Below are 271,917 nucleotides of genomic sequence, written 5' to 3' on the forward strand. Positions count from 1 at the left end.
AGGGTAATTCGAATTTGAACCACCGACACGTTTCCCTCCGCGCACCAACGATATTCTTAATTGTGAACAGCCTTTCAATTGTTTCTCTAATTAAAGCTAGGTTTTCAGGACACTCGCTCTTTGCTATGAAGCTTTTTTTTTAGAATTATATGAATGATTTTTTTTTGCAATGTTGGAATACAGTACGAGGATTAGTTCCTTCGTACTGTACTCCATTTGTATACTTTTAAAAGATACCTTCTCCAGTGAATAGTACTAATAGAATGGAAGAAATTTCTTTCAACCTGCCGAGTGCGCCTCTTGATTTCTACATATCAGGGTCAACCGTACATTAATCATTCACGAAGAAAAAAGGTTTAGAGGCTCACATCATAAGGGTGGATGGTTTCGCCTCTACCTTAAAGCCATCACCCCACGAATCTGAGGTGGTACGGAATTCAGGGGGAGTATTCTTAAACGGGAGAGTAGATTATGGACTCCTCCAATCGAACTCCTTGTAGAAAATAGTGCGCCGGAACGCTTGAAGGTCGTAGAGGGGTAGGGAGGATAAGAAGAGCAAAGCGAACAGAAAAGGAGAAGGGGAAAGGAGCAGTGGAAAAGAAGAGGAATAGAAATAAATAGAAAAAGAATGGAAAAAAGGTTGATACTGGCAGATTATCTTGGAAAGAAGACCGCGCATACGTTCCAGAAAGACGAGATTTTAATAATACCTCAACGATTTGGTTCCAACCGAATTGAAATTTTTGTGGACTAGAAAATGACCTAGAACTGGAAGCGTATTTATGTTTTCTTGTTATGCTAACGAAGTTTAAGTGAAACTTTTTTATTGACCTGACGTCTCGACAAACTCGTCTTTTTCAAAGGCCAGTTTCACCGACTGGCGGGGTTGGTAAACCACCGTGTTCTTAAAGATGTCACCAAGCCGAAATTGTTCCGTTCTTAAAGATTGTCACCTAGGACTCGACCTAAAAGGTAAATTACTTAATATTAATTGGTTTTCAACAGCTTGTAGGAGAATTTATTAGTATTCTATGGTAAAAACGATAGGTTGCGTAAACACTGTGAGATCGTTAGTAACTTTGCGATTGGAGCATTTTGAGAAACTTTTTAGAGGTGTTTTGTATAAGAATGTTTGTTATACAAAATGTTTAGAGTGATGTTGTGCAGGAACACCTAGCTACTCCCTTGATTTAGATGAAATTAATCAGAAATTATACGATTTGTGTTTCCAAATTTAGATTTTAAGAGAAGCAAGTCACCTGGATAGGAGAAATTTTCATATAGTTGTTCTAGACCCTCCATACGGATATGCGAATGAGTTCGAACACATGAAACCGTTCTTGTTTTATTTATTCATTTATTTTTTGGGATGGGAAACCGTGCTAAAACTCCGATTTCTTTCCTTTTCGGACGTAAAAAAGCGTATAATCTTGAGTAATGTCTAACTAGTCAGGGCGTACTCGATATGAACCAGTTCAGCTCTCAGCATTTTCAAACCGAGGATTAAGCTTATTAGAGTCCAGTTTTCACACTTGCTAACTCTTCTCCTCATCTATAATAGATGAGACCAGATGACAGAAGTGCTAGTTTTCCAATGTGTTATGTAGTCGAGTAAAACAACAACAACATGAAGCACGATGCAGTTGCGTAAGCGGTTGGGCTCGAAGCGCCACGCTGGAGATAGCAGTTGGGGATCGAGTTGGGACCATCGCGAAGTGCAGCAATGAACGGTGATAGTACAGGCCCTCACTCGATCCCAGACGCTGCGCTGGTCTGCAGCGCTTCGAGCGCAACCGCTTACGCTTCTTGTCACTTTGGCTCTACTGAATCTAAATTTCGATTTAAAAAAAAACTGAGAAATGCAATTCAGTCGTTTTTAGAGGAATTATTCTTCAACAAAATATGTCCAAAGCACTTCTCCAGGTGCTCTTCTCACGAATTCATTAATAATCTTCCAAACCTAACAATATTTACGCAGCCTCAGCAATTCTGGCCATTGAATGATATAAAATTCTCGTACAAACTATTGGGAACCACGTAGTACTGATTTCTTTACCTATTAGATGCAGTTCTAAGCTGTTCTTCATCTGCAAAAACTTGGTCAGGTAGGAAACTGAACACGCGAGATATTGTTACTGAATGTTTGACCTGCGCACTTTCCTAACTTAATAAGTGATTTTGCGAAGGAGGTATTGTTTTAGGAGGGTCGCTCAAATCATCTAGAATGCTGATATTTGTACAAAATTACTGCTTGGGGAAGGAAAAGAGATGAGTATAAAAGCACAAAAAAAATTGCCTAAAGAGGTACTTCCAAAGGGCATATCGTTTAAGGAAGCAAAGAAAGTTGATCAGGTTAATGCGCATCAAATAGGAGGGTATTAAGAAAGGACAAGAAAAATCAATGAGTGTCAAATAGTCGTTGTATTTGTACGGACCTCGTCAATGTAGATGTCCACCATGCCATTTAATCTGTACATCTGTTTTTCTTTAAGGATATTACATGGAGACCTTGAATTTGAAAAAAAACGCCGACCGCGACCTTACGTATTCATTTCTTGGGCACAGAATGAACAAAAGCCACCATCCAACAGTATTTCCACTTTAAAATCGTTTAAACACACAATGAAGAATTGCGTACAAAGATTTTATAACAATAACTTCACTAACACTATCTACACTGCATGATCAGTATTGAAAAGCAGGTTTCTTATCGTATCCGTACTCAGCATACCTAGAAATTGAAAAGGTGATGCAATAAAATCAAGGAATTAGATGGGACACTGACCACTTCTTTTCCCACCAATAGTCTGGTTGAGGGATGAAAAGTTCCGGTTTATCGTAACCGAGTTCCTCGGGTGTAGAAATACCCAGCTCATCAAGAACAGGCTTCACCTAAAAACAATGATTTTGAAAACAATCCCACAAACCCTGAGGTCCGATACTAATTTGATATGAAAGGAAGTTCAAGATTAGCAAAGAAAGTGTTTTAATCAAGATGACTGATGAACTAGCAGTCTACGGTCTTGATATATTTGGTCTACAGTCTTGGTCTATTTGGGATACGATAGAACTAGTATAGATTCTATCCTATCCCAAATAATGAATAATTGATTTGTTCTTCAGAAAAAAAAACAGGAACGTTTGTAAGCAACTCATCAACGCGTTTGAAGTTTTCACATATTTAACTGGAACAGAACACTTGTAGAATTATGATTATTTTATTATGAACATTTCTATTATTATTATGAAGATTTGAAATGTAAAAAAAAGAAAAACCAAGAATAAAACGAACCTCCTTGATTATGTAGGAGTAGATAACCTCTCTATTTTTCTTCGATCCACATTTGATCTTGATGGCTTCCAAGAATCTAACGCAAAGACTGAAGTCGTTGACACGACGGCAGGCTCGCAGACCTGCCTCGACGATCTGTAGATCATATGTTACGAAGAGTATTAATTGTCAGAACGAGACGAAGAAACAGAGTTATTGTTGAAATTGTAAATGTATTCAGCAGCTCAACAGGTTTCTGTTGAGTTCTTTTCTAGCAGAACATCCTATCATTTTGCGAAAAGATTCAAGACGCCCATCTACTGATTAGCTGTGATTTCGATTCGCAGACTTTCATCGTAGACTATTTTTGATTTACGAAGCGAATTTCGAAAAAAATGTTTCGTTGGCAGGATAGTTTTGCCTCGAGTATATAATCAGATCAGTTATTTAAAAAAAACTGGAATAAAGAGTAGTTTAGGGAAGGGGGCACTCACCTCTTATTTTTGGAAGTAGAATAAATAACTAAATCAGTCGGAGCCTTAAAACCTAAGCATTAGTCTTAGAGAATCTGACGATAATTGACGTAAAGATAAAGTTACTAAGAGAAAAAAGGAAGATAGAGCTTCTAGAAATAATGGCGCAGTTGAGCACCCCTCTCCCCCTTCCACCAACTACATTTTCACCAATATCTGCTTACAACTGCTATTTATTCACTTATAAAGGTTGGTTAGAAACAAAGTAACAGAAAATAAGTGAATAACTTTAACAGAATGAGGCACCTTAGGATCAGGAATAACGTCGTAGTCGTGAAGTTCGGTGAGCGCTGAAAGAATAAAGAACGTTGCAGAGGAACAGAAGATCAGGAAGCAAAAATTTAACTAGGACTGTCTACAGTGTTTGCTGAAGAATAGCAAACAGTGTTCACGAAATCTTTAGAAATACAACATAATAATGCAGTAATCCTCGTTGTATTTCAAAAGATCAGTACCATGACAGCTCAAATGATTTACGAATGCCGTCGAATCCTTGAGCATATGCAATAGTAGAAGAAGAGCGAAGAGTGAAAATACGTAACTCACCTTTTCTCACTTCCCAACCGTCAATTTCTGGTCTGTTCAGGTAGTCAATAAAGTGCTTGTCGAACTCTGTAGATACGAAAATTATCAAGAGAAGTAGATAGCAGTCCACAACAGTACACAGTTGACATCGAACGTATTGCATAGGTTTTACGTTCTTGGTGGGCAGGGTAGGTCCACGGAGGAAAATGTAGTTGGAGGATTGATTGTGATTGCGAAATACATCGTAAAACTTAAATATCAACTCAGCTTGAGTAAAATATATAATAGTTTGGGGGAGGGGCACTCAGTGGCGCCCATGTTTCTCGAAGTAAATATTTAAATCAATCGCGGGCCCAAAGGCGTAGGGATTGGCCTTGGAGGATCTCTGACATGTAAGCTGAAGTTACTAGGAGAGAAAAGTAAGCTAGAGCGCAGAGAAATAAGGGGGAAAATGAGTGTCCCCAACTACATTTCCCTCCGCTGTTTTCGTAGACAAAGAATTCGAAATATTTCGAGGGAAATTTATAAGCATCCGAACAGACATCAACATGTCACTAGCTTCTGTAGCACTAGTCGATCATGACACGGATTTCGACTCCCATTTGTCGATATTGAAGGCACGTAACTACGACCTCTAATCCCCGTCGTGACTGTGAGATCGATCGAAGACGTTGAACTTTTCGAGAAGTACAGAGGTACACTTACCCACACATTACAACAGGTCCCACCACGCTTCAACGAGAAAAAGCACGAAATCCACTAAGATGATTGCAAACACATAAACGTGTATAGAACTTACTCTCAGCTGGCCACTTTTCCATAACATCATCAACTTTGCGGGAAAGACAGTTAGACGTAGAAATAGTGCGGATCGCTGATCCACGAGTGAGTGCAGATCTTGCAACTGATCGAACCAGAGGAGTGGCCATACCTGAATAGAACAATGAGAAAGTGATTCTGGAAACAGCAGCGATAAATCGATGATGGGCATTTGATAAACACAAAGTCGTCCACGTCACTTTCTTTTTTTTATTGCAGAACAGGTGCCCTTCAAATCAATGAGTCAGTATTATATGCGCTCAAACTCACTCACAAAAATATGGAAATAATTTCTCGTTTGTTGACTACAAATACACTTTATCATGACATAAAAATGATCCGAGAGTACGCCTGAGGATCACGGTGGTAGTAACTTCATCTTGCAACGAAATAATATAAACATAAACACAAAGGAAGACCTCTAACTCGTTCCTATAAGCGTTCACAAATGGAAGAAATGCGCAGGTTGAAGTTGGAACTTGTCTATAAAACAATTCAATCCATAAGAAAACATACAAAAAATGATAGGAGGCGAAGGGTGGAAAGTAGTTGGGGTTGGTCCACTCAATCAACCCCTTATTTCTGGATGTAAACTAAATCAGTCAAGGTTCTAAGGCCTAAGCATTAGTCTTAGAGGATCTATAACATGTGACAAGTTACTAAGAGCAAAAAAAGGAAAATAGAGCTTACAGAATTAAGGGCGCAGTTGAGTGCCCAGCTCCCCCAACAACTAGATTTTCCGCAACATCTGCTTTGCAGTGCTATTTATTCACTCAGTAAAGGTTGGTTGGAAACAAAAAAAAAACAGAAAGCGAAACTGATACCATCACAAAAGTTCAAAAATAAAAAAAATGAAAGGAACGTCTCCCAAGGACCAAGTGCATAGCACGGTCCTCATTTTTCTGGATAGCACTCAAGAAAAAATAGAACAGTACATAAAGCGTGAAGTGTAAAGCTCAAGTGTATTCGATGACTTTTTTCCAACAGTACAAAAAAGGAAACAACACATGGAAAGCAAACGAACCGCCCATTCCGCACAGCGTACACTTCTGTTCACTTCTGCGACGCGTACGCCATGCAGTTGGCGTCGCGCCAGCTGGACCACCCGCGGCAAATTTAAGTGTGGTTTGAACTGGTGGATTCTTGCTGTGATTTTCGACGAAACACGGTCTTGAGGTGTTTCGACTGGTGTTGTCTTGTTTCAGTTGTCTTTTCTTGTTCTGCCAACGAGGTTTCGGTTTTGGAACTTTATTGATGGCATCACGTTTCGACAACTTCGTCTTTATCAAAGGCCTGGGAAAGATCTGAGGTTTTTGATGTTGTGCATATCCAATCGAACTCCTCCTCTCTCCTTGCCAAGCCTCGATATCGTTCTAAATGCACTATGCAAGAACTCCAGTCGTACTCCAGAAATCTCCAAGTACTCTCTTGATGAAATCTCGGGATTTTGGACTGGATCTACGTTTTCTCGTTGTGTCAACGATTTTTTTTTGTGGAACTTCATTAGTGGGCTGACCTTAGGGCGATTAGTCTTCTTTATCAAAGGCTTGACAAGAGCTGCAATTATGTTGTTAGTTAGTCAGAAACCTGGTAAGGATGTTGTTTCTATAGGCCTCTACGAACTAATCCGTACGTGGTGACGTAGAATTGTTCTCTCGTAACCGCACGCTTCCAACGGCACTACTTAGAAATCGTGCAGTGAAGGATCGAATTTGTGGTTACCGAGACGGATCAATTGCGCAATTCTGTTCTTACTTTTCTTTTCTTTGTCGTATCATTCATTTCCAACTTTTGTATTTTGTAAAATTCCTACTTGTAATCTTTACGTAATTTGCTGATATATCCATTTTATTTGAATACTGAAGAATAAGTTTACATGGCATACTTCTAAATGTGTGAGAATTGTCTCATTATTACAAGTGTCAAAATGCCACCCGTGCGCCGCTGTTAGGAACAGAACTGTGATCTAATTTTCACTTATTACATGTTTCCAATTTTCAGTGTGATCCCTGCGTCTTCTAAATTCTTCTTCTATATTTCTTGCTTGAAAGCACCCAACAAACACGTGTTTGTTTCCTCATGTTTCCTTTCTTTGTTATCTTATCTATCATGATTGGATAATCTAAGAATTCAAGAGTACCGAAAAATTTGATTTTTTCTTGGTATATCTGGATTTCTATTATTCTTTTATTATTCTGGATACAAACATAAACTAAACTATTTCTCTCACCTAAAGGATTCAATTAATGATAGTTTACTCGATAAATTTCTGTAGTTTTGCTACAGGTATGGTCGGGTCAAAACGGTATGAATCACGAGTGTAGTTGCGGTGCATTTGCGTACGCGCTCGAAATAGCGCGGTGAAGGCAGCAGCAGGAACCAAATTGGGACCGTCGCAAACTGCAGCGATGGGTAGTGCCAGCAAGGATTTCTCCACGCTCCTAGTCACTACGCTCCACCGAAGCGCCTCGAAAGAAGCCGCGTACGCAATTGCGTACGTGTTTCATGTCGTTTTGACCCTACTATATGCAACTAGCAAACGGTCATTAATTGAATCCTTTGCATAGCTTCACCAAAATCATCCACTTTGTGCATATCTGTGCATTTTTAATTCACATGTGCATCGGAGTTTTTTCTTCTATATTTTTGGTTCTTCGCCAATTCAGCCTTGCAGAAAAACCATGTTTCCAATTACGTACCAATTTACCGACCCCGAAGGGATTAACCAACCGGATGAAGGGCTTGGCAAGCATTAGGATGGTTTCGAACCATGTGATGGTGCAGTCACAACCGAAATCCTTATCGACTACGTTACATCCGTCCCGATTTCTCTTGTTATCTTTAAATTGCGAAAACGTGTGGCTTGATGGATAAATAGCAGACACTCGCGTCAAAACGGTCCCAAGCTTGCTGCGGTTGTGGTTGAAGTGGTGCGATAGGACGCCTACACATCTTTGCAGTCCTATTGGAGTTAGCAAAGGTCCAAACTTCATCGCAACTGATTACGCAATTGCACCAGGCTTTAGGCCCTCCGTGCACGAGTGTACAACACTTGAACCTAACCTAGCCTTTTGAGTTGAGACCTGCCGTATTTTAGGCAGGACTTTTCAAGGGTTGGGTGTCTCGCAGAAAATACCTGCGCACTTTTTTTCTCTTTCGAAGTAACGTTTAAAATTCAAAAATTTCTTTGCTACTCGGAGCTGTATTATTTTTTTAACGTCGGGGATTCAGAACTGAACTGAACTGAAGAATTGTTTTCATGCTACCTTTTTTGTTTATCTACTCGTTCCAAGCAGAACAATTGGCAAGAGTGTTCTTTTCTTTCTACTTATGATTTATGTAGGTTAAAATCCCTCTAGCGTGTTTGTTTTCATGTGTTCTGATTCAGGGCCACAAAACTTCCCTTACACACTCCTTTATATTCCTATGTGAGTATCCATACATAGTCGGGTCAAAAGGACATGAATCACGAGTGTACTTGCGGTGCATTTGCGTACGAGCTCGAAACGGCGCGGTGGACGCAGCAGTCGGAACCGAGATGGGACCTTCGCAAACTGCAGCGATTGGTGGTGCCAAGAATGGTTCCACCACGCTCCTAGCCGCTACACTCCACCGATGTGCCTCGAGGACAGCCGCGTACGCAATTGCGTACGTGCTTCATGTCGTTTTGACCCTACTATACATGCAAACTAATGAGTTAGGACGTGTTTACGTACTGCGCTGAGTACAAGCTCAACAGATGGGTTTAATGAAGCACAGATGTAATTTTTGTAAAATCATCTGACGCTTTGTGGTTGGTTTTCACGTCCGTTTTCCGTTGCAATCGTGTGAAATTCGGTTTCTCGACGCTCGTGTGACAACAATTTTCGACACCTATGCAAATCGCCGCAGATGGGGCGGGACTGGAACTCCCATGGGCGCTACATTGGCGGCGTCAGAAGGATCTAATCGAGCGTTTATCTTTGTCGTTTTGAACGAGCACTCATTGTGTGTTGTCCCTTCATCCAGCTCCTCCTAGTTGTCCGCCCTCTTCAGCTGTCCCTCACATTATGAAATGGCAAGCGTTGACGACGGCGTGCGCAGTGCGATCGATTCGGTTTATTATGGCCTAGCATTCAATGACCTCTGCATCCTGACCTAACACTCGTTGACCACAGATTTCCTTTCGTCCACCACATCTCAGCAATCGTTCTTCCGTGAAAAGACTGCTTTCGGTGCAGATCAATTTTATTTGCCAGTTCTTTTCTTCATCGCAAATTCATCACTGAGCGCTCGCCGGCATTCTCATTAATTCAAAGATGGTGATCGACTATTTACGGTCAAACATACTTCCGTAAGTCTGCTCTTCATCCATCGCTTTTGCTTCAAGTCCTTCTATTTGCAGAAATGTTAGCTGGATCAGGCTTTTCATTTGAACCCAACCTATTGGGACGTATAAAAATTCTTGAGGTTGTCTGGATTCGACAACTTCACTAAAATTCAGCAAATACATAATGAAGGATCTTTGGTCAATCCATATACGAACTGACATTCACATTAAGATTAGTAGATCTGACGAGTTTCAATATTTCGCTCTCCTCTGTTACGTTCTGGCTTCGTCTACTGGATGAAGTATTTTCCAATATACATTTTACCTTCGACTATGTTTCAACTCGTGGCGCTGACTCTGTTTCATATTGCAGGCACGCAGTGGTTACCAAATCACCCTATCTTTTTCAGAAACTTCCTCAAAAACTTATTATTTTTTGAAGCTGGCTTGATTTTTTCTCATTACCTCTTACTATTTTTGGGCTTGAACATTCTCAATTTTGTCCGTAGGACTTGTGACGTGCACGATTTTTGATCAATCTTTCGCACAACTTTTTAATTTTCATCGATACTCTTCCTTTCAAATTTCTTCTACACTCTTTCCTATTTATACTGAAACTGCTGGTTCCCGAATATGTTCTGATTTACTTCTCTTTACATTCTTGAAGGAGTCAAAATTGCCTTCTGCTTTAAAAATTCGTCATTTTCATGTTTCAGTGATGTATCCTATTTTTTTCTTCTCAGCACTCCTTTCTTTCTTCGTATAATTGCTGTAATTCGTCATTCTAATGCTATTTTGCTTGAATTGTTGCACCGGTTGTGTTTCTTCCGTTTTCTGCGTTCAAATTATATGCCTTTTTCTTTGTTCTTTATTTTCGTTCTTTACTCGCAATTTTTTTCTTGCTCCTGTTAATCTAGCTTTTAATCTTTGCATATCCTCTTTAAAAATTTAATTCATGTGATTTCGTTCGTGTCATCAGTTAAGCTGTGTCGCGCGACTACACCTAAGAAATTCCATTCTGCCAGCAGATCAAATGTCAGTGTGTAAATGCCTTTTCTTTTTTCATTCACATTCACATTATAGCTTTTAACGGCAGCAGAGTACATAATTTCAAATTATATCCGTTTTTCTGAATCGTTCAACTGTCGTGCGAATTCGCTATTTTTTTGTTGAAATACGATATTTTGCCGTCTTTATATCCTAATCACTCCAGTCTGGCATCATGGACGTTCCTTTCACTCTCCAGCCAAGATTGTGTCGTAGAATAATCATTAGTCTTGGACTAGATTGGCGATGCCTTTTTTGAGATCTACTCTTGTTTTCTCTGGTTTAAGCTGGTTATTGGCTGGCGAAAACTATTTTAGTCGTTACTTGTGCAACAAGTTCTCGTTTCTTCCGTACCTTTATATGGAGAGAAAAGATTCATTTGTCTCTGTGAAGGAGAAAAGACATTGATCCATAGCTGTAATGTTGTTACTTTGCAATTCTCGTGTAATGCACAAGTGCTTCATAAAATTATGTGGTGCGTCTTTTCATATTAGTGCGGCAAAATTTGGAAGCAATATACCTATTTTTGGTGTTTGCACGAAACATTTTCTATACTTGCCCTTTATATTTGGTGCATTTCTTCATTGAAGTGTTAAGACTTGACCTTTAAGTGAATAATTCGTCTCGAGAACCTTTTCGCTTTCCGCTCGCCCATTTTTGGAACAACCTTGAAGATAGGAACTTATTTCAGATGCTCGAACGGTTACGATTATGAGTACCTATTTTTATTATTGTCTGTTATTTTCTGTTCTCTTCAAAGCGCTTTGTTCTGCTTCAGGAGGTAGAGGTAACGTTTTACTCATATTTTCACACATTATCGCTCTAAAAAGCTTTACTTGAGTTTATATTTCTGTTTTTAATACGCTCTATGTTTTCATAGAATGGAATATGGAATTCATAGAATATGTTTTTTTTTTCTGGGTCTTGCTGGTCTACGCTAGTTCCAGATTCTTCGAAAAAACATTGATCTGACATATTCTCTTTTAGGAAACTGCTTATACTTTCGCATTCATTGGCTTTTTTATGTCGAAGCAAGTTTTCGTTGTGACACCCTACGTGTCTGTATTTCTTGTCTGTCATATCCTTTCCATGAATACTAAGCCTATAAATGAGGGACGAGCTCTAACTAGCATTGGTCACGAAGTAGCAAAGTTCATTTTCGACACAAAAAATCGACTCAAAAATTCTATTCACAATTTTTTCTTTCAATTTAAAATTTTATTCGACGAAAGCAGAAAGTTCCTCACATGCTCCTTTCGGTTTGTTTTAAAGGCCGTCGGTAGGATACGAGCTACGTTAGTAGTCAACTCGTGTAGAAGGCAATTTCCTGCATTCACTTTCAAGTTGATTTATTTTTATGAATGTTCGGAAAAAAGGCCAGTAATTGGGCAAGTATTGCTTTAAAGAAATTGCGAGTTGCACCTTGATTAGTATTTCCACCATATTTTAAGGATTGGCTCTCTTTTTTTCTGGAAATTCGTTCCGTTGAGGGAAAGTTGCGTTCCCATACGTGAATATTTTGAATTCTTGGTGCACTAATGCGGAATTTGTTTCTCTTTTGTTCTGTTCCGTGAGCGGCAAGCATTTGAAATATTCTCCGTTCAAGTAGAAGGCGACTCGATAAAAAAAGTTGTCGAAGACGTTTGCGAATGTACGCTTCTTTCACATAGAGAAGCACTCTGCATTCATAATACAGCGCTCGGAACCTCAAAGCTACGGATTTGGCAACATTCCGTTTCTTGAACTGATTATCAGAATATAGACGGATTTTAGGCTCTTCTCTCTGCAGCCATCTTGGGTGAGAGGGAAGAAGGAGAAAGTAATTCTAGTTTTGCATAATCCTTGAAGAATTTTAGGATCTTGTGGATTTTTTTCGATTTCCTGTTTCACTACTTCCTTCTCTATTTTAGTGTAAGTATAAGTAAGTATAAGTGGTCAAAAAAGAAGTCCTTGTTAGAAAGGTATAAGAATGCTCATTCAACCTCGGGGTTGTTTTCTCGCTGAGACATTTTCAATTAACGTGGTTCTTTCGTGGGTCTTCGATAGTCTTTGGTTCATATCTATCGCAACTTCCAACTAATAATAGTACATAAGTTCGCTGTCACATTTGTTTATGAGGTTTTTTATTTATGAAGATTGAAAGAAATGTCGGAAAGTACCGGACGATAGGTTTCAAGTTCTAGGTGGATGTAGAAAAGTTACAGGGTACTTTTTCTTCGCTAGGCTAACACTGTAATTCTTGATAAATGGTGTTGAGTAAGTAGATTGAATTAAAGTGAGGTGGATGACAATGTTACAGTAATCACGCGTTAAGTTGCACTTGAAAATATGCGTTTATTGCTCTTCTATATCGTAAATATTATATTTGGTGAGATATGTAAATATAAGAATGAAATTTAATAAAAAGTCACTGAGGATGTTCATTCCTGGACTATTCTTAAAGATTGTTCGTATTTGATAGATAGTCGTCTCCATGTCATTTCCCAGCAAGTAAATCCAGCGATATGAATCAAGGGGAACTGATTCATCGTCATGAATAAGCGCTTTCCGTTGGATGCCTGCATGCAAAGGATGCAGCTCAGAACTGGATGCGATTGACTCGTTCCTGGTATAGTCGTTAGGCGGCGACTTCAGATTTCTTAGCGAGATAACAGCAGCAGGCGTTCGAAATGATTTCTAAATCTTCTGTGACTCATCCGTTTCTGAACTAGAACTCTCTGTCGCTAACGAATACAAAACGGCTTACAAATCCTACAATCTATGAATAAAAGAGCCTAATTAGAAAGGAGAAATTATCAATTTTTAATAACTTTTCATTTCAGTGGATTTCCGTCACTCGTCGGCAAATAAGGCTTTCATAGCTAGCATACCTGGGGGCGATTATGAGGTGGTCCATCCGTTTCAAATACGTGACAAAAATGAACGAATAGGAATAGGTTCAGCTTTTTCTAGACATTCACCAGAGTTTTTAGTAGAAATACATTTTATATTTTAGATACTCACAATTATTTTCTAAAAGCTGCGGAACATTATCAACATGTTACCATTGTTATTCGGAGCAATGCTGCTGGTCGAATCAAGTTGGTTTTGGAGCGGAACAATTTCATATTCCTTAATAGAACCAGTTTCCGTAAGGTATTTGTTGAATTTAATGTTGCATTTGCGGGTTATCTTTTTGGATTACCAAATTATATTTTAGTTGGACTCAAGCGGCGAGCACGGATTTTCTCAACGAGTGGAGAACTGTTACTATCAGGGTACGGTAGCCGGTGATGCATCATCTTTCGTTGCACTTTCGTCATGCAACGGCTTAAGGTGTCATCTTTGTTGTGTACAGCTTTTGAAAATCCAATTTGTGTCTTTTTTTCTGCTCCGAAGCATATCCAAAACTACCCAAATCATTCGTTTCTCCACGAGCTCTGTGCAGTGTGGTTAACGATGAGGCGTAACTGTAGGAGGTCGTGATAGTTTTTGTTGGAAAATCGTTACAGCCTCGGCTATTATTTTGAGGACCGGTTGGTATGATTCAATCATTCTGTCAAGCCGCCTGTAATTCGTAGCGGTAAGATCTAAAGGGTGGCTATTTGACGACACATTATGTCATCGAATAGTCGCGCTATCGCTTGACGCATGTTACCCTGATAGCGGCAGTAGCCGAGGGTTGACAATCGACCCCTAACGACGCCCATGAGAGATGGGGATAAGATTTCCGGATGCCCGTTGATCTTACGGGAGGTCAATTGTATGTACAGAGGCAACGAAGCCCTATATGTACCAACTAGTGGGTTACTTGAGAACGAAAAATTCTACCTCTTCTTATAGTGAAATGTTTCATTTTTTTTTTTTTGCGCAGCTTTTATGAAATTTCTAAATTGAGATACCCACGCAATTCCAGTTCAGAGCTTTAGAAACAGAATAGCTAATTATCTCAATATCTCTGTTCAGCGACCGAAGAAATGTCGAAAAAAGGAGCCTTTAGAAGCTTTGTTTCTCCTCATGTGGCAATTGTTTTATGATAAATTGCTTTATATTTTTTCAGGAAATATTCGCATTACACGATGACTTGTGAAAATTTCCTTTTTTTTGCTTCCTGATTTCATAGACCTGTTCCTGATGTATTTAGTACTACAAGTACACAATCAATACACGAAGAATTTCATTTTGAACCATAGAATTGCATTAATAAAAGTCTTGATGTAGCAATGCCGTCAATCAGCAGTGATGTGGAAACACGACAGTTTGGGTGATTTTCCTTGGCAATTCTGTCGTGTTTGACAAGATTAAATATCGAACTATTAGCATAATTGGAAGTAAACACTGCAATTTTTCTGAAGTCTACAATATGTGCGACTGATTTTCGCAAAGTTGTATCGCAGGTGTTCCTCAGTTCGGGTAAATTCGGGGAATATCGCTCCACGACGTTTTTATTATTGTTGGTATTGCTGTGTGCAGTTACTGACAACTGTAGGAATATGTATTCTTTTGAATTTATCCTTGTCATACAAAGTTTATTCACCAAACTCATATTGAAAATCATTTTTCGACCTTATAATTCATTTCGGGTATCTGCTGATGGTGTTGTTCTAAGTACATGTGAACTTCTCGAGTTTCTGAAACCCTTGAAAATTTTCGGACTTAAAAACCTCGATCTTGGTTGATTGAATCGAGTACTTATTTAGATTAATGATATGTTGCTCCCAAGTGTTTTGGAGAACTTTAATGACACTCATTCGCTCATCTTTCTTTAATGAATTCTGTGTACGTAGATGGCTCTGATGCATATTTTGGAGGCGAATGGAAGTCGAGAACAAATGTAGTGCAAATATTCTTTCTGTAAAGCATTCAAATGGCGTGGCTAAGGACCACGATTAACACCGTGACCATGAGATACACAGCTAACATTCTGCACTCAATTCCGATGTTTTTAGAAACGTTTTTATATACGCACTTGAGTTCTTTTTGCTCGAAAAATGTCATTGGTTCAAATTTAGGGCAAAGTCCTTCAAAGGTCCTTGAATGTGCTTGCGTTCCACTTACGGAAAATTGAACATTTACATTTTGATTGCCATTGTTGACGTAATACGACCACAAGGGAATGTAGAAATTGCAAATTTTGCGTAACCATACTCGAGTGCTCTCCTTTTTTATAGTGGTTTATTCATTTTGGTGCCAATTGCTAAGAGCAGCTGGGTGGAAGCCATCATTCACCTTATTCCATGTGTGAGCAAGGAAGTCGTAACAGAAAATGAATTGTAACTCAATGCCTTGGAAACCATGATATATGTTAAATAAATTCTGTCATTATATATATATTATATATATATATATATATATATATATATATATATATATATATATCGTCTCGTTATTTATTGCAAATGAAGTTGAGAAAATAAGAGAAATATGCTATCGAAATGATTTTCAGCGGGATGCGTTGTGAGTAGGATTGTACTTAATTGTGATGAATGCCACAAATCGCAGAATATTACTACATTTACTATTTATCAAAAATACGATATTCATCATATTTTTGTTCGTTTTCTTCTCAATACTAGCTAGAACTCCTGAATTCCTGAACGCCCATTGTATGTGTGTTTTTTGTGTGTTTGATATAATCTCATATACCTATATTTGATGAGTCACTCATTTTATACCATTCAGAGGCGTGATTGCCTTCTCAAATGGATCCACATATGGAGTTTGGCCATTGGATGCAGGAGATCGAGGTCGAAGGCATCCACATATACTCTACAAGACTCAGTGGTCAAAAGAAGCAAGATGTGGAGCATCGATGGCACCGATTGAGCATGTTATACGCCGCAGGGTAAGTGTCCTCTTCAAAAGTTTTCCTACTTCTCCGTAATTTCTCTTTTTTTTGGCTTTGGGTCATAATCTTACTGGAATAAGTATTTTGGGGAAGAATGCAACAAGCGCCATGATCAAAGAAAAGGTTATGAGTAGCGATGTTCTCTCTCGAGAGTTCGAGTTGTTTACTCGACTCATACGCGCATCTGTTCATCCGTATCGGATTGAATTCGCCTAACCATTGTCACTAGTGATTTATCCTGTTTGACGCATGCGCGCTCTTATTGAGCAGACGATTCAGGCCAGTGGATTTGCATGATAATTCGAGTACGAGACAGTCTGCTCGCAGATATTAGTAGAGAGAAATTAAGAGGGATGCGGTGAGTAACTTGACGCAAGGTTAATTGAACTAGTCCAGAAGGTATCTTAATGTTGTGAATTCGTCAGTGCCAAATAGTAGGATCCTTGACGATTTTGAGAGAAAGAAAGAGAAGTAGAGGACCCCTTGTCGTCAGTCTCGCTAAGAGATTTTGCTTCGAGTTCTGGGATCTTACGTAGATTTTCAAATAGACTTAGCAGTTATGTGTTATGTGTTGGGTTGCTTTGAATTTGTAAAGGAGTCAAAACATCTGACGATGCTAATCTCCACTATTAGTCTTCCCCGTAGCAAAACAAAGTCGTGAAACTCTTCTGGAAGTTTTTCGATAGATATTGATAACTGTTATATACATATTGTATACTACGTACATATTATTAAGAAGGGCGAGTGTGGCGCAGTCGGTTAGAGGTCCGCTTTGGCCACTCGGCGGATTTGTACGAAACCGTCACAGCGTGCCAACCAGGCGTTTCATCCCTTCGGGGTCGATAAATTAGTACTAGACTTGTTGTGGAGGATAAAAAAAACTGATTTGATCATCGGTTGGCCTCTCCAACACATTGAATATGCCAACACTCGTTCCATAAAACCTCAACGATTACGAATTGTAGTAAAACCCGTTGGCGCATTCCAAGTGGTTTGATACGCCAGTGACTTTAATCCTTTTAATACATATTGTTTCTGATTTTTTTAAAATCTTGGTTTCGAGCGTTGCTTCAAAAATGATTGCAATGATAAGATGGATTGCAAGATTATTCGCGAACTACCCTTCCTCTCACAAATGTTAACTAAGCTTCTACATGACAAATTTTAAATCTGTTTTTTTATACTCCCCATATAAGTTAATGCTATTCTTCGTTGACACTTCCGGACCTTCTTCATTTCCCTCCTTTACTGTATGATCTTTTTGTCGTAATTTTCAAGGACTGCAAAGAGCGTCTGTCTTCAACTTTTTAAAGATATGACGGCATTTTACGAACTGGAACATAAGCAAAGGGAATTCATGTCTGATTCTTTAATGTCATTACAACGCTGTGCACTTGACCTTTTTTTTGAAGAGTTACATCTTCGTTGTTACGTTGTTCACTGTTTTCCAGAATATCTCTTGCCTACGCATGAGATAATTTTCTTGCTCAGCAATTTCTTCGAGTAATCTGACATGACATCCCTCGATTGTTGTAACAAGGTCTAAGATCAAAGAACAAGAGAAAAAATGGTTTTTTAGGGTTTATAAAGAGTAGAAGTAATAAAGTTGTATAAAAAATTTCTGCAAATGGAAAATGATGGGTTTGTACTTGATAAAAGTTTGTGACGGGAGACTTCGTGGTAAAATGTAACTCCCATGTAGCAAAGACTATTTATTCAGTTTCTTAAATTTTTTATTTATTATTTTATCTTATTTTCATTGTTTTTTTTAGACTTCTCGACACCACCACCGGCGACGTACGCGTGACCTTTCGAAGCAGACGAAATATGTGGAGTTGGCGCTGGTTGGGGACCATGAATATGTCAGTATGAAGCTCTTACACCGTGACTTTTTTCCTCTTAAATATGTTGTTTACTGGGTTCACCGACATTTTTTGAAGGTAAAACAACACAGTTATTCCGATGAGGATTCGTTGACATACATGCTGGAAGCGGTAAACATCGCGGACTTGGTGAGTGGAATAATTCACGGATTTCTCATCTCACATTGCTTGAGCCATGAGCAGCACTATATGGCCGTAAAGTGCCGCGTTGTGCGTGATTTACCGCTGCATAGCTCTTAAAACGTGAGCGCAAAAGGGGCCGACAATTCCATTAGCGATGCCCACTTATCTATTCAACGAGAGCTTTCCGTTTAACGAAATAACTATGCTTGACAAGGGTGAAAGAGCAGCGTAGATTGAATATATCAGACTCTGTCAAATTTCGTAAAAGATGCTTAATCTTTTTTCCAGATGTTCTCTCGAGACCTAAATGTTCGATTATCTGTCGTTTACGCTGAAATTTGGCTGGACGTGCAGCGAATAGATCTGTTTGAAGATATTGAAAGAACGATGACTGGTGTTGTGGATTACTCAACTGGTCATATCTACAACATAGGTGGGACTCCGCTTTGGTTTATTGGACCAAACGTTGAACCTGTTCTGAATCGTGCAATTTTCAGCCAAAGATGCTAGTGTTCTATTCACCGGTGGCTCGTTTGCAAATCATGAAGCTATTAATTCGGTCTTTCGGAGCATTTGTACCGCACGAGCTGCAACAATTGTAAAAGTGAGTCGCTTAATATAAGGCACCATTTGTGGGATCTTTTACGGAAAATATAGTGGTGTTGATGGCGTTAACCGGGCATTTGCATACAACCCATGTTGCCTTTTACAAGAAAAGTAGTAGGGTTCAAGATATCAAAATTCTAACTAAGAAAAAAAAATGCCGAAATGTGGCTGATGCAATTAGACTTCAGTTGTAGGAGTGGAACAGTGTAACGCACGGGTAGGGAATGGGACGAGCGATTTTTTTCAAGGCAACTTTTTCGTATCTACGAGTCTTTCCCATTAATTGGCCTCATATTTTAGTTGATATATAAGCATTTCACACATATCATGTTTAACTTCTTACTTTTATTCAAAATTCTGTTATTTTGATGAACAGTGAACAGTTGTGCTCTGACGCCTAGAGTTATCTCGTTAGGTGTAGATAAAATCCGTGATTACAGTAAGTTTTAGGTCAAATGTGGTCTTTTCTTATTCATTTGTTTCCGCGTTTGAAGATGTCCGAACCCAAGTCATGAATGATAGCAGAACAAACGTATCGAGATCGATAATTTATTTGTAAATTAAACATGTTCGTGGGAGTGCAAAACAAACAAACAGGAGACAATACAAGGAACAAACAAATGCAGACAAACACAAATACTAAATTCGCTGGAGAAAGATACATTGTACCTTTAAAAAATTATGGGAATATAGGTTCAAGCCACAGTGAAACTTTAAACACATTTATAAATAGAAGCTATCTGTGCAGGAGAATGTCTCTTAGTTTGAATTGTATATAGTAGAAGAAGCAAAATTTTTGTCACATATATAGGAACACATTTTTGCTGAGGGAATTTGTGAGAATTTTGTCAAACAGAGATACAAGGTCGCATATTTTCTGTGGAAATGAATGAAATGTGACCAGTGCTCAACTCAAAAGATACTTTTTAAATTGAGTACTTCAAAAGGGAATTATTCTAGGCCTATTGTCCTAGGCAACTATACAACTCTAACTTTGAGCAATCATTTAGTAATTCATGACGAGAGGACGAGTAATTTCGGAAACCGCTGTAATCATCTAAATCATCGTGGATTTTTTTTTGGGAGTTTTGCCTTTTACTCTTTTTCGGTGTAGGAATCTTTTGAAACAACAGTATAGCCTGACTTCCACATGGCTTCTCCAATCGTTCGTCCTCATTGGAATGTTGTCTACGATGTTTCGCAGAAATACTCGACCTCTTTTGGTGGTCTCATTGTTTTGGAGTGAAAAAAATTGCTTACAGCGATAATCTTTTGATGAATGGGAACAGCAACGTCACATTTCTTTTTTTCGGTCGGCCTTAGAAAATTTTACTTGAACAACTGACATGTCATATATTTTTATTGGAGATGACCCGAGCGGTGTCTTTGAAGGAAAGAGGAATGCTCGAGGAGTCAATTTCGAGACACATCGCTCCATTTTGCTTCATTGATGTTTAGATGAATGTTCGTTCCACTCGAGTTACGGCATGTTTACAGCCACATTAGTGTTTTGCCGCTACACTCATCGTGTAGGCACACAAAGTGCTCTTTTTTGAGGAACTTTATTCGGAAACAAAATCTATAAGACGTTTTATGGCTCTTCCACCTAAATACAATGCTATGGCGTCTTCGCTATTAGGATTACTACATTGTCGGTTTCTAGAACCTGATGGAGAAGATCCTGTATCCTCTTAAGTTAGAGAAAAGTTTCCGTTGTGCTGTACAGTTTTTTCGAGTAGGCGTTCTACTGGTTGCATTACCGCCAACATCAACCACGATTTGTTTGACCTTCTGTGGATATGCTGTCGACGTGCGTTATTTATTCAGTTAATCGGGGTTCGGATTTTCATTTGCATATGTGACATTGAGCGAGAATGAGGTTTGTTGACTAAATGCATGCGGCGCTATGAATTTGCATGCTTCAGCGGACAACTTCTGCATATGACCCCCAACACTGGCGTTCCCTCAATGTAGGGATTAGCCGGGAATTGCATACATGGAATTCTCATAAGCTGTCACTGAGAGTAGGTTGCTTTCTATCAGAGACGTGTATTGCATCGTTCCTGTACTGCTACCACCATCTGGTCGTTTACACTGCAGTTTGTATTAGATGCCATGTGGTCCATCGCAGCCATTAGACGGGCTTTTTGCAGCCTTGATTATTTCTTTCTGTGCCGCATTCTCCTCGTGTGTGGTGCGTCGAAGAGCCGTTCATGACTGGTTCTTTCGGAAACGAGCCTGATTCATTTGTCGATTCATTTAACGGTTGGACGACGTGGGATTTGTGCGCGTAATGCGTGTGTGTCGGTTACGCAGATTTGGTGTTCGACCGCCATATGTTATTGCTATTAATTCGTCTCCCACAGGAATTTGCCCGTTTGAATTAGAGCACCAGCCGTGGTGGTGGGACATCTTGATTTGTAGCGCTCAATGTGCTTGTTTGTAGTAGCAAAAGGGAACCTGAGAGAAACACTATGGATGAGCATATAAGAAATTATCCTTGATTCTGACCTCGATGTGAGGGAAATAGTACGCTTCAAAAATGTGCTGATTTCGAATCGGGGAAGCGTAGCCTAATGTTCGACTATCTGTGTAAATGGTATGCTGAGAAACATGCATATAAAAACTTATTGTGTAGCAAGATAAGTTTTTCTGCTCTTTTTTCTGTTCTTATTTGCGTATCAGCTCGCTGCAAGTAGTGGAGTAGTGGCTAGTAATCCGCCTTCAGTGCTCTTACGGCTTTTTCTTTGTTCGAAACCTTTTACTACACCAAAACGTAGTACCTCATGAAAAGATCCGTGTGCAGATTTTTCGGGTCAATTTTGCAGTCCTGCTTTTTTTTTCTCAGTGAGTCCTTTTATTGTTCATGAACAAACAGTTCTTTTTTTTTCAGGCAGTGGATGCTTTTGCTGCTCAATGGACAGGACAAATGGTTGCCCAATCACTGGGACATTTACTTGGTTTGGAGCATGACACGCCATCTTGTCAATGTGATACAGATTTCTCCAGTCAACGTTGTATTATGAATGACAGACCAGGGTTAGGTTTTCATCATTCTTTCTCTCTATTTCTTAAATAAAGTAAATTTCTGTAGGATTCCCGGAGCTGCTTTTTCTTGGCAGTTCTCAAAGTGCTCGATCGCTCGAATGCATGGCGTCTGGCAGTCTGGTCACGTCCAATGTCTTTTGAATAAGCCTTTCCAAGTGCGTTCATTTTTTCCCATTGCTCATTTAGTAAAGACAAAATTGTGACTAATTTATTCGTTCAGCCGTCTCAACTCCGCGAATGCGGAAATGGTGTTGTGGATGGCTCTGAAGAATGTGACTGCGGAACACGTGAGACGTGTACAGATCCGTGCTGCGATCCGCTGACCTGCACTTTACGAGCTCATGCTCAATGCGCCGCACATCATCAATGCTGTCACCGATGCGAGGTGAAAACAGAATAGCAAAGAGAGATGGGCCACAAATTCTTACTTTCACCAATTTCAACTATTTAGCTCAGAAAAGCAGGTGAAGTATGTCGAAATGCTCGTTCTGCTTGCGATGTCGCAGAGACCTGTGATGGAAAGTCCGGAGATTGTCCACCTGACGGACACCTTGTTGACGGAACTGCTTGCGGTCGGGACGGACAGTGCTGGCGTGGCAACTGCAGCGATCCACACAACCAGTGCCAAATGATTTGGGGAGAAGGTACAGTTCTAGGGATTATCCTGTTCAATATCGAATTTAAGAAGAGTGCATGGTAGAATTAAGACTTTAACAAATATGTGATTCGGTTATTCTTAACAAGGTCTTGGCATACGAAAAGAACTTCGATAAGGTTGTTTACATGTTGTGGCTTATCATTTCGGATGCCTCGATGACTTTAATGAGTTAACTTTCTTCATAGAGCCTAAAACCATGCATGCTCATAAAATATTTGAAATAATTACTTAATTAATAACAACATATTTGTAGAATGAAATCATTCAACGCAGAACATTTCGAGTACCTTTTACGTTTCTGAGAGTACGTTCAGGTGCTCGTGTAGCGGAGGAGGAATGCTTCAAACAAAACACTCGCGGACACGAATATGCGAATTGCGGTTCAAGTGACAGTTCTTCTGCATATCGTTCATGTCAAGCTGAACATATCCGATGCGGCACCTTACACTGTCAGGATGGGGCCACAACGCCGATGCAAGCTGCCTTAAGAGCATTCACGTTTCAGTTTCAGCAGAATGAGAAACAGGTGGATCCAGAACTTCTCGGAAGTGGCTAAGTATCGAAGTGATTTATGATTCAGGTGCAATGCAAATCAATAGCGAACACTACTGTTGGATTGGTGGAAGACGGCTCTACTTGTGGCTCTGGTCGTGTCTGTGTTGCTGGCTCTTGTGTCGAAATGTCATCGGTAAGTTTTCCCATGATTGGATGTTAATTGTTTGGTGAATTAAATTCAAGTAAGACTTTAGAGATACATTAGTTTAAGTCCTCAATTCATAAGGTGCTACCTCTTTGTGTCCGATCTAGATTTCTTTTTTCCGTGGGGAATCTACTGCCTAAGGACTACGTCGTGTTCTAGGTCTCCACACCTGTTACATGCCCGTCGAATAATCACGCCTTGCAGTGCTCTGGACATGGTGATTGTACCACCACTTCTGTAAGTCTTACAAATTCACCAAGTATTTGTGTCTTTCGATATCATTGTAGTTCCAGTATTATATTGCCGTTTTACACTCACAAACATTCCCCTTTTTCCTGTATTTTCAAGAGACATATTCGTGTTTTCTGGAGTGTTTTGAATGTATAGTGCTAATTCCAGCTTTGTGTTTGTTTCGCCGGGTGGACTGGTGTCGCTTGCGATACCCGCTCGAACAGTACACTGTCCAAGAATCGTGGCACATCACGCACCATTGTCGTCGTCCCCTCGATTGCTGAAGGGAAAACACTAGATACTGCTACACTTCTTGGCATACTACTACTTGTAAGTCTAGTTTTTTTTTTTTCTTAAAACTATTTTGCGAATCACGCTACACCTTTTAGTGAGACTATAAAAAGTGAATCAGTTATCATTTTTAGGTAGGAGTTGCTCTTTTACTTCTTCTCGTCTGTTTGTTGTTCTGTTATCGTCGTCGGTCAGTAGTTGAAATCCCGACACCGTCTGATGAAAAGCTCGACGACGGTATTCCTGACCAAACCCAGCGTTCCATAAAGTTCGGCAATATGCCCAGCTGGAGGTGAACTTTAAAAACACTGAAAACTCTAAATATATCTGTGTTGAAGCATTTGGTTGGGTTTTTTCAGAGACGAGAAGAGAAGGCGGAAAAGCAACAAACACGTTTACGGAGCCCTGAACCGTATCACGGAGGCTGATGAGAGAGATTCAGCAAGTCTGAGGTAGAAACTCTTAGACTTTGATAATTCTTTGTCAAAACTTTCTTTTCTTATCCACAGATCACGGGAGAGTGGAAGTCAAAATGCCGGAAGTCAACTTTTATTTGACCCTAACCATCAAGTGATTTCATACGGGTGAGTTGATAGTTAGACTGGTGCGGGTTTTCTCTCATTAGATAAGTGATTTTTGGAGTTTTTAGCCGACCAGAGATGGTCATCCCGGAACGAATCCACGAACATATCTATGCCGAATCGGCATTGATTATGTCGAACGGTTCTCCTATTCACCTAGATCATCCTATGAGGTTTGCTTTAATGACATTCAGTTAAAGGAAGTTCGGCGAAACATTTGGTTTTTCTGGTTCCACTCAGATTTTGGTCTTTGCAATATTTTAGGATATGTCATCTTTTCAGTTATTTATTACTTTCAGATCCATGAATAGTTGGTCGAAATCACCCAGTACGAGTATAGAACACATAGCACCCACTCCATTGCGATTGAATAATATCAAACAATTGCTGCGTAATTTCCAAAGTGATGACGATGTGGGTGACGAATTCCGCGACGAAAATATGGAATTGTTGGATACCCGATATCCATTGGAGGCGTACGGTAAGCCTTGATCGTGAGACTGGTGGGTTTTACTCGAAATCATGGGAAGCAAATTTTTAGGAAGCACTTACAAACCTCTTGGAGATCCCATTGGTGAAGAGGAGCTTTCTGGAGTGGAAGCAGACCATGATCACGGCTCTAATACGGAGTCAAGTCGCGGATACGAACTCGACCAACGTGGTGCCGAAGGTCGGCTGGATACGGGGGAAGCGAACTCATCACCTGTCGGGCGAAGCACCTGCGACTTCCGACAGAGTCCATCTCTCTTTAACGACTCGTTCAAGCTAGAAATGTCCTCTTCGATACATACCTAAGCAATACTGCCAAATATCGGGCTCAACACGAGAAGGTGCTGTGATGTAAAATATTCATAATTACTTCGTAGAAGATTTGTATGTTTAGCACTCTTTTATGTCATTAATTTTCTATGTTCTATTAGTCATTAATTTTCTTTAGAAGGATCTCAAGTTTTTTCATCTTGTCACTTGGACACTGTTTTCGCTCAGTTTAAAAAAAATAATCGTTTGAAGCTTTCACATCGCAAAGCGTCGGCTATTAGCAATTTCCACAATATGTACTCATTTGTTGTTATCAGTGCCTGCCTGTTAAACTTCTCAACTCATGTGGATGTCGCTGACCTCTTTGGTATACTTGTAGCTTGTGAAGTTTAATTCATATTGGTGAATATTAATAGTATGCAATACTGTAATATATTGAAGTCGAATAATATCACGTTTTCCGACTTAATAAACGAGCTTCGCTCATTCTCGTATTACGGAGAAGAATGGAACAGCAGAATTTGTACCCTACCTGAAGCCAATTCAGGTATTTTTGGATTACTTATGAATTAAATGGACTTCATCGCCTGCTAATGACAGCATGCCACGGAATTGATTATGTTGGGATCTCGCCACGGAAAAATAGAGTTTGGGGTGTAAATAACGAGTAAGAACACCATAAATTCCCCTTAATCATTCTGAAAAACGGCGTGGGAAACAACCATGTTAGTCGGATTTTCCGGCGAGGATTGGAAAACGTGTAACGTGTGTGAGCGCAAGCATACGCGCTGCGTCTGCCAATGTGTGGAAGCCCATTGATTGTACCTCTGTCGCAGACGCAGTGCATCGTAGGAAAATCCGTTCGACAAGGTCGTCTCTCGCGCCGTTTTTCAAGACAGTTGGGGGAACTAAGCGCGACTACGCTCATACTCGATATCCACACCGCTAACTCCATTATTTTTCTGCGGAGAGATCACAACGTCATCTATTCCGTGAATAGCTGCCTTTAATTATTCACTGGAGGTTTCCATGACTTATTGGGTCATCAGCGAGCCATGAATGAGAAGACAAACGAAGTCCTCTAGGAACCCGATCGGTATCTCAAAGCCTTCCTGAACTTTCGCGCGAAATCTCGAACTCATACTATTCGTTTCAGTCGTCAAAGAAGAGCCACGCTGTTCCATAACAACGATATGTTCTCGACCGCGTGACTTGGTAAATGACTGCTGATCAAAAACTGATCTTTTTGCGGGATAGGAAATTCGATTCGTGAGAATTATTAGGGGTAGGATACGTCATAGTAATCTGACCGCCCGAACAGTTGCCCTTGTTGCGCTGACAAGTTCGCTCATTTCGATCCTGACATAAAATCACAGCAGTGATGAGCGAATGTGTTGAGTTGTCCCAAAAGCTCTTTCGGTTTTTATTGACTTGACTGGCATTTCACAGAAGGAAAAATAAACTTCAGTAGGTATTTGTGCAAGCCTCTCGCGTGACAAGCCTGATGCATCATCGCAGCTTAGCAGCGACGTTGTGATGGGCTTGTAGCTTATGCATTTAGAATCATCACAGAATTAGGAGATAGATACGAACATAATAGATAGCTCAATTCTCGTATTCCTTAAAGGCAGCATACCACGAATCGGAGGTGGTGCGGATTTCAGGTGGAGTATCCGTTTACGGGGTCGTAGATTATGGAGACCAGGGTGGTTCCGCTCATCTCTCCCTGCATCACTGCAAACAGCCGCCTCCATAATGCTGTTTTGTACGACGCCATCTATTGCAACCCTCCATCCCCTGCACCGCCTCCGCCCCGCGATTCGTCGAAAATCAATTCGGACTGCTTCGATAGGCAGTAAGGGACGCTACGCGTGCAATGGTGGCGCGCTGCAACAGAAGGCATCGTAAAAAAACAGCATTCAGGGGCCGGCTGCTTGCTTGCAGTGATTCAGGGAGAGATGACCGGAACCACCCCAGTCTCCATAATCTACGACCCCGTATATGGATACTCCACCTGAAATCCGTGCCGCCCCAGATTCGTGGTATGCTGCCTTTAAAGAAGTGAAAAGTGCTGAAAACTGGCAAAAAAATACACTGCTAGCAAAGATCCCATCACAGAGTGAATGTATTCGAATCTGCTCGAATAGCTGCTCTACCGACCACTCCCGGTGAAAAACTTATCTAGATTTGGCCAAACACATTAACCGTGACGGAGTAAAGGAGCTATAGCCGGCGCTGAATGTGTTCAATCGCGTGACCGCCGCAGATCTGACTCGACGCGCACTCTTTCTTTGCTTGCCTGCTTGACTCTCTTCCTTCTGCCTTGCATGGATCTAAGTTGCCTCACGTTTTTCTGGTGCAAAACATGCAGCGCTGACTGTAAATGATACCGATTTGTTATATGACCAACGATAATATAATTCAATTTTTATATAATATGTAACGATATTCTTAGCCTTATTCACACCAAAACGACGGCTGCACTGCAGATCATAACCTTAAGTGACTGTGTTTCAAGGTTTTTGTTTTGCTTTCGCTTAATAAACCCAACGTACCCCTCAGGAGCCTTTTATACCTTATAACATTTGCTGTATTTCGTACTCTGAAGCAACTTGACCTAGACATGCAGTTCAATAATCAACTTTAACTCGAATTATCGGAATGGTCGGGTCAAGGCGACCTGAAGTTCGGTGTTGCTTCCACCACTCTTCGCTGCACTTCGCGATGGTCCCACACTAATTCCAACCGCTGTCTCCACCGTACCGCTTCGAGAGCAGCAGCTTACGCAACTGCACCGAGCTTGATGTCGTTTTGACACGACTATTGCTAAGTTCGATATGGATAAGAATTCTGTTTCAAGTATGTGCCCTGTGTCACACATTTTCTTCTCAACTCGGTGGTAGTGCTTTGATCGCAAATGTTTTGTGATTCACGAGAATTTTGAGTCCGGCGATTGATGTCGTCATTCATTAGTATTCATTACTCATTGAGGATTAATGCTGTTTTCTTTGACCGGGAGAGGGCCCCGTCTTTCTTCAGCAGGTGTTTTCCTGCCAGGCACATATTCGGTTACAATACTCGCTGGCTCGGATACTTTTCTTCTAGTCAGGAATCCTGATATCGACCATCTGATGAGAAGACCTGTTATCACAGGATACCAAATAAACACGAGGTAGACGATCTGAACGATGGTTCTTTCAGAGACTTTAATGTTTTGAATTCACACAAGCAACATTTACAAAACGAATACGATTTGTACGGATCGTGTTAGGACCAGCCGTCCCAGAAAAGGGAGAAGGTAGCGAAACTGAGGAAAGAGAGAGGTCACTCGACCATAATCAACATGAGCTAATTCACCCTGGTGGCTAGGTGTCTGAGAAGATACCGCTATTGGCAATATTAAGGATAGCTGTGCCCATCAACTCCTTTGCGAAATGCAGCGAGAGCGGAGTCTTTAAAGATCGCCGAAAAGTGCCTAGCTTTGGAAATTCAAAATTTGATATGATGTGTTAGAATTCAAGGGGAAATTTAACCGCCAACTCACCAATAAACTTCAGTTCGTAACGATCGTAACTAATGGTGAACATTTGTGACAAAAATGTCCAAAAAAAGAAAGAAGAAACTCCTAACACGCTAACCTATGACGAAATCATTCTTCTGCCATCATTCATCTTTCATCTATCAATCTTTCATTCTATCTCTCGTACAAGTGCGTAAGTTTTCATCAGCTAGATTGATCGGTTTGGTGCTCTTGATTACTCCTACTTCTGAATTTGAAGCGGATGTTTCGCGCTCACGCAGCTGCATTAGCAAATTATGTCCCAAACCTAATCCGAATGGTAATAACCCGAAGCGGGTTATTACTGTTTTCTGCAGAGTAGGTCAAGAACTTACCATGAGGCTACTTTTCTGCATAGCTAGAAAGATTGGACATCTACCACCGGAGAGGACTAACGCACACTAAGAACTTCATATCGAAAATTCTGCCAACAGCTGCCCTTACTGGATTTAAAGAGGAAAGAAAAGATTTAAATGCATTTAAATGTAAAAATCAAGGGGTTCGTAGCATTTTTAAATTAAACTGAATCTTAATAGAATCCGAAATCTAAGACATTTTCATTGTTAGTAATTGCGTTTCAAATCTATGAGCCTAGTACAATAGGCTCATAGATTTGAAACGATCAGCTGCTCCTCAGAATCCTTGGAATTCTCGGTAAGCGTTCGAATATTGCCTTTCTGATTTTTATAACGCCTACCACTATATAGATTCCAGAAACATGTCGTTGTTTTTCCTCGTCTGCATTGAAAATAAATCCATACACAGCAACAACTGGACGACGTGATCCTATTAGTGCAATAGCACAAATATGAATTATGACCTAAAATATCGAGACTAAAGATTTGTTCGCTAGAGAATGTTATTCCACTTACTTGTATAATCATCCCATTCGAAAGTTTGTTCTGCATCTGGCGAACTTTTTTTGAGTATGCGCTCAGAGTAAAGTACCTCTTTAGAATAAAATAACACACGATTATCACAGTTGAAATAACAGTGAATTGGAAAAGCAAAAAATATCGAGTGCAGTCCTGAAAAATTCACTTTCAAATTCAAATTCAAAAAAAAACTCAAAAAAAGAACGATTTCCTGCATAACTGGAAGCTTCCTTATCGCCCATATCTTCTTTTTCTTTGAGATTGAATAGTGTAAAAAAGTTTGTTTATCTTCCTTACGCAAACAAACAAGCCTTTCTGCCATACCACTGTTTTTCGAACAATTTACAACACCTAACACAGGGCTCGGGAGTGTAAATTACGAATATAAGTGTGGCACCGCTCAATTCTTCCTAATCGTCCCTAATATCCTAAAATTTCATGGGAAAGGGCGTTCCTTTTTAGGAGGTAAATTGAGATGCGCCACCTTTGTGCACGCATCCATGAGCGAACGGCAGGGAATCAATGAGGTCCGATGACCAGCCTTTTTAAGTGAAGCCAATGAATAAGCTGCTGAAAGTACTGTACCGAACTATACCTCAAGACGCAATCTATCGTAAATAATAGGAACAAACGCCGTAAGAATGGCGTTTTTCCGGACGGTAAGGGAATTGAACATTAGTTGCGCTCATATTGGTAATCTACACCTTATGTCCCGAACCCTAGGTTTCCATCAGGTTTCCTCACTAACGCCAATTTTATGATGCCCTCAAACCTCGCTACGCCTGTCTGTGATGCGTCGCCTCCGTTTCTAATCATTATTGTCTTCGAAGAATCCCAACTGAATGAATGAAATGATTTTCCATTGCAATAATGTCATCTAATATTTTTCCATCATTTTACTCATTTTCATAGATCGTTTCTTCGAGAAATAAGAACTCACAGGAAAAAAACTGTCCATGTAGGCAAAAATTAGAACGTAGGCCGCGAAGAGTGGACTTGCTATGCAGTAGAAATACTTGATGAACGAAGACCTAAATCAAACTACACTAGTCATTATGGACGTTCTTGAAGGCTTCATCGGACAATTTTAGGGCAGAAATGAAGTGGTGACTTTTAGATTTTCGATGTTGTAGAGTTTGATGGGTAAACTCGCGGAGAAAGCAACAAGAAAGAAGCATTGTTCAAGAGGATTCGAAAACTTGGAATTTATTCCTTGCGTGTCTGCATCCTGGTCGAAACTTTTGATTTGTGACACATGGCAGGTTATGCACAAGGCGGCGCGTGTATCATCATTTAACCTGATGACTATGAGATTACCGTTTTAGCGGAGGAAATATGCAGCGGATTCCAGTCGGATGTCGAAGGTGAAATTTCCCTTTGGGTGTATGCAGTTATAAATAGTTTTTCGAATGTTGCTTGGAAAAAAAAACGGGAGAGAAACGCGGAGCACCACCAAAAAACCCAAGGATAGAGTGGATCAGAAGTGCCAGATTGGTCAGTGCCAGCTTACAGTTGAGTCAAAACGACCTGGAGCTCAACGCACCTGCGTAAATGGCTGCGCTCGAAGCGGCGCGATGGAGCGTGACGGTTGAGATCGAGTGGGGAGCCTCGCTAGCATCATTCATCGCCGCAGTCCAAGAGAGGTTAGCGATGGTCCACTTCGATTTCAACCTTTAGGTCCACTATAGCTTCGAGCGCAGCCGCTTGTGCTACCACAAATTTTCAGATTGTGCTTTTCAAATTGTTTTGACATTATTGACATTACCATACCTAGTGATGAAGCCAAGATACATTTTCCATTTCGTACTGGTAATGTGTAAAAAATTCTGTTTGGAGAAATACGGAAAGTTGCAGTAGTCGAATAGTGAATGTGTCGTGATTAAATGATTTCACATAGTGCTTTAAAAAATCCAAGAAGGAAAATCCGCTCATTTTTATTCTGAAAAGAAATGGAGTGAATCAATTTGCGCTGCAACAGAACTGCGCATTTTCTTACTGAACCGACTCAACTTTCCAATTTTCGGACATTTTTTGTAGTGCTGCGACCGAAACATAATTTCAGCTAAATGTTTTCCCGCTTACATTTAACAAAGTATTTGAAGAGAATATCATTTTAGCTTTGCATCAAAGTAAAATACTTTAAAATAAAGCAGAGCTGGAGTACCACTTACTTAACTGGATATGTGGTAGTGAATCTAACGGAATTAAAAAGAAACCCGAGGGTTCCCTTGAAGTCAAGGGGATTATTTTTGCATTTTATGATTAAATGAGTCCACAGTAAAGTTGTTGAGTTTCTATGAAAACTTCCATAAAGTTCTAGGTGTTGTTGTTCGGAGTTTCTATTGTTTTTCTTTCATATCTGAAAGCTTTATTTGGAAGGCTCGTCTTGAAAACTCGCACGGATCCAGCAAAGAAATTGGTTTTGGAATCCATGACAAGCGTAGACGAATCCGTTGAATTAGAAAAGAAAGTGGAAAATTATGTCACCTCACAAATAGAAGCACACGATGAACATTGAAGATCATCAGCATTATTGATTCGGTTGGTTCAACCAGATCGAGAATAAACACTAGGACGAACTCGATTTGTGGCGATACACTTAGAAAGGAGTAACCTCGTTCTTCTTCACCAGCTAATGTGGCCTTCTGAATCATAAATGTGTTTTCGGGTTTAGAGGATGAATTGACTGCAAAACTCTGTCGAAGTCACCCTGTTCACAAGTAGTCGAAAAATAGTGGCGACAAAGTAAGTTGAAGACTGCGCTATCAAAAGATTCTGATACTGTGTGAGCACGGAATACTTTGACTTGATACGGTAGATAATATATCCGTGAATAAGCAGAGAAAATATAGTAGCTATTCCTGTATTTATCTGCTGGATTTCTTCAAGGATTCGTCCTAAGCGCATCACCTTCTTCCTGAAGTATGGAATATGTGTCATAGTTCCGTTTATGGACGAGATGGCCACTTTTTGCGTCACACTATATATAAGCAGAAGGTGTAGATGAATGGTTAGACCCTGTGGAAAATTTCTGCTCTGCGGGCAACATTTTAAGAAATGCTTTAAGTTCTCAACTAGATTCTTTAAACCCATTTCAGAATAATAATAAGGAATCAATGGGAAAATGAGTGTAAGTTGTGACAGTGGGAGTCATTGATAAATCGAACATAAAATCTTCTCAAACGAGTCTATCTTTACTTAATCGGCGGGCTCATCGTCTAGAGTTAGCGCCTCCACGTTGGCTGAGTCTCATCCTTGAGCACAACTGTCCAAACTCGATCTTCAACAAGAGCTTGCACAGACTCACAATCAATCCATCCGTCGCTATACCGAACGAAACTTGACGTCTCACCTGAAGTGCCTATTAGCGCCGAGTGTTTACAGGTCCTCTTTCGCCATTTCAAGCAAGAACTTTTATTTTCGGCCAGATGGCAGCCTTCAGGTTTGATCCGACAGACTCCATTGAACTCCTGAATTGGACAAGACGATCCAATTTTTTCCTCAAAGAAACCAAGGCGATTTTCTGTTTCCGCTTGCGATGGCGGTGTAGGATGCTGATGGTTTCCATGTATCCCAACATCAATTTTCTCCTAAAGATCACCATTGCGGCATATCTGCGGCATATCCGAGGAGAAAGCACCTGTTTAAGGTTCCTTCAAGTGCAGTCAAGCTTCTTCATCACCCTCGATCGTATCATCCAGAGTTTGCTTCCTATGCGATCTCGCACGTTTGCAAAGACTTTGTGTCAGTTCCCTCTAATAGGTTGTTATCATTTCATACAGCTATCGCGAAACCCTTGTCCTTTTGTCACCAGGATCTCCGCCGAACATGGAGTAGTCTCCAATACTGATGACCGGCCTGTTTCTGATGCATGTTTCCTGTAGTGCACAGGAAACATGCGTCAGAAACAGGTTGGTGCAGAGATATGGTAGAAGCCTAGATGTGTTGTGTTGATTGATTATTGAGTGTTTGTGTTTAGTTCTAGCAGGGCCACCATAAGCAGGTATAGGTCTCGTATACGCGGTGCTCGAGTAGTATTAGGTCAGTACAAAAATAATGCGCGTTTTTCTTTGCCTTATCTTCACGAGAAATTTTTTTCTGGTTACACTAATCTAATATTAGAAGCCGTAAAACGTGTTTTAGCGCACTTCGTTGCGGTTATTAGTGCTGGAGTGATTTGCAACGAGCATTAGTATTTGGTCAAGGCTTAGAAAGTAATATGATCAGGCAAGATTTTCACCGAATCTTCTTCTCTGAGTTCATGCTGGGCAGATCTGGAGCGGAGACAGTACGGAATATCGACGCTGCTTGGGGTGTGCGAAGCACCACCGAATCCGCAGGACGGCCTTACTTCCAAAGGTTTCGTTGTGGTGATATGAGCTTCGGAAATAAGGAAGGTCGCGGCTGCCCTTCTGAAGGTGTCGACCACCTGCTGAAGGCAATCATCGAAAAAGATCAGCTTAAAACAACATGAAAGGTTGTTCAAGAACTACAACTGTCAACTAAAGGGGTTCAACTGTCAAGAGCCACTAAACTGTCGTCAGCCATTTGAAAAAAATTGGAAAGGTGAAAATGTCAGACAAGTGGGTGCCGACCGAACTGAACGAGTCCTAAAGAAACCGCCGTCGTCGTCTTGAGATTTGCTCATCTTTTACGCATCATCTGATCTTTTACGCAACAAGGGCGATCCATTTCTCGATCGCGTTGTTACGTGCGAGGAGAAATGGATCCTTTACGACAATAAGGAGCGTCCTGTTCAGTGGATGGACAAGTATGAAACTCCCAAGCACATATCGGACCCGAAAATGCAAGAAGACCCATGGTGACTGCTTGGTGGTGTGCTATCGGTGTAATCCAGGTTTCGAGAAGCTGTTGTAATCCACTTCAGCTTCATGAAACCTGGCGAAATCATCTCCAAGAGAAGTAATGCAGAGTAAGTGAACAGAAACACCTCGATTCTACTACAATTCTCGGCCACACTTTTCCAAGGTGACGCTACTGAAGTTGAACGAGTTAGGCTACGAGACTCTGTTTCACCCAACATATTCGCCAGAGCTTTTTCCAACCGACTTACTCTTTCTCAGAATTGTGGACTTCTGTCTAAAAGGCAAGATCTTCCAAAACCAAGCTGATCCAAGCGACTTCTGGAAGTTCGTGGAGTCCAAAAAGTCGTACTTTTATGCAGCTAGAATAAACAAACGCGTCTCGTTGGCAAAGATTCGTGGACTGTAATGGTTCTTTTCTACTGATGAAGTTGACTTTGATGCGAGTTATAGCGTTTCGGAGTGAATGTTCGAAAACGCGCAGCATTTTTGCATCAACCTAATAATAAACGAGTGATTGAGTGATGAGAACAAAAATAAGGTTATTCATCTTCTTTTCACTATGATGATTAAAGGTGGACAAGGAAATCATTACTAGAAATCATTATTATCATTTTTAAGTGCGACTGATCAGAAGTGTTGGGAAAAAAATGCTGCAATATTCCAGATTATACAAATTTGAGAGAGAAATAATAGTCATCAACAATGCTCCAGACGGAAGCATTCCAGACAGTTCCTGTTGTTGATATGTACAAACTGCTTTGATTACTGCAAATTTCTTTGTAGAAATTGATGTATAAAGTCATTACCATTCGTTATGGAAAGGTGGTAAGGTGGTTCCAGGAAAACCCTTAGCCTTAATAACTGTGATCGGTTGGCCGTGTAATGGTACTGAATTTGTAAAACCTAATTGCTAATAAGTGTATTGAAAATTATGCATAAGTTTTACATTTGGTCTACTGATTGGTCCTTAATGATTTGCACACAAGCATCTGTAATTTTGTTATTGAAATTGTGAAAAACAGCACATGAGAAAGCAGTAAACAAGCAAACAAGCTTGATGGAAGAAGTTAGAAGCAAAAACAGTCTCCGATTAATTCTAAGGTTTGCTTTCTCTTGTCGTACAATCAATCATATCTTCCGATATTTTCAGAAAATGGCCGACCGGAATATAGATGCACATGTGGAGGTACCTCAGTACGTGAACATTCTGGCAGCTACAATATGCTCCTTAATGGTACATGGATATATTATTCGTGGGATAGTAAGGAAATATTCTGTGCTTAATCAATACCAAAATCTCTTGGTAATACAATCCTCTGTCTATATTATCGGTTCGATCTTACGTTTCTGCGTAAATCGGGTAAGTTTCCTCGAGAGAGCAAGTTAGCCCTTTTGAACTCGGAGTTTTTTTTAGAACTGAATCAAGGAAGAAGTTTTTGTTGTAGATGAATAGTAGATTTCAAATGACCGCTGACTAAGGACTAGTTGAGACTGCATTAAAATTACCGACGGAAATTTCATTCTCCTGGAATTTCAAATTCTTGCAAGTGCCCACTCTCGTCTACAAGTGAACACTAAAGGAAAATGACAAATCTGTGTTGCTTCGAAAATTCATTCACTCGCACAACACACCCTATGATGGTCATTTTTGTACTAATTTTGTTGTCAGATTTCCCCACACTCAGAGACCAACACAAGTAGCTGTGGACCATCCTCCTGCAATTTTTCTGACGGGGTAAAGTTGGGAATGTGGTGGATTGAGGTCCCTCTCCCAACAAAGGTCTTCGAGTTGGCGGCGAATGACCGAATTGACATGCTCAAGAACCTATGTCGCCTCGGTCACTAGTCTCCAAGCCCTGGATTCCCTATCTCACCTGTTTCACAGACCTCGTGCCATTAGACTGTCACTTGTCCAAACCCTTCAAGCATTTTCTGAGATAAAAAGCTGTTCAGTTCTATCGCTGACTTCATGCCCGCTATTGAGCTGTTCTTTGAATCCCAGCCCCTGAGAAACTTTAAAATTATAAAGCGTTTATGTGTGGAAAAGAAGCTTTTTTCGCAGAATGACTCATCCCTACTTCTATTTTTACAGCGAGATCTCTTGATTTACATACTCGACTCAACTCAACTCATTGACTGTGATTCAGGTGATAACTACGGATATGCATGAAGTAGCTGGATATCACTTCATTCACATTGCGCCGTGGATCCAAACGACTCTGGATTTTATGCTTGCTTTTGCCGAAGGAACGGAAGGTGTCACACTTATGGTTTTTAATGTCCATCGACTTCTTCTCTGCATTAGGTAACTTCCTTCCTCCCTTTCCTGATAAATCACTTATAATTGTGAGCTTATATTTTTTTTTCAAAGAGGTCACCTCATAAAGATTTTCTACGTCGTATTTATCCCTATCTCATTGTTGTTTGTAATTTTTTATGCTTATGTGAACACTTTCTACCCGGTGAGTTTATTTTTCCAAAACATTGGTTTAAGACTTGAGTGCTGCACAGAGAAAGTGTCTGAATTTGGAGCTATGATGGCGAAATCGCGTAAGGGTTCCACCTTTTATCAGAACTGTGAAGCTGTAGCACTCTGCGTAGCTTTTTTGCGTTTTTGCGAGTGAAACGTTTTCTTTGAAAGCTTGGTTTTAGCGAAGATAGTAGAATTAATCGGAAAGAGTTGTTTCCGTTTGTTCGTAATTATGTAGTATCAGTTTCTGTAGGTTATAATCTCAGTCGTTACATTGTCGTAACGTCCAAATAATGTGGCCAAGGTGCATTGACTATTTTAGGACTCCAGCTTATATTTGTGCTACGTATTTTTTGCTTTTGTTTCCTCAATTATAGTGATTTGCTACTTTATCCTACGCAGACATTTCAAAAATAATGGTTATTCTGAGAACGTACGACGGATGCAAAATAAACTGTCCAATGGTCTACTTGCGCAGGCAAATTTGTGCTAGTGACGTTTTAATTCTATTTTCATGGAGCGACCTATCACTTCAGATTTTCATACATTTGCTGGCGCTAGCACTGGTTGGGATTGGTAGTCCTGTTGTAGAGCTACTGTCATGGGTTTTTGCCGTGGAAGGGACCGGCACTGTTTTTGTCGGCTCAATCTACATGATTGCAAGTTCAAGTTCAAGTAAAAACTATGATAAAATGAACGCAACTTAGTAAATACATATTTCAGGTCGTCAATATGATATTTATGTGGTATCCAGCGGCCATTGGAACAACCATTATGTGGTCTATATCCGGATTCTTAACTGGACCAGCTCAAAAGCGTTCAAAATCAAACATTTCTATAGTAGATCTTGCAACGGTGCGACGGTGTACGTTGGAGGACCAACTTGCTCGGTTCAAGTCAAAATACTAGTGACATTCAAAGCTGAAAAGCTCTTATGTCGCAAAGACGTCGTTTTCCTTGCTACGTAGTTAAAATGTTGCATTGAAATTGTCGGAACAGGTTAAAATATTTATGATCTTTTCTCACACTAAGACTGGTGATCCAAATGTTTCTAAGAAGGGCGATTTAATCCACTCTTATTTAAAACGATGTTAATGTATCAAATGTTGAAATAACACTACTCATCTTATTATTTTTGGAAATGCTTTTCCACAATGGCTGTCTTTCCATACTTCAATTTCTTCTTTATTTATGTTCCATATTAGTGCAGCCGTTGTGCATTAATATATTAATATATTAATGGAAAAAGTCCAACGTGACGGCAGTTCGTTAAAAGAGAGCATCGCTGGGTGTTAAGGATATCACACTACCTTCCCTTACCTATCAATTCAAACCCTTCCATATTCTCTTCAGTTTTATATAAATGTCATATTCTTTAAATTAATTCGTAGTAAATTGTTTTCAGAACCTACTTTTGATTAGAATAAGAAGTGAAGTATTTTGAGACGCACAATGAGAAAAGCACTCGCACTTTTTCTTTGGTATATGTAGGTAGAAGAAGTTTTGTGTTGTCCGTGTTCTGATACGCCCATTTAATTTTACATCATCGGAATTCCTTCCACAAAAGAAATTGAGACGAAGACGAGTCAAGAAGTTAAAATTTCCTTAATTCTTTATTCGTAGCTGAATCGCCTTTAATAAAATCAGGTCTCTTCAAACAGAGCGTATTAGTTGAACTAAATCCAACCACATTATATGTCAAAGTTGTTCACGTGTAACTTCAGTTGTACTTCAGTTTGTGTAGGGAAACAGTGAAACAGCTGTTTCCACGTTTTCGACCAGTTTGCGTGTGTGGAAAACCGGGTAGCAATTTACTTGGAAGACCTTAACTTTGAAAAATAATTATTACTTTTGGAATGATGTTATACATGATTCCAAAAGTCAGTCAGTCATTACTCACTGCTGAACAGCGTATGTTGAGGGTACATACGCTGTTCAGAAGTGAGTAATGACTTGATTGAATTTGAGGTGAATTGCGATAACACAGTTACTCGACCGCTGTAACAGCAACAAAGTGGCGCACGAATGCATTTAACACTGTTCGTTGTATTGTTTATCGTTGGAAATAGGCTGACGAGTATTAGGAACTTGCGAAAACAGTCACGTGAACATTGAGTTCGTTTTCCAGTTTTTCTACGTTAAGGCTTCGAAAACGGAGAAGACGTGAATTAAGAAGGAACGGAAAAGTATTAGAAATTAAAAAGCCATGGAATATGAGGTCAAATCTAAAAGATCAGTGAACTGCCTCTGGAGAGAAATCGTAGCAAAATGACGCAAGAAAAGCGAACAACGCAACAAACGCACAGACCCCTTAAAGGTAGCGCATCGTGGGATGTTGAAACCTCTCTACGGAAAAATAGGATTGTTAGGTTTATGTCGTAGACGATTATTCTTTGTCTTTATGGAAATATTGGTGAATAAGATGGATGGCTAACTGCAAGGGTTACAGATGCGTACCTGCCATCTTACTTTAAAATGTTTCCCAATCATTTATGTGTTCGTTTGGTAGGGCGTGCAGATCGAGGAGGGACGCGAGGAACGAACATGTGTGGTTTCGAAATATTGTGGCCGCTGTGCTGTCTGAAGAAGCCGCGAATAAAGCACAACATCAGAGCTTCAGCTGCAGTTGAAAAGCATGCCAACGTGAAAAGAGGAAACTGAAAGGAAGAAGTGCTCAAAAAAAGATTATCTATGAAGGACTTCGATTCATTTTTTATCTTTGCTCATCACCATTTTTGAAGAAATCATAAAAACGATCGTTGCAACTTGTGAAATGATACTATTTTATTATGCCCAAAGGTTCGGGTGTACAAAATTTTAGAGCTGAGTCACAATTTTATATTATCAGAGAGCTGTCTTGACTTTTTCTTTACTGGTAAGATTAGGACTCACCACATCATAGATTAAAGAGAAAAGTAGTTTTGTTGTATCATTGAATGTGATCGTGTTATAGGCATCACCTCACGAATCTGGAGTGATACGGATTTCCGGATTACTCCGGAAATTCGTGTACGAGGTCGTAGATTATGGAGAGGAGGGTGATTCCGTTCATTTCTTCCTAATTGCCGTAGAAAACGGCCCAGAAGATACGGCTTCGAGCGTTCCGGCGCACTATTTTCTACAAGGAGTTCGATTGGCGCGCGCTAGCCTTGTGCGGCGCCGCATCTTCCGGGCCTTTCTTTACGACAATTAGGAAGAAATGGACAGAATCACACCCCTTTCGATAATCTACTATCTCGTATACGAATACTCCACCTGAAATCCGTACCCACCTCGGATTCGTGGTGTGATGCCTTTAACGAGTAGACTAGAGGGGATCACGAGCACTATAGTAACCGCTAGCTCACAATAGATGATGCCCTGGAAGCAAATACAAGTACAAATAACGCCTTAACAAACTTCTACTCGAATTCCAGAACTCCAGAAATAAATGCAATGAGAAAGTTTCTTCGAAGCACTCAGTTGCCCACAAAATGTGTTTACTTACTACATTATTGTCACTTGAGTACAGCTCTTTTTCTCATAACGTTCCCAACTTCAAGAAGGCCTGTATGATACTTATTTGATTTTGATGACATGGTGGAGCAAGAAACACCTGGTCTGTTGATGATCATTAGCTTAGAAAAATTCCTTGTAAGCTTCGTCAACGTTCTAGGAACGAAGAACTCCTTGCGAAGATTAATCTCAGCAAGTTGTAATACGGGGCGGATGTAGTGCAGTCGGTTAGTGGTGCCGCTACCTGCACGATAAATCGGAGGTTCGAATCCGCACTAGTGCTCACCAAGCTTTTCATCCTGCTTCGATAAATTGTTATCAGACTTATCTGAGAGGACAAAAACACTGACCTGACACATCGGATAGCTTTCGCAAGTCATTGTATAGGCCAGTTTTACCTTCGTAAACCTCAAACGATTCTGAATTGAAGCGAACGTGGTGGCGCATCCGAAGCGGATTCATTAACGCCAGACACTTTATTCTTTCACTTTTAAGTTGTAATACACGCTAAACATCATGCTCTTTCGCGTGGAACCTCTCATCCAAGAATTTGGAGGATAAAAACAACTACTTTCTCTCCTCCTCTGACGTCTCTGTACCTGAGGCTGAAAACAGCAATACTTGATAAGCCGATAACTTTTGCGTTCGTTATAGATCCTTTTCAGGAACTTCCTATTTCCTACAGTGGGGTGGAAAGTGCAAAAATCGTTGGTGTTCTCTTTTTTCTATCCGTACATCTGTAAACAAGAAACAAAAACGATTTCCGATACATGACGTCGGGAAGTCGGAAAGTTGGAAGAATCAAAGGAAAGCACAGAGCTGCTGATTTCAAATATATCTTTCGAATTTTGCTTTGTTCAAATGTGTGAAGACAAGTGAATTTTCACCGCTCTTCGCTAATTACTTTCACGCTGCAATCCTGTCATTGACATCTCCCGCCGATGAAACTAAGTGGACTGAAATGGAGGCGCTGCGATTAGCTTCAGTTCCTCAAAATTGTTTACAATATTCAACACATTCTTAATCATTATGGTATTTACAAGATTCTAACACCTCACATCTATGTTTTGCTGCTAGCAAAACATAGATGGGCGGGTCACATCATGAAAAGAATCGACGATAGATGGACTAAAAGAACGCCAGAGTGGATCCCAAGAGATGCTAAACGTCCTCGAGGGAGACCGCCAACGAGATGGGGTGACGTGTTCGCTACACGGATGGACCAGTTGAGAACTAAGGTGGATACGACTCAAGGACCTCGTCAACGTCACTCACGAAACTTGAAAACATCTTGGATGACAATGGTGAGGGAACGAAACGAGTGGAAGAGATGCTGGGGCCCGCACGTCCAGTGAAGACGGGCCATCTAAGTATCTGAGTTAGTAACACCTCACATTAAATGCAAATCAAGGTTTCCAGTGACAAGTGGGACACTTCGAAAGCAAAAAAAGTTATACATTTTTGGCTGCAGAAAACCTACTCAGAAACTTTCACGGCGAACAATTTGTGCATGATAACACTTAAAATTGTATGCCTCCATTTCGGCAAATTTTTCGCTTTTCAAATGTCAAATTTACAACTTTAATCTGTTTCGTCATTTGTTCCAATCTCTAAACACCTATCAGTGGCGTACTATGAAAGCTTAATTCTAAAGACTCGGTACTTGTTTAGAACTTTCTTTTCTTGCTGGCATAGTTTTGCTGACATAGCTTACACTGAAGGACAGCTCATATGGTTTTGAGCGATCAAATAGAAAGAAAATCCGACTTTTACAAAACATGATTTCAGCAATCGCCACGAATCATTTCCAAATTTGAAATAGCCTACATACCTTGGAGAGAAACAATATTTCGGAAGATGTTAAACGCAAATCGATTTCGACTGTTCAAAATTCTTCTCTTGAACCCGTCCACCTATATTTCAATGATGGTATGGCTATCGCTGAACACAAAAGTTTCCAAAAGCTAGCTGGGATATTCTGCGGTACCTCTGCAGAGCTCTTACCTTTTGGATCTTGTTTGGTACAGAGTTAGTTTCGGAAATATCACCCTAACAGCGTCTACGTAAGTGTGGTTCTTACGAAGGTACCTGAATGTGATCGCTCGTTGACAGCTGAGTTTGCATCCACTTCCGTACTTTCTTTTTTCCGTATAACCGCCAAAATTCCGATAGTATTGGTTTACGAGCACATAGCAGACCATAAAAGGATAAGGAAAAAGTTTCTGGCGTTGATCAATCCGCTTGGGGTGCGCCCCCACGTTTACTTCAATTCAGAATCGTTTGAGGTTTACGAACGTGTATCTGGCCTATACAATGACTTGCGGTGGCTAGCTGATGTGTCAAGTCAGTGCTTTTATCCTCCCAGACAAATCTGGTACCAATTTGTCGACCCCGTAAGGGCTTGGTGAGCACTAGGGCGGATTCGAACCTCCGATCGATTGTGCAGGAAGCGGAACCTCTAACCGCTACACTACACCTGCCATATAGCAGACCATAGAAACAGTAATAACGACAAGAATGAAAGAGAATAATATGATCGTTTTTGACAGATCAGAAGAATGCTGTGCACATAAAACTAGATAGGAAAAGATACCGCGTAATGTATTTCGCTTACCCCAGCACCTTTCACTTTTTCTACACCGCAGTAGATACAAAAGGCTAGTGCTGGCGGCAAGGAAAGCATGTGATACTTTACAAATACAATGATTCCTGAAACGCTTTTGATGTGTTGTTGATGTGATGATGTGTTGTTTAAGTGATGCAGCTTTGAACGGTTAACATGAATGATCACCTTCATCTTGATCACCTTGACTCCCGTTGATCTTCGAACTGAATGAGAGGGCCCCAGTAATTCTTCAATTTGTCCCGATCGAGTCGCCAGAGTCGCATAGTGGTTCCTCCTTTCGCGTGGAACGCGGAGAGCATCATAATTTTCTTTGAAGGACTTCGTGAAGAAATCTGACCATCGGGTCGGCGGTCTTCCTATAGTGCGCCTAATATCGCGGGGAACCCAATCGCTCACGGCTCTGATCCAACGGTTGTCGTTAAAGGGCATTACGTGTTCGGCCCACCTTATTTTACTTTCCTTGGCAAACGCATCTAGCATCACTCTCTCAATTGCGCGTTCAATGGCGCTCACCGTGTTTTCTTCCTGCTTGCGAAATACCCGTGTTTCCGAAGCACAGGTCAAAGCAGGAAGTACGGTGGTGTTGAAGAGGTGAGCACGGAGTCGGGTGTTCCTGGTCTTCTTCATTACATCCTCGATACTCTTATACGCTCCCCAAACCGCTTGTCTTCTCCTACCCAGCTCGGGGGTCCGATCGTTCATCATGTTCAATTCCAGACCCAGATAAACGTAGCTGGCGCATTCGGATATGTTTGTTCCGTTGAGCGTGAATGGGGCATCCGAGACCCATCCGTTCCGCATGAACGTCGTCTTTTGTAGATTCAGCTGAAGACCGATGCATCCACAAATTTCGTCGAATTCGGTCAGCATTCGTTCCGTTTGGCTGATGCTAGGTGTTATCAGTACGATGTCATCAGCAAAGCGGAAATGGTGTGGCTGCCGACCATCAAGCTTCACTACCATGTCGTCCCATTCCAACTTTCGCGTTGCGTTCTCGAGGGTGGATGTGAATATTTTGGGTGAGATTGTATCACCTTGTCGGACTCCCCTCCTCACTTCAATGATGATATTCTTGTAGAATGGCGAAATTCCGTCGTGAAGTTACTGTACAACTCTCGAAGTACCTTTAAGTACTGAGTAAGGGCGCCTTGGTTGTCCAAGGCTTCCACGACCGCCTTCGTCTTTAACTGAGGCCTCCAAAGGCCTGATAATTTTTAAAAATTTAAGAAAAGCCTTCGAAGGCCTGAAAAAAGGAATGATAATAAGTTGATACTCAGGATTTCGGTAAGGCTGGTGTAGCGCAGTCGGTAAGATGTTCCGCTGTCTCCACGATCGATTGAAGGTTCGAATCCGCTATAGTGCTTAGTTCCTTCCGCGAGTCTATAGATTGGTACCAGATTTGTCTGGAAGGATAAGAACAATTACTTGACACATCAGGTAGCCACCGCAAGTCATTGTGAAGGCCACTTTCGTTCAAACCTCAAACGATTCTGAATTTAGGTGAGCATGGTGGCGCATCCTAAGCGGATTGATCAACGCCAGGGAGTTTACATATTACACTTTTATTGAGCAAGTTGAGTGATAAATAAATCTTCTCTTAATCAACATTTTCAATGAAAGTAACATGTTGCCTTATTTTACAGAGACATAAATTATTGCAACTGTAACTTGCACTTCTTGCAGCAACGGATCGTCTAAGTGTAAAAATTCATTTCCTTTTCCAGCAGAATGTCATCGTTTAGTACTTTCAAGCTGAGCCAATGTCAGCGCCTCAACAGGATGAGTTTTTCAGTTTTTTCTTTTGTTCTAGCATACGTACAGGCTTTTCCTTAATGTATGTAATACACATAAGGTCGGCTTTGGTTCAACTACCCAAGTTCGTATTCAGATCGTCTTCGTTGATCAATAATTTATTGTTGCGTTTGTGTAAAGAAGACATATCGTGTGGTGGATTATATATCGAACTGAAGCACCAGTATACAAATCTTTTGAGATCGGTTAAAGTGCTTTTAGGAAGAGGTATTTTTCTATCACATTTTACACTCATGTTTCCATATTTGCTTTACCACATAAATTATTTCATTAATCATCACTTATCTCAGGAATATCAGGTGAATGTGGAAGGTAATAATAAGGGACTTTTCAAGTCCGTTAATAAATCCCGCCATGAAAATTATAATTTTCGCTGCGATACAATCAATTGTTATATAACCGAGGATTGCTTTCGATGCACCTGAAGCTGTGATAGTCTAAAAAAAAACTGAACATTTTCTGCTCTGTCCTGTTTTGGTTCTAGAGCTACTACATAATCAGAAAGCTATACCTTCAACATGAAAGAAAACATTGAAAATGTTAAGAATGGAACCAACCTGGTAATATATGAACCTTTCCAATGTGCCGAGAATTCCAAAAATGCTTTGCCCACATCAATATCAATCCCTAATGGTAACTTAGAGCCGAGCTCTCTCTCAGCATTCCGTACAAAATGTATCCATATATTGCTAAACTGCAATTTGAAGGGATGATCAAATTAGCTAACTGAGCAGTTTGAAGCGTTAAGTTGTTCGCTTTCGACAATAAAGAGTCCATTCTGTAATCTAGTCATAAGTACAAAAATCAACCGTTTAACATCCCTATAAAATTCAGAGGGTACTGTATTGTGATTATTGTACGAGTGAAACACGTGAAACTGCGAAAAGCAAAGATTTCAGTAATGTCGTTACCGCGCACGTGAATGACGAATTAATTGAACTCCTGTTGACGATGTGATGGAGAAGACGACGGACTACAACACTGAAATAATCTTATCCGAATGTTTCGGTAGTATATTTAATCTACAAATTTCCGTGAGCTACACCGAGAAGGAGAGATGTCTTGCTAATTAAAAATTGGAGTTTAAGAACCCTCTCACACTTTTGCAGACGTAAATTACAAAGTACGTTTACAAAAATTCTTGAGAAACAGGTTTTTGCATCAGGAATCTGGTGAATACTATTGTATGCTTGCTTTTGAGCACTCTGCTGTTGAAACAAAAGGTTATCGAGAAATTCTGCTGATGCCTTAAGCTACCGCGCTTTTCATTCCTTAACAACGGCAAATTCGCAGATAATCCACCAATTACCGCCATTTGAATAGCAGCTATCAAGGATTCCTTCACTGCTTCACTTCTTTACTTCTTTTTTTAACAACGATTCGAAAGCTAACGTATGTAGGTTCGCTCCCGGGTTTTGTTTACGACGTCCATTTGTATGCACCGCTATGTGGGAAGAAGCTGGTCAAATCCATCGAGAACAAATCCATAGCAAGGGTTTGTTGAAAAGAGCGATGACTAAAAAGCAGTAGAAGAAACTATGGGAAGAAAAATAATAGAAGATTGATTAGTCGTGAGATAGTCAGGATTCCGTAAAAGTGTGAACTGGACGCGCTATTTCGTAACTCAGCCCAGCCAAGAGTTTTATTCACTACGTAAATCTATTTATTTCAACCGAATACGTCTTCATACTTCTCAAGTTGTGCTACTAGTTGAACCTAGATGAATCCAAACCATCGCAGAAGCTAATGATATAGAGCGGAATTTAGACATGAGACACCCATCTGACGTCACCACAGACATCAGTTGGGAGCGTCAGGCTTCACGTGCTTACATCAAAATTAACTGTTGCAAAATCTTTATTTCCGTCTCTCTTACTCCCCCTCTCTCTGTGGAAAAACTGCGAGCAGTTGCCTGAGGACACGTGAAACGCGTCATGCTTAATCAAATTCTAGGTAACCATGGCTGGCGATGCCGATGTACTGTTACTCCTCGACCAACATAGAATAATGGCAGGTCTTCTCAGTTGAAATCTAAAAGATACGGAAAAAAGAACACATAAAAATCAACAAAAAACAATAAAAAAACACGTGAATGGGAGGGAGTTTTCGGAAACCACGGGAAAAACGACAAAAAAATTAGAAAAAAGAAGAATTTTCGTCTATTGGGTCGATGTGTGATCAGTTTTTGTAGTCGAACTTCTCAATTTTTTAGCGTGATGACAAACGTCGCGCCGCTATTTTCAGGCACTGCCTCCTCCATATACTTCCAATCTCAGCTTCTATGGGTTCGCCATCTCGAATGAATTTAAAAAAAATGGTGTCAAAAATACCCCATTTTGTCCACTTGATATCCGACTGTGATGACAATAGAAAACAAGAATCAAGATAATCAAAAAGTCAACATTGCGCTTGCATCATCTCTGCAGATTGAGGATTTTTTTTTTGAATTATAACATATGGCATATAATAATAATATAATTATAACATATGTTTAGAGGCATTTTATTTCTACATGTATTTTTCAACTTTTATAAAGAGTTGTTCCTCAGTCCAAAATTTACTTCCAAAGCTGCATTCAGTAATGGATGACCACGATACAAATTCTTTATTTTTAACGGAATCATCTTCACAACTTAGTGGATTACCTAATTGCGACGAGCACATTTTATAGACATTTAGATGGAGATGTAACTACGGATTTTGAGCTCATTTCGAAAGTCGAGAAATTCTGCGAGGAAGTTGAGGAGCGACCAAGTTTGCTTTTGCAATGTTGCGAGAGCTCTCTGCTCTGAGGAAGCCACGAATGGACCACAGCATCAGAGCGCCGACGACAGTTGAGTACCACGACACCATGACGATAATAACCTTAATAGGTCAAACGTTAACAGGGAAGAAACGTGAATATCTATGTGCAGTTTCGAGTTTTCCCATTGCTGCACGATGACGTCATTTTCTCACAAGTATATAAACGAATATGTGTATTATAGAATATCCCATATACATAGCCCTCAGGTATGTAAAATACACCAAAAGAAATGTATTATAGTCAATTTGTCTCTTTTTTATTATAGAGTTACAATTCGTCCAACTTTCTTCTGTTTCAACCATTTTGACACTCACCACACCATAGGTTACGGCGAAAAGTAGTTTTGCGTTGCTATCGTCTGTGACTGCGTCAACAAGAAAACTCAGAGGTATCACTAACGCTACAGTAATAGCCAGTATACAGTGAATAAGGCCCTAGAATGAAGATTGCCATGACTGAAAATTATCTACTACGTAGAAGCACAATTCGAAAGAATTTATGGATGAAATATGGTATTTTTAATTGTTAACAATTTAACAGTCACAGCGAAATATTCACTAGTGTAGTTGATTTTATAAACTGAAGCTATTTTAAGGATTTCCCTCTGATCACGTACTGCATGAACCGATTTTATTCCTTGGAAGAATGTCGAACGGTATGATTCATTGGGAAAAAACACTGAGGTCTTTTGAGAGCAAAGATCTACAAGTGGAGGAAAGAAATAGTAAGCCAAATGTTCACCATTTTATTCTTGTTCCGTGTCCGCCGAAACGTTCAACCTTATAATATCCATCTTGATTGGCGAAAATTTCAGTTAGATTTGGCGGAGTCGATCTGATTGCTCACAAGGTACAAAGAGTCAAACAAGTGAACGTATAACTGTTGAGGTTGGAGCGTTTCATCCCTAACAGAAAGCAATGGTAGTGGAACACCTTGTGCTTTCATTCTCTTCGCTATACACAAGGTAGCCGGCTAAGTTTTATCCTTAATACACAAATACAAGTAGAAGGCTAAAAGTATAAGTGGGCAGATACGAGGGATTTTGCCCACGTGGGTGTTCCCTCGGGCGCCTTGTCTGATGCAGCGCTGAACCGCTCCGAACGGTTCTGCAACCCTGCGTTTTGTGCAGTTGCTGCTGCACCAACCGCTCTGGCGCCACGCACGCCTTCTCGACCTCTTAGGCTTGGGTCCTCCTGCTGAGACAACAAGGGAGCTCCAAGTTCTGTCGACAACCTCTCACTCACTAGTGGTTCGGCTGCAAAGGTCCCCACTTCCGGAGAATACGCTCGGGAACACTTTCTTCTCCATGGCACTCTACTAGTGTCTCGGACCTTGCTCTCAAGTCGAGCGCTCTCCGCTACGAGGTGTCGCACTAGACGCAGCAGACGCACCGACTGGCTGACTGACCATGAGCGAGCTCCTTATGTAGAGAGATTTCCCACCTGAAGTGATCAGTATGAAGTGGCAGCCGGTGTCGTGATTGGCATGACTGCCCACTACAGTTCGAATTCAAACTTACGAAATCGAAAGTGCAACCTATGAAATGACTACCTGCAGTAACAGCATGCAATAAATACACAGCATCTTATATACACCAGTACACAGTACTGACATAACAATCAGTTATTTCGTTAGTAAAACCGGCGTTTCTTTCCTTATTTCCTAATCACACACAGAAGGCACGATTTCTGGTTTCTGGTTTTCGCATCCATATCTTGATACCATGACCACATGAAGATTTACATAGCTGTGGTAATTCTAAAAGTACCTGGAGATAAATACTCTTTGACAATTGGATTTGCATTCTTTTCACTTTTTCTGTATAGCCACCGACAGTTCGAAAATGTCTCTTTATAATCACATAGCAGACGACAGAAACTATTATAATTATTGGCACAAAAAACAGTTCTGTTAAAATCTGTGCTAGATCGAACTAAAAGAACAGCATGTATAGAATAACAATGTTAGAAATAGCGCAAAAAAAACTATTCACTTACGGAAGAGCCATTTGTTTGTGCCACACCATAATAGATAGAAAATGCGAGCATTGGTGCTGATGAAATCACGTAGTACCAAATAATCCAACGCGGTCTGGAATCGTTCCATGGAATCTTTAGAACAGTTGGATTTCTGGAGTACATTTTTCCCATTTTTTTAACCACTATGTTTTTTTTGCCTGTCCTACAAAAAAGTCTCTACAAATCTAAAATTTTGTGCGGAACACTATTCTGGGCAGCAGCTATTTCGAGTAAAAGAAAGACTTGAAAGCCCATAAATCGTTTCATGATGGGACTGAAATAAAACCTATGTGCAATCACTGTTCGAAAGCACATATGACTTTTGAAATGATGCAAAAGTCCTATTAACGATATTGCTTCCAAAGTTCTCAAAGCTTTATTGTGTCGTTCTGCTGTTGCTGTACTTGAATTTCTACGGCTCAGGCGCTACTCACCTAACGAATATAAGAACGCGATGAATGTTGAAGGTAAGAATGAGGAATTCTTCTAACACATTGATAAACCCAACCGCGAAAAGTAAAATCTTCTGGACAACATGATGAAAAGGAAATGAAATTCCCACGAAGATTAGGTCTGATTCACCGGACGCTTTGATACTCTGCAACAGATCAAATGTTCCGATTTTCTTCACCTTCAGAATCAAACTGTTATATAAGTTGGATAGGTTCTCTTCCTCAGTGTAACGGGTCCGAAGGGGAGAGAACCTATCGAATTTAGAGTTAGATATGAGCCAATTTAGATAACCTGGCTAGATATGAGCCTTGTTAATATTCCGAAAGCTCCGACAATTGACTGCACAGATATTAGAATTTCGTAAAAACTTAGTGTAGAACATCTCCGAAACATCCTGAACATAATGTATCCATATATTGCTAAGCCGCACATTGAAGAAGTGATCAAGTTGACCAAAATAGCCGCTTTAAGTATAAAATAATTAGTTTCCGTTGATGACGTGTCCATTCTGAAACATAGTAAAAGTAGATATTATCTATTCAAGTTTGGTGTGGCATTCAGGACATAATATAGCATGAGTGAAACACACGGAAATGCGGAAGGCAAACATCTTTGTAATGTCATTAGTGCGCACGTGAATGGCGAAATAAACGTTGCTTTGATTTTCGCTTCTGTCCTAAGATCAGAAAGATACTAACGGAGAACTAGACTATTCCTCGATTTCATTCACAATAACATTTTAGCAAGGCCATGAAAATCCAACATTCCTCTAAAGGAAATTAAGAATACAACTTTGTTTAAACTGTTGTATGAAGAACTGTGCTAACTTCCACAAACTTCCTGTAAACATTCGACACTTGATGCAATATTCCTCAGAGGTATACAGTATTGCGTTCATTAAATGCTATTTATAAAAGAGGCATCTCGCAAATAAAAGTCGTTTAAGGTTGCACTCGACTGTATCCTTGATATTCAGTTTCCCAAACCTAAATGAATGGTTTAAAAAAATAGGTGACAAGCCAATATTTTCCGATGGATTGGACGTAAAAGAAATGACATGATCCTGCTTCGTTAATTTGAGTGGGGCTATATGAAATGCAAATCTTGTGGAACATCGTCACTGTAAGTCAGCGTTGATAAAATGCAGCAAAGAATTAACTTGCTTCAGTTTTCTAATAATTATTTCACTGAATCCGTTTTGAAATTCTTTACTATGAACTATATTTTCCCTACCATGTCTCCGATGCGTTGAACTCTTTGTTAAAAGCAAGTGACATCTGCATGCGGAGAGTGGGGTCTATCAAATATGCGAAGACATATTAGTTCCAAAACTGTTAGGATGTGTTGATGCGCTTGCATCAGGGTCGAGCGTGCGATGGGATTTTCTCATCGGGGGTTGTAATGGGAGGAAATTGTAAATGAAGGGGGTCCTAAGGGAGTGCGCGGACAGTAGTGATTGTAGCATAGCATGATAACCAGGACAAAATATTACGTATTAGATAGAATTGTGTACATTATAAAATGTTTCAATAAATAATATTAAGTTCATCGTTCCGAACTTCATCGCCAAAAAACGACTTCACCAAACGTGCGGACTGATGAAGGGAAGCCAGCAAATGAAAGGAATCGAGCAACTACTACTCCGAACAGCACTGAAGACAAAACAAGACCGATTGTATTCCATGCTATTAAAATGTGCTTGTAAAGAAGAGTGTTGTAAACGATTTGTGCCTGGTAAGCTTTGGAGGAGAATCGAGGGTGAGTCAAGAGTCATTTGTGATAATATTCGCTCTAATGCCAAGTCTAGGCTACAAGGGAAGTTCAGTAGGTTATTGCATCGGGAACTGAATCAAAAACAGCCTATAAGAGTAGTAGCAGACCCTGGTAGTGTTAGCCGTAGTGATATTTCCGAAAATGCAAAATTACCGCCTCGTGTTTCGGTCATAGGCAGTGTATCTCTTTCTAATAATGCGCTCTCAGTTCTGGATATGGGCCCAAGTTTGTCACCTGTTCAATCGATAGGGCCCAGGGTAGTACGAAAGATAGTGGGCAGCCTACAATACGTACATGACCGTCTGCGATATAGAGCAAAGATCGGAGAGGAGGAAACGGGTAGAGGAAGTAATATTAATGCGAATTTCCCTGTGGTACCGTTCCCCGCAATGATATTCAAACCACAGGATCCCCATCCTCGAGTGGATGCCAAGTTTCGTTTGTTCACCACATCAGTTTTCTCGACTCTCAAATGTTTTTCAAGAAAACATCCTATTTCTGATCTCACGCCAATGCAACGCTCTGGCCTACGTGAGATACGCGAACTCTCAACACGTGGCGAGATAAAGGTCACAATCAGCGATAAGGGAGGAGAGTTTGTGGTCATATCACGTGAACTAGACATGACCATCACTCGAAAACATCTGGATGACGCTACACTCTACCACTCTTCGTCATATGAAGAGTTCATAAAACAGAGTCGCCGTCTCAATAGAGTTTGGGTACAGATTGAAAGGCTGCGGGGTTACATAAAACAATGATCACAAAGCTGAAATACGAACTTCCTACTTGCCCAGTTTTATACCTGCTAATAAAAACACACAAACTCTCTTCCTTTGCTTTCCTTTCAGAAGACCCGTATGTATTCAAAGTACGCCCTATCATTAGCAACGTAGGTGGCCCCACGGACGGAATATCTTGGCTTTTGAAAGCTATACTTGCATCATTGCTCAAGTATGTTCCCGCGCATCTATCCAACACCATGTTCTTTGAGCAGCTTAAAAGAGCGCGTTCAGAGAAAGAATGTGTCATCGAATCTTTTCATGTCACATCGCTTTATACAAACGTTTCCAACGGCGCTGCAATGCAAGCTGTGTTCGAGCTACTCGAACATCGGGACACCTTAGACTTGCACGGGTTTTCCATAAGGCAAATTATGAAGCTCTTGGGTGAATGCTTAAAGTGCTCCATTTTTCGTTGGGCCGGCAGCTACTATAAACAGGTCAGGGGAGTGGCCATGGGACAAAGACTAGCTCCCACACTAGCCATTGCATTCATATCCAAAATAGAACAACCCATTCTGGAACGGAAACCTTTCCTGTATTGCCGTCATATTGATGACTGTTGCATTATATGCCCCACTCAAGACGAGATGGACACTTGTTTCGAGCTTCTAAACCAACAGTCCCCTTACACACGGTTCACAAGGGAGAAACCCAAAGAAAATTGGCTGTCCTTCCTCAATGTAGAAATACAGTGGTCCAATGGTGAATGGAAGAGACACGATGGTTCCGGAAACCTAGCAACAAAAACATTTTAGTTCATTGTCTTTCCGCTCACCCTTGGAAAACTAAGAAATCTGTGGTCAAAAACATGTTTAGGACAGCCGTAAGGGTGACATCAGATGTCCAGGAGCGGATCGATGCGATCAACCTAGCGCAACGCATCGCGAATTCTAACGGTTACATTGGTAATATAGCACGTAGGCCAGATCTTGGTGCGCAGCGAGAATATGCCACACTGGTTGAGTCGAATAAGATCAATTTCTGCCTGCCCTTCATAACCGACGACCTGAGTAAAGCTATACGGGCTAGTCTGGTGAAATGCGGTCTCGAGGACCAAGTGAGAGTTGTGAAAATACCTCCAACAAATCTCAAAAAAAAAAAAAACAACTAGTTCGAAACAGAATGTACGACCGCTTCTGTCTCACTCCAGACTGTGTAATATGCCCATTCGGGAAGGAAGGGGACTGCATGGTTTCTGGTGTAGTCTATCTAATTTCGTGCAAAACATGTGGGGACCAATACATTGGCGAAACAGACGAATTGATGCGACCCCTTTGTGTTCGCATCAAAGAACATCTAAGGGGATGAAACAATCGAATGCAGCAACTCCCTTCGGAGTTCACCGCAGACAATGTCATGAAAACATTCCTTTCTGCATAGCTGTCCAATCGTACGAACCCGAAGTTATAGCTCGCAGAACTTTAGAAGCGTTTTGGATAAATGCAAAAGGTCCAAAAATGAATAGAAAGGAAGAGTGCTTAGTCGTGACCAACGAGCTGGCTCTGTATCAAGACCTTTGCGGGTTTGATCTACGGGGTCATATGTGGGTCGTATCCTAATTAGTATCAGCGGAGCGATTGCACCACGCGGATATCCGCTAACATCACGGCAACGCGGCTACTGAGGTAGGCACAACGATTTGGGCTTTTTCGGTTTTCGTTTCCGGATGTAATATCCTAGGGAATGATGACTTGTTCTGGATGAGGCATTTGAGAGGATATATTGCAAATGTTCTTACTTTCCAGGCTCTGACGAAGGCGACAACGCCGAAACGTTAGCCGCAATAAATTTTGTTAACAATCTTGGCTGCTGCTTAAATTCGACTATCAACAATATTAAGCTATTACATAAATTACACTTTTTTCTTCAGTTTCAGACGTAAGACACTATGTAAACACCAAAATTTTCAAAATGTACAACGTGTTGACAATGTAACATCGTAGATTCGAATCCCGGCTGAATCAAACTTTTGCTGAAGAGTTAGGAACTTGAAGCCACCTCTAAAAAAAAATAAGAATTTAATTTTACGTTACATTTTAATAAACTTTAGTTTACAGCACTTTAAAAGTGGGTTTAATTCAGAAGTAGAACTAAATTACCAAGAAAGCTCAGATTCTCTGCACATTACTAGATCTAGATTGCGAATAAATTCGTGACAAGAGGACCAAAGGCATTTTTCGTGGTTTCGAACCTGAGTCGTCCAGTTGTCGTATTGCAGGAACAAAATGTTGACTTTTTCGTTTTTTACTCGTCGTTCTTATCTAATTCGACGTATGCACCTGACTATTCTCTTTTTTTTGTCATATCATGTACTTTAATCAGTATTTTAAGATATTTAGTGGATTTAGAAAAACATAGAATGGAATAAACATAAAGATATTTCAATACTAGTACTTCAAAAACATTTCAGCAAATTTGCTTCTTCTGCTACTCGGCGTTCCTTCGCTTCTGTCTGCTACCGATTCTCTCATTTGCGTTGTTCCTCGGCTATTTTCGACTTTCTTTTGAAACACACGAAATTTCTAATATATTGGATTGCCAGCAGCCGAGAACTGTAACAGGAACGTTGGAGGAGAAGGGTGAAAAAAAGGGGAGGAGGGGGGAGGAGCGTCCGTAGTTGAGAGGGTCGTGTCCCATCACCTCGAGCTGGGGTGACGGGTGTAGACAATCAATAATAAAATTAGGGCAGTTCAAATGACACGTAGACAACTGCTATGGCGACAATCAGATGTCTGTTTTAATGAGGTTCGGGTTTATCAGTCTCCATCTCATTCGCACTCTTCCTCGAAGGCGTTTGTCATCTTTTGCGAACCACTCTTGGTACTCTTGGAATACTTTCCGTACATCTATTCTCTATCAATTCTTCTTATAATGTGATCAGCTCATCTGTGCTTTGCTTTCGATATATATTCCGCTGGGTTGCCAAGACGGGACATTTTTCTTAAATCAGAGCAGCGAACACCAGCTAGATATTGTGTGCGCCGAACAAACCTTATAAAGCATATTTCAAGCATTTTGAGGGTAGTAAGCAGTTTCTCAGACGTGGCAGCAGTGTCTGTCCAAGCCTCCTCTGCGTGACAGAGCGCTGAAAGTCGGGTCGTACAGATGGGGACACATGTCTTAGTGTATAAGTTGGTCCGTAGCTTCTCTGACGATGCAAACGTTGCCCACGCTGCTGTCATCCTTCCATTTTGTTCTTTTGTGACAAAGTTTCCACGATTTGAGAGCCTTCAGGTTGTACTCCTCCGTCCTTGCAGAAAAAGTTCTTCGTTAACTGTATCCTCTCTCTTTTTATTCACAGTATGCTTTTTTCTCGGCTTCATTTAAATCTTTGAGTGTCTCTGCATCATTGGCACTTCTCGACAAAAGAACGATGTCTTCCGTAAGGTTTGAGAGGAACCTTCTATTAACACCATTGCCTCTTTCTTCCCAACCACTTGATTTCATTATCCATTAAAATGCAGTCGTGAACAGCTTCGAGATGGTAATATTGCCTGGTCGTACCCCCTTTCCAGTTGATAGGGTGAGGTGCAGTGGAAAACCCGCATCATAGAGGTGCATCGGCAGTAGCAATTGGCTGAAACCCTCATCTGACGGTGTCGATGACGCGCCAATCAACTCGTCAATCGACCAACGCTAACAGCACTGGATTTATTTCTACACTGTCAAATGCTTTCTCACAGACGAAGATGGTTGAGACAAGGGACAGATTGTATTTCCGGTAAACCTCTGCTCGACATGGTCTGGATGTGCTGGTTTGACAACTGAAACTCTGAAGGAATCCAGCTAGTTCTTAGGGGTTAGGTTTCATTCAGCATCCTAAACATGTGCATGAGGATGATCTTGGTGAAAACTTCGTATAGGGCGGTCGGTAACCATATCGAACGGTGGTTTTGATTTTGCCGGTGACTTTTCCTGTAGATATGGTCTTCCACCACAGATCTTCCTCATTAGAGGGATCACAGCAGGTTAGTACCGAGGCTACGTGGCGCTTCCCCGCGTGGCGGATAGGGAGCTAATCGCGAAACAGAAGCGACCTTGTGCTTGCCCAGAGACGCGGGTGGATTCAGGGGACGGACTCCCTGTTTCTGCTGAGTCAGGACTGACTCATGACACCTGTGTCCCGCACGTCGGTCCGGCCAAAAGCTTGCAATCAAGTGACTGGGAGGTGCAAAGGAAACGGTTTGGAGTCGCCTGCAACAAATAAGCTCCACATGTCCACTCCGGGAGAATGGAAGTTCTCCCAAAAACTCATGGGACTAGAGGCTTGCAACCTGCCCATGGGTTTTAAACTTTTTTTTTGCATGTCACAGTAATAGAAAAAAAAGAAAAAATAGAGCAACAGAAATTCCGTATTTCGTGATTCCGGAGGAAAGCCTGGCACGGTAGCGCCAGGAAGGACGGGTTGCAGGAGTCATATAGGCTACCGAAAAAGGACTAGGATGACGATCTGTACTTATAACGCACGTACGCTTGCATCGGAGATCTGATGATGCAAGCCAAGATAATTAAGTACGACGTCATCGGACTGACCGAGACGAGACGACGTCACCCTCTCAATGCCGTATATGAAAGTGGAAAATAACTGTTCTTAGGAACATGCGACAGTAGAGGTGTTGATGGAGTTGGCGTCCTCGTCAACACGAGTATGACAAAGAACATCGACTCTTTAGAACAAATTACGACCCGAATCGGACGCAGGTGAGAAGATGTGGCCCACACCAGCTTTGACAATCTTCGTCGCTTACGCTCCAAGCTGCGAAGAAGATGAAGTTAAAGCTTTCTATATGGACCTGGAGAAGTTCTACCGAGAAGATCATGCCTTCTACAACGTCGTAATTGGCGATTTCAACGGCAAAGTTGGCCCAAGAAGAACGGCTGAGGAACTTCACATCGGGACCAACGGCCTACAATGGAGTGAACAGGGGGAGAGGCACTCCGAGTTCATCATCCTCTCTACGCTGGACGCAGGAGTCCGGTGGAGGGTACCGTAATGAAATAGACCCATTATCGTCAACAAAAGGTTCTGCTTGACGGATGTCGCTGTTGTACCAAAGTTCTATACGGGATCGGACCATCACCTCCTCCGAGAAAGATTTTCCTTCACAAGGAGAGCAGAGGAAGCCGCCAAGTTCAGAGAGAGAAATCCCAGAACTACCATCAACTGGGATCTCTTCGCTACGCTAGCCGGCTTTTGGGAAGATTCCGCAATGGAGAACGAGAAATATGACCGGCTCGTTGAACACCTTCACGACTGCGCGACAAAAGGCTGGGAGTTTCAAAACCACTAAGAGACGTTTGTCCTTTGAAACTCTTGAGCTGATACGTCAGCGTGGAGCAGCACGAGCCGCAGGGAACCAAGAACTCACGTCCGTGCTCGCAATGTTTGCAGAGAGGCGATAAAGGAAGACCTTAAAGAGAGAAGAGCAGAAGTACTGGCTGAAGCTGAGCAGAGGCGGGAAACAGCATCCGCTATGCCCGTCGAGACTTCGCCAATCGCAAGACGAGGATGACTGCTCTCCGGAACCCGAAGGGAACAACCATTGCATCGAGAAGGGGGATGGAGAAAGCCATCTACGACTTCTACTCTGATTTCTTCGACAACCATGTCCATTTGCCTCCAGGGGTTCTCCCGTCCGAAATACGACATGCTGTCATGTCGGTGAGAAATCATAAGGCACCCCCTCCCGACAGAATAAGACCAGAACAACTGAAGAACCTCCCGCCAGTACTCATCAACACCCTGGCGGGCTCTTCACACGTTACCCTGTTACCACGCAAGGTTCCTAAACAGTGGAAAACCAGCAAGACCGTGTTGTGGTATAAAAAGGGAGATTCACTTGACATTGGCAACTATCGCCCAATCTGTTTACTGTCCGTCATCTACAAGCTCTTTACAAGAGTGATCCTTAATAGAATTGAAAAAGTCTTGAAGGACAGTCATGCGAGCAAGCAGGGTTTCGAAAAGGATTCAGCACGATTGACCACATTAACTTTGTTTCGAAACTCATCGAGGTATCACGAGAGTACAAGATGCCGCTCTGTCTCACCTTCATCGACTTGAAGAAGGCCTTCGACTCAGTTGAGACGAAAGCCTTGGACAACCATGGCGCCCCTACTTAGTTACTGTAAAACTCTCGAAGTACATAAAGGTACTTCGAGAGTTCTACAGTAACTTCACGACCAAAATTTTGCCATTCTACAAGAATATCATCATTGACGTGAAAGGGGGGGGGGGGGGCAGGGTGATAGAATCCTACCCAAAATATTCACAGCCACTCTCGAGAAAGTTGGAATGGGACGACATCTTTGCTGATGACATCGTACTGATAACATCTAGCATCAGCCAAGCGGAACGTTCAGCTGAATCAACAAAAGACGATGTTCATGCGCAACGAATGGGTCTCGGATGCTCCATTCACGCTCAACGGAACGAGCATATCCGATTGCACCAGCTACGTTTATCTGAGTCGGGAATTGAACATGATGAACGACCGGACCCTTGAGCTTTGCAAGAGGAGACGAGCAGCTTGGGGAGCGTATAAAAGCATTGAGGATGTAGCGAAGAAGACAAGGCAGACCCGGATTCGTGCTCACCTCTTCAACACAACCGTACTTCCTGCTTTGACCTATGCTTCGAAAACCTGGGCAGTTCGCAAAGAGGAAGAAAACGCGGTGAACGCGCAATTGAGAGACTGATGCTAGGAGTATCCCGTTTCAAGCAAGTGAGGGACGGAATTCGGAGTTCTCTCCTACGTCAGCGATCGAAGATTAGGGACTCCGCTGCGTTTGCCAAGGAAAGTAAATTAAGCTGGGCCGGACACGTGATGCGCTTTAATGATAACCGTTGGACCACAGCCGTGAGCGACTGGGTTCCCCGCGATATTAAGCGCACTGCAGGAAGACAGCCGACCCGATGGTTAGATTTTTTCACGAAATCCTTCAAGGAAAATTATGATGCTTTTCGTGTCCCACGCGATAGGAGGAACCACTCGACGACTCTGCCACGCGATCGGGACAAATGGAGGAATTACTGGCGCCCGCTCGACCATTTCGAAGATCAACGGGAGTCAAGGTAATCAAGGTGATGATCTTCCACTAATCTAGGGTTTTTTAACCTGGATATGGGACGTCATGTGCTCAGCAAGGATCACATGATGCAGATGAGCATCAGCCTGAAGAAAGTCTGCCGATATAGAATCAAACCCGAGGGCTGAGCCAGGTTTCATGCTCTTGATAGCGACTCGTACTTTTGAAGGGAGAATCCCCCGTGCGACTTATCTAGTAGAAGTGGTCGGAGTTGTGGAGTTGACTAACAAAAAAGGTTTGAATACAAACCTTTTCGTGATGATTCCCATCTCACGACGAGAAGAGGGGCGTATTTCGTCTGCGTTAAGCAAGGCTGTCAGCGGAATATTATGTTTGCTGAGATCCCTGGACTCCTTTCTAATTGTTCTTCTTTGTTCTGCTTTCAGGATTTTCTTTTGTCTGTACTTCGAAGGGTCCTCCTGAAAAGCTTTTCTGCAGCTGGCGTTTGCCAGCAACCACTCAATGTGTGATGCATTCGGATGCAGCCTCAAATTCCATTTTCTTCCTATGATTACTTGGTGATCTTAGGACTTCCATAGAAGTTCGTCGTGCGCGGCTTCGAGGCGAGTTGAGTTTGAACGTCAACTAGATACCACCTCCGATTGATGAGTTGGCGCAGTTGGGCAGTTTTCACGTCTAACAATGATGATCTTGTTTTATGAGAAGCGAACTCTTCCACTGCTACTCATCAACTCAGCAGGTGATGAATAGGACGAATTCAATGAGGAGCTGTAGGATATTCGCAACGAAAAGTCCTTCTACATATTCAATCTCAAAGACGTGAAAGCAAAACTTGGAGAGACCACACAAGAGGAACACAGGTCCCCATAACGATGAAAGGGACAACAGCCTTGCAAGACAATTGCCGTTTCCATTCCGGTCCCCTAATCAAAACTTTTCCGACCCTTTATTCCTCTTGGGTGGACTCTCCTCTCTTTGCTTTCACGTTTCCAACACGAAATATGTAGGACTTCTGGTTGCGGAGTACATCGTACAGCTCATCATAATACGCGTCTTGTTCCTATTTCAATCCATCATCAGGAGAAGTTTAGTAGCAGCGTATCATGCCTATGGATTTTAGGCGCAGAGAGAGAAGAGGAAGAAGAGCAAGACGATATGGCAAGATTAGGTAAGGATCGACGAGAAGGACGAGAAGCCGGCGCAGAACAAAACCAACGCCATTTAGATTTCGCGACGGGATCTGCTCTCTACAAATGACGACTGTGCGGTTATTCGTCTAGTTGTTTCGTAGTAGTTCTTTTCTTCTGTTCTTGTTCTATTTTTTATGTTAATTAAACAAGTAGCAACAAAGTTGTAGAAGTCAGAATTATTTTATTTTGTAAAGGGATTCTCTATCGAATGATATATAACATTTTAGAAACACTTTCTGTTTCTGTGTATTTATTACTTTAAAGAAACGAATTGACACACATTGATTCTCGTGCACAAAAACAAAGTGTGCAAAAGTATTTTTATTTTTTTTTATGCTCAAGAGTAGTCTACAAAGGGTCTTCTTCATGCTTTTGTTTCCTGAAAAATGCAAAAGAAACGCCATGGGAGGGTAGATAGCATGAGAGTATTGAAAATTACATTACGGTTGCCTCCTGATAATGCATTTTGGACAAAGCCTCTTGAGCTCCATTATTGATCTCCTTGAGAGGTTTGGATTTCCCCGCACTTCCAGCGTTCTAGTTCCTACACGATAAAGCAGCGTCTTCGATATCGAGACGTCAGTGAGAAGAGGATTTCCAACGATCCTGATCGCTGGCACACCTGAAAGACTTCATTTTCCTGTCAAACATAAGAGATGTGATGAAGTGGGAAAACCAACCAGGTTTGCAGGATTTGAGTTCTCTGAGGTAAGGACACTTGAAAGATTTGAACGAAGACGATCGTATCACTATACAAATCTCCATGTAAACTGCTTTTGAGCAGACTGCGTTCATCTCAGCCTCTGATACGGTGTCGCTTGACATCACCAGCATATATCCTTCAGCAGGCTTTACTATTGTCTTTCCTGCACATGCAGCAACCATCTCCGCATCTGTGTACGTCCTTTTGTTGAGTCCGCAACCTGAATCTGCAATCTTAAGCGTACGGACATCGTAAAATACATTCCAGTTAATTTCAACGATAAAATCAGAACAAGTGGTCGTAGATCAGCGATTACCTAGGTTGGCCGTGATTTTGCAATTTTTACACATTCTCTGAAGGCGCTTGATATGAGCGAGCGCCATATGTGGCACTTCACTGATCTCGAGTATGGGTTCATTAGCGGGATATTTAAGGTCTTCGCGAACGTCGAGAGTTTCGAATTGAATATTGCCGACAATCTTGATAGCCGGTCGACCTGAAATAACACTTACTGGAAAGAAATCGGCAGAAGCATTGTCATTATTATTGATACTCGATATATTTATCATATAATACTGATTCTTTCATAGTTGGAGCTGAAGAGTGCCTAATTGTAGTGCTAATGAAATGCAAGATGAAAGCAAGAACGGAGTTGACCTCATCTAACTTCCAGCGATAAGACTCATACAAGGAGTGTTCAAAAGTTCATGGACCTAGTAAAAGATTCTGAGTTCATGAAATCTCCGAACGTTGTCTTGCATTTTTACACAGTGAAGCAACAAACAGCGAGTAGAGATAAATTTGTTATTTATGACTAAGCAAGAAGAAACCGTTGAAGTAATATTTTCAAAGTCAGCAAATGATTCTAATGGTGTTCAGAACTAAGTATTTAAATGGATCCTTTTAAAGTCTTTTAAACCACTTTCTTTGCGCAAATACCTGATTAAAATATATGTGGAACGACAGGTGAAAGATCTGGAATTTTGTTCTTATGCTCACATATAAAACGAAATAACAAAGAGCTACCACAACTTTCGCTATCTTCCACTTTTTACACTAAACTTAGAAACTTAGCTTACCTTTTTGGCATGGAACAAGTTCTCTCAAAAATGGACATCGTAGTCGCTTGAACTGTGAATTGGTGATTTCTATGCAAATTTCCATGTAAATAGCCTTCGAACACAAAGCGTTAAATTCCTCTTCTGTTGTTTCTTTGGACTTAAGAACCAGCATATATCCTTCTGCTGGTCTGATTATAGTTTTTCCTGCACATGCTGCTATTAGTTCCTTATCAGTATAGTGCCTCTTTTCCAAGTCGCACGCTGAAATATTTCAGAGCTTGAATAACTATTTATAATAATTTGAATAACTATAATTATTCTATGACAAACCGAGATTTGCGGTTATGTGGCACAGCGGGCATATCAGTGAGAGTTCTTTAATTTTCTGTAAGGGTAGATGTGGATTTTCTCTAATTTCAAAAATGATGGTTTCTTTCGGGAAGACTAAGGTGTTTGGAATTTCAAGGACAGAGAATTGGAAGTTTCGCACGATTTTGATTGCTGGTTCTCCTGAAATGAATGAAGCTAATGGAAGTATTGAAAATTAGTGTTAGCAACGAGAGCAACCTGGTCGACAAGGTTTCAGTTCTTTCAAATATGGACAACGTAAGCTCTTGAAGTTTGAGTCAATGATTGTAATACAAATTTGCATATGAGTTGCCTTTGAACAGAGAGCATTCATCTCAGCTTCTGTCACAAACTGCGAGGAAAGCGTCAAGAAAAACCCTTCTGCAGGTTTGATTATTTTCTTTCCAGCGCAAGTCCTTACTAGTTCCTTGTCAGTGTATTCACGTGGTTGCAGGACACATTCTGAAAAGGAACTACTAAACCTCAAAACGTACTGAGCTAAGAATGGCTACAAAAACTGCACCTCCTTCAGATCCAAACTTGCAATGTGGACACAATTTCCTATATTTTTCCAAAATATCATCTGGAAGAAGAGGGTTTCCATAAATTTCTAAGATAATTGCACCACGGGGGAAGGTAACGCTCGGCGGAATCTCGAGCACTTGGAAGCGAGGATTGTTTATAATTGTGATGGCAGCGCGCCCTGGAAATGGTGAATATTCAGACAGATTTATGGTGCAATAAAAGACAACTATTGTTTTATCTGTGAATCTGACCTGGTTGACATGACCTTAACTCTCGCAGCTTAGGACATCGGAAACTGCTGTATTGGGATGCTGAGATGACAATGCAGGCTTCCAGGTAAATCGCTTCCGCGCACATTGCATTCATTTCCATTTCAGTCAGATCGTTTGATGTGAACTCGAGTATGTAGCCCGGTGAAGGTCGAACTATATGGTGTTGTTTGCAAGCAGCAGCAAGCTGTTTTGCCGTGAATGGACGCACAAGACCACAATCTAAACGGAGTAGACTATTCTGTAATAAATTACTTTCTAACAAAGTGGCATGCTTGGGAATTTCCCAAGAAATCTTTATCTGCTGATGCAAAAAGTGAGAGGAATTGGCGGAAAACGAATGCTTAGACATTTCTCCACCTTTTGTGTGATTTTGTAAAGCTATATTCGTAATCAGCAATATCGAGGTCTGTTTCATAGTGGCAATTTCCCGTCAGCCGAATCGGTCAGTAACACAATTTGATGTGAATCATCGAAAAATACGCGTTGTGAGGATGGTTAAGCACAGGTATACACCTAACGAAATCCGTGTTCAACATGGAAGAAACATTTTTAAGAACCAACCATAATCGTATGTGATGCGACATCGTGGACAGATTGATTTGAGGATTCTGATGGTATCTGCCGGAAGACTCGGATTTTCTATAATTTCGAAAATGAGTGCACCAGGAGGAAAACGTACGTTGTGAGATATTTCAAAGGTGGAGAAATACAGATTGCTGACGATAGTAATCGCGGGTTTGCCTAAAACAAGCATATCTTAGCAGCAAATTTCAAGTGGAATAGATTTTCGAGCGTCTCTTACCTTCTTCACATGGTTTCAATTCCTTCAGATATGGACATCGCAAGCTCTTGAAATGTGAGTTACTAATGGTGATACAGATTTGCATGGATTTTGCCTTTGAACAAAGAGAATTCATCTCGGATTCTCGTACTTCATCCGATGACACAATGAGGAGGTAACCACTCAAAGGTTTAATCTTCGACTTTCCGGCACAAGTAGAAACAAGTTCCTTATTTAGGTAGTTTCGAGGTTGTAGCACGCAAGCTGCAAAACTTTGGTTACTATGGAAGAGGTGATCTCAGCAAAAGAGAAGTGGCGCACCATCACTTGTTGGGAATCTGCATGCAAGTTGGCAATTTTTCCTGTACAACTCAACTACTTCCCATGGAAGCATTGAATTCCCACCAAGTTCAAGGATTATGCTTCCTCGAGGATACGATATCGACACAGGGATGAAGAACTGTGTGAGGTAAGGGTTATCTATAACTGTGATGGCCACACGACCTAAAGGAAAAACAAGCGCAATGATTAAAATGATTAAAACTCGCACAAATTTAGATTCTACTAAATTTCACCTGGTGCACAGGGTATCAGCTCTCGCAGAACCGGGCACTCAAATCTCTTGTAATTGGATTCCGAGATGGTAATACAGATTTCCATGTAAGCTGCTTTAGCGCATAACGCATTCATTTGTGCCTCGCTTACATCCTTAGAGAAGATTTCTATTATGAGTGGCTTTGATGGCTTTATGAGCACTTTGTTAGCGCAAGCAGCAACGAGATCCATTATTGTGAACGGTTGAGTCAATCCACAATCTGGAATTTTAATTTTTGGAATTCAAGGTGTATTTTTGTTCTCCCATGGAGTCTATCGTGAGTATCTCGCTAGAAACTTTAAATGAAGCATTAAGATACCTTCATTTTTTATTTCTAGAAATGAAAAAACCTCTTTTGCTTCTCACCTTTCTGGAAAATTTGCACTTGCAAAAATGTGAAAGAAGGAACGAAACAGATGCTAATCAACCTGGCTTTACGGTCGTTTGGGATTTAGTTTAATACTTTTGTGTAAAATTCGCAACGATATCCTCCTTTGATTTAACGGATCTATGATTTGTTCGCAACGAAACCTCACAGAACCGCAACTAATATGAATATATGCAGTATTTGTGGGGATATCGTTATAAGAAACCTGTATCCAATGAGATGGTGCAGCCCGGGCACAATTTCCTCAGTGATATAAGTAATTCCTCGGGAAGATGTGGGTTGTCTCTGATTTCGAAGACCAAATCTCCCTCTGGGATCACCAGTAGCGGTGAAAAAACGATGCTTACGAGTTTGAAATTTTCAACGATAGTGAAAGCCCTCTTGCCTGTAAACAACTCGTCAATTTAATACCAGTTTTTCCTTCAAGAGAAGATCAAAGAACTAAATAGATTCGGTTTTGCACCTGGTCGGCAAGCCTTCAGCTCCCTTAGTTCTGGGCATTCTATCCTTTGGAAATTCGATTTCTCAATGATAATACAAGCCTGCATGCGGACGACTTTTGAACAAAAAGCGTTGAACTCTTCAACCGTGAAATCTTTTGAGTCCAAAATGAACTCATTTCCTGGCATTGGAGCAATAATCCGCTTGCCGACGCATGCTCGCATAAGTTCTTCTGTAGTTGGATTGGGTTTGTTCAGACCACATGCTGAAAATGTCACTGTAGCAAAAAGTAGCGAAGGTGCCAAAAGAATGAAGTATTGAAAACCGAAAGTGCTAAAAGCTTAGAAGATGCAGGATGAGATAACAATGGTAGGCTCTAGACTGAACCTAATATTTCTCATTTCCGAAAAATTTGCACTTCCTTTTGCACTTCTCATCGAAATAGTTAGCTCGAAATTCAACTCCGGTGGCATTAAAAGATTTCCACTTGTATTTCAAACTGAAACGAAGAGACACACCATAGTCGCCAGTAACGATGCAGCCTGGGCACCATTGTTGGATCTTCTTGAGATTAACTGGGTCAAACATTGGATTCATCTGGATTTCAACGATCTTCACACCAGTAGGGTACCTAGCTGTCATAGGGATGTCGAGATGTGTAAAGTAGGAATTGTTGACAATCTGGATAGCAGGCTGATCTGAAAACGAGTTAAAATTTCGGATCACATCACGTAATGAAAACAGGAACAAGAGTATTTTCAGTGAATTCACAAGTTGCTTACTTGCTTGACATGGTATGATTTCTTTCAGTTTCGGGCATCTCAAAGTTTTGAAATTAGAGTTTTTGATTTCAATGCAGATATTCGTAACAAGCGCTGTTGAGCACAACGCATTCAACTGGTTTTCAGTGACAAACTGAGATTTGAGAGTGATAACAATTCCTGGGGATGAAATAATGTACTGCTGTCCGGTGCATGCAGCAATAACTTGTGGAACAGTAATCAGTTCGTTGGATAGTCCACACACTGAAAATAATCAGAAATGTTTATCGACATATGTGGATCTATAGAATAAAAGGTTCATGATCAAGTGGAACCTTCGGGTAGTCTTATTTTAACGAATAGTTAGTTCTACGATTGACGCACGTTTCTCTCACATTGTTCCCGTAGTTGTACGTAACTATTACGGGACAATCGCACCAAATTGTTTTGGTTTCGAATTATGGTACAATGCCATTTACAAAATCAAAGGTTTTTAGCAATGTTGCTAAAATATGTCATGGGCACTCGTAATTCAATTTCTTTCCATGATCTCATGAAAATCTCTAATACGGCGGTCGTGAGGTGGTAAACTGCAAACATACCGTAATCAATAGTGATGGGACAATGTGGACACCATGTTTGCAGGTCTTGAACAGTCCTGGGTGGAACTGAAGGGTTCCGTGCAAAATTAACGATTACTGCTCCTTGCGGATATTTTGTTTCCATAGGGATTAAAATGTCTTCCAAGAAAGGGTTGTATTTAATTACAAGAGCAGGTCGGCCTGAAATCTGATATTCATAATCAACACAAATCGTCCATAAAGAAATTTCCCTACCAGACACCTAGCAACGTGATACGTCGGATGCGAGCGCTGGCATACACGGTGCGTCTGCAGCAGCAAGAAAGGGTGTGGCGCCAGCGGCGCATCGATAATTCTTGATCTACACTCCTAACGCTATTTTTTCAGCGGCAGCTACAGCTCCTTTTTTTCTAGGAATTAGCAGCGACCACGCGATACAATTCGTTTCTCTTCATTACATTTATTATAAGAGTTCTATAAGAATTTTTTGAAGCAATGCCTACACTCATATCTGCTTAAAAATCGCAATGCACAGCAATCGCTCCGTAGCTCTAATTCCGGTTTGTTACACATTCGGGATGTGTAGTAGTTATTGGTCGATGTTGGTTCCTTCCTGCTCCGGCAGATCGAGCTGTGCATCTTTCTATAGAAGTACTGTTGACGCAAGTAAAAATACGTATGTATATCTATGTTTCTTTTTCTGAAATGGATTAGACAACAAAGTGTGAATTATTGCGAGCTTAGTGCGATTCTAAGAGAGCCACTTTTGAGTACCTCAGTGAACTCACCTCCTTCGCATGATTTCAATTCCCTTAGATTTGGACATCGGAAACGTTTGAAATTCGAGTTTATGATCTCAATACACACTTCCATGCGGACAACATTTGCGCACATTCGGTTCAGCTCTTCCTCTGTCACCATTTCGGATGTGATCACTAGTGTTACGCCAGGTGGTGGTATAATCACTTTATAGTTTGAACAAGCAGCGACAAGTTCCTTGATTGTGAATCTTTCTTTAGTGATGCCGCACGCTGTAAATATATCTATTCGTTGAAGGAAAATTGCAAAAGTGGATGAAATCCAGTTTTGGGATTTCGAATAATGCGGTAGAAGAGCAAATAGTCGTGAAACACTGCACACTATCACAGTGATGTTATGCGGACAGATTCGGGGAGGCACACTGGTTTGTGAACACATCATGTTTGTTTGGCGCGAAACCATGCAGTCGTTATAATTTAGTCGAGTCGAACTACCGCACTTGCTCGTTTGGACTCGAATTCTCTACACAAAAGAAGAAACCACCAATCCGTTGCTTTCTTTCACGGTAATTCCTTAAAATTCTTTTAAATAATGGATGTTCAGAGAACAGGAACTTTTTTGTTTACAACTACGTAGATTAGGCACTACGTAGGCAGATTTGGTGATAGAAAAATTTGTTGATCGGTTAGATCCTCCCAACCTCGCTTATAATTAATTTTTAAAAGGATTAAAAATAACATTACTATTCTCGAGAATAATTCGTAAAAAATTATAATATAAGCACTCAATAAAACAGATAGGTAATTCGTTATATGATATTTAAAGAAAAGATATTTCAAAATAATTTAATGCAATAAGTCGAAGCTATTACTACTAAGCTGTTACTACTACTTACTATTATGTTGGAGCTCAAAATTGGATGCTCCAGAAAGGATTCTTTGTCTAGTGAGTAGCATTTGTGCTCGACTATAGCGTCTATTCCCGTATACTGTATCGAATCCCCTCTCAATCGAAACGTCCTTAATAACCTACCGTAGTCGAGTTTGATGTTGCAATGGGGACACCATTCGGCGAGTGGCCGAAGAATGTTAGCATCAAGCAGTGGATTCTTTACAATCTCGACGATTTTAACACCGGATGGATATTTCGTAGAGGTAGGGATCACCAAAACAGAGAGACGTGGATTCCCAACAATCTTGATAGCCGGCCTACCTGAAGTAAACACAACAGACAGCAGATAACCTCAACCATTAATATTTTTTTCTTCGTTGGAGTCTAACAGCGGACCTTGCATGCATGGTCTCAATTCCTTTAATTTTGGACATTGGAAACTTCTAAATTGCGAATTAGTGATTTCGATGCAAATCTCCATAAACTCAGCTTCGGAGCAGAGATTGTTTAGTTCATCTTCGGTTGCATCAGTCGCAGTTATAACAACGGCTCTGAGAACGGGCTTCACGAACTTCTTTCCTGCACAAGCGGCAACAACTTCCTTCGTAGTGAATTGAGGTGTCGTTATCCCGCATACTGAAATTAGCCTATTTGTTTTTTTTCTTGAAATCTATCATAAAAGAATAATTCAGTGCATGAAATTTTTGCAACTTTTTTTTTGTTTTAAAGGATTGGTAAAAGCTCGCTGAAAGTGTCTACGCAGTTCGTTGACAAGGATTATCATGAGAATTGCAGGGATGACAATCCGAGCAGCTTTCTAGTACCCAGCACTATTCTTCTTGAAAACAAACCGTAATCTGGCAAGATTGTGCAGTGTGGACACCATGACTTCAGCTTTGTACGAACGTTCGGATTAAGCAGTGGATTTCCTTTAATTTCAACTATCGTCTCCCCTTCTGGATAAGTCGTGGTGGTTGGAATTTCGAGAACTTCGAAGAAAGGATTGTCCACTATCGTTATTGCTGGTTTACCTAAGCATAAAACTTATTGCAGCTGCATGGACATCCAATCACTCAGCATGAAAATCAGTATGACAATAAAAAATACTATACAAATTTGATTAAAACCTTTAAGACAAGGCTTCAGTTCCTTTAAGAAGGGACAACGTAACGCTTTGTACGAGGACAGCCTAATAATGATGCATATCTCCATGTAGGCAGCTTTTGAGCAAATTGCATTCATTTCACTTTCAGTAGCAAACTCTGAGCTCAAAGTCAAATAAAATCCTTTGGCAGGCCGTATTATTGTCTTTCCTGCGCAGGCCTGCACAAGTTGCTTATCTGTGTATTCCGTCGTGGTTAGGCCGCATCCTGAAACCAAATAAAGCCTACTTTATGCCTAGATGCCGCGTCATTCTGCAATAAAAGTCAGCTGTGACCAAGAACAAACCAGTTGCTCCTTCAATTCTACATCCAGGACATCTTCTCTTCATTTCATTCAGCCATTCGGAAGGTACTCGTGGATTTCCATAAATTTCGAATGGCTTCGTGTCGATGGGGAAAATAATAGTCGTTGGGATGTCAACAGTGGACAGCTGCTCGTTATTGACGATTATGAACACGGGTTTCCCTGAGATGGAAATGTTTTTAGGAGAAGATTTTTAGAAGTTCGTTCCATCATTAGGGCATTCGAAAATTGGGAATTTTCCAGCAGAAAATGTTGCACTTTAACGCTTTCTTTTCTTGCTTTTTCAACAAGTACGTAGCCTTATTTCAACCATTATATATAACTGAATGCACTTCCCATACTCAAAAATTCCTTCCAAAGGAGAACCAGTCATGACCGATGTTCCAGGGCAGCAGAAAGGAGATTCCTAATCCCCACCAAAGGACATACCTGGCTGGCAAGACTTGATCTCTTTGAGGTAAGGACATCGTAGGCTCCTGTAGTTTGAGTCCGAAATTTCAACGCACACTTCCATGTAGACTGCTTTGGAGCAGAAAGCGTTGAATTCTTCTTCTGATACTTCACTTGACCTTATCCAAATGGTAACACCTTCAGGTTTGATATACGGTCTTCCTGCGCAAGCTCTGACGAAATCAGTTGCGGTAAAACCTCCAATTCCCAGACCACAAGCTAAATGTTCTTTCTATCGCAGTTGCCTTTTGAAAAAAAAACAAGATTATAGAGTGATTAGATACTCACATGGAACATACTCTTCTACTACGCATCGACTGCACCACCTGGAAATCCATTCGATCACTTTTTTTGGCAGGCGAGGGTTGTATCGGATGGTCGCGCTACTGACGCATTCTTGCTGACAAGAGGGGAATTCCAGGTATTCCAGGTAGAAGTTGTACGTCAGTGTCAAGGCGGTTTTCCCTGCAGACAGGTTTTACAAGAATTTTTTTTTTGAAATATGTGAATATTTTAAAGAAGATGACAACGACATGGTATTTTTAGCTGGTTAAAATAACTGTTGGTAATTTTGTGAGGAGTTTTTCTTTCCAATCATTTTTTACAACATTTGCAATTTGGTGCTCTCCTAAGAAAAACCTCAAAAAACCCAAGATAAAAATCCTACGGGAATTCATATTAGTCCAAACTGCTCCTATTGAAAATAATTGGAATTGCGTTCACAATACGTGTTGGTGGAAGTGACACCAAAACTGAAAGCTAATCTAACCAGGTGCACAAGCTTTCCATTGCTTCAGCTTCGGGAAAACGAGCCTCTTGATGCTGCTTCCTTTGATCGTAACACAGATTTGCATTTCGATGACATTAGCAAACAGTCCGTTGATCTGTTCTTCTGTCTGCCGGGAAAGATCGACTTCTAATATCACCCCTTCTGCTCCATCGATGAACGGTTGTCCGCTGCATCGCTGGACGAACGCGTCGACATTGGTGATCGGCCCCAACCCACTGCATTCTGAAGCACACAATATGTCAATCAGCATATAACAGCAGCATGCGAGTATTAAATCCTAGAAACACCACCGTGTCACAAGAAAGCTGCAGAAATGTCGACGCCAAATTGAAATATTCAAGTTAAAATGTAGTTTAATAAGGCAGAAATAAATGATCGAGCTCAATTCTAACGATACTACAACTTGTTTTATTCATTCTAATAAGGTTAGAATAGAGTTTTTTCTAATTCCCATCGATTAAATCAAAAATGCAACAGAAACACTAGTCCCTTTGCCTTTTCGTTTCTTTTTGCTCTTAGAGATTGGCGTCATTTTTAGATTCTGGTTCTTTCATATAAGTATTAGCAAAAAACGTACTACTACCAGTTTTAGTTACTACTAGTTTTATTCTTTCCAATAAGACTAGACCAATGCATCCCTCACGTCATTCAAAACCAGAAGCCTGCAATCAAATGATTAGGAGGTGCAAGGGAAGCGGTTTCGAGATCGCTCCAACAGATAAGCTCCACCCGTTCACACCAGCAGAACAGAACGTTCTCCCAAACGCTCATGGGACTAAAGGCTCTTAACATGCACATGGATTTTGAAATTATATGCATCTTAGAGTAATAAAATAGAGTATTCTGCCTTCAGAGGAATGCAGTGTACGGTAGCGCCACAAAGGACGAGTGATTGCAGGAGCCATCTCCCAAAACGGAAAAGGAGTAGGATGACTATCTATACTTATAACGCGCGCGCACTTGCATCGAATGGGGCCATAGAAAGCCTGATGATGTTAGCCAAGAAGTTTAAGAACGACGTCCGAATTGGACGTCTGGGGACGAGGCCCAACGCCAGCTTCGACTGTGTTCATCGTTTAAGCTCCGACATTAAACAACGAAGTGGAGAACGTCTAAGATTTCTATTATATGGACCATTATAGGAAAAAATTCTATAGGGAAGGTCATACCTTTTATAAGATCGTTGTTGGTGATTTCAACGCTAAGATTGGCTCCAAAGAAAACTACTGACGAACTTCACATTGGGAACTGCGGCCTGTAATGAAACGAAGAGGAGGAGAGGCTGTCCAAGCCCATCATGACGACCAGGACAATAGGAACTTGCAATTCCAGAAACACTCCTCTCAACGCTGGACGTGGAAGTCACTCGGTGGAGGGTACCGTAATTATATTGACCACATCATCGTCAGCAAAAAGTTTTGCCTGACCGATGCCGCTGTTGTGCCAAAGTTCTATTTGGGATCGGGCCATCACATCCTCTCCGATGGAGATTCTCGTTTACCCGAAGAGAAAAGAAAGCCGCAAAGTTCAAAGAGGGAAACCCCAGAACTTCCATTAACCGGGGTCATTTCGCTACGCTATCCGGTCTTTGGAAAGAATCCACAATAGACAGCATCGAAAAGGTATACGATCTTCTTCTTGAACATCTTCATGACTCAACGAGGTAAGCTCAGAGTTCTAAAACCACCGAGAGGTGCCCCTCTCCAAAAACTGAGCTAATATACCAGCGTTGAGCAGCACGAACCGCAGGCAATCAAGAACACACGTTTGAGATTTCGAGGATTTGCAGAGAGGCGATAAAAGGAGGCCTTAAGGAGGAAAAAGGAGAAGTGTTGGCTGAAGCTGCAGATGCGAGAATGAGCATCACAGCTATGTCCGTGGGAAATTTGTCAGTTGTTTGATTGCATTGAGAAAAGGAGTTTAGAAAATCATCCACGACTTCTATTCTGATCTCTTCGACACACATTTCCACCGTCCTCCTCAGGAAAGATGGGCATGTTACCCCATATCGTACATCCGAGGCTCTCCCTCCGAAAAACTGCGAGCAATCATGTCGGTAAGAGATCGTACGGCATCTGGTCCGTACAGGATAAGATCAGAACATCTGAAGAATCTTCCGCAAGTACTCATCCACACTCTGGCGAGACTCTGGATGTGTTACGTGTCGGTATGCAAAGTCACCTGGAAAGACCAGTGAGACCGTGTTGTATAAAAAGGGAGATCCACATGACATCGGCAACTATCCCTCACTCAGCTTACTATTCGTCATCTACAAGCTTTTCACAACGGTGATCCTTAACAGGATTGAAACGTTTTGGATGAGGGACAGCCATGCGAGCAAGCAACATTTCGAAAGGGATTCAACACGACTGATCACATTCACACTGTTTCGAAACTCAAGTATCGTGCGAGAACAGGATACCGCTATTTCTCATCTTCATCGACTAGAAGAGTGTTTTTGGATCAGTTGAGACTGAAGCGGTCATGGAGGCCTCGGACAACCGTAGTGTCCCTACTCAGTACATAAAGGTACTTTGTTAAGGTGTTTACTTTGGTACCTCGGTAAGGTAAGGTGTTGTACAGTAATTTCAACCAAAATTCTACCATTCTACAATAATCCCACAACCGATGTGAAGAGAGCGGTTTGTAAGGGTGGCACAATCTCACCCAAAATATTCAGTGTTACTTTCGAGAACGCGATGCGAGGAGTGGAATAGGACAACATGGGAGTGAAAGTTGATGACCGGCATTTAAACCATCTTCATTTCTCTGATGACATCATTCTGATAACATCAAGGATCAATCAAGCGGAAAGAATGCTGGTCGAATTTGATAAAACGTGTAAAAATATAGGTCTCAAGCCAAACCTAGACAAAACGATGGTTATGAGGAACGGATGGGTTTCTGATGCCACATTCACGTTCAACGAAGCGAACACATCCGAATGCTCCAGCTATGTATATCTAGGTCGGGAATTTTATGTACATGATCAGCCTGACCAGCTTGCATGCTCTCCAAGCCTCTCTTTACCTCCTCCGAGCAGGCAGTAGGAGGTAACGGGGAGCTTGAAGAGCATGCAGACGAGAGCTTTGAGGATGAAATAAAGAGGACTAATAACATGCGGCTCCGTGCTCACGTATTCAACACCGTTTTTTCTGCTTTGATCCACGCTTCAGAAACCTGGGCGTGTGGCAAACAAGAAGAAAATGCGGTCACTGTTATAGAACGCACAATAGAAGGGGTGATGCTAGGTGTAACCGCTTTAAGCAAGTAAAAGAAGGGATTCTAGGTCCACTCCTAGATCGCCGATCCAAAATCAAGGACACTGCCGCATATGCAAGGCAAATAAAATTAGCTGGGCAGGACACGTGCTGCGCTACAATGGCAATCGTTGGACCAGAGCCGCGAACGACTGGATATCAAACGCAACACGGGAAGATCCCCGAGCGGATGGTCAGACTTCCTTACGAAGTCCTCCAAAAAATACGATGCTCTTCGAGTTTCTCGCAAGAGGACAAGCCACTGGGCAACGCATGAGCGCGATCGGAACAAATGGAAGTACTACTGGCGCACCGTTCGAGCAAATCGATCAACAACACGGTTGATACGGGTGAATAAAGCTAGAATAGTTTTTTTCTAGTTTCCGGCGAACAAATTAAAGAATGATAGCAGAAACATTTAACACTAATCTTCTTTTGCTTTTTCGTTTCTTTTTGTTCTTAGAGATGGCGTCATTTTTAGATTCTGGTTCTTTCATAAAAGCTTCAGCAAAAAAAAGTTAGTCTCACTTCTTTCTCACCACTCATTTTTAGGAGTGCTCTGGCAAAGTGTTAAACTCACTTGAGAAATAGAATTCAATCTCACAAGCTGGACAGATCTTCTTCAGCTTCTCGATATTTTCTTGCGGTAGTACCTTATTTTTCTTTACAAAAAGGATCTTTTCGTTTCGAGGATACAGGACAGCTGCCGGGATGTCGACCACAACCAAGCGTGGATTATCAACGATAGTGAATACTTGCTTTCCTGAAAAATACGTGCTTTGTTCAGCGCGAGTCTATTTATAAACAATGAGAGGGAATAAAAAAGGAATTAAAGGAGCAGAAGGTAATGGAAACAAATCTGAACTAATAATAGTTATAGTTCGGAAAGCTAGAGGTGTACCATGTACCTGGCTCGCAAGGTCTGATTTCTCTGAGGTGCGGACATCGAATGCTCCTATAGTAAGACTCGGATACTTCGATACACACTTCCATGTAGACGGCTTTGGAACAGAATGCGTTGAATAGTGCTTCTGACACTTCGCTGGACCTTATATAAACAGGACCACCTTCGGGTTTGATGTAGGAATTTCCTGCACAAGCTCTGACGAAATCAATTGCGGTGAAACCTCCACTTCCCAGGCCACAAGCTAAATGCTGCTTTTTCTACAATTGTACTTCCAAAAAAGACATTAGTGGGATTAAGTGCTCACATGGAATATACTCTTCTACTATGCATCGACTGCACCAGCTAGAAATCAATTCGATCACACTTCTTGGCAAACGAGGGTTGTTTCGGATAACCGCGCTACTGACGCAGCCTTGTTTACATGAAGGGAATTCCAGGTATTCCAGATAGAAGTTGTTTATCAATGTGAGCGCTGTCCTGCCTACAAATAATAGCTAAAGCACGAAAAATAGATATTTTGCTTTTTTGACATTTACGGCAGAAGTTTGGGTTCTGTCAAAAGTTCAGTTTTTTGTGGTTTCATTGTAACCTGAACTTTCAAACGTGTCTCTCCATGAGACTTCTCTCAGTAATAAAGACCTTTCCTGTTTTTTATTATTTATCTGTCGTCTAATTTTACATAATGAAACAACATTCTTCTCATCAATGTCTCAAACTGACTATTTCAAGACATCACCCCACGAATCTTGGGTGGTACGGGATTCAGGTGGGTTATGCCTATAAGGAGGTCGTAGATTGTGGGGAGGAGGGTGATTCCGTCCATTTCCTCCTAATTGCCGTAAAAATGGCACGGAAGATGCGGCGCGTGCACAAGGCTGGCGCGCTCCAATAGAACTCGTTGTAGAAACTAGCGCTCCGCTGCGCCTTAAGCCGCATCTTCCAGGCAGTTTTTCACGGCGATTAGGAAGAAATGAGCGGGATCCCACCTTTTCTGCAATCAACGATCCCGAATAGTCTTTTACCATCGGAAATCCATATCACGTCAGAATCTTGGGGTGATGCCTTTAACTAAGCCGCTAGCAAACCGGCAATTTGTTGTCAGTAAAGATTCAGACTAGATTTTCTGGTACCAGATGATCCATTAAAATGTCACATTTGCGGTCTGTTGCTGCAGGTGAAGGAGAACGAAGATAACAATCACACTAACCAGGAGCACAAGCTTTCCATTCTTTCAACTTTGGGAAAACGAGTTTCCTGATATTGCTTCCATCGATCACCACACACATTTGCATCTCTACGACATTTGCAAACAGTGTGTTTATCTGTTCTTCGGTCTGGCGTGAAAGATCGACTTCTAATACCACTCCTTCTGCTCCATCAATGTACGATTGTCCGCTGCATCGCTTGACGAATGCATCGACGTTGGTAATCGGCCCCAACCCACTGCATACTGAAACAGGCAATTTGGTAGGGTGTACAACAACAGCCACGTGAGTATTAAATCCGAATAAAAACACTCATGTCACAATGAAGCTGTAGAAAAGTGTATGCTAAACAGAAAGCAAAAATGAAATGTAGTTTAGTGATGAAGAGATGAATAATCAAGCTCAGTTCTGGAAGTACTACTAGTTTTACACATTCCAGCAAGGCTAGAATAGAGTTTTGTTCAATTCTCCGACGAAGAAATTAAAATATCCCTATAGAAAAATATCATAATATTCTATTTTGTCCTTTCGTTTGCGTTTGCTTTCAGAGACAGCGTGACTTTTAGATTCTGGTTCTTTCATACGAGCATTGGCAAAAAAAGCTTCACTTTCTCACCACTCATTATAAGGAGTGCTCTAGCAAACTGATAAACTCACTTGAGAAGAAGAATTCAATCTCACAAGCTGGACAAATCCTCTTCAGCTTCTCGATATTTTCCTGCGGCAGTACCTTATTTTTCTTTACAAAAAGGATCTTTTCGTTTCGAGGATACAGAACAGTTGCTGGGATGTCGACCACAACCAGGCGTGGATTATCAACGATAGTAAAAACTTGCTTTCCTGAAAAAATACGTACTTTGCTCAGCACGAGCTTGTTTATGAACAATGAGAAGGAACAGAAAAGAAAATAAAGGGAGCAGAAGGTAATAGAAATAATTTTGAACTTATAGGAGTTATAGTTCGGTAAGCTAAATGCGAAAAATGTAAAAAAAATTGCAATAAGTGGCCCTAAGTGCCCACGTATAGGAGGGGAACGGAAATGCTCATAATACGATAACCGGAGAATGTACCTGGCTCGCAAGGTCTGACTTCTCTGAGGTGCGGACATCGAATGCTCCTATAGTAAGACTCGGATATTTCGATACACACTTCCATGTAGACGGCTTTGGAACAGAATGCGTTGAATAGTGCTTCCGACACTTCGCTGGACCTTATATAAACAGGACCACCTTCGGGCTTAATGAAATCTCTTCCAGCACAAGCCCTAACAAAGTCAATTGCGCTAAATCCTCCAATGCCAAGGCCGCATGCTAAATACAATTGTTTCACTCTGAGTATCAGATATTATTGGCTAAAAACTCACATGGAACATACTCCTCTACTATGCATTGACTGCACCAGCTGGTAATCAATACGATCACCGTCCTTGGCAAACGAGGGTTGTTCCGGATGATGGCACTATCAACACATCCTTCTTGGCATGAGGGGAATTCTAGGGATTCCAGGTAGTAGTTGTCTATTAATGTCAACGCAGCTCTCCCTGAAAGATATCGTTGCATTTATTCAAGATAATCATAGTATGGATAGGTTTTGCTGAGATATTAATGATGATTTCGAAAACGTCTTAGGATTTGGTAGCATACTAATTTGTGTATTCGTCTCCAGAATGAAGTGGTGCGGCGTTCTTCTTCCTTATTATCAGGATGTAACAGCAACTTTGTTCACGGTGTTAATGATTTCAACAGCGCTCAGAAAAAATAGCAGGGGTTACGGGTGTTAGTCGTAAGTTAGCGTCGTGGCGGTTGTATCTGCAGACGAGCATTGTGAGAAGTGTTAGAAATTTGGTATAGAGCGAATATTTTCGAGAAGACGACAATAATGTGCTGGCTTACAGCTGGTTTAAAACATGTTGCTAATTTTCTAAGGAGTTCCTGTTTTCAATTATTTGTACGACGCTGGTAATTTGATGCTCTCCAAAAAAAACTTGAAAAACCCAAGAAAAAAATCTGACGGATTCGCCTAAGTTAACATCGCTCCCATTTGAAATAATTGAGAATCCGTTCACAGTACCTGTTGATGGAATTGACAACAAAACTGAAAGCTAATCTAACCAGGTGCACAAGCTTTCCATTGCTTCAGCTTCGGGAAAACAAGCCTCTTAATGCTGCTTCCTTTGATCGTAACACAGATTTGTATTTCAATGACATTCGCAAAGAGTCCGTTGATCTGTTCTTCTGTCTGGCGGGAAAGATCGACTTCTAATACCACTCCCTCTGCTCCATCGATAAACGGTTGTCCGCTGCATTGCTGGATGAAAGCGTCGACGTCGGTGATCGGCCTCAACCCACTGCATTCTGAAGCACACAATATGTCAATCAGCATATAACAGCAGCATGCGAGTATTAAATCCTAGAAACACCACCGTGTCACGAGGAAACTGCAGAAGCTTCTACGTTGAATTGAAACCATCAAATTAAAATGTAGTTTGATAAAACAGAAATAAATAATCAAGCTCAATTCTAACGATACTACAACTTGTTTTATTCATTCTCTTAAGGCTAGAATAGAGATTTTTCTACTCCCCTTTCCTCAAGTCAAAAATACTAACACAAACATTTTTCCCTTTGAATATTAGTTCCTTTTGCTTTTAGAGATTGGCGTCATTTTTAGATTCTGGTTCTTTTATATAAGCATCAACAAAAAATGTTAGTCTCATTTCTTTCCCACTACCCATTTTTAGGAGTTCTCCGGCAAACAAATAAACTCACTTGAAGTGTAGAATTCGATCTCACAAGCTGGACAAATCTTTTTTAGCTTTTCGATATTTTCTCGCGGGAGTTTCCTGTTCTTCGTTACACGAAGGATCTTTTCGTTTCGAGGATACAGGACAGTTGCTGGGATGTCGACCACAACCAGGTGTGGATTATCAACGATAGTAAAAACTTGCTTTCCTGAAAAAATACGTACTTTATTTAGCGCAAAGTGTCTATTTATAGGCAATGAGTGGGTATAGAGAATAAAATAAAGGGAGCAAAAGGTAATAGAAACAACTTTAAATTGATAAAAGTTATAGTTCAGAAAGCAGAAGGCGAAAAAAGTGAAGAATTTTGGTGATAGGTGGGGCCACGTATTCACGTCAAGGAGCAAAAAAGATCTTCATATCTTGATAACCGAAGAATGTACCTGGCTCGCAAGGTCTGACTTCTCTGAGATGCGGACATCGAATGCTCCTATAGTAAGACTCGGATATTTCGATACACACTTCCATGTAGACGGCTTTGGAACAGAATGCGTTGAATAGTGCTTCTGACACTTCGCTGGACCTTATATAAACAGGACCACCTTCGGGCTTAATGAAATCTCTTCCAGCACAAGCCCTAACAAAGTCAATTGCGCTAAATCCTCCAATGCCAAGGCCGCATGCTAAATACAATTGTTTCACTCTGAGTCAGATATTATTGGCTAAAAACTCACATGGAACATACTCCTCTACTATGCATCGACTGCACCAGCCGGTAATCAATTCGATCACCGTCGGGGGCAAACGAGGGTTGTTCCGGATAGTGGCACTATCAACACATCTTTCCTGACATGAGGGAAATTCTAGGGATTCCAGGTAGTAGTTGTTTATTAATATCAACGCAGCTCTCCCTGAAAGATATCGTTGCACTTATTCGAGATAATCATAGTATGGATAGGTTTTGCTGAGATATTAATGATGATTTCGAAAACATCTTCGGAATTGGTAGCATTCTTCTCTGTGTGCTCATCCCCAGAATAAAGTGGTGTTCTTCTCAATTTTCAAGATTTAACAGCATTCTTTTACAGTGCTCACGTTTTCACTAACGCACAGGGGAAATATCGGGTATTACTGATGAAAGGTTTATGTTTGTGCCAGACCCGTTCTGCCTGCAGACGAATAAATGTTGTTAACTTTCTAAGGAGTTCTTCGTTTCAATTGTTCATACGACGTTGGTAATTTGATGCTCTCAAAAAAAAAAAATTGAAAAACCCAAGAAAAGACTGCAGTGGGAATTCACGTCAGTTAAAACTGCTCCCATTAAAAATAATTGGAATTGCGTTTACAATACGTGTTGATGGAATTGACAACAAAACTGAAAGCTAATCTAACCAGGTGCACAAGCTTTCCATTGCTTCAGCTTCGGGAAAACGAGCCTCCTGATGCTGCTTCCTTTGATCGTAACACAGATTTGCATTTCGACGACATTCGCAAACAGTCCGTTGATCTGTCCTTCTGTCTGCCGGGAAAGATCGACTTCTAATACCACCCCTTCTGCTCCATCGATGAACGGTTGTCCGCTGCATCGCTGGACGAACGCGTCGACATTGGTGATCGGCCCCAACCCACTGCATTCTGAAGCACACAATATGTCAATCAGCATATAACAGCAGCATGCGAGTATTAAATCCTAGAAACACCACCGTGTCACAAGAAAGCTGCAGAAATGTCGACGCCAAATTGAAAACTTCAAGTTAAAATGTAGTTTAATAAAGCATAAATAAATAATCAAGCTCAATTCTAAACGATACTACTACTTGTTTTACTCATTCTAATAAGGGTAGAATAAAGGCTTTTCTACTCCCTGTAGAGAATATTAAAATACTAGCAGAAAATTTAATACTGTTCTCTTTTTCCTTTTCGTTTGTTATTACTCTTAAAAGTGGCGTCATTTATAGATTTTGGTTTTTTTCATAAACGCATTAGCAAAAAAATGTTAGTCTCATTTCTTTCTCACTACCCATTTTTAGAAGTGCTCTAGCAAACTGGTGAACTCACTTGAGAAGTAGAACTCGATCTCACAAGCTGGACAAATCCTCTTCAGCTTCTCGATATTTTCTTGCGGTAGTACCTTATTTTTCTTTACACGAAGGATCTTTTCGTTTCGAGGATACAGGACAGTTGCTGGGATGTCGACCACAACCAAGCGTGGATTATCAACGATGGTAAAAACTTGCTTTCCTGAAAAAAATACATACTTTACTTAGCACAAAGTGTCTATTTATAGACAGTGAGTGGGTGAAAGGATAAAAAAGGATAAATTCACCGGCGTATCAATCCTCTTGGGATGCGCCAACGCGTATTACTGGAATTAGTAATCGTTGAGGTTTTGGAACGGCTGTTGGCCTATACAATGACTTGCATGGGCCAGCCGATGCCTCCCAGACAAGTCTGGTACCAATTTATAGACCTCGGAGGGATGAAAGGCTTAGTGAGCGCTAAGGCGGATTCGAACCTTCGACGGTGTGGCTATAACGGACCTCTAACCGACTGTGCCACACCCGCCCAATGACAGAGTATAGAAAATAAAATAAAGGGAGGAAAAGGTAATAGAAATAACTTTAAATTGATAATAGTTATAGTTCAGAAGGCTAAAGGCGAAAAAAAGTGAAGAATTTTGGTGATAGGTGGGGCCACGTATTCACGTCAAGGAGCAAAAAAGATCTTCATATCTTGATAACCGAAGAATGCACCTGGCTCGCAAGGTCTGACTTCTCTGAGGTGCGGACATCGAATGCTCCTATAGTAAGACTCGGATATTTCGATACACACTTCCATGTAGACGGCTTTGGAACAGAATGCGTTGAATAGTGCTTCTGACACTTCGCTGGACCTTATATAAACAGGACCACCTTCGGGCTTAATGAAATCTCTTCCAGCACAAGCCCTAACAAAGTCAATTGCGCTAAATCCTCCAACGCCAAGGCCGCATGCTAAATACAATTGTTTCACTCTGAGTATCAGATATTATTGGCTAAAAACTCACATGGAACATACTCCTCTACTATGCATTGACTGCACCAGCTGGTAATCAATACGATCACCGTCCTTGGCAAACGAGGGTTGTTCCGGATGATGGCACTATCAACACATCCTTTGCATGAGGGGAATTCTAGGGATTCCAGGTAGTAGTTGTTTATTAATGTCAACGCAGCTCTCCCTGAAAGATATCGTTGCACTTGTTCGAGATAATCATAGTATGGATGTGTTTTGCTGAGATATTAATGATAATTTTGGATTCACAACTCGGCAGAGCAGTGACATAACTCAAGAAATGCCGTTTCTGGGTTTTCTCTCGTTTCATTCTAATGTTGCTCCTAGTCAAAGCGCATTACTCTTTAGTTTTGCTCACAAAATCTGCTTGTCTACTTCGGAGAAAAGGTCCACAAAGTTTTAAGATTTTAGGTTGATCTGTGCATATGTCTTCAGAGTAAAGAGGTGGGACATTCTTCCTTCTAATATTACCATCTAAGAGCAAATTGTTCACAGTCTTAACGATTTCAACACTGCTTAGCACATGTTGTGAAATTTAATGAAATAAAGAACTTTTCTAACCAGGTGCGCATGACCTCCATCTCGTCAGTTTTGGGAAGCGCAGCCTCGTGATACTAGAGCCCTTGATAGTAATGCAGATCTGCATCTCTTCGACATTCGCAAATAATCCGTTTAGCTGCTCCTCGGTGGTGTGAGAAAGGTCCACCTCTAGGACCACGCCAGGCGCTCCATCGATAAACGGTTGTCCACTGCACTGCATGAGGAACGCGTTAACATCGGTGATTGGTCCCATGCCGCTGCATTCTGTAATACAAAAATCCAATCTCTTCTGGCTAGTTTGCTGTGCTTCCAGTAGAGGAGCAAGAACAAATGAACGAATATTGCGCTGCGTTTCAGGCGAAAGAAACCGAAGAGTACGGGGCAGTTCAGTCGAAACGAAAGATTTGTTTCTAGTCAAGTTTTTCATTGTCGCTGTGTATAGAAACAAAGCATTTTATAGGATAGAATGATTCTCTCACCTAAACAGTGCAGCCATTTACAGTTTATATGGAATAGAGTTCAAACATGACGGCTGACTTACTTGAGAAGAAACCTTCGATCTCACAAACCGGACAGATCTGCTTCAATTTCTCAATGGTTGGTTGCTTCAGTTTCTGGTTCTTTTTGACAATCAAGATCTTCTCTCCTTTTGGATAGAGTACGTTGAGCGGGATAGTAACTTCAGTTAGAAGCGGGTTTCCAACAATTGTGAGCACTTGCTTTCCTGGAACAAAGCTCAGTACGAAATTTCTAGAAAAGAAAGATGCCAGTTGCCGAAGATGCCCTATCGGTTTTTGGAGTGTTTATTATATATTTCAGGATTGTCTCCTACAAATTTGCGTTTAGTGTCATGCTTATTTGAATGGTGTGGGACTGCTACAAGTGCATTGCTTTCTGGGCTCCCTTAATCTGGAGCACTACATTTCCTTCATCCGAATCTGCTTGATATCCCTACAAGTTAGCAACAAATTAGTAAACACGAAAAATTACTATGGTCTTGAACCCACTCAGTAACAATCGTGAACAAGAAACATGTTAAGTAAAAGAAGATTTAGAATAAGGAAGGATTTTCTTCTAATTTTTGGTCAGAACGGTCATATTTGTAAACGGCAGCAGAGCGATTCAGAGTGCTCTTTCGGAATGTTCGGCTCACCTTGCACGCATGGTTTCATGTACATCAACTTTGGACAGTTGATTTGTCTGTAGTTGGTGTTGACGATTTTGAAGCACATTTGTAGAAATATTGCTTCGGAACAGAGCTGCTGGAGTTGATATTCGGTTACACTAATCTCATCATGGAATACGATGTGTCTTTTTCCAGGACAGAATTGTAGCAATTCGTAGACCGTTTTGTATCCACCACTCGTCATTGAGCATCCTGAAATACTAATTATTTTTGAGAAACAAATATGTCTGTACCTCCGCATAAAGTTTTTGAGTGGAGTAGTCACTGCGTTTTTTCTGCTTTTGATAACCACTTACTAGTATCTGTTTCTATCGAACACCCTCTGCAACGGTCGAAGATAACGAGGATTTCTCTTGGCAGTCTGGGATTGTTGCTGATGTGGAATATGTAATCGTAAACGTTAAAGTCAAAGTCAGGAGGCAACTCAATCACTTCCAGGTACATGTTTCCTTCGATTTCAAACGCCGGCCTGCCTAAAACTTTGAAATCCGTCGTTATTACTGGCAATCCGGACATCTGCTACGCGAAGGTCTCACCAGGTTGGCATGACTCCACCTTCTTGAGGTGAGGCATTCGCAATCTCCTGATCTGCGAACCTTTGAGAATGATACACATTTTTATGTGGGTGGCGTCCATGAATAACTCATCAATGAGCTCTTGAGTTAGTGTGGAAATGTCCAGGATTAGTACGTGACCCTCTTTAGGTGTCATTACCCTTTTTCCTCCGCACTTGTCTACGAATTCAGTGGCATTTTCAGTGCTTGCCGAATGCAAGTTGTCACACTCTGAAAGTGCACCTTTTGACTGTTCGATTATTTGGATAATTTCATAATTTACCTTTGTACTGCTCAAGTTTGCAGAAACGACAGTTACTTTTTAATGATAAGAGAACTTCATTCGGTAGAACAAAGTTGTTCTTGAGTTCTACATTGTTCAACGGATTCAGACGACCAAATCCTTCTGAATCATAGGCTGGCAGATTAATCGCAGTCAAATAGTAATTGTGGACGATCCTTAGCGATGGATCTCCTGAAAGTATAGCCATTGTTGTGTGTGATCGCAGATGCCCGGTTTCTACGCTAAGAACCAAATACTTACCGTAGCCACACGGAATGAGTCGAACGAGGTTTGGGAAGGTTATCTCTTTCCACTGCATATCCTGGAAGTCGAGACACATTTCCACATGGGTGGCTTTATAAAATAGAGAATTGAACTGGTGCTGTGTCATCTTGTTGGCACGTAGGAAAAAGCGAGCACCCGGCTTCTGCTTGATTATAGACTCTCCAGCACATCTGTTAACAAGGTCACCGTACGAGTCAGGCTTAACTACGTCCAATGCGCTACATTCTGAAAACAACGAGGTGGCTTTTATATTTCGATCAACATGCACATACGAAGATCGTACTCGTCCAGCTGAAAATATCGCAGTAATCGCAAAGGTGTCGCAGATTATCCATGCTCTCTCGACCAAGCACTGGATTGCCGTCAACCGTCACAACTGTAGGTCCGTTGATTGTGCGATCAAACTTGTGAGCTTTGTTTATTTGGAACGTCCTCAGCAGCTTATTGTTACGAATGGAGAGACCTGAATCCTGTGGTCATGGTCCAAATGAGGCTTCGTAGCTTTGGAATTACCTCCGTTCAGTTCCTCAAGTTTCGGCAACTTCAGCTGCTCGAAGTTGGTGTTCTCAATCAGGATTTTGAACGAAGCCTTGACGACGTTCTCGAATAAGCTGTTGAAGTCGTCTTGTGTCAGTTTGCTCGCGAAGAATTTGTTGGACACTCCATTTTCGAAGCCAAGCACTGCTTTGCCAGCGCAGTCTTCGACAAAAGTCGCGTAATCGGAAGAAGTCCGGAGTTCGTGGTAATTAGCGCATTCTTAATTGCAGTTCTTACAAAATGAGTTGTGATGAGAGGAATGAGCATGACACATACCCTCGTCTGATAAGGCAGCAGCTCTATTGTACAGCTGAACACATAGAAGGGTGACCACCCAATATGGTACCTGTAACTTCGTTTCTTCTTCTTCGGAAACAAAATTCTAAGCTGAGAAGCATAAGACTGGGTCAACGATTGGTTAAAACCTTCGAAACTTTTCTGGTTTGCTTGACCATTTCTAATCGGTCATTTCCGGAATAGAAAATTGGATTGCTGAGAATCGTTTTTACTCGTTTTTTAATGGTTCCTAACAATATCACACGAAAAGCTGAAATCTTCCCGGTCCGTTCTAGTTTCTGAGGAATAGCTTTGGGACCCACTTCGTCTTTAGGTTTATTTTGTTCAAACACCGAAAAATCGGGGGTGAAGTAATTCACTTTGTGCTCTGGTCTAAGAACAAAAATGTTGCCTGTACTGAAGCTAACACTTATAAAAAAGAAAGTGAAGCAGTGCTGGTGGAATTCAACAGTCAGTAAGTTGCCATCCAACTCTGCAAAGTGGTGAGAAGTGGGAAGTTTTATCTCACCTGCATTTTGGGAAGATTGCGGGCGTTTCTCCCAGTGAGCAGGTCCGCCGATGAAAGCCTCCCTTAAATGAAATCTTTGTTCAAATGAAATGGTATTGTAAAGTCGACAAAAAAATAAAAAAGCGTGCATTCTCCTTCTTCTTTGAATGCCTTATAAATCATTTTTCCTATGAATAACTAATTTTATCGGCAGTAATAGTTTCGGCTACCGTGATACAAGCCTTTTACATTTCTTTTTAAAGTGCTGTAAAATCAAAATATCATGAGGAATGATTGTTGCGGGAGCGTGGAAAACGTATTAACGACTTTTTTCTTCTTGTTTTTTGCTTCAGTGAGAAATTCTTCCTTATAGGAATAGTCCCGATACAACCAGTGCAACATATTCTTCACACGTTTTTTTTTTCGGATTTTAAAGCGGATTAGGCGCGAACTATGCACTTTCGCGTACTTATTGGTGGAAGTTTCGTGTTACATTGTTTCTAAGGTATTTGCACCTAAGTTAGAAAGGTACAAACTCCTTTCGAGTTTAAGTTATTGGTCACGTACATCGTCTTTAACAGTCTAAACTTATATCCAGTTACTTGTGTTTTGAAAAGTAAAACTTCCGCTCGAAGGCAGTCAACACATTCCTTAATTCCTTCGAATAAAACCACCTTCATTTCCGTAAGCTTGTCTCATCGTGTGCCACCGAGATTGTTTTCTTCTACAAGAAACACTGTTCAAACCTTGTAACTAGAATTGGCCAAATCTTGACTTTTTTTTCGGCGATGCAAACATAACTCTGCTATTTAGGGATTTATTTCAAAGAATAAGATATGAAGTGTGCTTCTTCATATCTCATGTAACTTCTCATGTTCTTGAAACAACACTTAACATACTTCTTCCTTACTTTGCTGAGAATATTATTATTTCCGTAAGGAAATATAATAAAATATTATAGTGCGCGGGTGTGGTAAAGCGGTTAGAGGTTCCGCTTCCTGCACGATCGATCGGAAGTTCGAATCCGCCCTAGTGCTCACTAAGCCTTTCATCCCTCCGGGGGTCGATAAATTGGTACCAGATTTGTCTGGGTGGATAAAAGCACTGACTTGACGCATCGGCTAGCCACCGCAAGTCATTGTATAGGCCAGATACACGTTCGTAAACCTCGAACGATTCTGAATTGAAGTGAACGTGGGGCGCATCCCAAGCGGATTGATTAACGCCAGAAACTTTTAACTTTATTATAGTGCGCAGTCAAACAATAGCAGTAACCATTCACGTGCACGAATCGGTTTGAAGGTGCGCTTTATGAATATCGCTTAAAAGCATCACCCCACGAATCTGAGGTTGCACGGATTTCAAGTGGAGTATTCGTACACGGGATCGTAGATTATGGAGAGAAGGGTGACTCCGTCCATTTCTTCCAATTGCCGTAGGAAAACTATCCGAAAGATACGGCTTTGAGCATTCCGGAGCGCTATTTTCTACAACGAGTTCAATCGGAGCGCGCCCGCCTTGTGCACGCGCCGCATCTTCCGGGCCGTTTTTTACGGCAATTAGAGAGAAATGGACGATTAGAAGTGGACGAAACCATCCTCTTCCATATAATCTACGTCCCCGTTTTGGCATAACCAACGTGGAACTCGCACCACCCCAGATTCGTGTGGTGATGCCTTCAACCATCTTTTGTTTGAAGATCAGGAGTTAGTGAGTTGTAGTTTCACACTGCTTTTTGTATTGCTACTTCCCGTTACAACACACAATAAAACACGAGCGAATTTCTCTGAGATCACTGCTTCAGGTTAACAAGTTTGAAATAATCTAGGCAGTGGGCATCTTCTACGCTAGTTGGTGTCTTTATCAGAACCAGCAAGGGAAAAAAATCCGGTCTTTAAATAAATCATTGTACGAGTGGTTTGCAGTGTAAAACCCGACTTCTTATTTTGTAAAAACCAACACACCTTTAAGTTTGACTCAATTTCGCGGATTTTGTACTTACAAACTCCTGATATGACGAGTGCTACATTCACTCCTGCAAAAACTTGGTGTGACTGAAGACAACGGTTTGTAAATTTTCATATTTATTCAGTTCTATACATTGATGGCTTCAAACATACGTTTGAGGGCAGAAGTCATATCAAGAAAGTATTCGATTTTATTATTTGGCGTTATAATTTACGATATAGGCATTGTTGCGGAACCATTTTGAGAACATTTTCCCTATGGCGTATTAAGTGGAAGGAAACGCTAATTAGGTTTTATCAAAATGTTGCGGACCATAAGGTAAGGAAGTTGAGGTGCCGCCATATCCTTCGGTCGCTCAAAAACTATATTTCCAGGGAAACGTTCAAGAATAGAAGCAACATAAAAACTGCTTTTTTGGATCTCCTTAGTACCACCATTGGCGCCGCACCCAACTCATAAATGCTAATGGATACTCTTGGCAGGTGTTAACAAAAGTTGGAAAATTCTTGACAGATACAGCGCTGTGTAATCGATAGGAATTCGATCAATTACACAATCGATTGGAAACGCTAGCAAAGTCTGAAGTCTTACTTAGATACTTACTTAGATGGCCCGTCTTCACTGGACGTGCGGGCCCCAGCATCTCTTCCACTCATTTCGTTCCCTTGCCATTGTCATCCAAGATGTTCTCAAGCTTCGTGAGTGACGTTGACGAGGTCCTTGAGCCGTATCCAGCTGAGCTCTCAGCTGGTCCATCCGTGCAGCGAACACTTCACCCCATCTAGTTGGCGATCTCCCTCGGGGGCGTTTAGCGTCCCTTGGGATCCACTCTAGCGTTCTTTTAGTCCATCTGTCGTCGATTCTTGTCATGATGTGACCGGCCCATCTGTTTTGCCTTCGATACATATTCCGCTGGGTCGCGAAGACGGGACATTCCTCTTAAGTCGGAGCTACGAAAACCGGCAAGGTGTTGTGTGCGCCCGTTAAACTTCAGGAAACATCTCTCAAGGGCTCTGTGGGTAGTAAATAACTTCCTAGACGTGGCCGCCGTGTCTGCCCACATCTCCGCTGCGTAACAGAGCGCTGGAAGGACTGTCAAGTGGAACAGATGGGTACGAAGATCTTGGTCCGTCAGTTGGTCCGTAGCTTCCCTGACGGCTGCGAATGCTGCCCATGCTGCTCTCATTCTTCTATTCAGTTCTTCCTTCAAGTTGTTTTCCATGTTCATAGAACGTCCGAAGTATAGTATGACGGAGTTTCCACGATTTGAGAGCCTTCAAGTTGTACTCCTCCGTCCTCGCAGTAGGCGTTCTTCATGAACCGTGTCTTCTTTCTGTTTATTCCTAGTCTTATTCTCTTCCCTGCTTCGTTCAATTCGTTGAGCATCGTTTCTGCTTCATTGGTACTGCCCGAAAAGAGAACGATGTCGTCCGCGAGACGAAGGTTCGAAAGAAATCTTCCATCAACACGTTTGCCCTTTCTTTCCAGGATAGTGATCTCATTATCAATTGCAATGCAGCTGTGAACAGCTTATATAGTATCGCCTTGTCGTACCTTTTTCCAATGGGTATGGTGAGAGGGCGGTGGAAAAGCTGTATCCTAGTCCTGCATCGACCGTAGCAATTGGCTAATGTCCTCACATACGATGCCTCCACACCTTGATCGACCAGCGCTGACAGTATTGCATTCGTTTCGACGCTGTCAAAGGTTTTCTCATAGTCGCCGAAGGGCAGGCGGTATTCCCGGCAAACCTCTATGACCCTCGACACGGTCTGGATGTGGTCCAAGCAGCTGAACCCCTGGCGGAATCCAGCTTGTTCTTGAGGCTGGGCTTCATCCAGCGTCCTAGATATGTGCGTGAGGATGATCTTGGTAAATACTTTGTATAACACGCTCAGCAAGCATATCGGACAGTAGTTCCGAAGGTCCTCTCGGTCACCTTTCTTATGGCCACCAGCCCGAAGAAAGTCTGCTGATATAAAATTAGGTCCGGGGGCTGTGCCAGGTTTCATGCTCTTGATAGCGACTCGTACTTCCGAAGGGAGAATCCGTGGTGAAGCTTCGCCAGTGGGATGATCGGGCTTGACACAGGAGTTGATGAACGGAAAAGGTTCGAGTAGAACCTCCGTAATCATTTCCATCTCACAACGAAAAGACGTGCAAGTCCCGTCTTCGCTCAGCAAGGCTACTAGCGGAATATTATATTCGCGGAGATCCCTGCGGCACTTCTTAAGACTCGTTATTCTTTGTGTTGCTTCCAGAAACTTCTTCTGCCTGTTCTTCAAAAGATCCTCCTGCAACGCTTTTCTGCAGCTAGTGTTTGCTACTAACCGCTCAATGTGCGATGCATTCGGATCAAGCCTCAAAGCCCTTCCTTCTTTCCAAGAATTCCTTGGTGGTCTTCGAAATTCGATCCAAATTTGTCGTGCGCGGCTTCGAGGCACGTTCAGCACAGGCTCGTAATCCTCTGAGCAGCATCTCGTAGTCCACGTTTGGGTCCTCTTCGATGTGCCAGTCACCTTGGGACAAGAAGTCCTCGAGTACGCAATCGTCGTAGATGACTTCTTTTCTCCTTCGTTGCCGATAGCAAATGTTCTTTTCCATCGTGTGGCTAAGTCGTATTTTCGCACGAAGGAGACGGTGATCAGAACCACTACAAAAGGATGGTACTACTGAGACGTCAAGTAAACACCATCTCCGGTTGGTGAGTATGTGGTCGATCTCCGCACGAGTCGTGCCATTGGGCGATTCCCATGTCCACCGACGATGATCTTTTTTCATGAAAAGAGAGTTCCCATGAAAGAGGCGAGCGGCGGACAACAGCCCGGCGAGACGATGGCCATTTTCATTCCGGTCCCTAGTCTAAATCTTCCAATCCTGTATTCCTCTTCTGTGGTCTTTCCTAGTTTTGCGTTGAAGTCTCCGACAACGAATTTGTAGAAGGACCTCTCGTTGCGGGCTCCTCGCAAAACGCGTCCAATTCGGATTCATCGGCTGCTGATGTTGGTGAGTAGCAGTTGATGATACTGATGGATTTTTGGCGCAGAGGGTGAAGGCGAAGAATGGCCAGACGAGGTGACAGGATCTCGTGAGAATCGACGAGATGGACGACAGATGGGTGCGCAACAAAATCAACACCGCCTACATTTCGCGACGGATTCTTCTCTCCACGAATGACGAGTGTACCGTCATTCATCTGTCGTACGTCGCTCCTTCTGTACTTGGTCTCCTGCAGAGCAATCACGTGAAATTTGATACGCTCTGCAGCTCCGAGAAGGACATGCAGGTCAGCGTCTGTGGAAACTGTTCTCGCGTTGTAAGTACACAGTCTGAGACAGTCTCCATGGCGAGTCGTGCGTATGTCGCCTTGGTCCAGAATCAATAACGTCCTGAGCAACCTGAGATTTGATCGCCTCTCACCGGTCGCCATACCGTCCGACGTCTGAGACGGCAGGGCCCAGTGTGCAGGGTACTGAGGCAGTGAATATGCTGGAATGGCAAAGAGACTTTTCCCCAAACTAAGCAGCCATGCCACGGCGAGCTTAGCTTTCACCAACCTATATGGATCAGGGAACCACCTTGCGACATTTTGCCAAAACGTTGGTGAATTTTAGCAGTGGTTTACTCTTAGCTAGGCTTCCTATTCCGAGAAATCGGAATGTCGGATGTGTCGAACTCCTTCTCAGCTTGGAAGACCCTGCCGGAGGACGAACCTCCGCTGTGCATCGCAGTTCGACGTCCAGTGTCACCTCCACGCCACTATGAGGCGGTAAACCGTTGTGGAGGAAGTCTGGAGTCACTGATGTTAGTCCCGGAACAGGAAGCTCTCATGGTCAGCGTCACTTTGTTTCCAAACATTAGGGAGCATTTATGGGATGGGGACTTCACCATCCCTTCCGCAGTTACTTGCTACACAAACTAGAAGTTTTAATCCACTCATGTAGGTAGTCGGTGAGGTTTGCTTCTAGAATGCTAACATCGCCTGCAATTGCGCGGTACCACCTAAGGAGGGAGGCAAATCTACCATCCGATTTTGCGACCTGTATTGTTAGAGCGGCTGGTAGTCCCTCAAGAAGAATTGTTACGCAGGGAATTTTGTTTCCCTGATGTTGACGACCAATGTTTGGAGCCATTTTATCGTAGCGCTCGTGTACACGATGACACAATAGTTAACATAAAACAAGTAATTTAACTTTATAATTATTTGTGCGCGCAGATTTTAAAAAATGCGCCTAGTTCGAACGGAGAAGGCTGTGCTCCATATGTCCTCTCGCTGTCTCAGTGGCAGGTTGCCTTATAGTGGAAGCAGCTCTCCCTCACGAAAACCTCAAGAGTTGCATGGAATTTTCTTGAAAGTTCCGCGCTTTATGCCTGCTGTGGACGTCGTTACAGGAGAAGACGAGAAGATTTATCAAAGTCGAAGACGGAGAAGAGGAGAGAATGTCCACATAAAAACAGCAGAGTGGTCATACAAGAATGCAACGTATCCAGTAACACGGTGAAATTCCCATCCTACAACAATGCCATTCTGATGGCATGAGAAATTGCAATTACGTGAAACACTTGAAACAATTTCATAGCGGCGCAAGTGAATGAAAGAGAATGATGGGTGCACAACCGCCGGATTAACACTACAGAATCGTGTTGCGCTAGCAGCGTTTCAAGATTTAATGTCGAGAGAAGCCATAAAAAGCAGTGACAGGACCAAAACTTTCAGTTCATTCCAGTACCGTTTAAGATTAAATTTTAAGACTTAGTTTTCAAATAATCTTCTCAGACTCTTCGTTATTTGGAAAGCTCGTCATTGGGATCTAGGAGGATTTTAACTAAGCAAAACAAACAACAATTCTGCATATTTAGTGCGCCAAGATTGGTTTACAGATTAGTATTCACCAACTTTCATTCACTTTAGTTCACATTTAATGTAATACGGATAATCCTCTGATTGCTTCTTGTGAAAAATCAGAAAAAAAAACTACTAAAAATGGAACAAGATAGAATAAGTAACGAAAAAAGCGAAGCTACGGGACTGGATGCATTGCGGCATGGCTCGAACAACAGGCGAACGAGAAAAAACGCTGCGATGCCAAATAACTCTATGAGTAACCATTTTTCCGTGGAAAGAGGTGCATTTCCATTCTCAGTGAGAGCACAAAATTCGACATCATCAGTCAATTTAAAGGCATCACTCCACGAATCTGAGGTGGTATGGATTTCAGGTGGAGTATTCGTATACGGGATGGGAGGCTATCAAGAGGGGGTGATTCCGCCCATTTCTTCCTAATTGTCGTAAAAAACGACCCGGAAGATACGGTTTCAGGCGTTTTGGCGCACTATTTTCTACAAGGAGTTCGACTGGCTTTGTGCGGCGCCGCATCTTCCGGGCCGTTTTCTACGGCAATTAGGAAGAAAGGGACGGAATCACTCCCCTCTCCATAGTCTCCCATCCCGCATACGAATACTTCATCTGAAATCCGTACCACCTCAGATTCGTGGGGTGATCCCTTTAAGCGGTGGCCGAATCACTCCCACCTATCAGAAGACATAATCTAGTGGATAGGTTGTCTATCCATGAAGAATCCATCAAGATCCGTGAAGAGAATCAAAGCATGTTGTTCAATGTGTGTTCGTAGATGCGTGAATTGTACGCAAGAGGGAAGGTTATGGATTGTTCTTTCCGTACAACAAATCCTCTAATTGAGACTCCATAGCTCCATCGTTGGAAAATAGGTGGTACAAATAAAATTGAACGTTGAAAAATTTCTGCGCAGCGTTTGAATCCTTTTTCTGCATAGTTTACTCCCTTTGAGGAATTGCTACTGACACCACACCACGTATTACAAGCGTTATTGATACAAACAGCTCCCTCCTACTTTGAATTAAAGAACAAGAAAATCACCAACACAGTTGCTTGAAGCATATTGCCTAAAGTCTTGTTGCTTATTCCACGTTCCGTACAATTTTAACAATTTATTTTGTTCACACTTCATCTGCCAATGCCTATACAACACATTTGACATCGAAATTATTAAGTGCAACAGTTCCATCAATTATTCCATTATTTATAAATGGAATTTTTTTAAATCAAAGAATTCTGCCAGGTGAGGTCTTGTCATAGGCGATGCACTGAAGTCCTACATCAAAAAGGCCTGCTAAATTTCTTTCTTGTATTAAGATGGAAATATTTACCAATTGTTGATGTGAAGATCAATACAACAGCGGTCGTGCTATTTATTCGTAAACAAAAAACAACGTAAAGACGAAAATACAAGGGGAATCGCCTACTTGAACTCGAGGCTTATAGAATAGAGCTAGTGTGTAAGTCAGTTGTGTTGCACTGGTGGGATCATTCATATTCTCTTCTCTCCTGTTATAACGTTATCCTTTCCTTGTTCTTCTACCTTAGTGAGGAGATTGTTGCCAAGATGAAGAGAGGTGTGACGACCAGTTCCTGATGTTTATGGCCTACTTCCACGTCGCACAAGGGGAACGGTATCCAGTGTATCCAAAAATTATCTGATAATCGTTTAAAAACTAGTTCACTACCGTATCTGCACTTTTCCCGATGTTTATCGATCGCATATGTATTAAATACCCATTAGTGTAGTATCGAGTGTAATATCAAGTTTATCGAATTTAGACTGAATGGAAATTTCGGGTTCCTAAGAAACGTTCGGAACATACTAATACTTAAGGAAGAGTATTCGTGAAGTGCTGGCATGTGAGGTATTCTAATAGAGTTACATTCTCTGGAAGATCTGTAGATAACGTCGAGGGAATGTACGAATTGAAAACATAAGCTGTAAAATGGGGTGGGATCCGTCCCACCCAATATTACCGCGTTGGGGCTCCAGCGCACCAAACCGACGCCATGGAATCCGTCTCCCTCTCTTTTTGGGATTTTTTGACTGAGACACACAAATACACAGACGCACACGTGACAGAATAAGCCCGTTATTATACAGCATGATAGTTAGCAAATTTGGAAGTATACATTCACATAAAAGTTAATTTACCCTCAGTAACATATGAGAGAAACTAAGTTGCCTTAACAAAGCCAACATAAATGACACATGACTTTGGACAATGGAAAAAGTAGGGTGCTCGACTATCAGGTGCATGGCGATGGTTCAGCACCTCAGTGGTGCAGAGTTTTGCATCATTATAGAGTATTTTCGTGGCACACAGGCAAACACACACACACACACACACACACACACACACACACACACACACACACACACACACACACACACACACACACACACACACACACACACACACACACACACACACACACACACACACACACACACACACACGGACTAAGCGCGTTATTATATATCATGATGTTATTATTTATTGGTTACGGATTCATTATAATTACTGGATCAACGTTGCAAAGCTTTCACAGCTACTTTTCTCATATTACTTTTACAGTGGTCACATTTGTTGTACAGTCCCTGAAATTTTTAGCCAAATCATGCTTGTAGTTGTCTATTGTGAATTTTATGCCTCTGGCGGAAAATCAATGGCTTCGTTGTTATCATCAACGAACACTACTCTCTTTTGAGTTTCAGTCTGCGCTCCTTGTCATATACGGAATAAACAAGTGGATAAGAAGTGGTTTTTCTCTGAAAAGATTCTTAAAAAGACTCTCAAAAGATTAACTTATTCTGCGTCCACTCTAAACTTTTCAAACGACGCATAGAGCCATTTAGTGCTGTTTCGCACATCATCGGGAGCGCGTGGATCTACCATAAAATTGTACTAAGAAGTCATATTTCCGACAATCTACAAGAAAGACGGTTGCTTGTATCGCAATAAAAAAAATGTTGCTGAGGGAAAGAAAAACTGTTCTTATATGAGAAGAAAGTTGCTGAGAGTGAATCTATTTTTGCCATAGATTCTCTAACGCGCGCCCGTTTTCCAAGACTGAAGGATATCTTCCGTCTCCTCCTGTCCTGGCAAATTTTCGTGCACTAGCGCGGATAATAAGGGGGTTTTCCATCTTTTTCCTATCGACTCAAAATTGGTGCAATTAGGAGCTTATCATATCAGAGCATTAATAGTCTAGAAACGAAGAATTAAACGATTCTTAGCGATCAGTAGTCATAATTACTCATGTGTGGGTGAGATAAAGGAGGATGTATGACGATTAGCAAAGAATGAACTCTGCTCGCAAACTTTAATCCTCCTGAAGTGCTAGCATCGAATGCTCCCGTAGGATGAATTGAAGTCTTTAGTGCACACTTCCATGCAGACTGCTCTATAGCAGAACACATTAAATTCTGCTTCCATTACTTCGCTTGATTTTATCCAAACGATAACACCCTTAGGTTTGATGTACAGTTTTCCAGCAGCTCTGACAAAATCAATCGCGGTGAAATCTCCAGTTCCTAGGCCGTAAAAGTTTTCCACGCCCTAAAAGTTACTTCTATCAAAGGAAGAAAAAGATTTGCTATCCCGAGAAAAAAGCATACCTGACTGATCCCTTTGAGGTAGAGACATGTAGCCTCTTGTAATTAGATTAGGAGATTTCAAAGTATACTTCCATGTAGACTGCTAAATGCATAAATTTCTGTTTTCTATACTTTGCTTGACCTTATTCAAATGGAAACATCGGGCTTGATGTACGAATTTCTTGCGCAAGCTTTCACAAAATCAATCGCGGTGAGACCTCCCAAATTAGACGTACCACTGCAGTATCCAATAACAAGAGACGTTAGTGTCATTAAACGTTTATGTGGATTGTATTAAGCATTGATTGCACCAGATGTCTAGCACACTTTTTTAGAAACACTGTGAATTGATTTATCGCGCGACTCATCTTTACGGCATGAAAAGAGTTCATGGTAATTGTCGTGCCCTGGGTCCGCTCCAAGAAGGAGCGGCGGGCATCGGTGGGGGGATCCAGGGCCGACTACCCGGATCCGGAGGGGTCCTGCGCTGGGCTAGCCACCGGATGGCGGCACTGCGGGCTCGCTCCGAGGATCCCAAAGGGGCCAGTCATGGCTAGATGGTGAAGTGGTTCTCGGCGGCAGATGGATAAGGGTTGCGGTTCGGACCCTGTGGGCAGCCAGCCAGGCCAGAGGCTTTTAAGTGGTTGCAGTGGCGGTGCGGTTATCGAACGAGGCGGAATACAACACGACGCAACACGACACCACGAACAATGCGGATAAGAGACTGGACCGAGATCGGAAGAGTGACGAAAGAAAAACTGGAACCCCGACTGCTCGGTGCCAGCCCTTACAGATGGCGGCCGCGTAGGAACGCTACCGTAATACATCGTCATTGGCAATGTTTCCCACGCGGCGCGCGAGAACTGCAGAGGACTGGCTGGGAAAGTCGTGCCGGGCACGACACTGAGGGCGGCCGAAAAGAACCGCTAGGGTGAAGATGGATGCCTGATGTTGCTGGCCACAAGTGGGACCCCGAAGGGCCAATGGTTGCCGAGAACCGGTCATCTACGAGTCAAACACACACAACCTACGGGTTATCCTAGCTGCCACCCACACTTACCTACAACTACCCTACAGGACGGTAGGTGTATGCCCGTAGGCAAAGGCCTTGCCTGATGACGACGCATGGTTGGACCTTGTACTTGCTTGCTTGACAGATGGTTGACCATGTGAACGATGTTGAGTAGGAAGAGACGGTGACATGCAGCGGCTCGACATGGGTTCAGTGGTAAGGCATGACGGCAGCGGCTCGACATAACGGCAGCTCGGCATAGGAGTTCAGCGGCTCGACATGGGCAGCGGCTCGACATGGCAGTGGTTATACATGGATGGTGGACAGTGGGACCCAACTAGTACCTGAAACATAAAGAGGTTGATGAATTTTGCTAGAAGGGCCAAGGTGGGGTTGTGGAATTTCGAGGAATTTAGCTTCCTCACTATGGTTTTCCTGAGGGGGGGGGGGGGGGGTGTTGAAAACCCTTATCGAAAGATGGCCGACTACAGATGGTAGAGTGGTATATGTGGTTTGTGGTACAATGATGTACCGTGGTACAAGTATGTGGTGGTAAGATGGCATGTGGTTGTGGTATGGTAAGATGGTGTAGTATGTGGTAAAGTGGATAGTAGTTGAATGATGCGGATGGTTCTCGATTTCTCGAGTACTTGACTTGGTGGGGGTGGTAGCGGCTATGATAAAAGGGGCGGGACAAGCATCAACGGTGACTAGGTCAGGGCTCAAGAATTGCGTGGCACTCCACAACCAACAAGCAAACAAGGCAAAGAAAAAAAAGGAAGATAAAGGATAAATTTGAATGAATAACTTCTAAATAAGGGACCAAAGGAATGAGTAAGCAGGAAACTAAATGGGCGGAGCAACTATTACGAAATAAATATAGAGTTGTTATGAAATAAATAAAATCTTCAAAAAAGTCAATGTTAAGCTATTAAAATGGAATAATGAATATTATACTAAAGAGAGCATGCCTAAAGCATGCGCTATGATAAAAAGTAAAGTAAACTAAAAACGATTAAATGGTAATAATAAGAAGCAAAAACATAATGTGCAAAAAGCATAACAAGAGAAATGAATATATGAAAAACTAAAGGACGAACAAATTATCTACAAAGGGAGGAGTGGTAGAGGTGCTAAGAGAGATGGTGAAGAGGTAGAGAGAATGGTGAGCAGGAGTACGACACAAAGGAATCGGAAAAGGTAAAGAAAATGGTGAGAGGGGACCTACGTGCGGCTGCGAAGATGACGCGAAAAAGAGTAAGATGGGTTTCGTAACCTATGTGGACAAAGGTACGCTAACTACAGTAATACTGGTCCTAGACGGAGAAGGTGGATTGGAGCACAAAAACTCACGGACGAGTGAGAAGTGGCTGTACAGTCAACGAAAGAGTATGGGCCTGCGGAATGGGACGCGGTAGGCTGCGGAAGGGTGCGGAAAGGTGCGGAAAATGGTGGAATAAAGTGGCAATTAAGTAGCAAACATGGAAATAAGTGGCAGAACGTGGAAATAAGGGATAAAACACAACAATAACAAGGAATAGTAAAAGTGGTATATGTAAAGTGGAATAAGATACAATGGGAATGGCACCGAAAGCAAAAAGGACATCAGACTAAAGGTGTAAAAGCATCAAACGAGAAAACAAAAAGCACAAAATACTGAAGGCAAGTAAATACTCACGCTTGCTTCGTACCAACTGCAAACCGTACCCGTTTGGCTGCTTGTGGTTGTTGGATCCGTGTGGGTTGCAGTTGTTGGCGGAGCTTCTTCGGCCGTGGGTCTTCCTTTGCAGAAATCTCCAATGGATGTAGCTGATTGGTCGATCTTTGCAACTCATGACCATTTGCAATGCGGACAGTGGCTGATCTGGGTATGTTGGATTTGGTGCGGTGAATAGTGGTTATGATGGCTAAAGGCCATTCCCCACGTGGAACATTCTTATCGGCAATGAGAACAACGTCTCCTACCGATGGAATAAGTGGACTTGACCTTCCTCGGTGGATGCGGTGTAGGTGACGTGCGGATATTGCGGATAAGTAGTCCTTGTAAATGGTGCCTGGAGTTCCACTTGCGGTGGGACGAAATCTATTGGTCGAAAGACGTTTGGTAAAGATGATGTGTCGCTGATGGATAAAAGTGGTCTAGAGTTGAGCACTGCCTCAATTTCTGCAACCAAGGTCTGAAATTGGGAAAGTGGTAATAGGGTATGTTTGATGGCTTTCTTGAATGCGGGTTTGAAGAGACCGACTAGACGTTCATAAAATCCTCCTTTCCATGGGGAAAGGGGAGTGATGAACCTCCATTCGATTTTGCGGTTGGCGAGTTGAGAGGATATCTTTTCTATGGCTTTGCGATTGTAGATGGTGCTTTGTAGGGAGTCATTGGCTGTTGGAAAGTGGTAGCATTGTCGCTGATGATGAGGTCCGGAGTACCACTGCGAGCAATCAAACGGCGAAAGGCGAGTAAAAACTCGAATGCGGTGTTGTTGTGGACTAACTCGAGATGTACAGCGCGGGTTGCCATGCAGATGAAGAGACAGATCCAAATCTCGGCCTGAGAATGGACCTGATCTCTATGATAAAGTGGTCCTAAGTAGTCTAGTCCAACTTTCTGGAACGGTCTAGAACGGTTGACTCGTTCCGGAGGAAGACTAGGCATTTCAGGATAGCGGTAAGCGTGTCCTTGGGCTCTTCTACATACTGTACAGAGCCGAAGGATTCTGGTGATGGTGGTTTTGATGGATGGGGTGAAATATGAGGTGCGGATAGCGGCGATTTTGGCATGAACACCCGAATGGAACCTGATCTTATGGTGGTACATAACGAGAAGATGGACAAAGTGGTGCTCCGGAATAAGGAGGATGGGTACAGATGACTGAAACGAAATCCGAGCATGGTCTAGCCGATTCGGACATCGGATCAATCAATCTGCAGCGCGGTGAGCGCTGTACTTGTCCAGTGGTAGTCGTTTCAACGTGGATTCACTTTCGCGGTAATGTTCCATAATAAGGAGAGTTTCCGCGTTGGTGATCTCTGAAGCTGAAACGTCCTTGGACAGTACAACAGTGGTTAAATTGAGGGTGTAATTATGGATGCAGGTTTTTATGAAGAGGGCTTTGGTGAACTTAAGCACATACGAATGAGCTTAAGATAACTACTAGTGGCACGGAAACGGAGTGGTGATTCATATGGTTGCGTCGAAAGGACACTAAGGGCCTGAAACTCGTGCTCCATCTCAGGGCAAAGATCCTGAGGTAGGGCAAAATCCGTATCGGCCTTAGGCCAATCCGACTGTGGAGAACAAAGGAAGGATGGTCCATGCCACCAGATGTGGTTGACAGCGTCAGCAGTCGATAGCCCACGAGTTGCACAGTCAGCTGGATTAGAGTCTGACTGCACATAGTAGAGCTTCGTCTAAACTTCTGTCTTGTGGAGATTGGTTAAAATGGTGCGGATCTCATTCACTCGATTCTGAACGAACCGTTTGAGTGGACGAGATGAGTGGATCCAGTGAAGCGCTATTTTCGAGTCAGAGAAGAAGTGGATAGTATGGATTTTAAGATGGAGTTGGTGATGGAGGAAGCGTGTAGACGCACACTTATCAGGGATGCGAGCAATCGTGATCGTGAATAATCGTGGCATAGTCATCTAGAGCTTAGCCGTTGCTAATAATGACTTAGCCATGATTAGCTGTGAAGAAGTGGTTGATGGTGAGCGGCAAATAAGGTAAGCACGGCAGGCAAAGAGACGTTGTGAGCCGTCTCCAAAGACTGCGAGCTCATAAGTGGTGTTGCGGTTTGCGGAAGCGATGAAACGTGGAATTGGTGGCAACGGATGTTTGAACTGCTGGACCAATTCGTCCCATCGCTGATAGTCTTCTTGATCAAATGGAGTGTCCAACTGGTATTCCTTCTTCCAGATATCCTGAATGAATACCTTGAAGGGCACTAAAAATGGTGTGAGAAGACCAAGTGGATCAAAGGTGGATGAACATGCACTGAGCGTTGTGCGCTTAGAGTACACATTCGAAGGTGCGGTTTTAAGTGGCATGAGAAGGGTGTCGGTGCGTGAATTCTAGAAAATACCAAGGAGCTTCACAGAGGATGGATTCCTGACCCGATCAGATGGCTCGATGGACTGGTTAAAGGTGTTGGAGTTGCACAAGAACCCTCGGAGGTTCATGTGCATGGTATTGAATAGGAATTTGGAAGAGCGGTACTTCTTAATGGCTTGTCGCTCAGACGAGGCACCAAGAATATTGTCGACGTAGACGTTAAGCTCGATCTCCTTGTGGAGCGGATTCGATGGTTCAAGATGGAGGTAATACAGAATGGATGCGGCTAAAAGGAATGGTGATGCAGTTATGCCAAATGGTACGATTATCCGGAGTTGGTGGTAGGTTAGGGTTGCGGAGCCAAAGGAAACGAGTGGCATCCCGTTGATTACGTTGTAAACGAATCTGAAGGAAGGCCTTCTCTACGTCGGCAATAAGGAGACATGGTGTTAAGCGGCTACGGAGGAGGATTCCTACCATGTCTGGTAGGATTGTGGGCGTGGAGACAGTCGTTTAAGCTCGGTGCGCCTCTGTAGTGGGAGGACGCATCGAACACGACTCTTAATTTGGTGGTGGCCGATGTTTCCTTTATGACTGCCTGATGCGGGATATAACAGACTCTGTGGTCGTCGAACTGATACTCGTCGACCTCCTCTATTATGCCCTGCTCCAGGTAGTCAGTAAAGGTTGCGGTATATGCTTTCCAAAGGGATGGTTTGGTTTAGAAGGAACGCCACTGGCTCTGAAGGGCTAACATTTTGTTGTGGGCAGGGCGAGGGTACGATGACTTCCAGGGAAATTGAACGTGCAAATAGCCGTCAATCACCTGGGCGGTATCCTGAAAACGTTTTAGGATCCGTGCGTCCTCTTCCTTGTCGACAGAGGGATCGGGATCCTCGGTTACCTAAACGGTCAGGTCCCAGAGGCTTGTGATGTCGTCTTCAGAGCGATGTGGTGTAGATGGTGATGTGGTTGGATGGTTATGCGATTGTCTCAGTAAATCAACGAAAAAAGGTTCGTTACATGGATGGTTATGCGATTGTCTCAGTAAATCAACGAAAAAAGGTTCGTTACAACACGCGATTCGGACCAGTTGTCTCGGGCGATTGAACCCGAGACAACTGGTCCGAATTGCGTGTTAATGAGTATCAACCCTGAGAGTAACTGCCTCGGTGATTCCTTCTTCAGGACATCCCAGAAGTTGTCAATACCCAGCAGGATATCTGGTGTAACGTGGCGATTGATGGTCAGTGTGTCCGGGTTAATGCGGAATGTGCGGAGTGCGTGCTTGTCTTCTTTACTGAGACGATATGGTTTGAACAGGGAAGTTAGAACTTCCTGAGTTCGTAGGGATACAGAGAATGGTTTGTTTGCGGCGTCTAAGAGGGTGGCATCAAGTGTGCCGGATTCCTGGGTCGAGCGATGACCCAGGAATCCGGCACAGTTGATGTCATCCTCCGAACCCGATGACAATCAATGGCTTATGGTCGTAGGGTTTGAGGGATAAGCGCTCAGTGGCTGCGTTACTTATGAAACTGTTTTGGGCTCCTGAATCCAGCATGACGTTGACCGTTTCAAGGGTCTTCGTCTTAATGTTACGAGTGTGAGCCTTAACAGTCATAAGAAGAGGGCGTTGGTGGTTGGATGAAGTGGTAAGGGTGGTGGGATCGTCGACCGGACGGCAATCAAGTCCGTTATGCATCTCGTCATCCGTGGCGACATGGCTACTGGATTTTGGGCTGGAATGGGTTCTGCGTACGGCCGAAAGACTATCGCGTGGATTTGCACGAAATCTGACCCCGTAAGGTGGTGAAGATGGAAACGGTGAGTGGCGGCTTTGATTGCGGTGGCGCATTCGCTCTGAATCACGTTCAGATCGACGATAGGGAGAATGGTTGCTATGAGACTGATGGTGGTAGTCTCTGTCGCGGGGATGGCGCCTAGATGGTGAATGTGAATAATCGTACGATGAAGAGGAATAGCGAGATGAACTTCTTTCACGGGACGATTCCCTAGAAGGGTACCGACCACGTGGAGAGCGATAATAATATCGATCATAACGAGCGCTATTACGACTATCACGACGATTATTATTAGAACGATTAGACCTATCATGAGAAAAACGAGAAACGGCCGAATACGAACAAAGTATGGTATCGTGGTTACATTGGCAGTAACGACAGCTTGGAGCCCGGCAAAAGTTGGCCATGTGCCCTAGTTGGACACATTTCCAACAAAGATTCAGGTTCCACACTATCATACGGCGAACGTAGGTCTGCATAGATGTGGTGCAGCGGGTCGGCTCCTTGACCCACAGAAACAACATCTAATCATAAAGATCATAATGCGGATCATAAAGTGGCTCTGGAGATATTGAACAGTTGCGGTATGTGGTGGATAATGCGGAATAGGGTGGATCGTGGTTAAATGGAGGACAGTGGCTATCGTCAAATTTCTCAAGTTCTTGAATAAACACATCAATACCCGCAAGAAACTCATGCATCTTCCAAATCGTACCTGACCGATGCTCCATCCTGTTGACCTCCAGCTGAGTCTGTCGTGGGAACTTGCTGCGAATGAGCTTCTTGAGCGATAGCGATGTTGACGTGTCATCGAAGCGGTTGAGCTGCAGGATACATGCTTGGATCTGGCATAACGTGTCCCTCTGCGATGAAGCGGAGGCAGACGACGCTGGCAAGTTCTCTTATTTTCTGCAAAAAGAAATTATGGGTGAACTGCGGACGGTCATACCGTCTGCGTAGGGCTTCAATAGCAAGATGGTAGTTGGAGGGATTGGTTATGTCGTACCCTTGTACAACAAGTGCGGCGCTACCTTTAAGGCTGCTACTGGGATAGATAAACTTAACAGCGGTGGATAGGGACGGGTTGTCGTGGACCGCGGTCTTGAATTTGGCCCAGAAGTCATTATAGGTGGAGAAATCCCCGTCGAAGGTAGGTAGCTCTACCTTGCGGAGTTGTACGTTTATGGTATCCGCAGCAGTGTATGGTGGTGATGAGCCTCCGGACATATGCGGTGGTGTGAGGGCAGGGTTCTGATGGATGTGGCATCCATCGGCTCATCCATGGTGTTTTAGGGTTATATTGGGGTGTGGTGGATGCGCTTGCGGTGGTGCCAATCATATCCGCAAGTTCGGTTTCCTTGCGGATAAGATCGTCGAGGGCGAAGATGGTAGCGGTAGCGGTTGGTTCCACATCGTCACCTTTGTGTTCGCGCCAATAGATGTCAAAGGCATCCATAAGATCTGGGTATTCGGTTGGTTCGATGAAGTTTACGGCATGTTCGTGGCGCTGTTGGAATGTCTCCTACGCTTTTCCAATGGAGATCTTGGCGTTTCCCATGTCCTCAATTCGACGCTGGAGTGTGGAGAGCTGTACTGCCGGATGGGTAGTTGGAATTGACCAGCCGCGTCAGGTTGTTGATCGCGTTGGTCAAGCGTGCCTTACAACCACGGAGCGTAGACATGACAGCTGTATCGTAGAGTGGTACCACCTAAAAATGTCGTATATAATATGCTATTGCCATGCAGGGTATGCGGTACGCGAACAAGCGGTGTAGATGGTGCGGTTGGGACGTGGGAGCATGAACAGCACAGAGGCGGGGAATCTGCGACAGGGGAAAGGAACCCCGTCCACGGGAACACAAGGACCCAGAGTGGCTAATGCCACAACAACAAGGTGCTAACACAGCAAACGAGGGGATGAGGGTGAGGGTTCGCGGATGCAAGGGCCATAGGTAGATCATCGGTCTGGCACGTGCGGATATGCGGTTTGTGAGAGCCATAGGCTAGTGGTGTGCGACTTCCGATCCAAGGTTCCCTCCGGGACCCACTACGCCTTCCTTCCTACAAGCTGCAATAAGCGCAAGGCGCCTAAGGAGCCTACTTCCCAAAATGTGTGCGCGCAGGAGTGCCAGGGCAATTACCGCTATGGAGATTATACCCCCGGGCCCCAAGGGTAACCCTGGTTCAGTCCTGTACATGTCAAGGCCCCAAGCCCCAAGGGTAACCCTGGTTCTGTCCTGTACATGTGGAATGAAATAACCCCAGTCGTGATAATCGCACATGAACCCTTGCACCCGCAAAGCTAACCCCGATGCTCGGATGCAGTGCCAGCCCAATGCTGATGGGCACCCGGCACGTCATAGGCAGCGTAAGGCAGCGAGTGTCCCTACGGGATCGCCCAGCGCACGACAACGGGCTCGGTTAGCCGATGCACCATTGTTGTGCCCCGGCTCCGCCCCAAGAAGGGGCGGCGAGCATAGGTGGGGGGACCCAGGGCCGACTGCCCGGATCCGGAGGGGCCCTGCCCTGGGCTAGCCACCGGATGGCGGCCTAGCCCCCCCCCCCCCCCCCGAACCCTGCGGGCTCGCTCTGAGGGTCCCTTCTCCCCTGCCCCGATTCTCCCTTTTGGGGGCCTCGAGGCTGCCCCATGACCCCACGCCCCATCCTATTCCCTAAGGTGCGATGTGGTTAAAGGGTTATACAAATAGGGTTTATCCTTAAGGCATCAATACAGGACACGGCATGGCAATAGTATACACGACATACGGTGGATCAACAAAGGGGCCAGTCATGGCTAGATGGTGAAGTGGTTCTCGGCGGCAGATGGATAAGGGTTGCGGTTCGGACCCCGTGGGCAGCCAGCCAGGGTAGAGGGTTTTAAGTGGTAGTGCGGTGGTGGTGCGGTTATCGAACGAGGCGGAATACAACACGACGCAACACGACACCACGAACAATGCGGATAAGAGACTGGACCGAGATCGGAAGAGTGACGAAAGAAAAACTGGAACCCCGACTGCTCGGTGCCAGCCCTTATATATGGCGGCCGGTTGGCTGGGAAAGTCGTGCCGGGCACGACAGTAATCCACATAAAAATAGTTTATTATAGTCAATGCCGTAGGGCCTACAAATAGTAGATATAAATTGAAGGGAAGATATCCTAGTATTTGCATATCCTCTGAAATTTACGAACGTCAAAATTTACATTAGCATTCAAAAGTTCACTTTTTCGTAGTTTTATTCCAGCAGAATATTTCAAACGTCTCTATTTCTCAGATTTCTCATAAGAACCTTTCTATTCTAAACCAATAATCTGGCGATTAATGTCACATTTTAGCATTTTAGCAACTTTTTCCTTCTCAGAAGCTCTAAAACTAACACTTTAACGAAACTGCCCAACAAACTGCTTGTTGTCAGTAGAAATTTCGACTAGATTTCCTATAACCAGGTGATCCATTGAATGGTTACTTTTGTAGTCTGTTGCTGCAGGTGAAAGAGAACAAAGATAAAGATTGGATTAACCAGATGCACAAAATTTCCATTCCTTCAACTTTGAGGAATCGAGTTTCCTGATATTACTTCCACCGATCACAACACTCATTTTCATCCGAACGAAATTTGCAAACAAATGAAGATGCAGAAATGGCTACGTGGAATTAGAAAATTCGAAACGAAGATTAGTTTGGTAAAACGAACATGGATATTTGTGCTTGATTTCGGAAGTTACAATCAGTCTTATTCAACTAAATGCCCCAGAGTAGAGTTTTCTTCAATTTCTTTTCGAGCAAGTTCACGAAAGCTGTAGCTGCTTCTTCCGTAGCTAGCGTGCTCCAGTACAAATTCAAATTTTTGCCTAAGTAGATTTAGCTTAGATTGACTAAGTATTACACGGTATACTATGATTTTAGTCTCATTTCTATCGTTCTTTTATTCTCCTTTCTTCATTCATTCATTCGTTTCGTATTCCTAATTATAATATTCAAATACTGCTTTCTACTACTTATTTCATGTTTGGATAGCTCTAAAATCTGTACAGTCCCCTCGTGCTTTTCCTATTGAGAAACATCAAAGCAGGCTAATCTAAAGTGGATCGTCAGTTTGAGGCGAAACAATCCATACTTTTAACTTAAACCTTTAACTTCTTTTTATGGTATGTTTTAATAGTAAATTCCTCTATTTTGCTCTTGCTTCTTTTATTTAGTTTTACTTATATAACATTATATTTTTATATTCATCATTTTTCATTGTGTATTTATATCTTCTCGTCGATAATTATATTCGAATCTGAACACTTCTCTGGAAGAACAAAGAAGTAAAAATCAAAACAAAACAATACAGGAAGACTACTACCAGAGATCGACAGTTAAGAATTTCTTTCACAATGACATACTATCAGGATTAAATAATGAAGACTACTACCAGAGGTCGACAGTTAAGAATTTCTTTCACAATGACACGCTATCAGGATTAAATAGTGAAGACTGCTACCAGAGGTCGAAAAGACATTTTTATTCTTTTTTTTATGCTCAAGAATTGTCTACAGAGGGTCTTCTTCATGTTTTTATTTCCTGAAAAATACAAAAGAAACACCGTAGGAGGATGATAGCATGAGAGTATTGGAAATTACATCACGGTTGCCTTCTGATAATGCATTCTGGACAGAGCCTCTTGAGCTCCATGATTGATCTCTCTGAGAGGTTTGGGTTTCCCCGCACTTCCAACGTTCCTACACGATAAAGCAGCGTCTTCGATATCGAAACGTCAGTGAGAAGAGGATTTCCAACGATCCTGATCGCTGGCACACCTGAAAGACTTCATTTTCCTGTCAAACATAAGAGATGTGATGAAGGTGGAAAACCAACCAGGTTTGCAGGATTTGAGTTCTCTGAGGTAAGGACACTTGAAAGATTTGAACGAAGACGATCGTATCACTATACAAATCTCCATGTAAACTGCCTTTGAGCAGACTGCGTTCATCTCAGCCTCTGATACGGTGTCGCTTGACATCACCAGCATGTATCCTTCAGCAGGCTTTACTATTGTCTTTCCTGCACATGCAGCAACCATCTCCGTATCTGTGTACGTCCTTTTGTTGAGTCCGCAACCTGAATCCGCAATCTTAGGCGTACGGACATCGTAAGATATATTTCAGTTAATTTCACTGATAAAATCAGGGCAACTGGTCGTCGATCAACGATTACCTAGATTGGCCGTGATTTTACAATGTTTACACATTCTCTGAAGACGCTTGATATGAGCGAGCGCCATATGTGGCACTTCACTGATCTCGAATATAGGTTCACCAGCGGGGTATTTGAGGTCTTCGCGAACGTCGAGAGTTTCGAATTGAATATTGCCGACAATCTTGATAGCCGGTCGACCTGAAATAACACTCGCTGGTGTTTGACAGAGGTATTGTGGAAAGGAATCGGCAGAAATATTGTTATTATTATTATTGATACTCGATATATTTATCATATAATACTGATTCTTTCATACTAGGAGCTGAAGAGTGCCTAATTGTAGCGCTAATTTTGCGAATGAAAGCAAGTGCGGAGTTGACCTCATCTAACTTCCAGCAATAAGACTCATACAAGGTGTGTTCAAAAGTCTACGCAAGAAGAAACCGTTGAATCAATATTTTCAAAGTCAGTAAATGACTCTAATGTTTGATTGTGCACTACTTTTTGAGCAGAACCAAGATTGTTATTGATCTTTATTCTGGCTAATGTTTCGGCGTCGTCGACTTCTTCAGAGCCTGGAAAAATCAAAGACACCTGTAATCTACTCTCTCAAACGCCTCGTCATCCCACAAGATATGACTTAGCAAACAGATTATTCAAAGGCAACGTCAGAAAAGAAGACCACCATAGCGCTCACCTTGATAGCCACAAAATCGTGATGTTAGCGGACCACCAGTTTTCAGAGTTGCGCCGCTAGTAGTAACTATTAACGATGTTCCCACCTCTGATCCCGTAGGTCAAAACCCACAAGGTCTTGATATAGCGCCAGTTCGTTGGTCACAGCGATACATTCTTCTTTACGATTCATGATTGGACTTTTGGCCGGGATATAAAACGCTTCCAATGTTTTTCGCGCCAGAACATCTGGTTTCGCATTGATCTTGAAAGAGGTGTTGTGATGACACTTTCTGCGATGAGCACCTAAAGGGGATGATGTTTTTGATTTTACGAGTTTGTCTAGGTGCTCCTTTACGCGGGTACATTGTGGTTTTCCTGTTTCGCCAATGTACTCAGCCCCACATAACTGACAGGTGATCAGATATGTAACTCCCGTAATCACCCTGTCTCCGATTTGGACAAAAGATGCAGTCAGGTGTCTCACAAAGTCTGTCATAGGCACGATTGCGGACTAGCTGTTGCTTCAAGTTCGCAGGTGGTATCTTCATTAGTCTGAGTGAGTCTTGCAGACCCGCCTATCGTAAGCCATCCGGAAAAAAAGGAAGGCAGAAGGGATCTTTGTTGTTTGTTCTCCATGTGGCACCGCCGCTCAGTTGCATGGCTCCGATTTGAATGAAAAACCTTTGCTGGGCACCCATTGGACTGAGCAATGTGATTAGCCATGTTTACGGAGGCTATGCGCATTTGACCATCAAATGAAACCGTTGCAGCTGTCTCCAACACATTTACAATGACTGACTTTTTGGTTCTCCGGGGGTGCGCCGATTGGTAGTGAATCAAAATGTTTTTACAACTTGATTTTCGATACCATTTTGTTTTCCAATTTCCCCTATACAAATGAACTTGGACATTGAGAAACGGCAGCCAATTGTCTTTAAGTTTTTCCCTCCTAAACTTTATGTACCGGGATTGTTTATTTGAGAGATCGAAGCAAGTGTCCATTTCAGCTTGTGTTCGACATATAATGCAACAATCATCTATGTACAATACAGGTTTGCATTCCAGTAGGGATTTTTCCACTTTAGACATGAAAGCAACGGCTAACGTAGGAGCAATTCTTTATCCCATGGCCAAGCCTCTAATTTGCCTATAGTATTGCCCAGACCAGCGAAATAAGGAACATCTCAGACATTCGCTTAGCAGCATCATTATTTGCTGCATCGCAAACCCATACATGTTAAAGAGTCCCCTGATGTTGCTTGCAGAGCGGCATTTGCTGTTGATGCTGCTGTTGCTTGCAGAGCATCTAATGTTATTTAGAACCAAATAGTTAAATGGATCCTTTTGAAGTCTTTTAAACCACTTTCTTTGCACAAATATCTGATTGAAATATATGTGGAACGACAGCTGAACTTTCTGAAGTTTTGTACTTATGCTCACATATAAAGCAAAATGACAAAGAGCTTCCACAACTTTCACTATCTTCCACTTTTTACACTAAACTTACAAACTTAGCTTACCTTTTTGGCATGGAACAAGTTCTCTCAAAAATGGACATCGTAGGCGCTTGAACTGTGAATTGGTGATTTCTATGCAAATTTCCATGTAAATAGCCTTCGAACACAAAGCGTTAAATTCCTCTTCTGTTGTTTCTTTGGACTTAAGAACCAGCATATATCCTTCTGCTGGTCTGATTATAGTTTTTCCTGCACATGCTGCTACTAGTTCCTTCTCAGTGTAGTGTCTCCTTTCCAAGTCGCACGCTGAAATCTTTCAGAATCTGGATAAATATTTATAATGATTTGAATAACTATAATTATTCTATGACAAACCGAGATTTGCGGTTATGTGGCACAGTGGGCATATTAGTAAGAGTTCTTTAACTTTCTCTAAGGGTAGATGGGGATTTTCTTCAATTTCAAAGATGATAGTTCCTTTCGGGAAGGCTAAGGTGTTTGGGATTTCAAGGACAGAGAATTGGAAGTTTCGCACGATTTTGATTGCTGGCTCTCCTGAAATGAATGAAGCTAATGGAAGTATTGAAAACTAGTGTTAGCAACGAGAGCAACCTGGTCGACAAGGTTTCAGTTCTTTCAAGTATGGACAACGTAAGCTCTTGAAGTTTGAGTCAATTATTGTAATACAAATTTGCATATGAGTTGCCTTTGAACAGAGAGCATTCATCTCAGCTTCTGTCACAAACTGCGAGGAAAGCGTCAAGAAAAACCCTTCTGCAGGTTTGATTATTTTCTTTCCAGCGCAAGTCCTTACTAGTTCCTTGTCAGTGTATTCACGTGGTTGCAGGACACATTCTGAAAAGGAACTACTAAACCTCAAAACGTACTCAGCTAAGAATGCCAACAAAAACTGCACCTCCTTCAGATCCAAACTTGCAATGTGGACACAATTTCCTATATTTTTCCAAAATATCATCTGGAAGAAGAGGGTTTCCATAAATTTCTAAGATAATTGCACCACGGGGGAAGGTAACGCTCGGCGGAATCTCGAGCACTTGGAAGCGAGGATTGTTTATAATTGTGATGGCAGCGCGCCCTGGAAATGGTGAATATTTGACAGATTTATGGTGCAATAAAAGACAACTATTGTTGGATCTGTGAATCTGACCTGGTTGACATGACCTTAACTCTCGCAGCTTAGGACATCGGAAACTGCTGTATTGGGATGCTGAGATGACAATGCAGGCTTCCAGGTAAATCGCTTCCGCACACATTGCATTCATTTCCATTTCGGTCAGATCGTTTGATGTGAACTCGAGTATGTAGCCCGGTAAAGGTCGAACTACATGGTGTTGTTGGCAGGCAGCAGCAAACTGTTTTGCCGTGAATGGACGCGCAAGATCACAATCTAAACGGAGTAGACTATTCTGGAATAAGTGTACTTTCTAACAAAATGCCATGCTTGGGAATTTCCCAAGAGTTCTTTATCTGCTGATGCAAAAGGTGAGAGAAATTAGCGGAAAACGAATGCTTAGACATTTCTCCTTTTGTGTGATTTTGTAAAGCTATATTCGTAATCAGCAATATCGAGGTCTGTTTCACAGTGGCAATTTCCCCTCAGCCGAATCGGTCAGTAACACAATTTGATGTGAATCATCGAAAAATACGCGTCGTGGGGATGGTTAACCACAGGTATACACTATAAGAAACATTTTTAGGAACCAACCATAATCATATGTGATGCGACATTGTGGACAGATTGATTTGAGGATTCTGATGGTATCTGTCGGAAGACGCGGATTTCCAGCAATTTCAAATATGTGCGCACCAGCAGGGAAACGTACGGTGCGAGGTATTTCAAAGATGGAGAAATACAGATTGCCGACGATAGTAATCGCGGGTTTCCCTAAAACATGTAGATGTTATCAGTAAACTTCTTTCTTTGTTAGCAAAAGTATTGCTTCTGGTGATCGCGTTACTGACGCACCCTTGCTGGCATAAGTGGAACTGCAGGAATTCCAGATAAAAAATTGCGTATTATCGTCAATCATGTTCTGCTTACACATAAGACACATTAGTTATAGAGAAGATGTTAGTAATTGCTGATTCATCGGAATTTAAGAGCTTCAAAATTTATGCTGACATTTGAAAGTTCAGTTTTCTATGGTTTCAGTAGATAAGGCTGCATTTTGATATATTCTTTTCTTGCTTATTTCAACAAGTACGTATGATTATTTCAACAACTGTAGATAAATAAATGCAATTCCCACACGTTCGAAAATTGTTTCCAAGGAGTACCAGTCATGAACAATGTTCCAGGGCAGCAGAAAAAAGTTCCTAATTTCCACCAAAGTACATACCTGGCTGGCAAGATTTGACCTCTTTGAGGTCGGGACATCGCAGGCTCCTGTAGTTAGAGACGGAGATTTCAATGCACACTTCCATATAGACTGCTTTTGAGCAAAAAGCGTTGAATTCTTCTTCTGATACTTCATTTGACCTTATCCAAATGGTAACACCTTCGGGTTTGATGTACGGTTTTCCTGCGCAAGCTCTGACGAAATCAGTTGCGGTAAAACCTCCAATTCCTAGGCCACAAGCTAAATGTTCTTTCTCTCAATGTTGCCTTTTGAAAAAAAGAGGATTTTAAAGCGATGAGGAACTCACATGGAACATATACTTCTACTATGCATCGACTGCACCAACTGATAATCAATTCGATCACAGTCTTCGGCAAACGAGGGTTGTTCCGGATAGTGCCACTATCAACACATCTTTCTCGGCATGAGGGGAATTCTAGGGATTCCAGGTAGTAGTTGTTTATTAATATCAACGCAGCTCTCCCTGAAAGATATCGTTGCACTTATTCGAGATAATCATAGTATGGATAGGTTTTGCTGAGATATTAATGATGATTTCGAAAACATCTTCGGAATTGGTAGCATTCTTCTCTGTGTGCTCATCCCCAGAATAAAGTGGTAAAACACTCTTCTTCTCAATTTTCAAGATTTAACAGCATTCTTTTACAGTGCTCACGTTTTCACTAACGCACAGGGGAAATATCGGGTATTACTGATGAAAGGTTTATGTTTGTGCCGGAGCCGTTCTGCATGCAGACGAATAAATGTTGTTAACTTTCTAAGGAGTTCTTCGTTTCAATTGTTTATACGACGTTGGTAATTCGATGCTCTCCAAAAAAAACTTGAAAAACCCAAGAAAAGACTGCAGTAGGAATTCACGTCAGTTAAAACTGCTCCCATTAAAAATAATTGGAATTGCGTTCACAATACGTGTTGATGGAATTGACAACAAAACTGAAAGCTAATCTAACCAGGCGCACAAGCTTTCCATTGCTTCAGCTTTGGGAAAACGAGCCTCCTGATGCTGCTTCCTTTGATCGTAACACAGATTTGCATTTCGACGACATTCGCAAACAGTCCGTTGATCTGTCCTTCTGTCTGCCGGGAAAGATCGACTTCTAATACCACCCCTTCTGCTCCATCGATGAACGGTTGTCCGCTGCATCGCTGGACGAACGCGTCGACATTGGTGATCGGCCCCAACCCACTGCATTCTGAAGCACACAATACGTCAATCAGTATATAATAGCAGCATGCGAGTATTAAATCTTAGAAACTCCACCGTGTCACAAGAAAGCTGCAAAAATGTCGACGCCAAATTGAAAACATCAAGTTAAAATGTAGTTTAATAAAGCATAAATAAATAATCAAGCTCAATTCTAAACGATACTACTACTTGTTTTACTCATTCTAATAAGGGTAGAATAGAGGCTTTTCTACTCCTTGTAGAGAATATTAAGATGCTAGCAGAAAATTTAATACTGTTCTCTTTTTCCTTTTCGCTTGCTATTACTCTTAAAAGTAGCGTCATTTATAGATCCTGGTTTTTTCATAAAAGCATTAGCAAAAAAATGTTAGTCTCATTTCTTTCTCACTACCCATTTTTAGAAGTGCTCTAGCAAACTGGTGAACTCACTTGAGAAGTAGAACTCGATCTCACAAGCTGGACAAATCCTCTTCAGCTTCTCGATATTTTCTTGCGGTAGTACCTTATTTTTCTTTACAAAAAGGATCTTTTCGTTCCGAGGATACAGGACAGCTGCCGGGATGTCGACCACAACCAAGCGTGGATTATCAACGATGGTAAAAACTTGCTTTCCTGAAAAAAAAATACATACTTTACTTAGCACAAAGTGTCTATTTATAGACAGTAAGTGGGTAAAAGGATAAAAAAGGATAAATTCACCGGCGTATCAATCCTCTTAGGATGCGCCAACGCGTTTTACTGGAATTCGTAACCGTTGAGGTTTTGGAACGGCTGTTGGCCTATACAATGACTTGCATGGGCCAGCCGATGCATCCCAGACAAGTCTGGTACCAATTTATCGACCCCGGAGGGATAGAAGGCTTGGTGAGCGCTAAGGCGGATTCGAACCCTCGTCCGTGTGGCTACAAGGAACCTTTAGCCGACTGCGCCACACCCGCCCAATGACAGAGTATAGAAAATAAAATAAAGGGAGGAAAAGGTAATAGAAATAACTTTAAATTGATAATAGTTATAGTTCAAAAGGCTAAAGGCGAAAAAAAGTGAAGAATTTTGGTGATAGGTGGTATTCACGCCAAGGAGCAAAAAAGATCATATCTTGATAACCGAAGAATGCACCTGGCTCGCAAGGTCTGACTTCTCTGAGGTGCGGACATCGAATGCTCCTATAGTAAGACTCGGATATTTCGATACACACTTCCATGTAGACGGCTTTGGAACAGAATGCGTTGAATAGTGCTTCTGACACTTCGCTGGACCTTATATAAACAGGACCACCTTCGGGCTTAATGAAATCTCTTCCAGCACAAGCCCTAACAAAGTCAATTGCGCTAAATCCTCCAACGCCAAGGCCGCATGCTAAATACAATTGTTTCACTCTGAGTATCAGATATTATTGGCTAAAAACTCACATGGAACATACTCCTCTACTATGCATTGACTGCACCAGCTGGTAATCAATACGATCACCGTCCTTGGCAAACGAGGGTTGTTCCGGATGATGGCACTATCAACACATCCTTTGCATGAGGGGAATTCTAGGGATTCCAGGTAGTAGTTGTTTATTAATGTCAACGCAGCTCTCCCTGAAATATCGTTGCACTTGTTCGAGATAATCATAGTATAAATGTGTTTTGCTGAATTCTTCCTTCTAATTATCACCATCTAAGAGCAAATTGTTCACAGTCTTAACGATTTCAACACTGCTTAGCACATGTTGTGAAATTTAATGAAATCAAGAACTTTTCTAACCAGGTGCGCATGACCTCCATCTCTTCAGTTTTGGGAAGCGCAGCCTCGTGATACTAGAGCCCTTGATAGTAATGCAGATCTGCATCTCTTCGACATTCGCAAATAATCCGTTTAGCTGCTCCTCGGTGGTGTGAGAAAGGTCCACCTCTAGGACCACGCCAGGCGCTCCATCGATAAACGGTTGTCCACTGCACTGCATGAGGAACGCGTTAACATCGGTGATTGGTCCCATGCCGCTGCATTCTGTAATACAAAAATCCAATCTCTTCTGGCTAGTTTGCTGTGCTTCCAGTAGAGGAGCAAGAACAAATGAACGAATATTGCGCTGCGTTTCAGGCGAAAGAAACCGAAGAGTACGGGGCAGTTCAGTCGAAACGAAAGATTTGTTTCTAGTCAAGTTTTTCATTGTCGCTGTGTATAGAAACAAAGCATTTTATAGGATAGAATGATTCTCTCACCTAAACAGTGCAGCCATTTACAGTTTATATGGAATAGAGTTCAAACATGACGGCTGACTTACTTGAGAAGAAACCTTCGATCTCACAAACCGGACAGATCTGCTTCAATTTCTCAATGGTTGGTTGCTTCAGTTTCTGGTTCTTTTTGACAATCAAGATCTTCTCTCCTTTTGGATAGAGTACGTTGAGCGGGATAGTAACTTCAGTTAGAAGCGGGTTTCCAACAATTGTGAGCACTTGCTTTCCTGGAACAAAGCTCAGTACGAAATTTCTAGAAAAGAAAGATGCCAGTTGCCGAAGATGCCAAAGATGCTCTATCGGTTTTTGGAGTGTTTATTATATATTTCAGGATTGTCTCCTACAAATTTGCGTTTAGTGTCATGCTTATTTGAATGGTGTGGGACTGCTACAAGTGCATTGCTTTCTGGGCTCCCTTAATCTGGAGCACTACATTTCCTTCATCCGAATCTGCTTGATATCCCTACAAGTTAGCAACAAATTAGTAAACACGAAAAATTACTACGGTCTTGAACCCACTCAGTAACAATCGTGAACAAGAAACATGTTAAGTAAACTTGAACCCACTCAGTAACAATCGTGAACAAGAAACATGTTAAGTAAAAGAAGATTTAGAATAGGGAAGGATTTTCTTCTAATTTTTGGTCGTATTAAATAGAACGGTCATATTTGTAAACGGCAGCAGAGCGATTCAGAGTGCTCTTTCGGAATGCTCGGCTCACCTTGCACGCATGGTTTCATGTACATCAACTTTGGACAGTTGATTTGTCTGTAGTTGGTGTTGACGATTTTGAAGCACATTTGTAGAAATATTGCTTCGGAACAGAGCTGCTGGAGTTGATATTCGGTTACACTAATCTCATCATGGAATACGATGTGTCTTTTTCCAGGACAGAATTGTAGCAATTCGTAGACCGTTTTGTATCCACCACTCGTCATTGAGCATCCTGAAAAATACTAATTATTTTTGAGAAACAAATATGTCTGTACCTCCGCATAAAGTTTTTGAGTGGAGTAGTCACTGCGTTTTTTTTGCTTTTGATAACCACTTACTAGTATCTGTTTCTATCGAACACCCTCTGCAACGGTCGAAGATAACGAGGATTTCTCTTGGCAGTCTGGGGTTGTTGCTGATGTGGAATATGTAATCGTAAACGTTAAAGTCAAAGTCAGGAGGTAACTCAATCACTTCCAGGTACATGTTTCCTTCGATTTCAAACGCCGGCCTGCCTAAAACTTTGAAATCCGTCGTTATTACTGGCAATCCGGACATCTGCTACGCGAAGGTCTCACCTGGTAGGCATGACTCCGCTTTCTTGAGACGAGGCATTCGCAATCTCCTGATCTGCGAACCTTTGAGAATGATACACATTTTTATGTGGGTGGCGTCCATGAATAACTCATCAATGAGCTCTTGAGTTAATGTGGAAATGTCCAGGATTAGTACGTGACCCTCTTTAGGTGTCATTACCCTTTTTCCTCCGCACTTGTCTACGAATTCAGTGGCATTTTCAGTGCTTGCCGAATACAAGTTGTCACACTCTGAAAGTGCACCTTTTGACTGTTCGATTATTTGGATAATTTCATAATTTACCTTTGTACTGCTCAAGTTTGCAGAAACGACAGTTACTTTTTAATGATAAGAGAACTTCATTCGGTAGAACAAAGTTGTTCTTGAGTTCTACATTGTTCAACGGATTCAGACGACCAAATCCTTCTGAATCATAGGCTGGCAGATTAATCGCAGTCAAATAGTAATTGTGGACGATCCTTAGCGATGGATCTCCTGAAAGTATAGCCATTGTTGTGTGTGATCGCAGATGCCCGGTTTCTACGCTAAGAACCAAATACTTACCGTAGCCACACGGAATGAGTCGAACGAGGTTTGGGAAGGTTATCTCTTTCCACTGCATATCCTGGAAGTCGAGACACATTTCCACATGGGTGGCTTTATAAAATAGAGAATTGAACTGGTGCTGTGTCATCTTGTTGGCACGTAGGAAAAAGCGAGCACCCGGCTTCTGCTTGATTATAGACTCTCCAGCACATCTGTTAACAAGGTCACCGTACGAGTCAGGCTTAACTACGTCCAATGCGCTACATTCTGAAAACAACGAGGTGGCTTTTATATTTCGATCAACATGCACATACGAAGATCGTACTCGTCCAGCTGAAAATATCGCAGTAATCGCAAAGGTGTCGCAGATTATCCATGCTCTCTCGACCAAGCACTGGATTGCCGTCAACCGTCACAACTGTAGGTCCGTTGATTGTGCGATCAAACTTGTGAGCTTTGTTTATTTGGAACGTCCTCAGCAGCTTATTGTTACGAATGGAGAGACCTGAATCCTGTGGTCATGGTCCAAATGAGGCTTCGTAGCTTTGGAATTACCTCCGTTCAGTTCCTCAAGTTTCGGCAACTTCAGCTGCTCGAAGTTGGTGTTCTCAATCAGGATTTTGAACGAAGCCTTGACGACGTTCTCGAATAAGCTGTTGAAGTCGTCTTGTGTCAGTTTGCTCGCGAAGAATTTGTTGGACACTCCATTTTCGAAGCCAAGCACTGCTTTGCCAGCGCAGTCTTCGACAAAAGTCGCGTAATCGGAAGAAGTCCGGAGTTCGTGGTAATTAGCGCATTCTTAATTGCAGTTCTTACAAAATGAGTTGTGATGAGAGGAATGAGCATGACACATACCCTCGTCTGATAAGGCAGCAGCTCTATTGTACAGCTGAACACATAGAAGGGTGACCACCCAATATGGTACCTGTAACTTCGTTTCTTCTTCTTCGGAAACAAAATTCTAAGCTGAGAAGCATAAGACTGGGTCAACGATTGGTTAAAACCTTCGAAACTTTTCTGGTTTGCTTGACCATTTCTAATCGGTCATTTCCGGAATAGAAAATTGGATTGCTGAGAATCGTTTTTACTCGTTTTTTAATGGTTCCTAACAATATCACACGAAAAGCTGAAATCTTCCCGGTCCGTTCTAGTTTCTGAGGAATAGCTTTGGGACCCACTTCGTCTTTAGGTTTATTTTGTTCAAACACCGAAAAATCGGGGGTGAAGTAATTCACTTTGTGCTCTGGTCTAAGAACAAAAATGTTGCCTGTACTGAAGCTAACACTTATAAAAAAGAAAGTGAAGCAGTGCTGGTGGAATTCAACAGTCAGTAAGTTGCCATCCAACTCTGCAAAGTGGTGAGAAGTGGGAAGTTTTATCTCACCTGCATTTTGGGAAGATTGCGGGCGTTTCTCCCAGTGAGCAGGTCCGCCGATGAAAGCCTCCCTTAAATTGGACAGTTCAAATGAAATGGTGTAGTTGAGTCGACAAGAAGGAAGCAAAAAGCTGTGCGTTCTCCTTCTTTTGGGATTGCCTTATAAATCATATTTTTGGTTGCCGTGATTTAAACCATCAATTTTTTTATTTTAAGTGCCGTAAAACTTAAATTTTACGAGAAATTTTTATTGTTAGAGCGGGAGACACGTATTAACGACATTTTTCGTTTTTGCAGAAGCGAGAATTTGATATTTTTTTCTGCAGAGTTAGCTCCGGTGTAGCCAGTGCTGCATGTTTCTCGCCTTTTTGTGGATTACTGGGCAGTTCTGGGCGCGTTCACGCTCATAGATGTGAATTGCACACTTTCGCCTATTTAATTGAGGAAGTTTATTGGTACACCTGTTTCCAAATAGTATTTGCACCAACCTTTCCTCAACCCATATATTTCTTATCTTAAAATAATATTTCATAGCCACAAAAATAGCAGCAGAAGTTGCAAAGGTATGAACTTTTTTTCTTTTTGTTGGAGCCGTAGAGATGTTAACTATGTTAGTCATGTAGTTGTATATCTTGTGTTATTGCCATTGTATGTTATTTCCATGTGTTGAGAGGTTCTTATTAACCAACTCAATGTACGTAGCAATGTTTGGCACAGTTGCCCGATTTTGGTCTAGTTTTGGGTAAGTGCCTGGTCCAATAAACCATCTTCACAGCTCGAGCAAAGACACAACAAGTGGCGATCGAGGATTCAGAAGAAAGAAGACCGAGCAGCAGCCCGATCGAGGATTCAGAAGAAAGAAGACCGAGCAGCAGCCCGATCGAGGATTCAGAAGAAAGAAGACCGAGCAGCAGCCCGATCGAGGATTCAGAAGAAAGAAGACCGAGCAGAAGCAGCGCAAACGAGTCCATCGCGACGCCCCAAGATGCCGCGAGGAGCCGAAGGTAAGGCTTCGGAGCCACAACTCGAGAACTTTCTTGCAGCAATGGTTGAACAAATGCGGATTCAACATGAAGAAATGAAAACGCTGCTCACCGCCTTGGCACCCACGCAGAGAACCACCGTCCAGGACGTCAGCAAGGATTAATACGACCAGCTGAGTAAGGATGTGCAAATGTTCGTGTCCGACGAAGAGGTGGGTCACACTTTCGCCTATTGGTACAAGAGGTACGGACCGGTCATCAAGGATTCGGTCTTGCTGGATAGCAAGAAGCGCGATTTGATCCTCACGCTGGACGAGGATGCATATCGCAAATATGCTGATGACATACTACCGAAACAACCGCACGAGATCGATTTTGAGACGACGGTCGCAAATCTGGAGAAGCTTTTCACGTCAAAGAAGGCGCTGATTCGACAACGGTACGAGCGTCTCAGGATAAACTGCCTGACGGCCAGTTATGTATGGCAGATGGATCACCGATGAAGATTGATGGAAGATTCTCCACAGACTTCTTTGTCAGAGACGGGACAACAGGGAAGAACATCCTAGGTAATGGAACTTGTAACGTCACCGAAGGCACGAATCTGCTAGGACTGGAGTGGTGTATTCAACTTCCAGCGTACAAGGAGTTGAAAGACAAATACCACTGCCGAATGGTGACTAAAGAAGAAGCAAACCGAGAGGAAATCATCGCAGACTTGAAGAAGCAATACGCAGAAGTGTTCAAGTGCGGACTTGGCAGATGCGTCAAGACTAAGGCGAAGTTGTTGTTGAAGGACAACGCAGTACCTGTTTTCAAAAAGTAGCGACCAGTGCCCTATGCCTCCTTGCCGGATTTGGATGCTGAAATTGATCGGCTGGTGGCCCAACAAGTGATATCCCCAGTAGAGCATTCAGAGTGGGCCACACCTATCGTTGTAGTCAAGAAGAAAAATGAGCAAATCCGCTTGTGCGGAGACTTCTCGACAGGACTGAACAATGCGCTGCAGTTGCACCAGCACCCGTTGCCCACCGCGGAGGACGTGCTTACGAAGTTGAATGGAGGACAACTTTTCACGCAAATCGACTTCGCAGAAGCATATCTGCAGGTGGAAGTTGAAGAAGAATCGAAGGAAATGCTGACGATTAATACGCCCAGAGGACTGTACCGCTACAATCGTCTACCCTTCGGCGTGAAGTCAGCACCTGGCGTATTCCAGCAGATCATGGATCAATGATATGTGGACTGGAAGGCGTTGCTGCCTATCTGGATGACGTGATAGTCACAGGCCGCACACAACAGGAACATCGCCATAACTTGGAAGCGCTATTCGGAAGGATCCTTGAATACGGCTTCCTCGTCCGATTGGGGAAGTGTAACTTTTTAATGCCTCAGATCCGTTATCTCGGATGCATCATAGGTAAGGACGGACGCCATCCTGACCCAGTGAAGATTGAGGTCATCCGCCAGCTGCCATCCGCCACCGAAGAACGTGGCAGAGGTTCGCTCGTTCCTTGGTATGATCAACTACTATGGATCGTTTGTCGCGGAGATGCGCCAGTTACGCGCACCGCTGGATGCTTTGTTGAAGAAGAACGTTCCGTTCAAATGGAATGAGGAATGTGAAGCAGCCTTCAATCGCGCCAAGGAAGTGCTTGCTTCAGACCTGCTCCTGACGCATTTTGATGCTAGTCTGGATATAATTGTAGCGGCCGATGCATCAGACCATGGAATTGGAGCTGTGGTTCTGCACAGGATGCCGGATGGGACCGAGAAGGCAATATGGCATGCAAGCCGAATTCTCACCGCTGCAGAAAGGAACTACGGTCAGATCGAGAAAGAGGGACTCGCCTTGATATTCGCTGTTCGGAAGTTCCACGGTTACATATATGTCGATTCAAGCTCCTCACGGATCATAAGCCGTTGCTACACATTTTCGGACCAAAGAAAATGGTGCCCGTATACACGATAAATCGACTGCAACGTTGGAAGTTGGTACTTCTCGGATATGACTTTGAAATCGAATATCAGAAGACGACAGAGTTTGGACAAGCTGACGTCTTGTCCAAACAATATATTCAGCCTGATCCCTCCAAGACCGGCTCAGACTGAATATATTGTGATAGCCAAAATTGAACAGGATATTCTTGGTGTTCAGAGTGCTGCTGTGAAAGCACTGCCCGTGACCAGGAAAACTATTGAAGAAGAGTCAAGGAAGGATGAAAGGGTATCGCAGGTCATATGGATGCTGCAGACAGGAACATGGCCAAGCAAGCCTAAAGAACAAGTCAACAGCTGGAAGGCTCTGAGCCACGAATTGTCAGTTCAGAACGGATGCCTGTATTTTGGCCACAGAATCGTCGTGCCAGCCTCACTTCAAGAAGCAGTTTTGAAGCAACTGCATGAAGGACATCCAGGAATGGCAAGAATGAAGATGCTTGCCCGAGGATATGTGTACTGGACGAACATCAACAGGGACATCGAAGAAGCTGTACGCCACTGCCGTAACAATCAAGAAGCTGCGAAGATGCCAAAGAAGACAGTCCTCAATTCTTGGACCACTAAGAAGAAACCGTGGGACAGAATTCATATCGACTATGCGGGACCACTGAATGGTAGGATGTACCTTGTGGTAGTGGATGCGTATTCGAAGTGGCCAGAAGTCTTTGAGATGTCGACGTAAACCACTGCAACGTTGAGAGAACTCAGAATGCTGTTCGCGCGATTCGGAAATCCCAGGGTGATCGTGTCAGACAACGGTACGCAGTTTACAGCGAAGGAGTTCCAGGAATTCTGCGACATGCAAGGAATTGAGCACGTTCGCTCGCCGCCGTTCCATCCACAGTCAAACGGTCAAGTAGAACGCTTTGCGGATACCTTGAAAAGAACCCTTCAGAAGATTAAGGAGGGAGGGACGTCGGAGAAACTTGCGGAATTTTTGCAGTGCTATAGAAGAACACCATGTGCATCAACGCCAGGACATCTTTCTCCAGCGGAGGTATTCCTAGGGCGCCAGTTGAGGACGTCATTGACGCTGCTGAAGGAATCAGCTAAAGAAGAACGAACGCGCAATGTGCAAATTGAAGAACAGTTCAATCGTCATCATGGAGCACAGAAGAGATCGTACCACCACGAAGAACTCGTGTGGGTGCGTGACTACCGCTCGGGACATGAGAAATGGATCCCTGCTCGTGTGAAGAATCGCTATGGACGAGCCGTGTACGACTAACGGAAGAGGATGATTTGTGGAAAAGACAGGCTAGCCAGATGCGTGGAGAAAAACATCGGAGAGTTAGCTGCGAGAGGACTGAAGCTTCCAAGATGCCGTTCAACCAGGAAGACGGACGGTACCATCGTAATGCAAGGACGATCGCCGACATCAACGACAATGTCAAGGATCGAACACCAATTATCGTGCCGCCGACAACGACTAGACCAGCTCGACAACGCCGACCGCCTCGTCGATTGCAACCTGATCCGAAGATGAAGACGTACGCGATGCATTCATCTTAGAGGGGAGGTGTTGGAGCCGTAGAGATGTTAACTATGTTAGTCATGTAGTTGTATATCTTGTGTTATTGCCATTGTATGTTATTTCCATGTGTTGAGAGGTTCTTATTAACCAGCTCAATGTACGTAGCAATGTTGGCAGAGTTGCCGATTTTTGTTTAGTTTTGGGGGAGTCCCCGGTCCGATGAACCATCTTCACAACTCGTGCAAGAACACAACACCTTTTGCCAGTTGCAGGACTGCATCATCTTCAACTGTGTGAATCCGTGAATGTGGATCCAGTTCTTTTTGCATTTAAATCGTCAATCTTCCGAACAAACACAGTTGACACTTTTCCTGATTCCTTCGGCTTAAAATACCTTCATTTGTGTGAAGTTGCCAGATAGTGTGTCCAAGACTGTTTTCTGGTACGAGGAGCACTGCTCAAGCGATGCCACTAGAATTCGACTAATCTCTCGTTAAAGAATAAGATAGGACAAGAGTGCACCTTGCAGTACTGTCTCTTAGCAGTATAACAGTCAGGAGCAACTACACCATTCAATCCATAATTTTTTCACCTTCTCATGTCATGCTCTTAAAACGACACTCAACACCCTGCTACTTTACTTTGATTGAAAGTGTTTTTAATTCAGTAGATAATTTTCGTCTTCCATTTATGATCCACAGTGAAGCAATAGCAGTAACCATGCACGTGCACGTATCGGTTTAGAGGAGTCTTTAAAAGGAGAATTTCGCTTAATCATTCTTTGATTTATGATCTGGTGTTGGTTGGTTATGGTTTTACAGTGCTTGGTGTATTGAATCCTTTCTGTTATAGCGCACAATAAAGCATGATCATGCGTCCCTGATCATTCTTCCATTTTCTTCTCTCAGATCATTCTTGTCTAACAAGGTTAATGTAGACTAGCCACTGGGTACTTCAAAAATCTATTACTGAAACTACTTTCTACGGTGCTCACTCAGTGACAGTAATGAAAAAATTAAAATATTTATAAAATCATTGTTCAAGTGTTTTACAGACGCTTCTTGCAGCCACTTATCAGTCAGTCTCCCTTCACTTGGACACCCTTTCGGTTTCTGATACCACCGCAGGTGAGTTTCCGCCAATTACTTTGACTTAAAATTTCCTTCCTTTCGTCAGCAGTAGCGTACAAATGCCTCGTTAGTACGGTATCGAATAATTTCGAGTATAGAAAGAATGAATGAAAAGGTTCGATTTTCAAGGGAGGCTCGAAAAGTAGTAGTGCGTAAGAAAGGGTATTCATGAAGTAGTGTATATGTGTTGTCTCAATAGAAGTGATGAGAATATATGAGTAACAGACAAAAATGAGTTTCAATTTGAAGCAGTCCTGCTCATTACGCTTCAAAATTGAAACTGCAATGTTAAATAGTTTGATTTTAACGCAATATGAAACAGCTAAGATGTTTGCTATAGATTTGTTTGTTTGTCAAAAAAAAAACTTCCGAAATGAAGAAAGCTGCAATTATCAACTAATCAGATTTTTGAACAATGCACTCATGTGCAATGCTTTGCAACACAGCATATTTGAAACGCTGTTTTTCTCACCATCAACTTGGATCAGACAATCAGCTCCGCTGCAAATCGCTTGTTAGTTTTGTGACGTGTTACTAATACTACTATCGTTTTAGTCTTACTCAATACTAAATACGTTTGTTCTACCACACTTTTTCTATCTTTGCTGTATTTTTCACAGGATTAACACAAGAGAGGGAAGAAACAGACTTCTTTGTGAGACAAACGTCCGTTGACTGAAGAAATGGATCTCAATTGATACATATCTCAATCGATACAATGGAACCATGAAAGACCCCATATAAGATTGAAAAGTTACCCACTTTGAGTCTTAAGTAAAAGAGATGAGGTAGAGTCAGGTCGAAAGGAAGTGATGCTTAGTGCAGTTACAGAAGCGGTCGAACTCGAAGCGGTGAGGCGGAGCTAGCGGTTGCGACCAAAGTGGCACCATCGCTCTTTTGGAATTACAAAGTATGAAAACAACTACGTCTACGTGCAGCGTAAGGACTACTGTCACCAGCTCGAATCCAATGAAAATGGATGCGTTAGGAGCAGCTGAAGGTCAAGCTGATCTGAACGGTCGAGTGACTTGCAACTAAGCTGCTTTCCAAAATGTCATAAGCCGTTTCGAGGTTATCCACGACGACCAGCCTGCAGTCTAGAGATGGGGAAGTATTGGTGATATGGTATAAGCAGCTGTGAATGCACCAACAGGCAAAAAGAACGGGGGAGCCAAAGAAAGTTTAAAGACAACGTATCACAAAATTTACGATGTTGGGACCTCTATGGGCAGATGTACACTTCGTAATCTACATTACAAGTGTACAACTGCCCACAGAGGTTCCAACAGTGAATGGATCTATGAGAGTTTCCCTGCTCAATTTGCATTAATCGGCCTGAGCGTGTCCTACGGTGTACGTAAGGGATGTTTCCGCCCCAACGTACGTCGTAGGACACGCTCATCTTCTCTCAGCAGCCTGTTCATTGCTTTTTTTCTCAAATAATCTCTCAAATAAGGGACCTCATTGATTTTCGACGACTCGCTAGTGGATGCGGCACGTGCACTATCGTGCTGCGTTTTCACATGTCTCGTGGGAACTGACGCTCTTTTTCAGGCCGTTTTGCAGGACAATTAAGGGGAATTGAAGAGCGGCTACGCTTATGCTGGTAATTAACACACCGAACTCCATATTTGCCCCCAGAGACTCCAACTTCGTCAATTTCGTGATAGGCTGGCTTTAAATAATCAGTCGCAAGAGTTTCCCACTAAGAATCGCCAACAATATTAGGCCGGGTCTGGCCAAGTAGAAAGAACTTGTAGTTGCAGCTACTCCTTCAGATGACATTCTGTAAAGTGGGTTAGGCGTTGAAAGACATAGGCACTGCTGGTCAACCTGCAACGGGCGGCTGCTCAAATTATCTCACTAGTCTTTCGACACGTCGACAGCGGGTGAGTCTCCTTCAGTTTACTGAAGTTTGGCTAATGGAATGTCGGGCAATGCAATCAGCATTTGCTACAGTGCAGTACGCTGGGTATTTACCCTATTTGGAGAGTTTCTTAAAGCACGAGATAACTGCGGCTTTGACTAACTGATAACAAGAACATGCTTAGTCTTCGAGAATTAGAAGTGAATTATCGTTCCCCAGCAAGTTCGGTCAACAGTAGGCGCGATATTCTTGCGAGCTGCTCAAAAAGCCCTGACCCGTCCTTGTACAAAGCTCACTGCTTGGAGTAGGAAAGGGTGACTCTGGAGGATGCAACATTTCTTTCAATCAGCGAGCCAATGCGGTATCCTCAAAGTGGAGCATGCACTGTAGCCAATTCTTGTAGAAAATAGTGCGCCGGAACTCCCGAAGCCCTATCTTTCGAGCCTTTTTTGCGGCAACTAGGAAGAAATGGACGGAATCACCATCCTCCCCCCTCCCCCCCTTCCTTTAGCCCGTCTCCATAATCTACTATCCCGTATACAAATACCCCACCTGAAATCCGTACCACCTCAGATTCGTGTTTGGTCCTTTTTCAGGTGGCATGGTCCGCGATCAGAAAATTGTGTTTCCGCTCTTTTTACTACGTATCATGATTGTGTTATTTAGAGGTATTTTTGGGCGAAATGCAACTGATGAAAGGCAACTATCTAATTGTCTGCCTTTGTTTCAACTCATATTACAAAGATGTCCGTCCACAATGAAATTCATCAGTTGCAGAATTGGGGGTTCGATTTGTGGGGTGATGCCTTTAAGGGTGCAGTGATTCTGTGATGGTCTTCTTTCTATTCGCATAAATAACCGATGGGATTCCATTCCAGGTTTATGTTCGGTCCTTGTTTCGTCTCTGCTCAGGTTTCTGACTCCTATCCACTTAGGGCTCTCTTTCGGGCTGTAGTCTGAATTCTAAGAAAACATTTGATCAGTATAGTGCTTGTATTGGTCTTCAGAACAGTCAATCTTTCTTAGTGATCGACAACGATGAGAGAAACCGGGTAGAACCGCTAGATGCCAGTACGGCTCCTCTCTCTGGCACTGCCAGGCTCCGGAAATTGCGGATTAACATAGATAACACCGTACTCCAACTGCACTAGCATTCACTCTATTATATATATTATATATCATGATCATGATCATGATATATAATAACGGGCTTATTCTGTCACGTGTGTGTGTGTGTGTGTGTGCGTGTGTGCGTGTGTGTGTGTGTGTGTGTGTGTGTGTGTGTGTGTGTGTGTGTGTGTGTGTGTGTGTGTGTGTGTGTGTGTGTGTGTGTGTGTGTGTGTGTGTGTGTGTGTGTGTGTGTGTGTGTGTGTGTGTGTGTGTGTGTGTGTGTGTGTGTGTGTGTGTGTGTGTGTGTGTGTGTGTGTGTGTGTGTGTGTGTGTGTGTGTGTGTGTGTGTGTGTGTGTGTGTGTGTGTGTGTGTGTGTGTGTGTGTGTGTGTGTGTGTGTGTGTGTTTCTGTGACGAAATTCAAAAACGGGTCCACCGGCGCTAGAAAGCTATAAAATGAGGTGTGACGGGTCCACTGGCGCCAGACATCTATAGAAGGGGGTGCGACGGGTCCACTGGCGTCAGGTTGGTCCACCGGCGCCAGATACCTATAGAAGGGAGTGCGACTGGTCCAACGGCGTCAGATTGGTGCGCCGACGCCAGATTGCTATAATATCGGGTGCGACGGATCCACCGGCGTCGGTAAACCCGGTCATTGGTGCGCAATAACTTAGCGTGAATGACGCAAAAGATAAATGGTTGGAGTCGTTTCATAGCCTTGACCACTGGGCGCTTTGCTCTTCGCCTTTATGACTCCTCCGCGTGCCTATTTTCTTCTTTGTTCGCCTCAAGCTTGTAGCACGCCGTTCTCAGAAGGTGCAAACACGGATGCAAACAGATGCTTAAATAGTAGCAAGATGTTTATGTGATCTGAGGTGGAACGTTATCTTTATCAGTAGGATGATGTCTTTCACGTCATTTTCTGTTAAAACATCATTCTGTGAAGACTATTGGGAGAAATTAGGAGATATACCCATACTTCGAGTAATGCTTTCAAATTGTATCTATATTGTTCTGGCATCGAAGGAGTGTTTGTAGCTGATGGTCGAATATTCTCCAAATGTAGAATTGACGCGTTTAGAAGGAAAACTCCGTAATCTTTCCCCTTAGTTAATAATATAAAGAAGAGAAGGAAAGCGTTGTTAAAAAAAACGCAAATCTAATTTTACAGAAAACACCACTACTATTAACTTTCATTGATCAGTCAAGGGGAACGAAGCTAAAACCACCGAAAGTCTGAAGTCCGGCTTTAGCCGGACATTCAGACTGGTATATATATATATATATATATATATATTCACTCTGGGGCGAGTGTGGTGTAGCGGTTAGAGGTTCCGCTTCCTGCACGATCGATCGGACGTTCGAATCCGCCCTAGTGCTCACCAAGCCTTTCATCCCTAAGGGGTCGATAAATTGGTACCAGACTTGTCTGGGAGGATAAAAGCACTGACTTGACACATCGGCTAGCCACCGCAAGTCATTGTATAGGCCAGATACACGTTCGTAAACCTCAAACGATTCTGAATTGAAGTGAACGTGGGGCGCATCCCAAGCGGATTGATTAACGCCAGAAACTTTATCCTTTATCCTTTATATATTCACTCTACTCTATATTCTAGCATCTCGTGTTGCCTTCCAGTTAACTGATGAGAACCACTTTGCACAGCATATGGTCGAGAAACACGGCTCCAAGATCAGCTTCATTTAACGCGATATTCAATTTTACGTCATCATTCCATGTTCTTAAAAAATAAAGGAATTGCATCTTCGTTGTTGTAATACTCGTAAAACAAGAGCAGTGCTCATATGTGAAATTAAATCCTTTATGAAGGCACTCTATATGAGCCATTCTAGCGTTTTTTTAAATAAAATTTCCCTCTTCTTAGGTGGCATGGTCCGCGATCAGAAAATTGTGTTGTCGCTCTTTCTACTAGGTATCATGATTCTGTTATTTAGAGGTATTTTTGGGGCGAAATGCAACTGATGAAAGGCAACTATCTAATTGTCTGCCTTTGTTTCAACTCATATTACAAAGATGCCCGTCCACAATGAAATTCGTCAGTTGCAGAATTGGGTTGCGATTATCCTTATGTTATTTTTTCATTTATTAATAAAAGAAAAATTGGTTGCGCATTGTGTTACAAACTTTTTCTTGGTGCTATCATTAATTGCTTTGGATTCCTTAACTAGAAAAGAAGAAATTTGATGATCTCAGTCTTATCGTCAATGTACGCTGAGCTTTTTTAAAACTCGCTCGGCGCTCCTTGTCATTCACGATATCACGAACGTGATACTACTTAATTAGCTGAATAGTTGCTTTTGGTGTCTTATAGCAATGTCTGTCTGTCGATGACTCATAATGTAAGTTGAGTTAACGCAGTCTGGCGGCCGGGTTTGTAGTTCTTAGGCTCGCAGCTGCAAAAAGTGATTCATTTGGACAAAGATGTTTGCAGGCCAATCGAGTGTTTCTTTGTGTTAGCATGTGCAGGACATCATAACAGTCTACTCCGCCCTCAATGCACCGTATAAATAGCCGTAGAAAGTTCATTGTGCTATTTTTCTTGCTCTTCATGTTGTTTATCATTTTGCTTGCTCTTCTTCGCTTTCATGTATTACTTGCCTTTGTTTTTGTTAATGTTATATGGTATAATTACCAAAGTTTGAGGGAGTTCCGAATAAAGTTGCTAAGTTATATCCCGCGTGGCACATAAAACGAGACTGTCAACTACCGAAACCCAATACAAGTCAAATCAGTACACACGAAACAAGCAAATGGATATGAAGTGAGTTTTCTTTGAAAAGCTCAAGCTAATTCTACTGTAATTCGGAAGTCCTTTGGACGATGCATAAACCCATACGGTGCTGTTTCGCTCATGTCGATGGGAGCACGTGAATCTTCCGTGAAATTGTATCGAGAAATCATATTTCCGACAATCTACAATAGAGGAAGTTGCTTGTATCGCTGTAGAGAAAGTGTTGTTATAGAGAGGGAAAAGTGTTCTTATAAAGGAAGAAACTTGCTAAGTATAACTCTGCCTTTGCCAGTGATTCCCCGAGGCACGCACGCTTCCCAAGACCGAAGGGGATCACCTGCTGTTCAAGCTGTTTTCCACCTTCCTCATATCGCAAAGGATTAAACTGGAAATTAGTACGCATTCTAAACGGCTCTTACAACACCCAAATATAGACCCACCCTGCTTGGATCGGTGAATGATTTTTCATCGCTCATGATAAGACACAACTCTGCTGCAATTGCTGTGCCTTTCGGAACACAGTGACCTCCCACTAATATATCGTATTCGGATTTTCGCCATGCGTTCAAGTTTAAGATTGATGCTAATCGCTGTGTCTCCTGGAGTAAGTTTTCAAAGACAAAGGAAACTTGAAGGCTAGAAAAATATTTAGGCGAACCAATATAGCCCAATTAAGATAAGGTGTGTTCCTTTTGTCTGCCAAGGAGAGACTACGAGTACCACTGGTGATTGTCCTCACCTCACGTCGAATCTTTTTGATAACCTAGAAAATATAGATTGGCTTTACATAATTAATACATACAAAAATACCACTTAATTTACTAGTACAAAATTAATTTGCATTATATCCCTCCAAATTCACTACGGTAAAATAGCTAATCCTTCAACAGCAGACGAAATAGACGCAGACTCTCGTCTTTTTCATTTTTTAAGATTCGCTAGTTTTGCTATGAATAAAGGAAACCGCGAGCGGATGTAGTGCAGCGGTGAGAAGTTCCGCTTCCTGCACGATCGATCGATCAGAGGTTCGAATCCGCAGTAGTGCTCACCAATCCTTTCATCCTCCGGGGTCGATAAATTGCTACCAGATTTGTCTTCTTCTTCCCCGCGTTTGTCCCGCGTTGTTGCAGGATCTGCCTTTCTGCTTCTTTTCTTCCACTTGGTTCTATCAATTGCATCAGCCGTACACAAACGCGCTTCTCTCATATTCAGCTTCACACGGTCCAACCAGCAAAACTTTGGCCTCCCACGCGGCCTCACTCCTGAAACGTCGAGCTTCAGAGCGGTTTTGTCAACAGAATCTTCCTCTCGCGGCAAGACGTGGCCAAACCAACTCAGTCGCACCTCCTTCATCTTCTCAGTTATCGGGACGATGCCGAAGATGGAGCGTACAGTGTCGTTGGATTCTTTCTGTTTTAGCGTTACACCTATCGTCCACCTCAACATCCGCATCTCCATAGCGTGCAGCACTCTTTCCAAGGCTTTCGTCGTCAGCCAGCACTAGCATCCGTAAAGGGCAACAGGACCTGTAGATCTTCGACTTCAGTCAAACAGGGACTTTCTTGTCGCACAGTAACCCTGTTGCCATTTTCCATTTCATCCATGCCGCATTAACACGTGCTCGACCTTCTTGATCAATGTCGCCTGTGGAAGTCACTTTGTATCCAAGGTACTTGAAACAGTTCACCTTGTTTAATTCGGTGCCGTCGACACAAATTGAACCATCCTCTATCCTTGGTCCGCACTCCATGTACTCAGTTTTTGATGTGTTGAGGTGCAATCCATGTCGCTGCAGCCGATCCTTCCAAGACTGTTCTTTTTTCTGAAGATCACCTCGAGACTCCGACGCGAGCATGACATCGTCGGGAAAGAGTAGAGTCCACGGATGCTGCTTCTGGATTTCCTTCGTTATCGTGTCCATGCACAGTATGAACAGCAGGGGTGAGAGGGATGAACCCTGATGAACCTACCTGTGCAGGGAATGCCCTGCTTGTTCCAGTAGCACATCGTACAACGCTGGTAGGCTTCGCATAAAGCAGCTTCGTCCACCGCACATACTCTTCTGGTACTCTATGCGACCTCATGGACATCCATAACAGCTCATGTGGGACACGGTCGAAAGCTTTCTCGAGATCGAAAAAAGCAAGATGCACACTGCGGTTCTTCTCTCGATGTTTCTGCAGGAGGATACGGACAGCATGGATAGCATCTATAGTGCTGCAGTCCTTCACAAAGCTGCACTGGTTGAGTGAAACGCTGACGATTTTCCTCAGACGAGCTTTCACGATACGCTCAAAAATCTTCTTTGTATGGCACAGTAATCGTATAAGTCTGTACGAAGTGCAGTCAGCAATGTCTCCTTTCCCTTTCCAGACAGGGACGGTCACGGAAGTTTGCCAAACGTCTGGAGTCGGTCCTCCCGCAACGATCTTGTTAAATAGAGTCGCGAGCCACACAGGCCCTCGATTTCCTAGCAGCTTCCAGACATCAGCAGGTATGTCATCAGGACCTGTTGCCTTGTTCGACTTCATTTTTGCGAGGGCAGCACTCACTTCGACGGCAGTAATTGGTGGAACAGGACTCTCGACAGTGGGAACAGTTGGGATGATAGGATGACAGAACTCTTCGTTACATAAGTGATTGTAGTACTCTCGCCACCTCTGCAGGATTTGACCAGAATGCAGAACGGCTCCATCAGCTCCCTTAACGATCTTGGTGTGCTCCATATCCAACGTTGAGCGATGACGCGCTCTGATTAAACGATACACTGCCCGCTCGCTTTCTCTGATATCAAGCATGTCGTATGGAGACTGCCTTCTTAGCCTCCCTCTTCGCCGCTAGGTAAGCACGCTAGGTCTTCAGGCTGACGTTTCCTCCACCAGAGCTTATGCTTGGACTTCTTCTCACCAATTGCCGCCTGAACGTCCTCGTTCCAAAACCACGTAGCCTTCTGTACTTTGGGCTTACCTGGTGTCGTCTTTCCCAGAGTATTCTCCGCGGTCAAGCGTATAACGCTGGAAGTGGACGACCACATTTTCTCCACACTACGAGTAGGGTGGGGAAGCGTAGATGGGACCACGGACACGAAAAATACCTCTTTTCGATCCTTCAAATCCCAATTTGATGCGCTGTGTTTCAGTTTTTGGATGTATCTTCTTTGGACGGGAGATTTTCAAGTCCATGACGAGCAAATGGTGTTGGGCAGCGACATGGCCTGTAGGGATGACTTTTGAATCCTGCAGAGGTCGGCGATCTCGTCGGCGTAACATCGAGAATCTATGTGTATTTCACGACCGCCGCTGGTGTACGTGATCAAATGCGATTTTCTTTTCCGATACTGCGTGTTAGCAATGATCAAGTCACTTGCAACAGCATACTCCAGGATTCGCAACCCGTCGTTACGAGCTCTATAACCGTATTCACCATGACAACCCTCGAACCCGTCTTTTCGAGAACCGACATGTCCGTTGAAGTCTCCTCCGATTAGAAGTTCTTCTTTATCTTCCAAGGATTGGACCTACTGCTCCAAATCTTCCCAAAAGCACGCCTTCTGTTCTTCACTACAGCCTACCTGTGGCGCATAAGCAGAGACGACCCGCAATTCCACTTCTCCTGTGTCTACCTTTACAGGCATCAGGCGATCCGATAGTCGATCCACCGCTGTGACGCTGTTTCTGAACGACTCGTTCAATATGATACCAATGCCATTACGATTTGATGTGTCGTGGTAGATGAGCTCGTAGTCATCGTCTAATTCCCTTGACTTGGAGCCTTTCCAGCGAGTCTCCTGTACACAGCACATGTCAACACGGCGTTTTCTGAGACTGTCTGCCAGTTCACGACTTCTTCGTCTTCGTAAACGTCCCAATGTTAAGTGTTGCCAAGCGCACTGTATGTTGTCGGTGATGGCGGATTAACTTCCTTGGCCGGCTCCATCCTCTAGCCGGTAGCCCTCGCATATTTGCCATATTGCCCGGGCGAGAACAATGCTCATCGCTTCTGGGGGACGCCCTAGCTTCTGAAGAACACATAGTAGACATTAGCAGTATGACGCGACGGGGGTGTTGTCCTCGGTCGGCTTGTCGCACTAGCAAGCTAGCAGCCTGGCACCGGAATCGTCGTACTACCTCCTCACCTAGCTAGCTTGTAGCCTTAGCCCAAGGACCGGCTACTAGCCGGACACCTTCGTGGCATGGTTGAACCTGCTGAGACAAAGCCTCGCCACCATAGCTGCCCGACGGCCAGGGCCACCGCTGCGCCGCTTTGAGGCGTGAGGTAGGATTTGCAGCAGCTACCAGACTTGTCTGGGAGGACAAAAACATCGACTTTACACATCGGCTAACTAAGTCATTATGAAGGCGAATTGCATGTTCGTGAACCTCAAACGATTCCAAATTGAGGTGAACGTGGGGGCGCATCCCAAGCAGATCTATTAACGCCACGACAGATCTATTTATCTTTTATCCGTTATCTAGGAGACGGCGAAAAAAAATTGAGCGTAACTTTTGTTTCCTTAGCAGAAGTTGATTTTCGTTGACATATCCTTCAACTATGTGTTCGTCCGGCATCGACTTGTGTGGGTGTTGTTCGACAGAAAACAAGTAAAAAAAGCGAATTTAATTTATTATTTTTGCGATCCTCTCCCTAATCCTGGAACCTCTAAAAGAAAGTGCTGGTTTCGGCAGCATTTTGGGCCCTATACGTTCAGAAAATCCACTTACTTCTTGGTTTCTGATAAAATGCATGAATCCCCACATAAGTGTGAGACTCGTTGTCTCATGACCAGCAATCCACAGATCGAAAATGTCGTAGAGAAGTCCGTCGTCTCTTAAAAAGCGGGCACTATCAACGGTTTCAGTTCGTACTTCTCTGATATTGGGTCTGCGTTTTCTTCCAGAGCTTTCTCCTAACCTACTTTCATACTATTGTATTTCACCGGTTCAAATTCGTGAATAAAAGTAAACACAGAACAACACAAGCAATGTCATAGAACAATGCGAATTCTTCATCATGGTAAAGATCAATCCAGGTTTCAAATAATAGTTATTCTTTGTTCGGAGACACGCTATCATAATTCCCCTCCACAAGAAGTTATCCGTCACGGACCCCAGGAATTATGGAGGAATCTCTTTGCTGCGTGTTATGTACAAGGTATTGGGGCGCATTATCCTGGACCGACTCATTAAACATCGCGAAGAAACAACGCGCGACGAGCAAGCTAGCTTTCGTCCTGGCCGATACGATTGACCAGGTGTTCATCGTCAGGAGAGTGATCGAAATCTGTCAGCGGTATTCGAAGCCAATGCAACTAGTGTTTCTGGACTTTGAAGCCGCGTTCGACTCTCCTCACCGAGGCCATCTTCTCAACGCGCTTCGCGCCGATGGAGTACCAGGAAAGTTCGTTCGTTTGCTTGATGACATGAATCAACGAACAACTGCTGCAGTTTGAACACCAGGATATTAAGGAGACCGGCAGATCGCCTTGTCCAACGAGTTCTGAGGAAATCGTCGGGTTCGAGCTGGAAGAAGCCACCTGGCCGAAAACGGAAGTTCTGGACTGAGGCGGTGAAAGAGGACCTGAGGACACTCGGCGTGGATAGGCAGTTCAGGCGAGACGTAAGGTATCGCAGAATATGGAATAGCGACGAATGGATTGATTCTGTGCAAGCTCTCGCAGAAGATCGAGAAGGTTGGGCAGAGCTGTGTTCGGCACGGCACACCTCGGCGAAGATGCGGGTAATCGCGTCAGGCGATGACATCAGCCCGCCGATTAAGTCAAGTAAGTCAGGAGCTACAAAAATCTCGCTTCTGTGAAAACAGTAGAGATTTTCTCAAATATGCGCACTTGAAAACCATGACCAGCTGTTCGATGTAAGTGCCTAAACCACACCTTGGTGAAAGAAGGAGAGCCCTAAGCAAGTGCCGAATCGCGAGACTTCAGCGTTCATTCTAAGCCGTTGACAGCTATTCAAAAATTGGATGAAGTAACGAAGTAGACCAATGTTGAAAGTTTGTCATTGAAAAAACACTTTCAAAGCCAAAAATTTATCATTCTATTGTCAAGAACAAATTGTTCACTTGGAAAATTTCTGAGCAGATTTTCCGCAGCCATGAATGAATGCCTTTCTATTAAAGACATTTGAGGAGGTACGCATATCAGGTGGAGTATTCGCATACGGGATCGTAGATTAGGAGAGAAAGGTGATCCCGTCCATTCCTAATTGCAGTAAAAAACGGCCCGGAAGATGGGGCGCGTGCACAGGGCTGGCGCGCTCCAATCGAACTCACTGTAAAAAATAGCGGGCCAAAACGCTCGAAACCTTATATTCCCGTTGCTTTTGCCGTTTCTCACCCGGCAATTAGGAAGAAATGAACGGAATCACTCTTCTCTCAGTAATTTACGATTCCGTATGCGAATACTCCACCTGAAATCCGTACCACCTCAGATTTGTGGAGTAATGCTTTTAACTTTCAATGTAGCACTTTTGTCAGGTTCCGAAGAGAATGGAAGTTTCGATCCTATATATGATGTGGGGTACCAAAATGCTCTAAAACCTTCTGATTACGAACATAATAAACATTTCGTCTAATTTTGAGGGATTAGCGCAAATTTTGTGAACACCTCCTCCTTCCACGGGGATGTATCTGCGCGATACACAAATGGCAGGATTGCGGAGGTGTGAAAATAATCCACGAAAGTTCATGAAACTTTGCTCGTTTTCAGGCCAGACGTTCGTCAAAACCAAACGAGTATATTTGAAATCACCAGCTATTTTCCTCTCGAATGGTATTTTCAAAATTTATTTCTGCCCACTACCCATAATTCCGGCGGGTTGCGACGGATTTCGGGACAGAAGTTAGTTAGTAAATGTATGGTCACAAAAAAAAAAACAAAGTTACCTATTTACGGATGAAGTTCTGTGCAACAAAAACCACAACCATATATCTGACGCTCTCTCTGAGTATTACTTTTTTTCACAATTTCCTCTTCGCAGCATTTCATCCATTAAATCAGTCAAAGATTACTTACTTGTACATTCGACTAGCATCCGTTCCATTTCTTCTATCGTTTTCCATCTTGATCAAATATGCATCAATGAAATCGCTGCCATTATCTTCCAGATTGTGTTCTCCAGAAGCAATTTTTGCTTTTCTGGAAGAAAACCTAGATGTAACCCGAAAGCAAGCCAAATTCCATACGATTACAAAGACTTCTGCAGGTTGTACAAGGACGGTACTTTCGTATGTGAGTGTATTTCCTCAGAATCATATTTCAGGTAAGGCTGGATTTCTTCGCTTACAAAATGATCATCATACTTGTACACACAGATGCCGCTTTCACACAGACCCATTTCACCGCGTTACCGCAACGCGATGCGTCTGCGGCTGATGCGGGCACTGATGTTTTGAGGCGCTTATCTGGGGAGCGTAATGCTATCACCCGACGTCGGAACGGCAGAAAGGCTGGACGCCCGCCTTACTTGTGAAGTTGATAGGATTTTACAGTAGAGAAGTCTTCGATTCCCGTCATCTCTTGATTTCGTCTTCGCCGCGTACGCGTCACTGTCGCTCGGTTGAACGCGTTTGGTAGTGACTATATCGGCAAAGAGACGATATTTCATACTATGAAGTTGATATAATGATCAACAAACTCAATCTCCAGATAGGTTCAAAAATACAGGAAACATTTTCAAAGCAACTATTAGTTGACAAATAATACTATAAAAAATAAAAAAAAAAACAAAATACTAGGTGGTAGCTCACCTAACGTCTATTCTTTTATTTATAAAGTTGATAAGATTTTCTTGTGGAGAAATCATCGTTTTCCATCGTTTACTGATCAGTGGAAGGTTAACTGTCCACTTCTCCAGGGAAGCATCGAATGCTGTTACGCTCATGAACGTATCATCAAGCTCGTGTTTCAGATGGAAGAATTCTTCTGCGTTCTCCTGAATTATAAAAGTGCTCTTGAACTGCTATGTTTTGCAAATAAAGAAAATTTTTTTCTCAAATCTGGAACCTCATCTTTCGTGCACCCACCTCAGTGAAACGTTCCGAAAAAATTAAACGATTAATTACGCTTCCGATGAGAACATCAAAAAAGGCTCCCGCGTTGATCGTTGTTTTACCTTCGACCATCATTTCATCAAGTTTAGCCGTACTGAAATTACTTCTGCGGAATAACTACTGTTCAAACCATTAGTGATTTCAGGATCGATAAAGCTCTCTCACGTTAGTGTTGAACGTATTAATTTAACTTTTACTTTAAGTTGAGTTCATCCATAATTCTTTCCTCCATCACATTGCTGCCGAGGCCAAAATCGCGAAGTGTTCGAAGATTGAACCGACGGTGGTCTTCCCAAAACTCTCCGCTCGAAAAAATAGTTCCTCTACCTTCTATAAATATGGTACGATTGCTTGGAGTACATTTGGAAAACAACATGACATACCTCTTTTGACGTCAAGCATGTACGGTGTGTACCGAGAAGTGTAACCACCACCTTTGATGATCATTTCTTGTCTTGCTGTAGCGTAATCGCCTATGTGAACCGTTGGGATTGTTCCCAACCAGAAAGTGAAAACATCACCGTATTTCTGAATTGCGGGTATGATAGCTGATAGTCGTCTATAGGTTCGGAATCGTCACTCGGAGGCCGCTTTGGCAAAAATGCTCAAACTCGAGGTTTCTGCATCACAGCAAAACTTGCGCAACTCTACGAAAGAGATTGATCAGTAGCCCTCAAAGTGATCAATTTGCCCGATGCTGCAACGGTTTATACTTGCGAGAGCGATCGAATGAGAACGCATAAATTGATTGTTCCAGGTCCTATTAATCAGTCTTTTCCTGGATTATTATAAAGTTTTCGGCATTTTTACCTGACCTCAAAACTTTTCGCCAACTCTTCTCTTAAGGAAACTGCGGAAAAGACCTCAAACCGTACTTTCTGCCACTGCTTCATGCTGTTAACTATTCCTTTTCCCATTAGAATGTGATGAAGATTCCCAATTAAGGGTAGAGGAAAAGGTCCTACAACTCGTGAATGTTATAAAATATAAAAGAGTGCAAAAAATATTCTAGAATTTTACTTTCAATTGTGTTGTAGGTAATAAGTAGTGGTATGGAATTGCAACGTACCTGGTGGATATTTCCGAACAACTTTAATCCATTCGAGCAGAAGAATAATAAGAATCAATGCAACCGTAATAATCGCAAGCATGATGCTTCTACCTGCCGTGGAAAATAGGCGTATCCAGTTGTTTTTGTGGACGTCTTCTTATCAGCGTGGGATCTTGACCAAAGTTTAGTATTTTAATCTTTGCAAAACACATCTTTTCTTCGCTGATAAGTTGTCTTTGACGAGCTCTGGACTCTACTCAACAAATATTATTTAATCGATTCACGAAGTGTTTATTGATGTTGTTAAATCTAGAGAATCTTTGTTACACTGTCCGCCGTCGCTTTTTGATTTTTCTAGAATTTCTCAAATGATCTGACTTCTGAATTAACAATAACAGGCAAAGTCTTTATCTATGACGACAATTTAATAATTTAAAAGCAAGCAGCCTATCACAATCTTGTCTTGTGGTGCGTAAACCAGAGCGAAAGCTTAGAGTTCGGGGAGTAGATTGTAGAACACAGCGTGGTTCCGCTTACCTTTCCCTAATCGTCGAACGGCGTGGAAGACGCATTTTTTCACGAAGATCTCAGTTGCAACGCGTCACGTCCTGCATCCATGTCGAAGATCAGTGATGTCTTCTCACCAGCCCGTTCAAGTGAAACTAATGAATAGGCTACTTAAGGGAGGGGAACGTGTACATAGAGGCGCGCTCAAGCGTTCCGCGTAGAAATTAAAGAGGTTCCGATAACGATAAGGGAAAGATGAGCGAAAGCACGCTGGGTCCCACAATCTACTACTGGAACTCTCGCTTTCGCTGTTGGTTCCGCACCACGTCGAAATCGTGATGCGCTGACTTCATTAAGACGGGGGAGGGGGGTGTCTATTTTTAATTATCATATATTTGGTTACTGATACAATAATTGAACATGGGCATTTGTAAGTGATAAATAATGATATCGAAAGAGCTACACTCGACGTCGAGTTCGAAACTCTGCCAGAAAGCAAGTTGAAATTATTTGAATTAGTGGCTCCCTTTTTTGTATTTATGTCATGAAGAAATGATATCCTTCAATATTTCAAACAAAAGAGATTTCCTGCTAGGTATTTCCCGTTGACTATGAATGTAATGAAATACCGAAATGTAAGAGATGTAAGAGGTGGCACATTAAAAGTCCAGAGGACAGACCTTTCTCATAGTCATAAACTTAGGTTAACCACCTCAAGGTGCAATGATTTGTCCGAACATATAATGAGAGTGCGGCCAGTTACAAAGTTTCGATCAGAAAATATGAAAAAAAAGAAAAAACAAAATCAGTTAGAAAGTATCGAATACAATTATATCGAAAGTCGGCTAGAAAATACCAATAACGTGGACACTCAGCTCAGAACGGTCCACGAACGTTATGACGTTTTTTTTTCCATTACTGCAGCCAATGCAGCCATTCAATGTCTCCGGCACCAACATCACAGCCGGCACCGCTTCTTAAAGGCAGCTTACGCCACCCTTGCACGCGTAGCGTCCCTTACTGCTTGTCGGGGCAGTCCGCATTGATTTTCGACGAATCGCAGGGCGGAGGCGGCGCAAGGGTGGAACGTTGCAATAGATGGCGTCGTACTAAACAGCATTCTGGAGGCGGTTGTTTGCAGTGATGCAGGGAGAGATAAGCGGAACCACCCTGGTCTCCATGATCTACGACCCCGTAAACGGATACTCCACCTGAATTCCGCACCACCCCAGATTCGTGGTATGCAGCCTTTAAAGTGAAGTGCGTCAACAGTGAAGAATAATTTTTTTGTCAAATAATTTCTCTCATCACCAAAGAATCTTATGTCCACGCGAATTCTCATGAACTCTTAAATTTTTGTGTATCTTTGATTGTTGTTATAGACATGCATACTTACCTGTCTTTGTTATGTGTGTGCACACGTATCACGCGTATAAATACATAATAATAAAAAGAAATATCACAACGTCTTTTATCCTTTGCTGGGAAGGTTTTGTCTTAAAAACTGCTCAGTTTCATTACTACCGGTATGACCGCAGCGCAATCCGCTTATTGCTCACGACAAATACTTTCGTTACAAGAGAATCAAACGCAAGCGTCGCTTTGGCTCGTGGTGTAGTGTGAATTAAAGTAGGGCTTGTGAGCGTAGTAGAGTGCATCAAACTAGAACCAGCCCGGTGAAAAGTTTTGGCCAATCGTGCAATATGGCGTAAGCGATTGGGTAGAGATGTAAACTTTTTCCTCCAACTGTATGCGGTTTTTAGAAGTACTTTTGCATATCACTGCATATCAGAATAGCTGACAAATTAGAGGCAGTGTGTTGGGAAATTATCGTAGTTGGGAAACCTGTGAGATAATATGCAATTCGGGATGTGGATTACGATTACGAGCGTGTTTCCACCTAATTCCCCTCGTCGTTTTGTAGAACAGCGTGGGAACGACGTTTTTTCCTACGAGGCAAGTTAGAACATGCTACTCTTGTACTCGCTCCCGTTACCACAGCAGCCTATTAATTGGCTGTCACTGTTGTCATCATTGTCACTTAAATGAGCTGCTGAGGAGTCTTACTCCACGTCCCGAACTATTCGTTGATTTTGAGCCGCTCACTCGTGCACGAAGGTGAGACGCATTCACGTTCCATCGCAGGAAGAAACACCGTTCTCACGTCGTTTTTCAGGACAATTACGGGGATTCACCCGTTAGCCTCGAACACACTCGTAATCCACAGCTCGGACTCTATATTTTCCCACAGGTCCCCCAACTATGTTAGTTTTGTGAAACACTACCTTTGTGCCCACTATCCCACTGCGTGTCCAACACAGACACGCGACAAAGACTCGTGGCACGAAGGTCGCACGAAGTTTTGTTTGCGCTGTATCGTCATACATTTTGTGGATTACAGTATCTGGGCGTCTGTGGAATGGGTAGATAAAGACCATTTATCAATCGGCACTTGGTACCGGGCTTTATTGGGATGTAGTTAAGGTTTCTCATTTCGCAACAGACAGCGCTATTGTGTCCGTTTAATGCTTCTGCAGCGATTCTTTAAGCGATTGCTGTGTCACACTAATTTTGACAAACTTCATCAATCAAATAAAATGTTTTGGCATGTCAAACTGCTGCCACCAATCTACTTTTGAGGAAAAAAAAACGCAGATTCTCAATCAGAATAAGTTTAACTCTGAATCAGGTTACTTCCTGGAGGTGTTGGATGGTTTCACTTACTCTGGTGAGAAGCACAGGTGTCATGCAGGTCTTTGGTGCCTTCAGTGCTTTCACTCTCCCTAATTATGTGTTGTTTAGCACAAATAACGAAAGCATATAACGTTTATATAAATAATCTTACAACACCGGAAGAAAGGCAGACGTGGTACCTTGTGGGCACCGAAAGAGATCACAAAAGCCAATATCGACTATCAGAACATATAACATAGACGACGAATCAACATATTTGGTGAAAATTCAGTTACAGTCCATTACACTTTCTAAATCTTTCAAGCAGCTTATCTAACAGGAGATTATCTTCTGTCCGAACAAGAGAAACTATGAAAAATTAAAGTTTTTCTTTGATCCATTATAAAGGACGTGGAATTGACCCGTCAGTAGGAGCGAAAAATTTGCGAATACTGTAAAAACATAGCTAGGAGTAAGAACGGTGTTTCAACTTATGCTGTTCATGAAACATAAAGATCTCAACAGTTAGAATGCAAAATTGATGCTGTACAGAATCGTACCGCGACTAGATGACCGGATGAAAAAACTTGGGATGGGATCACGCTATAGAAATTTCTTAATGATTCGAGGACTTGTCACAGCCAGTTTCTGCGTCTTCCTCAACGATTTCCTTCCTAAGGACTTGAAATCGAGGGGAGAATTTGGTACGCTGCCAAAGCCGGAAGAATCCGCTGATCCACTGGCTGACTGGAAAATTAATATCAGTGAAGAGAAGGCCACCGAAAAGACAAATATGTGATGAAGAAAGAAAACATAAAACATTTACGGGAAGCATCTAAAGAGGAAAAGGACTCACGATGTAAGAGTAAAAAGAGGAAGAAGAAGAATTTATGAAAATCTAACCTGTAACACTGCTCTAATAGTATCGTGGCCGTACATAGTGGCAACGTCCAGCGCTGTCCTTCCATCCAAATCCTTCAATGACGGTTCGGCTCCCATCCTTAGAAGAAGCACCACCAGTTCTCGATTCCCCTGTTGTGCTGCTACCGACAAAGCCGATGCACCCTTAAGCAAAATCTTAATTATAGCTGACTAGAGCTGGGATGTTCTAGTCGCCGTTGGGCGTATTATGTCGACTTGACGTGTGAAGGCGATTCACAGTATCCTTCATTTCCTGCCACCTCTCGTGCAATGTGAAGACGCAGAGTACGAGCCACCTTGTCGTGTGCGTTTGATTTGCCGCGCGGCGACGCGCAGTCGTCAAGTTAATCGGGAAAAGGTGTCTAAACAGCTTCTCGTGTCGCTGTCGTTCGCAAATCGCGCACTTTCCATTTCTTATCGTTCATGTGGGGGCAACGCGGCGCGTTGACGGTATGAAAAACTTATCATTCTCTGTTGAGACGCTTATCTGTATCTTTCCTTCCTGCGCTCACCGACTGAAGGGACGATAATGAAGGGCGATGCCACCGGCGAGCTCTTCGAATGTTTCTTTTTCTGGCTTTTTGAAAGCCTTTCGTCTTTTTCCGTAGAATTGCACTCAATTAGGATTACATCAGAGGTGTAGTAGCGGCAGAAACTTTTTCTCAATGGCATCGGCATTAACAACCTATCGACTTCTGCTGGCTGATAAGGTACTAGGGTGGAGAGGACGTCAAGCCGACACAATACTTTTAAGGCAATTGTATCTAGAAATGTTAACCACAATTATAGGCCAGAACTCACTTGTTCATCAACAGAATTCGGGTTTACACCTACAGTTTCCAAGAGATAAGCGGACATTTCAATATGGCCATTCCATACTGCAGTTAGGAGAGGGGTCCTACCGCCCGAATCAACTGTTTCGAAGGAGGCGGCCAGTCGTCGTAGCATTCTCGCGCCACACATATCATTTATGGCACATACCTTAATAGTATAAGATTAGATTGCTGAAGGAAAATTTCTGGGAAACAAGGAGTGCCAATAGGTTCGCGAAAACACAGACTTAAAACGTAAGAGGATTTGAGTCTGGTTTCTTCCCAAACTATAAATATCGCCTGATAACGAGATTCGACTCCTAAGCTCTCATATCCTTACCACATGTGCGCAAGTTCTTCCATGAGCATCCCTAGCTGAACTAAATGCGCCCAACGTAAGCAGTAGCTCCGCCATCGCAGTCTGAAATCATAGGCTGCTGAATTTGTTTGCAGAAAAAGAACGTAGGAATTCGAAACTATGCTTTCAGATGCTGAATTTAAAGCAGACATAAAAATAACTTCCAGCTACTCTCTTTTGAGTGGTGATAGGTGTAACAGTGGGTGCGTTCAGGATAACTCGCTAGCATTGCTAGAGGACTCTCAAAAGCTTCTCGCACTCGTTGCTGTAAGAGGTATACTCGGGACCAAACGCGTTCAACTGAGGAAGCGCGACGCGACCGCCGCAGCATACATTTTCTTCTGGCTAACAGAGACTCTCTCATCCCTCTCTTGCTCTACGAAGACGCACTGCACTCATCCGGTTGAACATATTCGGCGCCGTCTTCTCGAAGCGTTCCAGGGTAATTCACCGGATATTTGTTCCTGTTTCCTACTCAACAACCACATCATATGCAAATGATTACTTAGTGAACTTTTCTCATACAGGTCTACTCTTTTTTTTCTGTAGAAAGCATAGTTTCTTCCAGAAAAAAACACTCATGATTAAAAAATTTGTAACCTGCTTGTTGATAAGTAGGGTATGCACCAACGGTGTGCCTTCCATATCTTGTTGTTCCCAGTCTGTGATATGTTCTGCTAATACCTGAAAAAAGTAGGTAGAAAGATTTATTCAAGAAATGTTTGGTCCCCGCTATCGGTCTATTTATACAAAGTAAATAAGGATTTACCCTGACAATCTTAGCGTTTCCCGAGAGAGCCGCTACTCGAAGTGCGCTCTGACCGTTTAGAGAAAGTCGTTCCACAGGAGCACCAAGGCTCAGGAGCTCTCGAACGACCTAAAACAACTCGTGTTGTGAAAAGTGATGCAGCATGTCCGGATTGTGCTCAGGATAGAGGGATGGATAGAGTCTCAGCCCTTCTGTAGATCATGAAGATAGATGCCGCTGCTTACTTTTCACCTGAGGCCGTATTTTGAAGCCTACTTTTTGAAATAGTTTTTGCTCACTTTCCATTTAGTTTATGCAAATTTCTTAAAAAATTTTCGCTTTCTTGACATGTGCCCATGAACATTTTGGGATCTTCAGTAGATCAAAGCGCGAAGCTTCGGTTGGAGCTGAGCTGAGTTGAGATCCGGCCGAAGAAAGGGGAGAGGAAGCGCGTATGCCCATCTGGTAAGAAGCGTGCGCTGTGGGAGACGCGTCGCCTCCGCAAGGTTGAGCACATCCGCCATCGACTACATGCACGTAACAATATATTTTGTTTCTAATTTTGAAAGGCACAAAGATCACTCTTGCTGCCAAATCTACGTACGTTGTTGGTTGTTAAGTAGCGGAAAGCAGAATAAATGGCCAGCTCACCTCTTCATTGTCCCCTTGACAGGCATTGATTAGAGGATGATTTCCGGATCGATCAGTTGCATGAACAGTAACCGAGGTGGCCAGCGCTCGGCAAAGAGTGACATCACCATGTGCTACGGCGTAATGTAAAGCAACTGCACCGTCGTTATCCTCAAATAAACAACATAAAAAGTCGGTATCATTCAGAGCTGTGTGTCAGACAAATTTCAAATTTCGTTGCTCCATAATGGGTAATTAGAAATGGCCGTTAGAGCGTAATTCACCTGGACTGCATGTTTCAATCTGAGCAAAGGAAACGTGGATGATGCGAAGAGACGCAGAATTCTACCGACCTTTGAATTTTGGACGACTTGAGACCTAACGAATTCCCAAAAAAAACTTTTGACAACCCCTCGATCCATTACTTTAATCAAAATGTGAACTAGTGCATTAATTTATTATCCAGATTTCTCTAAGGTCAGAGGATCCCGGGAGGAAATTCTTGAAGTGGAAATGAGAGACTATCCAGACTATCCATGGAGGGTTTAGTTGTCCTTTTTGATTATGGAGCTATTCACTCGTCCATGTTTATGTTTATTTTCATGTTGATCTGTGCGAATTTATAAAATAAACATAAATTTCCGCGTACAAGACCGCCTCGTACTCGGCCAGACCGAGCTGAAATTAAGGTACTTCTTCACACTGCAGCCTTACTTGTCATGTTTGCCCTGCCGACAACGATTAACGCTACATTCAGGTAGTGCGGAAGACAGCGTGTGACAGGGAGAAAAGTTCACGAGTAGCTGCGGGTGCGTTGCGGTCATCTGGATGGACATAAGTGCTGACGCAAATTAGCTGATTATATACTCGTTGTAGCTTACATCAATGCCTCTTTTCCAAAGATCTGCCAGCAGTACTTTGGATTGGTGCGAAAAAATATTCCTCTTGAAATTTAAAAAGAAAAATTGAAGGCCAGAATTTACTTAAGCATGTACCGTGAGTTATTCATCTTACAAAGAAAATATGTCCCAAATCTCCTCAGTCACAGAGAAATCTTTTTTCTAATTTTATTGCATGTGCACATGATCTCATATCTTTCACTTCCATCTAAGAAAAAATCCTGTACAAACAACAAGAAGCACTGAAAATTTACCTTATGTGCTTCATCTGCTCCTAGGGCAAGTAACATATCTACTATCGGAAGATGTCCATGAATCGCTGCTAACTGGAACGCGGTTCTTCCATCTGAGTCTATGCAATCGATGTAGGCACCTGAAGCTTGAAAATGAAAATTTTGCGGACAATTCTTTTGGATAATAGAAAAACGAAATTTTTCAGCTGAATTATGAAATTTCTGAGGGATTAGAATGTACCAGAGCGGTCATGTAAAATGTTTCTTATTGGACAGTTTTTTAACAGCTTATTGAATTTTCCACTTTCAGCTCTCTATGCTTTCAGCGTGTCACTGGTTAAAATTCTCCGGGAATAGCTCGGACAAATTTCCCAGGTCAACAACCTGCGAATAAACTCATTTCCAAAATGCTTTATCTTTTTTATGGAATAGCTCGGACAAATTTTCCAGGTCAAGTAACCTGCGAATAAACTCATTTCCAAAATGCTTTATCTTTTTTTTTAATGAAATTTAAGCTCTTAAGGGGACACAGAACAAAAAGCATTCTCGAAGGGAATTCGTGTACGGTAATGGTGAGCTCACTGAAGTGGATAAAGGAAAAAGTGGTGAGCAATCGCAATGAGGTCTGCCAACTATTTCGACAGTTTTCACTTTCCAATCGTGGAGGTTCGTCGACGCGTAAGCAGCCCATGTAGAGGCTTCTGGGGGAGAGCTGATGTATCATGCCAGTAGGCTTGTAGCCGTGTCAAATCATTGACCAAAAACTTCTTACCTTCGTGCTACACTTAGTTCAAGTGGTCAGTTGTAAATTCACGCAATAGGTTATACAAAAGGATAAAGGCTAAAGTGTCTGGCCTCAATCAATCCGCTTAGGACCGCGCTCACTTCAATTCAGAATCGTTTGAGGACTTACGAACGCGTAACTAGCCTGTGCAATGTCTCGCAGAAGTTTTATCCTCTCAGACAAGTCTGGTACCAATTTATCGACTGCGGAGGTTTGAAATGTTTGGTTGACACTATGGCGGATTCGTACCTCCGATCGGCCGTGCAAACACAGCGGGACCTTTAACCGACCGCACCACATCCGCCCCAATAGGTTGTATGTTTGAGCAAAATACCATTAGTATTATATAATTAACTAGCCATTAGAGGGTTTGGAGCAAAAAATAATCAACTACATTCGTGATTTACAATAATTACTTGCAGGTATACGTAATGCAAATGGGGTGTTATTTCACTTCTTGCGGTCTCCGCTCTGGTCCCTAAATCAAGAACATTCCATCCAATTCTGGTGCCAATTTTTGGTGCTACTTCAATGAAAGCGGCTTTCAGGATCAGTTCTCTGTTCGAGTAGCTGCCGTCTACTGTGGGTAATAACTACACCGGTGCTAATTTTGGTTCCAAAAAATACATCTCACCAGTTTTCAGGCCAAACATTTGTCAGAAGTAAATCCTAGAAGTAAATCTGAAATTAGCGGCTCATTTACTCTCGAATAGTATTCTCAAAATACAATTTGGCTCCTCCCTGAAGATTTCGTCGGAACTCGATTGGACAGTCCGAAAATCGATTTTTCCACGCAAGCGGGGGGTACTGAATTACTATGTTATGAATGTTCGCTACAACCTAGGTGTAAACTCTAGGATAGAGTTAGGATCGAGAGTGTTTCCTTATTGCCGTCGTCTGAGAGAGCGAAATCACTCACGCTGAAGATTCGTCGAGGAAGCTTCGTGCTCTCCCTCTTTTCTGTATCACATACTTCCATATTTTGTTGTTTTCCGCCTATTTTAACCAATAATCCAGAGCCATGCAGGAAGTTTCAACAAAAGTTTCGTTGTTTCCTTATTTTTCTTATCCCCGTTTTTTTGTTCACCTATATTCCATGCGCCACCTTAAAGGCATCACCCCACGAATCTGAGGTACGGATTTCAGGTGGAGTATTCGTATACGGGATCGTAGATTATGGAGAAGTGGGTGATTCCGTCCATTTCTTGCTAATTGGCGTAAGAAATGGCCCGGGAGATGCGGCGTGTGTACACGGCTGGTGCGCTCCAATCGAACTCATTGTGGAAAATAGCGCGCCGGAACGCTCGAAGCCGTATCTTCTGGGCCGTTTTTTACGGCAATTAGTAAGAAATGGACGGAATCACTCCCCTCTCCATAGTCTCCCATCCCGTATACGAATACTCCACCTGAAATCCGTACCACCTCAGATTCGTGGGGTGATGCCTTTAAACCTTTACTCACCGTTTTTCACTAACAAATCTACAGCTTCCAGTTGTCCTTGACTTGCAGCCAACATCAACGGTGTCCGTCCAAGGGAATCCTCAAACAAACAGGTACTCTGAGAAGACTTCCAGTGTCTTCCAAGATATTTTACCTGTATGTCAATACAAGTTGCTCCAATCAACGAATTGAGGTTCTTATCACCGTAGTAGGCAGCCAAATGAATGCATAATCGGCCGTGTGCGTCTGCCATGGTCACATCGCTTCCTCCTACAATAAAATGAATCAAATTCTTTCGAACAACAGCTGAAAATGACTTTTCACGGTCATATATGTGTAAAATATGTGTGATGTGTAAAGTATACTAATATTTCTGAAACGTTTTGTAGCAAATTCTAGAGTCAAAATAAATTTCACTAAATTCTACATCAGATGATTCAACATGAATATCAACAAAAACACCGATCAAGTGTCTGCATCTCATGTAGTCAGATGGGGACCAGTTATCGCACCTAGTGGAAGACTGAAATAATTTGATGTAGAAAATGACTTCTGATTGCTGATAGGGCATTGAGGACACTCAAAAAAACCTCCTTACAAAAAAATAAACCTTCAAATAACCGAAAAAATTCTGTGAGATGCCAAAAAGATTGAAACTTTTGCCTTTTCGCCTTCGTTTTTCGTCTTAAAACTTGCAATCCATGAGGGAATCAAACTAAAACTAAACTAATTATTCAACAAAAAGTAATAATAACAGATTTTGAAATAGAATACGATTCCCTTTTTTAAATGTTGTTTTTCAAAGATAAACTCACTTTTTATAAGCGTTTTCACGGTCCTGTCGTGAGCTTCAGTCTTTGATCCATTGGATAAGGCTAGATGTAGCGCTGTAGCTCCGGCTGAGTCTGTTTCCTTAAACGAGAGTACTATTTGTTTTCCTCTATGAACGTTGCGAGTCTAAAGATCCAATCGTTGAACAAAAAAACAATCGAGAAAAGCACGGCCTAAAAATTGATAAAGTACCGAAATCTTCGCCCCATGATCGAGGAGCAAGTCCACGATTTCCCAATGATCCATGAATGCAGCTGCCATAAGCGCCGTACGATCCTCGGAGTCTTTTCGATCCACGCTTGCCGATGCGTTAAGAAGACGCTCGACAATGTCACGATGACCAGCCCTGAAGGCAAGGTGTTTGAAAGAAAAATGTGAAGTCGGAGAAGAGCTTTAGGAAAAAGGGAAACAAGAAGGAAGTAAGGCTAAAAAAAAACTAAGGGAGAAACAGAACGAGCTACTTCAGTAACAAGTACTTTCACAAATATCGAAAAATAATTGATTGAAACCGTAGTCGAAAATTTGGCATACATATTGGATCTGTAAAATTAATCATAACTCACCAAGCTGCTCCACGAAGAGCGGTTCTTTCGCCGTTCCCAACTTCATCCACGTTAATACCGCTGCCTAAAATGTACATATATATGTCATTATCTTTCTTATATTTTTGATTTTTCTCAACAACAGATGGAGGGTTTTCGAAAATGTTTCGAAAGAGAAATTTTCGGTGTTTCAAAGCAACTAAACATCTTCTCGAGAACTTTGGGACGTTGTTTGTTGACGCTTAAAACCAACAGGACTTATTCGCTGTTGCTGAAAAGCAAAGTTAATAACTTTTTTTCCAATTTAGACAATCTCCAAAGTTTGCAGCTGTCAAAGAATGAACCAAAAACACTTGTTGTGGATTTCCTTCCACGACATACGTTGTTATGAACTTCCCTGGGGCTTTCGTTCGTTATACCCACACATACAAACCCATGTTCAAATGTTAAGTATGTCATATATAAGAGCAATAACGAAAGCAATAAATATTTAGATGGCAATTAATTTTCGACAGCTAAGGCAAGGGGGTGGATTAGTGAGCCGTGATCCAGATGGCAGCGCTGTTCATTAGACAACAATTAGTGTCGAGCAATACGCTCGTACTAAATGGACGCTAAACGCAGCACTAATGAAATCCGTCAAGTGGCTCTGTCCGAGGGAGTACCTGTTGAGTGCTGAGCAAAATGTGCACGCGAACGACTGACCGTGTTCGAGTAGAAGATCGAGCACTTCCGGATGATTGTTACAGGCTGCACTTCGCAACGCATTCCATTGGCCATTACAGACTGCATTCGCAATCTGAATGTCCATAAATTAGGTCTGAAGGCTAGCAATTTTACGGACATTTATGAATTTTAGTTTCGTCAAACACCGCTATTTCATGCTTTAAATTTGTATATGTATTTTCTTAAGAGAATGTCCGTAAGCTAAAATACTCTTAACATTCATGATGGAATATGTGTATATTATTCTATTTGTAAAACGCACAAAAATTTCAAACTTCGAGCCCTGTGCTCTTAATGAATGAAATCTTTAAGAAAAGAGTGCCAAATAAAAAAATGGAATAAACATAGCCCGTCTGTAAAACTATTACCTCCCTCATTTGAATAAAAGGAACAGGCACAAAGTTCAGCTCTATGTGTAGCATCATTGAATTGAAGTTGAGGTTCTAGCCAAAAAGAAAACAAAAATTTCACTTTTCAGGAAGGCGCTATTCCTCGTCATTCTCGTTCCTATCCTTATATAACACATCAACATAGAAAACATCATGGTCACCGAAATCTCTTCATGTTTATACATATAGAAGACAACTTCTTTTTGGGCTTCGTCTTAAGCAAAAACAAAGGCTACGGATGTCAGTGCTAGCCATAATAGATCCACGTTCGGACGCAGAATCTTTTCACACATTTTTTACGTGTTATTTTTTAAATATAACCTATGAGCGACAGTATTACCTATGACTGCATTTAGGCGAACGCTACAATACGTGATCACCCGCGCAAATTTATTCATGTATTTTTATGCGGAAAAATAATGAAGTACAAAAGTACTGCAACTGGCGACAATCCGACCCATGAATAGTCGTAGGCGAGGGTACAAAAATGACGCTCTGGTCCGATATCTCATGAAATTTCAAACTACATACTTGTCACTATGTTAAGAAGTTATTCGTGCTATTAGTTTCACTTATGACTTGAGGAAATTATTATATTTAAAAGAAACAAACCTGTGGACGATATTGCAGGATAGCAGAACATATCTGAACTTGTCCCCTTGACGAAGCGGCCAGCAGTCCGAGGGAGAGTTCCTATAATTCAGATAAAAATAAGGCACCGTTCCGAACAAAAGCAGTATGGACACAATGAGAAGTTGAGTAATTGTGAATCTATTATGTATATCATTATGGAAATCCGGATAGAACGAACTATGGACATTAAATTCAAGTTGGGGAATTGGCGAGCGATTCTAGTAAATTTTTTTAGAGGAAGTTTTCTACTTAAACTTGTTCTGTTTGCACTTGCAACTCTGCGTTTAACATCCACAAGTGCGACAGAATATCACTTTTAAAAAATACACTCCGGATGCTTCAAAGAAGACATAATTTCACAGAGGATTATTTTTTTCAATGAAAAGATAATAATTAAATGAATATGAGCAGTTCAAATGTGTCTAATTTGCTTATTTTCGAGAAACATGACAAATAAATTGACGCAGAGGATAAATGACCACCACAAGCACCAACGGCAGATGTTTTCACTGTGTCTTCCATTCCAACCCAAAAGTACGGAATTGTTTTGAGATCTCAAACCACACATATGGCAGTATGTACGCAATTACAGACGGTATGAGCTTACATAGAATTACGCAACTTAAAGCAATTTTCTAGAGAAATTTTATAAAAACTTTTTAATTCTTATAATCTTCAAAATGTTTAAAGATTCTAATATGCGAGAACTTCATATTTAATTTTTAGCCAACTATGTCTATGACTATTATGTTTATGTCTTCTGAAGGGGAAGTTTGAAAAAAAAAATACAAAAAGGCACTGTTCCTTAAAAACATGGCAAGTTTTTCGAGTAGATGTTTTCAATAAAATTTTATTGGAATTGGATTGTTTTACCCTGTCGCAAATAACGATCCTAGTCATAGGTCGAGTTTCAGAAATATAAGATATGTATGTGGTGCATTTGCACAATTTGGCAAACGTGCACGATTGCCACTGTTGAAATGTTGTGCTGTGGTTCGAAAACAGCACCACTGTCCCTGGTTTTATCCAGCAACGATCCCTTTACCAAGCCTCGTAAGCGCAACCTAGCTTTCTGATTCACCGATACTACAACATATGTATTACAATTTTATGACTCTCATGATAGAAAATCTAATCAGAGCATGATTTTTCCAGGGTTGTTTACATCGTGTACGAAGGAAAAACAATCAAAATAAACGTAATCGGCGTAATTGGCCATGTTCACTTGTTTGTTCTCCACGGATGAACGGACTTCCATACAAGTAATGTGGGATATTTATTAAAAATTGCTCATAAGATCTTTATGTTTGTTAGCGAAGAATTACTTAAAGAAGGGAATGGCGAGCACTCCTTCTTACTCTTAGAGTCTAACTCAACTTATCAGAACGAAACCACTAATTTCCACTTAGTATTAGCATTTATAAAAAATAGCATGAAAGTTATGGAAAGAGAGGGACTGATGCACAGAAAAATGACAAGAAAAGAAAGAAAAATTATCGAGAAGGAGAAACTAACGGGGTCAGTTAACGATGACATTTGTTTCTTGGCCATTTCCAGATCGCCGGTGGAGCACATAAAGATGAAATCATCCTGTAAAAGTCATTATACTATTATTATTACTATCATTATCATTATTAATATTAATATTATTGCATATTATTATTAAGTTATTATTGTATATTACTGCATATTATTATATATTATCATTGTTCACTATTAATATTGGTATATTTTCTTAAACAATTTTTTTCCGCAGAAGACCTAGTTTCATCCTTCTTTCAAGCAAAAGTCGATAATTTTTTTAAGACAGATATTTCTCCGATTCCGGCAACAATTCCTATATTTTGACTCACCTGACATCAAATAATCGCCTTTATTCTCAAAAAGAAACCCCGGAACTACCATAGTGCATGTTACAACTTTTTTCTTCGTTCCCCTAATCGAGCTGCGCCCTAAAATTCGGCAACGACTCGTCAGAACGTGGTGCCGGAAGAGCGAGAAAATCCCGTCCTTTCGGCAATTTTTCAGATCACATTATGATGGTCAGTTCCGCTGGCGGCGGCTGCGCCGGCAGCTAATCTGTCCGCTGCCCTCGGCTTCTCCCTCTAATGTGCACCTCCAGCTCTCATACCTCAGCATCAACGAATTTACATCCGCGATGTCCATGCGCCTAATGACTCTGCTCGCATACCTAATTTTCGGATTAAGGAGAGGTCTTTGGGAAAATGCTCCCAATCGGCTGGAATGTCATTTGGATCGCCTACAAATATGTTCCTTACGTTTGAAGAGAGCTCTTGCATGATTGCACCAGCTTTTGATAGGAGAATCGATGTGGGTATGTCGATAACGGAACATTTCAGGATGAGATCACCCGCTCCGACTGAGGACAGCGTTCGAATCGAGTCCAGCGGAGGAACAGCTGAAAAAAAAACAGAATTAGAACATAGGCTTTAATTAGAGGGAAATAGAGGAAGAAAAGCAAGGGGCTTACAATAAAATATTATGAAAACAAAGATTCTTGAATATGCGTAGACGTATGAAACGTAGAATGATTTGGTAGAACTGAGAGGTTGCGAAAAAGCATTATATATCATAATATCCACAAAATAATCTGATAGGCAGAAGAACGGAGTTCGGAAACCTTGGAACTCTAAAATTGTGGAACATATAAAAGCATGTGAAATTGCTTTGGGTACTGTTTGTCATCTCAAATACTCATTTTCTGACCCACTCCAAATTTTGTTTTCTTTATTTTATCTTCTCTGGAGTGCCGGATAAGATTTTCTAGGACCCATCCATCACAAAACTGAGACAAGAATTCATGACTTTGGGAAAAAGGCCTCAGTCATATCGAAAACAGCTAAAACGCTCCCGTTCATTTTTTTTGTTCCTTCCACTTCACGTCACTACTCTGTCCATTTGAGAAGAGTATTATTGAGACATAAACCCTAATAGGCTGAAGTTTTTCCCGTCAACCCTTTCCCGTCCCAGCAATCTGGCTATTACTCGGGTCACTTGATTGACAAAGAGACGACGAGGCGCGAGATCTGAAGGCGTGATAGCGGCATCCTCGAGTGACACATTCCGCCAGGGTTAACCTCTTAATTATCGCCTATTCGTAGGCGTCTAATTGAAGAGGACAGTGATGTGGTAACGTAAACTGACCCAATGTGATCGCTGTGGGTCAGGAGGTGTCGCGAATAGACGACTGCTGCACAAAGAAGACAGAAGGGAGAAAGGGTGAGGCGAGAAGGAAAAACGTAGATGGGGAAAAAGGCGGCAGATTCAAATTACCTCAAAATACCAGAAAATTTGATTTCGTGCGCAGTAATTGAATTCCGTTAGTTGTTCATGCAATAGGGAAAGAAAAGAGGAATAGATGAATTACAAGAATAGAGGTACAAAAAAACAGGAAAAAGTAGGTCAGGTCAGTTCAAATGACGACATAAGCAGAATCGAGAAAGAGATAGTAGGAAATTCAAAAAAGGATGGAAAATGCTAGCAAATTTTCTGATCCCAGCTCATATTAGATGACTGAATAAACTCACTTGAATGAGCCAAATGATAGGCGAGTTCCACCACATCCTGGGGAGTCTTCCGTCGCTTTGTCTTGTAAAATTCGGCCCAAGCGGTATGATACGGCGACAAATCCCCATCGATATCGGCCCATGATCCAGACAAAATTAGGGGATCTTCAGAAAAAAAACAAGGGTTCATGAAAATAAGTCTCCAATAAAGAAATAACTGTCCTCTTACCGGAACTCTTCAAAATTATTCTAATAGCTTCCACTTCCCGTTCAATCAACTGAATGCTTTCTCGAATGATAAGTTGACTGACGGCCAGGAAAAACGCCAACGGTGGCGGTTGTCGGGAAGCCTGAAAAGCGGGAAAAAACTGTTATGGTGCAGATAGACTGATGAGATTAAGACGGCTGAAGGATCCGGTGAATTTTAAGTAATTAAGTCAATGAGATTAGTTGGTCACGAGAGATAATAAAAATTATTTTAAACAAATTTTTTCGTTCGGAGCGCTATCGACGTCACTCCTTGATCTCTATCCCTATAGAATGACAAAAGAAGGATTTTCCCATTTATGCCTTTTCTAAAGAGCACTAATACCCGAAAATAATTTCAAATAAATCCATTTATTATTATTTGTTCATTTTCTGACTTATTATTACCTACCGGTATATTTATCTCTCTCTATATATAAACATATATTCATATTAAAATATTAGTATTAATAATTGATCAGTTGCTCTGTTCTTGACCTATTTATTATCTGATCCAAGCATTTGATTTTTCTTCTCCAAACAAACCCTCTGTTCATAAAACCAAAAACCACGGTCATCTCGCGCCCTCTGGCACGAAACGATCATTGTGTAAAGTAAGTTGTTGCGATGAAAAATGACCCCGATGCTCGGATGATTCACAAAGATGTGAACCATGGAAACCCCATAAAAACCCTATGATCAACGTACCTTGATCAAAAGCAAATAAATCGGTAATCGTTGGGGCAACGCAAGACATAGGTCGTCCATCAAATCCTTGATACCGCAAGGTATACGATCCGGTGGAATGATGCCGGCATCGACAGCTCGTGCCATTTGGTCAACGAAAAACCATGAGCCCTGGAAAGGGAACAATCAAGGAAAAAAACACTAAAGCTATGTATCCACACAGGAACTGTTGTGATCAGGCGATGGTATAACTTTTCAAATAGCTGACTAGTTTTTGAGCTTTTCAAATTTTAAAATTTCTTTTTTAAATAGTTTTTTTTTCGAAACAGATTCGCATGAAAACTATGCAGTCTTGGCGACGAAAGAGAGTTAGAATTCAACTTTGAAAAACTTGTTGATAGCCACAAAGGTAAAGAATTTGAAAAAGGAAAACAAAGAGAGTTTCGAGGAAAGACTATCCATTTGTGCATTAAAGAGCCTAACGGAGTCAGTAGTGGAGCGAAGAAATAAGGGAGTGCGAAGTTATTTTCTGATTTTATAAAATATAAAACACTGTCTGTAAGAAAATGTGTTGCTAATGAAAAAGATTTTCGGACAGCATGTATACATTGTTGTGCAAGGAATAAATAAAGCGATTTTGCAGTTGCGTACATTTTGAGAGAAGGGTAAAAAATCAGAAATGACCAAAACCCTACAGTGAGTGGCCTCTGTAGCATGCACATAGATATTATTGTTTTCCTCGTTCCTTTCAAAAAGTCTCAGAAATGGTTTTTTTTTAAATGCTAATCCCACATTTTTCTGCTGTTGAGCTTAGCACATAAATATAATTGTTTTCCTCGTTTCTTTCAAAATTTCTCAGAAATGAAATTTCTTTGATGCTAGTCGTACTTTTTCTTCTGTAGAGCTTACCTCACATGCATCCAGCACTTCACTGTGAATGCACTGAGGAAGACGAACCTCAATGAAACGATCAAGTTCATCAATGCCTGAAATTATGTTACTTTAGAGCAACTATGCAGTTTCCAATTTTTGAAAAAAAAATTGTGGCAAATAGTTATCGTCAAGATTTCGCATTCTCTTCACTTTTTATGTACACTATGATTTCGTTGCAAAAAGAAGAAAAACTCACAATCACTCAATACGAGATCATGAAATCGCTCGAATTTGTGCTGATCCGACGGGGCCAACGGTCTTGACGTCACCACAAGACGCATCCAGGAAGGAAGAGATCGATTGATCTAGAAAAAAAGAGAACGGAATCTGGATTTACGTAGTTGTGTCCCTACGGGTGGCGCCATGAATTGCCATTAACCCTAATGTTTGTGGCCATAACCATCCTACGGCGTACTGTATATCATGAGCTAATGCGATGGTCGTAAACGACGTCCTCTAACAATGCGAACGAGCTCAGTAGGGTGCCGCCTGGGCTTAGGGATTAGAACACATAAAAACAACACCGTCGTCAACGTCGCGAACCTTTGATGAACGATTCTGGATGTCAACCCAGTTTTCATGCCTTTATGATCATTTCACGTAAACACTTCACGTAACGCTGTGCAGTGAGCAAACATTATTGACCAGTTTTTTTTTTTGAAGCAAATAAAACTTTTCAAAAGTAAGAAAGAGCAGAAGATTTTGAAGGGTAGGAAAATGAAAGAAGAAAGAAAAAAGAAGCAAAAAAATATTTTGAAAAATTTCGAAATAGAAAAAAAAACTTAGGAATGAAAGCAAAGTGAAATTTAAAGAAATAAATGGTTCTTTGTCTTTACATTCTTATGTCATTCTGATTTATGATCTACACAGCCTCTTTTCATTTTTTAGCTATTCAGAAATAACGTGAGGTTTAGTTCCGAATAGCAAAAAAAAGTGACAGGGAGAACTATGTAACCCAGAGGACGAGAAGTATAAAACAGCCACAAAAGTGAAAAGAAACTAAAACTGGGAAGGAAAAACGGCGAGAACGTTTGATCACTGATTAATCTTCGATTATTGACCTGGATATATCATATTTCTCTCAATTCCACTAATGTAACGTAGACGTCAGAGGAAATAAAGGACACAAATAAAGGATTTACCACCATTGCTGAATTGACCTACCGTAAATTCGTCCAAGAAAACTTGATTAAATATTGAAACTGAATCGATATATTGACAAAAAGTAATCAATACTCGTATATGTCTAACTCTTACTGTTGGATTTCTGCGTTTTTTATCAGCTATTAAAATTCCTCGAAGTTGTACTCATCAACTAGTGAAACATCTCGAAATCTTTTCGTGAATTAAGCACTTTTTTCGCATTTTAGTGGAAAAAAGGGAAAATGCACTTATTTGTAGCGGATTCCAGATCACTGACGGTCATAAGAGAAGCTTACTAGAATGTAGCTCAATTGGTAATTTTTAAAAAAATGTAATGTTGCTTTCATCACTGAAAATGGATGCCAAGTGTGTTCTTTCCGCGCCTTGAAGTTCGTATCGCTACTTTCCAGACTTCGTTCCCCTATGTCGATGTCTATTTACCTCATTGAAAGTTCTAGAGTTTGTGCAGAGGAATCCTAGATCCCCCATCCATTGTTTATCTTAGAAACCAGCACCGTAAAGATGTCATCGAGCCGTTGTGCTTCTGAGACGGAACAAAGGCCACTCATAACCGAGAGGATGTGCTCGCCCAAAAACAACAACCAGCTCATCTTTCCTCCTTCTCAAGGTATCATCTCGTTGGCGGAGACTTTTCTGCCTCAATTTATTTACACACATATGCCAAACGTGCACCGGAAAAAGATACCGTAACGTGTCCGAATTAAAAAAGAAGTTTTATAACTCTTGCAATTTTTGAAGAATGAAAATGGTGCACATTATTCCTTCTATTACTATTACATTGTATTACAGTATAATACTTATATTATTATTATTTATGTAACACTCATTGTAGCGGGCAAATCGTATGCTTAGAGGGAGTGAAAAGTTCTGTCTTTTTTCTTGAAGGTGTCCTTAAGGACTTTAAGTCATTTAAGGTCTTTACAAGATCTGTTCCCGAAATTTAAACGTTTCCCATGAGTCAATTTCTGCCGAGATTTTGATGACCTACTTAAACTAAGGCGAGAGCATCTTAGTAGATACCGCAATCCAAGATGAACTCAAGTCTGTATGTAACAGGGTTTATCAACTTTCGTGGTCCTCAAAGCATTAACCTCTACATCTCGAGTGGTGGAAAAATTGTCCACGAGCAACCAATTTAAGCAGAGGAATACAACGACAAGAAAGTGCACGCGTCTAAACTCACCGATAAGATAAGATCGTAGATATGTGGCAGTATGTTGTCGATGAGTATGAATAACGGCTTAGATGGATGAGGTAACGAAGCCAACGGTAATGTGAGGTACTGCTCCAAGGCATTATCATAGTCGGCTAGTAGCGTTAAGGTGGAAAGTTTCGGTAGTACCAAATTCGGAAAGCGTTTAGTTAGTTGAGCGCCGAGTGAGCGTAGTAATGTGGCAGATTCGGTGGTGTCAGCGGATTCGGACAGGCAGAAATGAGACGCAACACAATCCACGCTGTTCTGGATCTGAAATCAGAAAAGAAAATCAGCAGATTATTCTAAGAAACAGAACATAAGACATTTAATAAAAATTATAGCATAGGCATTTTTCTAAACTGTGTGTGTTTTCTAATAAGTCCAGAGTTTTATCTTTTAGAAGCAGGTCATCCAAGAAATCTAAGACTTCTTCTCAGGATACTAAACCACAGGGGAGAAGCGCTAATGCAAATACGAACGGTTCTTGACGTATGGACAGCTGCGTGGAATCATGTTCTCTTAAAGGACCACAGGATGGAGGGAAATTTGAATGACAGGAAGGAAAGAGGGCCTCTCTTCCTGATAGGAATTTCTTGGAAATTCCTTCTTCTACCGGAAAACTTCATTTTGAAGGTCCTATTTAAACACTAACTTAATTTAATTAATTAACTTTAAATTTAACCCAGAAATTATCCACTTTCCTCCTAGAGGTAACAACTTGGGAGTACAGATCATGAATCTAACTTGATCAGATGATTCTTGAAGGATATGGGACCCTGGAAGAAAGTTAGCTAAATGTTGGCTCATTCAGTGGCTTTGGCACCCGTTGCAAAGAGCCCTAGATGATCGCTGAAGAACTTAGCACATGGAGTAGCATCCTGTGGGTTAAACGAAATCAAAAGGGATGAAATTCTTGAGTTTTTTTGCCCCCTCAACAGATTCCAACAATTTTCTAGGATTCAAGCTGGTACGGATACATATCAATCAGCATCACCAAATTGGCCGACGTGTGGTTTACAAAGGAAATCCCAACTGCGAGTGGAGATTTTCCGAATACCACTACCGAGTACACTGGAGCTGGTCCACTCATTCATCTATCCATAAACCTTAGCCATCACCGAACATCCCACGCTGCTTCATTTGAAATGCAAGCGTTCAGGTGTTAAAACGGCCTACGTATGGTGCCACGAGCGACTGACATACGCACATCGAATGCGACAGCTCTCGCATGTCAGATACCGGTCAGCTGATTGTTGTTTATAGCCATGTTTTGAGGCAGCGCCATAGGGGGAGCACAATTGAAGCAGAGAGGTAAGCACTTGTCAGAGGAGCTTAGCACCGGTTTGAGAAGTAGAGTCTATTTCCGGATGTAAAGACGTTCTTATTCCCAGAATAATGTTTGACCCCTCGAAATCCGTTACAATTCTAAGCAAACAGAGTTCGGCGGAGATCAACGGGGTCTCAGGGGGTCTATTGAAGATGCGGCCTTACCTACTTATAAGGCCAAAGACTGCTGCAACTACTGCTGCTGCTTCTGTGTAGAGATGAATTCCTCGTCTCAGAGTTCTTTCGCCTCGCCTAGAGGGAACGCTTCAATGGATGAGTGAAGAAGATGCTCAATGACTAATTTGGTTTCGTGACGGTTGTTTAGGAGGCAGTCGTCCATACGCAATTGACCCGAACATCCTCCTCCTCCACACCACATGCGTCTATTAAGAGGAGGAACGCGAGCGAGGAGGACTGCATTAAGAGGACCATCTTGACACACTAACATTTCGGCGTTACTCAGTAACCTTCGCTCTAATGGATACTATATCCCGTCAGAAATCCGAACCATAGCAGGATTTTCGGAGATCATTAAAGCAGGGACATTATCCGTGTGTTTCTTGGTCTTGATCTCCAGTATTTCGTACTTCAAACAGCAGACAGGTTCTTCCTAAAAACTCAGTATTCTACCTGAAATGTCCAGATGCGTAGTGGTCAGCTTTTTTGCCGGGGATTTGAATATAATCGCTATTTTATTGCGGTCAACTGTCAGATTCGCATCGTCAACTATGTTGACAGTCGTTCGTCAACTAAAACTCAATCCACAGTCCAAGGACATGTGCTCCGCGTCGAAATATAAATAGTCAAGGAGACTCCACTCATTCACCTTCAAAAGATACATTTGCTGGTGAGTTTACGGGTAGTAAAAAGAGTTTATGGGGAATCAGGAGAAGAATGCGTTTCCCTTCCGCCGAACTGGAGACTCTGAAATGGGCGATGAAAGTGTGAGTTGGCGAAATTGCGACCAAATCGGTGAGGAATTTGATTAGGCCGGCCGTGGGCCCGGAGAATCAACGTTGTTCCGTCTATTGGATCAGTGAGTGATTTCATTAGAAGGCGCATCCGTGCAACTGCTGCCATCAAGGGTCGATCGCAGACACGTACGTATACACTCGATGTTTTAGTGAAAAGAGAAGAAACAAACAGCGCAAAAAATAACAAAAAAGTATAAACGTAGCAAAAAAATACACAAGCATAAAGTATTCTATTCGCTACTAGTTTCATGTTCATGTTTTCCTTCTTTCCCGAAGCGTACACCATCGGTGCTATTTCGTATACAAGTGAATAAGTAGATAAACAAACAAATATTATAGCAGATAGACAAATCGATAAATGAAACATACGGTTACCTGCTTCGAAAGATACGTTTTCCCACAAAACGGTGGTCCTATGATGAGCAACGGTTGTGAGCACGTACATAGCCAATTTCGTACAGCCTTCAGAGAGGATTCACGACGAAAAATTGACGACGGTTTCATCTCGGAGGCATCTGAATGCAAATTGTACTGCGCAAATACTTCTGTGCATGCACAACGGTACGAGCATTTCGAGTGCGTTCATCATAAACGGACGAGAAAACTCGTAAAAATCGCATAAAATCTAGGACGGAACCAAAAAACTGCTGCTCGAGAAGAGCGTAGAGAGATCGCGTTGAGGAGAAAAAATAGGTGAGGGTGGAAGGAACGGATGGGAAAACAAAGATTTTTGAAAAGGAAGGCAAAAAAAGTGTGTGGTTAAACAGTATGAACAAAAATTTCTTTAACGATGACTAGAAAACCCTTGAATTCCTTGAAAACTCTTCAATAAGACTGCAATATCATCATCTTTCTAAACTCTTAAAAACATAGAAAAAACTAAAAATTCCAAAATTCATTTCGGAAAATTTTAGAAATACAAATTTTACAATCAGCAGTGGGAAAGCTCAAAAGGCAGGTTAAATAAAATGCATAAATAAAATGCGAGTTTCAGCGGATGGTCTTTCGGTATCAGAGGGAGAAACGCAAATGAGAGGGAGAGGGGAGATACAGTAAGAACATGCTTTAAAACGAAGAAAGGTTACAGCAAATGGAGATTTAGATGAAAAATGCAGAACATATTTAAAATGAGTGGTTGGAGCAAGGCCGGAGCTGGTGATGAGCGATTGGCATGATCATTGTGAAAAAATCAATGAAAAATCCACAAATGTTTCGTATAAAAAGAGCAATGGGAAGGTTTTGAAAAGTGGAACAATGAACGATTTGAAAGAGATCTGTGAGGCTTTCCACCAGCTGCCGAAACTATTACGGATATTGATATTTTTGAAATCGAAATATTTGTTAGAAGTCATCACAGTCCACCCATTGAAGTACTGTAAAAATCAGCAACATCTACCCATTGGCCACCGTTAAAACAATTCAAAAATTGAAAACAAAGATTCTGTCGAAAAAAATGGCGTCCAGAGGGCGGTTTTCTGTTGTTCTCTGCCTAAAATTCCACTAAATAATTAAAGTGATGATATGGTTCTATAATTAGCATTCAAAGTCGCAGAAAAAATTGAATTATTCAACGTTCAGCGAATTCCGCAAGCGAATAGGAGTTTGAGAGTGCCGAATAGTGCTCAACATGAAGATGAAATAAGCGTTAAAGGTTAAAAAAACGGATAGAAGTGACAAAAAAAGAATAAAATGGCAATAAATTAAACTTAAAGTAACTTAAAGTAAAAGATGCTACACCAGGTCCATTTCTATTCAGCTGCTGAGAAAAACGACAATTTGAAATTTCTTTTGAAAAAACTTAAAAAACTAAAAAACTAAAAACTACAGCTAAAAAACTAAAACTAAAAAAGTAAAACTATGATTTTTTGGAAGATTTCCAAACACCTTGCCAAATGTACCTACTAATCTAATGAATAAATATTTGGTGACCTTTTAAAAATAAAGTGATCATAGGGAAAGAAGTAGAGAAGACTGAAAGCTGCTTCCATGGAACTCATAAGCCGAATCGACTAGTTTTCTGAGTAAATCCATAGAGAAGCCCAAAATCCTAGGTGAACTACATAAAACCCTCGTTGACCTCAAACACTTGAAGTGAATCGCGCACAGGTGTTACTGGGACATATTTGAACAAGGACATGCGTGCCCGACAGCGCCCCCGTCGTTCTCGCTCGACTATACGGTGGCAAAACGACTACAATCGCGAAACAACACCGCAAGTACAAATATCTCGATAGTGGAGAGAGCCAGTTTGGAAAAAGTGCAAGACGAATCTCCGGAGGACGTTGATTTCTGCCACAGAAAGGATTGAACGTGATGGAAAAAAAAGTTGAAATAAAAAAGTGCTGCTTGTAAATATGTATATAAATGTTCACTTAATAGAGGAATAAAATAAAGGCAACAAGAAGTAATAAAAAGATGTCCTAATTCTCTCTGTAAACTGTTGCTGTCTTATTTTTATCCAAAATTTCAAAGCATTTCCACGTTTTCGAAACAAAAAACAGTTTCTTCGCTTCGCTTTTCTCCCCGTCACCGAATTTAATATTTTTGCATCGTAGCCCTATGCAGCTGACAAAAGACAGCATGCAATGGTATTCCGAAGGTAAAACATGCGATACCGAAGGTAAAAACAAATAGGTAAGCAAATAATAGATAAATGTAACGGCAAATAACTTCAGCCTCAGAATGCGAGTGTGACCGGACACACGTGAGTTGTTCAGAAAGGAATTGTGCACAAAAATGCAATTAAAAGTGCTACAGGGAAGCAAAGGTAAGTAGGAGGTAAAAGACAGGTAGAAGTCCGAAAATAAAAAAGATTGAACTATTTTCAAGTTGAAAATAAGACTAAACTACGACCAAGCTCCTTCCCTCCGCACTATCCACTGTGGGATTCAGATTTCGAGATCTTGACGAAGCAAATTCTGATTTTAGTTGAGTTTCATAGCGGAAGACTGATCAGACGTAGTCAAAAAAGAGAAATCTCAATAACAATTATGGATTCGTTGGAAAAACATGCATAAAAGGGAGGACAATAAGCCACTAGGAAGTACACATGGTGAAAGAAGAGAAATATGCAGAAGAAGAAGAGAAATGTGATAAAGAGGTAAGTAAACTTTAAAATGAATAAAGAGTCAGAAATTCAAGAAAAATGCAGAGGAAGATGGTGAACATCATGCTTCGTGGGTAGCTTCAATTAGTAACTGGCAGTCTCAACCATTTTTACAGTAAAATTACCGAAAAAGACAAATTAGAGAAGTTCGATAAGCGCTTCAGCGGCCAAAATGTGAAAAAAAAATCACGCATTCGTCATAGCTGAGTCGTCCCAGCCTCAAACGCTCTCCCTTTCCGAGGTCCGTCCTTTACGAAAGAAAAGGTCTCGGGAAGGAAGTGAGCGAAAACAGAGCGTGAACTGAAGCGATTGTCCGGGACAACAAAAGTCCAGACTCATTCACCTACATACAGCAGCTGAAATAGAGAATAGAAAGTTTCTTGGGATGTCCTACGAAGAAAAGAGAAAGGCAGGAGAAAATAGAATGTCGAAGAATATCCAGAAAATTTGCGTTTATTCACAAATCTATATCGAGCCATTGAAAATGCTCCTGAAGAGTATTTGAAACGTCTCTAACAGAAGTGAAACGGGTTTAAGAACGAATTCAGTTGGAAAAACAGAAGTTCTGACAAAACGATTTACCAGTGATATGTGGTGTAACGTCGAAAATTACAAAGAAATTACAGATCATCGATGATTATTTGTGAAAATAAAAAGAGATGAAATAGAATTCGAGGACGAAAGTTGCACACAACCAGCTGCATTGCAGAGAGACGCAACAACAGGAGCAAGGGAATGGGATTGTACAACGAAAAATTGTACACGAGAACCAGTTCTACAACTCTGTGCATGTGTCAAATGGCACTTTTTCCTCTGAATTCAGCCCTAAATTACAGCAAAGTACAGCGGGTGAGGAAATTGCTTCGTTTCCCCTCTGAAAGAAGTTTACATGCGAACATTTCAGGTGGTGGTAGCAATGGCAGGGCCGAAGAGCCGCAGAACTGCTGCCTGCTCGGCGGATACGGCACGGATCCTCGGGATGTGGGGTCGGGGCGGGTTGAGTCTCCCCGATCTGGGCGGAGCCATTCGTAAGAGAATGGCTTCGGTTCAACCTAGACATCGGAGCGCGATGAAAACAGTAATTGTAAGGAATCGCCGCCTTAGGAAACCCGATAAGCTGAGGGAAAAACGCTTCAGGAAGGGCTCTTACGCTCTTACATCGATGACGTTACGGAAATTCTCTATGCCCCCCTTAGTGAAGACTGTTTTGAAGTGGAATGAAGAGCTGTGCAAAAATACCGCGTGGTGCTATAGGAACGCTCCAACTACTACTATACTAGCAAGGATCGAGAGCTGCTCGGAAGCGGAAGGCGGATAGTGACGGGAAGTCTTTGATGTGTACCACCCGGCTGAAAACGACGAAAATACATGTACGAACCATTGTCCGAAGAGAAGAACTTGAAAGCTGATACAATAACGGAAGAGCGATGACGGAGACAAGCAAACGATGAAAAAAACATCCGGAAAATGTGCGGTTACACAGAAAACTTCTTTGAATTTTAAACAAGTGTCCTTTGTTCGCAGACTTTTAGTTAACTAGGTCCTAAATAGCATAAAAAGTAAAAACAGTAGTTTATGCAAGTAAAATCCGGCGGATCCACCTTTTTTTCAATTTCTGATGGATGGTTTTTCTCCTGTTTCTGAAACTATCCCCGAATCCCGGGGGTGTTTCTCCACATGCGCCTTTGTCAGAAGTTCTATAAGTGGAACTTATTCTTATGTTCTGCAGTGATTATCCGAGCAGAAAGAAGGAGGACCGAGGACTTCTTCACAAGGTTTTAAAATAAAAAAGAACTGTTCTTTTTTATATGAAAACCTCACGGGAAAAATCATTTTCTTCAATACAGAGCTTGAGAACCAAAGACTGTCAAGGATACGGTACTAGAGATCAGTCACGCACGTTCACTTGTTCTGTAATGGAATTACGAAAAAAAAACCTACTCCGTGGATTTGCGATTGATTTTGTGTATGTCACAGTTTAAGTCGTCCAGTATGAATGGAAATTTAATCTGAAAAAAATACTGGCTCAAAGTTCTAGGAACTTTCATTATTTTTGCAGCCACATTCCGGATTCTGCAGTCTTTATCGCTCGCCTTTTTGTTTTTTTCTCCATTAAGAATCCATGCAAAATATTTGTAAATTCCTCGCAAAGGTATCCGCACACGCCTCCGGATGTGAAATGAGATCCTAGACACGGATTGTATGCATCAATTCTTCTGTCTGCCTTTTCGTATTCAATAACGCGTTTTTCAATTTAGAAGAAAAAAAAAAGAGTAACGACTGGCTGGAAATATCCTGGATCTCTTGGGTGTTAAAAGCTCGTTAAACAGTGAATTACTCATGATAGTCCGACAATCAAAAGAAAATCTGCATTTTTCTGCCACCTCTCCCATACAGTAATTGATTTTTCATTCAAAAAAGATTGAAAAAAATTCTTCAAAGGGTATCTTGGATTTCCAAAAATTCTCTTAAAACTGAAGTGTGCACGACATTTGCATGGAGTAAAGAGGGAGAGAGAGAAAAAAGAGAAGTATATAGAGCAGCTGCAGATGCTTTCATAGTCGAGTCAACGTTGTTCTCTCCGAAAAAAGTGGTTGGCATTTCAACGTCAGGGACCCCCGCTGTACAAATAACAGCACAAAAACTAATTGGAGGCATTTAGCGAAGCTAATATGATTGAATGAGGTGGATGATGACATAAGTGATGGATGATATACAGGTGAGATGATTCAGAAATATGACATAATATGATATGTGCAATGGTGAATACGTTAGATGTTGGCACGACATCGAAATTGCACGAAAGAGTAATGGTAAAGTAGGATCTCGAGAAATGTTCGAGAAAAATGATAGAAATAAGAAAAAACGCACCATCATACCAATCTTCTACAGATTTTCCTTTTGTTAAGAAACTTTGAAAGTTTATTACTTATTATTTAAGCAGAACTTATTATTCATCTGTGTTCTCAATCCAGTGGAGTGGACGTGCTCTTTTTCTGCCCAGTTCCTTGGCAGGTGGTGTGTTTTTCCTTTCTCGTAGGCAAGTTCCTAGTTAATTATAGTATTTTATACAATAGAACATTGATAAAAAGGAAATTGTCGTTACTAAGCAAAATAGAAGTCGTCCGTTTTATTTCGGTCGCCTATATGAGCAACAATAAAGTCACCTCAACGTATCCATGGAAATAAATGACCACAACCGTGAAAGCGCAAGGATACGAGCAGTCAGCTCATGATGATTTCAAAGAGACGTAATCTTTGGAGAAAAAAAAACGGTGCAAACTGCTTCACTGCTGGAACAGGAATGAAAGAAGTGAAATGATAAACCATAGTTCCTTTAAAGTTTGTAAACTCCATTGACACAATATCACTGTGAAAAGGCGTGTGCTTCAAAAATCCTAATCCTCAAAGTCTGCAGTTTCTCGAGCCCAAGAAGATTCTTATTTGGTAACATTAGAAGCAAATATATACATGTGCAAATGTTAACGGTAAGCATTTTATCGGAACTTGTTTGTGAATTTTCTGAAAACAGCCTGGGAAATTTTAGAAACTTCAAGTTTTTAGAATCTTCTTCACTGAAAGAAGGGCAGGAATATGTCAACATTTCATTCTCAACTCATTTCCTTCCTTGTTTTTCCTTTTTTTCTGAAGGGTAAAATTGCAAACGACAGGAGAGAAGCTGTTCATCTTATATTACGTAATTTGTTGAAGCTTATTGCAAATAATACTGGAGTCCACGTTCTTATATAGCATGCTGTGATATACATAGATGGTGTACTGTAATGTAGATTTTTTTTTGATTTAATTAAGATTAGGGTTCAGCTGTCATCCTTATAGGCTACGACAAAAATGTTAGTTCTTGGGTCCCGAGTTGATTCATGCCTACCCCAGAGGTCAGATCATTTATCCTATTATATTATTTCTTTTCCTTTAGTTGAGAAAAAAGCTTTAGTAAATGTGGGATAAATACTCTCTTCTGCCGTAAATAATGTGACATCAATTTCATTCATTCAGTCTTAAGAAGAATAAAAAATTTCAGCAATATTTCCTAGACACCAAATTTTGAAAATAATAATTTCAAATAATCAGGAATGAAACCTGTGCAAAATTTAATTTAAACCAGCAAAATTCTGGTTAATCCGTATTAATTAGCGAAAAATGCTTCAAGTACTGTACTGTAGCATTTAAATTGCTTTTTATTCAGAGGAAGAGAGGAAAACAAACACTACGTATTACTGCTCATTAGCGAATAATAGTATGTTTTTGTTTATTTGCACAGATGCTTATCTGGACGCAATATCGTCAGCAAATACAACAATTTTGTGTGAGATTGAGGCTGAAAGAGCTGAGATGCACCTATGATAAGAGGCTATCCCGGAAACGTTATGGACAAATGACGTCCAGGTGACACACTTTTTGATCTCCGTTCTCCTGGGAGTCCCGTTAAATGGTGATAATTCTATGTGCTTCATAGCTAAGTTCATAACAGTATTATACAAAAAGAGTGAAAAGGAAAAGAAAAAGAGCATCGATGAGAGAGACACAAATGTTCGAGGCAGGTGAAGGCTGCGAGGACAACAACGAAATCGTCGTTCGACCATAACGACCAGGTTTTTGGTCGCCGAGAAACGAACAGCTGTACAGAAAAACTGCTTTGGAATGGTGGTGGATGCGGAGGTCGGTAAGATTGAGACGAGTTTTGATAAGAATATGACGGCATGCAGCTGACAGGAGGAATGGCGGACGCTGTTCCTCCTCCTCCTCTTCCACCCCCACGAAACGAACAGAAATGCTGGCGAGGGTGGTGGTGGTTATAGTGGCGGCGCTGCCACTATCGTCGTTTCAAACACATACACGCTTCTTCATGCCGTGCGTACCATCTGTCCCGGGAAGCTAATTATCATCTATCCGACGCGGCGGCGGCAGCGATGGCGGCGCTGGTGGCGGCGGAGACTGCAACGATGCCCTCGAACCAGGTTTATCTCATGCGACGGCGCGGACACATGTACACACTTTACGCTCGACACAAAAACATCCGGACTGACCGACGAATGACTTGATTGAGCAATAAATGTCCTACGAATTGGTAATAATCTGAGAGAACAGGTACCCGGGTGCATCGCGTCGTAACTAATGAATAGAAATTGAATGAGAAACCGAAATGCTGAGAAAAAAAAAACTGAATTTACAGGATATTTTATGAGCTTCCGTTGTAAACTCAGCTCGGTGGATTTGTCACCAACAAAACCTCGACCAGGTAGAAGTAAAGTTTTATGGCGAGAACAGACACCATATTCCTGCATGCGTCGATGTTTTCCCGTCGAAAACAACTCGTGCTCTGGCTAGACTCCGAATCCTTCCATATTCATCTCCATTAACCAGTTTTTAATTCTCATTCCTGAGTAGGAATCAGTTTTTTGTTTACTCACTTCTTTGCAGCGCTGGTGCTTAGCAAACACAATGTATGTTCGCACATACTTACCTGTTATTCGAAGAAAGAAAGAAAGAAAACATTTCTGGAGGTTAGAATCAGCTAATTAATGAAAAAATTGACGGGCTGCCATAATTGTTGGTCCAAAGTATAACATAGATCACTTTAGCTCTACGAATTATGTTTTATATTCCTTTAACTCTTGAAGAACATGGTAAAAACATTATTTTCTTACTGAACAATTACTGATTTTTTACACGGTTATTTTTTGTGAATTTGCATTATATTTATTTACATTTTTTTGTAATTGCATGAATATGTATTTTTTTTTGGATTTGTTAATTATTGATCGGAAATAAAAAAGAGTCACAGGACGGAAGCAAGATGAAAAACGGAATCAGCTAAAAATAGCTATTTCTGCCCCCAGTTCGAAAAAAAGTTTTAAAAGACAAAGTAACACGGGAACTTTAGCTGATCCATAGCTGTTGTGACCATCAGCAGAGAAACTGGAGCAAGAAAAGCTTTTGTCAAGGTGATAAGGGTGGTTTTTAATTGATTTTCTTGAGCTGTAGCCAAGACTGGTATTGATCTTCCTTATGTTTGATTGGATTCAACAAGGATGGATTCATCTTTCTAAGTTTCCGCTTAAGTATCCTCTTTTTTGAGTTTTCTTCCTTTGCTTACGGTTTGTTTACTCGTTCGTGGGACTCATCTTCGAGAATATCTTCACATATTCCAAAACTGTTCATTTACGAGCGATTGGAGGTAATTTGAAATGTCAAAATGTATGTGAATTATTTTAATGTTGGTCGAGAAAATTTGCAAATTATTCATAAGCCTTGTGCTTCCGGGTACCAGTCATCGCTGCGAGCGCACACAGAATTCATGCAAATTTCCCACCTATTTCATTAAAGGCATCACTCCACGAAACTGAGATGGTGCAGATTTTAGGTGGGGTATTCTTATAAGGGATAGTAGATTATGGAGAGGAGGGTGATTACGTCCATTTCTTCCTGATTGCCGTAAAAAACGGCCCGGAAGATGCGGCGCCGCACAAGGCTGGCGCGCTCCAGTCTAACTCCCTGTAGAAAATGAACTCGCCTGAAAATAGTGCGCCAGAACGCCTGAAGCCGTTTTCTACAGGGAGTTCGACTGGAGCGCGCCAGCCTTGTGCGGCGCCGCATCTTCCGGACCGTTTTTTTACGGCAATCAGGAGGAAATGGACGTAATCACCCTCCTCTCCATAATCTACTACACCCTATAAGAATACTCCACCTGAAATCTGCACCACCTCAGATTTGTGGGATGATGCCTTTAAGTTGGCTGCATGATTTCTCGGATCAGTGCTCAGTGCAGGAGTAGTGAAAATGGGACAATGCTGAACTTCGTGTGCCAGTTATACATGCTCAGGGCTGCTTACTTGTTTGTGGTTCTAAGGACACCACCTTCAAATTTCTTACGTCGGTTAAAAACAAATATTAAGGTACAGATAATACCATAATAACATTAATAAATAACAATTAATAGGTAATAGATGAATATTTAAATCTAGAAATAATTCGTCATCGCACAAACTAATGCGGTCTTCCCAGATACAACGGAGGAATTCTTTTTTGACACAGAGAAGTGAATTTTGAAACAGAGGGATTCAAAACAAACGAGATATACGGGAGAGACTTGTTGGAAATGACGGAGAATATCAAGACCAAAGAACAAAAGTTAAAAAGTTGTGCTTGGCATGGTCCTGAAAAATAAAGAAAGAGTACAAGATCTGTGGAATGATCCAATCGAGAAACATGTCACAGAAAAAAAGTAGATCAAAAGGGTGCACGGGGTACGTACGCTTCTTTACTACAAAACTTTCTGTGTCCTTCTCTTTCGTTCTTTCTTTCTAGAGTTACTTCCTCTACCGAAACTAGGCCAGAAAATTTGGAAGAAAAAACATCAAAAGGAAAAAAATCGATAGGCATGCAAAAAGGATATTTTCTGTTTTAGAGAAATATTTTGGTATTTGAGTGACAGTGATACGAGAATACGACGGAATGAAACTTTGTTAGTGAAAGTTATTCACTAAGTTCACATACACTTACATAAAACATACATTCATCTATTTGGAAGAGATTTGTTTTTTTTTATTTGTGTTGTTTGTATTTATTTTCTATTTTTTTATTTGCGAAATCATATATTTGGAGATAATAAATAAACAAAATCAAACCCTTAGAAATCATAGAGTTCAGATGTTGCCTTGAATGGAATCAACATTGTCCGGAAACCAAAATGTGTCAACGAATTTGTGGATGCAACAAAAAGATAAATAAACAAACAGGCGGGCACATAAGCAGATTTGACTACGACCACATATGTTTTATAGGGAAATTGCCATTCACATTTTTTTGTAAACTAGTAATTTTATTCTAACAGAGCGTAATGTGCATGTACGATGCCGTAATAAGAGAACAGAACACTGCATACATGCACGCAGAGAAAAACGGGGCCGAGAATTTTTTGAAAAACACAGGAACTACTTCGGATGTTTTATCCTCTTTCCTAATCGGTTCCCTACGGATCCTACGGTCCTATGGATATTGAGGATGAGACATTGACTAAGTGGATTCATAACTAGAACTCCAGTTCACTTTTGAACTGGAAGAAAACAAAGTCAGAAATTTAGAAAGATCTTTTATTTTCGAGAATAACTGAAATCTTTTCCGTTGAGCCCGAGATGAGCTTGGGTAGTGAAGTTTCGTAGAAAGTTTGTAGAAAAAATCCATCGAAAGCAACAAAAAAAAGTTCAACATTCCAGTAACAAAGTAGTAAACTAGCAGAAAATCAATAGAAGGGTTAGAAAATACTTTAGAATAATGTAACTTCCTCTTTCCCCCACACACAAAAAAAAACGTCGGAAAAAAAAAACGTGTGATGATTCTCGGAGATCGTAAACGTGACTCATGTTAAACTCATGGCTGACACCTTCTGTCGAAAAGGCGCCGTGAAGTCGCAAGCTGTCCACGAATAAGGTAGCGGATGAGCCAGAAAGAAGGAAGGAGAGGTAATGAAAGGCCGACGGCGTACGTCGTAACGCTCAATGAGACACGTCGTTGTCGTCGTACGCCACCATGTTCAAACATTGGTAATTGAGCGGACACAATGGGGCGCGAAGAGAGAAGCAACAGCGTAGAAACCAGTAATCGCCAGTGCACATGCTAATCCGCGAGAAGTGTGGCGTAACCCGTGCGTGTTTTCAGTTGCAATCACAGCAAAAATACACACACACACGGCAATAAAGGCGACTAATGAGACGGACTCATTTCTAGAATCCTTTTTATGGATAGTAAAAGAAAGGAGAAGAGAATTGATTGCCAGTAATCACCAGGGAAAAAAATTTGGGCGATCGTGCGGATCCTTCTAAGCTCCGTGATGTCCTTGTGGAACTTTCAAGTAGGTAGTATATCGACTGGCGCACATCGCACTCCCTCGCTCTTCGTTACTCATAATGAGGTCCGTCCCGTCCCGCAGCCGTCGGTGACGACTCACTCAGGATTCGACCGAGATCCGACGAGCCGAGCTCATTCGTACAAGTCTACGAATATGCCCAATTTATTTCGAATGAATGAGTTTGACCTAGACTCGGTGTTTGTTAGAAATCCCTTTGAACTTTAAAAAAAACCCTGCAAAACGTCAAAAGTAAAAAAAAAGCCAACAAAATCTACAAGATTTAGAAGAATTGTCAAAAATTCTTCACTGAAAAACATGCGCTTCCATGATCTTAGGATTCGTGGAAAAACCAGCTTCAAATGCCAATAGTTTCTATGGTTTCTTCATTTTTTCTATGTTCACGTCTAGAAAGAAAGTGAATGAAGTAGCGAAAACTCTAATGTTCCCGTGCCTTCGTGATTATATCGGATTTTTCCCTCCATTCTAGAAACTCGGCAAACTCAAGTGGAGTTACCGAAGTCATCACAAGAGGGCACTTCCGAATTTTCGAACAAATTTTCCCTTAAGAAGTAAGTAAAGGAAACATATGACGACGATGCGGAATTCAAAGTGATCCAACATAAGTGCAAGGCAAATATGGAAGGAACAATGATTACTGAATGATTCATATTACAGGTAGACGACACCAAGATAAGACTATTCACACTGCGGAGTGATAAAAAAAGTAAATAGGATCTCTATTTGCGGAAAATTTCAAAGGCCATTTTCGTGCTTATCATTAAATCAGCGGACATAAAAAAGCTGACAGAGGTAGCGTTTTGTGGCCAGTGTTCAAAATAAAGAAAAATAAAAAAATAAGAAATAAAATCCAGAAAAGAACAAGATGGAGAAAAGAAAAGAAAATAGATTACGACTTTTAGATAGAGAAGGACTTGATTGAATCGATGAGATTCGTAGGAATATTACTCAATACGTATCTGAGACAATTGGAACAGTATCCTTAGCAGTACCCGCTATCACTTATCGCTCATCGTATTCGATGGATCTGAATTCTACATGATCTCGATATTTTGCCTTTCATGTGGACTTTAACTAATTAATTTCGACTACGTCGACTTTGGCGGTCTCCTGGTATCGTTTCGTGGCATAGCACTGTAAAGCAAAAAGTGCGAAAAAGGTACCCAAATCGCATCCTTTAATCTTAAGCGACTTTTTGCTTTTTAATGGAACGGGAGGAAATTAGGAGGTAGGAAAAGAAGATGCTGAAAGATGGATGAAGAGGAATTGACTTTTTTCTAGCTTGTGAAGTTGTTATAAGGTAAAGAGCAGAAGTCAAAAGTTTCATGAGGACTCAGAAATAATCCATCTTGTGCTTTTTACCGAAAACTTCACAAATAACAAAACTCTTGTTTCAATTTTCTCTTTATGAACTCACAAAGAAGGTAGTAAATAGCGCAGTCGGTGAAGAGTTTCGGTTGGTGTTGGTTCGAAACTGCTCTACTACCAACCAAACCTTCAAATCCTCCAGAGTCGATAAAGAGGGGCCAGATTTGTTTAGAAAGATATTAGCAGTAACCTGGTACAGTGCCTAACCCCTACAAATCATTACCAGTATGGGGCAAGCACGAGTTCATGGATATCGAGCTACTCAGGATCACAGTCGAGAGCTTAGAAGCCCAAGAACTGATCAAAACAGTGCATTTTATCCTTTGAACCCACAAACTTACCCTTCACACATTCCTTAAACTTAGAAAGGACTTACAAAGTCCTTGATGGTTCCCTGAACAGGGACCTAAGAAATGCAGGATAAACTCGAGGTAACTCGAGGATGAATATTTTAACGGAACGCGGATTAGGTTACCCACGTATGTACGAATGTGGGATCATGCATGTGGAAAGAAGTGCCTAATCCATGGGCATGTAAGGAAGAGCAGCGTTACGCAATGCGTACGATCAAGTTTCTAATGCACAATAGAGCGCTTTTGTCTTTTGCGGCGTCATGATTTTTTGCTGGGCGTGAGAAAATGGATTTAACGACTACGTAGTGTATGTATGCAGACCTGGTACAGGTGTACATACATTACATGTGTTGAGGAATGCGGCAAAAACTTTTCTAGAGATATCCGGAATGCACTATCCTAACCCTATGATTAAACCGTCCGCGGATTTATGTATGCTCAACGTAGAATGTCTTTAACTGACGTAATGCGTCTCCTGGATTGGAGCTTGCAGGGAATGGTGGAAAGTGCGCCAGTCGCAGGAGACGCGTCGCGCTCATCTAGCTGAACAAACTCAGGGTCAACTGCTCATCATACATGGATCCGTGGATGATTTGACAGCATATTCTGGGATATTTCTGGATGTCCAGAAAGAATTATTTCCGCTACGCTCTACAGCACCGCTTCGAGCGAAGCCGTTTATGTGACTGTACCGTGCTTTATTTGATTGGCCTGTTGCATGTGGCTCGGAAAATTTCACAAGAATTCTCTCTGGATATCAATATTCTGGGATATGCGGCCAAATCACCAACGGATCCATGTGGTGGTCGTCGATTTGAGTTAAATACCAGCGGTGCCGAACGGTACTGCGAGCGTTAAGGATTATTTGAACAACACATGTTCATTACGTAGAAATCCAGAGATTAAAAAGATGTTATTGAGTGTTTGAAACTCCACTGAACATCCATTAGGAAACAAAAACTGAGTAATTAAAAAAGGGTTGGGAAAACTAATAAAATCTGACCATCGGTAAAAAGCAAGGATAAAGGGGAATGTATCATAGAATTCTCGAAAAGCAGCTCCTAAAAACCTCTTGAGAAGATCCTAATATGGGGAGTTTTATCGACGGATTCAGAGAAAACATTATCTCAGTTATGGGGCGGAAATAAAAAAAAGAAGCACTATAATGTCTAGTGCTTATAAAATCGGTTCTGTTTGCAGTGGTCGAGAGGAAGTCAAAGGAGCGGAAAACACATTGACGGAAACAAAAAAAAAACTCCCCATCAATCATTTTCAATCAAATGAAACTTCAGAGTTGGGGAAAAAAGCGGCCGATAACCGGAATGAATGAATCAGGTTACGCGAGTCCGCGAGTAAGAATAAGCATTAGCATTAGCGAAGAGGCAGCTTTACGAGGTAACGTGCGTCCTTGAACGAGGTTAGAACGATAATTAGACTCATTTGACTTCAATTTCAATCGTTAAAGTACGCTGACGTTCAAGAAGCACAAAAAAAATAACGATAGAATAAACGAAAAAGGAAATACATACGAAACCAGAATGAGTCTCTTAAAAAATAGATATAACGCCGAAAAGACTAAAGTATGTAGATTTTATACTATACCTCAGCGTGTCGTTAGAAAATTAAAATACAATATTTCTTTGTTTTAAATCAGGATGGAGGAAATTGCTGCTACCTCTCCTAACCTGAAAACATACAATTGCTTAAAAAATCGGGTACGCTTAGAATGACTTCTTGAAAATACTGAAATCAAAAGGATGCGAGTATATCAAAAATTCCGGATCAATGAATTGTGAGATCATGATTCGTGGAAGCTCGCAAAAATCATTTCGAGACGAATGTAGGAGGAAAATGAAATTGCCAAGGCTGAAATTTCCATTTATGTACGAAACGAAAACTAAGTGATTACTTCCACATTTCTATGCCTGTGATTCCTATTTTTAATCTAAAAAAAACTTGTTATAAATATATTAAGTGTTATAATTGCATGAACAATAGAAAAAATCCCAAAAAGTGGTGCTAGAGAAATAAATTGAATCACATCTGACATCAGAGTGCAGAGAACGCGACGAATTTCAATAATTTTAAGTGAATCCTGGAGCAGGCACCACAAGCGAAAAAAAGCACAATTCATCAATCCACGTGGTCATATGACAGTCCGAACATTCATTCGAATGTTTTTTTTCGTCTGAGTCAACCAAAGCGTTAAAAAAATCTCTAGGACTAAGAAAACTCTTCACAACATCACTCAAATCGTAGTTGTATTGTATATGACTGCGAATAAAAAGAGACTATTTATAGAAAATAATCATCTGATTCAGCGATAAGACGTCGTGTTGCCTTCGTTGTTGGATTTTTAAATGGAAAATACTATCGCGCCAGCTCGATCCGATAATATGTGGTCTAATTTCCCTACGATTGCGATTTCCATAACAACAGATGCAGGGTAAGAACGTGTGTGAAAAAGTTAAAGGATCGTGACAACAACAACAACATTCTGGAAACACGAAAAACATAGACATGGCCGGGGCTTATCGAACATTTAGGAAGGGTTCACACGTGTACTATGCACCGTGCAAATATGTATTGTGAAAAGAATAAGATTTTTTCAGCAAAAAGATTCAAAAAAAAAATTCCATTTCCTTTTTAAACGAAGACCAGTGCTTCAATTTTATTAATTCTGCCTTATATCATCTGAAAAATAAACAGACTATTGCGAGTGGTGATAAAAGGAAAGAAAACTCCACATTTTGCGTGCCTATTTCTTTTTGCTCCTTTATTTGGATGAAGAATTTCACAAACTTTACTTTACTTTTTTTACTTTTTTCCCATAAAACATTAGTATTCATCCTCTAAGATCGTCTTCAGAATTTTATTAATATTTAATTTTTGCTTCATATGAGTGCGAATGCATAGCTTTCCTAATTGATTTTCCTAACCAGCTTTTGCTCCCTCTTGCTCTCTAGAACCTCAACGCTAACGATGAAGGCATGCTGAAGTTGTCGCATCGTGCTGGTTTCTACTGCCAATCGATCAATAGTTAGGAAAGTCTACCTAGCAAAAGTGTGAAGTGCCAAACTCAAACGTGGAATTATTTGTGGCTTGTGCAAGTTAACGATAGAAACTCGAGAAATCTCGTGTAAATCTCCGGTGAATACTCGATCGAGAAGAAATCTGGTATCTCCGTCTCGTAGTATATTAAAGGACATGCTTTTTTTTGAGAAAAAAAGGAATCAGACCAATGCCTGATCTATTACATGTCCCAAAGGAGCGGAAGATGCACTCGAAAGATGCTTCCTCTCGCTTTTTCTTACCCCAATCTTTTACTTTTTATACTTTCTCTCCGCCATTTGTTCCGCTTACGAAGTAGTATAGACAGGAAAATGAATGAATTGCGAACTGAAAGATGTGACTCATTCAATGACAAAGCATCTACGGCTATTGAAGAATGGGAACAATAGAGCATTCAATTGACAGTCCCAGGAAGCCGAGCTCAGAGAGGAAAAAAAACTCCACGGTATCTCACGGGGAAATTGAAGTAAAGTAGTGAGAGAGAACATGTTCAGCAATAAAGCAAACATCGAACGATATTTGCTCCGCTCTCATGAAATTGACTGAACTGCGCCGGCAACAAACAACGACAACGTCGACAGCACCTATGAAAAGGATGTTTACGGAGTGAACTTGAGTAATTAAAGTGAATCGATGGTGGTGGTTGGGAGCGGAGGTTCGCTGCCATAAATGCAAACACTGAGTGTGAGTCATAGGATGGTGGTTCACCGACCGACCGACGGACCGACCGTGAGCGCCGCATGGAAGGCGATAATTTCAAAATTAGATAAGAAACGCTCTGGACTCGAGACGTGTTCTTCTGCGAACATTCGAATTTCTCCCCACCACCGCCACCGCACGAAAACGAATAGGCCCCGCTGCGCCCCATAATTGATGGGTTTTCGATGCTTATCTCTAAGCTGAGGCGTGGTTTGTGGCCGAGCCGAGCCAAGAAGTCCACATGTTATCGAAAACTGCAGGTGGACGAGAAGGTATCGGAGACGATGAATGGAAAAGATAAGCGAAATGTTTGCGTTGACTTCGCAGGTTTCCCCGGCAACCACAAATTGATACATGTTACATTGGAAATAATATAAACTGGTTCATTAGAATGATTACTTCACTGCGGTTCAAAAAAAGTGTTAGAAAAAACTCTTCAAAACATATGAAATAGATTAAAAAGTTTGGATCTTTGTTATTTTCGAAGTCCAAAAAGGACTTCGAATAAAAAAAGAAGTATCTACTCTTTTAAACTGACCGTAGACTTCAATTTCGTAATGATTTTGTACTTTTTCGTTCTTTTGCATGAATGCACTCCTCTCGTTGTAAAGAATGTGTAGAATCACTTTACTGATGTAATCTATGGGTTCTTAATTTGGTTTTTATTTGAAAAAAAGATGTGACAAAACATTTTTGCTTGTCGTTCAGTTGGCACAGGATTGCCTTTTCTACCATCTTATACGGTGCGTCGAAAAAAAATATATAGAAATTTCAGGTAGCATAAATTAGAGTGAAACATAGCTCTACTTATGATGGTAGTAATAACACAGGAGAATGGAGATCCGGTGCTTACAGTTTCGAAAAAAAATTAAAAGAAAACAAGTGAGTGTGCCTGACATTAGGAGCAGAACAACGGATTTAAACTGAAAGCTTCTTTTTTCTGCATAAGTGGCTCCGTACTCACGTGGCAGGACATCACGGATTGAGAAAAAAGGTTGGCAGCAACTAAATGGGAATAAATAGGAATGGTAAGTGATCTTGCGGATGGACGAGAAGAAAATTGTGGAAAGAGAAGAAAAAGCGAGAAGAAAAGCTGAAGCCAGTTCAAGTGGCTCGGTAAACGCGCCTCTTTCTCCTGTGTTTTCACCTGCCTTCTATAATTCGATCCACTTTTCTATTTGCGATGCATCCGACAGCGTATTAATTGAGATGCGACCGTATTCTGTATGTACATATGTACATACAGAAACCGGCTGCAAACATCGCATAGTGATTGATGCGAGGCGATCGAGGGACGTGTCGTTGCCACCGCATGGAACTTCCGATGATTTGTCGTCGCGACGAAAATGAAAGGATCGCAAGAAACGAATTTGGATTGCATACACCTGCCAGCCAGCAATAAACGATCAAATGCGTTCCGGAGCGTTTGTCAGGCGGTTGGCACTTATCGAATCCTGCTTGAGAGGTACGATCAAATGTCTTCCGAGCGAAAAGTGTAAGCGTGTTTAATGTGCAACCGTAAAAACACAAGCGGACGCTGATAAAAACTGCTCGCGAAATTCTGCACTTCCATGAACCCCTCGATACCCTGTCAAATATTTATTTTACAAAGTGGGTCCTGTTCGTCTGAGGATTTGTTTAGGTGATTAGTGGCTCACACCCCTTGAGGGCTACAAAGCTCAAATTTTCTACGGTTTCTGTGTGACTTACAAGGTTTTTTAGATGAAACCTTAATTAGCCTGAGGTTCCGGTTCTTCGCCATCCCCAGAGATTCTAATTTTCTGTCTGGTGCTCTCTTTGATGGTGTTTGGTAGTAGTTGGTAGTGAAGGATAAGACGAGAAGATAGGATTCATAAGTTTCTTTAACTAATAAAAATGAAAGAAACGAAAAAAATTAGGGTGGTAGCTCAAAAAAAGAAGTCTTCCATCGTTACCAGTTAGAGATGAGAATGTTTGCGAATGAATGTTATGGAGTTGAAGAATAAGCTTCATGGCTAGATTTTCTTCAATGGAACTGCAAAATTCGTCTACCGGTCCGATATGGTTACCATCTCGCCACTAGAATGGAATTTCTACTCAGAATCCAACAAACACGGTCAATTCTCGTGTGGGAATGTGGGGAAGCGGAGGAATGTAAGTCGTCCCTACTTATATACCTACGAAAAAGGAAATTCTCAATTCAGTGGTTAAAATCAGTACATTTGCAATTTTTTTAATGAATCCACTTAATGTTACACTACAGCTATGTATGTGGCCTGGATTACACTAGATCGCGCATCAGCACCTGTTATATTGTTACGTTACGCAAGTCCATGCCTGCGTGACCTATGTACGTACTCGTATCTCATATAAAGTCGAGACCAACTGTGTTCACATGCCCTTAGATCCGGATCAAATGGCGCGAAGCCATGTTCAGTGATCACGTGGCTAGTTCCAGAAATGGTGGTCTTCAGGAAGATGTGCCTCCTCGACTTGGACATGAGAAGAAATTGGATGATTTCTCAAGAAATGAACTATTTCAGCAGGCTGATATAAAAGCAAAAGTTCTGCTGTAAAGCATATTTTTGATGCAGTTTTTATAATTATAACATCAAAGTCTTTTTTTACTGTAAAAAGGGTTCTTTTCCAATCTTCTTCCCAACGAAACCGTTTTCTGAAGAAAAAAGAAACAGGGAAGCGCATTTTTGTATAAATATGTCTAAAAAAAACTTTCTCAGACGGTTTGCTGGGGATAACACGTACAAGAAACAATACAGTACACAAATAAATAATTTCTACTCGAAAACTATCAGCTGAATTTCGAAAATGCAAAAATTATAATATAGACATATGGTTGGAAAACCTGGGTTCCTTTTTCGGTGCACTGTTTGTGTATGTGAATGAATAAGTAAATATGATGTGAGGACAGCTGATAATCTAATCGAAATTCAGAATTCTAACTGAAACTAAACTGTCCAAAATTCTAAATAAATTTTTCAAACTCGAAATTCTAACTGAAAACTTTAAGAGAACAGAATTTTCACAAAAAATGATTAAATATGCATAATTCCTACTACTGTTGGTTCAATAGCCTTGCAGTAGCAAAGTAACAGCGTCCCTCCTTCCGCCATGCATTTTATAGCCGCAGCTTTCGTGCAAAGTGCAAGCCACTGTACGTGTTTCCATATTTGTAATGACAATATCTTATGAGTTCTATGACGCACTGGAGAATTACAAAAAGAGCCGCTTAATGGGCACATTACGTCGATGGCAGTTTCTTAGAAGCTGAGCTGCATGCGCTGCAGTGCATATGCACCTTTTTCTCCCGTACTAGGCTTTGCAGAATATCTTTTATTAGTTATCGTACGGCATTACGGAAATATAGGAGATATTCGTCGAACCTATGAAACATTTCCTCTATTCGAACATAAAGAAACACGGCACTAATCAGAGCTGTTCCGATAGATCTTGGATATGCTTAAATTGTTCGCCAGTGCCAGATTATTCAACCCATATTTATCTTGTTTTTAACACGCAACGTTTTAAAATAACTAACCAACTGTTAAATAAGCACTTATATGGTCCAAAAAAGAATAAGAAAAAATGTATAATATGCTGGATATCGAAAAAATCCTATTTGAAGAGCTAACTCATTTAATTACTTTTCTTTCGAAGAAGATTTGTAGTTGATGGTTCAGTTGTAAGAGGAGTACGGTATGAAGAAATAAGCTGAAGTATGGTGTGAAATTAATAAGAGGCATAGAGTCCTCTGGAAACATTCAACAAAGCTGCAGGAACAAAAATCAGCTAATAAGGCTAACAGCGCTCTCAAAAGGGATAAAAAGTACTGGAAGAATGGCTTACTTTGTGAGAGGAAAAATAAACATTTAGTTAGAAGTTAGACAGAAATAGCAGGGTAGAAAAATCGCCCCCCAGGAATCACTTTGGCGAAAGAAGTGTTTATGGAGATAAATTTTTGATTTTGACATTTTGACATGGGATTTTTGACATTTGATTGGAACATTTGATTCACGGGTTTCATGCAAATTCTTCATTTGGATTGGTAGTAATTGGTAATTAAGCACTACCCATAGAGCTTTGCGGTTATTTCTTCTGGACAAACAGCAGCTCTAAAAATGCTAGTAGAATTCTTTTCAGATTAACGAAAAATCATTCCATTCACGAAAAGAGTTTTCCTCAAGGTTGTGCGATTTATTGTACGATCAAGTACACGTAAATGATGATGTTCACCGCAGAAATACAAATGTTTTGAATTTGACGCATAAGATTAGGATTAGGATCATACCCATAAGATTATAAATTTACATTACACCTCACAGAATAAAAAAAGCTACATATCTATACGTAACACGCCACGATGTTCGCATGATCACTCATAAAAATTCACTTTCAAACTATCGTTTCTCTTTTGTTACGAACAATAGAAAATAGCGAATTTTTTTTTCGTAAAATTGGAACTAAATACCATTTTGAACTACTTTTGTTTTGAGTCGTTGATGTAACTATTCTTTTTATCGATGAGCTTTTCCCATCTTATAGACAAATTCTCAATTTTAAACTAGAAGAAATAAAAAATTACAAAATTATAAAATTATAATGTGAACAAAGAAATAAATATAATAAAATTAGCGGAAATTCCATGCGTAAGGTACTACTGCCTTCTAATTGAAAGTAGAAGTAGAGAAACTGCCTGAGAACCACTGCTGTACGTTTGAATACGAAGAAGTCATGTTGAAAATTTTGCCATACTTTCTTCGCATACGGACCCAACATAGTAACGTGAAGGAGGAAAAACAACAGCGAGTAGGTGACTTAATTGGCCACCGAGGACATATCTGCGACGTAAGGACGCGCCGACTTCGGCTGGAGGCGTTGTTATGACCACGGAGCCCCCACCACCACCACAAACCACTGTCTGTACTGATCGCGAACAACCGGCCACATCTCAAATACTCATCAACGACTCGACCATTGCACAAATAGTGCGGAAACTGTGTTGTTTGACGATTTCTGTGTAAAAACAAGCAATTTCCAGGCGGACATCGGCGCCATCGAACAGTGAAATTTCGAAACAACCACTTGAATTCGATTAGTCTGTAGCGCTAGGAGTTCGAATAGGAAAACGCGCTGGTTTCGTCAACATTGATTCCACAAAAAAAGTTTATTCCATTTATGAATTATGGGTATTCTATGCTAAGCAGAACGAACTATAAGAGTACAGATAATGATAAAATTAGTAAGGAACGAAAAGAAAGAGGAAAACGAAAATTCAAAATAGTGTTGGATGAGCGAAATTGTGGACAAAAACTGCACTGACTTCAGTAAGAATTTGTTTACTTTTTGTGATCTGCGTGAGTGATATTTCTCAAGATTTGTTTGCAACCAGAGTAAAAAGAAACGTAAAAATGGAATAAACATTTTCGAAAAAAAAAACTGTCTTAAAGAAAGTGGACTGCATCCAGAAACCCAAATATTTTTACATTACAAAGGATAGGTTGCCAAGTTCCTTTCCACTTTATGTGTTTTGGACCCATTCCGCTTAAGAAAACAGCGTCTGCACATTATTGGCCGAAAAAAATTGAAAACAGAAAGTAGGACTCAGTAAGGTCATCCTAATTCATAAATGCAATACAATGTAAATTCCAAGGGTGCAGAGCCTAACTGCCAGAAAAAATGGAACTTGCACGGAAACCCGCAGCGTATTTGTACGAAAAATTAAAGAAAATAGTCCTAATTCGGCAGAATGAGAATGACGCATACCGAATAGCAAAAGTGTAATCAGAAATTTCCTGTGCGATTCCCATGTTGGATTGGAGTCTACAGAATAAGAAGATTACATTAAGCTACGAAAATGGAATGCATGATAATACACAACAACCGTCGATTTTATTCCGCAGAATAAATTATTGAAGAACGTGTAATGCGAGACTGGGAAACTAGGAAGAAAAAGCTTGTGGGGAAAATAGGAGAAAAAACCTTGTACTGATGCGAAACATGGCCTAGATAGATTTTTTAGGGACAAAGAGAAAGTTTTTGCATACTTGAAATTTTTACAAAATTAAAAACTATAGGGCTTAATGCTAGAGGAACTACGTGCAGAGATGCGGAATACCCAGAAAAATGTATATTTAGGCCAACTAACAGTAAACTGTCAGCTCGAGAGTCGTTTCGAATCAAAAAATTCCAAATAGAACAATTCGCACCGCAGACAGTTCCTTTCCAAAATTTCTGGAGTAACTGTGAGCACAGAGAAATCGCATTCTCCATCTTTCCTTCCTCCCCTCATATTCCTAAGAAAGACTTAGCTTGATATCTAGGAAATTTTAACATATGTATTTGCTTGGGCTCTCATTTTTTTTCTTCCAAGAGTTTCTCATTACAAACTTGTTTTAGAAGAAAATATGGTTACTGTAGTTACGTTGCACATCATAATGTAAAGGATCTCACAAGAATTCTTGTTTTTGTCTCATTTTCCAAGTCATATACATAATTCCAGCCCGATTTCTCACATTTCGAATTCCTGAAAAAAAAAAGAATTTCTTCCAAAATAAAGCATTCGTGCAGCTTTCAAGAATTTTCGAATAATTCCCCCTGATTGGTTCACGGTAATTGTTGAAAAGAAAAAAGAGCTTAATAAGCGATCTTTTTAAATTTGGCTATTTTGATTTCTTTAAAAATATGATCTCTGAAGTTTTTGTTTCGTCAGAGATTTCCATTTATAGACTACCAATATAAGATTTTCGTCTGCAACCGAGCAACGTGGAAAAGAAAAACTATCACAAGCCATGACCATTGATTGGCGTTGGAAAATTAGTGACATGATTTCCGCTTCCTTTTCTTGCCGAGATCGATGCGGTGGTAGCAAACAAAAGCCCGATGAAGGCAATAAACGCACTTCAGAGAGACGTTTTATGATCTCGGAGGACCTAGGGGCGATGAGCTGAACGAGGAGCGATCCTCGCCGTACTGAAATTGACTCCTTGACGAGCGCTATTACGCAAATTAGCAATCGTGTAAGGCGGTTCGACGACGGTCGCATAAATCCACTCCTCTGCCATCGATTTCGACAGCACAGTATTTTTCGTGATAAGTGGAGAGAACATGACATTAGGAACTGGGGCAGATTTTATGGAAGACAACAAAAAATGCGCTTTGATGAGCTATTCTGAGTGGAATGTGAGTAAAGTACGAGCGACAGGGACATCGAGAATTTCTCGATGAGGAAAAAAAAAGGAAAAAAAGGAAGAAAAAGAAGAAGGAGAGGAGGACACATTTTAAAAAATGACACTCCTTTCTTAAAAAAAAATGTGTGTGGATGTTTAAGAAGAATTTAGGTGGTTTTTTGCACCAGTCTTAAGTGTCTCCTGAAACATCTGTCACAACTGAGTTTCGTAAAAAATTCTCTGCGAGAGACGCAAAAAGTTTGCAGGAAGAAAACTTCTGCCAATTATATGAGACAAAAAAAATAGGAATGAAAGAAAATGAAGAAGAAAGTGATACATGCTTGACTAAGAAAATGGCTAGAGAGGAGGACGGTTTTCTTTCACGGATCACGTGTTCGATCGACAGCTAAACTAGAGGTCAAAAGTGATCATTTGATTTTCTATTCAGGCCTCGTGACCTAGTGATCATATCATATCTTCATACAATACGGCAATTACTAAGCAAACTCCTGTAACCTCTTTTCTCAGAAAACCGTGCATTAGCAATGCTCCGATCCACAAAGCTGCTTCTCTGCGGAAAACATCGGACGAATAACGAAAAAAAAAACCTCGAGAAAGCAAAAGCTCACTTTTGAAAGGATTAAGAAGAAATATAACCACAGAAAATGTTTCTAAATGACAGATGCCTTCACAAAAACCGATTTTCTGTAGTTAAACTGGAATTTGACATGGAATGAGACTGATTATGGAGGAAAAGGATGGTCGGTGTGCTTCCTTATACGGACCTATTAATCAATTATCAGTTTTAATAATTTCGCCTTAATTATTATTAAGAACATTCTTGAATTACTCTTGACTCTCTGAGCACAAAATAGAAAAAGTCGACAAATCGATTTTCTGGAGTGTCTACCCACTTCAAATTGTCTATTTTACAAGAAAAACAATAAAAATTCATGAATGGAAGGTGAACTGCTTGGATCTGTTTGAAAACGGAATGGGTGAGGCGTAGAATTCCTCTCAGATATAGCCATATTCGTGAGAAAAAACGCACTGGACGGAACAAAGATCGACGTTTCGCAGAATTTTCGGTCGTAAGAACGTGTCACCTGTCGCGTATGTTGTGACAAATGTTTCGCGATGAAAAACTATAGCTTTTTTCGAGTGACGTTGAGGGTCGAAAATGGCCTATTTATGAATGCATTCAATGCATTCAAAGGTCTTGCTGAAAAATAATGTCTTTGCAGCTCATCATAGCGTTCCAAAAAAAAGAACACGCTATGAATATTTACAACGACAAAAGTATGGGTAGGGGACAAAAATTGTCCATTATTGATCTTAGTGCAGCGAAAAAAAGAAGAGAGGAACTCATAGGGAAGATTCTGCTAAGCAACGTCCGCTTCGGATGTCCTTAGAGTGCAAGTTCGATGAGAAGAAAAACGACTTCGTTTGTTCTCTCAATACGCTCACTTTATGGCTGGACATTTTGCTAAATGAGGCAGATGCTAGCGAATACAACAAATTGACTATGAGGGGCAGAGGGGTTGTGGGAACGGCCGACGGCCACGAGAAGAGCGGCGGCTGATGTCACGAACAGTGATAGATTGCGCAGAAAAACCGATGCTCATCTTCCGCTGCAGTGATGCCGAAAAATTAACCCGCGGTGTGCGCGTGCCTGGCATCTATCACTAAATACTACGAGCTATACTCGGGAAAATTTACGGAGGATGTAAGTAGCGGAGAAGAAATGAATACGGACAGGTGGCTACATTGAAGAAATCTATGAAAAACAAAATGTTGGATAGATTCCACCACACTCCATAGGTTTCGCACGATTTTATTCTCAACAATAATCTCTAAGAGATTTTAAATCAGGAAATGAAATAAAGTAAATAAGGAAAACAGGAAATATCGAAATAAGTAAAGCTTAGAAAGAAGATTGGAATAATTACTTCACGCTGAGGAATAAAAAAATGCAGGAAAATATAAATAGATCCGAAAATTAAGGAAAAGAAGGACGGGAAGGAGAGGCTGCTACAATACCCCCTGACTTTTACGTTTCACCAACGATTTTTAACCTATTTGAAGAAGAAAGTTATAGAACTTAAGCCGAGCAATGCGGAAGAAAAGAAGTTTCATAAAGGGCTGTTGAAGATTTTCTTATTTTTCAAAAATGAACTTAAGCTTGGACCTTCGAATAATCCACCAAGTGTGAAGATTTTGCAAATACTCTCACAATAAAGAATACTTTCTTCCTTAGAAAATTAAAATTATCCGAAATCGTGTGTGTTAATAACAAAACCCTGGGAAATCTCAGAAGTCTCAAATTTTAACTTCAGGAGCTGGTTGAGGACACGAAAAATTATTGTCATGCATGGGAATAACAAAAAAGTTACTCCAGTTAAAAAAAGTAATATTATTTCAAACAAGTAATAGAGTTTTATATGCTACCGAAGAAAGAAGCTGACCGAACCAATAAGGTTGTCACCCCTACCTTCCAAGATGTACAGTGGAGAATTACAAGACACCGTTTGAAGAAATTATATTTGAAATTACTTTAAGGAATACGATTGCTGCTTAGACCTTTGAGGCACGGACTTGAACGAAGTTCAATGGGTGCGCATATGGTGAAGACAATGGCTGTTCCAAAAAAAAAAACGACAGTTTTTAGGGTTGTGAGTGAATTTTGCAGACAGCGTTTTATATAATTCAGACGAGTTCCAAAAAAAAGATATATCTGAGTTTTGGCTATCTTGATACAACCCTACCAATTTGGATGAAACACTTCGGTACCCTGCTGAGTCGACAAGTGCCATCAGCTTCTGTACTCGAGCACCCTCAGAGAAAGACATATACGGCTGACGATGAATCACCGACTGAGTCCGATCTGTATAAAAGAGTTGAAGGGTGAAAATCCTGGAGGAGATTACGAAATTAAAGCAGAAATAATGAGCTCCCTTTCTCCGCCTGGGATTCGTGATACGATAAAGATCATCCGTTCAATATGGATCGACGAAAGGGTAAAGGACTCGTGAAAACACGTTATCATAAATTCCATCCATAAGAAGTCTGGAAACTACCAGGAAGAACTACCCGATGTGTCTGCTCAGCGGGTATTGTACAAGATCTTGGAACGGATCATCTTAGATCGGCTAATAAAATAAATATATCGCATATAAATGTCGCAGAAAGTCAACACGTGATGAGCAAGCCGGCTTTCGTCATCCACGATCTACGATTGATCAGGCTTTCATCATCTGGAAGGTGATTAAAATGTGGCAACGGTACTCGAAGCCAATGCAGTTAGCTTTCCTGTACTTCAAAGCCGCTTTTTACTATTCTCATAGACCTCTTCTCAACGCGCTTCGCGCCGATGAAATACCAGAAAAATTCGTTCTCCTACTTGATGACATGAACCAACGAATAAGTGCTGGACTTCGAACGCTAGATGGATGTACACTTTAAAGTAATAATTGGAGTAAGACAAGGGGTAGTCGCAAGACTCTTTCTGTTCTTCACCTTCACGATCGATGACATCATGCGAAGGAGAGTCCATCGAAGTTCTGCTGAAATCGTTAGCACCACCAGGTTGCACCCATGAGCGGTCTTGACTACGTCGACGTCTTTGTTATTTTCGCAGAAGGTAGAGCAAAACTTCAACATATTGTCATCCTAGCATAGAAACACGATGGAACCTATGAACTACTTCTGCATCCTTATTAGTCCAATTATAGGATTTCTGTGATTTTCAGGTCAAGTACAGGATTTCCGTTACAGGTCTCCTTGGGACGGGAACTATGCTATGCTCATGTACCTCTCACCTCAGCGAAGATGCAGTTCAGTCGATCATATCAATTCCCCAATCAAGTATGGTCGGATCGAGACGACATGAAGCACGTACAGTTGCGTAAGCGGCTGCGCTCGAAGCGGCGCGGTGGAGCATAGCGGTTCGGACCGTTTAAGGATCTTCGCCACCGCCATCCATCCCTGCAGTCCGCCATGGTCCCAATTCGATTCCAGTCGCTGTTTCCACCGCATCGCTTCGAGCACAGCCGCTTCGCAACTGTACGTGCTTCATGTCGTTCTGACCCAACCATAAGTGTAGTAATGATCAAAGTGTTTTATACCGCTCTGGTTCTGAAATCATGCTGGCTTATTCTGGCACGTGTATGTACGTCAGCTGCAAAATTCCAGAAGGAGAGCGTCTCAGGCCGTGGATTGAGGAGCCGGGGTCAGAAAGCTATAAAATGGATGAAACGGGTTCGACGGCGTCGAATTGGTGCGCCGGCGTCGCAAAAAGGATAAAATGGGGTAACCCGGCTTCAACGGTGTGGAATTAGTGCACCAGCGCCAAAAGGCGGTGAAGTGGAATGAGACGGGTCCCACGACGTCCGATTGGTGTGTCAGCAGTAGAAAACTAAAAAACTATAAGATGGTGCGGAACGAGTCTCACGGCCCTGGATTGGTCAACGAAGCTGCAAAGCGGTAAATTGGATTGGATTGGATACAGTTGCATGTAATCTGTCGTCGTGCAGTAGTATCGTGCATAATCCAAATGAATCATGACATAATTTTTTTCATTTTCTTTCTTACTACGTGAGTTCTGTCTGTTAAAACCTGACCACTCTGAGTTTATAGAGAAAAAGCAATCGCAATTTTACGGAAAATGTCTTTACTGTTGATTCTTATTGATCGGAGAAGCCGAGCGAAGCGAACACACGTCCGGCTAAAGCCGGACGTTCAGGTTATATTGCACAGATTTGCACAGAATTAGGTTATATTGCACAGAATTCACGTATAAAGGAAGAAAATGAAAAAAGCATATCATAATTCAAGTGGATTTCGCAAAAAAAGTAAATGAGACGTTCTGAATAGCTCTATACCCATGACCACTGAGCGTTTTGGATTTCACCTCTGTGACTCCTCCGCGTATCTATTTCCGTGCACGTTTGCCTCAGGTTGGTAACGTCGACATGCAAACGGTTGCTTAAGTAGTAGCCAACAGTTTACGTGATCCAAGTAGAACGTTATCTTTATCAGCACAATAATAATATTCACGTCGTCTCATGTTAGCACATCATTTTGTGCTAATTTCTCCGAAGAGAAAAGAGAGAACTCATAATTTGAATAATATTTCTCAATTGTGGAGGTTTTGAAAATATGTAGACGTACAATCAAGCTCGCATGTTCTCCGAATGTAGAACTGATGCGTTTAGGAAGAAAACTATGAAATCTTTCATCTACGCCCAAATTTTTGGGGGAAAAAAGTTGAAAAAAGCTTTGATATAAAAAAATGCCTTTACTTTTAAGTTTTATAGATCGGTGAGGCCGAGCGAAACGAGCACAACAACTGGTTAGGTTACAATACACAAAATTCACGTAAAAAGAAAGAAAATGAAAATGGAAAAGAAATCACTTATAGACCAAAAGGGGAAGGAACCGGATCTCTACCCAACCTAAAAGCTATTAAGCCACTACTGGTCCACGTTTATTCTTTATTGCTGGCTTAATCAATTGAACTATGTCGTCCGTCTCACTTCCAATGCCTTCTTCTTTAATTGAAAGCTAATTTGAGGGCTGAATTCCATGATCTGCTTGTGCTTCCAGCGTGAAATTTCACATGGTTATGGAATCATCTCTACATCAGACCTGACAGAGAGAGCAGAACTAACAGAAGTCGACTTTGTTTTTAAATGTGTTGATGTTATCGCTTGCTGAAGACTAAATATTTCAAGAAAAACTCCGCAGTCGACGCTTGGGCCCTTCAACAGTCGATTTCTACGGTGAGCAAATCCTATCTGTCATTTTTGGATTGCTCTGAAGAATTCCTATTGGATGCTGCCATTGAAGCATAATACTCGTAGGATGACAATCAATAAAACGGGTTACTTTTTTAAGACAACTTAACTTTGGCGAAAAGTATTTACAAAGATGAAATGCTGATCAATTATTTGAAAATTTTTTGGATCCCTTCCAAAGTTCCTCCCTTCAGCAAGAGGAATCTAAGAGGGATCCAAAACAGCATCAACTATAGCAGGCATTCTTAGAGGCATTCGGCTGATGAGAGGAAGATTTTAATAGAGTTACGATAATGTTGTAAAACTTTATTCGCATTATGCGACCATTCCGCAAATTGTGCACGCCATTCATTTTCGGGAGAAGTTTAAGTTGATTTATTATTTGAGTCAGCCTTTTCAGTTGGCGAAAGTTCGTCTGACAAGTGACGGCTTTTAAAATGAAGGCCATAGGAGCGAATGGTCAAGAACTAGAAGAGATTCACCTGAAAAAGGAGGAATTTACGTGGAATGGATTGTTCGTGGATTTCTACTTATTTGTCGTATACACTGTACAGTTTTTAAAGTATGATCGTTTCTGACAGTAACGATAAATATGCGTGATTGAAAATTCTAAATTCCGACGCCAGCTTCATGAATGTTAAGAAGATCAATCACAATTCGTTTTTTGTTTCATTTTTTTCAGAAAACGTTGGATGTTTCTCCAGAGACAGTGAAAGTGACAATCAATGGACGTGTACGTAGGTTTCCCCGCTGTTCAACGGAGTCCTCGCGCTATTTCCTCATCTTCAGTTTACCAGTCACTCCAAGTTCAAAGTTTCTCCGCAGTTCGCATGAAATTCCAGCCAGTTGAGGATTAGTAGGGCACATGTTCGACTATTAACGAACCTTCACATACAAATAACTGCTGAATATGGATTGAGTTCCACGAGCTCCAGGAAACGTTTTGGACCCTCACTATGTGATTTTTGAGTAATAACCAGCAAATAGTAGCGCTATAGGAATCCTCCTGAATAGTTTAACAGAAACAACAAAAAAGTGAACAGAAATTGTTACTATCATTAATATTATTATTATTGTTTATTGCGGCATTACTATTTTTATCCTTGTACTTTGGTGGGCAACATCTTATGCAAAAAGCGTGAACTTGAAAGTTTTTGAGCGTGAGAGTATCTATGTAGTGCGTTCTGTGAAACAGAAGCAAAATGTCTTCGATTTTCATCGGTGTTCCGGTCCATATCCGCTCCATTCTCCTCGTATAGCAATATTCCCAGCCTTGTCAACCTTCGGACCTATTCCATTTGTTAGGGAAACACTCGTATAACTCGTCTTCAATTGCGCGATACGGAGGTTCTGGGAAAGGGCACAATCCTCAGCCTATAGAACGCACACAGTTTTATGAAAGATGGGAGATCTGGTGTTTTCCATGTTTCCACCACATCGTAGTTTTGAAAAGATAGAAAAGACATGGCATTTGAGATCGGACAACTGCATATCGCTCGACGGTTACATAACTGACAGTTGAAATGAATCCAATAACGTTTGAAAACGTAAATAAGACGAGTAAATTCTATTTATTATATGCCGAGAATATCAGAAATTTAGTATCCGGCTTACTCATGAGTCCTTTGACGTCATGGTAAAAGCGAAAATACATGAATACACCAAAGATAAGGGTGGATCTTTCAACAAAGGATTACTGAAAAGATCCTTCGGGAATACGTATGTATATGTATTGAAATTAAATAATTGCTTAGACAAAATTCAGTGGAGCAGTACTACGCACCTTTATGCTGGAGACTTTTGGAGAACAGAAAAGCTCATTAGAATCCAAAGATAAAGAACCACCGAATCCAAAGACCTAAATCACACCTTTTAATCTCTTTTGAACACCGAAGGTTTTTTTTTAAACGAAGAAATCCCAAGGAATCTAGGAAGACTTAAATTCAGAAGTCTTATCTCGAGAAACTGGAAACGGTTTGATTGCCCCGCATTTGGTGGCTGTTCAAATGAAGCAGCCATTGCGTGTTGTTAGCGCAACGAAGGTGAAGGTTTTCACTTCAGCAGCCCATGTTGCTTAAAGGTAGCGTATCCCGAAATTGACGTAGTGCGGAAATCCTAGGGAACCCGTAGAGTTCGGAATGTAGATTACAGAACCTAGCGTGGTACTGCTCAACTTCCCCTAATCACCGTAAAAAAAAGGCGTAGAATACGGCGTTCCCTCCTACGAGGTAAGAATAAGGGACCTACCCCGTGCACGCGCCGCGTCCATGAGCGAGCGGTTGAAGACCAACGATTCATCTTCACCAGCCTATTCACATAAAACTAATGAATAGGCTGCTGAGGGGTCAGAACGTGCACAAGGGGACGTGTTCTATTCTACCTCGTAGGAGCGCGCCAGTTCTTAGTTCTTACCGCACTAGTTCTTACGGTGATTAGGGAAGGTTGAGTGGAGCCACGTTGGGTTCCGTTATCTACAATCCGAAGTCTACGGGTTCCTTACTACGTAGTAGGTCAATTTCGTATCCTGCCTTTGAAAAATACAACTGTCAAGTACTTACTATATACGTATCATGAGGACAGCCTAAAACGAAGCCTTGATTCTAAAGAACCAAACCGATCAATTCAAATTATGAATATTTTGAAATGCAAACCACTTTGTTTCGTAATGGAAAAATTTTCTAGAGAGCAACACATAGTTCCGACAAATGCTGGAGTAAGAGAAATTGTTATCTTGTTCCGAAAATTTCCACAAAAAAAAACAGCAAAAATTAAAGGCTAAGTAAGGGGGTCCTCCGAGTCGCTGGACGTCATTTTTCACTGACGCAAAACCTATCGCAGTGGTTCATTTCGGAGTTGAAATTTATGGGGAATGAGTGAAGTTGGACTGACAGATGATAGCGGTGCGTGGATCCCTGGGGAGATGGCGATACTGAGGTCGAGTTTCTTACAACAATAAAGAGACAATCCCAAATGCGTTAACATTTACATGCAAAAACGTCAAATATTTACAATACCAAAAAAAAAACGTCGACTCTGTATTAGAATAATTTCACTTAATACAGACTTCTACACCGAGCAATTTCGAGGAGAGAGTGGATAGACTTAATGATTGTTTAGTAGAGAATCCATAAAGTCCTTATCATAATCATTTGAACACGTAACTGATTGAAATCTCAAGAGTTCCATAACCAATTTCAAGATCTATTAGATTTTATATGTTCTGGAGTTAATAGATAAAAAGTGCACTCATTTAACAAATAAAAAAAACAATAAAGACCGATTTAAGGGGCTGCTTGGGAACCAAATAGAGTCAATTGAGAAGAGTTTCCATGAGTGAAACAATCTAGCAGAGAATTCTTTAGATGAGTGAAACAAAACTGTTTTTCTGTAGTAATTTGTTCCTTATTTTTTTGGGAAAGCTTCACATATTTGCTGAAAACGAAGTCATTTAGTATTGGGCATCCGTATGTTTGATCGTTGTCACAAAGAACACCTTCGTTCCTGCTCAGTAACAAACAACCAACAACTCTGACTTAAAAAAAAATAAAATTTGTATTTTTTTCCTTTCAACTAATCCTATTCATGTGTGTCAGTGCCTCAAACACGCATAAATGAGCTTGTTGCATGTCTAAAAATTATATCTAGGTAGGTTCTACTGATAACAAATTTGGTGCCGATTTTTCAAAAATTGTTCCGAGACGGATCAAGGTTTTATAATTTTTTCTATTTTTGTGCGACATTAGTGTTTTTAATGAACAAGTAAATAAAATAAATATCTCGAGAGCATTCAAACTGCAAGGATTCCTCCCTTACGGTAAGAAGAATGTAGAACGTAGAGGCCGCTCAAAACAAATGGAGTCAAGTCAATAGTTTTTTTAAAGTCTAAGTACCTTAAGAGAAGGTGAATGAAAAGAAAATAGTGCTCGTATAGGCGTTGTTGTGCGCGAATGATGCGAGTGACCTCGATTGTCGTCGTCATATCGCCACGCTCTGCTGATGAGCAGAGTGTTTTGGCGGTTTCACCACAAACCTCCGCGACCATCTGAGGACGTCGAGAGATGCCGCTCATGAGATCCGCACCCATCCGATTACACGGTCAAATTGTGGACGCTCCAAAATTCGTAAAGACAAGGATATTCCTCTCAAATAAGGAGTCTGTAGAGAGCTGTAAATACTGCAAAGAAAATAGCAATTTTTAGAATTTTTGTAATTTTTTGCAACTTGTAGAGCTCTGCGATGCGACTGCACAGAAAAGAGGATTACTTTAATATATTTCATTTTAGAGTCTTTTTGAAATTCTCGTCTATGGTAGTGAAAACAGAAGTCATACAAAGGTCATATGTATCGTTTTGTCGAATGTGCAGTTGTAGGTTTCCTGCACATTTTTAAACCTTATTGTTTAGTCGGAAGAAAAGAGAAAAGAATTGAGTTTCTCGTAAAAATAAATTCATACAGGGTCAACAAAACAAGAAACCCCTACTAGTTGCAAATCCAGAATTCTACTGATAAGTTTGCAAGAAACTTTTGCATTGTAAAGATGGAACAAACTTCACGCAAAACCAAAGGAATCGATTCCATAAAACGTTCTCACGCTAAATCTTATGCTAGTTATATGCCGAACATGTCTCCCTAAACGTAACTCCTAAATATTCACTTGAAACCCATTTCCCAAAGTGTGGTTTTACAACTTGAAACTTCCTAGGGTTTCAAATTACCATAGTTCATATGGTCTTCAAGAAGGACACCTGCTTATGCACATAATTAATGCTGCTTTTAATTTAAGAACAAATAATACGCAAATTTGGAAGAAGAGCACACAATTCAAAAGTAAAACCTACTCTCCTTTTTATTGTTGGTAAAAACATATAGGAGAGACAAGTTTACAAATGGAATATTGCTTAGAGAAAACATTGCATTATTATTTTTTCACCGTAATTCAATAACAGTAACAGATCCACTTATTTGTTTGTTATAATCATCGAGCAGAAGCGGCGAGCAAAGCGCGTGAACAAAAAGGCAAAATGCAAAAAAAAATACAATAAATAATGAACACTGGAGCTCAGTGAAGAAGAAAAGAGAAAAATATTTTGGAAATTTAATAGAATTTTGTTTGCCTGATGTTGCTTTCTGATAAAATCTAGGTATTAGTTTTTCTGTGCCCATTTGTTTTGAATGCGAATATATTGATTTATATTGATTCCAAACTTTATGAGAGTTAACCAGAGGTTTTTTAAGAGATGACCTAATGTTCATATGACAGTAGTCTAATGCAGTAGAAGAATAGAAAAAATAGATTAGTATATACTATTAGTATACATGTTTTATTTTTACCAAAGGTAGCACCCCACGAATCTGAGGTGGTGCAGATTTCTGGTGGATTATTCGTATACGGGATCATAGATTAAGGAGAGGGGGTGATTCCGTCCATTTCTTCTTAATTGTCGTAAAAAACGGCCCGGGAGATACGGCTTCGGGTGTTCTGGCGCACTATTTTCCACAAGGAGTTCGACTGGAGCGCGCCAGCCTCGTGCGGCGCCGCATCTTCCGGGCCGTTTTTTACGGCAATTAGCAAGAAATGGACGGAATCACCCATTTCTCCATAATCTACTATCCCTTATAAGAATACTCCCCCAGAAATCTGCACCACCTCAGATTCGTGGAGTGATGCCTTTAATGCTGTTGGGCACGAGTTGCTTGCTTACATTGCCTGACGCGGTTCCCCGCATCTTCGCTGAGGTGTGTCGTCCTTAAACATGGCTTTGCCCTGCTCCCTTCTTGATTTACAGGAAGTACGAGAATCTCCAGTTCGAGAATCCCTGACAGCAAAACGAAAGAGATTCAAAAAATCCTTGCTTGGAATTTGATTTATTTGGCTTGGGCTTAGGCGGAGTGCCAAACGACGGCACCATTTACAGTATCTAGGTAACGTTCGCCATACAACTACAACTGTCCGGTGCTATATACTATGTATATTCTGGGCTATTTCTCAGTTTGGTTTTCTATGGACATGCATTATTTTTCGCGCGATTTGCATCGACCCACTCATGAACGGCTTGGTGTTATCCCACACTGGACCTAGTTTCTATATTTGTTGATCTCAGCGATGTCAATGGGGTTCCTCTATGATCTCAGCAGAATTAGTCAAACAGGTCGATAGTAAAATAGCTCAAAATGACAGTGATTTTGAAGAGGTTCAATGTGCTCCTGTAGACCAGTTAAATCACTAAAAGGTGGCATTCTCCCAGAAGAAATTACAACATGCACACTAAAAGTTATTGCTGTGTGGCAAACTCTGCAAATTTATCATTATTGGAGCGAAGAAACAATGAAGTGATCTCTTCCTCGGGCAGAACAGTGTCAAATACATTGGCTGTAAATATGAATTGAAGTCTACTTCTGAATAATGCAGCTATCCATAGATTCTTTACACTGTTGGAAATATAGGATAGTCAAAAAGACATGAAACAAGGTGCAGTTGCGAAAGATAGCGGCTGGAATTGAAGTCGGACCATCGCGAGATGCAGCAATGAACGGTGGTAGCATAGGTCCTCACTCGATCCTAACCGCTACGTTCCACCGCTCCGCTTCGAGCGCAACCGCTTACCCAACTGCACCGTGCTTCGTGTCGTTTTGACACGATTGTAGCTTTTAATATCAGTTAGGAAGGTATTGGAGCTGAAAATCGTTAACGTTGTTAATCCGTGAAGAAAACTAGGGATGTAACTTTACTGAAGAGTTTCAGGGGGGTTCACAAACGGAGCAAACGCCTTTTTCGTGAAGCAGGTAACGTTATCATCCTCATAGCCGATCTCTTTGATCTATTATGAACCTCAAATCGATATCCTCTATTCCGAGTAGAAGGTACTTTCCACAGCAAACAAAATATTTTTCTCGCTCACGTATGCGACACGAAATCCATATTTTTCTCGGAAGTCTTAGTTGTTCGTTGGCTGAGCACGACGACGTGCTTACCGCGTCACGCTTCTTTGTAGGCACAGAAGAGAGGGTTGGCTTACTTGAAGGCATCACTCCACGGAACGACCCCGTGTAAGCATAAACCACCCCAGCTTCGTGGGGTGATGCCTTCAAGCCAGTATGCATGTCGCTCTGAAATAGCTAAAATATAACTCCTGATTCTCGAATGCAATCCTACACAACATTGAATAATAAAATAATTTTTGATTAAACGTTCTCTCTTCTCTTAGCGCGATGTCTCTGCTAAGCAGTTACTATATGCTTATGTATTAGTGGCCGCATCCAGCGCCACTTACGGCAAATGCTGTTGGGTAAATACGAGTGAACGCCCAAGTACTAGTTGCGATAGTGAATACTTTTCGAATCCCATGAACTCATTTGTAGGTGTATTGATGATCTTCGACCTTCTAAACCTTTATGACGTACATTGTGCAGTTTAATACTGCCAGAAATGAGTGCTTCCACAAGTTGACGTACGGCTCCATATATCGAGTATCATGATCATGATCATGATATATAATAACAGGCTTATTCTGTCACGTGTGTCTGTCTGTGTGTGTGTCAGTCACGAAATTCAAAAAGGGGGGTGTGACGGGTCCACCGGCGTCGGATTGGTGTTCCGGCGCCAGAAAGCTATAAAATGGGGTGCGACGGGTCCGCCGGCGTCGGTACTCTGTGCCGGCCAGACCCAGATATATAAAATGGTGTAAGACGGATCCACCGGCGTCGAAATGGTGCGAAACTTCGTGTGCAAGACGCAAAAAATAGATAGTCGCAGCCGTTTCATATCCGTGGCGACTGGGCGCTTTGCTTTTCACCCTAAAAGTTGCGACTCCTCCACGTGTCCTTCTTCGTTCGCCTGGGGAATGGACGGAAAGTGCAACATAGCGTGGGTGAGAGAGCAAATTAAGGCATCCGTGCGATGGCGCACTACTTCATTCTCGTTCGCCTCAACTTGGTAGCATGCCGTTCTCAGAAAGTGGAAACCCGCATGCAAACGGCTGCTTAAATAGTAGCAAGATGTTTATGTGATCTGACGTGGAACGTTATCTTTATCAGTAGGATGATCTCTTTCACGTCATTTTATGCCAGAACATCATTATTTGATAACTGTTTGTAGAAAACAGGAGGAAAACCCATATTTAGCGCGATACTTCTAAATTTTCTCTGTAATATATTGATAAGGAGTGTTTGAAGCTGAAGTTCGAATGTTCTCCAAGTGTAGAAATGACGCGTTCAGAAAGAAGACTATGAAATCTTTCGCTTTTAGCTTTAATTTTCGTTGATCAGTGAAGGCGAGCGAAGCAAACACCACAGAAAGTCTGAAGTCCTGCTTTAGCTGGACCCTCAGACTGGTATAGTATATATAACGTGAGCCATCAGCAGAGTCAAGTCGAAGTTTTGCTTGCATTGTAAACGTTTGAGCGTGCGTTGGCAGACAACTAATAAGAAACTCATTCAACTCAATTTACGTTGCAGTGTCCATTCATCGATTACGTAAATCAATCGTTTTATGTTCAGAGTTATATTCTCTGGGAGATTTGTAGATAACGTCGAGGGAATGTACGAATTGAAAACACGAACGCGTATTTAAAAAAAACCCTCGCGTCTGACAGTATAGGTCGCTTCGCTTTGTTCGTTTGAGTTTAAAATATTTTTTTTTTTTTTTTTTTATATATTTTTATATATATATATATATATATATATATATATATATATATATATATATATATATATATATATATATATATAAATATATAGTATAATATAAATATATATATATATAATATAATATAATAACGCGCTTAGTCAGTGTGTATATATGTGTGTGTTTTTATGTGTGTCACGAAAAAAAAAACTCCATAATGATGCAACCGCTGAGGTGCCGAACTATCGCCCTGCACCTGATAGGTGAGCACTCTACCTCATCACCATTGTCCAGTGCCAAGCAGAAATGTCTGTGGTCTTTGATAAGGCAAGTTAGTTTCCCTCATATGCTAGTGAGGGTAAATAAACTTATATGTGAATGTATAGTTCCAAATCTGCAAACTATCATGCTGTATAATAACGAGCTTATTCTGTCACGTGTGCGTCTGTGTATGTGTGTGTCTCAGTCAAAAAATCCCAAAAAGAGAGGGAGACGGATACCATGGCGTCGGTTTGGTGCGCTGGAGCCCCAACGCGGTAATATTGGGTGGGACGTGAGACGGGTCCTACGGCGTCGAATTCGTGCCCCGGAGCCAGATAGCTGTAAAATGGGGTCTGACGGATCCCACCCCATTTTACAGCTTATGTTTTCAATTCGTACATTCCCTCGACGTTATCTACAAATCTTCCAGAGAATGTAACTCTGAACATAAACGATTGATATACATAATCGATGAATAGACAGTGCAACGTAAATTGAGTTGAATGAGTTTCTTATTAGTCGCCTGCCGACGCACGCTCAAACGTTTACAATGGCAATGATAAGCAAAACTTCGACTTGACTCTTCTGATGGCTCACTACTATATACTCGTACGTCAACTTGTGGATGCACTCATTTCTGGCAGTATTAAATTGCACAATATACGCCATAAGGGCTTAAAAGCTCGAAGATCATGGTAGTGGCGCCTAGGGGTACATGCGTCTCTCCACACCGCACTAGAGCACCCCTTACCCACCACATTAAAATAGCTGCATTCTCTTCTGATTGTTTTATTGGTATACGCTTTTTCAGCGTGATCGCATTGAGTGCCCAGTCATGATTGACGATAGAGCGAGCAATGCAATACAGTGTCTCTATCTAACAACTTGCGCATTCGCTGTGGAAGGGACTCTTCTATACTTGCGAAATACGGGACTTAACAACTGAATGAGTTAGAGCTAGACGCGGAACTTAACAACTAAATGAGCTAGAGATAGTGTTACTAATGAAATTTTATCTCAAAATATACAATATGCACAATCCTCGATGAAACACACACTACACTTTACTTACTGCACACGCAAACTTGAAGTGCGCACACGCACAGAATATGACAACTTGAAATACTCGAAAGTATGTTCAAACGTGAGCACTTAGATAAATTATACTTAGTGCTCAGACGCTAAGGTAAAAAACGAAGCCACCATCGTCCGTAATCGACCATCGTCAATCGTCAATCGTGAGTGGCCGAAGTTGCCTCATTGATATATATCGGCTAAGATCTGATTATCCGCGCAATCGCAACATTCTCGCCGTTGTATGGGGAGCAGGGATCAACCACTCGATCGTAGTACAACATTCAGTACTGAGCATGAAATGGCAATACTGAATAATGCAAATCCACACTTCTAGAAACACAAATAGATAACGACAGCAACTAGAACAATTACAACAGAGCAATAATAATCATATTTCTTCGGTCGATGATGTCCACATTCGCTATGTTAGGACACACAACATCGGAATAGACCCAAAAACCTTTCGTTCCTTTCGTGGCAGCATTCGATAAGGAACGTGTACTTTTTCTTCTGCTTTCAACCTGTCTAAAATATACTTGACACGACGTTTCGCTTGTTTCAGCTAAAACTTTTTGCCACAACTGGCCGAGCTAAAGCGGCAGGCGTTGAGACACGAATTTAATGTAATGGATGTTGAGGATGAGGAATTTGTACCACGTGGTTAACGCTTTAATCAGTCCTCTCCTCCTGATGCTGGCACCTAAAAACGTTGTAATACGACAACTATCAACGAACAATTGTAGTATAACGCAGAAAAAGATTGCGTCGTCCATGGTGACCATTTCACAAACCTTATAAGAGGATGTTGTAGCTTGCTAGTTGACAGCTGATGGTATTTGAGTGGTGGATGTTTCTTGGATTTTCTGTTTGTTTCTTTGTGGATATCTGTTTTATCCGCTTATCCACAATACTGTAGTACCCAAGAGCACATCTTCGTCTTGCTCTCATCGCAACTGACATGAAACGGCACACATAGTGCATGTATATTGCACGTCCCTTATTCTCAATCTCTATGCTTGATGCTCCTTCCACAGGTATTATCTACGTTCGCAAAGTCACTGTCACTGATTACGATCAGTCACATATGTGAATATGCATTTAAAAGAAATATCGTTAGAAAAGACGTGACACGATCTGTGCGTCTTCGTAGTTACGCAGCTCACCATAGCTGAGTTCAGGTATGCCCCATATCGTCCGAACAAGGGATGATCTTGAGTACGTAATTCCCTCCAAAACGCTCTTTATTCCTGACCTCCACAGGTATTCTCTACTATACGAAATAAAGACGTAGAGACATAAGTATCTTGTAATGTTTTAATCGCTTGCTATGTGGAATTACAGATCAATTCGGGTAACAAAACCTTTATACGACAAAAGCTAGTTAAAAAATTATATATGGTAACAATAGAAAATGCAAGTGGGAATAACATGCGAGGTTACCGTAATAGAGTGAAATACTGAATAATACACTCCTAATCCTGTCCTATAGTGAGCATAAATATCGTGCCTAAATATATTTCATATACAGATAAGAATGAGAAAACGCGAAAAAAGGCACATGGTGAGCAAGAGAAGTGATGAGTAACACTAAAATGATAGACTGTTTTGTGGAATTGTGCGCAGCTTATATATCGTCTTCTGATAGCAGAGGAATTCACAGATGTTCTGCCGAATTGTGCAAAAACATACAGAAATTTCACATATGTCATGCGGAGCTGTGCAAAGGACATCTGTCAAATGAAAATATGGCCCTAAGATGATTTACGTTCCACAGAAGCGCGTTGAATGCTCAAGATACTGAATCAACATTAACAGTTCAGTTCAGTATAAGCATCACCTAACGTAAAAATTCTTACTTATAGTGCAGTAGTGCATAGCTCTGTTAGTGAAAATCCTAAATCTTTAGTGTGTATGCAAGTTATACGATAAAACAAAGAAAAAAGGAAAAAAAAGCAAATAACGGGACAAAGTATTGAAATACGTCGCTCAGTGTAACAGCCTAATAACGGTGTGGCAGAAAGGTAGATTCAATATAGGTAAAACGAGCCCATCACTTAAAAGGGAAAACAAAATAATGAAATACTTCACTCAATATAACGGTGTAGTGCCGCTGCAACGATCCTTTCCTTTATATACGATCCAGCAGTAAAACTGTTTCTTGAGCTCGGATGGACATCTCAAACTTGGAGAAGTGAAATGTCGGCAGTGACACCGTGTGTGTCGGCGGTGACACCGTGTGTGTCGACAGTGACACACGCGGCGTCATCGCCACAGTTGTCACTTTCCAGGTTCGAATCATTGCGATCCGCTTTTTTGCTTCGAGCGAATATGGAGAAAATGACGTGAAAAAGCGATCCATGGTGTTTTTCGGCGGTTCCGAACACTTTTGTGTTTTTGGGTTGACGTTCGGAAAAGAAAAAGTGAAATGTCACTGGTGACACATGAAGCCGGGTTTTCGACAAGTGTCTTACCGAAGTGCGAAAGATCACATCGGAAAAATGCTTTATTCGTTCGTACTAGCAGCGTTGTAATGGAAATGTGGTATTCCTTGGAGATCCTGCCAAGAAGAGAATAGAAATTTTCCGCTTTGTGTAGCTCCATAATAAATACGAATAACAACCCTGGTTAAATGTCACGCGCAAAACTAGCTATGGTGATTAAATCACATGACCAAAGCACCAATAATTGAGATATAAGTCGCTAAGGCTTAAATCGTACGTACCATAGAGAGACAGTATAGATAGTAGCAAAGGAAAGCAGATTTCAAGTGAATATTATGGGAGCATATCAATAAGTGACCCACGATTCAGAGTATAAGTAATCATCTGAGAATGAATACACGGTTAAATGAAGAATATAAGAGTGGATGGATAGAATGATGATAAATGCAGAAACTCAAAGGTTTGAAATCAATGCATTAAGAAAGTTTTACCGCAACCAGCCGCGCTCAAGCGAGAAGAAAGGAATGACTGTAGCAGCATCTGAAGTCTAAGCGCCGCGCAGCAGAAGTTCCCACCACTGATCCTCCTATCAATGCCCACCATCTCCAAACAATTGCTACAGAATCCTATTGATTGCTGTAACCAACACGATTTCAAGTTACAAGTAATCCACGAGAATAAAGTGAGAACTAATGATGGTTAAGGGCGACTTTGTCGTCATGGTGCTCGTTTTCCTCCGTATAGAGTGCCACGCGGGTTTGGTCGCCGTTACAATAAGTTGGAGTATCCTCAAACTTGGGTTATTAAACCTTCGTTATAACTAGCAATAACATACGTGACGTTAATAATAACAGTACTTCGTGTACGAAAGGCAACTACGAATTTGGACTCGTGGCTCAAGCACAGAAGAGAGTGATAATTAAGAGAGTAATTGAGCAAATACAAGTGAAAGGAGTCGAGGGTTTTCATCACAGCAGAAATAACCAATGGTACGACTGGCGGAGACGAATTGGGGCTCCGTGGCCTGAGCGTATAGGAGAGTGATGAGAAAGTTCGGGAGTTTGTGCTACAGTACGAGTGAGTAATGATAAGAAGAGCGATCACGTTGGGATCCTCTGGTGCTCGGCCCTAGGCGGCGGAGCGCATATATATATATATATATATATATATATATATATATATATATATCGTGAATAAATCAGTAACAATGGAGAGGAAACCAGTTCAGTAACAGTTATGCTCATTAACGTATGTTCACTACCTTTATGGACACACTGGACATAAAACTTACGAAATAACGACAAGATATACAACAATATAGGACAATATACGACAAGAACGCGAAAAGAAGCAACAATAACAATGTAACAAGTGACAACGATTACCGTTGTCGACCCTAAAACAGCGCAAAACAGAGGCTGATGAACAGAACAGGTGAATCTCACTTCTTCGTGCCCTAAGAATATGTAATATTGGAATAGCGGTCAGGCTAGTAGTAGTAGTAATAGAGGAATAAGGAAACGATAGAATAGCCCACGCATGATAATAGCAGACCACGTTGAAATTTCGAAAACGCCGCAACGCGTGCGCACGTAAGCGCGGTGGACTACAATAGCGCTGTTTCAGGCTTGAAACATTTTGTATGCGTTTTGGGGAACGAATGAACTCCAGAAAACACATACGAAGCCTGAACACTCAAAAATGCGTAATCAGTTGCTGAGAATGACAATCAAACCACGAAGCAGTTTGTTTAGACCCTTTCGCAATTTTTTTTTTGAAATCATCCAGAAACTATAGCATAACTAATAGAAGGATGTCTGAATTCTACTTCCCTTTTTACGAGTTACTTTTTGTCAGGACTTCGAGTGTAGTGGAAATGTAAATTATTTTATTTTATTAGTTTTGAGTCAATCGTGTGCTTCAAGTGATTGCGTATTTTTCGTATGCAATACAAATGTTGCGAGCCTGTTCAACAGATGTGATGATGGGGAGGATACAGGAGATATGAAAATGTTTCTCGTTGTTGATTTCTTCCTTAATTGGTTTGATGTCCCAGAATCCGGTTGCATTCTTGTCCTGCAGTCCACAAAAAACGAAATTTAAATAGAAAAAGGGTTCTTGTTCGTCAGCCTCACATTTTACAAAGTTCTCACTATACACTCTACACTGTTTTGATAAAGAGACAAACTTCTAGACTACTACTTGCGTGTGAAATTCTTCAAATAATCGCACAGCCCCGCAGATGATTTATTTGTGGTTCTTTCACTTTTTATACAGGATGATGCCACAATAACTGCTGTTACGATCAGTCAAGATTACTGTTTGGTAAATACTTCAAATTTTTACAGTAGTTTTTTCACTACGAAAGGGCGTAGTTCTGCTTGTATTCACCACGAACTCAGGGCTTCGAAAGCTAGCAAATCCGGTATGAAGTGTCCATTTCCACTTGCACACAAGAAAGAAGTGTGGAGATTGATCGAGTAATGCTGTTACGTCAAAATTCCTCATCGCAGCTTTCTTAAGAAGACCAAAGTGTAGCACTTGACGAACATCTCGAGAAGAAGTTTGTCTCTTAAGGCAAATACGTATGCTGCTATAGATGTTTTACACTAAGGTGTGTGCCTACTTAGAAGACATAGAAGTCTTCTTTAATAGACATCCATCAGTTCCGCTATCATTATAAATATAAATATATATGTATAGGATCCGTGTTATTATCTTAAGAGCTCACTCAACGGTTCCTTTTTTTTGGGCAAATGACAAAAACAAAAGAAACCAAAATAAATGGTTCTGTTGCAGAGAAATTGGAACAAAGCAAAGCTGTGAACTAAAAGGACACATTGTAAGACCGTTGGATGAAGAGAGTGGGTGGAAATATGTAGTTTTGACTTTGACTTCGATAACATCCTTTCGTCTTTTGTCACCAACGAATTTCATCGAAAGTGCACCGCTGGCCGCTTTCACATTCAATAGTCCTTCCCACCACGAATCACGTCCGTCCTACCTTTGAAGATGCTAAGTTCCTGCGGTTTTTTTGTTCTCCGAAGTGCCCTTTGTCCACCAAGCATCTCATCGGAGGACATGATCGCATTGAAATATGAGAAATAAAGAAAGCAGTCTTTGTGGTCAGAGAAGTGTTCAGTCTTTTATCACTCTTTATCTCTTTTTATCACTTTTTCAATGAATCTAAGCCATACTGGTTATCTCAACGCTTCTACATATATTTGTCTCTTTTTACTGAATATTCATACAGGGTATTGTCTATGTATTTAATTCATTCGAATTCTTTTTCAAAAAAATCCCATTCATTGTCACAAGCAAAACGTAGGGTACACGCTTTGTATTAGTTTATACATATATGGATCAGTAAAAACTCCTGATATTTAACTGAGAGAAGAAGAGAAAATTACCAACGAACTGCAGTCGAAGTTTAAAACAGCCATGTCAAAATCAAACAGCGGCGTTTTTCGCCAAGCGCAATTTTGTCCTTTTACTACTTTACCACCCTAGTGTCTTCGATATATGGTGGATCTCAGCATCAGTACAACTAATTTTAAGGGTTGGTTCTGTATATTTTATTCCTAAGCAATTTTGTTATAACATTATGAAGCGCTTATTGATTAATGACCGTAAGAACAGAAAATCTTATGTTTCTCTACGCGTTACGCATACTAATTCCAAAAAAGATCAACAATACCAAGGTATTATCGAAATATATTAGCGCTTATTATGACAATTTCTTTCCAGCCAGTCATTACAAGAGATATAACTATTGTAACATTTCTGCAGTTTTATGCAAATGCTAAATTAAAGAAAAGAAAAAATAAAGAAAAAAAAACATCTAATCGAGGACATTGCTACTTTTTTCATTCTTTTGCACTTTACTCACACTATTTAAGTGGATTAATACAGCTTCACATAATATGCATCTTGCGAAGTTTGCCTGAACCGCTGAAGCATTTTAATTGAAAACTGTCGCCATTTACACCGCTTCACGTTATTTTATACTTGTCTTTTTCTATTTCCCTGAGTGAAAGCTAAGCTGAGCTTGGAGAAAACTATTATTGTCGCAGATTATTATATATTACTAACTGCTTTCTCTCGCATTTGTCGAGAGTTTCTTATATATGCAGTTCACATAGAATCCTATGTGAACTGCATATATAAGAAACTACCTATTTTTCTCCCAACTTCTTTTTATCTCCTTTTTCAACCTTATCCACTTCCATTGCATCTTTAAAATCCAGACATCGCTTAGCGTAATCCAGATTTTGTGTAACATCCGTAAACCTCGTAAGAACTCTATTCAAAGATGTTATGATTTTTCTCCGTGCGCATAGGAGCAAGTGTGTACTGCGCCCTGGACTACTCGCGTTGATTTTGCTCCTTGGAGCCAGTTTCTTTTTCGGGCAGCAAGCAAAATCTCGTTAGAGTTGATGGACCTGTTGGTTAGTTGGATTTCAACCGACGATCATACACCGCCCCTAAAAAATCCCCCGCACGACATAAGTTCATCGCATTGAATTGAATGGTAGGTAGGCTATGTTGTCAGTGAAATCGGACGTAATGCTGTTTTTTTTCTAGACTGTTGAAAAAAAAAACTGTTGAAACTTTTCTTTTTGGGCATCGCTTAAATTTTCTATCTTGGTTCTGAACTCCTCAACTTGGTTTTGGATCTCGACCGCTTCCATAAGTAAACGAAAATTCCATTACTCATTTTTTGCCTTTCGCCGCCAGTCTTGCGCGACACATCTCAAAGACCACTTCATTGCAAACAACATTCTCATGTCAACGTCGTGGATTTATCTTAGTTTGTTTGTTTGCTCGGAAGAAAGGTTTTTATAGCACTTTGAGAATCAATGTTACCACCAAAACATCTTGTTTCCTTTTTTTTAAATATTGAGCTCTGTTACACTACGCCTTAGAATCTTACTCGGGAAATACAGAGATTTTGTAAAGAACGTTTCGGTTGTAAAAACCTTTTTAAACTGTGTATTCCTGAATTACTGTTTAAAGATTTACAATAGTATTTAATTACAGCTCTATCTGTACACCTACTCTACTCTCATAGATCTCGTGACACTAGTTTATTTTGTTTTACTCTCAAATCTAATTATTTCAGCGAATCCAACGCTGCTGCGCTCCTTAGGGAGAAACAAGGTTGTGCGACTTTAGGAGTCGCGGGAGTTCGGGAACGTATGGATTAGCGGATTACTGCTAACCTGAAGGGAGTTAAACAGAAAGCAATTTTCCTGCCATTTTATTTTCTTCAACAATCTTCTCAATAAACTGCTTATGCGTATCTCTTCGCCAGCACAGGTGCCTTTGCCAAGGCTGAGCATCAGGATTTTATTTCTTGGTGCGCCTCCCCTAACCCCAGAGTAGCTACATTTTCAACATCGTCTTGATGAGCACGTGACTTCGGTAGAACCTGCGCTTACTTGACGTGAAGATAGAAAATTGTGCTGCTCATGTAACAAGGAACGAAGAAAACCTCATCAAACTAGAACTGATCGGAAAATGTATTCGATTTCGTCTTAATCTCTCTCACTTTAAAAGTTCAGATTTCCACTCAGCAGCTACTTTTAAGTACTTGAATTATTTCTCGCCCAACTCAACGATTTTTCAAGCGGCACCATCTTCTTTTCCTCTATCACACCCGAACTTTGGCTGCGCGCCTCCGAAAAGAATTCCCGCTTCCTCACACAAAACGTGCTTCATGCGGATGGGCAACTATGAAGCATTGCCCCTGTTGCAAACTTATTTTATTTTACTGATCTACCATAGCATTTTGGCCAAGTCATGTGTGCGGTTTGAAAGCCCTTTTTCTGTTCTCCAAAACCTTCGTGATCGTTTTTTCAATTCTCACAATTTGATTTCAATTTTAGAACTGAAACTTTAATGCCAAGTTTAAGGAATACAGCATTTTCGACATTTAAATTCACGAATCTGGGTGGTGCGGATTTCAGGTGGGCAATACGCCTATGCGGGGTCAAAGATGAGGAGTGTGATTCCGTCCATTTCTTCCTCATTGCCGTAAAAAAACGGTCCAGAAAATGCGGTGCGTGCACAAGGGTCGCGCGCGGAATCACCCTCCTCCCCATAATCTACGGTCCCGTATAGGCATAACCCACCTGATACCCCCACCACCCCAGACTCTTGAGATGATGCCTTTAAACACCGCTCGCGCTCGAAAAGTTACTAAAGAGCTTCCGGATTTTGCTCTGTGTTTGGAGAATTTGTTCTATCCTCGAGTACTGCTAAAAATTGCTGCATGACCGATTAAAAATGACATATTTGTTCTTATGGGCTCTCTACACACCAGTAATTGGAGTTTGATGAAGATCAATTTAAGGCGAACAAAGAGAAGAGAACACCATCAAATCTTTTTCATACACTGAGCAAATACTTAGAACCGTTTCGGTAACTTCTTGACGTCCATCGAAACCGAAGAACACAAAGTTTCGAAACGTTGTTTTTTTGTGAACTTGGCATTTCATTTCTCAGCTTTAAAACTGAACCAGAATAAAACGACATGTAGAAGAGGTTTTTTCCATTCCCTGTTTCTATTTTTACTTTTCTTATTTTTAGATCTAATAGATTTCTATTTTCCGGGAGTCACGTGCCTCCCTCCTCAAAGTGGTTTAGTTAGAAGTAAAAGTGTTCGCGCTACGATGCACTCGTACGCGCTTCCCTATTGTCGGTTTCAGAATATCTGAGAGGAACAGTGGAATGAAAGCATGAGAAGTAGTTAGATTAACTTTATAGTTTGGCGCTGCTATGGATGGGTCACACTGTAGAATTCCTGTAAGGAGCCTTCTTGCACCAAGTAATCACTTTTCTACTGCATATTTCTACTGTATGTGTCAATAATTATGAATGTCATGAATATTATGAATTGTCATAAAATTGCCCTGGAATCGCCGCTTGAATTTCCCACGTTTTTTTTAAAGAAAAAATCTACATTCTCCATTTTCTTGTTGTATTCTTTTCAAGTTCCAGACATCCTTTTGAAATGTATCTATTTGAATGCAAACGTATCATCGGACATGCTTCTGTCTATTTCAACATATTCCAGTAAATTTTCTAAAGTCCCAAGAGTCTTCTCTGTTATAAAATGTACTTTTACGTCCTACAGCTTCTGTTTTTTTCCCCGTTTTCGGCCGCTCAGCTTCAATTGCATTCAAATATGCAGTTTTGCAGCGTTATGGCGTGTTTGAAATTCAATAATAATTTCTAGGAGACTGGCATATTAGTTATTTGATTTTTTGGAACGTTACAGTTCAAGAGTATTCATAATATTACTAACAAGAGCATAATCAGATCGCTAATAACGGAATAACAGAGTAGCACGCAACAGTTATTAGTTAGTTATGTGTAGAAGTCCACAAAACGTTTCCAGAAGTTTCAGCGACTGCAGTTTCGAATTCAGTGAAAATTTACATTAGTTTTGGAAATAAGCCCAGTCTTAAATCTGTTTCTTTATCGTCTATTGTTTTCTCGTTCCATGTTTTATACCAATGTGACCGAACATCTCTTACAGAACCCATCTGTTGTCGATATTGCACCTTTGTAAAAAGGGCATGCATTAACGTATTTTTCTTATTTTTCTTCCTAACCATACTAAAACAAAAATTCGTGCATTGTTCCAGTTCTAATTCCAGCAAAGTTGGCCTTTTTGCAAATATAAATGGAAGGACTTTAATACATATTTTGTGACATCGAATAACTTATTCCAAAAGATCTGGAGGGTACAGTTTGACTCAATAGAAACGAGATGGGCTTAGCTCTTTCTAATGGGTCCATTACAATGCTGCTGAATATTTCATGCGATTTGAAAGCTTATTAACAATTGTGCAAACAATAGCTGTCACCACATTAGCTGTTTCATATGTTTCACTTTTTTGGATGTAGCATAAGGAAAGAAATCCATCCTTGGCACACTTACTGCGCAATCCATTTTGCAACACACCAAAGGCACTACAAAATTGCATTTGTACATTACCCGTACCTAAATTGATGCTGCTTCGAAATATTGTCAGAAAATTGAATAAATTTCTTATCATTTGTGACTGTAATGAAGTGCAAAGGATAAATGCCTTGGGGTAATAATCCATTTAGGATCTGCAAAGCGTTTGACTGCAATTCGTTGAGGTTCTGCGAACGTGTCTTGGTCTATACAATGATTTCCGGGAACCAGTTGATGTATCGAGTTGGTGTTTTTTGTTTTCCTCCCAGAGAAATCTGGCACTTATTTATCCACACTGGAAGAGAGGTTTGGTTGGCTGTGTTTTGTACCATCGATGGTTCAGTCACAGTCGAACCTCTTACCGACAGCACCTTTCTAGCTGACCCTCTACACCCGCGCCTGTAGAGGCTCAACTAAAAAGGATCTGAAACATTATGCAGTTTCGTAAATGGCAGGTCCCGAAGCGGCACAGTGGAGCTAATGGCTGCGGTCGAACTGGAACCCATTTCCACTCACCTCCTCTAAGTCGAATCCGTTTCATTAGTTTCTTAATTTCCTTTTTTATCTCTTTCTTTTTCACCATGCAAGATCAGTACTTGTTGTCCTTTGGGGTCCGGGCGGAGCCACCGATGATCCCACTCTGACTAGAGCCGCTGGCTTCACCGCACCGCTTCTAGAGCAGCCGTTTCCACAACTTGCACCAGGTTCCCGGTCCTTTTGACCCGACTATGAGTGTCAGGATATTCTTCCGTGATGAAAAAGATAGCACACTGTTCCCATGCATCTTTAAGGAATTGTTTGCTTTAGAGTTTTTCTTTGCCTTGCAATTCGTTTACAGTTTGAGAGGTAGCTAATGGGGATTTCTGCTCTGTAATTTCTATTTAGCTTTGTTTGAAGCAGCAAAAAATATTGAATACTTCTTTGTTGAAATTCAATTAATAAAATTTCTACCATCTCAATTCTTTTCAGTTTTCTCTATTAGAAAATTTTGTATTTGTGCCACTTTGGGCTATTTCTCGTCATATTCCTATACTCATTTGAATTGATATCATTGGTCTGTAATTGCACAAGACCGGCAAGGTGTTTTTTTAATCTCTTTATGCCGATTTTCGTGTGTTTTTGTGTTCGTAACTACGGTTTAATCTCAGTGAATATATTGACTCGTTGAAAATTATAGTAAGTGAGGTAATATATTTACAGTTGACAGTTTGCTAGGTACTTTACTGTTATACTGTAGAGGGATTCGATGCGACTAGGCCTTATCCCATGCCTTTTTCCTGTATAAGTTTGGGGGAAACTAACGCAATCTTGTGAGTTAAACCGTTAACTCTATTCATTTTGGTAAAAACCGCAACATACTCAATTTCTTGTACTGTCCTAAACACTTTAACGAAAGCGCCGCTCACTCATGAGCCAGCAGCTATTTTTAAAATGATTTTCTAGTTTTTAGGAAAAAATTTACTTACTTGCTTTATTATCTCGGAATAAGATTACACAAAACATGGGCCAGGAAAAGACAAAGTCCCGCGATGCGTCAAATGCGCAAGAAAGCGCGTTGTTGTAAAAGCGGATTCTTTTTTTTGTTGATTTTTTTTTCTTACCTCGTTACACAATTGTTGGTCATAAACGTTATGAAACTTTGTCCATCTGCGTTGAATGAACATCTACTGACAAATGATCTTTTACCAGAACTGAAAGACGGTTGAAATTTGCGAAAACTGCTGTTTAATGTAAATTAGCGAAGAAAATTGAGAAGTTTCCAAGTCATTGCTGGGAAGATCGAAGGCCGTTTTTTAGTTCATCCCTTTTTCACTTCTTTAAAACGTTTGCTCAACAGGTGTCTTGGTTCATTTTTTTACAGTTTTTTACACGTAAGTTGAGGGCATTAAACTTACTATTTTCATTTCATACTGAATGTTTTTCATACCGTTCTGAACAGCTTCCGGACCAATCTTCAAGTTGATCTGGACATTTTTAAACCAATTAAAGACGCACCCTTTTTAAAGATCTGATATGGAAAATCATCCTATAAAAAAGATAAAAGATTGACAGAAGATAAGAGAAAATTAAGCTTCCAAGTCAATGAAAGGCTCTTCTGCTTCAGAAGTCATGAAGTTCACTTTTGTAAGAAACTCATAGGTCACGCAGTTCTGCTGAATCACATCCCATGCTCTCTTGGACTACAGTAATAGCGTGAGCCCTGCTACTGGATTCTTTAGTGAGGGGTTTGATGATGTTCGACGCGAATAAGGAGCCTTCATCTGATAGTAACATAATATATATTATATAATAAGTAATGTCACCTGATAGAGTGTGTTTTTAAAGATTTTTCGAAGTCTGTTAGTTTTTTCAAGTGTGGTCTTCTGAAGCCTACGCCGGGTTTCATAGTTCCCAGAGTGGGGCAGCTACAAATCATGCACATTTTGTCTTTATGGAGCGTGTCCATCTTAAAGCGAAAATTATTGAAATAGGCATGAAAGGTTCGCAAAAATGCTCTGAACACTGTTTATTTTTGGTGATGCTTCCATGCTTGGTAACCCAGTTCTACAGAACGCTTAATACTAACACAAATGCTCCTGGATTCATTTTAGATGAAAATTTTTCAGTTTTTCCTAATTATCGGTGCGTATCATATAGGTGAAATAACCAACAGATAGTTCATTATTTTAGGACACTGCATCACCTCCGCTACGCAGCAGTGCGACACCTGAAGTTTTTCTGCTTTCAGAGAAACAGCCAGAAATCCAAAACTCGCGCTAGTCTAACATTTTTTCTGAATATTGAAGCGAAATCCATAGCTAAAAGAAGGCTAGCACTCCAGAGTCATCTCTTTTCCTTCTGGGATTCTTCTATTTCACTAGCCTTTCTTCATTCTTGTGTCTGGTTCGTATTGATGTATTCTTTTTGAAGCTTTACCATGTAACGAATCCTTTATCTTCATTTTCTTATTTTCAAGGGAAAAAATCACCAAGCTCCAAATAGTTGTCCTCAAAACCTTCCCATGCCTCTCATCGAAAAACTCATCATCAAGAATTCGAAAATCCCGTCTGTTCATCTAAGGTTTCCATGCTTTTTTCTTTGAATTCGAACCACATTCGCATGTCTGGCTTCCCTTTTCTTCTCGTCTTTCATGGTAGTATTTGGAAGTACCAGCTACTCTTAGCGCTTGCCGTGCCTTCGCGCGGCCACATATCGCATTTCGCGTCCGCTTTCGCCGCCCTTTGTTTGCTTTTTATCAGTTTACTTCCAATTTCTTCTTCCTTGATTGCGCGAGCCGACGCTTTGGACCCTTACGCATCCGTAGCGTAGCTATGTTCACCCTCATACTTATCGCTGTTGTTTTTCTCGGTCATATGTTGACACGTTTTCAGAATGAAGAAGTTTCAGAATGCAATTGCATCAAGCGTTCTCGTCAGCATAAAAAATGGCAGTTTTTTTTAAAGTTCTTCAGACAAATGCTTGTCCACAATCAAAGCAACAAGTGCATCGTGATTTGCACATTCCCCATAGCGGACATCCCATTTTCGTACTACACTCTATTTTTTCCTTGTTCCACAATTTTTTTGCCATTTTATACAAGAAATTCGCATATTTGCATCCTTTATCTACATTTGTTCTTCGTCAGAACTGTTCGATCTAGGTTACTGCGATCTGTCTTCGACGAAGGCAAAACAAAAAGAGAAGAGATTATGTGGTGAGGCAGAAAAAAGTGTGCTTTGGTGCTAAAAATACAAATAAGTTGATGAATTCCTAAGAGAACGAAGCAACCTCAGTACTCCAAGAAACATCCTGGTAAAACACAATACCATCATCCATAAACTGATGTAGTAGTCAGTATAAAGCAGAACGTTTCTTCCCCTACGTGTTATTGGAAATTTGGTAAAAGAGCAAAGAATGTGGTGGAGTAACATGCGAGTTCTAAGAATTAGGCTAATTGTTCGTTCGAAAGGCTGGGAAGCGATGCCACAACTTTCGAGGATCGCCGGAGCAGCTAGCAGTCGCCCATTGTCAAGCGGATTTTTGTTTTTCACATTGTTTTTTTTTGCAAAAAAAATAGTAAGGTGATTAGAAGCCGTGATGCGCTAGTTATGAAAATCTTCACGACCAGCTGCATGAACGACTATGGAATAAACTTCTCATCCGAAATACTTGTGTAGATTCAAGAGAAGGGATTTGATCCTTTAACCCCCATGTATGAAAGGATTAGTTGAATCTATGCTAATTTCCAGAACACTCACCGTTCCAGCAAATGACACTTCTATGTGTTCGATGAAGTTTTGAGGGCTCAACAAATTTTAACATAATTCCAGATGCGCACGGTGTAGATGCTAAGTTCTATTCCGAATAGATGTCATGGATATGCATATTAATGACCGTAATGTCCCAATAGTAGTCTAATTCAGTAGAATAATAGAAAGTAGATTAGTATATAGATGAATATTAGGGAAGTTGAATGTTATGTTATGTTATGTTAAATTAGAATGTTGGTCACCGTAAAGGTGATTGTGCAGCTAGACAGTGCTCCGTTCTATATAACACATTAAAGTAGTGGAAAACTGGGGAAAAACAGATCCATAATAATCATCATACTGATTTTTCGAATCCATATTAATACTTTCTCAATTGAGAGTTCAAATTTTTTTAAAAACCTCAGAAGAACATGATTCAGGAAGATGTTTGCGCAAGTGGGTGCAAAATTTGGTGAAAGTTGAACTCGGACTGTAGATCTCAATGGCAGAAACTTGTTACTTTTTGTCATAATGAATGTTTGAGATTTTGATGGAAAAGGTTCTCATTAATTTCGTCTCATTCTAGAATTTTCAAAAGCGCAATCTTATTGAGAGGCGAGGATGAGATCTGAAAAAGTTTTACTTTTCTCTGCAGGGTATTCACATGAGATTCTGCAGCTGTTGTTGTTCTTTTTTTGTTTCTTCCTTCTTAAATCAATGTTATGCGAAGACCGTGTTAATCACATCAATCTTGGATGAGCATTATTTTTCTATCTGTCTAGAGTCACCCTTTCCGCATCAGCGCGCAGCAGAGATGAATATAATTGCTCACATAAATCAAACTTCTTCTAAAGCAGTAAAAACTGTGGGAAAAGGACTTTGAAAAGGAGCATATGTGCTGCAGATGAGGAGAAAGTTACATGCAGCTGTTCTCTACAATGCCAGAGTTTGCATGCGTTTTTTTCTCTGTAAGATTTTGTTATTTTGCTCAGAAGATCACAAATGATCTTTTCTTTTTGGCAATAAATTACTGACGGAATGCTTGGACCTTGAAATCTTGAAAGTATCCAATAAAGAAGAATATTTAAGTGATCCACTGTAGTAGACAAGTCTTCTGAATAGATTGGATAATCTTCAAAATAGATTAAATAAATCCTTTAGATGCTAAGTAATGAAAAAGTAAGGATTCGTTCTATTCGGTGTCTCAGGGGTGGCTGATCTAAAAAAATAGCTCTGAAAAGAGGCCTCCACGATTCATCTCTTTTAAAGGCATCACCCCACGAATCTGAGGTGGTGCAGATTTCAGGTGGAGTATTCGTATACAGGATGGGAGACTACGGAGAGGGACGTGATTCCGTCCATTTCTTCCTAATTGCCGTAAAAAACGGCCCGGAAGATGCGGCGCCGCACAAGACTGGCGCGCTCCAATCGAACCTCTTGTACAAAATGGTGCGCCAAAACGAATGAAGCCGTATCTTCCGGGCCGTTTTTCCCCCCTCTTGAATGTTTTTTTTTCTAAAATAGAATAGATCAGTTGAGGGTAAAGGATCCTTAGACGGAGTGAACAGTAGAAGCTTTATAAAGTTTAGCTTCAATTTGTTTAATCTTCAGTCTTTATCCTTGCTTTTGACGGTGGATGTAGTACAGTCGGTAAAGGGTCCCACTGTGGCTGCAGCATGATCGACCGGATGTTCGAAACCGCCTTAGTCCCAACCAAGCCTTGCTTGGCTCCGGCGTTGTACGAGACTTATCCGGAAGGATGAAAACACTTTATACATCGGCGCACCCCCCACAAATCACTGTACAGGATAGTTACGCGTTCGTAAACCACAAAATACTCTGCAGTGATTGCGGTGGCGTATCCTTAGCGGATCGGTTAGCTCCGGACACTTTATGCTTTATCTCTGCCTTTGAAATTTTACTATTCAAGTGGTTTTTAAGTAAAATATCGTATACCTCCTCAAATGAGCACCATTCTTGTCTCCTAAGAAAGGCGTTTAGAAGATAACAACTTTTTTCAATGCAAATACAATTTTGCTATGTAAAACATGGATTTTTAAAAGTATCTCCCCCTTTTTAGCCTCCCTTAGTTTATCTTCCAGACACTTTAGTTAGCCGATTTCTTTTATTATTTCAATACTCTTCCTCTCAGATGCACTGGCGCCAACTCTTATAGGAATAAAAGTCTTAATTAGACATTTTTGAACTGTCGACTACCACGCGAGACTGTATAGCATAGCACTACAGAACATTCTGACTTCACGAGAAAAAATCTGAAAGGATAACTACGGACTGAATGGACGATTTTATGCTGTTTTTCCTTGCGTCTCTGAATTGCTGTTTTTTAGGACACTTCCTCACTCTAACCTTACAGCTAGCCTCCAACTCTAAAATTTCCGCCAGTGTTCCATGTTTCCAAGTAGCTTTCCAACGGAACACTAGAACTTTCAATTTTATTAAGAAAAGAAGCATGCTGTTGATAAATCATCCAGCACTTCATCCAGCAACAACATTCCAGGAGAAAAAGCGGCAGAAACGTTTAAAGTGAAGACAGCATCAAACTTGTGTGACACCTCCGAACGTGAAGATTTACTACTTATTTGTGACGGAGTTCATCGAGTGGTGAGTGTATCAGCGTGATTACTTCTTAGAACTCTCTCGACGTTGTTATCCTGAAGAATAAAACTAAAAACATCTGAGTGAGCACCTTTTCTTCCTCAAATTTGTGATTCTAAAATCTGTTGTCAGTTGGATTATTTTTTTTATTCTATTCTGGATATGCAAAAAAAAGTCTGACTCGTTTCTAGTTCTAATGTATAATTCCTTTATTTCAATAATTAACAATATAATTGCAAGTACATGTAATTTTTACGTAGTTAAAAATCCAGCATGATTGAAAATCCTCCGAGTCTGCCGGCTTTTTTCTTTAGTTTTCAATCCCTCATCTCTCATTACACTTTCGTGGATGTCCAAAATTACTGCTATGCTGCCAGACACTACTTCTCACGCCCGCACAGAGATTCGAGGTTGCCTCCGGCAAAACGTTATTCGGAGACCTAAGCGTGATCGCGGTTGTCCTAATTGCTTTACTATTTCGGATTCGCTGAGTACATTTCTAGATCAGAGTTGAAATTCTTGTTTCTCATAAAAACAACAAAAACCACTACGATGACAATAGTTGTGTTCTTCAGGACAATGTCATTCGTCTACGCATGGAAGTATGTTGAGCTTACGTTGGGCTGAACTTTTGTTTTGGTACTGAGCAAGAGGATATTCACTTAGGTGAACGCTAAATTCACCACTAAGACTGCAGGGCGAACATCAGCTAAGGGTTGCCAGCTAATGCACACAAACATGCACATATCCACATGATGCACATCCATCCATCGCACATCCGTTTGAGGGCGACCGAGTGTCACCAACGTGTGGTCGTGGCGCCATTTCCGCCGCACCCCAGCAGCTTTCCGGTTCCGAACGCATTTCATTCATATTGTTGTCCCTCTTTTACGTCTTATTCACACTTTATCATTCGTTTCCTTGTTGTTATGAGGTTTTTCGCTACTCACTCGGAGTGAATTCGTTTATTTTTTCAGAGTTCCTCGTAGCACCTCCTTCTCAATGCCTACTACGCAAACGTTCACATTTTTGTCGCCGGATGGAGAGCTGTGAGTTTAATTATTAGATTTTGAGAAGTGCATTCGAATAGTTTCAGATTTATCTTCAATATAATATGCTTACTTCCTCTCTCTTTGTACTTACATCTTTTCCACACAAAGTGTTCAGCTGTATTTTGAGCATGAGTATATCAGCCATCGTTGAAGTGCCGCGATAAGGCGACCGCTCCAGAAAAAATGTTCCCTTCGAAACGTGAACATTCAAGAAATTTCTCTCGTTCTTTCCTTGCTTTGACAGCTAGAAGAACGATAGACTTGAATGGTCAAACGTTCAAGTTTTTGGGCACCCAACCTTCTGAACGTGCAGCTGTTGATTTTTGCATCATTTTCACAGGATTAATTGCTATTCTTGTGCTTTAAACGTAATCTTTGAATTTAATTAATAATTAGTTCTCATTGCAAGTTTGAATTGACTTTCACAATGTGCCAATACTGACACCTTTCAAGTATCCGATTTGAAGTATATCCGAGCAGCGGACCTCTGTAGATTCGAATTTTCGAGTCGAAATAATCGAATCTCGACGAGTATTCATCTACGCAGCAGTATTCATTGGAAAGTATCTCAGGTCCTGGACGAGTTCTAGCGCTTTCCACCAACGCGTGCATAAGCCCTCTACCATACTGTATAGTGATGAACGAAAACACTTTTTCTGGTGTGACGGATTGGTGTATTCGGCCGAGGAAGGGCGTGTCGACGTAAGATAATTTTGCCCGCACCAGAACCCATGTAGACCCATTGAGACAGGTGGCACGGCCTCAGATTTGTGAACACGATGGGTCCAGCAGTGTAAGAAAGTAAAGGAACGACTCCTACGACTGCAAAAAGTAGCAAACGGTTTAGCCATCCACGAACTTGGTGCCTCAGTGCCAGAAAATAGTTGGCAACTCTCGCGATGATCTGGTACAGAACAATGGTCCCCTAAGGAGTTCGTAATGCACCGGCACTACTGAAATATAGTCGAAGAAGTCGCATAAAAATCGCACCAAAGAAAAAAGAAACTCTTCATGACTAGTGGTTTTGCATCCGCAATGTTCTATTCTAACGCACGGTTATGTCATCTCCCCTCTTCCTTACACGTAATAGTAGCTTGCAATTAGGACTAGTAAATAATCTTATCCTTTATTGTGGGGCGGGTGTAGTGTAGCGGTTAGAGGTCCCGCTTCCTGCACGAATGATCGGAGGTTCGATTCCGCACTAGTGCTCACAAGCCTTTCATCCCTCCGGGGTCGATAAATTGGTACCAGACTTGTCCATGAGGATAAAAACGCTGAATGGACACGTCGGCTAACGCCAGACACTTTATCCTTTATCTTTTATCCGTTATCTTTATTAGAACAGCGGTGATGGTTATTACTATTATCATTATCATTCTACGTTGGTACCATTTGGAAAAAAAGAAAGAAGCTCTGCTTTTTCTAATATGTCTCGCAATATGTTTACTTGATTACCTTGATTACCTTGACTCCCGTTGATCTTCGAACTGGTCGGGCGCCAGTAATTTTTCCATTTGTCCCGATCGCGTGCCAGAGTAGCCCAGTGGTTCCTCCTTCCGCGTGGGACACGAAGAGCATCATATTTTTCTTTGAAGGACTTCGTGAAGAAATCTGACCATCGGGTCGACAGTCTTCCTGTAGTGCGTTTAATATCGCGGGGAACCCAGTCGCTCACGGCTCTGGTCCAACGGCTGTCATTAAAGCGCATCACGTGTCCGGCCCACCTTATTTTACTTTCCTTGGCAAATGCGGCGGCGTCTCTAATCTTCGATCGCTGACGTAGGAGAGAACTTCGAATCCCGTCCCTCACTTGCGTGAAACAAGATACTCCTAGCATCACTCTCTCAATTGCGCGTTCAATGACGCTCACCGCGTTTTCTTCCTGCTTGCGAAATGCCCAGGTTTCCGAAGCATAGATCAAAGCAGGAAGTACGGTGGTGTTGAAGAGGTGAGCACGGAGCCGGGTATTCCTGGCCTTCTTCACTACATCCTCGATGCTCTTGTAGGCTCCCCAAGCCGCTCCTTTCCTCCTGTCCAGCTCGGAGGTCAGGTCGTTCATCATGTTCAGTTCCCGACCCAGATAAACGTAGCTGGTGCATTCGGATATGTTCGTTCCGTTGAGCGTGAATGGGGCATCCGAGACCCATCCGTTCCGCATGAACATCTCTTTTGTAGATTCAGCTGAAGACCGATGCATCCCCATGTTTCGTCGAATTCGGTCAGCATTCGTTCCGCTTGGCTGATGCTAGGTGTTATCAGTACGATGTCATCAGCAAAGCGCAAATGGTGTAGCTGCCGACCATCAACCTTCACTTCCATGTCGTCCCATTCCAACTTTCGCATTGCGTTCTCGAGGGTGGCTGTGAATATTTTGGGTAAAATTGTATCACCCTGTCGGACCCCCCTCTTCACGTCAATGATGATGTTCTTGTAGAATGGCGAAATACCGGTCGTGAAGTTACTGTACAACTCTCGAAGTACCTTTATGTACTGAGTAGGGACGCCTTGGTTGTCCAAGGCTTCCACGACCGCTTCCGTCTCAACTGAGTCAAAGGCCTTCTTTAAGTCGATGAAGGTGAGACAGAGCGGCATCTTGTATTCTCGTGATACCTCGCTGAGTTTCGAAACAGTGTGAATGTGGTCAATCGTGCTGAATCCTTCTCGACACTCTGCTTGCTCGCATGGCTGTCCTTCATCCAGGACTTTTTCAATCCTATTAAGGATCACTCTTGTAAAGAGCTTGTAGATGACGGACAGTAGGCAGATTGGACGATAGTTGCCGATGTCATGTGGATCTCCCTTTTTATACAACAACACGGTCTTGCTGGTCTTCCACTGTTTAGGAACCTTGCATTCCGACAGATAACGTGTAAAGAACCTCGCCGGGGTGTTGATGAGTACTGGCGAAAGGCTCTTCAGGTGTTCTGGTCTTATTCCGTACGATTTCTTACCGACATGATAGCATGTTGTATTTCGGATGGGAGAACCTCTGGAATAACTTGCCATCTTCCCTCAGATGGTGAGGAGGCAAGTGGACATGGCTGTCGAAGAGATCAGAGTAGAAGTCGTAGATGATTTTCTACATCCCACTTCTCGATGCAATGGCTGTTCTCTTTGGGTTCCGGAGAGCAGTCATCCTCGTCTTGCGACTGGCGAAGTCTCGACGGGCGTAGCTGATGCTTTTCTCCGCCTCTGCAGCTTCAGCCAGCACTTCTGCTCTTCTCTCTTTAAGGTCTTCCTTTATCGCCTCTCTGCAAAGTCTTGCGAGCTCGGACGTGAGTTCTTGGTTCCCTGCGGCTCGTGCTGCTCCACGCTGGCGTATCAGCTCAAGAGTTTGAAGAGACAGGCGTCTCTTGGTCATTTTAAAACTCTCAGCCTTCTTCGCGCAGTCGTGAAGGTGTTCAACGAGCCGGTCATATTCCTCGTCGATGTTGTCCATTGCAGAATCTTCCCACAAGCCGGCTAACGTAGCGAAGAAATCCCAGTTGATGATAGTCCTGGGATTTCCCCCTCTGAACTTGGCGGCTTTCTCTGCTCTCCTTGTGAAAGAAAATCTTCCTCGAAGGAGGCGATGGTCCGATCCCTATTGAACTTTGGTACAACAGCGACGTCCGTCAGGCAGAACCTTTTATTGGCAATGATGTGGTCTATTTCATTACGGTACCCTCCACCGGGTGACTCCCACTTCCAGCGCAGAGAGAAGGGCTTCTGGAATTGCGAGTCCGAGTCCGAGATGAACTCAGAGAGCCTCTCCCCCTGGTCATTCCATTGTAGGCCGTGGGTCCCGATGTGAAGTTCCTCCGGCGTTCTTCTTGGGCTAACTTTGGCGTTGAAATCGCCAATTATGACCTTGTAGAAGGCATGGTCTTCTCGGTAGAACTTCTCCAGGTCCATATAGAAAGCTTCGACTTCTTCTTCTTCGTAGCTTGATGTTGGAGCGTAAGCGACGAAGATAGCCAAAGCTGGTGTTGGACCACATCTTCTCATCCGCAGACGTCCGATTCGGGTCGTAAGTTGTTCGAGAGAGTCGATGTTCTTTGCCGTTCTCGTGTTGACGAGGACGCCAACTCCACCAACACCTCTATTGTCGCATGTTCCTAAGAACAGTTCTTCTCCAGTCTCATATACGGCGTTGAGAGGGTGACGTCGTCTCGTCTCGGTCAGTCCGATGATGTCGTACTTGATCTTCTTGGCTTGCATCATCAGATCTTCGATGGCCGCTTCCGATGCAAGCGTACGTGCGTTATAAGTACAGATCACCATCCTAGTCCTTTTCCGTTTCGGTAGCCTACATGACTCCTGCAACCCCGTCCCACCTGGCGCTACCGTACCAGGCTTTCCTCCGGAATCAGGAGACTCTTTTCTTTTACTGTGTTTTGCATAAAATTTTGAAACCCACGGGCAGGTTGCAAGCCTCTAGTCCCATAAGTTTCAGGGAGTGGACATGTGGAGCTTATTTGTTGGAGGCGACTCCAAACCGCCCTCCTTGCACATCTCAGTCACTTGATTGCAGGCTTTTGGCCGGACTGACGTGCGGGATGCGATGTCATGAGTCAGTCCTGGCTCAGCAGAAACAGGTAGTCCATTCCCTGAATCCACCTGCGTTTCTGGGCAGGCACAAGGTCGCTTTTGGTCCGCGATTAGCCCCCTATCCGCCACCCGGGGACGCGCCACGTAGCCTCGCGACTAACCAGCTGTGATCCTTCTAGTGAGGGAGATCCGTGGAATATGTTTGCTGTCTCCAAATTTCAGTGAGAATAAATGCAGGTCCGAGTTCAATTAATACCCGAAGTAACTGACTGACTGACTCGTATGTTTTGCTCGCCACACTGACACGCGGGATCTTTTTGGTCAGTGCCTCAAACTTGGGTAATTGAACCTTTGTTAAGTTAATTTCTAAGGGGTTAGTTCAGCAATATATACGGAAAAGGCAAAACTCGAGAAATCCTATTTTCTAAGATGAATTCTTTGAAAACTGTAAGAAGAAGAGACTAACCACAAGCGACCAGCGAGGCGGGCACCTTCAGACGCGCAATGGCACTTCACGACGCGCATTCCCTCGCCGCTATCAGCAAATCCTTCAGGGGAATAAATTGCGTTCAATCTACCAATGTTTAAAACATATATATGTGAATATATACCGATTAACATAATGATTAACACACTCACGCCCGACTAAGTAACAAATATCAAGTATCGAATATCAAGTATGTAGTTAGTCGTTCAGCCACGTACACTAATGATCTAATTTATGAAATTGTAGTACCAACAGTGATTTTCAGTGAGAATACTGCAGAATATTTCCTCATTAAAACACTTTTGAAGGAGGAACGATGTATTGTTCATAACATTATCCGATTTTGTGGCAGAACTCTATGGAAGGTGCTCCATAATTGAAAATTTTGCTCATAACCCAATGAAAGTGAATCGAGCAACACAAAAACTCTGAAATCCGATCTTTGACGGATGTTAAATGTAATGTTAAGGGGTAAGTGTGATGCTAACACATTATGCATACGATATTATTATGCTAATATAAGATTATCATATCCAGTGCGTCCCCATCAGCCTTGATCAGGCTTTCTCCTGTGACGTCGGACAGAGCTCAGACTTCGTTATCTTTAGCCTCCGGAGAGACTTCAGGAGTTACCGATGCGCTTATCGACCGTATCGACTTTTCTGACTTTTATCTGCCTCCAACCTAAACGCAGTAGCAACATATCATGGCAGATTACAGCACGCTAGCCACGAGTACGACAATCATTTGGAAAAGAAAAAAGTGGATTGTTGTGTTCTTCTTGGACCCGATCCAATAGAATTAATGATAGCAGAATCAGTCAATCAATTCCATAGTTTAAAGCAGAGACACATTTCAGTGTATTTCTCAAGGGATGATTCGTCTTGAAAAAGAGATCGCGGCATTTCGGCAAGAAATGTACTTCGAAGAGCTTTTTCAACGTTCAGAAGAGAGGAATTGAAAAAGGTGGAAGGAGGTCTGGCGTGGTGTATTTCTCGTGAAATCAGCCGACCTCCATGTCTTCCTGCGTCTTTTCAACCACTACTACGGTGCTGAGCAAACGTTTCGTTTAGTGCAAGCGAACAAAATGTTATTTATTTATTTATTTATAGCTATAGACTTTCTCTCCTTAGAGTATGATCGAGATATAAAATCATTTGTCATATCATATCATATGTGATTCACGTAAAATGCCGCTTGTTGTAATCGAGCCAGCTGCAGTAAGATTAGTCTTGAAGGGATCACTCATCCGAATATTACTTTATTCCATATATTGAACTACTGTCTTTAGCACTAAATGCACAAAGCCTGAGACAGCCAACCAAGTTTTCCATCTGTTTGAGGTTGATGAACTGGTATCAAACTTATCTGGGAGGATAAAATCATTCACGCCTACACGCAAACTTCAATGATTCCGAATAACAGTCAAACGTGTTAGCGCAGTTCGTTCATGCGGAATAATATCACGTTGCAGACTATATCTTTTATTTTTTAAATACATTTGTACTCTTCAAGTCAATGAAAATCTTTTATTACAAAGCCGGTTATTGCTTATTGATTAAATCTCGAGACATCAACATATCCTGAGAGCCTGAGAGCCTTACAACAACTTCGGCTCGTCATCCAAGAGATAGATAGCACTTTTTTGTAGCCCCATTTGCGTATAGATCTGCGGCGCAAATGTCGTGTTGGACAAGTCGCCCACAATTTAACTTGCCCCTAAAACCTGTCAAAAAGGAGAAGGAAAAAGAAGTGGAAAAAGAAGAAAACACAGTTAAGATACAAGGTTATTGGTCTTTGGAAATATCATATTCAAAAACACATACCCAAAGTTTGTTGAATAATCCTTCAGTGCTAAGCAATCGTTCTGTCATCATTTTTCTTATTATAATCCATTTATGAGGCCTTGTAAAAACTCTAGTAGACTCTTCCTACTACTTAAAACAAGAAATATATGAAATGTTAGACCTTTAGAAAAACAGGCACATATAACAACACATAACAAAGACGGAAATAATTCTTTGGGATTTTTCCGATGGTTTTTCTAAACTATTTTACACCGAAAAAAACATTCCATGTGCCATGTGAGAACGACTAAGATTGCGTAATTGTTTGCAAACTGGAGTCTTTTGGCTAGCTCATTTTCATGAATATCGGGTTTCCATCAAAACGATTTTGTTTACTCCTTGCGTTGCAGCCAAGAAAAGGGAAGGTACTATGCGGCTCCGTTCTCTCATAACTCTTTAAATTAATCAGATTCAAAATAAAATTAACAGAAAAATTTCGAAAAGAAGAGCATGAAAGAATCCCGCAAATAATGTTTTATTGAGGAATGAACAATTGATTGAGAAGGATCAGCCGATTCGTTTCCTGATCTGATGCTATAATCCACTAAAAGATAATATTCTCTACTTTTATAAAAGCTACTAATAGCCCTGTTTTTCAATATCGCATAATGGGTTTACAATCGTTTATAAAAAAAACAGAATAGCAGATTTTTAAAATTAAACGCTTGACACGGTGGCACGAAAGTTTCTTCTCATTCTGGAAAAGCGTCTGGTACGGCAGTGTCAGAAAGGACGAGGTGGCAGGAGCCATTTAGGCTGCCAAAACGCAAAAGAGTTGATATAACCATCTGTACGTACAACGCGCATACGTTTGCATTGGTCTTTCCTAGTTTATCATAACTACTGAAACGATCCATAGCAGATAGTAACTCCAGAAACTTCCTTTTTATACGCTAAACATAGCCAGTGGAGGGAACTATGAGTTTTGCAACGAAACTGATCACATCGTCGTCAGTAAATGGCTTTGCCTACTGGATTTCATAGCTGCACTAAATTTTTATATGGGATCGGTCTATCATCTCCTTAGTGGAAGATTTTCCATAGCATAGAAGGAAGAGGAATTCGGAAAGTTCACAACGGTCAGCCCCAAGACCATCGAGAACGATTACGATAATATTGTAGAGAATCCTCTGGGCTGTAGTAGAAAAATGGAGATTTTTGAAACTTTTTGAAGTAAATACGCCAGAATGGATCAACACGAAGGCATCCACAAACCCATCTCCGAGCACGCAAGGCTTAGTTGAGCTAGCTAGCTCTGGCTACATCTTCGGATGGGGAGTAAACCGAAGCAAGATTCAAAAAATATTAGCCAGAGTTTCGAGAAAAAAAAACTTGCGCACAATTTATAACATACAATCGAGGTGAAGGAGGTGTTAGACTGTGCGGAATAATCCCACTCAGAATATTTTCGAGAACGTATTGTGAGAATTGGGATAGGAGTGGAAAATGATAGCCGACATTCACACCATCTTTGTTTCGCTGACAACATGGTTCTGATAACATCACACATCAATCAGGAGGAGCAAATGCTTGTCGAATGTAACGGAGCAAAAGCTGAAACGTCTAGATAGATCTCCAGCCAAGTCTGGACAAACCGATGTTCATTATGAACGGATGGGTTTTTGATGTTCCATTCACGTCAACGAAGTGATTATGCCTGAGTGCTGCAGATATGTATATATACCTGGGTCGCGACTAACTAGATAAGGACCGGACCTCTGAGCTGCTCAGAAGGAAATGAACCCTTTGGAGAGCCTACAGGAGCTTCGAGGATGTAGTTAAGAAAAGCGAGAACATAGAGTTCTGTCTTCACCACCGTTCTTCCTGGTGTGACCTTCGCAAAAAAAAACCTGGGACTTTCGCGGGCAGGAGAGAAACATGGTCACCGTCATAGAACGCTCATCTAAAAGGTTTGGACTAGGGGAAATTTACCTTACTCCACTAAAAGAAGGGATTCGAAGCTCATTCGTAAGTTAACGCATATGCAAAGGCGGTGATACGTCTCAGCGACAACAATTGGACCAGAGCTGTGAGCGGCTGAATACTATGCCGTATCAAAAATGACTGCACTGCAGAAATAGCCAGACTTCTTTGGAAAGCCGTTAAAAGAAAAATGTGATGCTTTTTTTGACCCTGGAAAAGGAAAGAAAAGAAGCCACTGGACAACCGTTGCGTGCGATTGGAACAAATGGAAATATTATTGGCCCCCACGAGCGAACTGAAGAAAAACGGATTAACGGGTGATAGAGGTGGTACAACCAAATGCAGATCTTGGCAGTTAATGAAACATGCATTTAGCCTCACAAGAATAGTTTTTCCTTTTGTATTTTTTCGAAACGCCTTTCCCGAGCAGCGAGAGTGGCGTTCCCTGTTCCATGCCAAACTGAACGTAATTTATAATTTTCATAATATTGATATTCATAATTTTTCACTTATATATGGTTATTATTTCAAAAATTGTTGCAATTTTTTTCATCAAAGAAAGGTAGTGAGGCGAAATATCTAAAATATTATGTATGACTTCGGCCACCGAGATTCACAACATGGCGACTACGGCAGGGTGAGAGTTTGATAGCGAGCCCAGAATTCGGAAAATTCTAGGAAGTTGCCGGAGAATGAAGTCAGGTCCGGACGAGTGAGTAATGAAGCGTTGAAGTAGTTGAAGGTAGAATTCACTGCTGCTCGGGACTGCTCCTGGCTGCGTACACTTTGGGGTACGTGGTCGATGAGGGCGGCAGAGGATAAGTGATGGATTTGGGTGGTTGGTGAAAAGTGGTAGAGGAATGATGATACGCTGTCGGTAGAGTGTGCAGGGGAGGATCGGTCGACAAAGTCGGTGATAGTAGTTCATATTGTGAATACGCGAAAGTGATGTTTAAATGGTGTTCTCGAGTTCTGTTGTTTTTGCTAGATTGTCAGCGTTTTGTTAGTGTTGAGCCGAGTACGAATTGAAGTCGTGAGTGATCCCTCGTTTTTCTAGTTCTTGTTGGATGATGATTTCGTTACTATCAATTCGTTGTGGAGTTGCGATAGCTTTTTGAATGTCGTCGCGGTAGTCGCCATACTTGGAGATGAGGTCATGAAAGAGGGTTATTTCATTGGGGTCCTTGGTCATTAGAGTGCCCATTCGTTATTGAGATCCTCGAGCTTTCTCAGCTTTGTGAAGAGTGATTCGTGGTGAGAATCTTGAAGTTCAGCGTACTCGAGAAGGTCATCATCCGCAGCTGTTGGAAGGAAGTCGGGAAAATTCTCTTTGACGTCTTCTTCGCATAGATTCAGAGTTCGTATCAAATGCTTAGGTGAGACTCCGATTCTTCTACGGAGTTGTGTGCTCATTGTCGACGATGTTCGTTGATGATAGTGGTGAGAGAAGGCGGTGGCTGTGTATCGGCGTGACATGATAGCGATGTGGAATGTTATTATTATTATCTATTATTTATTATTTTATTTTTGTAACAATTATTATTATTGTTATTACTATGGAGCAGGATCAGACTATGTTGTGATTCCCGGTGGCCGAAGTCGTTTATTAGACGAATCCAAGCGAAACGCGAATCAGCACATTCAGTTCTTTTCTTTTTTTAATATCGAACATTACCATTTTATTTTGAGAGAGGAGACGATGATTAAAGGCGACAGACACAACATAAGATCCCAGAAAGGGATGTGATTCATTGTTTGAATATGCAATTTTGATATGTTTTGATATTTTGCGCCTAGAAACTTCTTATGATTCTTCCTATATGAATTCTGCGATTTCCATGATATATGTCATGGAATTTGCATGCGGTTTTCTGGAATCTATACCAGAGGACCGCTGGGGCGCCTAGAGACCACCGAGCTGCTGCTTAATAACCGTGGATTTTATTGTAATAATAGTAGCTTTAAACAGAGCACTATTGACATCGGAATCAGTAACCTCCTCATGAGTAAACATTAAATAAAACCGCTAAGGTCATTTTATGTCACTGATGGGTAGAAACGTTACAGAGTTTCAATAGAAGTGGGTAGAAGCAGCGCAGTGGTAAGTATTACCCACGACGTCTGCACTGTTAGTGGTTCAAAATCGCCGAAAGCCAACCGCGCCAACTATTATCATCTTCGAGTCGACAAGTCGATACCACATTTGTCTGCAAAGATAACAGCACTGAACTGGTACGGAAATTGACCTACGTAAAGCACTGAAAGTGCTCCTAACTTGCTAATCAACCTACACAGTTCTTAATTAAAGCCGAATACATCTCACAGAGATTGGTCAGTGTCGGAAATCATCTATTATTATCCAGTTCATACCTTAATGGATCGTTAACAGTTTAAATACAGGGAAAAACCGGCAAATCACCATCATCTGCTGCTTTTTTCAAACGTTGTAGCCATCTCCTCATTTTACGGCTGTTACACCTAAATCCGTCGTTCTCGTTCGCAACTGAAAAGATCAATTTTCTTCAAAAAAGTGCCCCCGTTCTGTTAAAACGCATATCTAGAAGTCGTTTTTACTCAGACGTATTTTTTCACTCCAACATTGTGTTGTTAGCCGAGTACGCCTTTCTAGCAATTTTCTATTCTGATAAAGTGAAAAAACTGCGTTCATGGAAAGTGAGGGCTCAGAAGTGAAGGCTCTCACAACCATTCCGTTAGGACTTCCTAAAAAGACAAAAAAATAGTTTAGAGGAAAAAGACACTGAAACATGTATGCTAGTAAAGTATAGTACCTCGGTATGCTTCAGAGACTTCACCAAGACTTGAAATTACACAAGAAATTCCTCGAAAATTCGTTAAAGACAAAAAGACTACAAATTAGGAACGATTGCCAGCCGATAGACCAAGCCTACCTCACTTTTCTCATTTTTTCAATTTTTTGTTTGCTCTCATTTCTCTGACCATAAGGAGCACTTATTCAGTTGCCGATTTTTTTTGTGTTTCTGTGTTTGTGCTTCTCATTCTCAGCAGTGGACATCGCCGTCTTGATTACTTCTCTTCTTGCATCTGTTTCATTTCATCCTTTTCAAAAAATGTTGTTCTTTTCTCCTTCTCTGATTGATTTTCATCTCGAGACAAGAACACGGGCGTTTCCTTAGGTTTTAAGAATTTGGTACTTTTTTTTTCTCACTCATGCACTTTGCCAGTTCTACGAAAATTTGGGATATCGAGTCGTGCTAGCACATCCTAAAGAAACTTTTGTATCTTTCCAGCTTTTCACGCAGTATGATCTTTTCCCTCTGAATAACCTGTAGGCAGTGGTTGTCTTTCAAATCACTTGAATGGGAAGCTTGAATTTTTTTAAACTGAACTTTGTTAAAGTTAATTTGGCTCTGCACCGTTGAATAGGGAATGTTTGGGGATTTTTTTGTTCCTTAAGACAGTACAGCATCAACTCAACTGAATAGACCTTTATAAAGTGCACATAACTAGCGTCTGAGACTGAAAGATTTACATTAAATTCGTATTTCTGCAGGAAATTTTCATTACCACCAATTTGAGGAAAACATTCTCAAAAAAAGTGTGAGTGAAGAAAATTGATTGAACCTAACAAATTTTTCATGACCGTAATAGGTTTTTACCAACTTTTAAGAATACTGGTGAAAATTGATGCGATTCATAGAACGGTTAATAGAATACCACTAATTACCTTTGAAAATATCGTCTCCATTTATTTTGCTTTCATAATAGATATATAAATGCAGAAATAAATTTTCTTCATTTTTCCATCCATAGAACTACGCACTTAAAACTTTTTTCTTTGTTCCGATTTGTTCTCTTTTGCGGGTGCCAGTGACATGAAAATAATAAATAAATAAATAAATTCCTAATAATGAGAAAATTTTTCAGGCATTGAATTTGATTTGAAGTTTAAAAAATTAAAACACGTGAAAAATTAGATGTGAAATTATTCAAAGTGTCCGGACCAACCGTTCTATTTTACACTTTGCTTCTGTTTAGAAATGTGCAACCCACCTCATCTTCACTGGTACCGAGCACATGAATAGCATGCTGTAACATGAGGGAATTTTCTTTAATACTTCAAACCATTCTTCCGAAAATTTGCCTTTATTATTTTTAATAATATTTTCGACGGCTTCTCGGTTCCTGAATGTTACGTGAGTTCTTCGTTTTCAGTTGAGTAGTATAAACACATTTTTCTTGCGGTTTTCACTTCAACACATTCCATTACACCATTAGGCAAATTCTATTTTCCACCTCATAGGTACATAGGGGACGTTGAATATGATGAAAAACATCTCGCTTGAAAAAAACACCAAATCCGAGTGTACTGAGACGAAATCGAGGGGTTTACTGTCGTGGTTTCCAGCGCAATATCCCCCTCACTCGCTCCCAAGGCTCTCATTTTCAACGACGATAACGATACTTCAGCAACGACGAGCACATAAAACCGGTTGCCATTCGACGTCTTCTGGATCCCTCGGATCATCAGCCCATTGTAACTGCACAACAAGCAGCTTCTTCAGTTACTTTCTACAACGGGCTCTTGACAAACTTCATTAACTTCCACTACACGTTTTTATAGTTCAGAACATTAGAACAACCAACAGTATTTGATTACCCTTGGAATAATAATACACCAACTTCCTGTCTTCGAGACAGAACTTCAGGAATCCAGATAATTATCAATCAAGCATCCAAGAAGAAAACTTCGTTATTTTTTGCAACTCAGAACGCACTTATCTCGAAACTTTTGCCCACACATTTTTTCTGGTTCCACGGCTTTTCTGCTCTGCTGCTTTCTGCTAAGCCTCCATGCAAGTAGAAATAGATTTCTTTTTCTAAACGTTACATATAGTATAATAAATATTTATATCTTAGTTCCAAAAAACCACTCTTTTTGTTCAAAAAATGTTTCTTAATGTTTCTTTTAACGACTTTATATATGTATCATTCGTATAAGGGAAAAAGTACGGTTCATTTCGCCCGAGATCGAAGCCACCCGGGTTTCTCTGATACTGAGACTTGTTGAAGTCAGAATCGCACAACTTTTTATCATCTTCGTTTTCATCATTATCATCAATAGGAGATAGGATCAGAATATGATTCTTTGAATTTGGAAGGCATGAATCTTCTTTCAGAATATCTTTCGGAATGAAGGCAGGCATTTGTGATGCATTTTTGAGCCTGTTTTTCTTCGTTGGTTCACATAAGCAATATCTGAGTACGACTTCATTTTTTGACTCAGTACTTGCATATTTGCCTCAAAGTAACTTTCCTTTGTGCACAAAATTCTGATATTTGACAAACTAAAAGAGAATGCACAAAAGCTCTTCTTCGGGATAAAGATCTCTTAAAATATCTTTAAGAGATTTTCTAAAGTAATTCTTAAAAAATCTACCGCTATCTTCTGTTTTAGAGCATAGAAGCTTCTGGGAACCTTTTAAACGAGCAGTGTTTTGCTTCACAAACGTATTTTTCTTGTGTGTTTACTTCTTTGTGCTTGACCACTCTACTTTACCATTAAAAATTACTTCCAGTGCCCATCGAAGCCATCTGCACATGTCTAGACGACAATATCCACTCTTCCATCCGTATCACATTTATTACTCCTATCAAACTCACCATCTGGATGATTATCCTTGCCTCAAATTTTCGTGAATTTCTGTATTTGCAGAAAACGGTAAGCAATCACTTGTAGAGAAGTATAGGTGAATATAAAGAGATATATGTAAACGCAAATATCTTTGGGAAACGCGACTTCAAGGAATTCTCTCATGCAAAAATTATCACACCACCCAACACTCACTGTACAAATGTCTGTGTGTGTGTATGAACCATCAAAGAGTGTCAGAAACTCTTTTGGAATGCTATGCTTACAATTCTTTTTCTGTCATGAGAGCGGAAATAACTAAAACAATGCAATGATTTTGCAAGAAAAAACAGTTTTTTTTTCGAAGCATCCTTATTCATTTCCCTTCAAAGTTTCCAGTACTTCATTAAATGCCTGTAGCTTAATGGGCCGTTCCCATCAGGATGGCGACGACCCATTGCTGCTGTAATGAACCCTTCAGAGCGCCAATTTCTTCGAGAAACTCGCTGTAACAATTGACTACAGAACGCTACAAGTGACATGTAAAACGTTGCCCAAAGAAAATAAATTGCTCCTCGAATGGAAGAAGCGGTGAGAATCGGACGCAATCCCAGACATTCACCCGAATGGAACAAGGCTGGCGCTATATTTATTTATAGCTAACATTTGAAGTTCTTTTCTCGGAATTTTGAAAGCAAAGGACATGGGCGGCGGAGTACTTTTATTTTCAAATGCTTTATTGCTCTGCGGGGAACATGTAACCCGACAACAATTTCAAAGAACAAATCTCCAGAGCATGCGAATAATTTTATTGCTGCAGCTACCCGGAGTGATAATAAAGGATAAAGGATTAAGTTACGGCGTTGATCAGTCTCTGCATGAATTCCAGCTAAGCCCCCTACTTCAATTCAGAATCGTTTCAGGTTTAGGAACGCGTGTACAGCCTTAGTTGGTTGCAGGGTTTGCGGCGACACCCGATGTATCAATTCAGTGCTTTTATCCTGGCAGAGAGGTCTGGTACCGGTCTATCGAAGCCCGGAGCGAATATTATTACTTATTCCCTAACACACTTTCTACAATATCATCATTGCTAAGTGATAATTTTGTAAAAAAAATCACCGTGGACTCCAACCATTTACTCTAAAGATCTTACAAAAAAAGTTACCTCAAGGAGAAGGAGAAATATTAGAAGAAAATACACAAAGACCTCATCAGCAAATGAGCCACATCTGATCGCCATACCGCTTTTCCCAATTTGAATTTATTTTTAAACCATTGACTATCAACCAGGCCGTCTCTTCTTGGGACGATTCCATCTAGGCTCTTCGAGTTTCAAGGATTTCATTTTTTTTTGTAAACAAGCTCCAAAAAAATGGGACAAGAAGAGTAGGCCATAATTTTTATGGAACTAACAAGTATGATTAAGTTATTGATATGGCTAAACAGTGAGAATATAAATGTAATTTCAAATTTTTGCTGTTCGCTGGAAGGTTTTAGTTTTTTTTTTGAACCAAATATTGAATGGTCATCACGTTACCCCTATGTAGATGTCCCTACACAACTGGCATATGACACGCTTTTGAGCCCCGGACTCTTAGACACTAACTGCTAGCGGGGAAGACTATACGCACACTGACTATTGAAAGAGAAGAAGAAAAGAGAAAGTCCTCGAATTTTTCCCTTATGAATTGGGAATCATTTTGGATTTACACCAAACTTATTGGATATGAAACTTGTTATGCTGCAGAAAATAAAAACCGAGAAAATTTTGTCCACCAATCTGCTGGATTATCTTCGGAGATTTACCATAAAATTTAACAACTTCAAAAGCTAAAGTGTCTAGGTCGTGTAAGTTCTCAGAGCTTTTCTTCATTAATTCTTCTTCAGAAAATTTTCTTTCAAACATTTTCTCATGACTTAGGAGTGAAAAATGTTGAAAAGTCATGAAAATTACTTGTCACTCCGCTGCTTACGTGCTTTTCGTGGGGCGTTGGATCTTTTGAAGAAGACTGCAGATGTGATTTGACACGGACTGAGTACGTAGGCGTATCAATTTGACTCGAGTACTCTGAGAGGGAGACCTCCGCTGTACACAACAAACGACTTTCCGTTAACCCTCAACACTTCACCGCCTCTCCCTCATTACATCGGATTATGGAGAAACATCTGGAATCGTATACGGGATGGCGATGGATCCAGTACAAGATGTGTCTGGAATCCATTTCATATTTGCGCAATAAAGATTCGTAGTACCTCAAATCCACCCATTGCGGTGACTTTGGAAAGTTTCTGACGAAGCGATTGAGCTACCGGGCGACGGTTGAGATGTTCTGAGGGCGCCTTTCTGAACTCGTTCCTGAAAATTATGGAGCCATTTTGAGCAGATCGCCTCACTCGAATTTTTGGTTTTACTTTCAGAAACAATTTGGAGCAATGGGGCAAAAATTACGGAATGTGGCCGTAGTTTTTGCCAATCATCTCGTATTTTATAAATATTATTTTAAAAGTTGTTTTTGTTACTTAGAGTTTCTGCATAGTTGAGGGCATTCCTTCCCTCAGAAACTTCACTAGTCCTCATTTAAAAGGGCAGATGCTTTGCACTTTCCATTGCAATCGAGGAAAAAATATTAAAAATGGTTTGCAAAATTTATGTGGTAAACCAGTACGCGGTCAGCTGAACTATCCAGGTTTTACCACATTTGTCAAAAGCGTGTCCTGCTTTATTCATTCATCTCAATTTACCCAACCACTCCTTTTTTCAACAAAGTAATTTTTTTCTCGTCCTAAGAGAATAGAACTCTGGCTATTTCTCCTAGAAGATTTCCGCAAGAGAGAAGCTTTTTTCGTGTGGACAGATGTTTTTTGACTCTGGCGCATTTCTGCGCTCTTTTCTTCGTCTCAAAACTAATTTCAAAATAATTCACTTTGCCGGACTTGTCCAGATTGCCCGGAATGGAATACGTAGTACCTCAGAAGGTCCAGAGAGATTTTTAAAAACACATTCTGGACACACACAGACACATCGCTCAAAAGTGTCGCAGAATCATTGCGCTATCGTATTCTCACGGGAAATATTTCTATGTACATACTATCGCATATATGTGCACATCCTATCATATGCGTCTATCGATTTCGCATGGCTACTAGTAAAATTCTTGAATTTTCAGAAATATCAGGTGATCCTGTGAACAATTCAGTTTTTTCTTCTATTTTGAACAACTGCTTATTATTATTATTTATTATTATCATTTTTATTTTTGAAAAGATAAAAAACTTTGAACCTTTGAAAACTTATTTTTTTGTGTTTTAAAAATTGAGACAGGCCAAACTTCTTCCGATAAAGTATTTCTTACTCTTCCTATTACTAGCGCCATAATGACAGGCATCAATTAACATTGACTTCTAATATCTCAAAGCTCAAAATCAAACTTTTAATTTTTAAAAAATCTGTTTTTTACTACCTTAAAAAATCAAGAGGAGCAAAACTTTTCTATCAAATATTTGTTTTTTTTATTACTCAAAATAATGCGAGAATGAGTAGCGATTATTGATACGACAATCACATAAAGGATCTGACAAAACAGCATTATTTTTGCGGAATTTTTCCTCATCTCAGCAACCCCCCTCTACTTTTGGCGGATAAGACGATTAGATTTTGAATCATGCGTTGAAACATCGATGCGCGAATGAGATCCTTCAAAATTCTCAATCTTTTTGTTGCTCAATATCCCTTTTTTCAGAGCACGTCAATTTTGGGCTGTGCCTAATCACTCGATTTTTATGTGTTGTTTTTCGTTTGCTACTGTATTTTTATTACAAACTCTATTTTGCACTTCTGCAAAGGATATGTGTTTTCATTCCAATTCGATCATTCTCTCATGGATTTCTAGTCATCATTTCCTAGAAATTGTAATTGCTATATTCCATTTTGTAGTTGCTTAACTAGAAACGCTATTGCTTGACGCTGGCAACACAGCTATGTACTTAATTGTTGTCATTTGTTTACTCAGTTGAGTACGAATCCCATGCTTCAAGAAATCGTATAATTAAAAATGATAGCTAACAAATCATAGAGATCATATATCAGGCCATAATAATCAATCAAATCGACCTGAATTGCTGAGGGATCCAAATTTTGTGGTGCTGAGTATAAATTCATTTTCAAGCATTTGACACCATATTTTCCTTGATTGTTTTGAAAAACTGGATTGTTTTGGTAGGACAGGAAGAATATGGAGAATTAAATGGAAATGTCTATATTTTTTAACTACAGCAGAAATGTTTAGTGGATTAAATCTCACCACCGACCCAGTTTCTTTGGATCTGGTGATAATAAATTAATCTACTCCTTTGTTTATTTATTTATTTAATTACTTGCTTACCTCATCCAAAGGTACGCATCTAATAAATCATAATGTGCAGTTTTAGTCTGTATCGCAAAATCCAAACACCTAGAAAAATTGAATACAAAGTAGCAGTGTGAGAACTTTTTGCTAGTCAGAAATCAGTACGTCAAATGTTTTCGTTGGTGGAGTTAGAGACGCGCGCGGTTAAGCTGAGGCTACTACTCATTTGAAAAGCTAACGGAGGTCTTTCCTCCGATAAAAATCGCTTGAAAAGAGTTTTTTCGTCAGCAAATCTATTTCATAAATTGAATTTTAGCTCTAGTCACTTTGTGAACTCTCAGTGGAATTCGTTTCTTCTTCTTTCACGATATAAAACTGCACTCAAATAAGGCCTTAAACCTAGAAAAAACCGTCTTCAAATCGTATGAAATAGGGATTCGCCACTGTAATCGTTACTTCCTCTCTTTCATCATCGTAATCATTAACTTCCCTGTTTAAATGACATGAAAATAGGTGCAGGTTTCTTGACCGGAATCCATACACGTAAGTCTGGGTTTGGAAGTCATCCATCACTTCTTTGAGAGGAGTCACCGCATTCAAGCCTATATGAAATGTCAGAACGATAACGTGAAAACGTCTGGAATTGAAGCTTTTCCCCTGAAAATTTCACTCATCCTGAGTAGTGCTAAAGTTTTAAGTTCTATGATTCCGAATAAATCGTCCACGTTATGGGAATGCGCAGATCTCCACCCGTTTCCTTAGAATGTTGCCTCAAAAGAATCTCACCCTAAAAACTAAAAAAAAAAATGTTTTTCTCTTATATTTGGAATAAAATAAATATTTTTCCCTAAAAATTTCCTCAAAAATTTTCCCTGAAAATATTTTTCTTTTATATTTGAAATAGTTCCCACTTTGTAGGGAATGTGATTTCCCAGGAAGGTGTTACAACTGTTGCTAGCTCCGGCAACACCCCATAGATATTCGTAGCAAATATCAAACAAACTTCTCTCTACTCCTGTTTCCGTTTTAATTTAATTGTTTTTTTTTTGAAAATATATTTGTTTCATTGAAAATGTACAAGGTGGGATTCCTTGTCGTTCTGTGCTTTGAGGCTTTTCCCCGATAAAAGAATCAACAAGCAGCAGTGGCTGCCTTCGAATAACCTTTTTAGTAGCAATTTTAGCCATTTGCGTCACTTTACGCTAGACAGGACTCTTCGAATGTGACCTTTTGCTTCCTGTCATAGCTGAATTTCAAAGGTTCTGGTTAAGGATGTACTTTGAATCCAGATTTGTCAGCATATCAAATGTACAGCAGTCTCCTTTGAATTCCGGATTTTCTGCACTCGTGCGGTGGATAGTGGATTCTTATTTAATTACTTATTATTCATTTTCATTCACCTATTTATTGCAGTCGAAGAAAACACGCGCAAAATCGCTCTGTTACCTCGAGCATCGGTTGGTACTTTCACACAACATGGACAGCTTTCTTTTTTTGAGAATAACGCTCACTCACGATTTCATTCATTGATCTGCGAACAATGTACAGTGTGCCTTTGTTTCTTTTTGAAAATTTGGAAAGACACTGAGAACATCTCCGGATCATAGAAATTATCAAAAAAATTATTATTATTATTAGAAATAAAAATCATAGAAATCCAAAAAAAACTCAAAATGCCATATTTTGTGAGGTCGATCTTTTAGGGAATCATTCTTCTTTTTTGCCCTTTTTGGAAGCTCCCATTCCTGCACATATTTCGGAAAAAAAAGAAAACGCAAAACCTGTTTCGACGCTTTTGAATAGATTTAGAAAACTTATTTCCAGCTTACGATTTACTTTAAGAGAGACCATTTAACCAAAAAAAACTGGAGGGTACTACAAATTTATTCGAACTTTCTGAAAGTTTTATTCCTAAGGATGTGGCCTTTGGGACCGCAAAAACTTTTAGACCATCCAATCTTACGATGATTTTTGTTGCAATCGTCTGAGAATTTTTTTCTAGTGTTTCCCGATGATCACAATCGCTTCCTACATCTTTATCGGAAACTTTTAGCGACAGGACACGGCACGATTTGTCGCGTTCGAGTCACTGCAGCAACGCGCAAAATCCTATTACCTCCTCACTCGTCGGGCCATCTCCTCCTCGAGCACCTTCCTGATCTCGTTCGTTCAGGCGCCGCTCCTCACTCGTCGAATTCATCCACATGACACTTGGCCGCTAAAAATATTCGGCTGATCCGACAAATCCTCGAGACGTCTTTGTAGAGTAGTCGTAAGGATCTATAGATACTTACTGGAGTTCTTGATTCTCTGAAACCTCTATTTTTGCTCTCAACGTTACGAATTGTACTACAGAACTCTCGGTATTCGATTATTTTTTGCATTGGTGACACTCCTCAACATATTCATCCCTAATTTCTGATCGCAAATAATACTTCTAAGAAATTTCCAACCTCAGGAAAAAAGAAGGTGAAATAAGGACAGAAAATATAAATAATAAAATAGGACGAAATAAAATAGCAAATATATCAGAAATTTGGAATTCAAAGAAAAGAAGAAACAGTTTAGGCCTGGTTTCATCCTTCTGGATTTGCTGCTACGAAAATCCAGATTCCATGATTCCTTAACCTTCTTTTTACTTTCATTTTCTTTTTTCTCATCTTAACAGCAGATACGAATTAGCTGCAGTGAAAGTTTTGTTCAATTATTTTTGTTTGTTGAAAATTTTGTGACCTATTTTGCAACTCGGTCCCTCCTTAAAGTTATTTTCAGTTTTTACAACAAATGAACCTTTTTAACAGAAATGTTTCTCCTCTCACGCCAGATGTCCTAGCCATTGACTTTCCCCTCTATAACTTTTTTTACAGAACAAGCGTTACTTTAGAATTTATGAGTTCGTCCTTCTGAGGAGGATTTTAAAAATTTTATTTGGTAAAAGCAATGAATAAATTTAAACAAAGATTAAAATGAATTTATATTCACTCTATTCTTCTTGCATGAACTAGAAATTCCAGAGAATTAAATTGAACCAATCTGAAATCTAGGATTTCTATCCTCTAGCGAAATCATTACGTCTAGAAAAGTAGTCCAGTTTTTCTTCATTTTTCCCTTCCTAACTTCGACATTTGCTTTAAACGAAACACAGTTGCTGTTATTCCGGCATTCTCACTTCTATAGAATCCAATCGACCGAAATAAAAACGATTTCTTCTGCTGTCTGTGCTTCATCAGTTTGGTTATACATTCATATAAGATTACAGATTTTGTCCTATTCTAATTCTAATTAACTAACTAATTTGATTCTAAGATATATAACAAGGATGTTGTGGTGTTTAGGTGTTCTACTCATTTCTTCAAGCACAGGGTAACCATAAATCTTTGAACTTCTACTGTTAATCAATAACTAACAATGCTAACTGGAATTCAGAAGTTTTTGCTTATAACTAAGTGTTTGGGGCGGTACACATTGGCGCTATTGAATTTTCCTTCCTACGGCTCTACCTCTGTAAAGGCTTTTGAGAATGTGGTCACGCTAAGGTACAACAGTCTTCTGATGATTCTGTTTTTAAACATATTCGTTAGTAGTTTTTTCTCAAACATAGGTATATTAGCTTGCGCTGGTGGATTTATTTTGAAACAACTGGATGTTGTCAATATTTTCATCATTTGAACATAAGAACATACGACTTGTTCTTTATTTGCACTGGGGACCAGATTTGTGAACGTTGTTCGTCGAGCACAACAACTCGCTTTTTGTTCTTGCATATATTCCCTATGGGCTCAACCCCATAAACAATCATAGACGCGTCGCGTCCACCCGGTTGAACACATTCGACGCTGACTATATGCATTTGATTAGACCCAAACGTGAACCTACCGGAAAGCAAAAGGAAGACTGAACTGCAATTCAGCACATAAGATGATGTGGATGAAGTGATTGGCATTGATCAATCAATCCCTAAGAGAAGTACAACGTCTTAGACATCACTTCAGAATGGTTTAAGGTCGTTCGCCAGCTATATATTCTCACGGGAGCATTTTTATCCTTTCAGATTAGGTTGGCACCAATTTATAGAAACGGAAGAGACGAATGGCACAGCTATGCCAAGTGCGATTTTGAATCATACAAGCGTAGAAGCGCAGCAAAACCTCCCATTCTATATAATTCAACAAATTCAAATTGCAAATTGTAAATAAATCATGTGGTTTGGTGATTTTAGAACAAATATTTATTCTGTTTTATTCGGCATTTCTCCAGCTACGAGATTGATCATTATTGATCCATGTGCATTGTTCGCGGATAGATAATTGATTCGTGTATAAATTTTCCGAAAATTCTATACAACGCAAATTTTGCAGCGTTGATTGACCATAATTTTTCATGGGTAACAAATGAAGAAAAGAACAACTCGATGCTTAACCATTCTTCTGTAAAAGTTTAAACACAGAAGAATTGCTGAAGCTGAAAAACCTTCTCAAACGACACTTCGAGATCATTCTATTATCGCTGTAGACGCTATAAAATTCGGTTATTGCTACAATGTTGTGGAGGAACCTTACTAGCCTTAGTACCTTCTGAAGGTAACAGATCAGTGAAGTTGTTTGCTTTTCATTCATTCGTGGGTTTTGTATTCACTGATTATTTTTTCATCCATTACCGTTCACGATAAGACCCTCGCATGATCCACCGATGAGTCACTAATTTCTCCTCGCAACTGACTGAGTGAATCGCAGTTAAGTACTGCCCTAACGGTTATTCGTAAAGTGATTTTTATCCCTATAAACATGCGATTTTTTTTTCATCTGTCCGTTGAAGTGAACATTAGGTCATGACAGCGCATCTGGAAAAGATATTGCATTTTCTAATTACTTTATTACCTCCAATATGTTTACAGACAAGTAAACAACAAACAAATAAACAGTAACAGTCACTTTACCACGTCATCGTTTGTTACCAGGCGCGATGAAATTTTTTCCTTGAGGTGTCGAGAAAAATTCCTCAATTATCCCTCCCACTGCAATTGAAAGTTAAATTCCACACCACATCAAATGAGGTCTTCCTAATAAGTTTAAGGAACATTTTCCAATCGTCGATTTCTTCCTTTTGCTGAGGGAAGAAAACGAAGAAGCAATTGAGAAAATTCCCTTGAAAAATCCGTTAAGCCACTCATCTGCAGCGGAAAAACTCCCAGGAATTTCTCCCAGGTTCTATATTCAGCGTTTGCATTTAACATCGTCCTTCTTGCTTAATTTAATTTCAAAACAGAGCTTGTTGAAAAGGGAAACCCATCCTCCTTTTAAGTTCTTTTGTTCATATTGTATTACCGCAAAAGAACAGAAGAACACCTAATGTTCATGTGTTCTTCACTCCGCCCACAAGGATTGGCCTCATTTTCTTAGCGATGTGGAGTTTTGATGTGGATTGAGCACACTTCACATCACTCTACTTTCCGGAGCATAACGCTAATAGCAGTAGCGTCAACGTCCACACGGAAATCCAATCAACTCAATAATTCCAGAATTCTGCGCGCAAGAAACGACATCTCAAACCTGATGCCATGTCCATGGAATTCTCAGGATTCCTCAGATTTCAGAAAATAAATTTTGTCCCCTGATGAATTCTAAGCCACCGTTTCTTTTTTTTTTTCTTTGCTTAGTCCTCTATTTCCTATGTGAAGCTACAGAAATCGGATGTTTGAGCAATTTATCAACTTTTTAAGGTTTTGGTACTCTCCTAAACGGTAGCAAGTCATTCACGATAGACGAGTATCCTTAGGCTATTTTTGCGACCTAAGTCGCTTCGTTTTTGTCCACTCACCTATCTTTTCCAGCCCAGCATGAAGCATCTTCTAGAAGCATGTTTCTTAATCCCTTTCTCTCCATTTAAAATTCTTATACCTTTTTGCCTTCCTCGGATCCATGCGATATGGATTATAGCTAAAAACAAATCAATCCTAGGTCTAGGATTTTCTGCAAAACTCATTGTCAAGATGTGTATATAGGTGCAATTACAGCATAAATAGTGTTATTACTATTCTCTGTATTCTTTTTGATGTCTTAATCGACTACAGCATTCTCTCGTCAGATTTTGTATTTCTGATGAAGGCCACGTAAACTTCATATCATTATTCTTTATTAACCTGCCCCTCAGGGTGCTTAAGATATTTTTTATTCTAATTTTGTCTTCTAATATTTTATAACAGTTGTTAGCTGCGCTGGAACAAATCCTGTTCGTTGAGTTCTTCTTTAATCCTTAAATATCTGCTGCTATGGTTTCTGTTTTGGAATTCTATCAATCTCTCTCTACGTCTAGTTTCCAGACAAAAACTACGCCTATGGACTCTAATCCAGCTTCCCGTAAGAAGCGGAAAAAACAAGGCGACGACAAAATCCTTGATTCGCCTCTAAAAGCAACAGGATGAGAGCTGTTCGATTCTTGGCACATTGCTTTAAACACGATTTTTGCTATCATTTAAACTTTTATAATTATCTTAGTAAGATACAGTACGTCCATTCCTGCAGGAATTGGTAAAGTCGAAACGAGGAGTTAAAAAAATTTAGGAAAAAAATTGTAAACTGATCAATTATTTATGTTCGACTAATTCTCGCTCTGAATCGATTTTTTCCAAATTTTTTTCCTTTTGGCGTTTTTCTAAAAGTTTCATTCTTGCACCAAGTTCCTTTCATAGTTTGCCTCTGAAGAAAGTTTTGCTGCATGCCCTTCTGCTTTCCGTTCACTTATTTTGGTCTAAATATCTGATCGGTGTTATTAGTTTATTAATATTAATATACATATTAGCTAAATATATATTACTTTAAATGTAGACAAATCCCCCCTTCTATTGCTGTAGAAATCACTTTTGCATGATCCATCTGTTTCCATTGTGTGCGAAAAAAAATTCTACGAACCTTTACTAGTAATAGAGACACAACTAATTGCAAGAAGATTTTCCAATGGCTACCGACGGCGGTATGCGACTGAAGTTGCGCTGACGTCTCTGTTTGGTCTGCACGTGTCCGTCCGTATACAAATATCCTTCATCTGTGATCGTTGTATGATGGGCAGCTAATAAATTTATTTGCTCATAATTCTCTGTAAGTTTCTTCGTTTCTCAACCATAACAACAACAGCATCTCTTTACTGCTGAAGAATCCCAGAAAAAAAGACTATATTTCCCAAGAACTATGTTTATGGTCCTTTTTCTTAAGATTTTTTTAAACAATTTTCTTCTGCTTTTTTCTTTCGTTGCCTTTTTTTTCGAGAGTACGTACAGAAATCACATGGATAATATTACATACCTCAATAAATGGAAGGTATATTTGAAGCAAAAATAAGAAGAAGTTAAAGTATCCATAAATCTTAGTGAATTGAGTGTCCATAAACCTCAGATGTCCAAATGTCGTAAGTCTTTTTCTGAGGCCTCTCCAATTTTTTTTCAATCCATTGTGCTCATCTGTGAACAGCAAATATTAATTACTATATTAATTTCCCTCTTAATCGACTAATAAATGTTTAAAAAAATGTCAGGCAATCATCCTGCTTCTTTTCCAGTGAAATCCTTCTTGAGCCGTGCAAACGCTTGCGACAAAATCCTAAACATCAACTTCTGTTCAACCACTACATCTTTATTCGACATGGATTCATCATCTCGTTTTTGCTACGCCGAAATTATGTGATTCGCTAGTTCTACGGAAAAAAAATATTGGTCCCTAGTGGATTTGCGACTTCCTCATCTCCAATAAATCACCGAACAGCATGAAGGGCAGTACTGTGCCTGTGAAACAGGGTTTGATGCATTTTTTTCTGTTCCTATACCAAGTTATATGGCATATACGGTAGGGCGAGGCCGTTTAGTACTCCTATATGCTACGCTACGGATATGTACGCTCTGAGTAACCTTCACACCCTTGTGCATGAACTTGAGACGTAAGAAACCCCCTTCAATCTTACATTCTGCGGGGATGGTATAACGCAATCGGTAAGAGATCCGTCTGCGACAGCACAACCGATGGTTCAAAACCACCGCAGTGCCGCTAACCCCCTTATCCCCTCTGGTTCGACAAAATCAACTCCAGAAGGTCTCTGAGGATTAGTGGGACAATCGTGAAGGAGTATGCAGTTAGAATGAAGCAGTTTAATGTATTCGTCATTTTTACAGCGCACCCCCAAAAAATCTGAGAAAATATTCTTGAAACTTTTCAACTCTCAAAAGTGTTCTGGTATGCAAACGAGTCTATGGATGGGGACGACAACATGTATGGGATGGAAAAAACGATGAAACCTACGGCTTTACGGGTTCCTAGATTAAAAAGCCCTTCAAATTTTGCAGCTACTCAAGGATACCTCAAGAATACCTCAAAGACACCATTTATCTGGTGGTATGAGAAGAAATCTCTACTATGTGCTGCACTGACCTGCGATCATTTGCAGTATCCGTGAGACGCCAGAGCATACAAAAGCGGCAAACAATGAGAATAATGTCTTTCTGAACCAGCGTTTGCGTGCTCATTTCTGTTTAAATCTTATTTTTCGAGGTCCCGCATAGTTCGTTTCCCCAGAGTGGCGGACAACTTCCCCCCTTCGGTTCAGGTTGTTCATCCAACCTCTGACAGAGCTCGCCCAGCATATCAGACCTGAGGGAGTGATATCCTTTGGAAAGATTCCACAGGGAAGAAATGGCTCAGCAATTTACCAAGAATATTTCTGAAAACAATGTCATGCTGCCCCTACAAAAACACACATTAAACTCAATCCTACCGTGGCTTTCGCATCCGCCGATAGCACGCTTTTGGGTATAATGAGATAAAAGAAAAATAAGTGCGGTGTTGTTGTATCTTCAATCCTTCCAAGTAGACTATGCTAGAATTCAGCTAAGTATTATCAACTCGTGTTGTTTTGTTGGGAAAATTATCGTATAAGAAGCCAAAAAACAAAATGAATTGTTCTTGCTGCAGTTTTTTTCAAGAAAATACGCCAGGATCCCTGAAACTAGAAGTTATCTGTTTTTTTACAGTGCTATCAAGTGCTAGAAATAATGTGACACCAATGAAGAATCCCAAAAAAGATTTTAATGTATAGGGATCTGTACATAATCGAGTGTAATACGGCTAACATTAATAATAATAGTAATAATAATAATGATAACAATATTAATAATAACAGTAATAATAACAATAATAATAACAATAATAATAATAATGTTTAACCTGATGAGAACGATGCGTTTTTGATTGGTGGGAGGCAGACGTAAGATAGTGTGTGTGTGTGTGTGTGTGTGTGTGTTTGTGTGTGTGTTTGTCTGTCAGCGGAAGAAAAAGAAGAAAAAGAAGACCAGGTAGGAGCGTTGCGTTCATGCGGTTGAACATGACCCACCTGGTGAACGCTGCGCTTTTCCACTCACTGCACTCTTTGTGAATTTATCCCGAACATATTGCCACTAATTTTTTTCCCTTATCCGCTTGCCATTCCGTTTTACATCTTTTAAAATCTTCGTCGACAAAATTTTCCCAATAAAGCTAGAAAATGAATTTTCTCTTCTATCTACTTATATTTGCAAGTCATGCTCATAGCTCCATGCGCTATTGTTAACGAATTTTGGCTCTGTTTTTCCTTATTCCGACTTTCTTTCGAAGTACTTTAGCAACAATGCAATGAAGATGTATTAATATGCAAACCTGAGTTTTTTTTTGACTTGGGAAATCTTCTTTGCTTCCGTATGGTACTTGTTTTTGCATGGTTTACTGCACAAGAAAAAGGAATATGAACATTTTCGGCTTACGAGCACAAATTTTACATGGTGGAATCCTTTGTTTGCAGTGATTCCTGGAATAAGTACATTTCAAATGTCAAATATACTTGACTTGACTTATTAGTGTTTACTGTGATTGAGCTCTGTTCTGGGAATCGATTTCTTTCTTGCTGACGGTCAGATCACATTGAGCTTTTCCAAATTCCGAAATTTTTTTGCATTGCTATCCCGTTCACCTTCAAGCCTGAAACGCTAATGAACTCACATTTTCCATATACATATCGCTTTCCTGTAAATTTGCAGATTGACTAAAAATATGAAAATTAAAGGTTTGCCCGAAAAAATGAAGTATTTATGATGTAAATCTATTATGGTTTCCAAAAAATATTATTATTATTATTGCTATTCATGCTATTATCATCACACTGTTCAAGTTATTATTATTAATAGTTCAGAATCTTCTGTCTACTTCGCATTCAGAACTGATCGGATTTTATTCCCAATCCAATTTCTATGTACGTTTCGCCTTCTGGAGTTCTCCACGTGACTAATAATATCGATACTGTAGTGTGCCGGATTTATATGGAGTATTTTTGAAGAGCTCTCAATTATGAAGAGTTATCCTGACGTCCTTGCATTCGATACAGCATTTTTCTTTGCCGCCTTCACCATTTATTCTCCCTTTTGAAGTTCTCTCTTTTCATTAAATTTTGAATTTTTATTCCCAGTGATTAGGATTTTTCGTATATTATCACTGCCGAACTCATATTAGATATTATCACTGCCGAACTCATTATTACTCCTTTTGCAGCTCTGCATTTTGATCCCCCTGAAGAAAACTTTGCGTAATCCATCCGCGTTCCATAAGTGCTCAAAAAGAAACAGCATATGGCTGTAGTCGTAGACGCCTATTGAGTGAAAAACTTTGAATCACGTAGTTGAAGTGCACATCCTTCACTAAACATCAATAAAAAGATCCAGTTACAGTGCTCAGGAAGTTCCTCCGTTGAATCCTTAGAATCTGTCGAGACACTAATGTAACGGAAATAACACTACTCCTAAGCTGGTCAGTAATTTCTCAGTGATATCACTCATTCGTTGACGTCCTACTTCACCTGACATTATCATTTCTTGAGTCTCGCTCTTCTCTGTTTCTTTTTTTGTTTTGCAGGGAACAAGTTGCATGTGTTTTGCTGAGATTTGCGCAGGCTGCACATTAAGCGTTAGCTACGTAACGAGTGCCGACGATTGCAAGAAGTGCTCTTGAAAGCATTGATGCAGCTAGTTACTCAATGAAAAGGCCTTCACATAACCTCATACTCCCTCCTTTTCCACAGAAGCTGGTTCTATTTTGAATTGTCTTAAAGCTTCTTTAGTTCTATTGTTTTTATTGCTCTTTTCTTCCACTTCTATTTCACACGACTTGTCCAGTTCAGGAAATACTAGACAATACTGACTTTATGAGAAAAAATGTGACGGTAATATATTGCCTAAGGCAGTCCAACAATAATGGCAGGTGAGTTTAAAACGATATCTATCTCTTGAAATCTCAAGATCTAACTTTTTTTAACTATCCGTTAACACAAAATACTAGTTATATTTAAACAAAGTGACATTATATATGCGAGCTATAGAACTTACAAGATTACACGGCGGAAATTATCCGAGTATCGCAAATGGTGGAGATTTATATTGTATTGTATTTGAGCCCTCCGTAGCGCTTCACCAAACAGGTCAAATGCCTAAAAGGAACTTGTAACTACTACCAACCCTTCTCCTCCCTCAGCTCACTCTGAACTTGTGGACATCGTCGACTTCGGCGGTTCACGAACTCGTGTCCAGCTTATACAGTAACACAGTGCTTATACAGTACATTGGCAGTTCATACGAGGCGATAGGTCTTGCAAGATGAGGAACAGTAGCAAATACATAAATTCTTTCCAATTTCTTGCCTCGAAATGTATATCGAAATGGTTGGGCGGGGCTGTGTTCACAGACGACATACATCAACGAAGAATCGCATCAGTCGATGATCTCCGCCCGAATAAGTAAGTCATAGTCAGTGAAGAAATTACTTCCGCAGCAATGCACGCCTAATTGGAGCAAAGTAGACGGAGGAACAAGTATGTACTAGTAAGTAGCAGTAAATAAAGTAAGAAGGTAGTATCTTTCTCCGAATTCCATGCGTGGAAGCGGACCCGTCGCGGTCACGCGAGCAAACATTTCCGACGCCGACTGTAGAAAATGCTCGATGTTCCAACGATGCTTTCACAGAATCAAGCTCTTCTGCGCCTTTGGATATAAGAGAAAATTAAACCTTTTTTTTTGTTTGTATTATAAAGCTTGAAAAGATGCACTTCATTCTCTCATACAGATATCTATTATTAATTGAATCTATTAAATGATGGCAAGGGTGTAGCGCAGTAGGTAAGAGTTTCCGCTATGTCTGTGTGATGAATCAGTGGTTCGAAATCGTCCTAATCCCAACCATGTCCCTCATCCCTTTTGGATCGATAAGTTGGCACCAGACATATCTGGAACGATAAAAACAGTGAAAACTTGATAGCTGGCCGCCTGGCTTGCCCCTGTGAGTCACTGTGTAGGCTAGACACGCGTTCGTGAACCTGAAACTATTCAGAATTGAAGTCAAGCGCGAGGCGCATCCTAAGGGGATTGATTAGCCCCCTTATATACTTTATCCTTAGTTCTTTAATTTCAGCTCTAACACAATCGCGCATTGCGAATGTCGCAAAGTCCGTTCAAAAGTTAGTGTCCCGCTGTTGAGTGGCCATATTAAACGAACCTACAGTAGGCAACAGCGCGCTTTCCCATTGCACCCAACTCGTCCAACCAGGCACCATAAATTTGTCTTTTCCGATCCAGATACATTCCAACGTGTCATAGTCGTTTATTTCCATATTTTCATTGGTTGCCACAAAATTTCATTTCGTTACATTACAGCTCATCTTTTATGTATTATGCTTTTAATTTATGCTATTACTGCCACCTTTACATTCTGGTCAACCTCTACATTAATTCACAACTCAGATAAAGTTAAAGAAAAACTACAGGAATCTCCGCTCCTCCTTGTTGTTCCTCCTTATTCCTATTTATGGTGCACCTGCTGGTATTCGACTTATGGTACCCAAGTTACTTATGATACCTATAGTAAACATTTCTGATGTTTTCAAATAAATAAACAAATAGATATTGGTCTACTGTGGAGACCACTTACTAAACTCGGAAGAAACTCGAATAAATTCTCTGAGTATCGATTAAAATCATCTTTTCTCGAAACATTCGAGAAAAGATTCCAAGCGAATTTTGGCTATTCTTTGAGTGAAAGTGCACTTTCCAACCATTCTCTGAAATCTACTTGAAATTCACTGACGTCCACATACCGCGACGCAGAAATATTGTCCGTATCCTTTTTTTATTTTGTGGTTTTCGAAACATATTCTTTTAATTTCTTTTTAGGCCTTGCTGAAGTCCAAATTTTTTGCTAGATAATAACACTACTATTTTAATTCTATGCTTTGTACTAATAATTTCTGTGATTTTTCCCTATTAGTCGCCAAGCATCCATTTATTCTTCTCCCACATTCTTTACGGTTTTACATGATACTTGATCGGAAATTTGGTGGAACATACTCGGAATTTCCTGCTCATCCTTTCGCGTTTGGCCTTTTTCATGTCTGTATTTTTCTCTGCTCCTATATAATCAGAAAAAATAGGAACTCTGCTGTGATTAAAGCATCAGTTTCGTTTTTTTTAGTACTTTCTGCTTCACAAAACGTGTTCCTTAGTTTCTCCAGAAGTAATTTACTTTATTTTTAGATATCTTTCACCAGCTTAACTTGTTCCACTCAGAATGTTCCAGAGAAACATTAGTTAAGGTCATATTTCTGCGGTCTTTAGAATTCTGTGGTCGACAGCAAAATGAGATTTGCCTATTTTTAAGCCTTCGACTCAGTTTACGCTCTTGATTCGTGTTCCAACGGAAAACATTTAATCTGCGGAATACACCTGTTCTAGAATTCTTTTTTCTCTTAGTGAACTTTAATTTTCATCTTTTTTTCAGTATTGTTCAGATTTCTTTCTCTTATCCATACCAATTCTATATCACTTACGTCGGCAAGGGAGAATTTGTTTTGAAAAAAAGTAGGAAAACTTACGTAGCGTGGGAATCTCTTTGGTTCCGCTTGAAACCGGACCTGTGTCCTGCATTTCCGTGCCGTGAGACTAAGCCTACTGTATTTCCTCATTCCTCTATTTACCATGGCTTCTGCATAATTCTTCTCAAGTAGTTCGCTACCCTCACAGTTTCCACTTAACCATGTTTCATCCAGAATGTTGACGACGGCAGGACGGCGACTGTCGCGCATCGGCGCCTCGCCACGGCCGCGAATGCGCAATTACACTTTGGGGAACATGCCACCACCTCCGGCCGTGAATATTCGAACTCATGATATGATTTCGCCGCAAGAGCGAAGGTTCGAGATTGTTCCGGTCTGCTTGAAGCATTCACTATGAAGACTTAATTTTCGGATTCCAGATTTCTAGAAGCCGCAGAACGAGGGGACAAACCAACATTGCAAGAATGCCTTCTTACGGTACTACGTTATTTGAATAACTTTGTGTGTCGCCAAGGCGGAAATCCCAGGAGAACCATGATTTTTTCCAGAGAGAGGGCGAAACACCATTGAATGTGAATTGCTTGGATTCTATGGGACGTTCCGCATTGGAAATTGCTGTTGATAATGAAAACATTGAGGTTTGTCGATGATAATATTGAAGAGGAAAATTCCTGAGAGTGCTGCAGTAAACTTTCATAACTACATCCTGCTGAAATTCTTCCCAGAAAGGAAGTCACTGGAAGAAAATATACATTCAGAAATTAAATTAAGAGCGGGCTTACTATTAATTTAATTTTATTGTAACTATGAATATACATGTGGAAAGTTCTCATTTTCAATGAATTACGCATTGACTAATTTTGAATAAAACAAAGGAGAAATTTTGCGCTGACAATGAAAATTCAGCTCACTCTTTATTTCCATACGTGGTCAGATCAGATGGGGAGACGTGAGGGCTCCTGTAGTACGGTTCCAGAAAAGTTAGCTGGCGCTCCAAGTTGGTACTTTGTGTTCTCCTAACACTTCACAAAACTATTTCTCACTAATTCTTACCCCTTGAAAAATCTCCAACAGACTTGCCTTGTTTACACTTTATTATATTTATAATTTTAAAAAATTTTGCATTTTGTAAAAAAAATAAGAAATTGGATATTAAGGATGTGGATGAAGAGATTATTGGTCAGATTTGAATAAAAACGCTATCTCTCTAACGTTACATGGTGTTACAGTTACAGTTCCAGTTACAGTTACATCTACATACATGCAGTACCTTGAAGTAACAAACACTCATATTTTCATTGTGTTCTCCTTACTGGAAAAACGGGTTCAAAAAATGGTTACTTTCAGGTTGTGGATCTGCTTCTGAAACATCCAGACATTCGCATTGGTAACGCTCTTTTGTGTGCCATCCGAGAAGGTACGTTCTTAAGTTTCGATTGCACGTGCACGTGCATCAAGATTCTTTCCTTGTTCACAGATAGGGGAGCAGGCAAAAGCTTTTCTGCTAGTTCCCGACAAGAGACGATGCCAAATATTTTAACTTTTTCCAAGTGCTGCACACTCTGGGATAAATAAAACTGAAACCAATAAATAGATGCTTTTTCGCTTCTCTAATGATTCGGCCACGAAAACGTCCGTTTCCATCAGTGACCAATCAACGCATTACGTTTCCTCATTTTCCCCTGCAGGTAGTTTTTAGTTTGTCCACACATTATGCGCCGAAATTGCGAATCTGCACATTTTTACGGAGAGAGGCAACAAATTCGATTTTCGATTGTGAATAAACGGGGAAGAAACATTTCCACGACAAATACCTACTCGATAAATAAAAGCCGACGGCGCGAAAGTCTTCAAAACAGACTCCAGAGAACTTTCAAACCATTCAATTTCTTATTTTGTTTAGGTGTTTATCGTCTCGTGGAAATGCAGGTGAATCATCCATCGATCACACGTGAAATGTTGGGTGATGGTTGGGCACAGCATCTCGATCCAGCGTCAGCAGCTTCCGCAGAATATTCAAGGTATAATATGATAGAAGTCCCTCTTCTAATTTTTTCTTGAAACGTTAAAATTATGAGGTCAGAGAGTCAGAGAGTCAAAGACTCAAGAAGCATACCTTCATTTTTGCCACTAGTGTGTCCCAGGTGGAAATTAGTTTATATGTAGTAAGTGCTTGCGAAAGATGCTAACCGTGAAGTAACTAGTCTCAAACTGGTCTCGTTCTTCTTCACAAAAACTTTTCGCTCTTTTCCTTCTCCTGGAAAATTTGAAACGTGCACATATGGGGATGGGAACAGTGCTTCTGCTTTCCTTTCCCCTAAAAAAGTCATAGTTTCAGAAGCATTTAAGAGAAATGACTTACTTGAGCTATAGACAGCATACCACGAACCCAACGTGGTGCGAAACCCGCAGCGAAAACGTACGGTTCGGGAATTGGATAGCGCAGTCCAACGTGCTTCCGCTCATCTCCTCCTGATCGTCGTAAAAAAACGGCTAGGAAGACTGCGTTCTTTCCTGCTGAATCAACCCTTGTACACACACCGCATCCAAGTGCGAGAGGTCTAAGATCAATTAGATCTCCTCAGCAGCCTATGAAGCAAAACCAATGAACGGGGCGCTAAGAGGGCTGGAGAAGAGCATAGAGAAGAGTTCTAACGTACCTCGTAATCGCCAGAGTGGTTCCGCACCGTTTCTAACGACGATTATAGAGAGATGAGCGGAACCGCGCCGGATTCCCGCAATCTGCAACCCTATCTCTATCTTTCCTTCCACCACGTCAGATTCGTGGTGAGCTGCCTTCAAACAGCGGACGGATGTTACGACCTAACGCGATATCCGCATCGTGTGTTGTCTTTAAAGGCATCACCCCACGAATCTGAGGTGGTACGGGATTAAGGTGGAGTATTCGTATACGGGACTGTAGGTTATGGAGAAGGGTGATCCCGTTCATTTCTTCTCAATTGCCGTAGAAAACGGCCCGAAAAATACGGCTTCAAGCTTTCCTGCGCGCTATTTTCTACAACGAGTTCGATTTGAGCGCGCCAGCCTTGTGCACATCTTCCGGGCCGTTTTTTACGGCAATTAGGAAGAAATGGATGGAATCACCCCCCTCACCCCTCTCCATAATCTACTATCCCGTATACGAATACTCCACCTGAAATCCGTACCACCTCAGATTCATGGGGTGATGCCTTTAAACATATTCGAGCGATACTGTTCGTTCTTCAGCTAGAGCTCGCATATAATGAATCCATCCGTCGCCAAACAAAATAAGTAGAATAAGTATGTAAAAAATAAAAAATAAAATAAAATAAATTTAATTGAGATACTATAACTAACTACTGTAACATTATAGCTCAACACCTTTATTGTTTAATAATTATGTAAGCATATTTGACAGCGTCTCCAAGTCCCAACAGAAACAATCTGCAATATTTGCAATCGATAGTGAATGCAACAATTAGGTTTTCTAAGAAATAATTGAATTCAGAAAGTGGGACTCAAAGCATAACATAAATAACCTGGCGTTTGCAAGTATTTTTTAGTCTCTCTTCTTCGTTAAAGCAATCACACTACCACATCCGTAAAGTTAAACTGTCCGAGTTTTCAGTTAAGGATAAAGGCATTACGTTCGTCTATTCAGATTACAGTAGATTGATGAAGTCTTTGACTTGCGACCATATTGAATTGTCTGCTTACGCTCTCAGTTCACTAAGAAATCACATTTCTGCAACTGTGCCCTCTGCAGCTGACTTTTTCTCCACAAGACGTGCTACCTTCTCGTCCAGAAGGCGCACGTCACATCTTAATTCACACTTGACGAAACGAGCACTAACAAATAATCTTTTCTGGAATATGACGTCTTCATTTCAATGACTACCTTAAGAAAGGAGATTTGTCTTTTTCATTCTTATCTTTTACTGGAAGATGAGGAAGCACAATCTCTCATAATGTTTTGTTTGTCATGGCCTTGAATGATCAAAGTTCTGGAGTTAACCTCTCATAAAAAATGGACAATTTGATTGGATTGCGCTGCGCAGCTGAAGATGGGCTCAGAGTTCAGCCTCGTTTACTCCAACAAAAGTGGCGAAAAATGCAGTATGAGTTAGATCGACCAGCTTTCTATGACCTCGTTTCTATGTACTCCTCAATTCGATCAGGCGAATTTGCTATTAACATATCTGCCGCACTTGGGGGATTCCTGTGGAAGGTAAACACTACGAATTCAATCTTTATACCTCCTCAAAGAAACGAAAGTGTTTTGTTTCTTATCTATTTTCTCCCTTCATTGTTTTTTCAGTAATTAGACCAGAAGTTTCTCGAAGTTCCAGAAGGATGCAGTCGTACTCCTATAATTACGGTCTTTTTTTTTGCACACGAACACGACGTTGATATAAGCTTTAGTGAGCTAATTTCGTTACTAAGCCATATGGAAAAACTAAACAGCTGCTTTAATTTCATATTGCACTCATCGGTAGAAGAAAATTATTGGATGCTTTAACGATTCCAATGACAGCTGTTAGATTATTGAGCAATATCATGGTGAATAGATATAGAATAATATAGAATACAATAATAATATGGAATAACTTGATTGACTTAGACGGCCGGGGGTGTAACGGCCTAACGCTATCCGGCTATCCGCATCTTCGCGTCGCTAAACACATCCGAACCCATCCTGATCGATCTTCAGCTAAAGCTCGCATAGAATCTATCCTTTCTTAGCTACTAATATATTACAATAGTATAGAATAATATATAGATATGGAATAGAACAGTTAGGTAGTTTATATTTACCCAATAAAATTACTTCAACTTGAGCCAGCTTCAAAAATTCAAAAACTGAGACAAATTAATTTTTAATTTTTTCGAAAGTTCGTCCTAAATCCACAAACTAGAACATACGGTGATTTTCTTCCTACAATTCGATGACATCCACGATTTGTCCTGGTGTTCTAGAATTTTTTTCCCAATAGCATTGCATTTCAGCGACATTTCACCCATAATACTCGCTGCACAATTGAATCAATTCGAAATTCTGCAGATGTTGCTCAGAAAAGATGCCAGGATCGAGAGACCACATCGGTATGGATCACGTTTCGGAAGGAGGTGTTTTCGTCGACCTGAGTATGCCGATTTCAGGTATTCGTGTATATGCGAGACTTGCGATCGTGAGCGATTGAACGATTCACTACAGTACTCTTTGAAGCGTATTAATACATATCGGGCTCTAGCTAGCCCAGCATGGATGAGTCTTACGAGGTGTGTCTCTTTTCACAGTAGCAGGAATACCTTCGTATTACTTCTTATGTTTGCGTATAATAGTTTAAAGTTGAGGAATTTGCAAAAGAAAAGACATTTGTATCACACTTGTATCCGCTACACAACCAAGTCAAAACGACCTAAACCTTGGTTCACGTGTGTAGGCGACGGGGCTTGAAGCGGTACTGTGGGGCCTTCCTCCATTCCGATTGCGCCTGACGAGGGTCCTACCGCAAGCACAACCGCTTACGCAATCGGGCCAAACTTCAGATTGTTCTAATCCGTCTGTGTTCAGTCTATTCCAACGCTCTACTTCTGTTTTCACTTTAAGGCCAAGTGTAGTCACATCTCCTATGTTCTTTCTTCCTCGGAAAATCCGTAAAGTTCATGCCCCCAGCTATCCCTTTCCTTCGCTGTAAATTAGTGAGGGATATCCGAGAAATTATTTCTGGTAATCGTTCAGTAGAAGTTCCATCAGTTGTAACTTCAGATTTTTCTTTGAAAGGTTTGAAGATTCTCCTCAAATTTTGCTGACATCAATTCCATCATACAAGCAACGTGAAAACAGGGAATGTTACCTCCACCATTTTTGCCATACTATCGATTTTCTCTTTAGCCCTGATCCAATTCTCTCTGCTTTTAAACTCAGTTGGGAGTTACAACAACTGGCAGTAGTAGAGCATGAGTTCAAGGAGACTTACCTTCAGGTTCGTGGAAGGCAAAATTTTGAGGGGAATTTGCTTGAGAGAAGATAATTCTTCATTACAGCTTGCAGAACAATGCAAACAGTTCGCATGTGACTTGATGAGTCAGTGCAGAAGCAGCGAAGAAGTGTGTTTCGTTTACTTTCACTGGGGTTATACAGTAAGATACAACTGTCACATTTCAGGTCATCGCTGTATTGAACAAGGAGTGCAATCCACATGATGAAAACGTCGACGTTTGGGCGTCAAAATTAAGCCTATCTCGGCTGAAGCTTGCCATCAAATACGAACAGAAAGCGGTAGATTTCTTATATCTATTCGCAAAGATTCCGATCCAGAATTCAAGTTTCAGTTCGTCTCTCACCCACATTGTCAGCAACTGCTCACTTCGATCTGGTACGAAGGATTTCCTGGACGACAACAGAGAGGATCAGCGTGGAATATCATTGTTTGTATCGTTCTGATCATATTATGGCCGGTGCTCGCCGTATGCTATATACTGGTGAGAGAAAGAAGATACTTTTTGCTTTATTTTCATTTTTTTGCATACCTCCCACTATTAAAAAATACGAATGCAGCCGTTTTGCTGTAGTAGACGCTCTGCAATTGACACAGGACTGGTTTGATTGCTCTGAATCTAAAACAGTTTATACTTCTACAATAAAATAATGCAACATGAGACAGATGCAGCACTAACAGATGCGCAATGTTTGTTTGTTTATTTGTACTGCACTGCAGCGCCTGAGTTCAGTTCTTTGATAGCGAGGAGGATTGGTTCGAAAATTCTGCTAGAAAAAGTAGAAAATTCTGGTTTCAACTCTTGCGCACAAAGAGGACGGCGTCACTATTACTGCGTAGCCTCTCAAGATCTCAATGAGAGGGTGCAGAGAGGTTTCGTATGAAGTTCCGTTTTAGGAGCGTTGGCTCTCTTTTAGAAGATCTCAGGATTACGATCACACTGCTTAATGATGGCAAACTTGAGTCCTCCTCTGCAGTGCGACGAGTTGAATGTACAACGAAAGACGAGTATGGCCGTAGGAAGTACAAATATACAAATAAAAACAAAAAAGATAAAGCAGCGGTTTAACAATACATGAGATAAAAAACAATGAAATAAAGGGATAAGGAGGACAGATGTAAAGAGCTTTGCAACTTCAGAGTGCAACCTTGCTTGCATAGGGACTATTAGCTGTTGGCTATAGTCATAGATGCGATAGTCGGAGCCGGTGCTCTGACCCCCTTCACTTTTGAACGGTTGGAGAAAGGACCTCCTTCACTTTTAGGCGGTTGGCGAAATCACCCCCTTCACTTTTGGACGGCTGGCGAAAGGACCCCCTTCACTTGAGCTGCACCCCATGAGCTGAACCCCCTTCATCTGAGGAGGGTCCGGCTTCTCCCTATCGCACCTATGGCTATGGTGGTTGGCTACACCACTGGTAATAAATCACCTGTAATTAATCTATGAGTTTACTACGCTTACAGAATTGTTCCATAGTTTAGTGAAAGTCGTAGTCTTGTAATAATATGAAATGGAATGTATACATGTATCGTTTTATGAATAATGCTCGTATGTAAAGGTTGTATTTTCTTGTTTAATGTTTCCTTTTCTTTTGTATTTTCTTGTTTAGTGCACCTGACATTATGATCATAATGACGTATCTTTAATATTTGTGTGTTTCTGTAATATCTGAGATTTAGATAACCGCTTCTAGATGAATCAAAATATATCATAGTTTTGCCTCCCTTCACTTTATTTTTTTTTTTGAAATTTATTCGTGGGAAATCTGTTACTGACTAATGAATTGATCCAAATTTTAGATGCCGAAAAGCCGTATTGGACGAATAGTGCGCTCACCGTTTATGAAGTTTCTCTATTACTCAATTTCCTTTGGTTGTTTTTTGCTGCTACTAACATTGGCAACGTTTGAAAGTTACCGTAGTGAAAAAGGAGAGCGAAAGGTGGGTTACGTTGCTTCTTAATCTTAAATGTAAGTAATATATTTCTCAATGTATTGAAGTAAGCCTCTTTTGAATGTGTGCACTTTTTATGTTGTAGTTTATTTTTAATGCGTACATTTCACGACATTGATATTTCCGGTTGAGTTTGTCTTGATTTTTGTACACCGTCCGTTTCGTGACTAACGAAAGTACTGATGTAATGAGTAATGATGCAGTGATTCACATTTTGTTCAAATTGATCACTTAGCTGAAAATTTCAAGACATTCCAAAAATTTGGTTCACTACTTTGTGTTTAGGGCGGTGGGAGAACACGTGCATCAGATCGTGGTCCGCCACCAACTTTTATCGAATCTCTTGTAGTTGCATGGGTGCTCGGTAAGTATTTATTCAGTTGCTTGATGTATCCGATTGAGGAAGTCAATCGTGAGCGTTTTTGTAAATTCAGTTTGAGATTGACAGGGGCATTCCCCACTTCACAAGAGAGTAACATTCAGATTATTTAATTTCACTGTTCCTCGTTTTTCCAAATTCTTATTATGATGGAGTGCCAATCTGACAAAATGGAGCACTTTTAACTTCTTCGATTCTTTGCAATTTATCGAGGTGATATGACCGTTGAAACTGTTTCCAAGATTCTTATTGTGCATGAATTACATTGAATGAGACATAGAAATCGTTTTTTAATTATGAGAAAGGTTTGGAAAAACGTGAAACACGCACTGAAAAAACAATAAGGACCGTCGGAAAACTATTGAAAGATGGGAGAAAGTTGATGGGGAGGATGGGAAGAACAACGACAATACCACCTAAATTGCAATTGTCATTTCCTCAACAAAAAGGGAAAAAATGAGTCTTCTGTTAACCAGCGACATTTGAGTCAACCAATCTGGGATCAGTTTTTGAGTTGAAAATTCCCAAATTTGGAAGCGCGAAAACAATTGACAAGCGCTATTTTTAACCTTTGCTTTTTTCCTCCACATAGTACTAATCTCAACTTCAACGACTATTATAGTCCGGATAAAATGCAAATAACAAACGTTCCATTTTGTTAGCACTCCATCTCAATTATCCGAGAATATAAGAATTAATCAGACTCTTTTGAACGATACAGAACTTTTGGAAATTGTTTTTTATTTCTATGTACATCTTTCATTTTGATGAAAACGCTCACGACTTCTCTTGAACCTGATACTTCATTTGATGCGGAAAACAGCGTGTAATAAATATTTTTGTGTCTCAGGAATGCTATGGTCGGAAATCAAACAGCTTTGGGAGGAGGGGTTCACAAAATATGTCCATCAATGGTGGAATTGGCTGGACTTTATCATGATCTGCCTGTACTTGTGTACGATCTCAGTGAGGTATCTAACTTGAAAGATCTGTTTTCAAAACGTTGATACTGCTTCCTATCCCTACTTCCAAGTACTATCGCGCTAATCCAACTCGTTCTATTCGTGTATTCGTGCTTCTTTGATCTTCTTTTCATTTTCCTTTGTGAGAACACCAATTATAATTTTTATCTTCAAGCTTTGTTCACGACCTATGGAACTGCTGTGTTCAGATTGAGCGCCTACTGGATCTACAGCTCTCCTGACTATTTACACCGTTACACCATTCGAACCCATTGGGATGCCTATGAACCAATGTTAGTGGCTGAGGCACTTTTTGCTGTTGGAAACGTTTTCAGGTAGGAGCTGTACAAGAACAAATTATATGTGCTCTGGAAAATACGGTAATTGCAGTTTTGCACGTATTATCTACCTATTCCAAACCAACCCCTACCTCGGACCACTACAGGTTTGATCATATCAGGCTTTTCCGGATTCTTCTAGTGTCCTACGAGCTTTTTTTCAGATTTCACTAGGTTGTATGCTAGTGGACGTCGCCAAGTTTTGCTTTATTTTTGTCTTAATCATAAGCAGTTTTAGCATTGGCCTGGCACAACTTTACTGGTTCGTTATTTTCTGTTTACCGAACATTGTACTTTTGATTTTTACACTCATGAACGAACGAACAACGTGTTCAATATCGCACCAAATCGTTGTCCAGTTTTTTTGACAACGTCTGACCTTAGTAGATCTTGAATCTTGACTTTGAATCGACTGTTCACTATCATTACTTTATGAGAAACCGTAACTGTCCTGTTAAGCGACTAACTCTCAAGAAGCAAACACTTAAGAGGCAGGTATACCTTAACATCCTCCTTCTAATCTTCTTATCCTATTAGTATCATACTTTACCTACAAAAAAGCTTAAAAACAAGAGTGTTGGAAGCTAGAACTGAATGTTCGGTTGTTGTTTGCCCCACAACAGTAGTTCGTAAAGGGTCAAAGTCACAAAAATTACGAAAACACTTTAAAAGAAAAACAGAAATGAGTGCGAAATTTTCTCTTCCAGGTACTACGATCCGGAAACTCCTGTGTGTTTATCGCCTAATGAGTGTATACTGGAATCTAATGTGTTCTCTTCGTGAGTTTGCTTCACTACTTTTGTTGTTTCCTTTTCAATCAATTCTCATCCATCCATTTTTGTCCTTATGAATAGTTCAAAAACTAAATGTTTATTTTTTAAGTTTAGTTATTTTTTTGTGAGGCATGAAATTTTTAAGAAGTACTCTTACTGTAAATATAATGGTTAATTTGATTTTTTTTTAGTTTGGTTTTTGATTTTTTTATATTTATACTTAATTTAATTTGATTACTAGAGCACAAGCACTTCATATTTTGAGCACTCCAAATTTTACAAACTTTGAGCCATTCGAATATTCAAATATCTTAACTACCAGATAACTCACGTATTGTTCGATAAACAAACTTAGACATACCTGCTTACTGTCTTATTGGGCGATTCGATTACCTTTTAATAGCTGCTGTATGTTACATTTATTGGATTTTATAGTGCATATTTTATTTTATATTTATATTTCGTATCTTATATGGCTTTTTTGGCTGCTCTATTTTTCATGCCAGTTGCTTCTAGAACATCTTTACTTTTTCCTTTTTACATCTTATTTATCATCAATTGCTACTCCTTGGCTTCTTCTCTGCTTTTTTGCTCACAAGTTCCTAGGCAGCTTGTAAATTTTGACGGAATTAGTCGCTTTTTTCAATTTCAGCATTGCTGACTCCTATCTAACGCTCCTATGGTCATTATTTTCGATAACAAAAGTGGAAGACACAGATGTCGCTGAGGTGAACACGAGATGAAATTTTGATCAATTAATTAAGGTGGAAGTGCTGGAAATTTTAAAAAGTTCATTCCAGAACCATCACCTCACTCAGTCAGTTGGACGAGCGATGTTCATCATGTATCACTGCACTTCAATCATTGTCCTTCTTAACATGCTTATCGCCATGATGAGCCACTCCTTCCAAACTATAAACGTAAGTTTTTTGAATGTTTCTCAGAAATTTCGTTGTTCTTACGTCTTTATTTATTCATCCTAACACACAAAAAATAAAATTAATCAAATAAATATGAAATATATGTAATATAAATAATCCTTTTAATAAATTTTTGCTCTTCCTTAGCCATCAATGGGAGGATAAGTAAAAAACGAAAATTAAAAATAAACTGAATTCCATTTTGCAGAGTTGTAAAAAGCACCTACAACATTGTCCGCTCATATTTCATTCATTGCCGGACCCTTACTGATTCAGCGCTGACAAAAATAACACGAGACGGGCAGGATAATTTTCGGAAACATGAGAAAATCGAAGGGACGAGATACTGTGGCTAGGCGCTACAGTACCTCGTCTACTCCATCGGAGGAGGGCAGGAATGCATAGGCCACTAAAGGCAACCAGCGTTCGTTTATAAGTTCATTTTCTGAAAGTGCACTTTTAAAGAGCTCGTTACATTTTTGAGTTCCCATTGCATATTAGTGTAGGTCGCACCCATGCGAAACTACTAAGCTCAATTACTTTACCCGAACAGCTCTGAAAAGAATTGACTTCTTTCCAATATACGTCATTTATTCGTAAGAAATTATTTCCAAATCGTGGCGTTCTGATCACGTCTTGGATCTGAGGAGAGCAAATCAGAAATGAAATTAACCTAACTCTGCAGTTAAAGGCATACTGTTCCTTTTATGGTTTCCACTTGCACCCCAAAAAACGCCGTTTTTACCTTTCGTTTTTTTTGCGTTTTTGCTTTCTCAGGGAAAGTTTGAAATCGCAAAAAAGAAGACAGAAGTTACCATGTGCGGTAAGAGTTTGTAGGGCAATTGGCAGAGGTTCGCCAACGTCGTCGACGCTTTAGTGCCAACAAAATCTTTCATCCCTCCGGCGTCGGTAAATTGGTAACAGATTTGTCTGAGAGGACACAGACACTGACTTGACACAAAGGCTCTCTTCCGTCCAACGCCTCGAACTTCTGCATCTCACCTTATGGGCCACAATTTATTTCAACCATTGTTCAGAAAGAGAATCTGATGGACGTTAGGGCAACAGTAGGTGCATTGCGCTCACCCGCCCGTAAGAACCTAACCGATTCGGCGCCGACTATATCGTACTAAACGTAAACAGTGGGAAAGTTTTCCGAAACAGCAGCGCTGCAAATAAATATGAAACAGAATCCAATACGTTTGAAAACAAGGAAATAAGAGAAGTGTTACTGGGTTTTCCTACAAAGAAATGGGTTCTAGGATCACGCCGATCTAGAATGGAAATTTCATCGGACGAAATTATGGATGGCTCATTTTGATGAAGGTTCTAGTCTTCCACCTCCATTCAACATCATTATTACTCCTAAGGTAAACTTTTCTTAACCTTTATCGAATTAAAATTTTTTTCTTAACATTCGTTTAAAGGCAACGTACTACTTCCTTTTCGCCCTCATCAACACTTGTCGATGTTTGCTTGGTAAATACACCTATACGAAGAATCGAAATCGTGCCACAATACGAGTAAGAATTATCATTGAATCCTATTTTCTCGCTAAATTCCTACATATATGCTTCTTTCAGCGGCCAGGATACTCTAGGAAGCGGAATCAAATGGAGAATCATGATGACGATACGAATAAAAAGCCTTTAACATATGCAGATATAATCCAGCGATTAGTAGCGAGGTGAGTTCTCGCAGCTATAGTCGGCATCTGAAGTGTTTAACCGTTGGACGTGACGCGTCCACCGCAGCGTATGGTCTTTCTCTCTCGACGTAGTTCCTCCCTTTCCTTATTGCGTTCGAAGGAGAATCTCTCTTCCTCGGTTAATGTGACTGCGCAAGTGTAGCGCAGCCTCTAAGAAGTATCACTGTGCTTGCACGATCGACCGGAGGTTCGAAACCGCCTTAATGGCAACCAATTTGATCCCTCCGAGGTCGATAAATTAGTAGCAGAATTGTGGGGAGAATAAAAACGCTGCCCTGACACATCCCCCAACCTCCGCAAGTTTTTGTAAGGCTGAGCACGCGTTCATAAACCTCAAACCATTCTAAATTCAAGTCGAATGTGTACGAGCATCCCCATAGTGATTGATCAACGCCTCAACGTTTTCGGACTTTATCCTTTATCCTTTTCCCCGAGGCTGTTCTAAAGGATTCGCTCTGAGCGCATTTTGCATTTTTTCAATAAACAATATTCTTGAAGGTTCATTCATCAAACAAAGAAGGACATGAAAATGGACGGTGTTAACGAAGACGATTTGCTGGAGATTAAGCAAGACATCAGCAGTTTAAGGTAAGGAGCAAAGAAAATAGGTTTTTTCTCCTTGGTGAAAGGAATCATCATGTTATTTGCGAAGTTTTTTTTTTCCAAACAGGTCGCTTTGTTGCATGTTCATCAGGTGAAGAGTAATGTTAATTTGTATGTATCTAACACAAACTTTTCATTTACGTTTCCGTACGGTAGTATCAACTATAGTTCAGACCCATAGGCTACTAGTAAAAGCTTTTAAAAATTTGAAGTGTTTTTTCGCAATTTTTTCCAAAACTTCGCGGAAATATTTGATTCTCCGGTATTAGTTCGAAATTTTTCTTACGGTACTTTCCCAGTACTATCGCCTTTACCTTTGTTGACTTTTATTATCTTTTTCTCAGAAACTTAGAGCTTCCATCAAGAAAAAAAAAACAATTGCAAGATTCATTATTATCCAGGTATGAGCTGCGAGATGATCGCCGAAGAGAAATCGTTCGTAGTTCCTCCCATATCGACGCTGTTAAACGAGATATAATGAGAACAATGAGCAATACAAGGTAGTTAGTGCTCTTCCGAAGACTTCTTCCTTTCGTTTTCGCCCTTCTTCTCTCTTCGCTTTTCTTTGCCTGAACTTAGTGTGAAGTTATTAAGAAACCGTGTACTTGGGGGCAGTTATAGAATTCCGAGACATCGCTCTTCTGTTGCTGAGGAATTCGAAGCTTCCAGTAGTGATGGTGATGAAAGGTGAGTTCTTGAAGGCTGTGAAATAAAATAACCACTTCTAAATTTTTTATTCCCGCCTTTCTTATCCCATTGAATCGCGACATAAAAACGTACTATTTCAGAGAGGACACAGTCTCGCTACTTTTCACTCCACCCGCAAACTCAACGCTTCCGGAAATATTCCAGGATAAGCAGTCTTGTGGTGAGCGAAATTCGTATTTTTCACGTATCTTCCGAAATATTTTGGTTATCAAGTAATCTGAGGTGATGGTTTAGATGAGGACAAAAAAGAGAGACGTAGACGTTGCTCAGAAGCTGCCGGTGGGATTTGTCTGGCTGAGAGGATGAAACTAATTGGAACACGGCGGGGATCTGAAACACGGGAGCATTCGCTGCTTCGAAAAACTGATACGGCGTTCAGCTTCCCGATTAACGGGATTATGATGAGCCCACCCGCTCCGAGAACTCCAAAGAGCGTTTTGAAGTGAGTTCAAAAAGAGTTTCATATAACGTGATCACTATGTAGCAGTTACAAATCCAACAACCTCTGAGTTTAGATCACCCGAATCACCGCAATATATTAAAATGGCCGTCGATTCCACTTCACTTGAAGCAATCCAAAATCTCCGCAACGAGCTAAACCAGAAATTGGATCTTCTTATCAGTAGCATCCAACTGACTGCAAAAGCTGCTGACATAAGTGAAGTGACAAAAGTTAGCGACCTAAACAGCAATCTCACACCTTCACCGAAAAGAAACAGTAAGGTGAACTTCACGGAAGAAACATAAGCCATCACGTCTTCTTTGCCATTATCTTGTTCTTCGATTCTTGTCAGGTATTTTGTTAACTAGTATCTCGTTTTTTTTCACATTTAACAAAATAACCGTTCCTGCTCAATTATTAATTGTAGCCTCGTTATTTTGAGCTTAGCATGCGAAATTCTTGAAAGTTAATCCCCCTGGAAAAACGTTGATACATAAAAGGATCACGTTATTCGAACGCGTACCTATTCATTTGATCATTGTCAATACATGCGTGCTCATTGACATTACAATTTGATCTCCACAGTTCATATTTTTCCAATCTATGGGTACTTTAATTGTAAATAACATATTTTTATGTGAAAGTAATAAAGTGTAGTTGCTACGCCTTTATGTAACACATATTATAAATTACCTCACATTTTAGTATTTCTAGCCGGAACCACACTACATGTTTCACCCTTCATGTCCAGAATTCGTTCTCGCAAAGGATAACAACGAATTTTAATGTTTTGTAATGTTCCAAATTTTTCTTACAAAACGCTTTTCCAGAAAACTTAAAGGTTGAAAAGTCGCTTTTTATTGCTCTTCTTCACATTGCTTCATTACTTACTCTTTTAATATATTTCCAAAGAAGTAACTTCATTGCTAGTATCTCGTCATACCGAGATGATACAATGCACTATGTACTCTGTCTACCAACGGAGATGACCGCAAACCTAGCTTGTGGTCGCTGAGTTCCAATTCTCTCAAAGAGTAAGAAAACACGCGTGCAGAGTTTAAACCATGCTTACTTATCTATAATAATATTTTTATATTAGATCGAATACGGTAAGGTGATTCATAAAATGATGCTAAATAATTGGATATGAGATTCCGAGATATGAACGTTCGGTCGTAAGTCGAAGAGTTTCTGTGCTATAGTTTTCTCGTCTGTTTCTGAAAATCCACGTTCTCTCTTCCGGTTCATCCAATTTTAAGAATCGTGAAAGCATGTGTCTCTCACCAAACAATCTCTATACCCATACTCGTCGTTGCTTGTTACAGTTTTCTTATGTCTCTACAACAATTGACAGTTGTTAATGTGAAAATCCAAGATTTTCCAGAAATCTGATGAAAACACTCAGATGCAAGAATGTTCTCTTCAAAGTTCTTTAAACGAAACTCAGTAAGAAATTAAGAAGGAGCGGAATTGTTTCTGATCCTGGA

General features: G+C 41.0%; 36 protein-coding genes across 48 annotated transcripts; 14 read left to right on the forward strand and 22 right to left on the reverse strand.

Moving 5' to 3' along the window:
• Positions 1-2,685: 2,685 nt before the first annotated feature.
• RB195_009630 (uncharacterized protein) lies at positions 2,686-9,559 on the reverse strand (the record flags this gene model as incomplete). 2 transcript variants are annotated; one of them, XM_064190268.1, is made up of 9 exons in its annotated part: positions 2,686-2,731; positions 2,786-2,892; positions 3,293-3,427; positions 4,051-4,094; positions 4,351-4,416; positions 5,129-5,260; positions 6,173-6,441; positions 7,879-7,987; positions 9,478-9,559. In XM_064190268.1, 9 exons carry the CDS (start codon positions 9,557-9,559, stop codon positions 2,686-2,688), a joined length of 990 nt encoding a protein of 329 aa, XP_064047851.1. The 2 variants fall into 2 exon arrangements, with proteins under 2 accessions (XP_064047851.1, XP_013302350.2); XM_013446896.2 differs by lacking the exon at positions 9,478-9,559 and having other exon boundaries at positions 6,173-6,521; positions 7,879-7,920.
• Positions 9,560-11,215: 1,656 nt separating this feature from the next.
• RB195_009631 (uncharacterized protein) lies at positions 11,216-25,247 on the forward strand (the record flags this gene model as incomplete). The annotated part of the gene is made up of 23 exons (XM_064190269.1): positions 11,216-11,291; positions 13,327-13,440; positions 13,500-13,639; positions 13,704-13,819; positions 16,166-16,328; positions 18,104-18,193; positions 18,272-18,343; positions 18,626-18,770; positions 18,835-18,941; positions 21,837-21,982; positions 22,038-22,146; positions 22,212-22,376; positions 22,443-22,635; positions 22,964-23,175; positions 23,230-23,337; positions 23,509-23,586; positions 23,749-23,910; positions 24,006-24,163; positions 24,231-24,323; positions 24,381-24,455; positions 24,521-24,625; positions 24,752-24,933; positions 24,994-25,247. The coding sequence occupies 23 exons, from the start codon at positions 11,216-11,218 to the stop codon at positions 25,245-25,247; spliced, it is 3,063 nt and encodes a 1,020-aa protein (XP_064047852.1).
• A 7,622-nt stretch (positions 25,248-32,869) lies between these two features.
• On the reverse strand, positions 32,870-50,658 carry RB195_009632 (uncharacterized protein; the record flags this gene model as incomplete). 2 transcript variants are annotated; one of them, XM_064190271.1, is made up of 10 exons in its annotated part: positions 32,870-32,997; positions 33,058-33,235; positions 33,886-34,077; positions 43,051-44,117; positions 44,187-44,305; positions 45,432-45,568; positions 47,626-47,739; positions 49,678-49,771; positions 50,133-50,224; positions 50,605-50,658. In XM_064190271.1, 10 exons carry the CDS (start codon positions 50,656-50,658, stop codon positions 32,870-32,872), a joined length of 2,175 nt encoding a protein of 724 aa, XP_064047853.1. The 2 variants fall into 2 exon arrangements, with proteins under 2 accessions (XP_064047853.1, XP_064047855.1); XM_064190270.1 differs by lacking the exons at positions 32,870-32,997; positions 33,058-33,235; positions 33,886-34,077; ... (1 more) ...; positions 50,133-50,224; positions 50,605-50,658 and adding exons at positions 47,995-48,114; positions 49,449-49,613 and having other exon boundaries at positions 43,012-44,117; positions 49,678-49,728.
• Positions 35,625-37,850, forward strand: RB195_009633 (uncharacterized protein; the record flags this gene model as incomplete). The annotated part of the gene is made up of 5 exons (XM_064190272.1): positions 35,625-35,705; positions 36,619-36,776; positions 36,843-36,933; positions 37,264-37,374; positions 37,665-37,850. The coding sequence occupies 5 exons, from the start codon at positions 35,625-35,627 to the stop codon at positions 37,848-37,850; spliced, it is 627 nt and encodes a 208-aa protein (XP_064047854.1).
• A 1,109-nt stretch (positions 50,659-51,767) lies between the features above and the next one.
• RB195_009634 (uncharacterized protein) lies at positions 51,768-52,685 on the forward strand (the record flags this gene model as incomplete). The annotated part of the gene is made up of 1 exon (XM_064190273.1): positions 51,768-52,685. The coding sequence occupies one exon, from the start codon at positions 51,768-51,770 to the stop codon at positions 52,683-52,685; it is 918 nt and encodes a 305-aa protein (XP_064047856.1).
• Positions 52,686-53,161: 476 nt separating this feature from the next.
• Positions 53,162-58,222, forward strand: RB195_009635 (uncharacterized protein; the record flags this gene model as incomplete). 2 transcript variants are annotated; one of them, XM_064190275.1, is made up of 4 exons in its annotated part: positions 53,162-53,343; positions 53,526-53,766; positions 57,383-57,687; positions 58,102-58,222. In XM_064190275.1, 4 exons carry the CDS (start codon positions 53,162-53,164, stop codon positions 58,220-58,222), a joined length of 849 nt encoding a protein of 282 aa, XP_064047857.1. The 2 variants fall into 2 exon arrangements, with proteins under 2 accessions (XP_064047857.1, XP_064047858.1); XM_064190274.1 differs by lacking the exons at positions 53,162-53,343; positions 53,526-53,766; positions 58,102-58,222 and having other exon boundaries at positions 57,419-57,703.
• Positions 58,219-61,016, forward strand: RB195_009636 (uncharacterized protein; the record flags this gene model as incomplete). 2 transcript variants are annotated; one of them, XM_064190277.1, is made up of 6 exons in its annotated part: positions 58,270-58,666; positions 59,050-59,384; positions 59,432-59,784; positions 60,327-60,361; positions 60,880-60,927; positions 60,985-61,016. In XM_064190277.1, 6 exons carry the CDS (start codon positions 58,270-58,272, stop codon positions 61,014-61,016), a joined length of 1,200 nt encoding a protein of 399 aa, XP_064047860.1. The 2 variants fall into 2 exon arrangements, with proteins under 2 accessions (XP_064047859.1, XP_064047860.1); XM_064190276.1 differs by lacking the exons at positions 59,050-59,384; positions 59,432-59,784; positions 60,327-60,361; positions 60,880-60,927; positions 60,985-61,016 and having other exon boundaries at positions 58,219-58,773.
• On the forward strand, positions 59,091-59,408 carry RB195_009637 (uncharacterized protein; the record flags this gene model as incomplete). Its single annotated transcript, XM_064190278.1, has 1 exon — positions 59,091-59,408. The coding sequence occupies one exon, from the start codon at positions 59,091-59,093 to the stop codon at positions 59,406-59,408; it is 318 nt and encodes a 105-aa protein (XP_064047861.1).
• A 281-nt stretch (positions 61,017-61,297) lies between the features above and the next one.
• On the reverse strand, positions 61,298-92,653 carry RB195_009638 (uncharacterized protein; the record flags this gene model as incomplete). Of its 3 annotated transcripts, XM_064190279.1 has the most annotated exons (56): positions 61,390-61,571; positions 61,630-61,872; positions 61,969-62,148; positions 62,732-62,974; positions 63,044-63,223; positions 63,281-63,523; positions 63,585-63,764; positions 63,838-64,077; positions 64,420-64,599; positions 64,661-64,903; positions 64,961-65,143; positions 65,215-65,454; positions 65,828-66,007; positions 66,086-66,328; positions 66,582-66,761; positions 66,846-67,088; positions 67,427-67,606; positions 68,194-68,436; positions 69,197-69,376; positions 69,452-69,691; positions 69,907-70,086; positions 70,183-70,425; positions 70,505-70,684; positions 70,952-71,191; positions 71,261-71,437; positions 71,742-71,984; positions 75,603-75,785; positions 75,931-76,170; positions 76,234-76,410; positions 77,137-77,379; positions 77,792-77,974; positions 78,205-78,444; positions 78,498-78,674; positions 79,246-79,488; positions 79,903-80,085; positions 80,318-80,557; positions 80,609-80,785; positions 81,267-81,509; positions 81,933-82,115; positions 82,628-82,867; positions 82,921-83,094; positions 83,490-83,732; positions 84,010-84,192; positions 84,622-84,846; positions 84,951-85,127; positions 85,191-85,439; positions 85,492-85,683; positions 85,753-86,001; positions 86,060-86,239; positions 86,290-86,532; positions 86,590-86,659; positions 86,913-87,001; positions 87,119-87,180; positions 90,620-91,718; positions 92,012-92,554; positions 92,623-92,653. In XM_064190279.1, the coding sequence occupies 56 exons, from the start codon at positions 92,651-92,653 to the stop codon at positions 61,390-61,392; spliced, it is 12,450 nt and encodes a 4,149-aa protein (XP_064047863.1). The 3 variants fall into 3 exon arrangements, with proteins under 3 accessions (XP_064047862.1, XP_064047863.1, XP_064047866.1); XM_064190280.1 differs by lacking the exons at positions 76,234-76,410; positions 86,913-87,001; positions 90,620-91,718; positions 92,012-92,554; positions 92,623-92,653 and adding exons at positions 61,298-61,328; positions 89,669-89,708 and having other exon boundaries at positions 61,389-61,450; positions 61,498-61,571; positions 75,931-76,113; XM_064190281.1 differs by lacking the exons at positions 61,390-61,571; positions 61,630-61,872; positions 61,969-62,148; ... (50 more) ...; positions 92,012-92,554; positions 92,623-92,653 and having other exon boundaries at positions 91,421-91,846.
• Positions 89,907-90,287, reverse strand: RB195_009639 (uncharacterized protein; the record flags this gene model as incomplete). The annotated part of the gene is made up of 1 exon (XM_064190282.1): positions 89,907-90,287. The coding sequence occupies one exon, from the start codon at positions 90,285-90,287 to the stop codon at positions 89,907-89,909; it is 381 nt and encodes a 126-aa protein (XP_064047864.1).
• On the reverse strand, positions 90,436-91,206 carry RB195_009640 (uncharacterized protein; the record flags this gene model as incomplete). Its single annotated transcript, XM_064190283.1, has 1 exon — positions 90,436-91,206. The coding sequence occupies one exon, from the start codon at positions 91,204-91,206 to the stop codon at positions 90,436-90,438; it is 771 nt and encodes a 256-aa protein (XP_064047865.1).
• RB195_009641 (uncharacterized protein) lies at positions 91,968-92,495 on the reverse strand (the record flags this gene model as incomplete). Its single annotated transcript, XM_064190284.1, has 1 exon — positions 91,968-92,495. One exon carries the CDS (start codon positions 92,493-92,495, stop codon positions 91,968-91,970), a length of 528 nt encoding a protein of 175 aa, XP_064047867.1.
• An 8,224-nt stretch (positions 92,654-100,877) lies between the features above and the next one.
• On the reverse strand, positions 100,878-101,357 carry RB195_009642 (uncharacterized protein; the record flags this gene model as incomplete). The annotated part of the gene is made up of 1 exon (XM_064190285.1): positions 100,878-101,357. The coding sequence occupies one exon, from the start codon at positions 101,355-101,357 to the stop codon at positions 100,878-100,880; it is 480 nt and encodes a 159-aa protein (XP_064047868.1).
• An 827-nt stretch (positions 101,358-102,184) lies between these two features.
• Positions 102,185-102,586, reverse strand: RB195_009643 (uncharacterized protein; the record flags this gene model as incomplete). The annotated part of the gene is made up of 1 exon (XM_064190286.1): positions 102,185-102,586. One exon carries the CDS (start codon positions 102,584-102,586, stop codon positions 102,185-102,187), a length of 402 nt encoding a protein of 133 aa, XP_064047869.1.
• A 964-nt stretch (positions 102,587-103,550) lies between these two features.
• Positions 103,551-103,922, forward strand: RB195_009644 (uncharacterized protein; the record flags this gene model as incomplete). The annotated part of the gene is made up of 2 exons (XM_064190287.1): positions 103,551-103,655; positions 103,779-103,922. 2 exons carry the CDS (start codon positions 103,551-103,553, stop codon positions 103,920-103,922), a joined length of 249 nt encoding a protein of 82 aa, XP_064047870.1.
• A 118-nt stretch (positions 103,923-104,040) lies between these two features.
• Positions 104,041-104,445, reverse strand: RB195_009645 (uncharacterized protein; the record flags this gene model as incomplete). The annotated part of the gene is made up of 1 exon (XM_064190288.1): positions 104,041-104,445. The coding sequence occupies one exon, from the start codon at positions 104,443-104,445 to the stop codon at positions 104,041-104,043; it is 405 nt and encodes a 134-aa protein (XP_064047871.1).
• A 754-nt stretch (positions 104,446-105,199) lies between these two features.
• RB195_009646 (uncharacterized protein) lies at positions 105,200-105,619 on the reverse strand (the record flags this gene model as incomplete). The annotated part of the gene is made up of 1 exon (XM_064190289.1): positions 105,200-105,619. The coding sequence occupies one exon, from the start codon at positions 105,617-105,619 to the stop codon at positions 105,200-105,202; it is 420 nt and encodes a 139-aa protein (XP_064047872.1).
• On the reverse strand, positions 105,516-105,848 carry RB195_009647 (uncharacterized protein; the record flags this gene model as incomplete). Its single annotated transcript, XM_064190290.1, has 1 exon — positions 105,516-105,848. One exon carries the CDS (start codon positions 105,846-105,848, stop codon positions 105,516-105,518), a length of 333 nt encoding a protein of 110 aa, XP_064047873.1.
• A 3,169-nt stretch (positions 105,849-109,017) lies between these two features.
• RB195_009648 (uncharacterized protein) lies at positions 109,018-121,243 on the reverse strand (the record flags this gene model as incomplete). 2 transcript variants are annotated; one of them, XM_064190291.1, is made up of 28 exons in its annotated part: positions 109,018-109,193; positions 109,252-109,494; positions 109,591-109,770; positions 111,771-112,013; positions 112,083-112,262; positions 112,320-112,562; positions 112,624-112,803; positions 112,876-113,115; positions 113,434-113,613; positions 114,068-114,307; positions 114,375-114,551; positions 115,039-115,281; positions 115,704-115,886; positions 116,391-116,630; positions 116,684-116,857; positions 117,024-117,266; positions 117,544-117,726; positions 118,222-118,446; positions 118,553-118,729; positions 118,793-119,041; positions 119,094-119,285; positions 119,355-119,603; positions 119,662-119,841; positions 119,892-120,134; positions 120,192-120,261; positions 120,515-120,603; positions 120,721-120,782; positions 121,200-121,243. In XM_064190291.1, the coding sequence occupies 28 exons, from the start codon at positions 121,241-121,243 to the stop codon at positions 109,018-109,020; spliced, it is 5,328 nt and encodes a 1,775-aa protein (XP_064047874.1). The 2 variants fall into 2 exon arrangements, with proteins under 2 accessions (XP_064047874.1, XP_064047875.1); XM_064190292.1 differs by lacking the exons at positions 120,515-120,603; positions 121,200-121,243 and having other exon boundaries at positions 120,721-120,726.
• A 160-nt stretch (positions 121,244-121,403) lies between these two features.
• On the forward strand, positions 121,404-121,858 carry RB195_009649 (uncharacterized protein; the record flags this gene model as incomplete). 2 transcript variants are annotated; one of them, XM_064190293.1, is made up of 2 exons in its annotated part: positions 121,404-121,453; positions 121,519-121,858. In XM_064190293.1, 2 exons carry the CDS (start codon positions 121,404-121,406, stop codon positions 121,856-121,858), a joined length of 390 nt encoding a protein of 129 aa, XP_064047876.1. The 2 variants fall into 2 exon arrangements, with proteins under 2 accessions (XP_064047876.1, XP_064047877.1); XM_064190294.1 differs by having other exon boundaries at positions 121,416-121,453.
• Positions 121,859-121,885: 27 nt separating this feature from the next.
• On the forward strand, positions 121,886-122,931 carry RB195_009650 (uncharacterized protein; the record flags this gene model as incomplete). Of its 2 annotated transcripts, XM_064190296.1 has the most annotated exons (3): positions 121,886-122,133; positions 122,235-122,499; positions 122,641-122,931. In XM_064190296.1, 3 exons carry the CDS (start codon positions 121,886-121,888, stop codon positions 122,929-122,931), a joined length of 804 nt encoding a protein of 267 aa, XP_064047878.1. The 2 variants fall into 2 exon arrangements, with proteins under 2 accessions (XP_064047878.1, XP_064047879.1); XM_064190295.1 differs by lacking the exon at positions 122,641-122,931 and having other exon boundaries at positions 122,235-122,520.
• Positions 122,932-123,213: 282 nt separating this feature from the next.
• On the forward strand, positions 123,214-123,666 carry RB195_009651 (uncharacterized protein; the record flags this gene model as incomplete). Its single annotated transcript, XM_064190297.1, has 1 exon — positions 123,214-123,666. One exon carries the CDS (start codon positions 123,214-123,216, stop codon positions 123,664-123,666), a length of 453 nt encoding a protein of 150 aa, XP_064047880.1.
• Positions 123,667-123,702: 36 nt separating this feature from the next.
• RB195_009652 (uncharacterized protein) lies at positions 123,703-124,377 on the forward strand (the record flags this gene model as incomplete). The annotated part of the gene is made up of 1 exon (XM_064190298.1): positions 123,703-124,377. One exon carries the CDS (start codon positions 123,703-123,705, stop codon positions 124,375-124,377), a length of 675 nt encoding a protein of 224 aa, XP_064047881.1.
• A 27-nt stretch (positions 124,378-124,404) lies between these two features.
• On the forward strand, positions 124,405-124,923 carry RB195_009653 (uncharacterized protein; the record flags this gene model as incomplete). Its single annotated transcript, XM_064190299.1, has 1 exon — positions 124,405-124,923. One exon carries the CDS (start codon positions 124,405-124,407, stop codon positions 124,921-124,923), a length of 519 nt encoding a protein of 172 aa, XP_064047882.1.
• Positions 124,924-124,961: 38 nt separating this feature from the next.
• RB195_009654 (uncharacterized protein) lies at positions 124,962-125,207 on the forward strand (the record flags this gene model as incomplete). The annotated part of the gene is made up of 1 exon (XM_064190300.1): positions 124,962-125,207. One exon carries the CDS (start codon positions 124,962-124,964, stop codon positions 125,205-125,207), a length of 246 nt encoding a protein of 81 aa, XP_064047883.1.
• Positions 125,208-132,078: 6,871 nt separating this feature from the next.
• On the reverse strand, positions 132,079-133,778 carry RB195_009655 (uncharacterized protein; the record flags this gene model as incomplete). Its single annotated transcript, XM_064190301.1, has 6 exons — positions 132,079-132,210; positions 132,297-132,413; positions 132,469-132,627; positions 132,687-132,791; positions 133,467-133,554; positions 133,606-133,778. 6 exons carry the CDS (start codon positions 133,776-133,778, stop codon positions 132,079-132,081), a joined length of 774 nt encoding a protein of 257 aa, XP_064047884.1.
• A 79-nt stretch (positions 133,779-133,857) lies between these two features.
• Positions 133,858-134,826, reverse strand: RB195_009656 (uncharacterized protein; the record flags this gene model as incomplete). The annotated part of the gene is made up of 1 exon (XM_064190302.1): positions 133,858-134,826. The coding sequence occupies one exon, from the start codon at positions 134,824-134,826 to the stop codon at positions 133,858-133,860; it is 969 nt and encodes a 322-aa protein (XP_064047885.1).
• A 20-nt stretch (positions 134,827-134,846) lies between these two features.
• RB195_009657 (uncharacterized protein) lies at positions 134,847-135,062 on the reverse strand (the record flags this gene model as incomplete). The annotated part of the gene is made up of 1 exon (XM_064190303.1): positions 134,847-135,062. One exon carries the CDS (start codon positions 135,060-135,062, stop codon positions 134,847-134,849), a length of 216 nt encoding a protein of 71 aa, XP_064047886.1.
• A 138-nt stretch (positions 135,063-135,200) lies between these two features.
• On the reverse strand, positions 135,201-141,246 carry RB195_009658 (uncharacterized protein; the record flags this gene model as incomplete). Its single annotated transcript, XM_064190304.1, has 10 exons — positions 135,201-135,545; positions 135,600-135,815; positions 136,750-136,855; positions 139,059-139,181; positions 139,793-139,977; positions 140,069-140,189; positions 140,293-140,425; positions 140,479-140,623; positions 140,971-141,056; positions 141,165-141,246. 10 exons carry the CDS (start codon positions 141,244-141,246, stop codon positions 135,201-135,203), a joined length of 1,542 nt encoding a protein of 513 aa, XP_064047887.1.
• Positions 141,247-144,929: 3,683 nt separating this feature from the next.
• On the reverse strand, positions 144,930-164,828 carry RB195_009659 (uncharacterized protein; the record flags this gene model as incomplete). Its single annotated transcript, XM_064190305.1, has 24 exons — positions 144,930-145,073; positions 145,230-145,391; positions 146,049-146,228; positions 146,400-146,480; positions 147,018-147,101; positions 147,187-147,294; positions 147,817-147,966; positions 148,949-149,067; positions 151,173-151,251; positions 151,306-151,421; positions 151,967-152,063; positions 152,175-152,328; positions 152,546-152,609; positions 153,230-153,323; positions 154,252-154,332; positions 155,788-155,862; positions 156,552-156,691; positions 157,821-157,964; positions 158,029-158,149; positions 158,754-158,903; positions 159,642-159,718; positions 159,862-159,970; positions 162,013-162,294; positions 164,700-164,828. 24 exons carry the CDS (start codon positions 164,826-164,828, stop codon positions 144,930-144,932), a joined length of 2,940 nt encoding a protein of 979 aa, XP_064047888.1.
• Positions 164,829-205,394: 40,566 nt separating this feature from the next.
• RB195_009660 (uncharacterized protein) lies at positions 205,395-210,249 on the reverse strand (the record flags this gene model as incomplete). Its single annotated transcript, XM_064190306.1, has 3 exons — positions 205,395-205,425; positions 205,517-205,610; positions 210,171-210,249. The coding sequence occupies 3 exons, from the start codon at positions 210,247-210,249 to the stop codon at positions 205,395-205,397; spliced, it is 204 nt and encodes a 67-aa protein (XP_064047889.1).
• A 14,155-nt stretch (positions 210,250-224,404) lies between these two features.
• On the reverse strand, positions 224,405-226,038 carry RB195_009661 (uncharacterized protein; the record flags this gene model as incomplete). 2 transcript variants are annotated; one of them, XM_064190308.1, is made up of 2 exons in its annotated part: positions 224,405-225,122; positions 225,176-226,038. In XM_064190308.1, the coding sequence occupies 2 exons, from the start codon at positions 226,036-226,038 to the stop codon at positions 224,405-224,407; spliced, it is 1,581 nt and encodes a 526-aa protein (XP_064047890.1). The 2 variants fall into 2 exon arrangements, with proteins under 2 accessions (XP_064047890.1, XP_064047891.1); XM_064190307.1 differs by having other exon boundaries at positions 225,097-226,038.
• Positions 226,039-226,111: 73 nt separating this feature from the next.
• RB195_009662 (uncharacterized protein) lies at positions 226,112-226,471 on the reverse strand (the record flags this gene model as incomplete). Of its 2 annotated transcripts, none has more annotated exons than XM_064190310.1 (1): positions 226,112-226,471. In XM_064190310.1, one exon carries the CDS (start codon positions 226,469-226,471, stop codon positions 226,112-226,114), a length of 360 nt encoding a protein of 119 aa, XP_064047892.1. The 2 variants fall into 2 exon arrangements, with proteins under 2 accessions (XP_064047892.1, XP_064047893.1); XM_064190309.1 differs by having other exon boundaries at positions 226,112-226,393.
• A 23-nt stretch (positions 226,472-226,494) lies between these two features.
• On the reverse strand, positions 226,495-227,295 carry RB195_009663 (uncharacterized protein; the record flags this gene model as incomplete). Its single annotated transcript, XM_064190311.1, has 1 exon — positions 226,495-227,295. The coding sequence occupies one exon, from the start codon at positions 227,293-227,295 to the stop codon at positions 226,495-226,497; it is 801 nt and encodes a 266-aa protein (XP_064047894.1).
• A 5,715-nt stretch (positions 227,296-233,010) lies between these two features.
• Positions 233,011-233,295, reverse strand: RB195_009664 (uncharacterized protein; the record flags this gene model as incomplete). Its single annotated transcript, XM_064190312.1, has 1 exon — positions 233,011-233,295. One exon carries the CDS (start codon positions 233,293-233,295, stop codon positions 233,011-233,013), a length of 285 nt encoding a protein of 94 aa, XP_064047895.1.
• A 22,579-nt stretch (positions 233,296-255,874) lies between these two features.
• Positions 255,875-270,735, forward strand: RB195_009665 (uncharacterized protein; the record flags this gene model as incomplete). 2 transcript variants are annotated; one of them, XM_064190313.1, is made up of 29 exons in its annotated part: positions 255,875-256,017; positions 256,080-256,137; positions 256,209-256,298; positions 257,008-257,077; positions 257,564-257,681; positions 260,650-260,745; positions 260,803-260,922; positions 261,539-261,629; positions 261,691-261,753; positions 261,812-261,925; positions 261,979-262,128; positions 263,445-263,585; positions 263,883-263,961; positions 264,827-264,947; positions 265,148-265,273; positions 265,329-265,383; positions 265,441-265,538; positions 265,984-266,055; positions 266,702-266,777; positions 266,850-266,969; positions 268,232-268,339; positions 268,397-268,492; positions 268,553-268,656; positions 269,176-269,265; positions 269,682-269,780; positions 269,875-269,967; positions 270,069-270,148; positions 270,223-270,430; positions 270,504-270,735. In XM_064190313.1, the coding sequence occupies 29 exons, from the start codon at positions 255,875-255,877 to the stop codon at positions 270,733-270,735; spliced, it is 3,111 nt and encodes a 1,036-aa protein (XP_064047896.1). The 2 variants fall into 2 exon arrangements, with proteins under 2 accessions (XP_064047896.1, XP_064047897.1); XM_064190314.1 differs by lacking the exon at positions 263,445-263,585.
• Positions 270,736-271,917: the final 1,182 nt, after the last annotated feature.

Source organism: Necator americanus, chromosome III, assembly GCF_031761385.1.
Source record: "Necator americanus strain Aroian chromosome III, whole genome shotgun sequence".
In the NCBI taxonomy this organism is placed as follows: domain Eukaryota; kingdom Metazoa; phylum Nematoda; class Chromadorea; order Rhabditida; family Ancylostomatidae; genus Necator; species Necator americanus.